The sequence below is a fragment of the Balaenoptera physalus genome (assembly GCF_965194825.1).
Source record: "Balaenoptera physalus genome assembly, chromosome: 7".
Lineage (NCBI taxonomy): Eukaryota > Metazoa > Chordata > Mammalia > Artiodactyla > Balaenopteridae > Balaenoptera > Balaenoptera physalus.
Genome location: NC_138886.1, coordinates 107,751,162 through 107,972,719, shown reverse-complemented (window position 1 = coordinate 107,972,719; position 221,558 = coordinate 107,751,162). Strand labels below are relative to the sequence as shown.

General features: G+C 46.0%; 6 protein-coding genes and 1 long non-coding RNA gene across 40 annotated transcripts; 2 read left to right on the top strand and 5 right to left on the bottom strand.

Moving 5' to 3' along the window:
* Positions 1-1,150: 1,150 nt before the first annotated feature.
* On the top strand, positions 1,151-46,389 carry BIN3 (bridging integrator 3). 11 transcript variants are annotated; one of them, XR_014266076.1, is made up of 11 exons: positions 1,179-1,323; positions 24,314-24,362; positions 31,791-31,831; positions 32,196-32,305; positions 34,814-34,950; positions 35,865-35,905; positions 42,502-42,643; positions 42,857-42,991; positions 43,672-43,813; positions 43,917-44,061; positions 45,524-45,623. XR_014266076.1 is itself a non-coding variant. In XM_082470726.1 (10 exons), exons 1-9 carry the CDS (start codon positions 1,316-1,318, stop codon positions 43,774-43,776), a joined length of 768 nt encoding a protein of 255 aa, XP_082326852.1. In that variant the 5' UTR covers positions 1,179-1,315; the 3' UTR covers positions 43,777-43,813; positions 45,524-45,622. The 11 variants fall into 11 exon arrangements, 9 of the variants coding, with proteins under 9 accessions (XP_082326856.1, XP_082326852.1, XP_082326854.1 ...); XM_082470726.1 differs by lacking the exon at positions 43,917-44,061 and having other exon boundaries at positions 45,524-45,622; XR_014266075.1 differs by lacking the exons at positions 43,672-43,813; positions 43,917-44,061 and adding an exon at positions 46,069-46,389 and having other exon boundaries at positions 1,180-1,323; positions 45,524-45,884.
* A 239-nt stretch (positions 46,390-46,628) lies between these two features.
* Positions 46,629-62,479, bottom strand: CCAR2 (cell cycle and apoptosis regulator 2). 5 transcript variants are annotated; one of them, XM_082470700.1, is made up of 21 exons: positions 62,325-62,479; positions 61,357-61,452; positions 60,995-61,086; positions 60,458-60,549; positions 60,139-60,253; positions 59,867-59,996; positions 59,266-59,362; positions 54,286-54,405; positions 52,353-52,575; positions 52,153-52,266; positions 51,693-51,856; positions 51,054-51,225; positions 50,735-50,965; positions 50,411-50,629; positions 49,628-49,772; positions 49,423-49,505; positions 48,600-48,746; positions 48,326-48,437; positions 48,047-48,235; positions 47,689-47,894; positions 46,629-47,461 (listed from the first exon to the last, which is right to left on the bottom strand). In XM_082470700.1, the coding sequence occupies exons 2-21, from the start codon at positions 61,412-61,414 to the stop codon at positions 47,417-47,419; spliced, it is 2,754 nt and encodes a 917-aa protein (XP_082326826.1). In that variant the 5' UTR covers positions 61,415-61,452; positions 62,325-62,479; the 3' UTR covers positions 46,629-47,416. The 5 variants fall into 5 exon arrangements, with proteins under 5 accessions (XP_082326826.1, XP_082326828.1, XP_082326830.1 ...); XM_082470702.1 differs by having other exon boundaries at positions 49,423-49,502; XM_082470704.1 differs by having other exon boundaries at positions 50,453-50,629.
* A 796-nt stretch (positions 62,480-63,275) lies between these two features.
* Positions 63,276-68,178, bottom strand: LOC309664845 (uncharacterized protein C8orf58). Of its 3 annotated transcripts, none has more exons than XM_082470719.1 (7): positions 67,642-68,176; positions 66,004-66,512; positions 65,512-65,691; positions 65,292-65,403; positions 65,051-65,163; positions 64,745-64,827; positions 63,276-64,217 (listed from the first exon to the last, which is right to left on the bottom strand). In XM_082470719.1, the coding sequence occupies exons 1-7, from the start codon at positions 67,688-67,690 to the stop codon at positions 64,106-64,108; spliced, it is 1,158 nt and encodes a 385-aa protein (XP_082326845.1). In that variant the 5' UTR covers positions 67,691-68,176; the 3' UTR covers positions 63,276-64,105. The 3 variants fall into 3 exon arrangements, with proteins under 3 accessions (XP_082326845.1, XP_082326844.1, XP_082326843.1); XM_082470718.1 differs by having other exon boundaries at positions 64,745-64,851; positions 65,551-65,691; positions 67,642-68,173; XM_082470717.1 differs by having other exon boundaries at positions 64,745-64,851; positions 65,292-65,691; positions 67,642-68,178.
* Positions 68,179-72,339: 4,161 nt separating this feature from the next.
* PDLIM2 (PDZ and LIM domain 2) lies at positions 72,340-85,719 on the bottom strand. Its single transcript, XM_082470710.1, is given in 12 exon segments — positions 72,340-72,923; positions 73,975-74,092; positions 75,660-75,805; positions 76,042-76,130; positions 80,235-80,313; positions 80,468-80,619; positions 80,721-80,790; positions 82,814-82,965; positions 83,671-83,765; positions 84,889-84,914; positions 84,916-85,247; positions 85,249-85,719. Coding segments are annotated over 12 exon segments (1,710 nt in total). The 5' UTR covers positions 85,522-85,719; the 3' UTR covers positions 72,340-72,745.
* Positions 85,720-88,644: 2,925 nt separating this feature from the next.
* SORBS3 (sorbin and SH3 domain containing 3) lies at positions 88,645-113,193 on the bottom strand. Of its 10 annotated transcripts, none has more exons than XM_082470657.1 (21): positions 113,050-113,193; positions 107,715-107,871; positions 107,337-107,454; positions 105,680-105,873; positions 104,696-104,759; positions 102,461-102,499; positions 101,917-102,010; positions 100,106-100,196; positions 99,733-99,819; positions 99,582-99,635; positions 98,646-98,732; positions 98,037-98,083; positions 97,431-97,564; positions 97,167-97,219; positions 96,993-97,039; positions 96,707-96,821; positions 94,287-94,412; positions 92,940-93,248; positions 92,030-92,133; positions 91,321-91,427; positions 88,645-89,488 (listed from the first exon to the last, which is right to left on the bottom strand). In XM_082470657.1, exons 1-21 carry the CDS (start codon positions 113,151-113,153, stop codon positions 89,427-89,429), a joined length of 2,193 nt encoding a protein of 730 aa, XP_082326783.1. In that variant the 5' UTR covers positions 113,154-113,193; the 3' UTR covers positions 88,645-89,426. The 10 variants fall into 10 exon arrangements, 9 of the variants coding, with proteins under 9 accessions (XP_082326783.1, XP_082326784.1, XP_082326786.1 ...); XM_082470658.1 differs by lacking the exon at positions 113,050-113,193 and adding an exon at positions 110,999-111,144; XM_082470660.1 differs by lacking the exon at positions 113,050-113,193 and adding an exon at positions 110,520-110,609.
* On the top strand, positions 98,058-122,818 carry LOC309664825. Of its 3 annotated transcripts, none has more exons than XR_014266065.1 (2): positions 98,058-98,169; positions 114,079-122,818. It is a non-coding gene; the product is annotated as an uncharacterized lncRNA (long non-coding RNA). The 3 variants fall into 3 exon arrangements; XR_014266066.1 differs by lacking the exon at positions 98,058-98,169 and adding an exon at positions 111,230-111,299; XR_014266067.1 differs by lacking the exon at positions 98,058-98,169 and adding an exon at positions 111,493-111,632.
* A 158-nt stretch (positions 122,819-122,976) lies between these two features.
* PPP3CC (protein phosphatase 3 catalytic subunit gamma) lies at positions 122,977-211,470 on the bottom strand. Of its 7 annotated transcripts, none has more exons than XM_082470662.1 (15): positions 211,247-211,470; positions 172,578-172,775; positions 172,118-172,242; positions 162,035-162,146; positions 152,560-152,705; positions 150,617-150,756; positions 147,477-147,554; positions 147,150-147,244; positions 143,315-143,440; positions 142,505-142,576; positions 132,980-133,006; positions 131,979-132,060; positions 131,258-131,355; positions 124,591-124,620; positions 122,977-123,499 (listed from the first exon to the last, which is right to left on the bottom strand). In XM_082470662.1, exons 1-15 carry the CDS (start codon positions 211,449-211,451, stop codon positions 123,282-123,284), a joined length of 1,752 nt encoding a protein of 583 aa, XP_082326788.1. In that variant the 5' UTR covers positions 211,452-211,470; the 3' UTR covers positions 122,977-123,281. The 7 variants fall into 7 exon arrangements, with proteins under 7 accessions (XP_082326788.1, XP_082326792.1, XP_082326790.1 ...); XM_082470666.1 differs by lacking the exon at positions 211,247-211,470 and adding an exon at positions 210,744-211,103; XM_082470664.1 differs by lacking the exon at positions 124,591-124,620.
* Positions 211,471-221,558: the final 10,088 nt, after the last annotated feature.

Genomic DNA, 221,558 nt, shown 5'->3' with positions numbered 1-221,558 from the left:
TCATCAGCTTAACTACTCCCCAAGCATCCCTTATAACACTAAAGCCCATTTGAAGCAGAATTCCTAGAGAGAAGGCCCTTGGGGGCCCAGCAGTTACCAGCAGCCTCACTGCCTGCTGCTCTCTCTTCTAAGGCGGAGAGGTTTTGGAGGGTGAGAAAGCCAACTTGGCCCAGAACAGCTTAGGAGGCATTTTGGAAGACCCACGGCAAGTGAGCTGCTTGCCTGGAACTCAGTCCTCTTCTCAGCCACCATAGGTTCCCTCTGCCTGGACCCTCCCCAGCCCTCCCCTCAGACTCGCCGGGCCAGCCTGATTTGCCTTCAGGACGTGGCTTACCCATTGGCTCCTCCCAGAAGCCTTCACTAAAACTCCACGTGCAGTTTGGGGCGGGGGCCTTACAGGCTGCCACAGCACTTTCTTTCCCATCATATATTATTACTTAGTTGCCTGTTTATCTCTCCCTCCAGGTAAGTAGCCCTGGGAGGGCATAAGGGCAGGATCCGTACTGCTTTTTCATGGTTGTATCCTTGAAGTTAGCTCAGTGCCTGGCACATTGTAGGAGCACAATGAATATGTGTTAAATGAATGAGCATAAAAATGGAACCATTCACATCATTTGGGTTCTGTAGTGCGGAGCACAGAGGGAAGACTGGAAGACTGGAAGACTGGGAGCAACCCTTACTCTTTGTCCTCTTTTGTTGAGTAAATCCACAGAACATTCCAACCTGAAAAGCACTATTCTATTTCCATTCAGAGCCCTGTGCCATTTTGGAGGAGCGAAAAGATCCATTTGTTTCTTTGTAACAGGTAACTATGTACAGGGTACAAAATTTAAAAGATACAAAAGACCATACAGTGAATGTAAGTCTCCCTCACACCCACTCCTTCATCGCTCCTTTCGCCCCTGCCCCCGCTAGACAATTAATTACTGCTACTGTCCCTGGATGAGAAATCTCTTTACAAACTGAAAAACTAAGGCAATCCCCGGTTAAGCAACACGTGTAGTCCGTGGAGGAGAATTTTACCAAGTCAGCGTTTAAGGCACAAAACGCACCCAGGGGTCCTCATGCCCCCGCCACAGGCTAAGTCCTCTGGAGCCCCTAAGCCTAGGCGCGAGGGTCGCTGGCCAGGGCAACTCCGCGAAAGCAAGCGGCAGAGGAAGGGTTAATGCGTCTGGCCCCGCCCTCCAGACCCGCCTCTTCCGGGCAGAGGGGGGCGGGGCTCACGTCACTTCCTGGAGACTGGCTGAATCCGGAAGCGATCCCCCAGGACCGAGTTGCAGCTGAGGACCCCGGCGGCAGGGCCAGGTTCGGGACCATGAGCTGGTGAGTGGGGCCCAGACGGCGGGGTCAGCTGGAGCCCCCGGCCTGCAATGCGCTTTGCCCTGCGTCCGTCCGACTTGAGTCCCTTGACCCGCGCTGCCCGCGGACCCTCCGCCCCGGAGCAGGGCCCGATTAGCCCCAGCCCGTGGAGTCGTTCAAGGGGCCTTCCTCTGGTGCTTTCCTGGAGGCTCCAGCTCTCGGCAGGCCTCACCGGGAGGTGGGGCGGGGGATCCCTTTAGAGTGGTATCCCGCGTCTGTTTCCTGACTCTGTTCCAAGGAGCCGGTCCCGTCCGTCTTCTCTCAGCTGCGTGAAGTGAGGGACGCCCCTGTTACCTCCTTTACTGAATATCCGTTGAGAAATATCCACTTCTCTCTCCCCCGTGGGCATCTCTCCACCACTGCCAGGTGGCCCTCACTCTGGCCGTCTGAGCTCAGTTCATGGATCAAAACCCCTAGCTTTCAGATGAGTAGCCTTTGCCCCACTTAGTCTTCAAGAGACAAAACTTGCTTCTCTTTCGGAAGGGGCCAGAATTACACACCCGCCCTCCCAGTATGGGATTGGACTAATTTTTTTCCGGGGCCTTACGCACTCATTGCTTTCGCTGTTAAATTAACATAAGTAAGTTTAAATGTTATGGGAACTATCAAGCCATGAGAAAAGAAGCCAGGAAGCCTCAGAGTAGTAGTCACAACTCCAGAGCTGGCACGTGCGTTGCTATGGAATTGTATGATACTTGGCTCATAGTAGACACTTGATAATGTTCAGTGGTTGATTTCTTTTGTAAGACTCAGTTTGCCCAAAGGACCTTACCTTCAGGCTTAAGGGCCTATATATCCACAACCCAAACCTCAGGGCATCCAACTAAAGTGTGCTTGTATGAATGCATTGACCCCCGGAGATGTACAAGATGAATCAGTCCTTTTGGAATCCAAGTTACATTAACATAGGGTACGCGTTTGCCACTCTCTCCTCAGAGTCTAGCCTGTTTCTTTACGAAAAGTGCACTAGTTGTGCTTTAGCTAGTTATGAACGAGTGAAGATGGTAGAATATTCTTTAGGAAGGCTCTTGCAAGCTCACATTTGGCCATCAATGGAGACTAAGCTCTGGCCACAAACAACTGATGTCATTCAGTGTCAGGGACAGCTCTGTAATGTAAAATGTAAGCCATTTCTGTCCCCTCCTCCCCCCTGCTTCTTAGACGAAGATTGACTGACAGATGTCAGACAATCAGCACCAGCACGTGGAGGGCAGCCCCGAGCAATCCCCTAACAAGCCCCAGCAGGAGCTGCTCCTTTTCCCTCCACCTTTGCTCCAGGAGGCCGATAGGGGGCTGGAGCCTTAAAAAGCTAACTTTCGCATCTTGTTATAACCTAGTTAGTGATGGGCATAGTGGCAATCCTTCAATTCCCCTTCCTAGAGGAATTACTTCCTTAAAGGACCAATCTGGGTCCCTTTACTTTGTGATGTAGATGTCTTCTTGCCTGCTGCATCTTGAATCTTTGGAGTTCTCTTACCTGATGTCTCAAAAAGCAGACAGTACAGGTGCTTTACATTGCCTAGACTGGCATTTACAATTCTTAAGAATGACTCGATCTTTTCTTCACAAATCAGGAGAAGAGTAGAGCAGAGACCACTAAAGGTAGAGGATTCTCTGGGTGATCTGAGATGCATTGTTTCCACCTGTCTTACAGAAATCTTTTTTCTGAAAAACTAATAGCCTATTTCAGGCTGGAGAGAATTGAAATTGACAAGTAACTGCCCAGCCAAAGCTGAGATTTTATCCAGTAGAATTAATTTAACAATACACACGCATCTTGGCACCTCCTTGGACTGAGGGTCACAACCAAAAGGGTGGCTTTGTCCCTCAAAGCTGAGGTTCCTTTCTCTTCCTCCTTAGAGGGCTTCTACGTCATCTCTTGCGTGGCCCCTGACCCTCTCCCCCTGAGAGGGGAACAGCACCAGCGCCTGGGCACACAATTGCACTCAGTTCCTGGCTCAATGGCTGGCAAGGGGACCAGGGCTGGGTCCTTCTGATTCACTCCTGGAGTGGTTTTCCTGCTCCCAGAATGAATCCATCCATTCATCCGTGATTGGAATTCTCAGTGGGGGAAGAGACCAGAGTGACGTAGAGCCATCATGGGAGGCTGATGCCCAAGGTCAAGTTCACCAAGCACGTGGGATATGCCAGCCATCGTCGAATAAGGCCTAAGGGTACGCGGCCCATGGTCCCCAGAGGGTAGCCATTGTTCTGGGCTAGGCTGGGCTTTCAAAATGTCACAGTGAGAAATGTCCAATATTGGTGCCCTTTGCACACTGTGGACTTTGCATGAAGAGTGAGAGGTCTTTGTTCTCTGCTTCCTCAGTGCATGCAGCCCGCCCACCACCTGTTTGTTTAGTGGGCACTTGCTGCCTTCCTGTACCATCTACTCATCCATCCGTCCACCAGTCTGCTTTTCAGCAAGGTGGCCCAGTGGTGGGTTCTGCTCGGAGGAAGGCATTTGATGTTTACATCTCAGATCACTGATCCACCTCTTGACCCCAAGCCAAGTGCTGCTTTTTTACCCCTCCTCCTCCGTGTCATCCCCTCTCTCCCTGTGTGTGTGTGTGTGTGTGTCTTTATTATGGTGTGGAGGGAGAATTAAATGGAATTAAGGATAGTGACCTTAATCTTGCTTAGCTGTCTCCAGGACCCGTAGCCTTCCTTGGAACCACACACCTTCATGGTGATCTTAGGCTTCAGTGACGAGGAAAAAGGAGCACTGCTGGAGGAAATCGTCCTATACCTAGAGGTTCAGGAGTTTGACTCAGAAGGAAGGAAATTAAAGTCAGTGCAGATAAATTTGGTAGGAGTTGGAGTGCTGAGTTCAGGCTCTGGTTCCCTCATTCACAGTGTGGCCTGGTTAGGCATCTGATCTTCCTCTGTCTTGTTTTCTCCAATTATGACATGGAATGGATAAGCTCAGCTGATACTTTGTCACCCAGACCTGTTGTGAAAAGAATGGAAACCCTGTGGATGCTATTTTTTTTTTCTGACTCTTCTGGGCTCTTCTGCCCCTTAAGTATTGGTATTCCTCAGGAAACATCTTTTTTTTTTCTTCCTGTTCTCACTATGTATACCCTCCCCATCATCTTCAGGATAAAGGCCTAACTCTGGGCCATGGCTTATAAGGCCCTTCTGGATCTGGCTGTCCCCCTTCACTCCTGTGTCCAAGCTTTTCCTGGTCTCTCGTGCCCCTGCTCCTCTCTACGTGCCGTTCCCCTGCCCAAAATGCCCTTTACTCCCCTCACCTCCCCACCCGCCATCCCCCAGGCCAACATCCACTCATCCTTCAAGAGTCAGGGCGGGCTTCAGCTCCTCTGAGGGTCTTCCCTGAACGGCCCCCCACACCCTGCCAAGCTGAGTGGGGTGCCCCTCCTCTGACCACCGTTAGCATCTGTACTTGAATTCTTGGCTTAGTTTTCAGTCAGCCCACTAGTCCATGAGCTGTTGAAAACAGAGGCTGTCTCTTGGTCACCACTGTATCCCTAGTGCTGTTCCCGGCAATCAGTAAATGTTTACTGAATGTATGAATGAGGACTTTATTCCCATTTACTGACTTGCCTTCACTCAGGAAAAAATTTAAGATAAAAATGTGCAAAAGCTACTGGCCACTTCCTGAAGTGAAGAGCCTCTAAGCGTGCTATTGTTAACATGAAGAAGTGGCTTCCGAGGCTCTCTGAGGCCGTCTCAGTTCTCTGCCCTCCCCTCCCCACCCATCCCCCACCCAGACTCCTTTATTCTCGAACTCCATGGTGCTTCTCTTGTAGTACTCCCACGCTATCCACGCATCACAAACGTGCGCCTCTCTCCCACGTAAAGTCCGTGAGAGCAGGATCTACAGCGTCTCCATCTGTGTGTACACATACTGTCTTGCACATAGTGGGTACCTAATCGGTAATCATCAAATGAAGTGGATGGAATATAAAGAAAGGACGGTAAACTGCTGGGTCAGAGGGGACCATCCGTGCAATTGCAAACATTTTCTCGGTGGAGGCTCTTTTCCCTCTAGCGTCACCAGTGCTATCTTACATTCATATAGTGCTTTTAACTTTGCACATTACTTTCCCATCCATTCTCTGATATCATCCCCACATCTACCCTTTGAAGTTTGCAGTGCAGGTCTGATTATCTCCCTTTGACAACTTATCCGAATTCACTCACCTGGCAGAACTGGAACTGAAGCCTGCATCTCCTGAGTACTCCCTGTGCTTAAACAGGAACATTAGGAAAGTGGAAGACCATTCCCAAGCTGATTGGATCCCAGAGGAAGGTGTCTGACTTTGCTAGGCCATATTGACATCACCAGGTTGGTAGTGAATTACAGGAAGTGACCAGTTTTCACAGGTAAAGTGATAGAGGAAGTCCTGTGTCCTGCAGACCTCCAGGTATTCTGGACCATCTCAGCTTCTTCCTATTCTGGGGCCTCCCTGCATGGGGCAGCCTTATCACTTGCTTCTGTGACTTTGGACAGGCCAGGCTCTCCCCAGGCTTCTTCCTCCTGTGTAAAGATCATAGTAATGCCTAGAAGACAGGGACCCCATGAGGAGCCCATGAGATTCTATATTCAACATTGTTTTGGGAACAAATGTAAAACTCTTCTTTCAGCCGTTTGTAACAAGGGGGGAAGGGACCTTTTCCCGATTTTGGAGTAGTTGGAAAGAGTCAAGTACCTTGAGTCCCACAGCTTCGTAGTCAAAGGTGTTTTCTTGTATATTATACTTTTAAGTAAATGTGTTGAGGTAGCTTTCAAATTGGCAGTTAAACTATTAAAGTTGTTCTCCCAAAACCATTATTCTGGTGGCTAATCTATTAAGTAGAGCCCAGTATAGTTTGTTGCACACAGATAGTGCTCAATGAATCTTTGTTGATTTAATGCATATCGAACAGTTTTTAATGTACAAGGGCCTGTGCTAAACACTGGGAGACATTCAAAATGCTTTAAGAATCCATCCTTGTCTTCGGCCGGTGTATGGAAAGTACCAGAGTTTCACAAGAATGACAGCAGATCGCTAAACATCCCTGTGGCAGCATCAAGAAAGACTTCAAGCAGAGGATATGATTTTTAACTGAACCTTGACTTAGCGAGCGTGTCCTGTTGCAGTGGGGAACGGGGGGGGGGGTGCAGGTTAGAAGAATGGTGTGAAAAAGGTGTGTGGAGACAGAATGCGTGAAGAGTGTTGAGGGCAGGCAGTCAGGAGGCCAGCTTGGGTTTAGTAAATAGTGATTTGGGTAGAAGCTTCATTGATGAAAACTGGCACTCCGGTTGAGGCCATATTGTAAGCGCTTTGAGTGCCATGCTGAGGAATTGAAATTGAGCCTAGCCTTCTGAAAATTGAAGGTTTTTGAGCAGGGAAGTGGCAGGGCAAAAGCAATGATTTTTGTCAGGTTAATTTGGCAGTGATCTGCAGGATAACTCAGAAAAGAGAAAGAATAGAGTTGGGGGCGGGGTACCTTGGACAGTGGCTTCCAAAGTTTTTTGACCACAACTTGCAGTCAGAAATGCCTTTGATATCAACAGACACACAAACACACACACACACACATGAAATAAGTTTCACATTGTATGGGTACAATGCACTCAGATATTTTCTACTATGTTCTATTTTGTTTTTTAAAGAATGACCCACTTCAGTTGATTTCATGACTGATTTTGATAGATGTTTACAATGGAATGATGTGTAGCAGTGTAAATGATCGGTGAGGGATGGGTGTATCTAGGAGTTTATTACAAATATTCAGACTAGAAGCTCATACCTGTGACTCCAGCCAGGTAAAGATAGTGTTGTTTATTTGGTTGTTTGTCATTGGTTATAAATAAGGAATACAGGGCTTCCCTGGTGGTGCAGTGGTTGAGAATTCGCCTGCCAATGCAGGGGACACGGGTTCGAGCCCTGGTCTGGGAAGATCCCACATGCCGCGGAGCAACTGGGCCCGTGAGCCACAATTACTGAGCCTGCGCGTCTGGAGCCTGTGCTCCGCAACAAGGGAGGCCGCGATAGTGAGAGGCCCGCGCACCGCGATGAAGAGTGGCCCCCACTCGCCGCAACTAGAGAAAGCCCTCGCACAGAAACGAAGACCCAACACAGCCATAAATAAATAAATAGATAGATAAACCCAAAGTTTAAAAAAAAAAAAAAAAGATCACCTGAGACCAGATTAAAGGAGTACAGGCCCCGCACACCCCCTAATCTTACCAGCAATCCCGCTCTTGAACCCTTGCCATAAAACTCCTCACCAAACTCCCCTGGGTTGGGACACATACTTTCCGAGTGCAGGAGCCCACTGTGTCCCCCTTTGCCTGGCAAAGCAATAAAGCTATTCTTAAAAAAAAAAAAAAAAGATTCCTGGTTGGTAAGGGACAGAAGTGAGAATGAAATTAGAGCTACTGCCTCAGCTGGTCTGGTGCTTCTCAGAGTCTGTCTGCCCTCAGCCACTGTGAACCCATCAGAGTGGAAGTCAGGCCATAGGAGGATTCTCTCTGGCTTGTTCAGTAGGCAGGACAAGACCTTTCACCTCCAAATGTCTTCTGATTCCCTTTTATAAAATGGGAAAACCGAGTTTCTACCTCTTCTTAACAGGTTAGAATGAGAATAGGTAGTAACTTGTCTGTCAAATATTAGGAGTTTCTTAAAGAGCTGCCAAAAAAAAAAAAAAAAAATCCAAACCACCTCCCTGAATTGCCTTCCTTCCTCTCTTTTCTTGACCTTCGGATGCTCCATCAGCCTCCAAACTTGTGTCACAAATCCCTTTGCTACTCACGAGGAAGTCACCACTCAATTTTAAGCAAATATATTAACTTGGACCTGGTAGTGGTGATTATGGTAGGGACTACTGCGTGCTCCCCAAACAGAAAACAACCATTTCAGGTTTCCTGACCATACTTACCTCTGTGTAATTTTGTGCAAATCCCCCATCTGGGCCTCAGTTTGATCATCAACATCAAAATACCACCACCATCGTCTTTACGACAGATACTCCCAGGCTGCTTACTGTAGGCTGGGAACGATTTTAAAGATTAAGCTCATTTAGCTTTCACAGCGACCCCATAAAATAGGTATATTATGATCCTATTTTATAGACAGGGAAACTGAGACACAGCAAAATTAGGTAAGTTGTCCAAGTCTCAGAGCTGGCAGTTGGCAGAGCCAGATCTTGAACCCAGGCAGCCTGGCTCCACAGTCCACCCCCTCATCCAGTGCGCCGTCTCTTGGGTGAAATACGGGAGGGCAGCACTTTGAATGAGCTGACATATCGGAAGCACCTAGCACAGAAACTGGCAATAGTAGATGCTCGATAAATGGTCGCTTTAATTGGATGATCTCACTCAACATTCTGTGATTCATTCTGTCTTTCCTTTTCAAGAGGTCAGCCCGGGGAGCGTGGGGAAGGAGAGATCACAGCTGAGCTGGGCCATTGTTCTGGTCAAGTAACAAATCAGCCAAGTCACAGAGTCGTGCCCTTTATTTTTAAACACACACATACCTCCTCGGACTGGTGGCAAGCGAGAGTGGTGTTCTCTGTGCTCTGGTTCGGGATCCAGCTAATTTAGGGGAAGGACTGAGGTGGGGCTGGAGAGGCTATGGTCGTAGGCACTGGAAATGGATCCTTCACAGCTCAGGCCATTTCCCCTTCTGATGGGGTCTCTCACATCCTTGCTTGGGCTGAACTTTCCTTGGCCCCGGGCATTGTGGCCAGCTGGCCCTTCTGAGAGGATGGCATCCAGCAAGCAGCTGCTCCGCCGGAGCCAGCTGACTCTCCATAAACCCTGCCCTGGCCCAGGCCCACTGTTTTCTCTCTCCGATTGTCAAGGTGGTGGTAGCCTTGGTGGGGCCTCAGACCAGAGAAGGCAGCGACCGGAGGATAGAGTGACAGAAGGATGGGGGAGGAGGGGCTTGTCCTTCCAGCCTGCAGAAGCTGCTGCCTTTCGCCCACCTTCCTGCTCTTGCCGAGACAGTGACTCAGGCCCAGACCACTCCCCGGGGAGCCAGGATTTCAGCCACTATCTGCTGCCTCCTACTCTTTGCTCAGCCCTCCCTTCGTTCTCACCTCCCTCCCCTCCCCCCACGCCCCACCCCCAAAACTGTGATCTTTGCCCAGCTGGAGATACCGGGACGATACAGGGTGGGGTAGACTGAATCATTCCAGGGTTTTCTCCACCCCCGGGCCAGGCCTCGGCCCATTCAGGCTCAGTAGAAACAAATTCTGCAGGCCCAGTGAAGGCCAGGGAGGAGGGGGTAGGTCTTAGCTTCTGTAAGCTGTTCTTGGTAATGGAGTGGACGACTCTCCAAAGAAGGCGGGGCTCGGGGGATCTGCTGGGGTGACCGGGGGATCCCCACCCAGCTGCCGTCTGGGCCTGCCTCTCTCTCTGCCTCTGCAGTGGAGGGGGTGGGGAAACAAAAGATTGAGAAACCCAGCAAATCGAAAACGCACAAGAGCTGGTTTTGTAAATAGACATTACCCAAGAGCAGTTTTTGGGGAAAGGTTTTCCTGAGACAGACAGGATTAGCCAACTGGCATCATGCTGCTAATAGAGATATTTACTGTTTGAAAAAGTATATTTGTAGCTTTGGAGAACATCCTGTTGACTTTTCTTTATTGTGAAAGAAAATAGAACCCTTTTTCTTCCCCCCCTTTCCCTCTGTACACATAGAACTTTTTTTTTTCTTTTTTGAGGTGGGGCACGTTGAGGGTTGGAGAAGGGTAGGGCTGAGAGAAATGTTTTCTCCATCTTATTGCCGAGACCAAAATATCCCTCCTCCTGCCCTCTGGTGCTCATATTTATGGAATGGCAAGCAGAACAAAGTGAAGAATCCTACTCCAGGGGCCGGGAGCTCACAGCCTTCGTGATGGTTTCCAGAACGTAGAGATTCTCTGGGGAGCAAGCCCAGTCTCCTCTCTGGGTCTCTACTTACCCACCCGATTCCACGGGGAGAGCCCTGCGGAAAGCTGTGAGGAGGAGGAGGAGGAACAAGTCTGGAAGCCTGGTGAGCGCCCCCTGCCCCAGAGCCCCAGCCGTGCCAGGGCAGCACTGCTCTGAGATGCTCTGACGCTGTCAGTCTTGCCGCACACTTGCCAAAGCAGCTACTTCTCCTGAGGACGTCCCTGTGTGCCTGGGATGAAATCAAGAGGTCAAGGAGAAGAAGAGGCAGAAGAGTCAGTTGACGTGCAGTTGCTTTGCTGTTTCGTCTCGCCATCTTTCACCACTTCAGTGGCAGAGAATCCAATCCCTCCATCAGGGCACCTGCCCCAGTTTTCTGGCTCTTTCTCTGGCAGAGTGGAGTACATTTGCTATTTGGCAGCCTGAGAATAAACCCAGGAGACTCTTCTCCTTTCATATTTCCTCTCAGGCTCTTGAAAATGTTTTCCCTTGACCCATACTCTGATAACTTCACCAGGCTTTACTGCCAGTGCCAAAGGCCAGCTCCATTCTCTCGGTCTCTGCTGAATTTACTTTCCCTTGACCCAGGCTGGTACTTGTAGCTGGTGATGCCTTTTTAGGTTTTATTTTACTCAGGTAAGGATTGGGAGACCAAGGACAATGATATTACCTTTCTTTGTTCTTTATGTAGCCTGATCTAAGAGTAGCTTTCTTCAGGAACCCTAAATCAGAGTATGGTATTTGATAGGGCCCCTGGGCCAATAGACTCATTTTACTCATTCATTTACTCATTCATTCCCTGCTTACTATGTGTATGAAGCCAGACTATAAGCTCCATGAGATCATAGAATGAGTCTGCCTTATTCATCCTGATATCCCTAGAACCTCGCGTAGTGCTAGGCATGAAGGAGGCCCCTAATACACGTTTACTGACTGTTCATTCAGTAAAAGGCTGAAAATAGCACCGTGCCTAGTACAGCACTTGGCAGGAGTTGCAGAGAAGCATAACATTGAGTCCCTACCCTTGAGGTGCTTTTGTGTCATAATCAGAAAGCAAGATGTATGCACATCAAAGTTAATTAACCTGTACCTTTTACCAAGCAGAGCTCACTTCAGTAATGAAAGGATGGCTCAGTCTTAGGACATGTATTCACACGGTTCGTCACAGCACTAGGTCGTAGGAGAACCAACTGGTCCACCAAATGTATGCTGAAAAGGCATTGATATAATTCAAAAATGCAGTCTTTGTATCTTTCAGTAAACTAGAAACAGAAAAATATTTCCTTACTATTAGCCTCCTAAATAAACCAGCAGCCCTCTTCGTATTTTATAGTGAAAGATCAAACTTGAAGTATTCTTACTAAAGTTAGAAACATTTTTCTGCAATTTTTAGCCAATGCCGTAATACAAGACAAAAATAGGTATTAAATATTGGGGAAGAAGAGGGAAATTTTACAGTTATTTTCAAATGATATCACTGTCTACTTGGAAAACCCAATTAGTTCTTTTTTTTTTTCCCAGCCAGATTTCTTGGGCTATGTAGGTTAGGTGTATAGCTGTGGTGATTGGTTGTAGGGTAAATATTTAACACCCAGTAGCTTTCCTGTGTACTAGGAAGATGAAATGAAAAAGAGAATCCATTTATAGTATAACCAAAAATATAAAATTCCATGGAATGTACCTAAGACCATGTGTAGGGCAAAAAAATTCACAGATAAGTGTTACTTTTGGATGTTAATATTTAACTAAATAAATGTAGAGGACCTATGTGAAAAAAACTCTTAAGACTAAAGGACATAATAAAAAGACTTGAATGACTGGAAAGAAATATTTTGGCCCTGAATGAGCAAACCTAATATTTATAAAGATGTAGGTTCTTCAAAAGTTAATCTATAAATATAATGTATTTTCAGTAATTAATATCTTGATTTGGAAGGGGAAACACAGCAGATGATTTTGAATTTCATCTTAAATATGAAAACAAAATTAAAATAGCCAAGAAATTACCTGAAAAAGAAATGTAATGAGAAGGGATTTGCTTCCTAGGTACCAAGAGCTGTTATAAACCTAAATAATTAAATTCGTGTTATTGGCAAAAGAATAGACAGATCTATGATATAGAACAGAAGTATTTAATGCTGATAAAATGATTTTTCAAAGATAGATTATTTTTTTAACTCATTCATTTATTTATTTTTGCTGCGTTGGGTCTTTGTTGCTGCATGCGTGCTTTCTCTAGTTGCAGTGTGCAGGCTTCTCACTGCGGTGGCTTCTCTTGTTGCAGAACACAGGCTCTAGGCGGGTGGGCTTCAGTAGTTGTGGCTCGCGGGCTCTAGAGCGCAGGCTCAGTAGGTGTGGCGCACAGGCTTAGTTGCTCTGTGGCATGTGGGATCTTCCCGGACCAGGGCTCAAACCCATGTCCCCTGCATTGGCAGGCGGATTCTTAACCACTGCGCCACCAGGGAAGTCCCAAAGATGGATTATTTTTTAAATCAGTTAAAACAACTGGTTAACCATACACTCAAACTCTACATGGAGTAAAGATTTAAATATAAAAAACAAACCACTAAAATTCATATGGAAATTCAAGGGACACAGAATAGCCGAAACAATCTTGACAAAGAAGAGCAAAGTTGGAGGACTCACACTTCCCAATCTCAAAACTTACTACAAAGCAACAGTAACTAAGACAATGTGGTACTAGCAATAAAGATAGATATGTAGATCAATGGAATAGAATTGAGAATCCAAAACTAAACCTTTATACTGATGGTCGGTTGGTTTTTTTTTAATTTTTTTTTTATATTTATTTTTGGCTGTGTTGGGTCTTCGTTTCTGTGCGAGGGCTTTCTCTAGTTGCGGCAAGCGGGGGCCACTCTTCATCGCGGTGCATGGGCCTCTCACTGTCGCGGCCTCTCTTGTTGCAGAGCACAGGCTCCAGATGCGCAGGCTCAGTAGTTGTGGCTCACAGGCCTAGTTGCTCCGCGGCATGTGGGATCTTCCCAGACCAGGGCTCGAACCCGTGTCCCCTGCATTGGCAGGCAGATTCTCAACCACTGCGCCACCAGGGAAGCCCCAGTCGGTTGATTTTTAACAAGGGTGCCAGTTCAATGGAGAAGGAATAGTCTTTTCAACAAACAGTACTGGGATAACTGGATAGTCACATGCAAAAGAGTGAAGTAGGACCCTTACCTACACCATATAAAAAAATTAGAATGGATCAAAGACCTAAATATAAGAACTGAAACTATAAAACTCTAAGAAGAAAACATAAGGGTGAATCTTCATGACCTTGGATTTGTCAAAGAATTCTTAGACATGATACCAAAACCACAAACAACAAAAGAAAACATAGATTAGACTTCTTCAAAATCTAAAACTTTTATTCTTCAAAGGACACCATTAAGAAAATGAAAAAACAACTCACAAATGAGAGAAAATACTTGCAAATTATATATCTGATTAGGGACTTGTACTCAGAGTATATAAAGAACTCTTACACCTCAACAGTAAAAAAAAAAAAAAAAAAAAGTCAACCAATTTTTAAAAAGGGCTAACGATTTGAATAGATGTCTCTCCAGAGAAGATATACAAATGACTAATAAACACATGAAAAGATGCTCAACATCATTAATCATTAGAGAAATGCAAATCAAAGCCACAATGATGCCCTCATACCCTCTAGAATGGCTAAAATAAAAGACACAGTGACAAGTCCTGGTGAGGAGGTGGAGAAATTGGAACCTTCATACAATGCTGGTGGGAATATAGAATGGTGCAACTACTTTGGAAAGCATTCTGGCAGTTTCTCAAAAACTTTAACCTAGATTTACCATATGGCCCAGTAGTTTCAGCCCTAGGTATATATACCCAAGAGAAATGAAAACAAATGTTCATAGCAGCATTATTCATAATACAAAAAAATGGAAACAACCCAAATATCCATCTCCTGATGAATGGATAAACTAAATGTGGTATATCCATACAATGGAATATTATTCAGTGATTAAAAAGAACTGGAGCACTGATACATGCCACAACAGGGATGATCCTTGAAAACATTTTGCTAGGTGAAAGAAGCCGACACAAAAGGCCACACGTTATATAATTCCATTTATATGAAATGTCCAGAATAGGCAAATCCATGGAGACCGAAAGTGTCTTTCTACTACACTACAAAATGGTGAATGACTGCTAATAGATATGGGGTTTCCTTTTGGGTGATGAAAATGTTCTAAAATTAGCTAGTGGTGGGAATTCCCTGGCAGTCCAGTGGTTAGGACTCCGCTCTTTCACTGCCAAGGGAGCAGGTTTGATCCCTGGTCGAGGAACTAAGATCCAGCAAGGCATGCAGCGTGGCCAAAAAAAATAAAATTAGTTGTAGTGATGGTTGCACAACTCTGTGAATACAGCAAAAACACCAAATTGTACACTTTAAAAGGATGAATGTTATGGTATGTGAATTACATCTCGTAAAGTTGTTATTTAAAATTAATAAATAAAGCAGTTTCTGAGTAAAGGTGACAAATTGTGGGATTTGTGAGGGAGATAAAACTAGGTGTATATAATAATATAATACATATACATCTATAATGTATAACACATTATACATTATAATGTATAATAATGTACATCTAGTTTTATCTCCCCCACAAATCCCACAAGAAGCACAGTGAGGTGATTTTTTTTTAAGTCATAAACCTACCAATTCAGGGAGAATAGAAGAGACATTGACAGCATTTGGGGATTGGAATGCAGTTACATGGGGTAACTGACTTGGCAGTTCCCAGAAAGCCAGATCGTGAACTGGCATTTAGGAAAACCAAGAACTTACATCACAGAATCCTCAAAGGTTCAGGAACTGGTGACACTAGGTACCTCTAGAAGTGGGCGGAAGCCGAACACTCAGATCAGGAGGATTGGTTGAAAGCTGCTTATAAATAAGTTGAGAGTGCTACTATCTCCTCCCCAACGCCATTTCACGGAACACTGTCCCCACCTCACCCTAGCAGAAGAATGAAGAGGCCCCACCCCTGGAGAGTGTGAAGCAGGGAGTTTCTCTACTAGGACACACAGAGGTGGATTTACTGTGTGAAACTAATAAAGCTTAAGCCTCAGGGCCCCTCGCTTACATGGACCTTGTCCAGGGCCCTAGAAGGAACCCTAGCCATGTGTTCAAATGATCCTGTGTTTCTGTAAACTTTGAAAATGTATTTATACTGCACTCAGCTAAGAATATCTCTGCCTTCCTTTCCTCCTTTTTTTTTTAATTAATTATTTATTGGAGTATAGTTGATTTACAATGTTGTGTTAGTTTCTGCTGTATAGCAAAGTGAATCAGCTACACATATACATGTATCCACTCTTTTTTAGATTCTATTCCCATATAGCTCATTACACAATATTGAGTAGAGTTCCCTGCGCTATACAATAGGTTCTTATTAGCTACCTATTTTATATATAGTAATGTGTATATGTCAATCGCAATCTCCCAATTTATCCCTACCCCACCCCCTCTTTTTCCCCTTGGTAACCATAAGGGTGTTTTCTACATCTGTGACTCAATTTCTGAATTTCTGTTTTGTAAATAGGTTCATTTGTACCATTTTTTTAGATTCCACATATAAGCGATATCATATGATATTTGTCTTTCGCTGTCTGACTACACTCAGTATGACAATCTCTAGGTCCTTCTTTTTCTTCTTTATACTACCCTTCATGTCAGGCAGCTTTGGAGTAGCCTAGACCCTTTTTGGGATGGGACAGGATTGGAGGGGGTTGTTGAATTGGGAGTATGCTGTTTTGACTTCAGTTTGTAAAGACATTTTTGGAAAACATAAAACAAGTGAGAAATTAGAGTCCTGAGTTGGAAACAAGCAAAGGATACCTTTTTTGATCATCTTCAAATGTATTTTATAGCTAAGAGAAAAATTGGATAAAAGTAGAACACAAAACAAAAGTGACAAAGGTGAGAATGAAATCAATAGATATTATTCTGAAATCATGTAAAGTGTAACAAAACATTGTCACATTGTACCAAAAGCTAGTAATTCATTAAGAAAATAAGATCAGTTTTAGATAGGAGTGATGATTATCTGATGATCTAGTTAATGAAGAGGAGGAGCAAATCATATGAACATATTGCTAAAACATTTAAATTTCCAGTGGATTTAACATGAAAGACATAACAAAGATAACATAAAACTCATACCCTCCTACTAGGACATCAGTAACAGACCAGTTGCTCTCATTAATTCAGAGAGCATTTAAGATTAGTCATTGTACAAGAAAATTTGAAATGTGGCCTGAAATCTTACAGTTTATTTATGAGAGAAACGAGATTTTCCTAAATTTTACAACAATCCTAAAATTTATATTATATGTTACCAGTAAGCTGGAAAAAAAAAGCTTTTCTAAACTGTCAGTAATAGGAAACAAATTTCAATCAACGCTACTAGAGAAAAAGCTGAATTATCTGTCTTTTCTCTCTAAGGAAATGATTTATCAACTCTGTGTCACATGAAGAGGCAATCATAGACTATGCAGCCAAAAAAATGTGGAGAAATAAATATAAAGGTATGTCAGGCAGATGATTAATAAAAATATTAGGTTATTTTTGATTTTCTGATGTTCATGTTATTTGTCAGCTTTTATAACTTGTAATTTATAATGCTCTTTTCTCTGTTTAAATAAACATTCACTTTCAGGCCTATTTTTATATTTGCAGTTTTGTAATCTCTTTTTTTTAAAGGGCATGCAAAATTGTGTAAGCTTCAGGCCCACAAAACCCAGATCTGCTTCAAGCACAGGTGAGGGCAGGACTTCATAGGATGAAGTGGATGAATGTATGTGGAGTGCTGACACACCCTCTTACACACACACACACACACACACACACACACACACACGGCCTCTTCTACTCAGCTCCCAGAACAGTGAGCTGGGCCTTTATTCCCAGTGCAAGACAGCGGAAGAATCTTCTCTAGGGAATTTTACCTCCCTTGGAGAAAAGAGTACAAACTGGCATCAAGGATCCCCCACAAAACTTCTCAGCCAGATCATCCTACACAATAGACAGACATTATTCTTGTACTCACAGCTTCTAGTCAGCCTTTTGGTCCCCAGTCATATATTGGAGAAGACAACCAAGAATTACCACTTATCCAAGGGACATGTTTAATACGAAAAATGGAGACTAAAACAAACAAAGAAAGCAACTTGAAGGGAAACTGAGACTATAAAGGAAGAAGAAACTTTTTTCAAAGCTATCATTAAGATTTTCAGATAAGGCGTCCAAGAAATAAAAACAGGGTACCATTTAAAAAAACAAAAAGGGACATCCTGAAAATTAAGAAGAACTATTGGAAATTAAAAACATGGCAGCAGAAATGAAAAACTCTTTAGAAATATTAAAAGATAAGGAAACATTGAAAAATAGAGAAATTAGAGGACCAGCCAAAGAGGGTCAGCATCAGAATTATAAGAATTTCAGAAATAAGAAACAGAGAAAATGGGTGTGGGGGGGAATGGTCAATAGCAACAAAGTTTCCTTTAATCCCAGAACTAAAGATTATAAATTGCCAACTCGAAAGAGTCCTGTGTATCCCCCAGCACAATGGATAAAAACAGACCACAAGGTACATCGTTGTGAAATTTTGCACCACGGGAGACACACACCTGACCCTCGAAGCTGGCATGAAGAAAATAAAAAGCAGGTCACATACAAAGGTTGGGAATCAGATTGGCTTCAGACTTCACCACCACAGCGGTACTGAGAAATGAGAAGCCAGTGAAGCAGTGCCTTTGAGATTCTGGAAGAAATCATGTCCAGCCTATAATTCTATACCCAGTCAAAACTAACTCGTGTGAGGATAGGATAAAAAGGGTTTGGGTTGCGCAGTCTCAAAAATGATCTCCCTCACACTTTTTCTCCACCCAGATGAGGAGTAAACCAAGAAAGGAGAAGACACGGAATCCAGGTGGAAAAGATCCTAGGAGAGAGGCAGAAGGAATCCCTGTGAGGATGGTGACAGGGGAGCCCAGAGTGGAGGCAGCCCGTCCAGACCCGAGCAGGTCCAAGGCTCCAGTAGAGACTGCTTCAGGAAGGGAAAATGATAGGACACCTGATACGCATGAATGTATTGAGAGTAGATTTAGACAGCTGAGAGAGGATTAGGGATAAACATCTAGAAGATTAAGCATATGAAAGAAAAGGAAAAATTATTTTTAGGGAAACTTGTGCAGTGTTTTTAGTTCTGTATTGCTGTGGAACGGATTACCCCACAAATTAGTGCCTCCCAACAATAATACCAGTTTCTGATTGTCAGGAATTTGGGAGTGGCTCAGCTGGGGGTTTTGGCTTGGGAACTCCGCAGTCTCCTGAAGGTTTGGCTGAAGCTGAACAGTCTGCTGGCTGCCACATGCAGGAAGGAAAACAAACCATGTTCTGTTCCTAGTAGTGTACTTCACATTGCTCTAACCAGATCCCAGTATACCTCTACTGAGAAGGCAGAGTTGCAAATGTGCCTTTGGGTAATAGGGGTGAAGACCCAAAAGAGGTGTGTGTTTTTGTTTAGTTAAATCTTCCTCTTCCAAGATAAAGAGTCAATAGCTAGGGCCTAAAACCTAATCATCACAGGGTGGTAATACACGCATTTTTATTTAGAGATGCAAAGGTACGTATCAAAAACAAAACAAAACCATCCACGTTAGAAGTGCTCATCACAGGCGATTGAGTTTAGGGGAGCCTAGAACCTCATGTTTTACTTAGCAGACATTGTTGCCTTATTAAACTATACACATGTATAACTTTGATAAGAGCAAAACTTAGATTAGTAGAAGGAAATCATAAAAGTAAAAAGTAGGTCTAGGTGAAATTTTTCTGTGTTGGAGTGGAAGAGACAGGTCTTTCTCAGTATGACACCAAAAGAAGAAATCATAAAGGAAAAAGATTTGGGCAGTTTCACTTCATACTAATTAAAAGCCTCTGTACATTAAACACACGCATGTACAAAATGGAAAGGTAAACGTTAAGACAGGAAAAAAATCCTGGGGCTGGTGGTAAATGATTTCAATCCTTTAAAAAATGTAAACTGTTTCATTCTGTCTCAGGGGCAATTTGGCAAGCGAATCAAAGCCTTGAACCTGCATGTATCCTTTGACCCAGCAATTCCAATACTAAGAATTTATCCTGGACTTCCCTGGTGGCACAGTGGTTAAGAATCCGTCTGCCAATGCAGGGGACATGGGTTCGAACCCTGGTCCAGGAAGATCCCACATGCCGTGGAGCAACTAAGCCCATGTGCCACAACTACTGAGCCTGTGCTCTAGAGCTTGCAAGCCACAACTACTGAAGCCCGCGCACCTAGAGTACATGCTCCACAACAAGAGAAGCCACCACAATGAGAAGCCCGCCCACTGCAATGAAGAGTAGCCCCCACCTGCCGCGACTAGAGAAAGCCCGCATGCAGCAACGAAGACCCAATGCAGCAATAAATTAATTAATTAATTAATTATTTTTAAAAAAAGAATTTATCCTATGTGACTAATCCTTGATGTACCCAAAGATTTAGCCGTTGGTTTTTGTTTATAATAGAAGAAAAACTTGAGGCAGTTGAAATGATACATAAGCCATGTGGGTTACAAAAAGAAAACTAGTGATACAGTTGAGTAATGAAATACTAGGTAGCTCTTAAGAGGCTGATGAAAACTTGTGTATTGGCATATAAAAACACTCCTGATATATGTTTCCTTTATTTTTCAAAAGTTGTATAAATATGCATATGCTGTACACACTGAAATTCGGGGTATTACTTTTTCTCTGGGATTTTATGTATTTGTATCTGTGTGTGTGTGTTTGTCCTTTGTGGTTTTCCAAGTTTTCGACACTGATCAGGTGTTATTTTTATAGTCAAGGAAAAAAACTTAAGGGATTTTTTTTCTTCAGTTTATTTGAGAGATATGGAAAGTACAAAAAAGAAAACAGTAATCATATTCTCACCACCCGGAATTAACTACTAACATTTGGCATATCTGCTTCAGGTTTTTTTCTTTCTGCAAATGTTTAAAGTATAATTAACACCAAAATATTAACCTTGGTTATCTTTTCAATATGAGACTGAGGGCTGTTTGGGGTTTTTTTCTTCTCCTTCTCTGTCTTTCTCTCTCCCTCTCTTCTCTCCCTTTTAAGCTTTCTGTACTTCTCCAGTTTTCTCTGTTGAGCATGTTTTACTTTTTAAAGAGATGAACTGTAATCAACTGTAAAAGGTAGAATATTTTAAAATGCCTAATAAAGGCGTAGACATTTTGAAGAAGGTAAGCAAGGTTTGGGACTCAGAGCAGCTTTGATGAAGCCAGGAGAAGGGAAAGGTTCCCTCTGGGTGGGGTGGCCATATGTCCCAGTTGCCCTGGACAGTCCAAGTTTTATGCCTTTTGTCCTGATGAAATTATTAGTGACATGTTGGCACTAAAAAATGGACCTCCCACTTTGGAACAGGAAGTTGTTTCTAAGGCGTCTAGATTTCGGGGATAAATGAACAGCCACTTGGCTGAATCAGAGTAGTTGTACTGGGTGAATGGGAAGGGAAACTAAAAGGCGGGGTGAGACCATATTATAGAGGCGCAGTGACTGCTGGTTTAGGAAGTTCCTCAACCAGTTCTAGGGCTGGCTCAGGAAATGTACAGGGTAAGCCTGGAGCATCTCATAGTCCAGAAAACAAGGAAGTACTAAACAAAACACACACACACACACACACACACACACGCACACACACTGATGTGGGTATGTCAGAAAGACAGGAGCCAGCTGAAGGAGCTCCCAGTGGCCAAAGCTGGAACAGTTTGAGCAACAAAATATAGTAGGATTGGATTATAATCCATATAAAATAAATATCGATGCATTTATACTGCTATAAGTGACTGAATAAATAAATAGAGAACAGAAATCTCCCATACAGAATCCCAAATAACTTATGCCAATACTCTGCCCGCAAAAAGGTGGAGTATTACTCCTCATTTCTTAAGTGTGGGCTGTGCCCAGTGGCTTCCTTCCAAAGGCGGGGGGGAGGGGAAGGGACCGTATAGTGGAGAATCCTGGGAAAGGCTGCTTCAGCCCAGTGACCGAGACTCACATCAGCAGTAGGAAGTCGGGTTGATAGCTCAAACCCTCAGTATGATGTGGCAAGAATGGCACTTCACTCCTTCCCTCCAGAACCTGTAACGCCAGTCTAGTCGTGAGAAAAATAGCAGGCAAGTCCCAGTTGAGGGACATTTCTATAGAGTACCTGACCAGCACTCCTTAGAACTGGCAAGGTCATCAAAACCAGGGAAAGTCTGAGAAAATATCAAGAGGAGTCTGAGGAGACTTAATGACTAAATGGAATGCGGCAACCTGGCTGGGATCCTGGAACTTAAAGGGGACGTTAGGTGAAAACTAAGGGAATCTGAATAAAGTGTAGACTTTAATATTTCAGGATTGGTTTGCTAATTGTGACAAATATGCCATACGAATATAAGATGTTAATAATAAGGGAAACTGGGTGTGGGATATATGGAGTTAGGTACTGTCTTTACAATTGTTCTGTAAATCTAAAACTTTTCAAATCAAAAGTTACTTCTTTTTTTTTTTTTTTAAGGCATTCTTCAGGCAGGGAGATGGCTTTTGAAGAGGTGAGGTGAAAACTAATCAGAATCATATGATAAAGTTATAGGTGATTGTCAGTAGCTGCAGTGAGATTACAGAGGCCTGGTTCCTTCTACACAGTTCACACAGCCTCTCATTTGTGCAGAAGCACCCAGTTCAGCACCAGCCTCCTTCTCCTGATAACACGGTCCTCTTTCATTTCCAGTCTTTTAACAATGAACCCTTTCTAAATTCCATAGTATTTTAAGATTAGGTATTTTGACCAGATGATTTTTTTTCCTAGTTCCTTCAAATACATATGACATATCTGTGTGAAAGAGTATTAAACTCTGAGTAGTAGAGAGAAAACTGGACAAGAAATCGCAACCCCTGATTGTTTGTTCTGGGTCCTGTTGTTGAATGACCCTGGGCTAGTCACTGAACCCCTCCAGATCTGCTTCCTCATCTCCAAAATGAGAGGGTTGAACTGGAAACATTTCTATGGTAACTTGCAGCTCTAAAAATACTGTGCTTCTAAATTAAGATTTAGAGAGAGGCTATGGCACCACAAATAATGGAATCTAAGTTCCTAATTCCTTTGTAGCTAGTCTGGAGTACTAGACGCCACGTTGGAATCACTTTGAAGACGGCTCTGAGGATTCTTTAGAATGCTCGTCCTGCTCGCCACGTTCTTGGAATGGAGATTCAGCTTAGAATTCAAGTTTTAGATAAGCTGAAAGGGCTACCTAGTCCAGCTCCTTTGTTTTATAGTTTGTTTAAGAAACTAGTCAGAGGCGGAGACCAGGGTTTCTGATTCCTGGTCCAGAGCTTTTTATACGGCAACATGCTTCACACAGAGCCCGATCAGTCTTTTCGCAATGCCACCAGGACCTCGTTTGCACTGTCACCAAAATGGTCCTTGCGGGCAGTTGCTCACTGTCCAAAACCATTGTGTCAGTCAACTCGAGTCCCTGATTTGGGCAAAAGTAACTGGGGGGAGGGGGAGAGGACTAAGGCTCTCCTCTCCCCTTAACCTTTCTTCTTCAGGTCTGAGAGAGGGAAATGGCAATTTCATTTTTTCTTTCCTTTTCAATTCCATAGCTTACCTTCCCCTGGTAATTACATAGCCAGAGATTATTTGTTTACAGAAGCCACGTGACTCAGCCGGCCCCCAAAGGGTTAACGCTCCCAAATTACGGGGCTGGGTTAACAATAAACAGGATGTCCTCCAGAAATTAAATTTAAACTGCTGTGACTCAGGCTGGCCCAGCCTCTCAACCAGATCGTTGTCTGGGGTTATTATCGGTGGTTAATTATACCATTGGGCTTAGCAGCAGTGTTGGTCAGTATGGGCCAAGAGAAGCCAGGCTAGGGGAGAGGGGGGTGTGGAGGGAGGGGCCTGGTGGAGGGAGTGGGGGGGAAGCAGTGGCAGCGGGAGGTTTGAATGGAAGGGACCACTGGTCCTGAGCACTGGAAGGAGAGCAGTGAGAGTGGGGTCCAACCTGCACCCTCAGGGCTCTTCCCTGAGCTCATCCCAGCCAGGGAGGCTTAACTCATGCCTACCTTGGTGGGAGAAGCCTGCGTTTCTGTAGTTGTTGGGATGCACTGTGGCTTCTTTAATTCTCAGAACTGTAGGATGGTAGAATTTTCAGCGCTTGAAGGAAGCTTCTAGATTACCCAGTTTAACCCTCTTGTTTCACGGAGTAGGAAATTAAGTCCCGGCGCCCGGCAGCCTGCTCCTCAGGGGTGGAGGCGGGGTTAGTGCTCAGGATTTGACTCCTCGACCATGACCTTCCTTCCATTATGCCACGCCTTCTTCCATTTCCAAGTGGAGAACCTGAGGGGCAGGGCTTGCCAGCAAGTTCAAGGCAGACTTGAGCTGGATTCAGATTCTTCTCCAAGCTAGCTTTCTTTAGATGTTGTCAGTTCTCGTGGGAAATAACCCAGCCTGACTGGTCCTCAGTGCCCCTACAATTTGTCATCTCTCCCCAGCCCCACAAGAAGCCCTCCACAGTCTGTCTCTCTATAGAGGAGTAGGGAAGCACCTGCTACAGATGATAGTGGGCTTTGTGGTGTTTTTTAAAGGCATGTTTTCAAGGATGATAGCTGTCCAGGTGAGCCTGCAACCTCTGACTTCGCAGCTCCTCAAGACACAAGGTTTATAGTGACTGTTACTAGTACAGCATCTCGCCTTTCCTGCCTTCACCTTGCAATGTATGTAAACATTGCAGAGAAAGATGCTCTGGGGCACCTCCATCTGATTCTGTCCACGGGGGACCGTTCTCCTGGAGCCCAGCCTGGTTGCTGATGGTCCTAGACCCGCAGGCGCGTGGTACGAGTCCCGGGAGTGAGGCACTCCTTCCAGCGGGGAAGTGGCCATACCTCATCAAGTCTTTTCAGCCACATCCTTCCCCATTTCTCCTAACCTTCCTCTTTGACTCTTTGTCTTACAGGATTCCTTTCAAGATTGGGCAGCCCAAGAAACAGATTGTCCCCAAAACAGTGAGTAACCACTTCTTTCACTCCGAGACTCACGTGGCCTTTGTGTAGAACCGGAGCTTTGACTCAGTGCGTCGTGGGGCCGGGGAGGCAGAACCCAGGCCTTATTATTCCCAGGCATGCTGCTCTAGAACCTCACACAGGCGGGGGCTTATAGGGCCCTCCTATCCTGGGACACTTTCCTCCCTCAGGGCAGCCTGGGCCCCTCCCCTTCCTTGGGCGGTGGAAGAGGTGGGTTACAAAGTGAGGACAGACACCCTGCTTCTGAGCAGCCCAGCACCGGGGTCTGGCGTGACAGTCTGCACTTTCCTGGAAGGGTTCCTGAGACATAGGCTCCCTCCAAGGACACGTCCCACGCCTCTATCTCCCACCCCCTCAGGCTGCGTAAAAGGCCAGAAAGCCTCCCTGGGGTGTCCAGGTCCCCTTATCTCTGGTGCTACGTTCATTCTTAGCCAGGACCCGGAGCCATTCACTGGGAGGGCATGATTGAATCCTACCCCTTTGTAAGTCCACAGTTTTTATCTCTATTTTATCGCCACAATGGAAGAGGAGGAGAATCTAGATTCTCAGAAAATTAGAACTGTGGGACTTCCCTGACGGTCCAATGGTTAGGACTCCAGTCTTTCCACCGCAGGGGGCCCAGGTTCGATCCCTTGTTGGGGAACTAAGATCCTGCAAGCCACGCAGTGTGGCCAAATAAAAACAGAACTGGAAGCCACGCAGTGTGGCCAAAAAAAAACAGAACTGGAAGCACTTAGAGATCATCCAGTCCAACCTTCTGAGTTTTCCTGATGAGGAAACCAAGGCCCATGGAGTTGCTGTGACTTTCTAAGGTCATAAACCTAATTCCGACGGAGCTGGAATTAGAACTCAAGTTCGAGGCTCCGTTTCGTACACTTTCCATAGCTTCACGCGAGCTCACTCGGGCTGTGAAGATCTCCTGAGGTTTTGGAATTCTAGTCAAGAATGGCCTCTCCACAGGACTTCCCTGGTGGCGCAGGGGTTAAGAATCCACCTGCCAATGCAGGGGACACGGGTTCGAGCCCTGGTCCGGGAAGATCCCACATGCCGTGGAGCAACTAAGCCCAGGTGCCACAACAACTGAGCCTGTGCTCTAGAGCCCACGAGCCACAACTACTGAGCCCCAGTGCCACAACTACTGAGTCTGCGTGCCTAGAGCCCGTGCTCCGCAACAAGAGAGGTCACTGCAGTGAGAAGCCCACTCACTGCAACGAAGAGTAGCCCCTGCTCGCCGCAACTAGAGAAAGCCCATGTGCAGCAACGAAGACCCAACGCAGCCAAAAATTAATTAATTAATTAATTAATTAGAAAAAAACGAATGGCCTCTCCAACCCCTCACCCACCAATGTGGGTGAGGCTCTTGAGGGTTTAACGTGAGAGACTGTATCTGTAAGCTTAGCACTGTCAGCCTGCTGGAGGCCCTGGCCTGTCATCCCAGCCGCTTATAAGACAGTTCTTGTCTCATAACCTTGGCCCTCCTTAGCTCCAGACTCTGAACTGGGTTTGGCAGGAGGGGAAGTGCAGCGCGCATCTGAGCACTGGCTCCGTCTTTGGGAAATCCAAAGTTAGGTCACTTAAAAGGAAATGGGTCCACGTTCAAAGGGCCCTCCCTTTTTTTCAAGCAAAGGCAGGCCAAGGACAGACTCAGAGTTTACCTCCCATGCAGAGGCTGACCAGCTGTGGAGGCTCTCAGCTGAAGCACGAAGAATCTGGGCGTGCTCCAGCCAGCTACAGGAAGTGGGAAGGTGTGGCTTTGAGTCTCCAGAGTTTAATCCAGGGCAGATCTGAAAGGGAAGTGGTTTCGAGAAGGGTCTTTTATTCCCAGCACTCACTACCAAAAAACAAACAAACAAACAAAAATTTCTCCTAACACCCCAACCTTGATGGAAATAGCCTTTGTTCTCCACGGAAAAGTATAGGGTAGCATGCAGTTTCTAGCTTCCTTGCCAGAATTTGTTGTTGGAAAGGTCTCTAGGTCTTTTACTCTGAGGGGTGGCCAGGACTCCCCGGAGGAAGGGCAGATGGACAATCTCAGTGCCTAGAGATGGGCCCGTGGCCTCCCTCTTCCCTTCCTGGCGTCCGTCGTGTTTGGGATGGAATTGTAGCCCTCTAACACCTGGCATCAGCTCCTCCAGACAGACTGGGCATCAAGGAATGGTTAAAAAACTGGATTTGGAAGATTCCCTGCCTGGATTCCCATCCTAGCCCTGCCACGTGTTGTCCTTGACCTTTAGCAAGTTCCTTACCCTCCCTGAGCCCTCATTTTCTCCTTTGTGAAGTGAGGATGATACTAGCTCCTATGTCATTGATGTAAATATTATGCGTCTTACATGAGATAATGCATATGAAGCACTTAGCACAGTGCCTGGCACGTAGTGAGCCCTCAGTAAATATTAACTGCATTATGAGAAGATAGCTGATTTGACTCTTAATAAACCACCAAGGACCCAGCCTGTCCCAAGCAGCCGGATTCCCCAGTACAATGAAATGGTAGGCTGGGCCTTTGATCTCTCACGAGGAATAGAGTCCTTTGCTTCCTCAACTCCGCAGAGGCACTGAAGTCTATGTAGCAAGACCCTGCCTCTTCGGAGTCTCACTACCCTCCCCGCCACAAGCCCCCTCCTGGCCCCCAAACAGGCCAAGGCTGTGCAGTTGTCTCAGCATCTCTGGCAGCTGCCCCCAAACATGGGTAACACACTCTACTTTTCCTGTCCAGGCACTCTCGGGGAGGGGAGCAGATGCGGCTGCCTGGGTTATTGGAAGTCGTGGCACCCCTGTCATGGGAAGAAAAGCTCATGTTATCTTCAGGGAGTTTCAGGAGGTTTCTGGCTCAAGGCACCCAACCGTCGGACACAAAGAAAGCATTGTGCGTTTGCCCTCCCCATTCTGCTGTGCCCAGGTTATTAACACAGATTCCAGTATTGTCAAGGCTTTGGCTGGAAGGGCGTGTTCTCTGCAGGGGCTGGCCACTGGGGCTGAAATGGAAGGACAGACACTCCCCCACTTCCCTGTCCTAACCTTCTGCTTAGCCCCCTCCCGCTGCCCCAGCTCATAAAGGAGCTGGAGCATCTTGGTACGGCAAAGAGAAGCTGCACCTCCCTCTGCAGCCGGGATGATGGAAGACCGCATATTGAAGCAAGGGTTTCCCTGGGTCTCGCACACACCTAGATTCCCAGCTAGGCAGGCACTCTGGAAGGTCAAGGCAGATGGGAGTCCCGGCAGGTCGCGCCTTCACTTGAGAAGGGTTTTCATGTGCAAAGTGGAGGGACACTTTGTAACAAACCAAAGGCAGGCCGCTCTCCACCCTGAGCCGCCCTGGAAGAGGAGCTTCTCAGAAGGCACAGGACTCGCTCTGCCTCAGATCCGATCTGGCTCAGCTTAGCCCCGGGATTAGAGCCTGGCCCTGCCTGCTGGCCTCCCTCTTCCCTTCACCATGAGTGTGAGTGGGTGGGAACTCAGCCCACTGTTCACTTAACAACCACCGAGCTCCTGCCATGTGGCAGCCTGACCTAGGCCCTGGGGACAAGCTGTGAGCAGCACGGCCCCTCCTGCCACCCTGAGCCTCCGAGAATGCAGGGGTTGCTGAGGTGGTCTCGGTGCTTGATCCTCCCTGCACTGACCTCGCCAGCCTGACCCAGCCCACCCTGACCTGCTGACAGTCGTGCACATGTGTTTACACTTGCATTGTTGACTGGGGTCCAGTTGCCTTTTTGGCAAAGGCATCAAGCATCCAAAGATGTTCAGATCTTTTGTATTTGGCTCCTTCCCTCTGCACGGATATACCTTGGAATGAGGCTCCAGTGTGTCCCTTGATCCCCTCAGCCGTTGTCTGAGGGCCTAGAATCCCGGTGCTGTGCCTCTCAGATCTTTCCCCTGGGGAGGAGAGAGACCTCAGGAGCAGTGAGCTATGGAAGCAACCCCAGCTGGCTACCGACAAAAGAGGTGAAGCGTTCTTGACCTTCTCTTAGGCTGTCAGATGTCCTTGAGCTGGGAGAGCAGAAGACTCAAGCTCCCACCCCGACACACTTCTCCGCTTCCAGTGTGAGACCCCGAGTTTCTCCTCAGCCAGTTGGAAACCTGCGGTCCTTCTCTGTGCAAGTCCCAACAGTGGCAGCCCGGGAGACCAGGTGTTCCCTGACATCCCACACAGCACGCTGGGGATTGCGCAAGAGAGCGAGGGGAGCCTGGCCCTCGCCTCCCCTCTCGCCCACCCCCCCCACCCCAGGGCACCTGCCCTCTGCTCTTGGTCTTCAGGAGAGCTGGACCCCGGCCAAGGCATCCTTAATTTCAACTTCATCTTTTCGGCAGAAAAAATACTTGTGCGACGTAAAGACTCAGCTCAGCTGTCACATCCTACAAAGTAAGAAAGGAGACGTGTCCAGCGGAGGGAGGCCCCTCTGTGGCCCCAGGCACAGGGCCCAGGCTTTACCCCACCTGCCAGCTGACCGAGTGCTCTGTGCCAGAGGGTCACAGACCGGTCTGCCTCCTCAGACTCCCGGTCCCCTCACCACCCCAGTGGAGGGGAGCAGGGAGACCCCGTGTGTAAGCCGGGCGCTGTGCTCTGTGCTCCACACATACTGCTCGTTAATCCTGCAAACAAGCCAGCAAGCCTGATGCTGGCCCACTGCCTCGTCAGCCACCTGAAATTCCCATGGGCTGAGACCAAGTGAAACTATCCCATTTTATTAGGAAAGAAACCGAGGCTCAAAATGTTGGAAATGTTTCTAAAGCTCCTCATCTAGTATCAGAGTTCATATCTTCTGTCCGCTCGCTCCCCTCCACCACCTTCCCCCGGGCGCTGTTGGAAAAAGGACTAGACTAACTTCAGCGCGGACTCCAAAGGGCAGGGCGAGGCCCATTTGCTCCAGAACAAATCTCCCATCCGACGTCGCACCAGCAGCTGTTCAGACCTTCAGCTAAGACTCCGATTCCTGTCCAGCTACAAATCCCCCGACTTAGGTAGCACTTTAAACTTTTATCAGGCACATGCACTTTAGCGGGAGTGAATTATGAATTTTTTCTTGAGAGAATCTTTTGGTGGGTCATACAAAAGGTGAGGATAAAAATGTTGGGTTCCCAGATGGAGAAAGAGTGGGTCTGTTGAAAAGAGAGGAGAAGACTGTAGGGCAGGAGGCTAGGGCACCAGTGATTGATTGATTGATTGATTTAGCTGCACCACATGGCTTTGGGATCTTAGTTCCCGGACCAGGGACTGAACCCGGGCCCTCGTCAGTGAGAATGCGGAGTCCTAACCACTGGACTGCCAGGGAATTCCCAGTATGAATTTTACTTCACAACTTTGTGGAAGGTCCCAGATGTTAGGATCATAATGTAAGGGGAAGACCATGTGTTTCTGCTTCTAAGTTCTACAGTTCAAATGAGGAAGGCGAGCCATCTCCATGCAAGAGAGCCCCGTTGTCAAGCCCTGAGGTCGGATGCTAAGTAGGGCCTCTGCGTCAGGCCTCACTGGGCCCTTCCTTGCCCTCCATGGGGCTCCCCACAGCCCCCTGTCACGTGTGTGTTTGTTCTTTTGATCTCCCGACCAAGGCCTGTGTCTGTTTTGGTTTTTTTTTTAATTATTTATTTTTGGCTGTGTTGGGTCTTCATTGCTGCGCACAGGCTTTCTCTAGTTGTGGCAAGCGGGGGCTACTCTTCGTTGTGGCGCGTGGGCTTCTCATTGTGGTGGCTTTCCTTGTGTTGTGGAGCACGGGCTCTAGGTGCGCAGGCTTCAGTAGGTGTGGCGCACGGGCTTAGTTGCTTCGAGGCACCTGGGATCTTCCCGGACCAGGGCTCAAACCTGTGTCCCCTGCATTGGCAGGCGGACTCGCAACCACTGTGCCACCAGGGAAGCCCCCATGTCTGTTTTATTCACCAGTGTATCCCTGGCACCTGGCAGAATGCATTACACTTAATCGGTGCTCAATAAATGTTTGTGGGATTAATGAATGCAGTTTAAAAAAAAAAAAAAAGGCCTGGATTAAGAGTCTGAATTCTAGCCCTGCTTTGCCACACACTAGCTCTGTGTCCTGATGTAAATCACTTCCCCCCTCTGGGTGGCATTCTCATTTATTTCGTGAAATAATTGGCCTGAATAATGTTCTGCCAGTCTACGACTGTCAAATTTACCTTAATCCAAACCTGGAGCACGAGGCCAGTGGGGTTTTAGAAGACTCCTGGTGAGGCGCAGCGGGGCTTTGGTGATCACTGCAGATTCACACTCCTTCACCTCCAGCCTGTGATAGTCAGGATTTACTGCTCTGCCTGGCGGGAGTCTCGGGGCAACCGCCAGGAAGGTGCTCTCATAGGTCATGGCTTTCGTTCATCAGCCAGAGCTTTTCCCCCTTAGGTAGAATGACGGTAAAGGGCACAGGCCTGGGAGGCAGGCCGCCTGGCCCGTGTTCAGACCCCAGGCCAGCCGCTTACTGGTGGTGTGACCTTGCTCAGGTGACTCCCCCTCTGTCCCAGTGACCTCAGTGCGGTGAAGGCCGTCAGTGCACCTGCCTGCCAGGTGAGTGATGGAGGAGAAACCGGTCATGGGAGCGTGTGGTGCCTCAACGAGCCATGCAGGGAGCTGCTCGGCCTCCTTGGAAGAGGACAAAGCAGAGGCGGGGGCTCCGTCCTCCTATCGGCCCTCAGACATCAGGACTCCACAGACCACTCTCCTGAGACCGTTGCCTGGGCCCCACTTTACAGATGGGGAGATTCAGGCTCTAGAAGTGCAAGTGACTTTCCTGACTTCACCTGCCTTGTAGGCCGAAGAACTGGGGTCAGGGTGCACACCCACTCGGTCTAAATATCAGGGAAATCTGATAACTCATCCAGAATTTAGAGAGCCTTGCCTGAGTCGATAATAATATCTGTGATGGCTGCATCCCAGCGCACAGAGCGGGGATACCTGGTCTTTCTTGATCCACCCTGAACGTAGCAGGTTCTGGACCTATGAGGAAACCAGGACCGGGAGGGGAGGTGACCCGTTCCAGCCCCAGAGCTGCTAAGCGGCAGGGACAGGACCGGACTCCAGCCCACCCGCTTTCCTCCGTGCCCTGCCTCTTCCCCGATGATGAGTTTCCATCACACTCTGAGCCCCTTACCCAGACCCCGCAGGGGAGGGGAGGGAGCACAGCCCAGCCTCGCTCCCTGCGGTGGAAGAACAGAGCCGGGATCTGCTGGTACCTGCCTGGCTGGCCCTTTCTGGGAGGGGCGTCCTTTGACCTAAATGAAACACTTAATTAATTTGGGAACACAGGGCTTCTGTGTCACGAACGGTGTGCTGGCCCCTGTGTGGAGTGGATGGTGGTGTTTTCTGCAGAAGGGGGAGCGGGGGGGGGCGGGGAGGGAGTTTCGTAGGTGACAGGTTTTCTCCAGCCTGCCGTCATTCCTCCAGTGACTGAGTTATCGCTTCCCTTACAGGTGGAAAGAGACTTTGAAAGGGAGTATGGAAAACTCCAGCAGTGAGTGTCAACCCCCAGAAGGGAGGGCAGGGAGGGGGCTGCTCCGAGAAGGAAAAGAGCCCCCTTCCCCGGGCTGCCTCATCCGCTCACCCTGGGAGCCGAGGGCAGCTCAGCTCACCACCTGCCAGGAATTCTCCCCCGGGGTGGTGGCTCTGTGACAGTCGTGAACTCGTAGCCTTTGGGTGCCTCGCGCCAGCTCGCGGTGGCCCTTCAGTCAGTGGGGACATCTGCGCAGAGCAGGCCCTTCCTCCTCCTGGCAGGCGACCTGAGTGTCGCGTGGGGCTCGGCTCAGGGGGACGGGCAGAACGGGGGCAGAAGCAGGTGGGTGATGCCAGGTCCCCAGGCCCGTGCCCCTGCCTTGCAGGCTGGAGGAGCAGACCAAGCGGCTGCAGAAGGACATGAAGAAGAGCACGGACGCTGACCTGGGTAGGCGGCCCATCCCCCGTGCCCGGCCTGGACGGGGGAGGGGCAGAGGTGGACGCCCTCCTCGCTCAGTCCCTTTTGGCTCAGAAGGAAGTGCCCTTAGTAGGCGCCCCGCAGATGTCCCTGAGAAGCGGCTTGAGGTCACCCTTCACTTAGCAGATCACCACTCCCTGCATTCCCTGGGGCAGCAGCAGCCACCGCTGGCGGGTGGAGGGCAGCTCCCGTGGTCTGCGCCCCGGAGCCTCCCGCCACTGCTCCTCCAGAGGACGGCGGGGGCGGGGGGGGGGGGTTCTGTCCACGACCGCCCCTGCTTCTGACCCCGGCGTCTCCAGACTGTGTGTAGCGAGCCACGGGTCTGATTTTCAGTCTGTCCGTTATTTGTTTTGTGGTGAGTTCTGAGTTGCCTGGATTCCATCTTTCGTTGTGGCTCCCCGCTGTCTTCCTAGTAGGGAAATGCTGTGGCCTGTGCTTCTGTTCCTTCCTGCTTCTCCACACAGCTGCACTCTCAGAGCGTGAACAGAAGGGACAGAATGTCAGGGATCCATGAACTGGAGTCTGGCTGTAGAGAGTGTAGGTTTTTAACAAGGAAATCAGGACAAACGGGTGCCCCCTGGCACCTAGGATTTCTGGCCGCTGCTGTCCCGAGTCAGAAGTGGAGTCTGGGCAGCGGAAGCCCTCCTGAAACTGTGGTGCCCTCGCCCATCCCAAAGCCTGCATCCCCCCGTCCAGGCCAGAGAGCCTCGCACACTGTTGGCTGGTGCATCAGAGTCAGTGAGGGCCCGCTGCAGTGTGGGTCGCCCGGCCCACCCCGAGACTCTCTGATTCATCAGGTCTGGGTGAGGCTTGGGGACCCCACTTTGAGAACCACTGCTCCACACAGTCGGGGGGGATCAAATTATACCTTTCCTGGTCTTGGAAACTCCTGAGCTGCTGCCTGGACAGGATCTCACATCCAAAGCTGTGGGTCCAAAGTAAGATCCAGTAGGCATGACCAGACCCTGCCAGGTCCTTGTCGACCCCTGCACTCCCAGGTTGTGTTAGGGCTCTAGAGACCCACGTGGGGTCCAAGACTCTTGGGCTCCCTAAGGTACGAAGCCCGCCAGCCTCCTGGTTTGTGCTGGTCTGACCATGCCCCTCCCCTGTCCCTGTAGAGGTAGAACAGGGATGTGAGCTGCCCTAGAGGAGAGTGGAGGCCACGGCGCCCTGCTCTGTTCACGCAGGCCGGTGATGTCTCGGGGTGGGGCTCCCGGACGAAGGGCCGCCCCGCAGACACTCGCCGTTCATTGACTTCAGATGGTTCTAGCAAAGAGACATCGGCGTGAAGATGTGGAGGCGTTAGGAAAGAAAAGGAAAATTGGGAAGGAAGTCTTCCCTCCCAACCCCTGACTTTTGGGGGGTTTTCCCTCAACTACTAAAAAAAAAATTAGGGGAAGAAATTTTTCAAAAACATTTCCAGTTTTGTCCTTGTTTTCTATCTTTTAATTATGCAGTCTGTGACCGTTTCATAATCCAGTCAAATTACACGTGAGTTTGCTCCTAAGCCTACAAAGTCACTTTACTTTTTTTTAAGAGGGTTTTTCCCTCCGTCGCGCCAGCACCTCTGGGAAGTTTACAGTCCCAGTCTTCTCTCATAGTTTGCCCTTTTGCTAGGGGACTGCAGCACACCCCCAGATTCAAGAGAAATCAAGGCATGCGGCACTTAGCGGTGTGCTCCGGTTTCATGGGCAGCATTTGTTTGCTTCACGGCTTACGCAATAATGGTCTTACAGGTAATAGCATCTTAAATTTAATGACATAAAATAATAAGAAATAGATCGAAAACACGTTTTCCCGTGAGCCCCTGAAACTGGTACAGACACTGTGGGGCACACAAGGCCCTTCTCCAGCCTTTCCTGCCCCTCTAGGATTTCGTTTGCTGGTAATGGAGGCCTGAAAACTCTCATGGGACCAAGAACTCCAAAGCTGCCAACAGGTTGCCTCGCCACACCAAATCCGGCCTAGTTTTGTCAATACAGTTTTATTGGAACACACCCATTCTTTGGGTGTCATCTGTGGCAAAGCTGAGTTATTGAAAGCCTAAAATCTTGTCTCTAGCTGTACAGTAGGTTTGCCTCTCTGGCGTAGATACCATGTTACTCTTTCTGTGAGGGAGCCCCAAACCAAGCTTCACGTCCAAACCGCCTGGAGAATTTTTTTTTTTTTTTAATGCATATTCCTGGATTCTAGGCTTACTGAAATAAATCTTTGGAGCTAGAAATAATGTATTCCTTACAGCTTCCCACCCAGATGATTCTGTTATAATCCAGAGTTTGGAAAATAAGTCATGGCAACAGGTAAATCTGCTCAAAAGAATTACCCAGAGCAGCATCAGAAATGCACATTACACCATAAGGACTGGTGTCTTGTGCCTCTGGGGTACTGTGTAGTTTATGGCCTGTGGCCATGGATATGGAGGTCGTCCGGGTACAGGCCTCTGGCCCCAAGGACGACAGGGAGTCCTGAGGACAAGACCTTGAAGCCTGCCCTGTCATTGGTTCACTGAGCTTTGACTTCTTACAGCCATGTCCAAATCTGCTGTGAAGATATCCTTAGACTTGCTCTCCAATCCCCTCTGCGAGCAAGACCAGGACTTTCTGAACATGGTGACAGCCCTGGACACGGCCATGAAGCGGATGGATGCCTTCAACCAGGAAAAGGTGACTGGGGTCTTTGTCTCCCCCTCCTCGAGGCTTCTGTCTGGGTGGAGCGCCGCATGGAGTCCTTATCGGTGCTTGGTCTCCTCTCTGGACACCTGCGTGTCCCAGCCCTGTGAGCTCTCGCCTGGCCGCCCTGCCCCCGCACCGGCTGCTTCCCGTGGCTCCCACGAGCTCACGTCACTCACGTGAGGCCACGAGGGAGACTCAGGCCAGCTCTGCCCACCCATTCCTGTAGCCCCTCAGACTTGCCCGCCCAGCCTCCTCACTGAGCAAGGCCATCGTCGGCTTCACAGGATGAGAACTGACCTGGGACAAGGCCGGTGCTCCTTGTCACCCTTCAGGCTCCCTTGTCACCCTTCAGGCTCCCTGGTTGTCATCTCTGCCTCGCTCCAGCGGCAGTTAGGGGTGTCTCCTCCCTGCCTGGGGCTCTCGGGGTACCCCTGTCCTGTCCCCTTTCTCTTCTCAGGAACTTGGAGCCTCCCCTTTTGGGAAGAGTCTGGCTTCCCCCCAGTTTTTGTTTGGTTTTTTTTTTAATTTATTTTTGGCTGCGTCAGGTCTTCATTGCTGCTCGCGGGCTTTCTCTAGTTGTGGCGAGCAGGGGGCCACTCTTCGTTGCAGTGCACGGGCTTCTCATTGCGGTGGCTTCTCTTGTTGCGGAGCACGGGCTCTAGGCACGTGGGCCTCAGTAGTTGTGGCACGCGAGCTCAGTAGTTGTGGCTTGCAAGCTCTAGTAGTTGTGGCACCTCAGTAGTTGTGGCACCTGGGCTTAGTTGCTCCGTGGCATGTGGGATCTTCCCGGACCAGGGCTCAAACCCGTGTTCCCTGCATTGGCAGGCAGATTCTTAACCCCTGCACCACCAGGGAAGCCCTGGCTTCCCCCCAGTTTTGACGCCATCGGGTTTTTCTTTTGACAGGTGAACCAGATACAAAAGACTGTGATTGAACCCTTAAAAAAGTGAGTAAAGGTCATCGGGGGGACCACAGGCCTGAGGGCAGTTGCTGGAAAGGCAGGTCAACCAGCCACTTGGGGACCGAATATCATTTCTGGCAGCCTGTCCCGAGACTCACACGGGGTGGACAGGAGCCTCCAGGGGACACCGGCTCCCTGATCTGTGGCCCTGGCGTTGACCCTCCCGGTAGCTCCAGAGCACCCGCCTGGCCAGGCACGCTCAGTGGCGGCAGGGCCTGTCTGATCCTCCACGGTGGCCGGCCGGCGCTCCTGTGGTCATTCTGCCATTGTCCCTTTGTTCCTGACCGAGAACCAGTGGGACCAGGACTTGTGGAGTTAAGCTAGCAGAGATCTTGGCCGGGCCTCCACGGAGATGAGTGAGGCCTTTCATCTCGCTCAGCCGGGTTGGGAGAAGCAGCTGCCTGCCACACTCGGCTTTTGAAGCCGAGGTGGGGGGGGCGCGGGGGGGTGGCTGGGGGGGCCTCACACGGGGAAGGGCGCTGCAGCAGGGTCCCGCCTTGGAAGGTCCCCCGACTCATGACCTGCCAGGGTCAGAAATTCTTCTGTGAGACTCATCTTCTGTCCAGCAGGCTCTGGTCAGTGATCAGACAGGACTATTCCCCGAGTCCCCTAGGGGGGGCGGCGCTGGGCGGGAGACAGGCAGGAACATTGCCTTGAAGCTCCCGAATCACTTCATCTTCCTCCCTGGCCTCTCCCAGCTCGGCTCCGGCCTAGAGAGGCTCCCGCTCCAGCCCAGCAGCTGCACTTTATTACCTCTTCCGTGGTGGTCCCTGGCAGTTGCCTCACCAGGACCTGGGTAATGAGGCTGTGCTAATTACCATGAGGCCTGGATCAGGGCCCGGAGGGCGATGAAGAGAGCAGGTTTTGATCCTCTGGCCCCTGGTGTTCAGGTTGTTGAGCTCTTGTTCCCTGTTCAGGTCCAAGGGGTGGGGTTAGGGAAAGCTCTTTCTAAGCTGGGCTGTCTGGAGGCTCAGCCGTGGAGGGCAGGCAGAACCTGGCCCGCAGGGATTTCTCCCCACTCCTGCCCTGGGCCCCTGTCCCCAGCCCCTGCTCGGCCCCAGGTCGCAGGGTCATGTGAGGAGCAGGGTGCTTAGGAAGCCAGTAGCTCAGGAGGGAGGCGTCGGAAGGAGCTCCGCTGCTTGTAGCTCTGTGACCCTGTCTCCAGGCCTGAGGGTTCAGAGCTGGGTGGGAAGGACCCCGAGCCGAGCAGACCCTGCCCACGGGGGTCCCAGGGGCTGCCACGGAGGCTGCCGTGGACACCCACGGCCGGCCGAGCTAGGCAGGGGACACCGGCCCAGAGAACTGGGGGACTGACTTCCGCCTTGATTTCACCACCACCGAGGCGGGCTTGAAATCTGATGCCTGGCTTCTGGAGCCAAATGGAGAGAAATCCCGGCTGCTTCCCACCACTCCAGCCACCCACCACCTGCCAGGAAGGTGGGTGAGTGGCCGAGGGGATGGGCACCATCTCCGCAGCAGATCCGCTGACCTCTGCCCGAGCCCCCCCAGGCCTGCCTGCCTGCCTACCCGGCTGGCTTCTCTGCATCCCGTGGCCGACATGCGATCTCCCCCAACCACATAAACCCAGCACTGCCTGTTGCCGCCTCTTGCCAGGAGAGAAGCTCCCAGGGACCCCAGCACCGGAAACAGGAAACTGCAGCTTTCCTGTCCTCTGATGAGGAACATTGCCACATGGCCACCCGACCGCCCCCGGCCTCCCCCCAGGGGGCTCGGCCTCTAATCCCCCAGTCTCTGGGCCGTGTTCACATGGTGGGATGGGGATGCTTTCAATTTCCCTTTCCTGGTGGGTGGAAGATCCCGGCTGTGTGGGCACAGATTGAGGAATGGCAGGCATTCCCCACCAGGGCCGGCTGCTCGCAGCCCACCTCCCAGCCAGCCTCCCTCCCTCCCCCTTTCCCTCCGCCTCTCGCTGCCTCTTCACCCCACGCTTACCCTGAGGAGCCAGCCATTTGCTGTGCCACCTTAGGGCAGGCAAGAAACGGGCCGAGCTTCAGGAGCGCCTGGGGTAGGCCCAGCCGTGTCCTCCCTTCTCTGCGATTCAAACTTTAGGAGCTTAGGATGTAGCGCAGAAGCCATGCGGCGTCCCCCGAGAAACGGACCAGAACGATAACGGCCGAGGCGGGGCAGTGCAGTGGAGTGGGGAGAAAGAACCCTGAACGGGCCAGGCCTGTGCCTCCAAGTCTCTTCCCCTTCTGCGGAAGCGGGAGCGGAGCTGAACTCTCGAAATGGCAGAGCCGGGCACTTCCCTGAGCGGAGAGGGAGGTATCGTGGGCTGGAGTGGCGCTGTATGTGGAGGGCAGAGTCCCTCCTGGGGTCCTGGCCCAGGGGCTCCCATGTGCCCCTCACCACTAATTATCAGGGGGATGCCGGGCACTGAGCAGAGAGGCTCTGGGCCCGCAGCCTTGCTCCTTCATGGCAGCCCCATAAAAGTGCAGACTTGGTGCCCCAGGGAGAGCTGGATCACCCCATCCTTGTCAGGTCAAGCCAGCAGGTACCCTGTCGGGTCCCAGGGGCATGTCTGGGAGGGGCCCGGGCTCTGGGGACCAGCCTATGCTTGTCCTTGCCTCCCTGCAGCTTCCCTGCCCTGACGAGAAGGTAGGGGGAGCACTAAAACACCCCACACGAGGAGGGGTGTCTGCTGCCAAGAGCCCCTTTTCCCGAACAGCACCCTGGTGTTTATACCCCCCGGCACGTGGAACTGGCAGAGTTCTTCCTGTTACTTCTAAGTGGAAAACGAGGCGGTGTGGCCTCAGCGGGGCAGTGACCTGAGCCAGGGATTACAGAGTTCTGGTCCCCGCCCCCCTTTTGTCAGCTACCTCTGATTACACTGCCTCATCTCCCCTGCCTGACCTTAGCTTCCCTGCTTTACTGTGAGAAGGGCATGACACCTACCCCGGTGGTTCCGAGGCCCAGGGCCCAAGGAGTCACGTCCCTCGGCAGCGCGGACATGGAGCTGAGCCCTCCGCGGCCTCTGGGTTCAGCTGAGGGTGCTGTCTGCCGTGGGAGGTGGAAGTCAGCGTGCTGAAGAAAGTTTCCCTTGGGCCTCACAGAGCAGCCGCTTCCTCCCCCCAGAGGATACGTGGCCTTGCTTCCGGAAGGCTGAAGGTAGTGTCCTGTGGACACACCCGTCCCCTGAGGTTGCCTGGAAATCGGTCAGCCCTGGATCCATGCCTTCTCCCCCTCGGCTCAGGACCTGCCCTGGGGCTGGATTTCTGCATCCTCTGTAGGTCAGCCCAGTCCCAGCATGTGGTAGTCAGCCTTGCCGTTGTACCTGACCCTGGCCCTGGAGATAAAGCCCAGTGGACAACGGGGGGAAGAGGGTCAGGAGCACTGGTCCAAGTGCTGCCGGGGTCAGAGTATCGAGAGCTGCTTGACCACCCGCGGGGCTGACACCCGTGCTGAGCTGTAGAACACCCCACACGTTCCTTCCTTACTCGTGCTGCCCTCCTCCCCAGGACGGGATGGCTCCCCAGCAGAGGCGAGGAAACTCTGCCTGCCGCTCCCCGCCTGCCTCGTCCTTGGCCTGTCGCTGAGCCCACCCCCACCCAGCACCTCCCAGGCAGCCAGCAAGGGGGAGCGGAGGCCGGGGCGCCGGGGCCACCCGAGCCGCGGGTGTTGCGCACAAGAGAATCGGGGTGGCTGCTGGCAGCCCTCGTCCAGTTGGGGGGCAGGCGGAGGTGGCATGGCGGCTTCCCAGGCCCAAGTGCACCTGCCCCCCTGAGCCACATGCCTCTCCGCCAGGAGGGAGAGGGGCTCACCCAGCATCTGAGACCCCGTCATAGCACTGCCTGAGGCAAAAGCAGTGAAGTGAGTCCAGCTCCCCCGGAGGGTCTCAGCCGTCCCAGGCGTGTTCAGCCCTACCCCAGGGGGACCTTGTGTCTTGGGGGTGGCTGGTCCAGTTTGCAGAGCACCAAGTAGGCCTGCGTCTTCTGCCCGGCAGAGCAGTCATTCAGGTGTTGATTTGATTGCAGTGCACAGGGGCCTGCGACTGAGGCTTCAGAGAAGCGTGGGTGGTCTGGCCCGCGTTAGCATCTCCAGCTACGTAGTGAGCCCATTACGGACACCCAGAAAGTGAGAAGAATCTGCTTTAGTGGCCTTTCTATCTGTTTCATCAAACTCTGCTGCCTGGGCCTATAGCTTTGTTTGGGGCATTATGCGTCAGTCAAGTTTCTATCCTCTGTTCTCTGGCAGAGGTGTTCATTACTCTTGTGTCACGTGGACTCTTGATTGATTTATTTATTTATTTATTTATTTTTGGCTGTGTTGGGTCTTCGTTTCTGTGCGAGGGCTTTCTCCAGTTGCGGCGAGCGGGGGCCACTCTTCATGGCGGTGCGCGGGCCTCTCACTGTCGCGGCCTCTCCCGTTGCGGAGCACAGGCTCCAGGCGCGCGGGCTCAGTAGTTGTGGCTCACGGGCTTAGTTGCTCCGTGGCATGTGGGATCTTCCCAGACCAGGGCTTGAACCCGTGTCCCCTGCATTAGCAGGCAGATTCTCAACCACTGCGCCACCAGGGAAGCTCCTGGACTCTTGATTTGTTGAGGCTTTTTCCTACCCCATCTTTCATCTTCTCTGAGTTGCTCTGGGAAGAACCAACTCTGCTCCTGGTCCTGGGTCTCCCTCTGTGTGCTTCGCAACCCCCCCGAATAACCACTGCGCCGTCACCTCGGCTTGAGGCCGGAGCTCCACCGGCCACTCGGGCTCCCAGCTGCGAGGTAGATGCTCCAGCCCCTTGGGCTTTGTGTTCAAGGAGGCTGCCCCATCTTCTGTCCAGTTCCAGAAAACCTGCTTGCAGGCCGGCCTGGCCTCCTCCCACACTCGTTAGTCAAGGAGAATGCAGCATTCCTGCCTGGGATGCGGTCCTGCCCTGGGTCCACCCCAAGACTGCGTTGCCCTTTCCAGTCAAAGAGGATCCTAGTCACAAAGGTTATGCCCACGGTGCCAGGAATGCCAGAGCCTCTGCCGCTGCTTTTTCTGAACAGCCACCCTAGCATTGCCCTGTGGTTCTTTTAGTCCTGGTGGGGCAGGAAGAGCTCCTCCCATCGTTTTCCTCAAACATTTGGTTTGACGGTTTGGCCGTTTCAACAGTAGAACATGAGGATTCCTGTTTTTCCGGCAGAGTTGGTAGAAAAGGCTGGGAGTAGCTTGTCGTCATTTTATTGGAGTATAGTCGATTTACAAGGTTGTCTTAGTTTCGGGTGTACAGCAAAGTGATTCCGTTTTTTATATATAGTTATAGATATATATACACATGTATATACATGTATATATATGTATATATACAGGTGTGTATATATATGTATATATACAGGTGTGTATACGTGCGTATGTATATGTGTATGTATATATATATGTATTCTTCTTCAGATTCTTTTCTGTTATAGGTGATTATAAGATATTGAATATAGTTCCCTGGGCTATATAGTAGGACCTTGTTGCTCATCTGTTTTATATATAGCAGTGTGTATCTGTTAATCCCAAACTCCTAATTTATCATTCATCCCTCCCCCCCTCTTTTCCCCTTTGGTGACCGCAAGTTTGTTTTCTATGTCTGTGAGTCTGTTTCTGTTTTGTAAATAAGTTCATTTGTGTCATATTTTAGATTCTACATATAAGTGATATCATACGATACTTGTCTTTCTATGTCTGGCTTACTTCACTTAGTATCATAATCTCCAGGTCCATCCATTCTTGCTGCAAATGGCATCACTTCACTCGTTTTTAATGGCTGAGTAATACGGGAGTAGGTTTCGGTTGCAGGTCTGTCACCTGCTGTTGGCAGCATGAGGTGGTAGGGAGGTGCCAGAGGGAGGGCTGGGACGCTGGAGTTATCTGCTGGACTGTCACTACCTAATTGTGACCTTGGACAAGTCGTGTCATCTCCCTGATCTCAGTTTTTTCACTTTTTTAACGGAAGATGTTGGACAGAAGCTTGATCTCCCAGCTTTTCTGATACCAGCCCTCAGAGCGGCTGCCCTTGGCCTAGCTCCCGGAACACCCCCGGGTCCGGGCCCACTCCCAAGGGGTGCTGCCTCCATCTGCTCAAATGGCTTCCTGAGCTCTGTCCACCCCTGTTCCTTCGGGATTGTCCAGAGAGCTCTCCTGGCTCTGCTAGCTCATCTGTCTTTTGTTTCTTCTGAGATGCCTGATGCTAATTAATAGAACCTTAATCTTTTTGTACCAGGTCAAAAAATTTAAAAAAAGACTCCAAGGAGTCTTCAGCTCCTCCATGCTGTAGCACAGGTCTCTGAAATGTGGGGTGGGGGCTAAAGGGCAGTGGCAGCGTCAGTGGCATCATGCGTGCGTGACCTGCTGAGTCTTACCCAGGTCAGCGGAGCCACCCTTACCCTGTCTTCCTTCCCCTGGCCTTACCCCGAGGCGACATTCTCAGCCTGTGCCCCACCAAGGCCAGGGCCCCGTCTATCTTGTTCACAACAAGATCCCCAAGATCTAGAACAGAGTCTGGCGCTTGGTGGGCGCTCGATACGTATTTCTGAATGAGGGATGAGCTGCCAGCCTGCAGCTCCAGGAACAGGCCCGTCTCCAACCCGCTGCGTCCGACAGGTTTGGCAGTGTCTTCCCGAGCCTCAACATGGCGGTGAAACGGCGGGAGCAGGCCTTGCAGGACTACAGGAGGTTGCAGGCCAAGGTGGAGAAGTACGAGGAGAAGGAGAAGACAGGGCCGGTGCTGGCCAAACTCCACCAGGTACCGGGGAGAAGGGGCTGGGGCTGGACAGGGGGCCGCGTGGTCCCACCAAGCAGGTTCCTCCTTCACCCAGGGGCCAAGACACCAGATGTCCTGAACCCCCGCCATACACACACACACACACCACCTCCACCCCCACCCCGTCCCCCGTGCCCCAGTCAGGAAGCTGGATGAGCCAGCGAGAGCTGTGACACCCAGGGTCTTGCCCCTCAGGCCCGAGAAGAGCTTCGGCCCGTGCGGGATGACTTTGAGGCCAAGAACAAGCAGCTCCTGGATGAGATGCCGCGGTTCTACAGCAGCCGACTGGACTACTTCCAGCCCAGCTTTGAGTCCCTGATCCGCGCACAGGTGAGGCCGCTGCCAGCCCACAGGATGGCCCAACACTTCTCCCCTCGGGAGGCAGTCGCGGGCTCTGGAGGCCCACCTCATGCCAGCCCCGCCCTGCTCCCCACACCAGAAGCGGGGCTCAGCCACTCTCTGCCCCCAGCCCCGCCCCCGAGGGAGGAATGCAGGGCGCCCTGGTTGTGGGCTGGAATTTCTGTTTCTGTTCCTCCGCTGCTCTGGTTAATCCCAACTTTCGCACGAGGTCCCTTGTCGTCCAAGAGTTCTTTGCTGAAGTTCTCTCTCCACGAGCAGCAGGAGGAGACCAGGCCGCACCCCCAGCGCCTCACCCTGATGGGCAGGTCAGGGACAGGGGCCACAGGTGAAGGCCTTTTTCCGAGGACCCTGCACCCCCTCCCCTCCCTAGTTAGTCGTTCTCTTTTGGTGGAAGACTAGGGGGTGTCTTGACTTTTAGCGACCCTTGGAGGGGTCCCTAAACCTCGGCGAGAGCCATGCTCAGGGCCCCCGCCTGGGTGCCAGGCCGTGTTGCATCTTCCAGCGGAAAGGCAGGCCCACTCGGCTTGGGCACGGGTGGACACGTGCACCGCGGAAGCACTGGGGCCGAGATCCCATGCCTCCTGCTACTCAGAGGTGTAGAGACAAAGTGTGGCTCCTGCCCTCCTTCCCCCTCCCCCATGTTCTTCAAGCCCTTAGCAGGGAGTATTCTCCCCATCTGTAAAAGAGAAAAGGTTGAGGTGCCAAAACCAAGAGGTCTTCTCCACGTGGGACCCCCCCCCCCCACCGCCAGGTGACTGCAGGTGCTCAGCATTCTGCCACCTTCCCCACCAGGTAACAAAGCTGAAGGCTCAACATGTCCCCGTCTGCCTCCAGCCCGCCTCGGCGCTGGGCCTGGGTGTCTGGCGCCCTCCAGTGGGCACTCTCGTTCTTGCAGAGTCCACAATCACAGATAGCCAGGAAAAGCCCGATTCCTGCCTCGAGCCTGCGTCTTCAGAGAACACCAAACCCCATGGGAATCATGGGATCAGGACACTTGGGATCAGGACCCCTGAGCAGGATTGATGTTGGAGCCGGGACTTGTTAGTGACCGTGTCCCCAGGGGCTCAGGGAAAACGAGGCAGAGAGCTACGTGCATAGGGACGTGAAGGTTCCCACGCTTGCCCCCAGAGCACTGCCCCTGGAGGTGCGGGCTTCCTTCCAGCAGCTTCGCCCTGGGCCGGGGACGGTGTGTTTCAGGAGACCTGTGACTTCCCTGTCCTGTGCCGCTGCTCCCGGACCCGCAGCCACCTGCCCTGCCCCCCTCCACCCTGTTGCTCGCAGGAGACAGCTCCAGGCTGCCCAGGTTGGGAGCCAGGGATGCCCTGTAACCAGGCAGCAGGGTGGCGGAGGGCTGTTTACTGCCTCGTCAGCGCCAGCCTCCCCCTGCCGCGGCTGCTGCTGCCATTAGTCACTGGAGAAGTGAGCATTCCTAGTGACTCAGCCTGCGCAGTGCGGCTCAGGGCAGGGAGCTGGGGGAGGGGGGGCCACCCCGCTCCCTCCCCCAGCACTAGCCGGGGCCCCGTCCCCTCAGGTGAAGACAGTGTTTGGAGGCCTTGATTTAGCTCCCCCTCAGCCCAGCTGTGGGAGTGTGGAAGACATGGCCTGGCCTGGCCAATAACGGCACTCCAGGTTTCTAGAGAAGGAGAGTCCCTTCTCCCCAGAGACAACTCGGAGCTGGAGATGGTAACACTTAGGGGTGTTTGAGTGGTGTGGAACACTTTCTTGAAAGTACATGACTTCATTTGGTCGTGAGGTGGAGACTGAGGCAGAAATGGTCCCTGCCCTCCTCCCCTGGGCCTGCTCAGCCCTCAGCCATCTGAGGGGCTGCCGATGGGTCCCCCCATTCCTCGGCCTGCCCCCGCCTCGTTCCTGTGCGCCTCTCCCATCCCACCTCTGGTGCCTGTGCAGAGGGAAACAGGGAAGTGAGCCTGGCCTCTGGGCCCTGCTTTCCTGGCTCTGCAGCTAAGGCAGTGATTGGCGGTGGGATGAGCTGGGAAGGGACGGAGGCTAGAACCGTGTTCCCTCTCTCACCTTTACTTCTAAGGCTGGCCCAGGGCTTTGGGAGCTGCTGTGCCCTCTCCCACGGATGAGAGCTTCTCCTAGCTTCTGTAAAGCAGTTAGCCCCTTGTCGCAGGGCCTGACTCACTGGCGCCCCCAGGACCCGCCAAGGATCCACCCACACCCCCCAGCCCTTCCCCCTCAGCTGCTTGGAGAGCTCGAAGGCAGAGCCCCCCCTCCACCTCACCAAGGACCTGTCGCTCCCTCTGCTACCCAGGCAGTGGGCAGTGAACGTTCCTGAAGGAGCCGGGGCTGTGGCTGCCATGCAGCTCAAGGGGAGGGGCGGCGGTGGAGGGAAGAGTGGAGTCCAGCCCTGCGCTCTGCCTCCCACAGGCTCCGGCCCTCCGCCCATCCACCCACCGTGCCCCCGGGGGGTGGGGGCGTGCCGCGGGGCCTGGTACCCTGGAGCCCACCACCGCCGACCTCCTCCTGCTCCCACCCCAGGTCGTGTACTACTCGGAAATGCACAAGATCTTCGGAGACCTGACCCAGCAGCTTGCCCAGCCCGGCCGTCCTGACGAGCAGCGGGAGCGGGAGAACGAGGCGAGACTGAGCGAGCTCCGAGCCCTCTCCATCGTGGCCGATGACTGAGCCCGGCCCTCGGAAGATTCTGGGACACAAGTCGGCCTCTCTAGCCTACGCTTTACGAGCTCAGGTTCGGGCATCAGGCAGCAAAGGGCCCTCGCCTGGGAGAAGGGATAGCGGCAGCTCCCGCTCCACCACCCCAGCCCTTGGGAATGAGCCTGGCACCAGGAGCCCCGAGCAGGCTCTCGCCTCCCCAGTCGTAGCAAGAACCCACAGACAGGTAAGCAGTGTAGACTGTCTTAGTCCCTAAAGAACCGTCCAAAGTGCATCCTGGCCTAGGGCCAGAGCCTGGGCTCTTGTCTGCTCCCTTGAGGTCTTAGCCTGGCTTGCACGGTTGGGATCACGTCTACCTCCAAAAGGGCCACCCTGGGGAGTCACCCACCCTCGCTGCCTTTTCACCTCAGACTCGCCTTTTCTGGGAGAGGCCTCGACACTGACCTGGGCAACGTGAAAGCCACGGTCTCCCAGCCGCAACGGGCCCCTCACCCCAGCCTCTCGGCAAGACAGCGGCCGGCTCTGCCCACTTCTAGACTTTGGGTCAACTGCAGGGCAGAGCCCCAAGTCTTGCGGCTTCCCTAGGAAGCTGGGACTCAACGCGTGTCAACAGCCTACCCCACAAAATGTCACAGACCGAGTCACAGGCCTCAGAGCAACAACAGTGGGTTTATGTCTCACCTGATTATTTGGGATTTTATTTTTCCAAGTAAAGTTTTCAATAAAATGTCTGTATATTGTTGTGCTGTAACTAAAGAGAGGAGGGGAGGAGCCACCCCAAGTCCTTCCCAGACCCCGCGGCAGCCCCTCTCCCGAGCAGCAGGCAGCAGAGCCCAGAGCTGCGCCCCCCCCCCCACCCTCCAGAGGTGACACCTGCTTCGAGCAGAGGCTGCGCTGAGGGTTGGGAGGAGGGCGGAGCACAGGCAGACCTAGAAGAGGGGCGAGGGGAGAGTTACGGAGGACACTTAGGTTTGTTTTGACTTTGGTTTATTTAAAAAACAAAAAGCCAAAAAAAAAAAAAAAACAGAACACTTTATATACAAAGTCAAACTGAAACCACGGATTATGGAAAGAGGCGAGACTTATGGGGAACAGGGAAAAGGCTGGGCCAGAGCCAATACCACATTCTGAACACGGGGAGCCAGGGAAAAGAGGTGCTGGTTTCTTCTGGCAAGTCTGGGGTGGCTGGAACACAGTGTTCACTGGCAAACACTGCCCAACGCTGAACGCTCGCTAGCACTGACTGACTCCGTTCCTGCGGTGGCCGCGGGAGACCCTTCCCCCCAGAACCTGCTCCTGTGACCTGGCAGGATTTGTGCCATCCGGAGGAAGGGGCTCTTACCCCCAGCCAGCTTCCGCGTCTGTTTCTTCAGTTTATTGGCATCAGACCTTATGACAGACTCAAAAAGCCTTTTCCTCCCGTCTTATTCTACACTGGAAGAGGACAGGAGAAAGCACAAGACGAAAGGGCCCCAGGAGGAATCCCAAGGTAGAGGGCAAAATGACATTCGAGGGGTGCAGAAGATGTTGGATTTAGTTGCAAGTGGAACCGGCTTCCTCACTCATCCGTCCCACACGGCACAGACAGACCCCACCCTGACGGCCTGAGCTCCTCTACAGAGGCCGAGCGCAGGGGTCAGCCACCCCTGCCTATGGCTCCCAGGTCCTGCTCCAGCTTCTTTCTAGAACCAAAAGGGCTCTAACTTCAGCAGGCTCCATCGCTGACCTCACAGGATGGCAGCTCCTGCACCAGGCCCCTCAGTTGCTAGGTGCTGGCTCCTCCTTCTCTACCCAGCTGTCTGCCTGTTTGAAACAGATGTAACGAGAATCGGGACTCAGAGGAAGGGCCGAGATCCAAGGACTACTGAGCACTTCCTCCTGGGAGACTCCAGGGTGCCAGCTGCTGACTGATCGATTCCATAAGAAACTAGCGGATGGAGGCGGAGGCAAGGCGAACCTGGGCCCGGCCCCATGCCGGCTGCCCTGACCCAGCCTCCCCGCCCGGCGGCCGGCTCTCCCAGGAGGCTCACCTTTTCAACCATCCGCTGCACCTCAAGCTGCAGGGGGGTCAGGCGCCTTCGGAACTCCTGTAGCAGCCGCTGAAACTGGTGCTTCTGTCGCTCCGCCGTCCGGGCCGTCTCCTCTGCCTCGGCCAGCCGGGTTCTCAGCTCCTGCATCTCTGCGGCCAGTGTCTTATTCGTCACTTCAGTGGCTGAGAAGCGGTTATGGCTCTCCTCTGGCGGGGGAAGACAGGAAAGACTGCCAAGCTAAGGAGGGGAGCGTAGGGCGAGAGGCCTCCGGGCCTGAGGGGCTGAGGGGCGGGCCTCCCGCTCGTCTCCTCGCGTCTGCGCCCGGCCGTGACAGGCCCCCGCGCCGCCAGCCACTCACCCAGCTTCAGCTCCAGTGTGTGAATCTTGTTCTCCAGGTAGAGCCGCCCGCTGTCCTGCTGCTCCGCACGCTGCAGCAGGTTCCCCACGTTGATGAGGCTGCCGTTGTGGGACACCAGGCCCTTGTGCTCCACAGGGGCAGCGCCCGGCTTGGCACTCTTCCCGGGAGGAGGGAGCAGGTCCAGGTTTCCTAGAAGGGCCGTGAAAAGATTCAGGGACGGTCCCGGGAGAAAGCAGCCTGCTCCGCCGTCCCCAGAAGGCCGCAGAGCACAGTACGCACCGAAGAGCACCTCCTCAGGGAGCCCCCCATCCGGGCCCTCCGGGCGGCTGTACTGAAGGCTCCGATACTGGCAGATGTTCTGGGCCACCACTCTGCTGACCAGCTGTTTGGCCTGTAGGAAGCACACACCCAAGATGCCCACGGATGAGAAGGTGCAAGTCCCCCCACAATGCCGTGCAAGAACCTAGAACCACAGCATCCCGAGCCGCGCATGCACACAAGGATGTCGGGCGAGGCATCTGAGAGAGGCCTAGGGCGGGGCGTGAGAAGGCACCTGCTCTGCGCTGAGCCGGAGCCCAAGGGTAAGCAGGATCCTCTCCAAGTCTCGCCGATGCAAGTAGCCACACCAGTTGGCATCAAAGAAGACAAAAGCAAGAAGACAGTCCAGAGGGAGCACAGGAGAGGGGTCCAGCTCCTTGGGCTAAAAGAGAAACAAGGATGAACAGGATTTACAAACAGGTCCCTTGATGCTAAATCACCCAGGACGAAGCCCTTATAAAATCTAGCCGCTTGATATTAAAATGGATAACCAACAAGGACCTACTGTATATAGCACAGGGAATTCTGCTCAATGCTATGTGGCAGCCTAGATGGGAGGGGAGTCTGGGGGAGAATGGACACACGTACATGTATGGCTGAGTCCCTTTGCTGTGCACCTGAAACTACCACAACATTGTTAATCGGCTCTACTCCAACATCAAAAGAAAAGTCTAAAAAAAAAAAAAAAAAATTAAGCAGCTTGGCTGACACACTCACACCCTTCCAGTTAAGAGACCTGACCCTGGGCCAGGCAAGTCCCTTGGCCTGTAACCAAAGGCCTCTTTGGGGCACTTTTGCCCCAGGGGCTGTCACACACACAGGAACCTCGGGTGCTCCCAGGTCAGACAGCTCGCTCAGATCCGCCCTGATGGAGATACCGAAGTGCTCGCCTCGATCCTACGAGCATGCCATCCCATAAGCCAAGAACCACCTTTCGTCTTTCGTCAATCAGAAGATGCCAGAGGTCATTTAGGAAAAGCACCCCTTTCCCAGGAGTGAGGCAGAGGCCTTGCTAAGCTTCCCTGTCACTGAGACCCAGAAAGGCACAGAGGTCTCACCATGTCCTGAAGGGATGAGAACTCCATCTCTGACTGATTCGAGGCAACCGACCGGACCTCGGAATCCTCCAGCTTGGCTCCTGCTACAGAAAGCCCGAGATGAACTTGGAGCCGGGAGCACACAGGCCCGGACTGGCTCCACACACAGCCAGAACGGGAGCCACAGAGCCAGGAAGCCGCCAACCAGGGCAGGCGCCAGACATACCGAACTCCTCCTCCCCATCGTCCCTCAGGAGCAGCAGTTCTGGGTCCAGGGCCATTTCACAGAGGTCCTCGGACACCTCGCCCCGGGGTTTCTCTTCTTCCTCTCCCCCAGAAGACGGGGGTTTGGGCAAAAGCCCGTCTTCCTTCTAGGAGAAGCAGACCAAGATGATGCGAGGAACTGCCCCTGTGACTACCAACAATAACAACGGTTAACATCTGTGTGTCAGCCGCGTTCGGGCACCGCGCCGAAGGCACATATGCAACGTCTCATTTAACATACTTCGTTACATGGGGGTCACAGAGCAGACCAGGGCGAGTTCCAGACACCTGGGATTTTCCTCAAGAGTCAATCTCAGTCCCGTAAGAAATTTGTTTACTTGACAGTATTTAGGCAGGAAGAAGACCCACGTGCTTTAGAAATGTTTAAGAAAATGCAGTGTTCTAGTTAACCGTCAGGTAATCAAAACACCCGTACCCTTCAAAGCGTTCCTGTTAATGGAGACTTCCGCGCTGCCGTGTCAACCACGCTTCCCTTCACTGCTCCAGGCCCGCCTCCCTTCTCCCAGGTACACCAACCACCTCTGGGCTGTGTGGCCACGTGGGAGAGTTAAGCGCCCCGCACCTGAGTCACAGCAGGGTCACAGAGCGCGTGCGCAGTGAGCGAGGGGTGATGAGAAGACCCATAAAGCACTCTGAGCAGCGCTGGTGCCACGCAGCGCCCCAGTTCTGTGCAGCATTACCATGTGCAGCCCCAGTGCCCGTGCACGGGGGCAGAGGTACTCACCGGCGGGGCATCTGACTCGGCAGCTGTGCCCTCACTCTGTACCTCATCCTTGGACTCCTTGGCCTCCTCCTTGACTGCTTCTTCCTCCTTGGCCGCCTCCTCCTTCTCAGGTTCAGGTGCGGCCACGACCTTTTCAGGAAGGCTCAGCAGCATCTTATAAATCCTATAGCCAAAATCCCTCTGCAGCATCTCCAGAAACAGCTCAGCCAACACCATCACCTGGTGGAAGAGGCAACAAGGGGTCACGAGCATCAAAAAATGGGGTGTTCCAAACCCCGCCATCCCATACGCCCTGCCCCACAGCCCCCAGACTCCTACACCTACCTCAAAAGAGATCCTTTCTTTTGGCCTCCGGTCCTCCACGATACTATGGATGGACAGGTTTACACAGCTGGGGCGTGCCATGACAGCAGGTTCTAGAGGGGGTGGAGGGGCCTCTGGGAGATCGGTGTCCATTTCCTGCTGTGCAGTGACCTCCGGATTCTCTGCATTCTGTTTAGAGGTGTCTGCTGCCTGCTCTGATGCATCAGCTGCCTGTTCTGTAGGCTCTGTTTCCTGTGACGAAAAGTCAAGAGCTATGACCAAGTGGGTCCAGGGGTTAGGGCCCCTACTTTCCCCATGTGTTCGTAAGGCTCAGCCTCACCACTGGCACCTCCTGGGGCGGGGGAGCTGCCTCTGCAGCTTTCTGCTGGCACAGGGCCTCCCACTCTTCCAAAGTAGGCATGATGGTCCAGATGTCCGGCAGGTACACCACCACGGTCTGGAGCCGCCTCGGGGGTCCCAGCTGCAGGTACTGAAACTCAGCAAAGCGCCACCTGCTCACAGCAAAAGGAAAAATGCAGTACTGACCCATGACATTCGTGAGGGCTTCAGTTTCCAATCAGCATTTAATGAACACATACTGTGTGCCAAGCTCTGACAGTACAGAAATAAAAGATATAGACCAAGTCCTCAAGAAATGGTTAGTCAGTGGGGAGAGACAAGTAAGCAGACAATTACTATCCGAGGTGCCATGGCAACAAGAAGGAGCACGGAATGTGGCTGGGGGGGCCACATCTGACGAGCCTTGGAGAGTCAGCTGGCCTTCAACACACTTACACACCCCTCGCCGTGCTCACGACCACGGCGACCACTGCGAGGGCTGGAGGGAGGGGGTGATGAGCAGGGACTAGGGGACAGACGGGAACTAACAGGTCAGAAAGGCCCAGCAGAAGCCTGGCTCCCTGCCGGGTCTCGCCAACTCACTGGGCAGCCACAGACAACAGCTCGGGCAGCCACTCACCACTTGGTGCAGGCACTCAAGTCGATGCCGGTCTGGGCTTGCGCGCAGCGGATGGCGGTGCGGACGAGCACCTGCGGGTCACCCTTGGGGTCGAAGCCGTCCAGAGAAGGAGACCACTCGCCCCCCACCAACACTACCTCCTCTTCCTTCTGGCCCAGCAAAAACTGCAAAAAGAGACCAGGGGTAAGAAAGGAAAAACCAATCACGTGGGTCTCCCACAGGGAGACAACCTGCCGCCGGTGGGGAACAAAGGGTCTGCCACATTGGGGGCGGGAGGGGTATCTCTACCCGTGAATGTGAACCCCACATAATTCTGATAAGAAAGAACATCTCTCAGCCACGCTGTCCTCCTGGTAAAACGACGGGTATCTCAGCCCCGGAACCCCGTTTCTCTGAGTTCCTGAGCAGGAACCGAACATCGTCAGTGAGCGAGTCTTGCCCCCTGGGCTCCAGCTCTTACTTTAATTTGCTTCAGAGGATGTTCTGGCGTCTCCCTTGGCTCAGCCACATCATCCACGAAGAGCATGCAACAACGATACAATTCCTCCAACCCCGGGGAAGAGAGCAGCAGTACCTGGTAGGGACGGCAGAAAGGAGACACTCGAGAGCTTTCTCAGCCTCCAACAACGGGACAAAGAGGCAGGACCCCAGCCAACTCACCTTGGAACTGTAAGCAGGGTCACTGTCTGTGGGCGCGGGCTCAGCACCAGCGTCTGGAGCTGCCTCCTTCTCAGAAGATGCCTGGATGCGGCTTGGATGATGGAGGGAGAAGGGCTGGCTCAGAGGGAAGGCCGACAGCCAGCTCAGATGCACAGCCAGAAAATCTGAGGGAACCAGCAGGGTGCGGTAACGGCGCTGGAGTTCTAAGAAGTCACAGGTGGGGCTATGGGAAGTAAGGAAGGAATTCCAGATTGAGCAAAGACTAAATTATTTTTAAAAATGGAACCATAAAAGACTTGAAAGGAAAAGGGAGCAGATTATTTTATAATCTGAGAAAAGAAGAGCTTTCTAAGTAAGACACTTCTGAAAAGATAAAAATGGATCAGACTTGACCACTAAAATGTTACAACCTCTAGTGGCAAAATAAAGTCAATCTGGGGAAGGAAAAAAAAAAGACATCTGCAATATGTGATAGAGAAAAGGGTCACTGTCTTAATATAAAAGGAACCCACAAGTCACTAACAGAGTTCACAAGTCTAAGAGAAAACTGGAAAAACGGACAGCAACAGATAACTTAGAAAAAGAAATGAGACTTAGAAGCTCATGAAAATATGCTCAATCTCACTCATAATTAAATTCAAATCAGGGTATCACTCTTCACCTATCAGACCGACAAAGATCACAAAGCTGGATAACACAGCACTGGCAACGGCTGGGGTGCAAGAGCCTCACACCTCGTGTGAGAACGTAAGCCGACACCGCCTCCGTGAGAGGCCTGGCAGTATCTGTCAAGGCTGACAGCCCTATGAGCCAGCTACTCCATTTCTAGGAATTGAGCTCAATAAAATGCTTGCACCTGTCCACGCAGATGTATAGAGAAGGATGTTTATTATTACAACAATGTTTAGGATAATTAAAGACTAAAAATGGAGAACTGGTTAAACAAATTCTGGTCCATCCATTTAGTAGAATGCTGTGCAGTTGCTAAAAAGAATGAGATCAGTCTAATAAACTTTAACGTGGAATAAATTCCAAGACAAGTGAAAAAGCAAAGTACTGAACAGTATGTACAATAGGTTTCCAGTTGTGTTTTAAAAAAAAAAAAAACAGCTGTGTGTGTGTGGCTAATTGTTAGCAGTCGTGTTCTGACCACATGAGGAGGCTCTATATTCACCCCTCCAGTGGTGATGATGTGGGGACCAGTATCTCATCAGATTAACCTTGGGAGGCAGGTGGGTCAGCATGGAGAATAAGAGGCCCTGCCTGGGCCTGGGGAGAGGAAGCGGTGACAGGGGAAGAGCAGTAGCAGCCCTCCTTCCCTGCCATCTTGAGGAGGAGGTGCCAGGAGGCTGCCCTCACCTCAGCTCAGACTTAGGTGGACTTGGCTTTGGGGCCTTATCTCTAAAACAGCAGCTGGAGCCCTGCATCTCCCCTGCTAGATGGAATCTGGAATTGCTCATCTACCTCTCAGTCAGTCAGTTTCTACGTGTGAGAAGTAAGCTTGTGGGCCAGTGACCTCATACATGCTGTAGCACTTAAAAAATAATTTAGAGCTTCCCTGGGAAACCAGTCCCAGGGTTCCTATGACCCACAATTTCTACCTGACTCATAACTGGTATTGGGTACCTGGATTTTGATTGATAAGCCTTAATTATAGCCTGGCCTAACAATTTCTGGTGATCAAATCATAAAGTTCTATCAAGGGCACCCATGTCAGTGGTGCTATGCTGGTCAGAACTTGAGATTTTGAAGTAAAAAATCTGTCACATTAAAAAACAAAAATGAAACAAAAAGGTCATGAGCGCGTGCGCGCGCACACACACACACACACACACACACACTCACACACTCTTACTCCCAGACTATATCTCACTTACACAAGAAACTGTTACCAGCTACAAGTCTCACCCCCCACCCCAGCCTCACCACTCACCTGTCCACAGTGTAGGGAGTGAGATGGACTCGGTAAGGAGGCAGGTCATGCCTTGGTTTCTTAGCACCCCAAGGCTCTCCACCAGCTCGCTGTTTGCGTTTCTTGGAGTCATAGTCATCGCTGGAGGTTGATCCATTACCAGAAGGAAGAGACCACACTGTTACATACAGATTCAGTACAAACTGGCCTAAAAAGAACTAGAAACAATCTGAATCCCCAACTTTAAAGACATGGATAAAGAAGCCATGCTAACAGTCATATACGAGTGTTATAAAAGACATTAAGATGGATATTTAAATGCTTTTAATAACACAGAAAACCATTCATGTTAAACAAAAAGAATTATATGGAACACTATATATACAGTAGTGCCTCAAATGTGCCAAAAAAGCTTTAAAAAGAAATATTAATGGTGGATACCTCTGACAGATGAAGGTGATGAATTTTCTTATATTTAATATAATTTTTTGAAATGAGAAAAAGAATTTAACTGATTTTTTTTCTATCAAGATATATATACATATGGCACCATGCTATAGGTTCTGTCAAGTTTCATTAAAAGAGACAGTTCTGGTAAAAACCCTCAACACTACACATTAGAGTCATAAAAATACTGCAACCCTTTGATCCAGTAATTTCACTCTTAAAAATTTATCCCAAGGAAGTTAATTCAGAAGAAAAAAGGTTATATATAGTAGAAAAAATTCAAGCCGAGTAAGAAAACCACGTGTGGGACTTCCCTGGTAGCGCCATGGTTAAGAATCCTCCTGCCAATGCAGGGGACACGGGTTCGAGCCCTGGTCCGGGAAGATCCCACATGCCGCGGAGCAGCTAAGTCCATCCGCCACAACTACTGAGCCTGCGCTCTAGAGCCCGCGTGCCACAACTACTGAAGCCCCTGCGCCTAGAGCCCGTGCTCCGCAACAAGAGAAGCCACCGCAATGAGAAGCCCGTGCACCGCAACGAGGAGTAGCCCCCACTCGCCGCAACTAGAGAAAGCCCGGGTGCAGCAACGAAGACCCAACACAGCCAAAAATAAAATAAATAAATAAATTTATATATAAAAAAAAGAAAACCACGTGTGTATCTAGCAATCCTGAATTTTTATAATAAATAAGTAATCATACAGCCATTAAAACAATTATGAGGATTACAGTGCAATATGGAACAGATGTTCGATAAGAACGTATAAAAAAATCTGAACTCAAATATTTAAATTATAAAAAGTATGCATATATATAGATAAAGACTAGAAAAGAACATGGGGGGAAAAAGTGGCAGAAAGTAAATTTGCATTTCAAAATTATTTTCTAAAGGTCTTTAAGAATGGTTACCTTGGGGATGGGGTGGAAGATAAGGGTAAGAGATTAAGAGGTACAAACTACTATGTACAAAATAAATAAGATACAAAGGTGTAATGCACAGCACAGGGAATACAGCCAACATTTTATAACTTTAAATGGAGTACAACTGCTATGTTGTACACCTGGAACTAATACAATATTGTAAATCAACTATACTTTAAAAGTTTTTAAATGGTTACCTTTAAAGGGAAAGAGGGAATGATATATTTTTATAGTATTTTTAACTTTATATAATAGCATGCACTACTTTATACATTTTTGTAATAAATCACTTATTATAGTATCACTATGTTATGGGGGCAAGAAATAAAAATAATAGAAGAGAAAAAACCTTTAGACCATTATAAAATGCCAGACTGATAAGGGGAAAAAACCCCCATGTCTCACAAGGGAAATAAAATCCGTTGTCCATTCTTCGTGCTGAGGTAATGCCGAGTTGACTCTATTTACCAGAACGTGTCTACTCTTTCCCTTTAGACCTGCCTGGGTGGCTTCCCTAGTCATCACACCCCTGCGTAACAAACTTGATTATATTTAACACAAAGTTTTTCTTCTTTTCTCAGATTTCTGCCTGGGTAATTTCCTTGTTCATAGCATCTCCCTCCAAAAGCTGCCTTCTAATCTTGCCCTTGTGGGGTGTCAGTGCTTCTGTGTCTCTAGCAGAAGAACTGTTCCAAAGTCATTTTGACAACTCTCTTCAGCTCACCCATGACTGAAGTGAACTCTTCAGTAAATGCTGTCAACCTCAAGATAAAGTGGATGTTCCACTGAATCCTGTAAACTCAACGACCAGTTTTCTCCCCTTATTGTGAATTGTCAGGAACAGGTTATAAGGCATGACCAGTGGAAGCCATCTCCGTAACCTCAGCAGGATACTGAGATGGTATATCCAGCTGGATAGCCCTGTCTAAAAACCGCAGTAGTTCAGCATTAGCAATCCAAAGGAGACAGTTTCCTGCCTCCCAAAACCTGAAGTTCAAAATAAAACCTGGTTTCCAGTCAAACGCTAACATGGGTGACTCCATCATAAATTGTTGTTCCCCCTCAGGGTGACCTCATTCCTACTGCCCCCTTTGCAGAATGACTCTGCAAATTCTCTCTACTGACTGATTGTAATATCTCTCTCCCAATGGTCATGTCTCCTTCCTCGAGAAGCCATGACACTGAAGCATTATGGCCAAAGTAACAGAACACAGGTCTTGCACGGGGCTTGGCATGTCCAGGACAATCAAATGCAACTGGCTATATAGAAAGGCTGAATGTGAACCTAAAGCAGAAAGTCAGTAGCAGCCACTGATTTCCACCCAGGCTACATTATCCCTGAGGGCACCTGCTGTGATTTTGAATGAAGCCTTTAATAAACTCACAGAATGTGAGAGGTGGAAAGTCCTTGGAAATTCTGAAGACCAAGAAGATGGGTGTATGCAAAACGTATACCAGTAACTCAAGAATGAAAGAGTGTTTCAAGCAGAGACACTGTGGAAAACAATCCTACACAATCAAAGCTTTCCCGCCTCCTTAGTGTTCACATGACCTATCCCGAGGGAACAAACAGTAGCTTCAGCACAGAGACTAGCTACATCACTCTGCCTAAACTTTTTCTCTGAGGAACTCCATGCTCCTTTTACATGTTCTCAGTGGACTGCATTCTCAGCCCTTACCATGTAATAATCTACTGGCCTCTGGGATAGGGGGCTGTTTCCTTCTCAGAACAGTTCTCATTTCAAAGAGAACTAGAACATGAGAACACTTTCTAGAGTGATGGAAATGTTCTATATCTTAATAGGGGTGAGAGTTACACAGGATTTTCCATTTGTCAAAACTGTCCATCTAAGATTTGTGCACATCAACCTAAATAAATTTTACCTTAAAAAAAAAAAATCAAGTACAAGGCAGGGAGTAGATGAAAAAGAATGGCAGATACTGATACTTGTTTAAACTGGGTGATGGATATATGAAGGTTCATCATCCTTTTTTACTTACTATGCTTATACTTGAAATTTTTCATAGTAAAAACTTACAATGAAGACGGACAGAACTAGAACAAGTCTTAAGCAAACTAGTCTAGAGCGTAACCCCCAGGGATATAAACAAACACTTTTAGGGAGAGAGTAAGGCAGGATAAGGAACACGTGAGCCAGAGAGAACAGGAAGCGTGCTCCTGGCAGTCCCCAACGCTCACAGATGACACAGGATGGCCTGGGATGCCCCAAAGGCCCAAATCCACCATGCCTGCTCCACACAAGGCCATGTCTGCATGGCCACGGCACAGACCTGGATTTCTGGGCAGAGTGCAACATACACAGTCTATCACACCACTGAACTGTACAGTGTATTTAAAGAAACATGTTTGATACTAAGAATTAAATTATGCACTGGAGGAAACTAAAAGACAAAACAAACGCACAAACATAAAAAAACAGAAACAGACTCACAGGTATAGAGAACATACTGGTGGTCACTAGAGGGGAGGAGGCTGGGAGGAATGGGCAAAATAGGTGAAGAGGTATTAAGAAGTACAAACTTCCAGTTATAAAACAAGTCATGGGGATGTAACATACAGCATAGAGGATATACTCAATACTATAGTAATAACTTAGTATGGTGACAGATGGTAACTAGCTATTGTGGTGATCACCTCGTAATATATAAAAATATCCAATCTCACATATATACAATGGAATAATACTCAGCCATAAAAAGAAACGAAATGGAGGTATTTGTAATGAGGTGGATGGAGTTAGAGTCTGTCATACAGAGTGAAGTAAGTCAGAAAGAGAAAAACAAATACAGTATGCTAACACATATATACGGAATCTAAGGAGAAAAAAAAAAAAAAGGCCATGAAGAACCTAGTGGCAAGACGGGAATAAAGACACAGACCTACTAGAGAATGGACTTGAGGATATGGGGAGGGGGTGGGGTGAGATGTGACAGGGTAAGAGAGTGTCATGGACATATATACACTACCAAATGTAAAACAGATAGCTAGTGGGAAGCAGCCGCATAGCACAGGGAGATCAGCTCGGTGCTTTGTGACCACCTGGGGTGGGATGGGGAGGGTGGGAGGGAGGGAGATGCAAGAGGGAAGAGAAATGGGAACATATTGTATATGTATAACTGATTCACTTTGTTATAAAGCAGAAGCTAACACACCATTGTAAGGCAATTATACTTCAATAAAGATGTTTAAAAAAAAAAAAATCCAATCTACTGGTATAATATTGTAAATTATGCTTCAATTTAAAAAATACACTGCAAAGTTACTTTTTTTGGACAATTATTATTTTCTTGATAGTTTTGATTCTTGGTGTCTCAATCTTATGCACGAGAAATAAAAAGGAAAATTATATATTAAAAAATTCAATGTGATACTTTGAAAAATGAATTACACCAAATCCCTACTTGCTGAACCAGCTTATAAAGTTCTGATATTTGTACATACATCTCAATGTGTCAGCCTATGTCAGGGTAAAGGGACTAGGATCTAGTTGTAGAAAGAGAATGTTAGTGTCAACAGGTGGCCAAAAAAAAAAAAAAAAAAAAAAAAAAGGACATTCTCTTAGAGGCAAATAAAATAAAACACCTTTCCTTTCCTGCTTGATCATCCTCTTACCTTCGGCCCGGATCCAATCGTCCATGAGGGCCCCGAGCAGGAAATCTGTTCAGGTGGCTCAGATGAAGTGTATGGGATGTTTGGAAGAGACTCAGAGCTGCAGAAAGGAAATGGCTGGTGACTCAAAACCCCTAAATAGGGCTTCCCTTGTGGCGCAGTGGTTAAGAATCTGCCTGCCAATGCAGGGAACACGGGTTCAAGCCCTGGTCTGGGAAGATCCCACATGCCGCGGAGCAGCTGAGCCCGTGAGCCACAACTACTGAGCCTGCGCGTCTGGAGCCTGTGCTCCGCAACGGGAGAGGCCGTGACAGTGAGAGGCCCGCGCACCGCGATGAAGAGTGGCCCCCGCTCACCGCAACTGGAGAAAGCCCTCGCACAGAAACGAAGACCCAACACAGCCAAAAATAAATATAAATAAATAAATAAATTTATTAAAAAAAAAAAAAAAACCCTAAATATTTGCCCAAATTTCCTGTCCCTTTCTTCCAGTGCATGAAATACCCACATCTATTCTAAGAGCAGCAACCTAACAGTTACAAGTCCATTCATCCCGAGTACCCCATAAAGCCACACCCCCAATATCCATGCCACTGGTACTCACGCTTCTGAGGAAAGAGTGGGGGAATCCGGTGAGGCTGGAAGATCAGCTGGGGCTGAGCTCCCAGAATCCCTTGCTTCTGGCCCAGGGCTGCCACATGTAGAAGGGGAGGTGCTGGGGACTTCAGCAGGGGCTGCAGGACAGTAACCAGGAAATTCAGGGCATCCCATAGCTGACCTGCTCACTACCTTGGAAAGATGCAGCCCCAGCCCCTTGACCAAAGTAAGGTTCCCTCCTACCCCTTTCCAATAAACATGCCAAGGAGAGATGAATACCTGGTTGGAGAGCGTTTGCACCTTGACAGCATTCCAGGGCACTGCCTGGCCTGGGTTGTATGCAGCCTTCACCAGCACCTTCTCACCCAGCTGGGGCAGCCGGCCCTTCACCACACTGCCAGCACACAAGCCAGGAGACCCAGTCAGGAGAGAAACCCTGGCCAAGCCACCCTGACTGTCTCTATGAGGCCCTTCCCATCAAGATTTCTCACACTTTGCATAACAACAGCAAAGCACTGGCATTATAGGGGACCCACCAGCATAGTGACAGAACTGAATCCAATAAGCATTTCCAGAAGGCGATCAGCCTCAAGCCTACCTTAGCTGAAAAAAGACCTCTTCATCCACCACCCCAAAGTAGTCATGCAAACTGGTAACAATGCCAGTGAAGACCCGCTGCTTCTCTCCACCCTATAAGAGAAGAGTGCAGTTTAAAGGTAATAGGGAGCATTTGTCCATGCTCTGCCATTAGCATCTCATCTTCATCCACCCCGCCCCACCCCCAGCTCAATCAGAGTACTGCACGGAGATTTCCATGGAAGGAAGCATACATATAGAAGGAAGCATATGTACAGTGGACATAACCAATCTACTGGGGGGGAGTCATGCTGACTCTTGGGTCATAAGCTTCTTCTAGGATTTCCAGTTCTTTAATTCCAAGAAGCACCCCAGAGAGCTCCCTAGAGCCAGAACCTAGGACTCCCCAGTCACAGATGTCTAGTCGCCTCTGGACGGGCCGAGGACAGGAGTGTCGGGAAGGATGAACACTGTGATGTATGAATGAAAGCATCGGGCAACCACGCATGCCGGGGTAGTCCCGAGTGCCGGAACTCACTAGATAGGATGCCCAACCTACCTGAAGGTGCCTGGCATTTTGGGACAGGTCTGTGGCCACAGGAGGAGTGAGCAAACCAGGAGGAGGACCCAGAAGAGATGTTGAAGCTGCGCCTGTTGGGACACAGAAGCAATCCAGAAACTGCACCTACCATCTTAAGCACTAGATTCAGCTAGAGGAAATGGTAAACCCAAAGAGCAAAGTGGATCCAAGTATGTCCCACACAGGGTTTCGCTGACAACTACTGTGGTCATGTTTTTTCCTAAGAAAAGTCAGCAGCAAATTGCACTCCACCAGGGAAACCCCAAAAGCCACATTTTGAAAGACTAACTCCAAAACACACACTTCCCAGTACTAGGCCAGGTAGAGATAAAGGTGATCACCTGAGAAGTTGCGTCCCCCTGGTAGTGGGTTGATCCGCTGGCGCTTAAACTGGGACATTGGGAATGCTGTCCTCTTTCAGAGTCTTGGGGGAAAACCTTCAATCAGAAAAGAAATAAATTAACAGCTCATAGGGAAATTTTCCATCTACCCCAAAAAAGGAACTAAGGACCTTAAGGAAAATGGGGAGATGGATACTGAGAATAAAAAGAGGAGACGGATGGTGAGAATGTGAAGAGGAGCAGGAAATGGAGAAATTACAATGTTCCAGTCTGCTCTCACGATAATCTAGTGGTGGGTGATACTGTTATGCTCTTTCAACGAAAAGGAAACTGAAGCTCGAAGGGACTGAGACTTGCCCGAGGCCACAGAACCAGGTAGGTACAAAACCAGGACTCACACCCAGATCTCCCGACAACTTAGAGCTCCTCTCACTATGCCACGCCACCCTCAGATGGTTGGGGAGAGTGGAGGGTTGGAAAGAGCCCCGATGACATTCATTCATTCAATGCATCCGCCAAAGAGCTCCACGCAAGGCCCGGAAAAATGGAGGAGGCTGCTGCCGGAGAGGAGATGGTGTGGGCCCTCTCCCCGGAAGCCCGGCCCGTTGTTCCCCGGACGGGCGGGTGAGAAGACAGCTCCGTGGCCCGGCCGAACGCGAATCCGGCTGCGCGCCCGCCCTCTTGCTCCCGCGCTCCCCGGCCCTCGGCTCCCGCCTCAGCAGCCGCCGGCGCCGGGTCTCCCGGGCCGGGCCGCGGCCAGGCCACCGTGGGAGGACGAAGGCGCGCGGCTTCTCCTCCTCCCGCCCGCCCCCAGGGCCGAGGCCGTTGCCAGGGAGACGGAACTTGCAGGCCGAAGGGGGGCTCGGCCCCTTCCGCGCCCGGTTCATCTTCGAGGCCCGGCCCTCGCAGCCCCTCGGCCAGGGGAGGGGCGAAGAGGCAGAGGGGCGGCGGAAGGCCCCCCAACCCACCTGCGGGCCAGGGCCGCGACACCGGGGGGACAAAGACACCCGGAACCACCACAGCCGCTGCTGCTGCCGCCACCGGAAGCGCCTCTCCGGAAACGCGACCACTGGTCGGAAGCTGCCTCTCTCCCGGATATGGTCCCTCCCTCCTCTCCACTGACCTCTCCCTTCCCCCACCCCAGCCTGCCATCCCGCTCCAACTGTGGAGCGGAAGTGCGCTTTCCCCGATCGGATGCGCGTTAGGAAGCCGCGCCTCAGTGGTGTCCTCTCTTACGCGTCCCACTAGAAAAGCAGGCTTCGGAGAATTGGTTCCTGGTCCCAAGACTGCTGGAGCTAGAGCCCCAAACATAAGGGAGCACCTATGCCTCATTCTGGCAGATCCCAAGACCGCAGCAGCAAGAGAACCAGCTGAGTGGAGGAGGAGGAGGAGGAGGAGAAGGAGGAGGAGGAGAACCAGCTGACCTCCTCCTGACTGGAGGAGGAGGATGCATGATCAGTGCACATTTCCAGAAGACATCCCTGTGTCTGATTCAACCATCCCTAGCCCTACCCTTCTGTTGATGGCACACCCCTCCACACACACCTCCTGGGTACCTGCAGGAGACTAAACTTTCCCCCTTTCTCAATTAACAAAGAGCTAGGAACCTAATAGGCTAGGTAGTAAGATAAACCTCCACAATATTTAGGTATACATTTACAAAGAGTTCTCACAGTCATTTCCTTTAGTCCTCACATCCACCCTTGGGGGATAAGGAGGTCAGGAATTAGTGTCCTAATTCTCAGCTATGAAACCTGAGAGACTTCAATGAAATGACTTGCTCAAAGTCTTGCCGCTAATCACTGGCCATTTTAGTCCCCATTAGCAATCCCAGTTCCCCCTTACCCTCTGACCTTCCCATCACCCTCCAGTCTAGCCTCCTTCCAACACCCTTTCCTATTCATTTAACATTCACCAAGCACTTTGAGACAGTTTAATCTCACTTTACCCTCAAAACAAGCCTGTGAGGTAGGTAGGACAGGCATCATTATACCATTTGGGAGATTAAGTGGGAAGCTATGGCTCAGAAAAGTTAAGGGATTTTTGTCAAGGTCTAAAAGCTAGTATGGGCCTCTGGTTTCAGCTGTGATGCGGAAAGGCTAGTAAGGAGTAAAGCAGCTGAGAATAGACCTTGAAGATTACTCTGCTGTTCCCCATGTTGTCCTTGACTCCCATCCCTGGTACGGTCTTCAGGCAAGATTCAGTGCAGAGGCAGCCAAGAGAGCAACCCTTCTCTGTCCTGGGGCTGCCCATGCAAGCATGAGGAGGAAGGGAGGACTCCAGATCAGTAACTGCCCGCTCAGGAGTGAAGGTCAAGTCCATCGTTCTGCAGTTACCTCACCCTGAAGACTGACTCTTTGAGTGCATGATTCCAGAGAGATGTTTGGATCCAGCCAGTTCACAGCACTGACAGTCCCACAGTCCCCAGCGACACGTTGGGCCCCGACAGATCACCACGCCAAACACACTCCATGGACGCCAGATGAATCAGTAAGTTCACATTGCCTAAGCCCAGGGATTTCTGGCGACCAGGGAGGAGCCCGAGAGCTGCTGCACCTTGGGGCCTCTCAGGGACCCAGGGTTCCTTGGCTGCTCAGAGGAGAAAGACTCAGCCCTCGCCTCAGAGAGAAAACTGAGCATCAACAGCTTTTCCTGGCAGTGCCCAGAAGCAGCAACAGGGCAGAGGGCGAGGAAGAAGACTTCACTGCACTCCCCCCGAGCTGGGGTTACATCCCTGCACCAGGAAGTCTCAGCATACAGTAACGTTTTTTGCTCGTTGCTTCTTAACCACTAATGATGGCATAAAGGTCTTCTGGAGGGTTTGGCCTGCAGGCCTTTCAGGGAGGTCCCTTGATGCAATCCTATGGAGAAAGAAAGGAGGCACTAGGCTAGGAGGAAGAAACAAAGGTAACGATGGCCCCAGAGTTGACCAAGCATTGTGGGAGGCCTGGGGATATTAATTGACAGGGATAATCCCCCTTGGAGAATTATTCAGTATAGACCCCTACCCCCACAACCCCCAGCATCCACTGTGGCATCCTGTATGCCCTACCTTGCTTTCCTGGGGAAACCCAGGGAGGTGACCTAAGTTTCAGCTTTGAGGGGTGAGGGCTTGCTGGGCTTATGTGAGGATTTCCCAGCTTTTGGTCCTGGCTCTGCCACTGACTCACCATGTGGCCTCGGGAAAATGACTTCCCTCCCCAGCCCAGTCCTCAGCCTCCTCATCCATAAATGGGCTGCTTTAACTACTTTCTGTTTCTTCCAGCACCCTCTCCAAGACTACGTCTCTCAAATTTTGCAGGGACGAAGATAACAACTGGCAGCACAATCTTGGCATCCTAGCTTATCAGGCTCCTCCCTCTGCCCTGGGCTGGGCCACAGGACTCACCTGGGGGCAGAGCCATCACAAGGGGCAGCGGGTTCAGCAGGTCGAGGGCTCCTCCACCGGATCCGGTTGAGCAGGACCTTGACCTTGTTCCAGTGGGAGAGATCCCGCTGAGCAGAGGGTGAGAGGGTCACCCAGGGCCCCTCCCCAAAACATACCCCTGACCAAGCTCCCAGAGATAGCTGTCACCACAGCCAGGACAAGTCACCTGTTCCAAACAGGAATCCTCTTATTTTCTAGCACACATCCCAACCACCCCCGACCTCCAGCGCATCCTGTCACCTGCCCCCACGTACATCCCTCACCTACCCTGTGTCCCTGGGAGGATGGAAAGGTGTGAGCTGGCTCTGCCGGGGCCTCTGACAGCCTGGAAGGGCTGGCGCTGGGCACCCCTACCTTTGGGGCGGAAGCTGTCCTTGCTCCTTCGGAAAGAGAATCCAGTTACCCAAGGCCGGGAACAGGAAGGCACTCGTCAAGCCCAGAGCTCAGGGGGTCTGCCTGTGGGGCCCTGGGCAGGCAAGATACAGACAGAGACACAATTGCGCCTCACCTGTCTCCTCTGTCTGGCTGAGCCGCTCCCACTGCCCGTGTACCTCACTGCCCGGGGCGTGAGAGGGTGGAGGTGAAGGCGCCAGGGCCGGCTTCTCCTCCTCTTTAGGATCCTGTGCACAGGAGAGACGGGCTTTCAGGGCCTGGCTAGAGCGCTGAGGCTGTTCTGAAGGGAGTCCTGGTTCCAGGGGTCCCCCCCATCCTCTGCATCCCCCACTCACCTGCCTGCCCGCTGGCCCGACTGCCCACAGCTCACTCACCCCAGGGCCCCTCCGAGTCTGCAGCTGCAGGCAGAGCTGCTGCAGCCTCGCCATCTGCTCCAGCACCAGGCACAGGTGTTCCAGGTAGCGAAGACCCTGCCCTGGGAGGCAGGCCCAGGCTTCAGGCCCCAAGCCCCCCACCTGTGGGACATAGTGAGGTAGGGGAGAATTCTGAACTCAACCAGACTCCCACCCTAAGGGGCCAGCAGATGGGGGCAGGACGAGTGAGAGGAGGGACGCACACCCAGCTGGCCTCCCAGTGCCCAGCCAGGCAAAGTGCCAGGCAGGCCCCGGACCTGGCCACCTCCACACAGCTGGGGGCGGGGTGAGGCAAGACGTTCTCACACAACCCATCAATGAGGGGTAAGGAAAGCCCCACCCCGAGAGAGCTCCAGGGAGAAGAAGTTGGGGGGCGGGGACATCTCCATCCCACGCTTGAGAGTTGGCACTCACCACCTCTGCTTCTTCCAGGCCTGCCTCTAGGTCACTCTCTGCCTCGGTGGCCTCCTGTCCTCCTGCTCCAAAAAGGGGCATTTCACACTCAGGGTTGCTTGGCGGCTTTGGGGAGCGGTAGTGTGACAAGCTAGCAGAGGAAGTCGGGAGCTGGCGGGACCGCTCCAGCACCTGCTCCAGCTTACGGCTGGCTAGAAGCCGGCTTAGGTGGGCAGGAGGCTCCATGGCACCAAGGGCCAGGGGATCAGCGCTCCGCATGGGCTCAAAGTTCAGAGAGTCTTGAGAAAGGCCCGGTGAGGTGGCTAGGGAGCTGTCCCCAACCGCCATCTCCACTCCTGAGTCCTGGGAGGCCAGTTTGAGAAGCGGCACCTGCCTCCCGGGTGCTGTCAGCCTGCCATGCCCCTTGCAGGACTCTGCCGACCACCCTGGAGCGGCATCCGGGATCCGTCTGTAGGTGCTGGTGACTCCAGGCGCTACACAACCACGTGCCAGGTCCTCGCCAGCCCCATCTGCAAGGAGAGTCAGTCATCAGGCTGGGCAGGCTGCCCCAACACCCCCGGCATTCCTGGCAGCTGGCGACATTCCCTGAGGAGGAGTGTCCTGGGCCAGAGGTGACAGGAGGAGACTGGTTGGCCACAGCCCCGCCCAGGTCTCTCTCCAACCCTGGCTGGGAGATGGTAGAATGGGGTTCCCTTTACAAAAGTAATTGTTAGTGATATCTGCCTTTGAGGGGCGAGCACTTTTTCTTCCAGGGAGCCCTCGTGCTCCAGCCCCTGAGATTGGCCTAAGACCTCTGAGCCGTAACTGGGGAGCGGTAGCCTCTTCAACTGCTCCCCATGGGGAAGTATGACTGTGCCCCAGCCTCAGGGGGAAGGGCGCAAAGAGAGAAGCCTGGGCCCAAACTGGCAGCAGGATGCAAAAGGAAGTCCATCCTGGAATTCCTGGGGGGAGTGGGTAGTAAAAATAACAATAGCTATAAACATTTTGGACTTTCTTTCTTTTAAGTGAGAAACAGAAGGTTTTGGAGAGTTGAAAAGGAAAAATTTAAACGGAAGAAAGGGAACCAGGCGGGCAGGAGGAGAAGCAGCGTGATCGCCCATTCGCTGTCCTCTCCTACAGCTCTCCTGGCCTGTGCCAGGCTCTCCCGCGATCTGGGTGCCCCGATTGTAAGGATGCAGAAACGGAGGCTGGAGACGATGGAGGGCCGCCTTCGTCTCCCTGCCCGCCACGCGGGAGAGCTGGAATGGGATGCCAAACCAGGCCCCTCTGGGCAAGGAAGTCGACCAGGAAGTCCACCCCTGCGCGGCTCCTTTGGAAAGGGGTCCGCCGCCGCTGAGAGAGCTTTTCGCAACTGCGGGCTGGGGCAGGGGCCGGTCAGAGGAGGATCCAGATCGGGAATTAGAGGGAAGTGGACCCGGAGGAAATGGGATGGAGGTGCGGTCGGTTCAACGCCAGAAGCCAGAGGGTCTCCAACGGGCAAAGCGCGATCCCCCGGCCCTTCCTAAGGGAAGAGGCGAGGAGGGCGCAGCGAGGTCGGGCGAGCTGTGCTGTGTGGGGCGGGGAGTGCAGACAGGGGCCCGGGCGCGGGAGTCGGCTCCAGGCCAAAGGTCCCAGCCGGCCCCGGGGTGGGCGACTCACCCCGGCCGCCCAGCGGCTCCACGGCGAAGACGCGCCGCCGGCCCAGCATGGCCCCAATCCCGGCCCCGACAAGGCGCCCCGGCCGTGGCCGCTGCAGCCGGACGGAGCGATCCCGGCCGGCGTCCCCGCGCCGCTGTCGGGTGCGCGTCCGGACCTGGCTAGGCGAGGCCCCCGGACACTCCCAGCGGGGATGGGGGAGGGACGGCGGGAGGGGTGCGCAGGTGTGCGGGCGCTCCGAGAGGGGCCGCGGGGGCGGGGCCTGGTCCCCCCCAACCCGCCCCGCCCCCAGTGCCGGCGGGGCGCGGGCCCCGATCTGCCGTCCTTCGGACCCCGGCGGCCCCGCACGGCCGGCCCCGGACGTGGAGCGGGGAGCCCTGCCCGGAGACGCCGTCTGGTCCGTGGCGCGGGGTCACCCCGCCCTCGGTTTCCAAGCGGGGTCTGTCTTCCTGCCGCCGAAATGAACCCGGGCGGGGATGGGGGGCGGCGGCGACCGGACGCGAGCGCGGAAGGAAATGGAGCCGCACGTGCAGGCGGAGGGAAGAGAGCGGACCTGGACACCGGCGTACCCGCGCTCCCAGCTGTGTGCCTTGGGGCAAGTCACTCAGCCACTCAGAAACCTGGCGCGGTCAAAAGGGGAAGTGATTCCCGGCACAGGAAGATCCTTTCCAACAACTGCAGAGCGCCTTGGGTTCTGGGCTAGATCTGAACCCCCTCCTCGTCCCACATCTCTTCCTCACTCGGGTACCCTAAAGCTGGGGGCTGGTGCGGGGGGAGGGGGCTTCAGGATCCGGGGAAGTGAAACAGGGGGGACAGGAGGGCAAGCCTGAGGTTCTGGAAGTGTAAATGCTCTCCGGTCCCCGCCCCCAAACTCTTTGGGTCCGTGGGATTCCACCCCCCAACCACCCTGAAAGGGGGCTGGGAGCCCAGGCAGACACTGACGGTGAGACAGCCTGGTGGCCAGATGGGATGGTGGCCTCTAAGGAAACCTCAGCCTCCTGAGGAAGGCGACCACCAGGCTGGAAAAATCCCAGCAGGACCTAAATTCCCTAGAGGGAGATAAGGGAGGTGGCGGACGTGCAAACTTGCACCTGAGCCTCTGGGGGAGGGTGCCGGAGCTGGAGCTGGAGGCGTTGGGAGTAAGTGGTTATTAACTGGGAGGGAGAAGACAGTCTGCCCACCTCCTGCTCCCTCCTTCCCTTCTGCCAGCACCCTACGCAGGAGCCGTCAGCAATCAGAGTCACGAACTACAACATTCTAGCTTCTGGGAAACAGGCCTACAGCTAAGCCTGGGGAAGAATGAGAGCCTCTCTTAACACCTTGATTTTTCAGGCCAACCTCTTCCCTGCTAGCTTTGGGTTCTCTGGGTTGCCCGCTCCCAACCCTATCCTCCTGGAAAGCACCACCCCCCCCTTCCTCTTTCCCAGGTACAGAGAGGGAAACCTGGGCCTGGGGGAACTGCTTTACCCAAGTCCAACAGCCCGTGAAGATCCCACGCCAGGCCTCCCTGGGGAGGAGAGGAGGAGGGCTGGCCATCAGGTGGCTTCCTCCCTCCAAAGTCAGAGGATGGGGAGGTAAAGGGAGGGAACCTTTGCCAGATCTTGTCCTGAATTTGGAGAATGTAGGGCCAGATTCCAAGCAGTCTCCGTGGTGACACTGGGGCAGGAATGCATCTGGAGCAGGAAGCCCAGCCAGCAGGAATGCAGTGTCTCAGCACGAGGCTCTGTGTGGGCTCAAACCACACACAGAACACACACACACACACACACACGCACGCACACACTCACACACACACACACACTAGGCACACTCTCCTCCAGGCCATTCTCCCCTCTCCATGCAGATATACCAGAATCTTCAGGGCGGCTGGGATCCCTCGCAGTTGGGGGCCAACATGCTGCCTTCCCATCTGCCTTCTGCTGCCCTGACTGTGGCAGCCCCAGGCCCAGAGCTGGGCCAGGCCTTCACCACCCAGAGGGCTGTTTCTCCTTCACCCCACCTTCTACCAGAGGAGAATCATCTCCCTTTGAGTGATGTTTCAAGGAATGCGAGGGGCAGCACAGGCACCCCCTCGCTGCCCACCTGAGGGGCGAGCAGCTACCGTGAGTTCCTGAGACGCGTGGTAGCCCAGCAGAGTCATCCTTCAGGCTGAGGCCAGAGATGCTCGATGCCTCCCAGCCTCCATGGGGAAATCCCAGCTTCAGGAAGCGCGTTTCCTGCCAGCTCAGCACTGAGCTAGGCCCTGTGTGAGGAAGGGCAAAGCCAAGAGCCTAGGGCAGCTCCTGCCAGATTAGAGATGGCTGGAAGCTGTGGGGACCTCCCTTATGGCCTGGAAGGGAAGGGCAAGAGCACCCCAGGGCAAACCAGAAACCCAGGAGTCAGGCTCCTGGCTCATCCTTTGCCCCCTGCCCTCACTGCTAGGAGCTCTTAGACCAGCGACGTATCCTCCCTGTCGTTGCTTTCTTCATCTATACAACAAGGATGACAACAGTACCTACTTCAGAATGATGAGGATTGGAGTTTAAAGCACTTTAGAATTATCTATTGGTGTCACTTTGGGTAAGTCATTTTCTCATCTCCAATAGGCTGTATCAGATGCTCTCTCAGGTCACTTCTAACTCGAATCTGTCATCATTTCTGAAGTTATTCCCCAAAATGAAGAAAAAGTAAAGAGGGCACAACACTGGACAAATAACAGCCGCATGATTGGGCGGTGCCCCCTCCCCACCCCAGCACGTCTGGGTCAAAGGGGGTGGGTGTACACAGCTGGGCAGAGACCAAAGGCTGCCCCCAACCTTCTCTGCTGACAAATGAGATGGACTAATAACTCCATCTTCTGAAGAAGTTCGCCCCCAAGCTCGGGCTAGTTGTGTGGCTGCAGAGAGCTCTGATGCTGAAACCCTCTGGCCCCGGGGAGGAGAGCTGGCTGACACAGAGAGGTGGATTTTAGCTTGAACCCCCGTCCAGTCTTCGAAAGGCATTCAACAACTCACTGGCCTACCCATTTCCCATGGGCCTCCACTCTCTCTTTGTTCTCCATTACTTAGAGCACTGCTAGCCCAGCATGGTTTGTTACAGGCGAGGATCTGACCATATTAAGATTCTAACACACCCTTTTCCAACTTGTCACTTCCCTGCTGAAAATTTTTCAGTGTCCCCAGAGCCTCAAGGAGAAATTCAAACCGTATCTTACAACATTCAAGGCTCCCATCTTCCTTTCCAATCTTATCTCAGTGTCGCGTTCAGCCGCTGCCCTAAACTGATCATGCCACTTGCACTCACCCCCTCACTCTGCATTTCTCTCCTCCATATGTTTGTGTCCTGTTCTTCCTCTCACACCCACGGCCCCTGCTCTGAACTCTCAGGGCGCTCCTGTCCCGCACGAGTTCTTTACACTCACTACCGTGTAACATTATTTCATTCATGCCACCTCAGTCGCTGCCACTTGACTATTATCTTTAGGAAAGCCAGAAAAGTGCTCTATCTCTGTACTCCCACTGTGCCAGGACCTGAGAATTTACAGAGGAGTGAATCCCCTTCTGTGAGCATTCTCCCCGCCAAGGGCTACACCTGACACTAGGTGGCGCCAAGGAGCCCGTCCCACTTGGGACCAGACAGTTCTGGCCTGACAACTCCTGAGTCGCAGACAGCCTTGATCTTTCCTATGAAAATAAAGACAGCCATCCAGGCAAAAGGTGAGACAATTATAGCAAGGTGTAAATTACATCAAGGTGCCTGGGGACGCAATACACACAGTCTCTGCCAAGATTCCTTCCCAAAAGAGCCAGATAGCACAAAGCACCCTCTGAAGCCCAGCTTTGATCTTTTCCCTCAGGCTGAGTGGGCGATAAAGCCCACTCAGGTCTAGAGCACCCAGCAGCACCCATGCACCTTTCTGAAGTGTCCTCTGGGATTAGGACTGGGAGTGATGGGTGAATCAAGCCAAAAATCTGGCAGAGGACCACTGCCCCCTGCCTGACTCAATATACCCCCAGGGCAGGCAAGCCTAGCAGCAGCTTTCAAATCAACCACCAGGGAAGCCAGCTGGGGCTCCCGGGGAAGGGCAGGCAGACCAACCCTGGCTTGGAGGGTGGTGGTCCTCAGGGTAGGAGCGCTGCAGGGTTGTCCCTCCCAGGCAAAGCTAACTCACAGCGCTGTCCAAGGTTACTCCTGGGGATAAGCTTTCTCAAACGGGTGCAGACAGCCTCGGGCAAGCGCAGGAGGTTCTTTAGATGTTGCCCCCTCTCTGGCCCACTGAGCTCCTCTGGGTGCGTCAGCAAGTCAAGCAGCCTCCATACCAAGTAGAGCGAGGGGCACAGAGCGCCAGCGCAGATACCGTCTCACGGAGACGGGCCTGGGCAGAAGGAGTCTCAGGGCCTGCTTCCTGTTTGCTGCTAGCCCTCTAGCATCCCTTCCCCTCTCCGGCTCCCAGTGAGAAACTCATTCCTCTACCAAGGATCATCCCAATAAAACACACATCTTTAAAAGAGGGTCCAGGAAGAGCACGACCCTCCACTAACAGGAGCGGGTGTCTTCAGTCGGGAGTGTCACGTGGCGAAGCATCTGGTAGGGTGGAGGTTTGAGGGAGGCGGAAATAAGAGGGGAGAAAAATTGTATGTAGGAAGACTCTCCACCCAGTGGTAGGAAGAAGCTCATCCCCAGGGGCTGGGGCAGGGAAGGAGAGAAAAGAGGGGCACCTACTTTATTTTGTCCACGTACAGTATATATTTATAGAGCTCGTATGTTGAAAACTTTACACAGTCAATACCTGTAGCCTCTGGCCCAGCCCTCTCCTTCCAGATACTTATCTCCCATGTCCCAGCCTGCTTAACCCCTGGTACACAAAGGTGTCCAAGGCAGCACCCACTTCGCACTCTGATGCAGAGCCTGTCCAGCAGGGGGACGCGAGAGTATCCAGCAGAGACCTGGGAAGGTGAGGCTGCCCTCACCCACAGCACAGGCAGGTCCCAGCCTCCGGCCTCACTCAGCGAGGAGGAAGGCGCCTCACCAGCCCCCATCGCCTATTCCAGGCCAACTTGATATTGGCGCGGCCCCGGTGCGGAGGTGCCCGCAGGGTGGAGGGCGGTCTGAGAGCGCAGCCGGGCGCTCAGGCCTGGGAGTTGACGGTGCGCGGTGCGGAGTAGCGCTGGCGGGCGTGCTTCTCGCAGTACAGCTCGTCCCCCACCCAGAAGTGCCCTCGCATCTTCAGGTTCAGCCCGCAGTCGGCGCAGGCGTAGCAGCCCGGATGGCGGTACCGCCCCTCCTGGATACGCACGGCCTGGTTCCTGGGGGGGGGCGGGGCACAGGGAGGAGAGAGCCATTAGCCTTGTGGGGGAGAGGAGGGAGGGGCAGGCGCCCCAGGCACGATGCCACCATTCCCATTCTCAGGGAGCCTAGTTTCCAGCCCAGAGTCAGGACCCGGTAAGGCCCCAAAATCTGTCACTTGACTCCCCAGGCCTGCCCTCAGGAATCTCCGTTCAACAAACAAACAGCCCACACCCCCGGAACCCCAATTTTTAAAAAGTCATTCCTCCCCCACACAAAGGCAGACAAGCACCATCCTGAATCTTCTGGATTGTTAATAGAGCAGTGATTCTCAAAATGCGGTCCCAGCGCCAGGACCCACAGCATCACATCACCTGGGGATGAACTGGAAATGGAAACTCTGGGGCTAGGGACCTCCTGAAGAGGGAACTCTGGGGGTGTGGGCCCGAAATCCCTCAGAGGCCCAGCTGCTGATCTTGAGAAACACCGTATAGGACCCCCTCCTTGGGCCTGCACAGCAGGGCTGGGCAGTGTCGTGTTCTGCAGATGACACACGGAGGCCCACGGAGGCTAGGGATTTGCCTAAAGTGAGTCATCTGACCCTCACCACTGTGCACAGAAGAAATTTATCTGGGGGGGCAGGGTTCAATTTTCCAGAGAATGTGGCTGCATTATAATGAGAAAAATGGGCCTACCTCTGGAAAACGCATCCCATTCCAAAGAGGGGGAGGAGGAAGTAACAGCAAGAGTTTCCAAGAGGAGGCACCTCATCCAGAGGCAGATCTGCAGAGGCTTTGAGATTGTTGGAGAGAAATTGAAAGCAGTAGCATTTCTTCCTCCTCCAGGGAGGTGGGGAAAGAAATCAAGGAAGACGAGAGAAAGCAGGAAAAAGCCAGTGCAGGCATCCTAAGAAGGCTGAAGTGACCCCTGAGCCCATCACAGATCCACTGTAGCAATGCTCCCCGCAGGGTCCCTGGCTAGTGGGTCCATGCAGGCCCCTCCTGAGAGCGTCCTGGACCCCGTCCCCCACCCTGCAGGGTGTGCCCTGCCCCCCAGGCCGCCAGCACTCACGCGATGCTGGTGCTGCACTTCTCACACGTGTGGAGCTTGGGTGGGGTGGCCAGGGCCCTGGAAGTGGGCCGGGAGGACTGGGGGCTCAGCGAGCTGGGCAGGAAGGCAGGTGTGCCACCTGTGGGGGGCGGGGGATGAGGGTGGTGAGGACAGACAGACACATCAGAGCTCGTCCACAGCAGTGCCATCAGGCTGTATTTTTGATGCCCACTCCACCTCCTCCAACACAGCTCCAAAGAGACTCTTGTCAAAGGGGCACTTACAAGCGGACCTCTAAAGTAAGCCTGGGTATGAGAGGGGGTCATGGGGGAAGGAAGTGATCACCCCAGATCCTTGGCTGAGGTTGGTCAAGGGCAGGGAGCATGTTCAAGGCTGAGTTAGCCCAAGCTAAGGCAGCCTGAGCAGTGTCTGCTCGGTGTCTGACACGTCAGGCCAAGCAGGCATTTCCTCTCTCCTGACCCAGTGATGATGATATTAAGAGATGGTAATAATAGATAATAACAGTACCACAGCAACTCTATACAGTTTTCAAAGGGCTTTCACATGCATTATTGTGCCTGAGCCTTAGAACAACGCTAAGATGAAGCACGGATGCTATCAGACAGGTATGGTCCTCATCTGCAGCCGAGGACCCCGTGACTCCAGGGGTGAAGTCACCATCTGTCTGCGCTGCCCTCACCCCACCCTTCCGCCTCTCCCCGTGCCCCCTCCCAGGGCCTGCTGAGGCCTCAGGGTAGTGATGGACAAGCTTTGCTCCAAACCTTCTCACCTTGTCTCCGAAACATCAGAGTTGGAACCAGCCCCCAGGTACCAGTGATTGTGCCAGTCAAATACTTCTGACTGTCCCATCCTTTCTCTCCCTGATACCACTGCCCAGGCCAGGCCTTCCTCATCTCTCCCCTGGACCACGGCAGTGCCCCCCTCACCCCCACTCCCCATGCACCCACACGAACTCCTGCGGCACGGTCCACTTCCTGGGGAGCTGGGCAGCCAGTCTGCCCAATAAACAGGGTTCCTGGCGGGGCAGACGTGGGTCCTGACTGCCTTCGATCTCCACACAGCACATGACTGGTCCATCACACGACTCGGTAAACATCTCGAATGAACAACTGAACGGCTGGCAGAAGCCTGTATCTCTGCTGCTCACTTCGGCACCTCACACACCACCTGGAGTTATTTAACTGGCCCTCCTGGGTTGGGACGCTCCTCGGGCCTGGCATGCGAGGCCTCGCAGCCAGGACTTAACCTCCGTGGCCACCGTCCGTGCAGCCAGACCCCAGTGTCCTGTCAGTCCCACCCCAGAGCCCTGCGGCTCCAGCCTCCACATTCCACACTGCTCCCGGCCCCCATCTTAAGGCCGTTTGTGAAAGTCCTGATCTTTCTTCAAGGGCCAAGTCAGACTCTTCTTCCTCCATGAAGCTGTCCTTGGAGACCCAGGCCCCACAACCCACATTCATCATTCCCTTGGCACTTCCCCTGATGCCAGCCAGCACCTCTGGGTTGCACCCCAGTAACTCCTACCAGACCGTAAGCTCCTGTAGCGCAGGGGCTGTGGCTTCTACGAGTCAGAGCCCACTCCCGTGATGAGCACTTAACAAATAACTAATTTAATAACATGCCCGGTCGGGGGTCCAGGGTGTCCTGGGGGAACATCCTTCTCCTACCCGAGCCCCCCGGGGGCTCACCTCTCTCCTCAGCCTCCAGGGCTTCCTGCAAGAGCCGAAAAGAGCTGGACTGCCGGGGGGCCACCCGTGCCTCGCGATTTTCCTGCAGCATCTTGAAGACTTCTGAGTCCTCTCTCAGGAGGTGGCTTTCCCCTTCCGAGGCCACACTGCAGGGATGAGAAGGAGGCAGCCAGGAGTGAGGGCCCCGTTCCCAGGGGTTGGGACGAGCATGAGGACAGAGAAAGAGTGTCCCGGGGGGGAAAAAGGATTCTGGGGGCCAGAGGAAAGCGGACGGGGCTTAGGGAGGGGGGACCCCCCCCATCCCTCTCTGGGAAGCCTGTCTGTCTCCTGCCCCTCCCAGGCCCTCCAAGATCCCACCCCACCCTCCAGAACTCACTGGTACCTGAGCCTAGGGCTGGAGGAACGGGGACCTGGGGAAGGCGGTGGCGGCAGCACCAGCACAGCCGAGTCGCCAGCGGGGCCCAGGCCGGCCTGCGGGAAGGAGAGGCACCAGGGGAGGAGTCAGCGGCCGGGCCTGGGGCCAGCACACCCATCTGGGCAGCCGAACCCAGCTGTTCCCCAGGCCCACCACCAGGGGGCCCCCGGCCCTTGCTGACCAGCAGCCCCACCCAACCAGCTCGCAGAACCGGGGGTCAGCAGCCGCCAGCAGCTGCTCCTGCTGGGTCCCCGAGGGGAGGGAGGCCAGCGCCCAGCTCTAGAAGGGTGAGCCTGCTGCCCTAAGGGGACTGGGCAAGGGGCAGGATGAAGATGAGTGTGCGGGGCCACCGTGGCTGTTCCTCTGCCATCTCACATGATGCGTTTGCAAAGATGTTGCACACTGGGGCCTGGCAGGCAGAACAAGCGGAGAGAAAGTAAGCTGACCCTTTTGCAGTGAGGAACAGGAAACATAAAGGGCCAAGACCCCTCTTGGAGTCAGGGCTCAGGCCGCACAAAAGTCCTGTCTCCTACACCCTCTGGTCCTTCCTCTGAAACGGCCAGGGTCTGGGCTCACCAGCCTCTCCCGGCTGCCCTGGAAGGTCTGGTCCTGGCCCACAAAGCCTTGGGGAGCCGGGTCCCCAGAGCAGAGCCCCCCGCTCAAGGTGTGCTGTCCCTCTTGGGCTCCTACACCTGCTCTCTACCTGGAGATCTTGCCTTCAGTCTCCCTGTTTTCCGGCCTGCACTCTGCACCCTCCCCTACTCTGCTCCCTCTCCGTGGCCAACACCAATGGAAAGGACAGCCTCAGAGACGACTAGGCCGGCCAAGGTGCACCAGGCTGAGGGCATGGTCTCCTGGAAAGGAAAATGCCCTCGATTTTAAAGTTCAAAGTTGGGGATGAATTATGGGGTCAAGTAGAAAAGCTGCATGACTTCTTAACCTGAAAACAGAAACTTCAGAGTGCTAAAAATACAGCCCTAGGGACTTCCCCGGCGGTCCAGTGGTTGGGACTCCATGCTTCCACTGCAGGGGGCAAGGGTTCGATCTCTGGTCAGGGAACTAAGATCCCACATGCCATAAATTAATTTTAAAAGTTTAAAAAATTTTTCTTTTAATTAAAAAACAAAGCCCTAGGCCTTCCCTGGTGGCGCAGTGGTTGAGAATCTGCCTGCCAATGCAGGGGACACGGGTTCGAGCCCTGGTCTGGGAAGATCCCACATGCCACAGAGCAACTGGGCCCATGAGCCACAATTACTGAGCCTGCGCGTCTGGAGCCTGTGCTCCGCAACAAGAGAGGCCGCAATAGTGTAAGGCCCGCGCACCGCGATGAAGTGGCCCCCGCTTGCCGCAACTAGAGAAAGCCCTCGCACAGAAACGAAGACCCAACACAGACAACAAATAAATAAATAAAATAAAATAAAATTAAAAAAAAAAAAGAAAAAAAGCCCTAGACCCTCACCCCACTGGCCCTCTTGCACTAGCCTGCATTCTTCTTCTGTTCTTGGGCTTCTACAGGTAAGGGGATTAAGGGTCAGAAGGGCAAAGTGGCCAATCCAAGCCACCTGGGGAGTGGGAGCCAGGGCTGGGAGTCCATGCCTAGGCTCCTGGGTGCCCAGCTGCTGCCATGCGGCCAACTCAGGAAGGACAACTGGCACCAGGTACTCAAGAACGATGTCCCATCTCGCTGCCCTAGACAGACCAGCGTGTGCCCTGCATGGGGGCACCGGTCAGCAGGGAGAGAGGGCTGAAATCCGCCCTGACTCTCTTCTCAGGCCATGTCCTCATGCCGGCCAGAAGGACAGGGGTTGTTTTCACTTTACATCTGCTCACCCAAGTGTGTGCCTCTCCAGAGGGGGCAACTTCCAGTCTCTGTAAGGTCTGTAGATGTCCTTTGCCCTGGGCCCAGCGCAGCCTCAGCCAGCTCAGGAGCCAGCAGCAAAGCCATGGCCACAAGAGCCTGGGGCAGGGGCACCTCATCTGTAGTCACCTCTGCCACCTTTCTCCTGCCAGAGCACCTCACCCCGGTGGAGAGGAGCCCAACGCCCTTAGCTGGAGCAGCTTCACTTTTCCTCTCCCCACCTCCCTCCCAGTCACCTGTAGGTGACACCTGCCTTCACAGAAGCGACCTTTCATCTCTAGGTCCAGAAAAGCTGCTCACCTGTCCATCGAGAGCTGTCTCCAGCCAACCCCTCTCAAAATGTGTTAGGGGGCTGTTAATAAGCGATTGGCAGGGGGATCCCCGGAGAAATTCTGCAGTTAAGTAAGTTCAGGAAATTTAAAAATTAAACATCTTTCTTCCTCACAGGCAGGACTTTTCAGAGCCTTTAAAGGTGCTCAAGTGCACGGTGACTCCCAAGAGGGAGCTGTGGGACCCGGTGACTCCCACCCCGTCTGACCACAGTCTCATTTGTAGAACAGAATGCAAGCTTCACGGGGTTAGGAATTTCTCTGTTTTTCCACCTATGCATCCCCAAAGCCTAGAAGGGTGCCTGACACAAAGCAGCTGCTCCACAAATATTTGCTGAAAGAATGACCAGGGGCCTCAGGGTGAAAGAAGGGAATTCAGAGCATCGGGTCTGACTCTGAGGCCCAGAGAGTGGAAGGGTGCCTTGTCCAAAGTGACACAGTAGAGGTGGGACTAACCCAGGTCTCCCTGCCACCCGGCTCAGGGCTCCTCTTCACACCACATGGGTGGTCCTCAAATCTGTGCGTGCATCAGATCCCTGAGGGCTCCTTAGAACAGGGATGGGTGCCCTCACCCCGCCCCTCACCCCTGTGTCCGATCCAGTAAGTCTAGGCTGGGGCCTGAGAACTTGCATTTCTAACAATTTCCAAGTTGCTGCTGCTGGTTTAAGAGCCACTCCCTGTCCCACCCGCCTCTACCCTTTGCCCCGGTTGCGAGGAAGGGGGGTAGGGTGGACCAAGCTCATTCCCAGCTGGTCTCAGCCCGGAGCTCTCTGGAGAAGGCCCCCAGGCCCCGACACGCCAGGTCTTGCATCTCCCCAGCTCATCGTTCTCTAATCGGAAACCTACCCCGTCCTGCCTCTGACATCCAGCAAAGTTCCTGACAAAGCTTTCTCAGGCCACCCCAGCCCACACTCAGCTATCCCCTCCCAGAATGCCTCCTGCTTTTATAATTAAGATCATACTGCTCAGTGCTTAATTTTTCCAAAATTGTTTTGCATGTTTATCTTATCTCTGCAACTACATTTTTAATTCTTTAAAGACGGGATCTCACTGAATACATACACCTCTCTGCCCACCTCTCCTGGAGGGTCACTGGGCAGGCCAACAGAGGGTCACCAGGGAGCCACTACTATGCAGCCCCCAGAGGACCCTGCTCTTTCCTTCTCCAGAGCCCCCAGTTTCTAGCACCCTCCCCCAGTCATCTCCAAAGGCTCTGCTTTCTGGAATGCAGAATCTACCCGAGGTAGGATTCCAGCAGCTGGGCCTCATCCTCTTCACCCCAAAGGCTGGACATGCCCCCGCTAACTCTGCCCCCAGCAGTTGTGGCCCAGGACTCTTGGCCGCCTCCCTCCTCACCTCCCCACCCCTGCCCTTAGAGAGGAGACATACCCCCAAGGGGGTGTTGGGCTGTCACTAGTGGACAGTGGGACCTGGCAGGGGTGTCCAGGGGAAAAGGGGAGGGGAGGGGGGGCAGACAGAGAGTAAGCCAAGTGCAACCGGAGTCGGAACCACAGGCCGGCTGGTGGTTCTCTGGTGGTTCTCGGGGGCTGAGTCAGAGGAGGAAGAGGGGGAATGGGTGATGGGAGTTGGGGGCGGGCATGGGGCTTGGAATGGGAAGGAATGTGTTCAAGAGATACAGCCAAAGGGAGTCATCCCAACAACAGCAGCTAAACTATTTCGGTCCCGGCCCAAGAGAAACACTTGAGAAGGGAGGAAGCCAGAAGGAAGGGGTGAGGCAGCGGCGGGTGGGAATGTAGGAGGTAGACGGACACCTGGGCCGGGACGGGTAGGGCCAGTGCAGTGGGTGTGACCCTCACCAGAGCTCTGGCCTCCCGGCTCCAGAGAGGAGCGTGCCTATTACTAGGAGACCGTGGTGCTGGCTGCCGAGGTGGCACCAGCCGCACGCAGCCCCACGGGCACCACTAGCAGCCAGCCAGGACGGGAGGCTCTCTCCTCCCCTCGGGTTTCCTCACCTGTCGGCTTCCGGGGCGGCCCCTGTAGGACAAGTGGTCAGCAGTAGTGGGTTCCGGGGAGTACGCCAGGCTCTGGAAACTGAAATGGGGAAATGGACAGTGTGTGCCGAGGGCCCCGCCACCAGGCTGCCCCGGGAGACAGAGGTGACCCCAGGGCCCCCTAAACCCAGCTACAGAGACTTTGAGAGGCCGGCTTGGACCTGGTGGCCAGGGGGCCCACCCGCCGCACTCACCTGTGGCTGGTCACCACCTCTCCCGCGGGGGCCTGTGGGCTGGTGGCGGGCAGGGTGGAGAGGGGGCTGCCTGGCCGGGGGCTGAGGGAGGCCTGGCTGGAGCAGGAAGACCGCAGGGAGGACTGGCTGTCGGTGTGTGTCCTCCTGGAGCCCTGCGGAGAGAGGGGCCTGGAAGGCGGGGCCGAGAAGAGCAGGGAAGGGGGCCCCCCATCACTTCAGGGTGGGGGAGTCCCAGCAGGAGGCACCGTCCTACCTGGAAGCTAGTGGCCAGCACTTCGGGGGAGCTTTCCCCGTTGGTCTGCCCGGGAGAGGCAGCCTGAGGCCTGAGGAGAGGACAGAGGGAGACGGAGGGTCACTGGGTTCTCAAGATTAGGAACATGTCCAAAACATTCGGACATCGGGTAGCCAACTTTTAACTTTGTCAAATTCACAACAAACAACTATCCTCAACGACCACCATCATTTCTTAAAAGAAAGGACAATTTAGCACCAAAAAGTAGAAAGGACATGATTTCAGCAAAAATTCAATAAATTCAATTTTTTTTAAGAGCTCCTCACATCATCACCCCTCCCCCCGCCTCGCCTTTGGTTTTTCTTTTCTATTCTTTTTTTTTTCTTTGGTGGGGGGAGCATTTCATCCAGACTTTGTCGCTGGTCAGCATCAAGTTTGTAGATTGATTTGGACTGCTGATTGTATATAAATAATCCTTTATCTTTCACCCCTGGAGAAGCTGAAGCCCAGAGAGGGAAAGTGTGTTGCCCAAATTCCTAAAGGCCAACAATGGCTGGGTCAGCTGCCCCCTCTCCCCAGGGGCCTGTCCCCCATCAGCTCCGCCTTTGAGAGGATCCCATCCTGTGATTTCCGAAGTCTTCCCCCCCACCCCGCCCCCTGTAAACCAGAGGGTAGAGCCAGCCCCCCTTCCTGCCACGCAGGCAGCTGAAGGACCTAGAGAGCAAGGCGGCCCAGCTCCCCTGCTAATCACCAAGGCTCCCCCTCCTCAACTCCCCAGGGACCCCCCCCCTCCTCCAAAGCCCTGCCCAGTGGAACCTGGCCGAAGCCTCGAACAGGAAGTGACTGGAGGGCTGGGAGCTGCTGAGGGTGAGGGATGAGCCCACCATGTCCCACTGCACCGTTTCTGGATGTCTGACTGCTTCCAGAGAGGTCAGCAGGAACCTCAGTCACCACACGCCACACCAGCCGCAGCCTCAGCCTCCCTCCCTGGGGAGAATTTAGGTCCAGAGCGGGGGAGCTTGGGCTCTGGCTCCGCCCAGAGCACTGCTTCCTGCCTGGGGCTTTGAGTGCTGGAGAGGTCTCCTGGGGGTGGGTTACTGGGGGAGGTTAGGAGGGGTTTGGCTAAAAGAAAGAAGAGACAGGGAGCCTCGGCCTGCCCAACGTGGAACTGGAGGCCTGGGGGTACTCGGCCAGGCCCACCTCTCTGATGGAGCTGGGTCCCTCTTGGAGGGACCCGAGAGGAAGTGATGGTGTCAGCAGCTCCCTGCCCCACCCCCGCCCCACTCTGCAGCTTCTTGTAGATTTTGGTCCCCTTCCCAGATGCCATGAGCTATTCTCTACCCTCCTCCTCTGGGTCCCACTCCTGTAAACACTCATGAGCCAGAGTGGTACAAAATAGTCACTGAAGGGGCCGGGGCCGCGAGAGCGTCACGGGAGCCAGCTTCTGCAGTGACGTAGGGCGGCAGGGGCGAGGAGAGGGCATTGAGCAGAGGTACCTGACTCAGGTTCAAGGCCCGCCCAGAGGGCTCTCCTGGCTGGGGAATCTCCCAGCATTCCTGCCCTGTGACTCACTGGGATGCCCCACCCCCAGGGAGCCACCTGTTCCCACCCCCACCCCCAGGCTGAAGCCCCAGGAGCCTGGGAATCTGCCTTCACCAGCAGGGCCCAGAGAGGCAACTTGGGGAGCAATGGAGTGGTTCTATGGGGAGTGAGCCCCCAAACTCCTCACCACCCCAGGATCTGAACAAAGGCTCTCCCCTCCCCTCTTGGAGGCAGGGGCCCTGCAGACCCAGCCTAAGGCACACCTTTCCCCTCTTCAACCCACTTCATGCCCACGCCCTGTACCCTGCACACCTGGGAACCAGTCAAACCCGGGTGTCCAGGTGGCTGATGCCAGCCTGCTCTGCCCGTGACTGCACGCCCAGCTGGGCACAGGGACACCCCTCAGCCCACCCTGCTGCAGCCCCAGAGCTTGGGACCTTCTCACGGATGAGCCGTGAGGGCCCAGGAAGGCCAGGTTGGAGCTGAGAGCAAGGGGTGAGGGCGGCCACTGTGCAGTGGGCTGACAGAAGGCAGAAGAGTGCTGGCGGGCCCAGCAGAGGTGGAGGGCCTACCGGTCCAGCTGCAGCCTCAGGGGCGAGGGGCTCTGGCGGATCTTGCTCTGGGCCTCGGCATGCAGCATGCTCTTCGCGCTCTCACCATTGATGGCCACAATAATGTCACCAGGCCGGAGGTCAGCAGCTTCGGCCTTGCCCTGCTCAGTTACCTGTAGGGGGTGAGGGTCAGGTAGTCTGAGGTGACACTCAGGTAGGGATGGAGAAGAAGGGATTTCCTTGTCCTGCCCAAGAAACACAGAAGCTGGTTTCAACCAGGCTGGCCTGCATCTCCCTTCAACCTCTCTCTCCCAGCCTGCCGGTGTCCACCCGGCCCATCAGCTAGTCCCTTCCAAAAGCTGCAGTGGCAGCCCCCCGCCACCCACCTCAGCACTGGCGTTCTAACGGGGCTCCCCAAAGAATGTGTAATGGCAGAATTTCAAGAATTGTGCTTGGAAATACTTCTGGATAGAGAGCCCTGCCTGTGCAAATCAAATCATGCAGGCACTGCCTGCACGCAGGCCCTCTGCGTGAACACTCCCTGGCCTGGGCCTGGGTCAGGGGAAAACTGCCAAGAGCTCGGGGCTCTTGTTCTAATAACCACCCAAAATGGCTGCCAGCAGGTATGGGGTTAGTGACCAAGGAGAAAAGAGAAGGCCTTGCATTGGGCCCAGCTCCCTTTCACTCTCCAGAAGCCTGTTTCTGAAGTGGCCACCACATCCCCATGGCAACGGGGCCCCAGCCCTGCCCACGCCAACAATCCCAGAAGCAGGCCTCTGCCTCCAAAACAGAAAAAGAAAGGTGTCCGTGAGGACCAAGCGGACAGGGCAGACTCTCACTTTGGGTGGACCTCCCCGTCTCCGGGAACCAGCCCTTACCCTGGTCACCATGATAGGCGTGTGGAAATCCCTGCCGCCCGAGATGCGGAAGCCCCAGGGTGCGGGTCCCACCACGTCCACCGTCAGCGCCATACCTGAGGGAGAAAGGTTGGAGGGATGGAGCCGGCCCCTCGCCCCACAAGGGACGCTGTGAGGTGGCAGAAGGGGGTGACAGGTCCCCAGAGCAGCCAGTCAGGGGCTGGCGGCGGCGGGTGGAGGTGGGTAGAGGAAGTGACTAACCTCTCCCGCATGCCCCAGTTCCACTTCCCCCCCACCCTGGGAAGTCAGGACTCAGAGTTCCCCCTGTGCGCCGTCTTCAGCAGAGCGGCGGGGTGCTACACGGGGGCTTGCTGAGAACAGGCGGGCGGGCGGGCGGGGCTGGCAGGTGGTAGATGTCAGCATTTCCTCCCTCTCCCCTCCTCCACCATCAGGGCGAAGTCCCCCTAGTGCTTGTTTCCGGTCCCCAAAACCGACAGCACAAGGTACTTCCTCCCCGCTCTGGGGGAGGGCAGCGCTCTGGGAACAGAGGTGACAGCACAGAAAGGGGTGGTACCACCACATACTCTCAAGTACTTGGCTGGGGGACGGGGCGGCTAGCCCACGTGAGGCCAGGGTCTTCAGAGGGACCTCCTGGCTGCCTGCCGCGCCCTGGGCCGTGTGGTCCAGGTAGGCAAGGCTGGGCTTCCCACCTCCGCCAGCGGCCTGCTGCCCTCCGAGCAGCTCCGGCAAGAAGGATGGGCTTATCTGCCAAGCAGGGCACACCCATCACCCACCGGGCGCTGGCCAACAGGGCGAGCTGACTGATGCTGCCCGCAAGCTGGGGCCCCAGCCAGGCCTCCCACCCACTGCCCCTCCGCTGGGCAAGGGAGTGTCCCTGTAGACCAGACCCTTGTAGGATTTCCTGACCCTCTAGCTCTGGAGTCAGGAGCCAACCGAGGCAGGAAGCTGCAGTGCCAGGCTGGGCCACCACCCTACCCAGCGCCCACCCTGAGGCCGTCCCTGGAGAGGGCCACAGACTACAAGCGCTGCCCGGGTCTACCAGGCACAGTGGGGCCACTTCCCGCGTTTAGGAGCCTGGGGAGAGGGCGCCCGGGCGAGCGGGGCTGTCTGCCCTCTTCCCGGCCCTACGGCTTCCCCTTTTGCCCAGGCCCAGCCTCTGTCCCTCCCGCAGGCCCCAGGTCGGCGCTGGCGGCTAGCAGATGCCTTGGATACCCAGACCTTTGAGCCGGCCAGTGGACTCCGCTCAGGGGGCCGCCCGGAGGTGCCCAGACCGTCGGCCCGGCTCGCCCACTTCTGGCTCCTTCTGAGCTCCGAGACCAAAGTACCCGCGCACGCTGGGGGCTGGAGGAGGAGCAGCCGGGACGGGAAAGCCCAGCTCGCGGGGGGCGCCGACCGCAGGCGAGGCTGCGGGGAGCGGCCGTGCGCGGAGGAGAGGTCCGGCCGCCGAGCCGGCCGCGGGCGCGCAGAGCTGCGAGGGCGCCGGGGCCGGGGAGGTCGCCGGCCGTGCGGACCGTACGCAGGTGGGCGCGCTCACCTGGCTCCCGCTCACCTGTCGGGCTGGGCGGCCGGGCTGGGGAACGAAGGGAAGGGAAGGAGGGAGGCGAGGAGACGCCGCCGTTCCCGCCGCAGCCGTCTGCCCGACTCTGGGGAGAGCCCGCCCGGGCCTCCGGGACCTGCCTCCGCCCATGTGATCCCAGGGCCGCCCCTGCCGCCGCCCCTGGCCAGGGAGGCCGCCTCCTCCGCGCAGCTCAGCCCGGGCGCTGCCACCTGGCCCGCGCCCCCTGGGGGCCCGGGGCTACTCTCCCGAGAGCCCCCTAGAGGCTGCGGCCATCCTCCCCGGGGTGTCCCCATCCTCCCGAGGTGAGGGGAGGTGATCTGGTGACGGGCCCGGAATCCCACTTCGCAGACAGCTGAGCCTGCTGACCCCCGAAGCTCGCCCAGGCCGCCTGCGCCCGCCCTCCTTCAAAGGGGCCCTGAGCTCCCGCAACCCCAGTCCAGGGCCGGGGAGGGGGAGGGGAGGGCAAGCTGGGTCTGTCTGCGGTCGACCCGCCCGGCTCCTCCGCCCACTCCAGGCTCCGAGGCTGGCGCAGATGCAGCCCCGACACCCACAAATCCCAACCCAGAGGCCGCCCCTCCGCCTTCCTGCCTGGCCAGCGCGCTCGCGGGGCGGTGGCCGCGGACTGCTGCGGCGCTTTGGCTGCGCAGAGCTCCCCTGCTTGAGATGCGCCGCAAGCCTGCTCCACTCAGGGCGACATGCCAGGCCCAGGAAGAGATGAAGAGAGACTCCGGCTGGAAGTGACCGGGCCCCCTCCTGGGCTACACACGTCCCTTGCGGGCTGATGCCTGCTCCGTCCCTGGCTGCCCTCCCCTCACCCTTTCGGCTGCCCTGCCTGCGGCCGGCCACTACCAACAACCACCAATGGCCCTGGTCCCCCCTGCCCCCAGGCCTCTGCCAACCACCTGGATCCTCGGCTCTACGGATCAGGAGAGGACAGCCAAGGAGAGGCCCCAGGTGTTAGCTCAGAACCATCTGGCAAATGGTTCCCCCAGAGCCAAACATGGCAACCCTCACCCTGGGGACCTCAGGGCCCACCAGAGCCGGCTTCTCCCATCTCCCTCTGGTCTCCACTTTACTCTCTGTCAGGCTGGCCTGTTTCCAGGGGAGGCCACCTGGAGGCACAGCTGTAACTTGCCTGCCTCAGGTGTGAGTCATTCCCTCCAAGTTCTGTCTGCAAGGTGTGCCCTCACCATACCTCTCGCCTACCTATGCCCTGGACCAGCCCGCCTCCAGCGCAGCTACGTCCCCTGTCCCTGGCCTCCCACACCCTCTGTCCTCGGTGTGTGTAAGCCACTCTCCACTAACAAGTTCCAGGCCAGCTCGTGTGGCCTCTTTGCCTGATGCACCTGTTCTGCCTCCCCAACTAGACTGGAAGTCCCTGAGGGAACAGGAAGCTTCAGGTAGGGCAGGCACCACTGGCGGGGGGTGGGGTGGAGGCGTGGGGTGCCTCAAATGCCAGGTCTGCCTCTTCCCAGCTGTGTGACCTCGGGCAATTTCCTCAGCCCCTCTGGGTCTCAGTTTCCCCTGTGTAAACTGGGGATGACGCACAGCTCACCCTCCCGTTGTACACACTGCCCTCCTTTTAAAGCTCCCCATTCCTCAGAGGGCAGGGTGGGTTTTGTTTGGTTTGTTGCTCCATTCCTGGAGTGTTCCATGATATTTTGTTGAAGGGATATTGTTTGAATGATCAAATGGATTAATTTCCCTTTCCTTGCCGCCCATCCCCATCCTGCCAGTTTGTAACAGGGACTCAGTTTTGCACCTCCTTCTGCTCAGACTCTGCCTTGGAGAGTCTCTAGAAAGATCTGCAGGTTCATCGGCAGGATTTCTGCTCTGTGGGTTGTGCAGTCACAAAATTCACAACAAAGTCAGCCGACCGCAGGGCATGTCCCTGTGGAACAGAAGGGCATACTGTTCTGCCCTTAGCAACTCTGTGGCCAAGTCACTCACCTAACTGGGGTGAGCATCCGCAGTGACCTAAGGTCCCTTCTGGCTCTGACCACCCCCCGCCCCTCCCACCTCATGCCAAGTCAAGGCAGAGAAGGGGTCATGTACAGGCAGGGCGTAGGGTTGATTTGCTGCAGAGGCTCCAGGGCCCCGCCAAAGAGAGGGTGTGGATTTGGTTTCTGCCCTAAGGAAAGGAAGTCTCAACCCTGAGGTCCTTTCTGAGGGCATCAGGCAACTCGAAGAAGCTGAGATGGGGGATCAGGAACAGGCTATCAGGTTCGTGAGGAACGGCCACTTCCATGGCATAGGCTGGGCCTGCCAACCTAGCAACAGACCATGGTGAGGACTGGGGTGGATGGCGAAGTGAAAGCAGGTCTTGTTCTTCAAGCTGCTGTTTAACCAGCAGTGGAGCCTGGGCCGCACCCGGGCACGAGGAGCCTGCCAGGGACCGGCCATAGCCCTGTCACTCACAGGCCTCTCCCACCTGTCCTGACAGTTAGCCACCACCGCCTCTTTCCACCCACCTGGGGTGCGGGTGCCCTAAGTGACAGGCCTAGATGACAGGATTGCCAGGAAGAATGTAAGAGAGGCCCAGCCCAGGGCCACCCCAGGGACCTCATGCATGACCTTCCTTCTCCAGGGCCTCTGGACAAGGACTGCATGGGCATTTGGTAGACTGTGCAGAGAGGCAGCAATAGTCATCAGACCTGACTTCAGGTCTATAATGATGTGACCCAACTTAATTTCTCTGCCTCAGTCTCTCCTCCTGTAAAATGGACTCATAACCTGCCTGTTGGGATGCTTACATCAGATAACATGTGGGTAACACCTTATGCCCCGCTCATCTCCCAGCAGTGGCCAAGGAATGGAGCTTTTCTTCCCAGCCAGGACCAGACTATGCCCCTACAGGAACCACCAAGCCCCAGAAGAGTCGCCTTGGCTAGCTGTGCCCCACCACTCCCAGCTTCTTGCAATCGATTGCTCAAAAACCCGAGCCCAAAAAAAGAAAGTCAACAAACATATGAGAACTTCAGTGTGGAAATGGAGCACACAGAAGGAAAACATTAGGAGCAGAACAAACAGAAATGTCATTTAGTTCAGCAACCCCATGGCAGCTCCAGAACCAAACAGCCCGCAAACAAGGCCACATTCAGCTCCCATCTCTGGTTTCTCCCCACAGTCAGGCCTTGCCCTCATCCCTGTGACGTTAGTTCTTCTCTCAGCACTGCTTGCCAGACAGCTGCCCAACCCTTGGGGCTGCCCAATCGTGCCTGAGACCTGAGATCTTGAGAGATAATAATGGTTCTTTTGCAGCCTCCCCTTAAACACACACACACACACACACACACACACACACACTCACTCACTCATTCACATCCTACCTGATTCCCTATGGCAGAAAGAATTCCCATAACCCTAAGCAGGTGGAGCCCTCTCCCACCCCAAAAGAAAAGGACAGGAAGGCAAGGTCCCTGATAGCCAGATTTATTTTACATTCCCTTCCACAGGGGACTTGGGGGTTGGGGGCCGCTGGGCAGGCAGGAGGACAGCACACATCACGCTCCCTGGAATACATCTGGGACAGGCCAGTCCTCGGAGGCCCCACCCTTCCTGGGCGCTACAGCAGCAGGAGGATAAGCACGACCGAGCCCAGGGCTTGGCAGCCTGTGGGAAGAGGGAGCCTTTGGGCAAGACCTCTTGCCAGGCCTCGAATGCTAAGGAAGTGCTGCGTCCATCCCCCATCTCACTCCCAGGCCCAGCTGGAGGCAGGAAGGCAAAGGGGATGGCAGGAAAGCTGGAGTGAAAGGGGAGGAATCCCTTCCAGGCAAAGATGGCCTTTGGTCTCTATTAGGTTAGGAAGCTGGTCCTTGTTAGAGGAACCCCATGGGGGTGAAGCTGGGAGCCGGCCCCTGTTAGAGGAAACGCCATAGCAGGGTGGGGTGGTGGACACGGGGGTCTGGTCTCAATAAGGCCTGGAAATAGTCTCCACTTCAAAGCAGACCTCTATATTTGGGGAGTGGGGTAGGGGAGGATATAAAAGGGCTGTTAGAGGAATGCTTGTGAGTTGTGGGTGGGAATCAGTCCAGGGGGCTTCAAGGGAGGTTCCGTGGGAAAGGCCGCTGAGGTTGTCTGCAGATGCCAGCGGCTCAGGTCCTGCGGGAGGAGGATGGGGGGGCGTCCTCTCTCCCGCCCATAAGGGTTCTGCTCCCCATCCCATCCTGGCTGGGCTCTGAGTTGCCACGGAGATCACTCACACCGGGGCTACATAATTTCCAGGGAATGTCCCAAATTTCTGGGTCCTCCGGGAGACACCTGAAATAGGAAAGACAGAAAGAGCATTCCCCACGTTTTAAAAGAGGAATGGGGTTTGGGGGGAGTGAGAGCCCTGCCCTCTGCTGGCAGTGTCCAGAACTGCAGGCGGAGTCCCGGTCCCAGGGAGGATTTGTTTTTTCTCACTCCTGCCCCCTAGAGGCAGAAGCTTAGATGGGACAAGCCACACTTCATGATTTCGATAATGATGGACGAAATCTGAGCACTCAACAACTGTGTACAACTCTGCACACAGCACTGAATAACCCCACCCGTCCTTGGGAAAGCAAGGACACAGGAGGATGAATCACAGAACATAAGTCAGGAGGAATCTCACTGGTCTAGTATGACACCCTAATTTTAGAGATGGGGCAGGTAAGGCCACATGAATTCCCCCAAAGCATTCAGCTGCTTAGAGGCAAAGGCGGGACTAAAATCCAGGCCTCTGTCTGCTACAACCCCAAAGAAACCTGTGTGCTGGGGTAGAGGAGGGGAAATGCTAGAAGACACAGGAATATAAACTGAAATTAAAGTTCTGGACCTTCCCTTCCAGGCAGGCAGACATTCCAGCCTGACTCTCTTCTGAGCAGCCCAGGCCCATCTTGCCCGCAGGCCTTGCTGATACTCCTCCCCTGCCCGGAGTGCCTCCCCTCTCCTCTCTCCTCCCCAAATCCTTCCCCTGTTCCCCTACTTCCTCCAGAAAGCCTTCCCTGACCTGCACTGTCCAAAATGATACCCACTAGCCACATGTGGCTGCCGAGCACTTGAAATGTGCCAGTGTGACCGAGAAACCGAACATTCTAAACCTCTCCTCTAAAAGCACTTGTGGCTTATTCCACGAAAGTGGTGCTTTTTCCTCTTGTCTTTATTAGGAGTTGTAAAAAAAAATGCAGAAGTAGACGTGTACAGAGTAAAATTAGAATGTGCCCCGAAGCCCACCCATCCAAGGAAGGACTGTTAACAAGGTGGTGCTTCATAATTACCGGTGTGTCCGAAGCTTAGTCAGCAATGAGGTGCTGGGATTCAGATGAGAAAGGGTGGGCTGCCAGGTCAAGGGACCACCCCTGTGGCCACCGCTCCTCAGGCAGCCAGCCCTCCAACCCCTCAGGCCCTGCAGCCTGCTGAGTGGGAGCTTCAGCAGGATGTTCACTCCTCTGAAGCTGAGGCCTGGACAGGGCCTGCCCACTCTGGGAAAAAGCCTGCTGGGTTGGTCACCTTGAACCAGGCCAAGGCCAACCTGAGGCTTCCTGCTTTAGTCCTTTGCCTGAGCTGCCCTTGGGCCAGCCCCGAAAGCCGGGATCTTTCTCCTCTCTCTCCTCTTGGGGGTGGGGGGAGCTAGCTGCTAGCTGGGGGTGGGGATACACAGGTGTGAGACTTGCTCCTTTCCGTCGGGGGCTTAGTGTCTCAGGAGATAAGACCCTTCCCCTGCGAGGACTGCTCCAGAGACAGAGGTGTATCATGGAAGGAACAGGGGCCTGGGGGTTGGGAACCCTGCTGCCCTGAGTCCAGCTGGCTTCGCCAATGACCCTGAGCTGGTCTGCTTTCCTCCCAGGTCTCACCCCTCTTCAGGGAATGAAGGCAGGCAACAGAAGTGCTGGCTTTGGGGAAGCAGCCAGTGCCCGGCCGGAAGGGTGGGGGATGGTCAGTCCGTGAACCTTTGCTGAACCAGCACTGGCCGCCAGTAGCAGCCACCCAAATCCCCCCAGGGACCCTGAGATACCCTTTCTGAACTGCCCAAAGCCCATCCCCCACAGGACCCAAAGATACCCCTTCTGGCCTGTCCCCCAACGCATCCCCCTAGAACCCTGAGATACACCTGCCCCCAGCCCACATACCTACAAACCAGCCGTCGTCACACTGCTGCATGACATCCACCCAATCCCCCTCCCGCAGCTCCAGCTCATCCTCATTCTGGGGCCTGTACTGGTACATCGCCCGGTACCTGCAGGAAACATCGCCATGGCAACCACCAGAGCCCTCGCCCCTTCCCCAGACCAGGCCTGGAGTGTCTTAAAAACCAAGGTAGCCACATCCTCTGAATTTCCCAGCGTCCCTCCATGCTTCTATTAGCCCCTGGCCCAGTTGCAGGGATGGCGACTGTGTCTGGCTTTAGCGCATTCTTCCCCAGGCCTGCTCCCCGCTCTCCAAGCCCTCATCACCCAAACCCCACCTCCTCTGAGTTCCCAGTGCCTTCAAATCTGTCCTACCAGTTCCCACACTTTGCGCACACACGCGCTGAACTCAGGGCTGGAAACCCAGTGAGGAGACGGAGGCCAGGGGGCCCAGTGTGGGAGGCTTGCTTTAAGGCCCAGGGCTGGCAGGGACAGGTCAGGAACACCGCAGACAAGCGCCCTCCTGCCCCCGCACCGCCCCCCCCCCCCACCAAAATCACTCATAAGCACTATAATGACAAGCACTCTTTCGCAGGAATTTACCAACTCCATCCTGGGATGGGGGCAGGAGCGGGTTAGGGCGTCCGTGTGCTCAACACTCCTTGCGGGGTAGCCCCCCCCACCCTGACCAAGCACCCCAGACAGTACTCACAGAGTCCAGTGTATCTGAGTGGTGTTGGGGGATGAGGTCCCCAGCTCCAGGGGACGGCTGGAGCCTCCAGGATGGGACAGAGCTGACCCAGGGGTGCTGAGACTCTGGGGTCCACAGGAAGGCAGGCGGGCACATGCAAGCATGAAGGAGGAGAAGTGAACGGGCCTGCCCACCTCACCAGGAGCAGCTTCCCATGATGCCTCATCTTATCTCGCAATCCCCACAGCACAGGGAGATCTGTCTGACTGTTTCACTTCACAAGTGCTGGGAAGTTGGGTCCAGGTAGGGTAGATGGCTGATTTGAACATGTGCACGGACAAAGCCAGGAGTGGGAGAAGTCCTGTGCGCTGGCTCTGTTTGCCCATAACAGTTTGCTGAGTGAGTGGATGAACCCAGGAGCAGATGCACTTGTCTGTGGGCTATGTCAGCATGAGGACCAATGGCTATCACTTACCCATCAGCTACTACCTACCAACTACCCTCTGCACCTCTGCAGTGGGGATTACTATCCCCATTCTACAGGCAAGGAAACCCAGAACCAGAGAGGGCAAGTCATCTGCCCAAGGTCACACAGCAGGTGAATGGCAGACCCCCGACTCATGGCACACCCTGTCCCAGAGGCTGATATAGGGAAATCCCAAGAGTGGATTCTGGAAGGTCAGGAGGTTGGTGCTGGCTTTGGGTCCTACCTAGAAACTCCTGCCTCCCTGGGCTGCAGCTCAAGGACAGAACCAAGGGTCTGAGGTCCTCAAGGCCAGGATGGGGCTGCAACACAAGGTTCTGCCCAGTCACCCCACTAGTCTGTCCTGAGCAGTCTGGGCGGGATTCCGAAGCACAGACCATCCCAGGAATGGGGGATACAGTATGCGGAGCAGGGCTCAGCTCTCCGGCCTGAGGCAGGTCACCTTACCTGGGTCTGGGGTCTGGGCTCCTGGGTGGGGAAGGAGAAGCCAGTGCGGCGGGGGGAGGTCCGGCCCCCCCAGTCGGTGGGGTCAAATGGGCTGCGCGGCATTAATGGGGAGCTGGGGTGATGGGCCAGGCCGGCACTGGTCAGGCGGGGAGACGCAGGGAGCTGGGGGCTGTCGTCGCAGACCCGAAGCCGGGGCTCCCGGGTCACCTGCACGTAGCTGGCAGGGAAGATGCCCTGGCGCCCGGTGCCTGAGATGCGGCCCTCGTACCAGTGCTCGTTCACCTTGCGGATCAGGCAGATGCGCTCCCCCTGGTCACAGAGAGGGAGTTAGTATCTTCAGGGCCCTCTCGGGTGCCACGTACCCGAGGGAGCCTACGTGGGACAGTGTTATTTAAACCTAACACCTTGCACGAAGGGATCAGGCTCAGAGGGTGTCAGCAGGTTATACAGAGGTCACACAACTCAATGCCAGGCTGGTAAGAAGCACCGGGCAGGCATTAGCCACCACTGCCGTGACTGGGTCCTTCCTTGCCTCCGCCCTGGGTGATCCGGTCACCACCGCATCAGAAAACAAACTCTCTGAGGGCAGCTGGTGCGTCCTCACGCCCCCATGCTGACTAGTGTTAGTGGGGCTGACCTGGGAAGGATGGTCTCTGGCCTCCACCTGCCCCCACCTCTCTCCATCCAGCCACCTCCTTCCCTCTCTCTCCCTGGGCCAGCTCTTCTGGGGAAACATTCGCTAGTGGCAGTCATGGCCTCTGCCCCCAAAATCAACCAAGGGAGACCAGTTCCCTGCTTTCCAGGACAACATTTTTCAAGCTTTCTGAACTATGATCTATAGTAAAAAATATGTCGTAATAACAATTCAGTACACACACAAACATATATACATAACTGTCTAAAAGTTTGTAAAACACCTTTCTACATGCAAGGCATTCTAAGATTTCCATTCTATTAAACATGCTGAGGAAATTCCCTGGCAGTCCAGTGGTTAGGACTCGATGCTCTCACTGCCATGGGCCCGGGTTCAATCCCTGGTTGGGGAACTAAGATCCCGCAAGCTGTGAGGATCTCGCCACCAAAAAAAAAAAAAAAAAAAAACTGACTGTGATCCTCACAGCCTATCAAACTGCAATTTGAACAAAGCACAACTACTCTAGAAGTTTTGAACATTTTAAAAAATGGGCAAAATTAAGGGAAATATATCCAAAGAGACTGAGGAAAAAAATCTGACATACTACTGAAGATGGGTACACCTGATATTTTTTTTAAATGTTTTTACTGCACATATTTACCTGTGTCCTCACTTGCCCCTGCCCTGCACCCCCACTCCCCGCCTGGCCGCACCTTTCGGAAGGAAAGCTCCACCTCCAGATCCCCCTTGAAGTTGTACTGGGCCACGGCTTCTCCATACTCTAGCACCTGGTAGGTCGGAGGCTTGATGGGCTTGGGGATCTCATCTGCAGGCAGCACCTGTAGGAAGAAAGGGCATGAGAAAGAGTCACCTTGGGCATCAACTGGGCACAGACCTGGGGCTCCTGGGAGGGTGAGGCAATATGGGTAAGATCTGTCCCCAGACCAGAGAGGAGACAGACACCAGACACAAGACTGCGGGTGGCCAGGGGTGAACACAGGCAAGGGGGTGGTCAGTCCCAGAATGCTCCTGGAAGAAGAATTTCCATCAGAGGTATGTGGAGTGGGCATTATTAGAGTGGACCACAGCAGTGCAAATAGGAGAGAGTGTAAATTGGAGCACAGAAGGACATGAGGAGTTCCAAGGAGCAGGGAACTCCTGGTTACCTAAAAGTGAGGATCTACCATTTCACTGCTGCTGAGAACCAAGTGTCCCTCCTCCTCCTCCTCCTCCCCTTCTACCCCACCAGGCGCCCTGAGTTCCCACGCTCTCTCTGCTTCACCCTACCCAGAAAATCAAGATACTAATAAACTAGTTCCTACTAAGATGTAAATGATTGATGACATAGAATACTATATATACTTTGTGGAACTTCAGGATCAGGGACATCGTTCTGAGGATAGGGGAGGACTATTGATGCCTATGAGATGAAGAGCCTGAATTAGATGACCCAATCCACGAGTCAAAAAGGAAGCCACAGAGGAAATGAGAATAGTTTGAGTTGAGTGAAAAAAACAAAATATCAAAATCTGTGGGATGGGGCTTCCCTGGTGGTGCGGTGGTTGAGAATCTGCCTGCCAGTGCAGGGGACGCGGGTTCGAGCCCTGGTCTGGGAGGATCCCACGTGCCGCGGAGCGGCTGGGCCCGTGAGCCACAATTGCTGAGCCTGTGCGTCTGGGGCCTGTGCTCCGCAGCAAGAGGGGCCGCGATGGTGGGAGGCCCGCGCACCGCGATGTAGGAGTGGCCCCCGCTTGCCACGGCTGGAGAGAGCCCTCGCACAGAGGCGAAGACCCAACACAGCCATAAATAAATAAATAAATTTAAAAATTAAAAAAAAAAAATCTGTGGGATGTAGTTAAAACAGTGCTTAGAGGAAAATTTATAGCATTAAATGTTTACATTAGGGGAAAAAGGTTTCAAATCAATAATCTAAACTACCACCCTAAAAAACTAGAAGAAGAACCTAATGCAAGCTGAAGGAAGGAAATAACGAAGTGGCAGAAATCAATGAAACTGAAAACAAAAATAGAGAAAAATCAGTGAAATCAAAAGTTGGTTCTTTGAAAAGATCAATAAAATTAACAAATCTCTAGCCAGAATAAGAAAAGATACAGATTACCAATATCAGGAATGAAAGAAAGGACATCACTCTGCATCTTACTGACATTAAAAGGATAATCAGGGGACTTCCCTGGTGGCACAGTGGTTAAGAATCTGCCTGCCAATGCAGGGGACACAGGTTCGATCCCTGGTCCAGGAAGATCCCACATGCCGCGGAGCAACTAAGCCAGTGTGCCACAACTACAGAGCCTGTGCTTTAGAGCCCACGTGCCACAACTACTGAGCCCACGTGCCACAACTACTGAGCCCACGTGCCACAACTACTGGAGCCCGTGCTCCACAACAAGAGAAGCCACTGCAATGAAGACGGAAGGCAGCCAAAAATAAATTAAAAAAAAAAAAAAAAAGATAATCAGGAAACATTATGAACAACTTTATGCCAATAAAATAGATAATTTAAAATTCCTTAAAAGATGCAAATACCAGAGATAACCTGTAGCCCTATGTCTATCAAATCCAGAACCTGTCTCTGGATTCAGATTCTAGATCTTCTACTTAACGACTTGTCTCTGAACCTTAGCAAGTGCATCTGCAAAAGGGGGATGATTTAACACTTTCCCAGGTTAATGAGGGGAACAAGGGAAGTAATACACATGAAGAAGATGACGCAAGTATATGTGATTTGTGAACTATCACATGATTCGTACTCTTGTCAGTTGCAATTAGAATTCTTCCCAAAGACAGCTTGAGAGAGGTGGATTCTGAGTGGTGAAAGTCGGGGAGGCCCACAGGGCTGGTGGCCTCTGGTACAGGAACTGAGTTGTTTGGTTCTTCCCCCCTGGGCTGGGCTCCACCTTTAGCCCTCATTTAACAAACATTTCCTGAGGGCATGAATGAGGCTGAGACTTGGCCCCTGCCCGGAGCTCACAGTTTTACGTCTTAGGAAACTTGCCAGATGTGAGGGAGCAGCCAGCTCCAGAGAGAGGGGCCCTGGATGCTTAAAGGGGTCTGCACTCCCTGCAAACCCATGCGCCCGCCCAGCCAGGCCCCTGCTTGCTGCTGCCCTGCTCACCTCCACGTAATTGGCAGGGAAGATGCCCAGCCGGCCGTGGTGCTCCCCCTCCAGCCAGTTCCTATCCACCTCCTTGTGGATGTAGACAATGTCACCCTTCCTTAGAGTCAGCTCCCTGAAGGCCAGAGCAAGGACATCCAGCAACCTGAGGTCCTCCGGGTCCTCCTTCCCTTCAGACCCTGCCCAGCGCACCCAGAGTCCCCTCCACCCTCTGGGCGGCCCACTGCAGCTCTGTCCTCCCAGAGACTGGCCCAGAGGGAAGGAGAGGGAAGAGAAGGGCACTTACTTAGGGGACTGTGCCTGGAAGTCAAACTTGAGCCGGGCGGCCTTCCTCTGGGCAGGGGGAGAGGACAGAGGGACTGACCTCAGTCAAGCAGCTGGCAGGTCGCGAAGAGCAGCCACCGGGACCCACCCCAGGCCCTCCTTGCACCCTGACCCTAACGCTCCCACCCCCCCTTACCTTCTTCTCTTCCTTCCTGGCTGGGCTGCCCCCTGGTTCAGAGGCACTAGGGTCTGTGGAGAAGCACTACCTCAGCTTGGGAAGGCCACGTCTGGGGGGCAGGGCTGGGATGGGGTTCTGCTCCCCCTCCCCGCCCAGGACCAGTGGAAGCAGGGGGCTCCATGACCTTCCTGCCCCCTCCCCCGGGGTCCCAGCATATCTGGTGCCTGGGGGTGGTGGTGGGCGTCTGCCTGGGTGAGAACAAGAGCAGGATCTGCTTCTTACCTCGGGTTGAGGAAGGGTAGTCGAAGTCCCTCCGACCTAGGAAGGGGCTTCCTCCGTCCGCCATCCTGTGGGCGCTCAGGGAGGAACCCTGGTAAAGTGCATTCGGGGAACTGGAGCTCCAGGCGGAGGCCGGGCTGCGCGGGGGGCACACGAGTGAGCCACCTGTCTGGAGCTTCACAGCCTACCCCGCTCACCCCTGACCGCCCAGATGTCCCACCCACCCCCTTCTCCCATCTCCCGCCGCCTCCTCCCAAGGCGTCTCCCCAGGTCCCGGGCTCTCAGCAGGATGTCCTACTTCCCGAGCGGTAAAGGCCTGGAAAGGGTGCGGCCCGGGGTGGGGGAAGCGGGAGTGCGCGGCGGGATCCCCTCGCCGCCGCCACCCGAGTCCCGAGCTGGGGGCAGGCTTCCCTCTGCGGGCCAGGGATGGCCCCCCTGGCGGCGAGCTGTGGATCGGGCCCCCGCCGACCACTTTCCGCGCTCCGAGCCCCTCCTCCCGCCGTCAGTGTCCCGGGCTCGCCCCCTCCCCGCGCCACGTCCCCGCCGGCGGCCCTCCCGCCCCGCCCCGCCCCGCCCCGCCCCGCCCCGCTCCGCTCCGCCGCCACTCACCGCGCGGGGGGCCGCGGCTCCCGGGACCGTCGGGGCGCCTGCGAGCTCTGTGCGGGAGACGGGCGCGGTCAGGGCCCGGGACGCCGGTCCCCGACACAGCCGAGGCCGCCGCCTCCGGAAAAGTTTTTGGCTCGTAAGGGAGCGGGAGGGGGAGCGGGAGGGGGAGGGGAGGGGCGGGAGGGGGAGGGGTCCTAGAGTCGCCCGCGCGGGCGGCGGGCTGGGAACTGGAGGAGCGAGGAGCCGGGGGAGGAACCGCGGGTGCGGAAGGGGGAGGGGAGGCCGGGAAATCGGGGCCTGGTTGGGGTTGGGGTCCCAGCGGGCTGAGGTCTAGGGGGCGGGGCTAGGCGGGGCTAGGCGGGGGCGGGGGACGCCTCCGGCTCTCGTACGGCAGGCTGCCGTGGAGTCGGCCTGGGAGGGTTCTTAGGGGTCACTAGGGACAGTGAACGCCCTGCATTTTAGGAAGGAGAGAGCAAACAGGGATGAAGTCTCCCAAGGTCGCGAGTGTGGCTGGAGGCGACGCCTCTCGTCGGCCTGCGCCTCCCACCCAGGCCCGGCAGCCGCGGCTCCGGGTTCCTGCCTCCCCCCAGGAGGGGACTGGGAGGCCGGTACCTTGGGGGACGGCTGCCCGGTCTCAATGGCACGCAGGTCCTTGTCCAGCTCGGCGCTCAGCTTGGCCAGCTCTCTCTCCAGCAGGACCTGGCGGCGGGTTATGGGGATAGACTTGGACAGCGGGGAGGGGCGGGGGGGGGGCAGTGCACCGTGGGGGGCGCTGGTCAAAGGTCAGATGTGCGAAGCCCAGTGGGCAGCGGGACAAAGTACAGGGTGCTTGGGTAAAGGGCAGGCTCAGGGCACAGGGCCAGGCCAGGCTGCCTACCTCTGGGCCTGCCAGGAGGTGCGTCTCAGGGTGTCAGGAGGGCCCTGCCCGCTGACCCAGCTCACCCATCCCCTACTCCCATGGTAATACTTTAGTACTTCCTGATGTGCCTCAGTACCATTTTCTGTTGTGTTACTTCTCTGTTCAAGAGCCTACAGGACTTACTACTTCCTTGCCCATCAAGTCTTCTACAGCCTTCCACAGCCTGGCTTCACTCTACCCAACCTGCTTTCCCTCCCACTGCCCGTCCAGCCGGCTGAGTGTTACACACACACACACACACACACACACACACACACACACACACACAGAGGCCCCTCCAGCCTTTGCGTGTGTCTCCCCCATCCTGAGCCCCTCTCTCTGCCTGTCCTCCAAGCTCCACCTCCAAGAACACTTCCTGACAATTCCAGTCCACACTAATCACTCCCTTCTCAGCTCCTGCTTTGATGAACACACAATTTTCAACACACGTTTACTGAGCGCCTACTGTATGCCAGGCACTGTCCTGGGTGCTGGGGGTATAGAGGTAAACTGTATGGGACTGGAGAGGGTCAGAGCTTTGGGTCCGTGGCCTTTGCCCATGGTCACTGGGACCAACACCACCCATAATCTCCCTCGTTGTTCCCCCAACATGCTGTCTCCCCTCCTGCCCACCTGCCCGCAGCACTCACCTCGATGGGCTGGGGAGGCTTCTCAACAGGGTCATCTACCAGTGGTTTCTTGGGCTAAGAGTGGGACAAGTGAGTCAGAGGGGGTGAACTCGCTCCCCAAATGCACTAGCTGAGGGTGCATCCTATTCCAGAGAACCAGGCCTACACTCACCTTCTTCCCAGTCTCTAGTTCTTGCAGAAACTGGTTCCAAGATTCTTCCGTCCAGACATTGTCTGCTTTCTCCCGGTGTCTGGACACCTGCATAGGGGTGGGTAGGCATCAGCTTGAGTAGAGAGGTACTGGGACACTGGCCAGGCTCAAAAAGCAGGCTTTCAGGCCACTGTCCCACCCCATCAGTGCCCTCCTAAGGATTCTGGGCTCTTCTGGCTGCACAGGCCCCAAGCTGAAAAAAAAGCCTTATCTGTGCTATTGCAGCAGAGGGCCTGGCCAAAGAGTGTGGTGGCGGGAGAAGTGGGGAGCGGGGGGACGGGGGGTGGGGATGGAGGGGGCGGGGAGGGCGGTGGGGGGATGCTGGGCGAGCTACCTGATTTGGGGTCTGGTGCAGGGAAGAGGATGCTCCAGCATTGCGATTGAAGGTGTTTCTAAGAAACTCTTCAGAGACATCCCAGCTTCTTCTAAAAAAAGGGAAGGACATCTCTTCAGTTTCCTTTTAGGGAAACTGAGGCATGCGTGAGCACACAATTCTGGGGAGGGAGCTGCACCCCCTCCCCACCTGCCTCCGGGCTGTGGAAGCAGTGTTAAATAGTAAAACGTTATAAGCTCCGAGTTCGAATCCCAGCTGGCCCCACCACTTAGCTGTGTCACCTTTTGGCAAGTTAATGAATTCTCAGAGTCTCTGATTCGACGCCTATAATATGAGAATGATTCCCACCATCATAAGGGTGTGGTAAAGCTTAGGTGGGGGAACATATGTGAGACACCCAGGAGAAGGGCTGACACACACATCTGCTCCAGGAGTGGCCAGTCCCTTTCCTGCTGGCCTTGGTGGAAAACCTCGCATTTGTATTCTGTCTGGCCCCGTGACTGTGTGTATATATGTTTGTGCAGCTTCGATGAAGCTGGTCGCCATGACTAAGTGCCTTGCACCAGTGCCCAATGGTGTGGGACTACGTCTTAGTCCCAGGAAAACCCAGGACAGGGCAAAGAGCCTGCAGGCCTGACCCTGGAGCTCTGGGCAAGTTACTTCTGATCCGTGGGCCTCAGTTCCCTGGGGTGCTGGATCGGTGATGTCATCTGTCACATTTGCCTTAGTTCCCCTCCAGGGCTTCCTTCTTGGCTGGCTGAAATGTTCCAGCCTCTGCTGAGTTTGAATGTTTCCACCAAGTGGAACCATTGTACCAAGCTTATCGAATGATGGAATGTCTGACAGGAGGGTCAGTATTTGTTGGCTGTAACTATGACTCCATTCTCTATTTTAGAAAGAACATCAGTAATAACACTGATAATGAGAATGGAATACATTGTTCCTAATTTAAGGAAGCTCCAGTCATAATTAAGCCTGTATAATAATAATGTTTGTGGAGACTTGCAATGTACCTTGATCTTCACGACCACCCTCTGATGCCCACTTAACAGATGGGGCTAGTGAGGCGTAGACTGGTTACCTCGGTCAAGGTCACATGGCTAGTGGGAGCACACCGGCTTTAATCCAGAACTCTGGGTCCAAATCTTGACCAAATCTTGTTCAAATCTTAGTCTCTACCTTATCGATGATGCCAAGAGCCACAGCCCAGTTAAGACCATGCTGATGAGGTCACGCCCTCCCCATAAAGGAATCAGAAACTCATTGATTACTCCGTGACAGAGAAGCTCCTGATTCTTAAGGTTGGGCTGAGCTCCTACAGGGCCCTGCAGCCCGGGCTGGGCTCATGTGGTTTGCACAGAGAAAAGGAACTCCGTCCTTGACCTATCTGGAGGGTTCCTCTCTCAGCGGCATCTGGGAGAAAGCTTGGGATCCTCTATGCCCCTTGTTTTCTTCCAGGCTTCAGAGTGGATGGCCACAGGTCCCAGGTCCACGCCTAGTCATGGGCTGCCCCGCTCTCCACCCCATATGATGAGTGGATCTTTGGGGTGATGAGTTCCTGCTGCCAACCACAAAGGCATCACAGGCGGTCCTGACCAGGAATGGTGCAAAGTCCATCCCTGCCCGCCATTCCCCTTTGGCTCTGGTGGGGAGGGGAGGATCTGGAGCAGTGGGGACCCTGAGAAGGGGCGGAGCCATGGAGGGGAGCCAGCCGCCCTGCTCCAAGACTGTGCCAGCTGTGGCCACCAGGGGGCGCCAGTCCCCACAAGGAAGCCAGCGCCCCTCTGCAGCTCCTCCCCACGTTGGCTCACCCGCTCACAGACGACGTCAGGTCTGGCCTGGCAGCAGGTCTTTGCTGGGGCCCTGGATGCCTTGAGTCTGCTGAGGTGTCACAGGAAGAAGCCACTGAAAGTGGGAGAAAACAAGCAGGGGTGGTGGGAGGTGAGAGCTGGGGTTGAGGGCGCCTGGGTGACCCTTGAAGGTTCTGGCCCACACCCACCCGTGCTCCTGGATGGCTGGCGGGAATGGGGGTGATAGTCTGGACCACGAAATATGGGCTTGGGGCCAAGAGCTTTACATTCTTTACTGAACCTTCAAAACATCTCTGGGGTGTTCCCGTTGTACACGTGACGAAACAGAGGCCCAGAGAAATCATGGCCAGGGCTAGGCATTCGCCGGACAGTGAAGCGGAGGCTCTTAATTACCATCTACCAGGGCATTTGGAGCTCGCAGAAATGGGCTGTACAAACTTCTCAAGCTGAGCTCAGCCAACTGGGGAGCCCCAAAGCCAGGTGTGGCTGCAGGGAGGGGCAGACGCAGGCGCCGGGCTGGGGTAGGACACCCGCACCCCCTCACCTTTGGGTGTTTCCTCGAAGGTCCGGTCCAGCTGCAGGTCTGTGGGAGCAGAAAGGACCAGGTCAGGGCTGGGGCAACAAGCGAGGATGGGGAGCCCCATGAGGCTGCCCCAGAGGCTCCCAGCACCACTCCTGCCTAGAGCAGGGGCCAAGGGGCTGAGTCAGAGCCTGAAGAATGTCCCGAGGGAGGGAAGGAATTAGGTTTCTGGGAGGGCTTGAAATGCCTCTGACCGACTTAGGGCCTGAGCGAGCCAATGGGGTCAGTGGCCTCGCCCAAACCCTCCTGCCCTTCCCTCCCGGCGTTCCCACACACCCTCTCCCTGACCTTTGCAGACCTGCCCTCACCAGGTCAGTTTGGGGAATCCCACTTCCCCTTCGCCCTCTTTCCCTTTCTGCACCCTCTTCTAAATGCCTGTCCTTCCCCCTTTGCCCAGACCCACTCCTCAAGGTGCTCAGGACTTTCTGGGGCCTCCTAGGAAAAGCTACTGACCAGCCAACCCACTTGATCCCCTTGGCACGAAGACACACAGTTCCGACCTTAAACGCAAACCAAAACGCCCCTCTCCGGATCCCACACCTTCCTCCAGCTCCTGGAGTTTTCTGCTTTCCTTTGCAGCAAACTGCCGGCCATAAGGAACTCAGTGTCTCCAGTTCCCCTTCCCGATAAGCAGGCTTTCAGCCTGAGCCACCCTCATCTAGGACCCCAGTGACCTCCGCCTTACCAGATCAAAGGGCAGTCCGGCTTGACCATCAACAGCATCTGTCACAGTGGATCACTTCCTCCTTTTGAAATTCCTTTTCACTTGGCTTCAGGGAGACCACTCTGGTTTTCCTCCTGCCTCCCGGGCTGCCCCTTCCCAGGCTGCACAGCTGATGCCTGCCCATCTCTCAAACCAACTGCTTCAGGGCTCAGTCCCTGGGCCTCTGTCTCTCTGTCTCCCTGGGTGATCTGGTCTAGTCTTCTACCTTAAAGATCACTGTCTATTCCAGGGACTCATAACCTTAGCTGCACGTCGGAGTTACTTGGGGGAACCTTGAAATCAAAATCTCTTTGAGTGGGTCCCGGGTATTAACATCTGCAGCTTAGGCCTCGCCTCTGAACTGCAAACTTGTATATCAGCTGCCACTTCGGGTGAACCATATCGAAAACTGAACGCCCCTTAGACCTGCACCTCTCTCAGCCTCCCCTGTGTGTACGTGCATTTATAAAGGGCAACTCCATCGACTCACTCAGGTTTAAAGTCATCCCTGACTCGCCTCTTTCAATCCATCAGCAAATTCCCATGACTCTGTCTCCGGAATCCCATCAAGCCCGCTGCTACTGCCCTGGTCCAAGACTCTTTAGCCTGGATTCAAGCCAGGCCTCCTGACTGGTCCCCCACCTCCGCCCAGCCCCACCTCTTCCCCGCCTGGCAGCCACAGGGAGCCTGTTCAGCCATCACTTGTCAGAGCCTGTCACTCACTCTTCTGCCCAGAGCCTGTGGGTGGCTCCCAGTTCTCGCAGAGTAAAAGCCAAAGGCTCTGGGCCACCGGATCCCAGCACCTCTGTGATCCATCTCCTAACACGTGTCCCTCTCACTGTGGTCCAGCCCCTCCCTGCGGCTCCAGAACATGCCCGGCCTGCTCTGCCTCTGGGTCCCTGGTGCTCCCCAAGCGGCAACGCTCCTTCCCCAGCCCTGCAGGGCCAACTCCTTCACACCCTTAGCTCTCCGCTCAGATGCCACTGCTCAGGGGCCTTTCCTGACCAGCCTGTGTGAGGTGGCAGCATCCCTGCACTGGGCACTCCCCCGGCTTTTTTTCCCTAGCCCTTACCACCACCTGCCATGTTAAATACTTATCTGTTTATTCTGTGACCCCCCACCTCTGCCTTAAGCTTCGCTAGGGCAGAGACATTCTATTTTGCTCCCTGTTTTGTCTTCAGCACCTAGAATAGTGCCCAGCACACAGCAAGCGCTCAACAGTTGGTTAAGGGACTGACTGAACAAATGCGTGACCTCGTGGCTTCCCAGGCCCTCAGAGGACACCGGGGACAGTGTCTGGTCATTTTCCCCCGAGTACAGGGAGGAGATTGGCGGCTCCTTCCTTTGGCCTGTTTTAGCAACCACTCATCACAGAGGCTGGGGTGGGTGGAGAGACTTCCCTGGGCAGGTAAGTTCCCTTTTCTACCCCTTACTCCCCAAGCCCCAGGGGTCCGAGCCCACATAGGCAGAGAGAGGCCTCTGGAAGGGTGTCTCACCCGGCATTTTCCGGTGAATCTGCTGGAACATTCTCCGGTACCAGTCCCTGGGGCTGTCAACACTCTGGGATCAGAGAAGGCAAAGTCAGGCTACCCTCCCAATGTCAAACCACAGAAGTTTTCTCCTCCCTGAGTCCTTTCTCTGGCCACCCTTGAAGCCCCAGCGGGTGGGCTGTTGTGACATCTTTAACAACCATAACTTCGTGTAGCATGTTATGTTTGAATAAGATATATGGAAGGAGCTCCACCAGTGATGGTCCCTAAGTTGTGAGATCTGGGGTAGTTTACATTTTTTTCTCTTAGCTTTTCTGTATTTCTGATGATTCCACACAGAACATGTGTTTCTATGTAATGAAAAATAAAGGCAACAGTATCGGTGGGGGGATGGGGATGGGGTGGGAACGGTATTTCACATCCTCTGCCTCACCTGTGACGCAAAAGAACCCTGGGAGGCAGAAGGGTATGTTACCAACTTGAGTTTCACTTGAGGGTGAGGAGGTGGAGAACTAGAGGAGGCGACTGGCTCAGGACAGGCCTGGGGGTGGAGGAAGGGCAGGTCCTCCGCACCCGGACCCCACCCCCGGGATCCTCCCACACCTGCCACCCCTTGAGGCCTTCTCACTCAGGACTCTCCCGTTCACCCATTCAGCCGGTAACTTACTCAGCACCTGTTTCACGAGTGCCGTGCCAGGCCCTGGGGCCGTGAAAATGAGGGGGGTGGGTCCCTGCCAGGGTCAACCCTTACACTAGTGGCGCTCTACCACTGAGAATCTGGCGGGCAGTCTAGAACCCCCCCAAAAAACCACTGTGCAACTCAGACATGCAAGTGCCTGTAATTTTATGGGGCTCATGATCCCCCAAACCCATCATGGCTGAACCCCTGCTTTAGTCTGGCACGGCTTGGGTACAGCCTTTGTTGTCAGAGGTGGAGCTCAGCGTGGGCCCCTGGGCCCCATCGATCAGTGGCCCCAGCCCTGGACTCACAGATCGGGGTGCGATAGGCATGCCGCTCTCATCCACAGGCCCGATTCCCTCATACTTGACCCAGCGCTTGTTCAGACGTTTGCTATCCTTGGTCCACGTGGCTGACCAGTTCTGGGGATGCTGGGAGGCAGGGGTCTTCTGGTTCCCAGAAGGCCGGCTCCCAGGACCTGGCCAGGTCTGATACCAGGCAGGGTCTGTGGGGCACGTACAGGGGAGCTTTAGCAAAGGGCAGGGGTCCCACCTGGGCTTGTTTGTCCCTTAGCTCCTCAGAAAACTGATCCCCGTGGGTTCAAAAGTTTCAACATCTCCTTGTTTGTCTGAGTTGACGACGCAGATTCTCCAAATGTCCCCATCCCCAGCAGGACCCCAGGCCTCTGTTTATTTTGTAGTTAAAGTGAATGAAAATGGATTTTATCTTGAGAAATCTGTGCCCGTCCCCACCCCACCCTGCTTTGCTGGGGATGTCCTAAAAGTTTTCAGAATGAGAGCCGGAATCGTCACTTGCAGAGGATGCTGGGGGGAGACAATCCAGGTGAGGAGGCAGTGGGGTGTGGCAGAAAAGGCCCTGGGGCTGGGGGCGAAGACTGAAACCAGACCTGGGCTCTGCCACCTACCGGCTGTGTGACCATGGGCACAGCAATCAACCTCTCAGTGCCTGTTTCCACTTCTGTAAAATGAGGGTAGTCATGGCAGAGATGTAGGGAGATCTAGTGTGTATGACTGTATTCAGGACAGTGCCTGACACACAAGTCAACAGGCAAGGGACAGAAACTCATTCACCAGAACTTTCAGCCCCCAGGTGTAACAACGTAAGGGCTTCAGGGCAGGATGGAAGAGGGTTTGAATCTCAGTTCAGCCTCTGTGACTGAACATCCCTGAGACTCAGGTTCTTCACTGGGAAGATGTTGATAATCACACCTTACCTTGTCAGGATACCAAGGGATGACGTGAGATAAGGCCTGTAAAGGGCCTTTACAGTGCCCAGAATGTTCTACGTGCTTAACAGCTATTTGTTAAATGAATGAACTACTTGACACAGGGCCTGCCTCAAGGGACTGCTCAGTAAAGGTTGCCACCCTCCTCAGGAGAGGGGCCCTTGGGGTGGGCCTGCACCCAGGAGGTCCCAGGATCTCCCAGACCCCGTGGCCCAGGCGGGGCTGACTCACAGGATCCCAGGAGCTGGCAGGCTCCCAGAGCTGCTTCTCCGGCCTTCTGCTGGGCTGCCAAGTACAGACTGGAGCAGCCCTTAGGGGGCCTGTCTTGAGTTCAGCCCCACCCCTTCCATAGCCAACATACGCTCGCATTCCTTCACCCTCCATCCCCAGTCCAAGCTATCTCCTGGCCATCTGGAGGTCCCCCGGGCCCCTAAGGCTATGTCCCCTGCACATGGCCTTCCCCTGACACTGGGTGGGGCAGGGAGGGGAAGGGATGTGTCAGCCTGGTCTCTCCCACAGCAGTTTCCCTCTCACAGGCCAGCGGGCTCACACGGGAGGGGCAGTTAGTTAGCTGAGCTAACTGGCCCCAGGCCCTCGAGAGGCCTCCATCTACCTCCTGCCCCTCCAGTCTGACCCAGGGTGGAGCCAGAAGGCAGGGCCCAGGAAGCTCTGACCCCCACCTCCACGGCGCTCCTGGAGCAGGTTTTCCTGAGCAGACCCACCTGGGTGCCTGGAAGCATCTCTCCTCGGTGGGAAGTACCCATTGCACACGGTCCTGGGCGCAGGGTCATGGAACTGGAAATTAAGGGTGTTGGAGCCACCATTCCGGATCACGGGCACCTGTGGGGAGGGGCCGGGAGCGGCAGGCAGCTCAGGCCCCGAGGGCTCTGCAGACGGGTGGGAGGGATGGCTGCTAGGGCACAGCCATACCCCATGGGGACGGCTTGACCCTTTCCAGGAAACCAGCGAGGCTCTCTGGAGCTATCACCTACCTCCTTCCCTCCCTCCATCCCTTTAACCCTCCCGCTCCCCCACCTGTCCTGAGAGCCCCCCACCCACTACAGGCCCCCAGTAACCCTCTCCCTCGCTGTTTCACTCACCCGTGTCCCCCGGGGGGATGACCCTTCACGGGCCCGGAGGTGGCTGGGGATGAAGTCATCCAGGCTGAGCGCAGCTGGGAGGCTGCGGGCTGGGGCCTGCATGCTTGGGTCAAGGCCGGGGGACCCCGGGTGTACCAGCTGCTCCTCTGCGTGTCCTCTGTGGGGAAGGGAGGGGGAAGGGAGAGCCCTGCTGGGTCCAGGCTGTCTGTGCCCTCTGGGCCCGACCTCGGGGTCGGGCCAGCTGGGTGGGAGCTCACGGACTCGGGAGAAAGGCCACTGCGGGCACCCACCTGCAGGCTGCCCGGGCCGGCTCCCAGAGACACAATGGGCCGCTTGTTAGGCCTCGGGCAGGAGCTCCGGGTGGGAGTGGGGGAGGGGAGGCCGGGAGGAGGGGAGGATGGCCGGGAGCGCGCCTGCTGGCCAGCCCCTCTGGGGCTCTCAGTGCACAACTCGGCCCTCTCCCCCAGAGCGAAAGCAGAGGGAACTGGGGCAGCTGGCAGGGAAGGGCCTGGGCACTGGGACTTTGTTTCAGTTCCCTCAGCCACTCCCAGCCCCTGTGTGGGCATCTGCTTGCCAGCGGGCACAAGGGGCTACTCAGGCGTGGGGGAGAGGCCCCGGACCACGGTGAGGCCACCCGCCCACTGCCCAACTGGGCCAAGGTTCCTGGGAGGTGGAGCGCGCTGGGCATTTCCAGGCCGCGGGAACCATTCCTTCTGAGCTCAGAGGAGTATCAGCTCTCTTCTTCGGCCTCTTCGCTCGGACTGAAGCCTCAGAGGGCTCCGGGTGCCCGTGAGGGGTGGGGCGGGGAGCCGAGCCGCGGGGGAGCAGGAAGGTGGACCTGCTCCCGGGCAGGCGGTGCTGAGTGTCACGCACACGCACGCACACGCACAGATGTGCGCACACGCCCCGCTTTCTCCTATACCTCCAGGCTGTTTTCTGAACAGAGGGTCTTCCTGGGAGTACCATACCTGACTGGTCAACTGGGTTCTTCTGCCCCGGGCAAAGGTTAGGTCAGGGGAGAGGGCTCCCGGCAGCCGGGAGAGGAGCCGGTGGGGCTTTTCCATCAGAGAGCTCACCTGTCCCGCCTCACCTGTCCTATTGGACATGGCCAGAGGCTGAGCCAACCTCTGCCACCTTCCGGCGCTGGACCAGTTCTGGCACTTTTGTTGAGAGTTAAGGCTTGCGCGTGCCTGTGGGGTCTGGGGACTCACAGGAGGGCGGCGAGGGCCTTGTGAGGTGCTGTGTGTGCGGGGTGGAGTGTAAGCACAGTGCTCCAAATGTGACTTGTGCAGGGGGTACCATGGGGGGGTCATGTGAGCAGCATGGGGGGTGTGGGTACAGAGGGGGCCAGCTGAATAGTAGGCGGGGGTGTGCAGTGGAGGTGTGTGTGTGCAGTGGAGGTGTGTGTGTGCAGTGCAGGTGTGTGTATGCAATGGAGGTGTGTGTGTGTAGTGGAGGTGTGTGTGTGCAGTGCAGGTGTGTGTATGCAATGGAGGTGTGTGTGTGTGTGTGCAGTGTGTGTGTGTAGTGGTGTGTGTGTGCAGTGGGGGTGTGTGTGTGCAGTGGAGGGGTGTGTGTGTAGTGTGTGTGCGCAGTGTGTGTGTGTGCAGTGGGTGTGTGTGCGTGCAGTGGAGGTGTGTGTGTAGTGGGTGTGTGTGCGTGCAGTGGGTGTGTGTGTGTATAGTGGTTGTGTGTGTGTGCAGTGGGTGTGTGTGCGCAGCGGAGGTGTGTGTGTGTAGCAGAGGTATGTGTGTGTAGTGGGGGTGTGTGTGTGTGCAGTGTGTGCGTGTGTGTGTGCAGTGGAGGGGTGTGTGTGTAGTGGGTGTGTGTGCAGTGGGGGTGTGTGTGCAGTGGAGGTGTGTGTGTAGTGGAGGTGTGTGTGTGCAGTGGAGGTGTGTGTGTAGTGGGTGTGTGTGCGCAGTGGGTGTGTGTGCACAGTGTGTGTGTGTGTGCAGTGCGGGTGTGTGTGCAGTGGGGGGGTGTGTGTGCAGTGGAAGTGTGTGTGCAGTGGAGGTGTGTTGTGCAGTGGGTGTGTGTGTGCAGTGGAGGTGTGTGTGTGCAGTGGGGGTTTGTGTGTGCAGTGGGGGGCTCATATGAGCAGCACAAGTGTGGAGGCCAGAGGGGATGAAGGTGCAATGGGGGCTGTGATTACCGCTGTACCCAGTTCCTGCTCAGCCATGGGGGGGAGTGCGGTGCTGCAGGGTACACACTAGGCTGGGGGCAGCTCCCTGACTCTAGTCTGAGTGGGGATTCTCTCTGACATTCGAAAAGACCTGCTGAGGACGCAGCTTTTCCGGGCCCACCTCTGGCTGTGAGGGGAGTAGAGGGCTGAGGCTGGAGGAGGGGCCGCTCACCAGCTGGATCCAATTAGGACTCCTACCAAAAGCGAAACAGGCAGACACACCCCTGTTCCCGCTGCTCTCCCTCCCCTTGCGGGGGAAATTGAGGCGGGGGAGAGTGGGAGATCCGAGGGCTGGACCAGGCTGGTTCCTAGCCGCAGCCCCTCCCCCGCCAGCTGGCCACCGGAGGCCAAGTTGCGAGGTCAGCACTGGCAGTCCTGCCCATCAGCTGACCCAGCCTGCTTTCCTCTCCCTGCGGCCCACCCTGCTGTGTTCACTGAGAAGGGCCCTCCAGTAGGAAGGGGCGGGCAGGAGCTCTGCCCACACCACCTGCTTTTCCAGGGGCTGCTGATCCTTGGTGGCCCAGCCTGACCCTCCCCAACACAGCTCCCCGGGGGCGCACGTCTCAGGATATGCAGGGGTGGGTGGGGAAGCGTGGGCTGAGTTTCCCTCCTGGCGGCTGTACCAGGAGACGATAAGGAGGACTTCTCGCAGGGAAGATGGAGGCACGGGAGTCAATGGGTCCAGCATCTGGCAGGGGACAGGGGCGCCAGGAAGTTCCTGGGGTCCTCCCAGAATCCAGGCAGCCTTTCACCCTGGCAGCCAGCTCCAAAGGGCTGGAAGAGGTGAGGTAGCCCTGCTGTAGTTGGCAGACTGCTTCCTCCCTCTAAGTACTGCCCTGACCTTGGGGGCCTGGCCCTAGGCGCACTCCGGGGTATTTTCCAGCTACAAGACCACGTGGACAAGGACAGGTGTTCTCGAATGTCACCTTATCTGGATTGAGGGGGGACTTCTCACCTCTCTCCTCCCCGGAGTTTGGGACCAGGACCCCGGGGGAGGGGCTCCTTGCCTTCCCCTCGTGTTGGATGCGGTTCCCTCCTCGACTGCGCCCCCCCCGCCCCCCGCCGCGTCTCCTCTCCACCGCTTCGCCTTCCCGGCACCTACCTTCCCAGGCGAGCAGGTGGCGGGGACTGCGGACGCCCGAGAGGACAGGAGCATCTCCGCGCGGCTCCTGCCTGGCGCAGCCGCGACGGGCCCTCGGGGAGGGAGGGCGGGCAGGGAGAAGTCCGGGCTGTGCCGTCCGCCCTCGTGACCGGGTCAGGACGGGCTCCGCGAGGCCGGGCCCCAGAGGAGGAAGAGGGGGATCGACGGAGCCGGAGTTGGGGGAGGGGGGCGAGGGCGCGCGCTGGGGGGAAGGACCGTGAGAGGCGCGCGCGCGCGGCGGAATGTGTCTCCCTGCGATCTGGTCAGTGGGCCGGGCTGGGGTGGAGGGCGGGGGCTCGGGCCGCCCGGTCCGGGGTGGGCAAGTGCTCCCCGTCGGGGCGCGGGCGGGCGGGAGGGCCACGGGGACGGCGTGGGCCCTGCCGGGGGCCGGGCCGGCCGCGAGGCGGCGCCGGGAGGAACCGCCCAGGGTCCCCGGGGAGCCCTCTCCGGTTTCCCAGCTGCTTCCCCGGCCCCCACCGCAGGGCGGGGGCCAGCGAGCGCCACTCAGAGTTTCCAGCGACATTTCCAGCGGGTGGGAAGGGAGCCGCTGCACGGCGGAGCCAGGACAGAGGGCAGGAATGATTAAAGAACCCGGGTGAGCCAGCAACTGATACGGAGCCGGCGGCCTCGGAAACGGGACCGGGATGCAGACAGGCTGGGGCCGAGATAAAGGCGCCGCACAGGCAGAGTGGCCTAGCGGGCCGAGTTTAGGCCCTGCCGCCTCTCTGCCCACTTGGGGAGAGAGTTTGTGATTGCGTGAGCGCGCGTCCGGGCGAGTGCAAACACACACACATGCGTGCGTGCACGGGCAAACGGGCGGATGCTCACACACGTGCAAGGCCCGCGGAGGACAGCGCGGGAGGAAATCGGCCTAAAGCAGCGACCCGCTGGGCGTGCCGCGCCCCTGAAGAGGACGAGGGCGGGGTCCCTTTGGCGGTGATGGGGTTACCAGGGTCTTGGTGTTCCCATACACCGTCCTTGTTTTGATCTTGCTGCTTTTCCGCTGTTCCCGCCGCTCTGACAACGGGTCCCAAGAGCCCGCGCGCGCCAATTGGCTCCCAACCCCTCTGGCCATCCCATCTTCCCCTTCTCCCTCAAGCCTCTGTGCCGGCATAGGGCCTGTTACAGCGAGGGTACTTAATGAATGCTTACTGCTAGTGGACAGACTCTGGGGTACGTACCACTTCTTAGCCCCTGGCTTGGCTCTGGGACCCCAAGCCAACCAGATAGCAAATACCTGCTGGACAATCTCAGATTTATTTTGGGAGTGATCAGTTATAGATTATGAAAATATGAAAACATTTATCGCAGATCTACCGGGAGTTAGATTGGTGCCCTAAGGTCACCATGCACTTCAGAGTGTTTCCCAAGCACATCATTCAACTCAAAAGTTGAGAAGAAAGGGAATGAAGAAAGATGAAACCATATTTTTAAATCCCTACCATCACTGATGCTATCAGCTATATCTTTCCCCAGTTCAGGTAAAAGAGCTATCCGGGTTGTGGTGAACCAGCTTGAAACAATCTCACATGCGAAAAGCAGAAGGAGAGGCTTAGGTTGAGAAGAGGCTTGAGAGAGAGAGGCATGCCACCTAGCTTCCAGTGTCTGCAGGGCTGTCAGTGTGGCAACAGACTGGCTGCATACTCCGAAGCAGATCCGAGGTCTCCAAGAAAGAGATTTCAGAGGTTCCAAGTCTGCCACTTGTGGGGCATCTTCGTAAAGGCAACTATCGCACTGAGTAAGGGAACTGAACCAGATCCCCTTTAAGGCCCCTTCCAAGAATCTCTGATTCACCAGGAAAGCTGAAGGGATGGGGATGGGATGGGTAGCCCCTGCCCACGGAAGTCAGCATCAGAAAGGAGGGAGGAGCTCTGGGACCACCTGAGGGCAGGCAGCAGTGCATCTCCCCTCTCCTAAAGCTTGGATACCTGCCCACCCCTAGGCGCCATCCTCTTCCCTCCCTCAGGGACAAAGTATGTGCCTGCCTCCCCGTCACCAGTTGTTTTCCCCACCTGTCAGGATCCTCGCGATTAAGGGCCACATCTCTTTCACGTTCTTCCTTGTTCTCCAAAGATGGTGAAGCTGACAATCTTCCAACTGCAGGAATCCTGGCCATACCCCCTCTCACCAGCAGTGAGCTTCTCTTATTCTCTAGGGCTCTGACCTGGACTCCAAGATAAATATTTAATGTAGAGGGTGCAGCTGAGCCGACAAAGGTCCCGACTTCCTGTTTCTCACAAGGGGAGGTGGCAGCCACGGGCGAGGAGCTGGGGACTGCCTACCAGCCTCATCTCTATGGGAATGGGGAGTCCGGTAAACAGCTTTGTAGGAGGAGGTGGGGTAGGCCCCGCTGGAGACCTGAGCCTTCCTCCTAAGCTGCTTTGACTCCTTCCCGTCCGCTTAGGCCCTGCTGGGCTTATCACCTTCTCTCTCAGGTCAGAACCTGCTTTGCCCTGGCACCACTGGAAATAACTCTCCCTCTCAAGAGTCACAGGCTGTGTGCTTGGACCAAGGAGGAGCTATAACAGGATCCCTCCAACACACAGCCTCACAGGAGAGAGGATGAGAGATTGGTGGGAGCACAGAGCCTAAGGAACCTGGACCGACTCCTCCTTTTCTGCCCATGTTCAGGGAGAAGAATCCCTCCTCTTTGAAAAGTGGGAGATTAAAGGAAAAAGAGCAGCGAAATCCAGAGATTCAGCCAAAAACCAGGTGTCTGATTTCTCTGCTCCTCCCTCCAGCCTCAGCTCTGCATACTGCTGGCCTGACCGGGCAGAGAGCTGGCATGGCTTAGGGAGAAGCTGAGGATAGGGAAGGCCGTGCTAGGTGACCTAGCTGTTGTCAACAACAGAGCAGATTCCTTTCATCCCAATGCACTATCTCCTCTGGCCAACTCCCTTATCGCCTGACAGGGACCTCTGTCCCTGTGACTCTTCCCCATCTCTGGCACGGTCTTTTGTCAGGGGACTGCCTCTGCCTTCTCAGGGCCACCTGAGCCATAGTAAACACTGTTACATAACTGCTGTGTTTTTTTTTTCTAGCTATCTGATCCTGGTCGCAGCGGGCCCTACCCTCACCCTGCTCCTTGAGGCCGCCACCTTTTGTTCCACGGATTATCCCCCAGTGGCCCCCGTGTCAACTCAGGTCCGTCCACGCCCACCACACTCCAGGATGATTAGCCCAGAGACTACCAATAGATGTTGTGGCTCTTCACACGGAGGGGGAGAGGAGGGTTGGCTGTTCATACAGGAATGCGGGTCGCTCTGAACACCAGCCTCCGTCACCAAGAGGAAGGATGAATGGAAAGAGCACTTAGGTAGCTTTTTACTTAAGTGAGTAGGGTGAGCAGAGAATTCAGTTTCATTTCTCCAATGGGAAAAAGGAAGCCAGAGATCCCAGAAGACGTAAACCTGAACTCTCAGTTCTTGAGGAGTGTCTGTGTCTGGTGCTGGGGGTCTGGCGTTCGAATGTCACCCTCAGATCGACCCTGAGCAGGCAAGTGGCTCCCGAGCTCTGTGCCTCAGTCCCCCCAACGTTAGACAAAGGAAGAGCATCTGCTATTCCTTCTTTTCTCCTCCAAAGGAATGAGCGAACTCTTGTATATTCTTTAGTTAGGCTATGAGCAGGTGTTTAATTTGTGCTCTCAGAAGAGTGTTTTCTTCCCACCAGGGATACTGAGCAAAGCAGACCCGAATGGATTATCAAAGAAAGCACAGTCCCTTTTGAGGATTTTGGACTTCTCTACAGGGGAAGACCACAGTGACCCATTAGTGAGGAACTGAAACCAAGTCACATCAGAGACATGAGTACAGATCTGGACTGTTTCATCTCCTGGGCTCCATCCCTTTCTCCTGGGTCCACTCCTGATTCCAGCTCTTGCTAATGTTGCCAGCCAAGTTCTACCCAAGGTCCTCATCAGGCCAAACACTCATGGGAACAGGAGCAAGAGAAGGGGAACACAAGGGACCCACTGTGGGTCTTGGAAGACCCTCTGAAGCTGACAATGGCATGGCCTAACCCAAGTGTTTTGGTATAATTGCTGTAAAGCAAGGGATCTCTGTGAGTGAAAAGATACCCATTACAGGTCACAGATGGTCAGTGCTGGAGCCTGGCAGCCAGGGTGAGTGGATCCCCATGGGATACAGGATGAGGCCTTCAGGCCCGCCTGGCACACAGATCTTTCCATAGCACACACATGATGTAACAGCAGTCTATTCAAGGTTCTCAGTCAGCCACATCCAAACCCCGAAGGCTGGGAGAGAACTCAGCCTTTGGTCCAATTATCTAGTCTATCTTCAAGGAGGCCTTTACACTGACATCACACCACCGACTGTTCTCTGTCTCCCTCCTTTCATAGATGAGCAAACAAGCACAATGTGCAGATGGGGTGTCTTTGAGAAGAACTGAGCTGGATGGACCTCTTTTAGTTCTCAGGAGAGAAAGAAAGAGCAAGTGGCTGTCAGCTCTTCAGAAAGCAGATTTTATAAGGGAAAGATAAATAAGCGATGACCTCAGAGGGAAAACCCAGCCAAGTTAACTCAGCCACAAAGAAGGGCACACAGACCAGGAGCTGGAAAACTAGGTCTGCATCACCCTTTCCTAGCAGGTAAACTGAGATAAGGAAGATAAGACGGCTTGATTTGCTGGCCAGTGGACACCACGAGGTCTGGCCTCCAAACAAAGAATGACCTTGTCTTCCCACCTCCTTGAATTCTAAAATGAACCTTCTCCTGAACTGCAGCAACGTTAAAAAGGATAATTTACCATTATTAATCCACTGTAGCAAAATTGAACCAACTTTCTTTCTAAAACCTGAAAGTTGTGATAAAAAAACAAAAAGACCAGGCGATTACACATAGCAGGCAAGAAAGTACGGATTGGATCTAGATGTAGTGAGAGGTAAATATGAATTTGCATTTGAGTTCTTAATTTCCAGGCTTAAATTTTTTCTTTTTTTCATGACTCTGAAATAAGGGCAAATATGACCTCGTTTTACTGAAGGTTTAGCTGAGGTATAAGGACATTGCTAAGTTAGGATGCTATTGGGATAAACAAAGATCCCAAAATGCACACTTAACTCATTTGGAATGAGAAATATGGGCTCGTTTTCGAGCCCGCATGTGGCCCTTGGTGTGTCTGTACCAATGGTGAAATTGCCTTACTTAAGCCTGGCTTGTCCTGATTTAGACTTTCTGCCTCTACTGCCATAGCTCATAGAATCCCCTCACTGATGCATTTTCCTCTCTAAAGAGCCTATCCCCTAACCCCCACCTGCCCAGAGGAGTTATTTTTCCTTGTGAGTCCACAGCACCTCATGGTATTTCTACTTTCCAGAGGAATCAAAGGCTGGTCTGACACTTCCTTTCTTGGGGGGTTCAACTCCACATTCAATTCCTCTCTGGCTTCTTCTTCTTCAGCTTCTCCCAAGATGGAATATATCTGTGTCTATTATTAGGACCATGTGCAAAGTTATTAAATTGCTATAATAAAATTTATTTTTATCTTTTGTAAAGACTGTACATTTTCTGGGATGTCTTTCTTCCTTTTCCTCAAGTAGCGGCCTCTGCCGGAGAAACCACAGAAGGAGCTGGGACTTGAGCGTGAGTTTGTGGTGGGCAAAGTGCCAGGAACGAGGCCAGGGCAAGGGAATGGGTTCTGAGTGGGAGAAACAGAACCACCACCGTAGCCAGCAAAGCAGATTGAAACTAGGGAGCTGAAGAGGTGAAGAAAAGAGGTTCCTTTTATCGTGATGGGATTCCTTTCCTTGAGGGGAGAATTCCTTGGCATTGTCAGAGACCAGACCAGACATCAAACATCAGGCTTTCTCTTGACTTCTGGAATTACTGAATGGGTAAGAGCCAAATACAAGTGTGTTCCACAAGGAAATAAAGGAAAGACACAGGGAGCCAATAAAGTTATCATTTAATTTCTTCTTTTTTTCAAGATGACTTCCAATGTACAGTAAGAAAGTTTTAACAAGTTAATTTCTTGTTCACAAAAAAGACTTATGGTTTCTGCCAATAAATAACATTTCCACCATTTGCCTTAACATAACCGAAAGCAAGAAAAAGCCAGTAATCTCTAAGCACAAGCAAATAATTCATCATTCAGAGAAGCCTTAAAAAAATCACACCACTAGCTAGTCTCATGTGTCTGACCCCCTCATTTAGGAAGCAAAACCAGGATCCTTTCTTGGAAAATGCCTGCTGACATTTCTATTAGGAAACAGAGCTTTTGGTCACAGTGCACTGAGAAAGGAAAAGTGGGGCGTTCATGATGGTATCTTCAAAAAGTTTCTTTGACAGACAAAACCCGCATCTTTATTGCCACAAATCAAAATCTACAGTAGAGCTCCTTCTTATTACATGCACTTCACTTTAACATGAACACACACACACACACACAAAAGTTATCTGGAGACAGCTATGTTAAGGGAGTGAAGGGAATCGGGGCAAGAACTTACAGGAAGGCAGTGCACGTGGCCCTCCTTTAGAGCTGCTCAGAGGGACAATCCACATCCACGTCCTCACTTCTTGATCTTACACCACCTCGGCTTGTCATGAGGGCGTAGAAGACGAGAAGATGCATAACCCCGTCTTGGGCAAAGGTGTTATTTAGCAAGTCTTGCCAAGGTTGATGGGGCGTGAGGCCACGGCCTCCCGGGAGGGAATACAGTCTCCAGTATCGTCTTTATACCTTTGTGACTGCATAGATGAAGGCAGCTAACCCTGACCCCATTCACTTTGGCTGGCTAGACATAGGCAGGTCAGGTCACAAGTCTCAAAGTAATATAGGTTTCCTCTTTCACACTCAGTCAGTGGCACAAAGCTCTACTGTGAATACAGTTCTCTGCTGGACTCAAGATAAGAGTAACAACCCTGTTTTTCGACTACACAACTTTCTTGCTCTATGCGCATCTGCCCTTTCTTACGGCTTTCCTATGAGTGTTTGATCACAGCAGTGCTGAAGAGGGGCTGCGGCATTACAGTGCTTCGGAGGTGTCCTCCAGGTAATCCAAACCCTCCTCCAGCTATTGCTGGGCTCCCTAGACTGCCCTTTACTCTCTGCTATAGCAGATTTCAGAAAAGATACGGACCTGGGTGCCAGACAAGGTGGTATCCATGTTTATGACCACAGGTGATTTAGGAAATTGGAGCCTCATTCCCACAACTGGGGCTCTGGGTTCACGCGCCCTCTGAAGTCTTTTCTCCCGGGGTAGGGAAAGCTGAATAATGCTTTGAAAAACACTTCGGTTCCACTGTTACTGTAACAACTGTAATAAATATTGGAGATTCTAGAATGATATCTCAACAAGTCTTTCTGGGTACGAAAGTAATTTTCAATACAAAAACTGGAGGAAAAAAACCTGATAATTAATACAAAGAAAAACTATGAATCAGTCAATCTGGTACAAGTTCTTCCTAAACCATTTTAACTGATTGGTCACCCAGATCGGTCAGGATGAACGTAACTCTCAAGAGCTTGAGTTTTATGTTTATAGATATGGTACAGTCAGAACTTCTGGAGATCAGCTACAATATCTACATAAAACAAGGGAGGGTAGAGGGAACAGATTTCAGCCTTACTTAATCCAAGAGGCCAGAGGGACTATTGAGTAATGACCATGAGCAATAAGTCTGGCTGTATCTCATGTAGGCATGGTTTGCAATATTTTTCTTACAGAGAGCAGCTGCCTCAAACTTTTTTGTTTTGTTTTGTTTTTTAATCTTTTGGCCGCACCCCAAGGCATGTGGGATCTTAGTTCCCCGACCAGGGATCGAACCCACGTCCCCTGTGTTGGAAGTGTGGAGTCTTAACCACTGGACCACCAGGGAAGTCCCAAACTTTGTGTTTTAAAATTACTCAGAAGAGGATCTAAGGGACAATGCCAAGGCCCCAAGTTATCCAATTTGAAGAAATCCCACCCTTGCTCCATAATGATATTAAATAATAATAATCTGTTTACAAAACAATTAAGAGCTTTTCTTTTCCTATTTTGAATAGTGTCATGAAGTCAGTTATCCTGTTATCAGGATAAGAAAGCAAATCTTTGCTATTGAGAAAAACTTGATTCATGGAACTGCAAATGTTCTGCAGAACAGAAAAGGCAATGTAAATATAGATAAAAGGGTATGAAAAATACTGATATTCCTGGAGAGTCTGATGCTTCTATCCCTAGGCAAGAAGCCACATCATGCCCATCCATAAGCCATTTTCACTTTGCTGGTCAATATCTAGTCAAAAAAGGCCAGCGAATCAGCAATGTCTGTACCCATAACCTAAGTGTTACCTTGAGGTTTTAAAGAAAACAGGCTGCTTTTGTTTTAGCATTCCGTCTCTCTCTCTCACACACACACACACACACACACACATGCACATGCACACACACACGGCTTATTCTTTTACTTTTCCTCTAAATATTCAGAACACAGAGATTAAAAAAAGATGTATGTTTTGAACTTGTATTAGATGAGTTCTAAAATTTTTATTAACAAGAACTGTCATCTGATCAATTTGTAACTTCATATGACGTGGATGTAAACAAAATTGGGAAAACCGGTCTTCGGGAAGTGTCATTTCTAAACTGGTATTTCAGAAAAGTTTACAAAGGAGCCCTCTGACGCGTGCCCCCCACCCCCATGAGAGAAGTTGAATAAGGTCTCTGTGGACTTTAAAGTGAAGGAGAACAAGAGAAAAGTATTTCTAGTATCTTTAGAACATGCAGGGGGAAGATTTAGTAAAAACAGAAGAGGCTTTGAAAACAGCAACACCACAGAGCGCTGACAGCAGTCAAAATGTTTGTTTGAAATGATGGCCCCAGGCAGACTATCAGGCCCCAGGTAGTTTTATGGCAAACTCAGGGCAGGCCACCCGCCATCTTGGAAGCTACTGTTCAGATTAAAACATTAAAAAATATGTTAAAACCCTCCAATGAAGTCTAAAGGGAAGAACAAGTGCTGTTATATCAATATATTCCTAAGGTTCATGCCTTCTATTATTTATTTATTTTTTTTACCTTTTAAAAAATTTTTTATCTATTTTAATTATTTATTTTTGACTGCGTTGGGTCTTCGTTGCTGCACACGGGCTTTCTCTAGTTGCAGCGAGCGGGGGCTACTCTTCATTGCGGTGCACGGGCTTCTCATTGCGGTGGCTTCTCTTGTTGCGGAGCACGGGCTCTAGGTGTGCAGGCTTCAGTAGTTGTGGCACGTGGGCTCAGTAGTTGTGGCTCATGGGCTCTACAGCGCAGGCTCAGTAGTTGTGGCGCACGGGCTTAGTTGCTCCGCGGCATGTGGGATCTTCCCGGACCAGGGCTCGAACGCGTGTCCCCTGCATTGGCAGGCGGATTCTTAACCCCTGCGCCACCAGGTAAGCCCCAGTTCACGCCTTCTAAACTGTCTTGAATCACAGGTACAAATGCATATACAGCTGCACTGCCTGCCGGTCTGGCTTTAAGAAGCTACTTGTAGGACCTCCCTGGTGGTGCAGTGGTTAAGAATCCACCTGCCAATGCAGGGGACACGGGTTCGAGCCCAGGTCCGGGAAGATCCCACATGCCGCGGAGCAACTAGGCCCGTGCGCCATAACTACTGAGCCTGCGCTCTAGAGCCCATGAGCCACAACTACTGAAGCCCACGCGCCTAGAGCCCGTGCTCCACAACAAGAGAAGCCACTGCAATGAGAAGCCTGCGCACCGCAACGAAGAGTAGCCCCTGCTCGCCGCAACTAGAGAAAGCCCACGTGCAGCAACCAAGACCCAACGCAGCCAAAAATAAATAAATAAATTAATTAATTAAAAAAAAAAAAAGCTACTTGTACCAGACACACTCACCACACAACTTTCTAAAGGGCTGAAATACACACCCCAGCTTTCTACAGAACATAAGAAATGCCTTTACCTTTAGAATTCAACAGGATCTTCAAACCTAACTTCCTTCCAGAGCTGCTGCTATGCTCTTTTAAACCCCCTCAAATTTTCTTGAATCGTGACCACTTAACTCTCTACTCCGGCTGAACCTTCAACAGCTCAAAAGGTACCTGTAAAATACATCTTTTCGCATGGCTCTGTCAAGGAAAATTGCTTTATCGTACTACTTCATTTTGGGAAGAAAATGAAGACCTTCCTAAGTAATTGTCTCTTTTTTTTTTCCTAATACTATTTTTTGCTTGTAAGTATTTGTAGTAACTATTTCACTACTTGCCTGCTGATTGAAGCCCTTAAGATTGAAGCCCACGGTTTCTACCTGTGGACTGCGTATGTATAACAATAGCCTCAATGGAAAAGAGAAAGTAATCAGGGATTCCCATCTATCAACCCTGTCCTGTGAACTGACTGTCACATTAGGTGAGATTCCAAAACAGCGGCCCTTTCCCTATTGGGATTGGGGGAGGGAGGAGTATGAGGATATCCAGGTGATGAATTCCTTTTTGATTATAAAGAAATGATGATCAGTAAAGACAGCTACTGGAGACTCTTTCTCTCCTCTTTCAAAGGTTTTACTCACAACCCAATAAGAGATCTTTTATCTCCTTCCCAATATCCTTCCTATCTTTTTTGTTAACAGAGCAATCTACGCCCCCAGATTCCAATCTCCAAAATGCTTTGATCTCTGTCATGAACAAGTTGGGAACTGTTCGCAAGGCATAGGAAAACAGAGATAGATGGGCTAAATCCTCATTCTTCTAATAAAATTATGTTTTGTTTTGAGCCGTACCACACGGCTTGTGGGATCCTAGTTCCCTGACCAGGGATTGAACCTGGGCCCTCAGCAGTGAAAGCCTAGAGTCCTAACCACTGGACTGCCAGGGAATTCCCTGAAATTATGTTTTTTGAAAAAAGGTTTCTGGTGTCCTTGAAGCTCCAAACATAAAGTACCACTGTCTGGGATACTTGCTTTAATGCTGGACTCCTACATCCCAAATGACATTAAGGAATTCCACAAATATGCCCTTTGGTGTAGTGTGGCCCAGACATGCACATTCACTACAAGGCTGACCAATGAGTATTATGACATGGCACCTGTCATCAGGCTAAACCAAAATCAGGAGCCTAAGGATCCCTGAAATTTCCTTCACTAGTTGGTTGTGACTTGAAAAACTAAGGAAAGATTATGCAAACCTTGTATTTGATCACTTGTTTTTGTATTCCAAAATATGCTGACAGAGACTGACACACAGTTCAACATAATGAGTGTTGACAAATGGAGGAGCATTCCAGTAATTGATAGACAGGAAATCCTCACTCATCCAATGCCCTTTAGCAAGACTTCCAGTTCACAGGGGTACCATTTTAACCTAGTCAGTTTCCATTACCCCAGGTGGTTTCAAAAATGCTGACACAGAAAAACAGACGGACGACGGGGAGGATAGATGTGAGAGCCGATGCAGTAACACAGAAGGGCATAAACACTTCTTACCATCGAAGGTTCTACAGAGGGCATTTATAAAATATTTAGAAATGTCGCTTCCTTTGTAGATGGGGTAAATCACCTAGTGTTCAAAAATAAAAGCAAAACGATCTAGCAACAGTTAAGAAACCTCCAAAGTTCTAAGCGAAGTTTAAACCAATCATGCCCATGGTTAGATGAACAAATTTTAAGTAATTCTACGAAAATCCCTCATTATTTTTTATTTTGCCGTACTAGAATACACTGAGTAATTGAGAGTCCAGAAGAAAGTAGGTTATTATGGAAAACATTTCCCTTGGCCCTTAAAATCACTGGGTTTGGGTTATTCACTTAGGAGTTCTACTATAATCAAGTTTTCCATAAGAAGAGAAGTTTTAACCACTGAAATCTAAGAGATCTTCTTCAATGGTACCCTGTAGAAAGGAAAAAAAAACCAAAAGAAAGAAAAGAAAAAACCCTTTTGTGTTTGAAAAATGATTAGTCTGAAATGAAAGATGTTACCCTCCAAAAACAAGAGAAAAGGCTGGCTAGTTCAAGTCAGAAACCCAGGGTAGAGGTTTCCAAGGCCCTTTTATTAGGGGAAGGTCCCCTTTATAGCACAAGATTTCACTATGTATCAGACAATCAGATCAGTTCCTAAAAATTAGGGGGGAAAAAAAAGGAAAAACAAAACACATTCACTTTTTATGTATATATTAAACATAAATTAAAAGAATTTATAAAATGGTCACCTTTCTTACAGAGTAAATGCAGTGTATTATGAATGCACCTCCAGGTTTAAGTTGTTTCAGTTGTTTTTGTTTTGTTTTCCAATAATAAATAAATAAAATTGATTGTTAAGTCTTGGATCCACCTGTGCCACAGCAGGGCTCTGAGTCATTACTGGCTCTTCTCCCCTTGTCACTCCTGTGCGCAGCGTTTGGTTGGACCAATTTCACCGGCCCATCAAAGTACTGGCTATCTTTGCGGGGTGGCATCCGCTCATTAATTCGGTCCAGACCTCGGGCTTCTTCAAAACTCCGGATCCTGTGCTGAAGCGAGAACCCTCTGATGGCTACAGAAAAACAGGAAAGGGAGGAGCTCAATTAGACAGTAAAGCGACCAGCTTTAAGTTTCTTAGCATACAGCAACCTCCTAGAGAAAAAGACAGAAGGGTGGCTGTGGAGCACATGTCTGGTGAAGGGACTGAGCAATATTTGATTTCAATTAGCCTGGTCTGAAGCTACTGCTTCCTTAAGGCCCAAAGGGCCACGGAAACTGTGAAAGTCATTTTCATAGCTCAATTAATCATAGCAGAAGTAGACCTGACAAAAAGCCCCAATACATTTGAAAGAGTCTCTTATGGGCCAGAAACGTGCTCAGTGAGAGAGAAAAAAGGCAACACTAGAGTAACAGAACAAGTTAAGCAGAGTAGCTGCTCTAACACAAACATCACACAGACCACACAAAAAAGTTTGTTTAGAAGGAGAGCTTTTTATCTTGCACAACCAGGAGCTGAACGTAAGTTAAAAGCCATCTAAAAAATAGTTCCTAGATATTTTCTTTCTGATTGAACTTTTGTGTCACCAAGGAAAGGCATTCCCATTGTGAACCATCTTATCTAACAGAACGATTAAATTTACAACACAAGTTTATCGATTCCAATGGTTTTCATCCTCAGAATTCATAGATAATTTGTTACTTAAAATTTGTTTTCATAGAAACAAAGATAATTTAGCTTGACTGACTTAGGGCAAAATCAAACTAACTCCTATCTACTTTTGCCTCCACTTCTGATGTCCTTTGGAATCATTAGATAAAGAGGCTGATGGTTTGAATTTCTGATAATCAAATGGATGCCTCTTGGATATGGAAGGGCTATGAGATTACACCGTTTGAACCCCCATGACCAGCTGCTTAAGCTTCAGTCATTGCATTAAAACTGAGAGAGCCCAGAAAGGACTTCAGCTGTGGAGAAGGTCATTTAAATTAATGCAAGTACAGGACGCAAAGGAAATACTTTGTGAGCACGCCTAGAGATATCTCTCCCTTTCCTCACTGTTACAGTTCTGGTGATGCAATAATAAAAGATTTCGAATGTTGACAAAGCTTTTAAAACTAGTAGACAGACACATGATCACATCTATCATAGGAATATGGCCATACCTTCCCGGGCCTCTACCGCTTCTACTGTGGCTGTAAGAGGCAGGAGCAGTGGCATGCAAAAATGAAGGCAGAAAAAGAGTGAGTAAACCAACAGCACCGCTGCCAGCACAGACATCCCGGCGTCCCACCTTTAAGCCTATTCCCGTCCCTAATAAAAGTCGACTAGTTAGAGAAGCGACAGGATTACTGCGAAAAACTAAATTGGGGGGAAATATGAGGTGGGGAGAGTTTCTAAGATTGTTCACATTGCGAGTGGCACGAGAGCCTTTTAGCTAATGTCATCCATGGCTAAGGCAATGGGGCCAATCAAGCTGACTAGAAGAAACAAGAGTTACGACGTTTTCCTCATTTTAAATAGCCAGCTGCTAATTTACGTCTTAACATTCACGTATCAAAATATGTCCAGTCAAATCATTTAATATTACAACTGTTCTTTAGTTTGTGATAGTTCAGATGGTATTAGATGAGTAGCTGCTGTGTCCTATTAAAAAAAGTTATTTAAAAGTATTTCTTAATGATTTCAAGCAACTTGTGTGGGGTCCAACTGTCCTTAATGAAAAAGAGTGGCCGTTGAATAACAGACTGGCATTTGGAAGGAGAGAAAAATGGGTTATAAGTGAGGGGTTATTTCTTTTCCGGGAGTGGAGTACTAAGCTGGCAAAGGCATAAATCTATTCAATTCTGAATACAAATTCATGTACCACCTGGGAGGAGAGACACAGCAGAGGCTGACATTTCCAACCCACATGGCTTCCATTCGCTGTGCAAGAGAGCAGGCCAGTTACTAAGAAGGCCCTCTTCTCCTTCACTTTTGGAAAAGGAAGCTATTTAAAAATTAGTATCAACAGGTAAACTTTCTTGCATCTTCTTTTTAAGACAGTAAAAGCGCTAACATATGAAAAGGTTACCAGTTGTAGCAAGAAAGATCTTATTAGGAGAACCCTGTTAGTTCCTCCAATACTAATTTTTTAAAAGAAGGCAGGGAAGAATAATGAACAGTAACAGTTTGCTGTTCCTGAGGCTTTTTATATCAATCAGAGAGGAGAAACTGGAAGAACTGAAAATTAACTTCCCAAGGCAATGGGGAAAATGGAAACTTGGAATCAACTTATCAACTGCTTACATTTGTCAACCATGTGTTGGCATGTGTTAAAGCAATGTCACACCCTCTCAAATCTCCTCACATAGAACAAACAAACTTTCACAAGAAAATGATAGTGCCTTCAAACAGTACATCACAAAAGCAACTGTTAAGAAGTGGGAGAACAAAGCTTTACCTGAAATTGTATACACAGTGTTGGTTTAATTAGAATTTAAAAGCTATGTCTGTGGCAAAACGTGTACTAGTATCACATTGTTTTGGGTCCTCCTAGAATTGCTTTTTGCATTGGGTATTAAGATAGCCTGCACTGAAGGACATTCCTTATAAGAAACAGTCATATAAAACTGAGAAACTGTTTTTTTTTTTTTCCTTTACTGAAATATACTTTACTGAATGAGATTTCTCTACTGAAATATAATTCACATAACCATAAAATTCACTTGTTCAAAGTGTATAATTCAATGATTTTAAGAGTTGTGCAGCCATTACCACAATCTATGGTTAGAACATTTTCATCACCCCCCAAAACCCCGTTTCCCTCCCTCATCCCTTCCCCTAACTTTACAGTCAACCACTAAAGTACTTTCCGTCTCTACAGATTTGCCTGTTCTAGACATTTCGCATAAGTGGAATCATATAATATGTGGTTTTAGTGACTGGCTTCTTTCACTTGGCATAATGTTTTCAAGGTTTATTCATGTTGAGGATTGTATCAGTACATAATTCCTTTTTATGACTGAATAGTATTCCATTGTATGAATATACCACATTTTGTTTATCCATTCATCAGGTGATAGACATTTGTGTTGTTTCCACTTATTGGCTATTACAGAGCATGTTACCATGAACATTTGTGTACAAGTTTTTGTGTGGCTATGTTTTCATTTCTCTGGGTATGTAACTAGGAGTGTAACTGCTGGGTCATATGATTAACTGTATGTTTACTCATCTAAGAAACTGCCAGATTGGTTTCCAATGTGCTGCTCCATTTTACATCCCCACCAGCAGTGTATGAGGGTCCTAATTTCTCTCCATTCTTACCAACACTTGTTTCTATCTGCCTTTTTGATTACAACTATCCAGTGGGCTTAAAGTGGTATCTCATTGTGGTTAATGTCTAATGATGTGGAACATCTTTTCACATGCTTATTGGCCATTTGTATGTCTTCTTTGGAAAAATGTCTATTCAATTTTTTACCCATTTTAATTGGGTTATTTGCCTTTTTATTATTCAGTTACAAGAATTCTTTACAGTTTCTAGATACTAGCCTCTTATCAGATGTATGCTTTGTAAATATTTTCACCCATGCTGTGGGTTGTGTTTTCACTTTCTTGATGGTTCCATTTTCAGCACAAAACTTTTAAAACTTTTGATGGAGTCCAATTTATAACTGACCTGTTTTTTATCTTATGGTCTTTCCTCTTTATTTTGGCTACTAGGAAACTTGGAGTCAAATTTGTGACTATTGGCTTTCACTGGTTTCTTTTCCTTTGTGCTCCAATTTCCAAGCATATTTATTTCCCTTCACTGTGTTAGATGTACACTGTAACTTACTCAAATCCCCCTTGGAACAAGGTGGGGTATAAATGAATGTAGGCTATAAGGCCATATAGGATGGGATATTGTTGGTTGAAGGCTCTCCAAGTAAAGTTACACGAACAATAAAAGATCTTTTACAGCTAATGCTCCAGTTTGCCAGTGAACCTGTGGAACTGAGACTCTGATGGGAAAATGACAAATAAACTCAGTTCTTGTCAATCAATAAGAGAGAATAAGAAGCTCTAAAAAGTTGGCTGAAGATAGACCAAGGATTATAAACAACAAATCTCCAAATAACACATCCATAAAATTCTCTTTGCTACTTATCCCAGATTTGCAGATTTACTCTTTCAAATCAAGGTCTAGAAAAATTTCATTCAGATTAAAACAACAACTCTGTGAATCAGCAAATTTCCAAAACTTTTCAAGAAAGGATGTATAGGATGTTCCTTTTTTCTTTACCCATATTACTACCCATTAACTCTAAAATGCTTTGTCAGAGCTGCTCTCAGAATATTTCACATGACTAATAAGCAAAGTAATGACAAAAGTATTTTGCTTACAAGAAACTGTACATCTGAGAGGAAAAATTAAATCTGAAACAGTTTACTGATTCTTCCTATGAAACTACAGAAGTTAAGAAAATTAATTCTATACTTCCAAGGAGAAAATGTTCACTATTCCTTATAAATAACTAAACTCTAATATTTCAGTATTCAATTTGAAAGAGAAGGAGGAAATCAATCCTATAAAAAGAAGAGGGGGAAAGGGGGCTGTTCCTATTAATCAATAGCCCTGGAATGTTCACAAAATGCAAAGAATTCCTATAAGAGGCAGGGTGACAAGGAAAAGAAAAACTTAAGTAGAAGCAATTCAAAAAACAAGGGGGGCAAAAATGCAGTGAAATTCTACTTTAAGTTGTTAATGCCTCAACTCCAGTTTTCATGCCTAGAATTAGTCATCCAATGATTTGATCTCACATTTCTTCCCCTTGCTTGACCAGATCTGTTTATTCTGACAAATATCAACCTTTTCATTCCTGGGTTCCATAAAGCCCTCTCCTTAAAGTCAACACCCACGTAATTTTCAGAACTGACACTTTGGTTGAAGAGGTGACTGAGGCACTGTTGTAGGATATGGTTTGCAGGCAAAGAGGCAAACTCCCTTTCTGATTGAGAAACTCTAATCCCCCAAAATTAAGGTATAAAACACACAAGTGAGGCATATGATGTGCATAAATCTGAAGTGTACTGCTTAATACATTTTTATATATGCATGCACTTGTGTAACTACCACCTAGATAGTGATATAGAACTTTCCCACTACTCCAGAAGTCCCCTGTGCTCTTCTGGGTCCATATGCTCCCACCAGAGGACGTGCCATTCTGACTTCTTTTACCATTGATGAGCCTGCCAGTTCCTTTTTTTGTTGTTGTTGCTTGTGTTTCTGAGAACAGAAAGCACAAATACCTATCGAGTGTTTCACTTCAGTGCCTGGGATACGGTGAAGCTCTTTTTTATAAAAAATTAATTATTTAGTTTTGGCTGCGCTGGGTCTTCGTTGCTGTGCGCGGGCTTTCTCTAGTTGTGGCGAGCGGGGTCTACTCTTCTCTGCAGTGCGCAGGATTCTCATTGCGGTGGATTCTCTTATTGCGGAGTACGGACTCTAGGCGCGCGGGCTTCAGTAGTTGCAGTATGCGGGCTCAGCAGCTGTGGCTCACGGGCTTAGCTGCTCCACGGCATGGGGGATCTTCCTGGACCAGGACTCGAAACCATGTCCCCTGCGTTGACAGGCGGATTTTTAACCACTGTGCCACCAGGGAAGTCCCAGTTCTTTTTTTTTTTTTTTTTTTTGAAAACAGAAAAATAATTTATTCCAAAAGATAGCAGAAATAAATTCATCCTAAAAATATACTTTGGCATAATTCTAGTGGGACAGATCTTCCCTCTGAACATGTTCTCCTATTGACCGCCCCACTGGAGTCTTCCTGTCTTGTAACAGTTCTTTAAACACTTTGCTGATTCCTATGTAGTGAGCAGGCAGGAGCCACCTTCAAATCCACAGGTTCCAAAGAGAGAGTCATATATGTCTCAGAAGAACAGCATTTTCTATCTCAGAAGAGTGCATAGACGTTTTATGGAGCCTGCACAGTTTAAGTAGGTACATAATTCATCAAAGTATAAAAAAGGTGACGGGGAAAAAATACTGCATTGTAGAATAAGATGTTCAAATGTGCTGTGAATGTTTAAGGCAGCTGATGGCCAAAATAGGCGAGTCAAGGAAGGTGGTCTAGGTGTGGAGGTGATTTAACATCTCTTCATGACTAGAGATAACCGCAAACTGAACAGGTCACCAACAAGGTGATGATAACTCCCAGCTGGGACCCTCAGGGATGAACCAGGGCTCCAAGAAGCTGACGAAGCCCCAGAACACGCGCATCATGATGAGAGGCACCGCGAGGCCCATATACGCCACGGCTGCTGCGCCGCCGCCTCACTTTGATCCCACCCAGAAATGTTAGTCTGCCTGTTCTTGCACATCATATAAATCAGACAGTCTGTGCTCTTCTCGGTGTAGCTTTTTTAGTTTACCATGATGTCTGTGAGATTCAACCATGTTTTTGCATGTATTCATAATGTTATTTTTTATTGCTGAGTAAATTCCATTGTATAAATATAACACAATTTATCTATTCTACTATTGATGGACATTTGGTTGTTTCCCATTTTGGACTATTATAAGTAAAGCTAAGGTGAGCATTCTTATGCACATCCTTCGGTGGACATATGCACTAATTTCTCTTCGATAGAAACCAGGCATGGGGGCTTCCCTGGTGGCGCAGTGGTTAAGAATCTGTCTGCCAATGCAGGGGACATGGGCTCGAGCCCTGGTCCGGGAAGACCCCACATGCCACAGAGCAACTGGGTCCGTGAGCCACAATTACTGAGCCCGCGTGCCTAGAGCCCGTGCTCCACAACAAGAGAAGCCACTGCAATGAGAAGCCCGCGCACCGCGACGAAGAGTAGCCCCCGCTTGCCGCAACTAGAGAAAGCCTGCACGCAGCAACAAAGACCCAACGCAGCCAAAAATAAAATAAAATAAACAAAAAAAAAACAGGCATGGAATTGCTGGGTTGTAGGGCAGACATATGTTTTGCATTATTGCCCAACAGTTTTCCAAAGTGGTTGAACCAATTTACAAACCCACCAGCAATGTATCTAGTTTTAGTTCTCCACAAACTCATCAACACTTGGTATTGTCACACTTTTAAATTTTAGCCATTCTAGAGAATATGTAGTGGTATCTCACTGTGGTTTTATATCCATTTCCCAGATGAGTAACTATTTTAAGCACCTTTTCATATGCTTTTTGGCCATTTTAATACCCTCTTTTGTGAAGTGTCTGTTAAAATCTTTTGACCATTAAAAAAATTTGGTTGTTTTGTGTTTTTCTTATTGAGTTGTACTTTTTTTTTGCCACAGTGTGCGGCATGCGGGATCTTAGTTCCCCGACCAGGGATCGAACCCGTGCCCCTTGTGATGGAAGCGTGGAGTCTTAACCAGTGGACCACCAGGAAGTCCCTGAGTTGCAGTTCTTTATAGACTCTGAAAATAAGTCCTTTGTCAGACATATGTACTGCAAAAATCTTCTCCCGGTTTATGGTTTGTCTTTTTCCTTTCTTAATCATGAATTTCTGTGAATACACGTTCTTAATTTTCATGAAAGTCATTAATTCAATTTTTCTTTTAAGGTTAGTATGTTTTGTGTCATATTTAAGGACTCTTTATCTACCCCAATGCCTAGTTTCTATACTTTCTTCTGGGAGTTTTACTGTTTTAGATTTTACATTTAAGTTATAATTCATTTTGATTTAGTTTTTGTGTATGGAGATCCATTTTCCCCCAGAGATAGATATCCAATTGCTTTAGTACCGTTTATTGAAAGAAGCCCTAAGTTTCAATTTGACATTGACTGCTAGGTAACGGGAGCACACCTTCCATGAAAGGAGCATTTCTCATACTCACCTGTCTCAATAGTCTGCTTTCCTCCTGAGAGTACACCCAAAGGAAGCGTACCTGTAGGAGTCAGGCCCTTGAGAGTCAGCACACTCTCACTCTCTTCCCTGCAAAGGAAGATCAAAGCCCTGGGTTAATGCTAGGGTGTCTACCACTCAGTACCTACAAAGATACTTGAAAGAAGTTAAGAAAAGGTGCGCAGAGATGGAGGATAGGTTCTCCTTCTCCCTACCCCTTCCCTGACCCAAAGAAAGGGATGTTTTCTGTAAATATTCCAATTAACAACAATTAGCCAGGTCTTGCTTTTCAATTAAAGCCATTTAATAGTCAGGTGCTGTTCTAATGTTTTCCATATATTACCCCATATAATCCTCCAAAGAACCTTGTAAGGCAGATCTGCTATTATCACTCTTTTACAGACCAGGAAAATGAGGCACAAGATCACACAGCTGAGAAGATGTAGAGCCAGGATCTGAACACAGGCAATCTGGCTCCAGAATCCACACTAAATCACTGCACTCCCTGCACTGTATCTAAGCTCATACCAAATAAATGTTTGCCAGGTATTTCTAGGCACTTCAACATGTAGGTCTGATTCAAACTGTACTCAACCCAAAGACCAACAGTTCTAATACCAAACTCCAATTCTAAAAACACTGTTCTGAAATCAACTTCTCAGTTACTCTCAAAATGCTTTTATCCCACACTGTAATGACAGAGTTATCCTTACCGAAGAATTGAAAAGACCCGTGCCATCTTCCCAATGGCTCTGATTTTATTCTTGATGATCTCCTTTCGAACTGTAGTGCCTCCTTAGAGAATACAAAGAATAAGTGAGTTAAAGGAATATGTTAACAGGTTAGTTTTAAAAAATGCAGGATGAAGCATCTTTCTAAGTTTAATAAATTGTTTTTAAAAAAGAAATCAAGGCCTAAGTTTGTTTAAACAAACCAAAGTCCCAGGAAGTTGTAAGGAGCAAGAGAAAAAAAAAATAACCCAGAAGAGAGAAAAAAAAAAGATGATGTAAAAAATGGAGGGGCCACAAAAAAGACAGACTGAGTGGATCTATGAGGTAGGAATTTATTTGTGGTTCTGAAATGTAGAACACAGGGAAGAATGAAATACACACATATAAACAAAGACAGTTGCTACAGCAAAGATCTCTTTTGAGAATGCTGTGGGCCACCTCAGGATGCAGGGTTTGGCCTGCCAAATGACAAGTGATGACTTGAGCAGTTGTCTTCTGCACGTAAACACAACACACAGCTAGCTCTCCTGAACTTAGTGAGAGCTGCTTTCATTTTAAAATCCTCACTTACAAACTGGTGAGTTATTTCCTACCATAGACAACTGTGCAGTATAAATTACGATGATGGGTAAGGTATTTTATAAAGCAACACCAAAAAAGTTAACGTTAAGACTTTATAGCCTTTTCTCATCCAAGATTTAGGAAACAGCTCACACATGAGAAGCCAATGTCCAGGCATGCATCAGGTGACCGCATTCAAACGTCAGAAACTAAGAAATGTGGCCTCTCCTTCCTCGCCCCCCAGCTCTAAATATCCGGCAGGATCATACAGCAGGGTTCAGAGGAAACATATACATTGAAACAGAAAGGGAGGATGGAGGGCCTGTCTGAAATTATTCAACTACAACTAAAAAAGTCTAATTAATAGATTGTGGTGGGACAGACAGCAAGTAGTAAGCTCATAGCACATTTTGGTCAGATACCTTTCTGATAGCTTGAAATGTAGTGATCTTCAGGGAGAAGAGACACCAAGAAACAAGGAGATGAAAATAGAAATATGGGAAGAGAAATTTAAGTTTGCATGGAAGAGAGAAAAGAAAAAATCAAAGCAAAATGCAATGAGAGAAGCAGGCTTTTATCTTTATCAGCTCAGAAGAGACATCCTTGGTATCATGATAGAATATTAAATTACAGATTTCTTGCCAGGAGTTTTTCTATTTCTTAAAAGTTTTACATTAATTCACATCTATTATTTTCCAACATACTCTATCCCCATAGATCATGAAAATAAAATTAGACAAAGAAAAAGATACTATTTGTGGAACAAATAATGCTGAAAACAATGAATAAAAACAAAGGACAGAATGAACAGCTTACAAATCTCTTAATAAGAGCATCATGTTTTTATATAATGGATTCAATATCTTCTCATATCTTTCTAGAGATATTACAGTTTTTCCATTTTTAAGTTTTATATTTTCTTCAGAATCTCAAGTTCATTTGAGTTGCTTTTTGCTGTTTTTGTTGTTGTCTCTCTTAGAGACTTTCCCGAGGAGTCCTATAATCCTTGGTGCCTGCTCCTCATTAAGAATGAGGAACTAGAAAGCTTTCAGAGTTGGTAGGTGGGCTGCTGACTTGGAGCTTTACATACACAGAATGACCAGGGTGGGTCTTTGTTAGGGAATTCTCTGTATCAGTACTGAGGATGCATATGGTCACTTAATTCACCTGTTTTTGGCAAAGTATCGATGCCCTCAGTTGTATCCTGGTCCAGAAATTCTTTGGTTTACGCTTTTTAGAGGTTAGCCTCCAGTCTTGGAGAAGAGGCAGCTAGGACTTTAGCTGCCTTTCAAACAGCTTTTACATACTCATTTTAGCTCAGCCCCCATCTCCCTCCTCCCCTCAACTCAAGGTCCCCAATTCTAGCAACTGGTGTAGGCTACCAATTCCTTTGCTTTTTGAGGATTCTGTACTGGAACTCGGTATTCCCCATTACTAAACCGGGCTTTAGCTTTCTTGAATCAGCCAAGTCAGTAATACTAATTCATTTGTTTTCCAGCTTCCAAAATCCCTACAGAAATCTCCACATTTTTGTAGGCTTATAAATTTGTAAAAATCTCTTTTATCGTGAAGTATGATAAACATACAGAAAAGTACACAAAACAAATGTATAACTCAATGATTTATTAAAAGCAAATGGCCATATAACCAGTCAGGACAATAAACAGAACCCTGCCAGCACCCCAGATTCCCCACCTTGGGCACTTCCTAATAATTAGAGTCTCCCTCTTCCCAAAGAAAATCATTCTCTTGACTTCTATTGAAATCACTTTCTTGCTCTTCTTTATAGTTTTATCATTTAAGCATGTATCCACAAGTACAAGTTTTAATTTTTTTTAAATTTTATGTAATTGGAACAATCAAATAAAGTATTTTTGTGCCTGGCTTCTTTTGCTCAACATTATGTTTGTAAGACGCATCCATGTTTTCCCTGTTCCTGTAGTTCACTGTCATTATTGTATACAATTCCACTATATGAATATGCCACAACTTATTTATCCTTTCTACTGTCAGTGGTCATTTGGGCTGATTCCAGTTTTTGGCTATGTTGAATTCAGCTGCTGTGAATATTCCAGTGCATTTCTCTTTGCTGCACATATTTCTCTTAAGTACATTCCTATAATTAGAATGCTCAGTTATAGGGTATGTATATGTTCAACTCGGGATAACAGTTTAGCATTATCTACTAAAGTGGATGTACCAATTTACATTTCAATATATGAGCATTCCTGTTGCTACACATTCTGGCCAACACTTGATGTTATTCATCTTCACTTTTAGCCAATTTGGTAGGTGTGTAGAATCATCCATTGTGGTTTTAATTTGCATTTTCATGATGACTAATGTGGTTGAATAACTCTTCATATTTTTACTGGCCATTTGGATATCCTCATTTGTGAAGTGCTCATTCAAGTCTCACCTCACTGATCTGTAGTTCTTTATATATTCTGCATGAGCCATTTTTTGGTTATGTAGCAAATATCCTCTCCCACTCTGTAGCTTGTCTTTTCACACTCTTTTTTACAATTTTAATCTAATTTTATTTATTTTTTTCCACCCCGCCGCATGCAGGGTCTTAGTTTCCTGACCAGGGATCGAACCCGTGCCCCCTGCAGTGGAAGCACAGAGTCTTAACCACTGGACTGCCATGGAAGTCCCTTCACACTCTTTAAATAGAGTCTTTTGATAAATACAAGTTCTAATTTTTTAATGTAGTCCAATAGTTTCCTGTATCGTTAGTGCTTTTTGTGTCCTGTTCAAGAAATTTTCCTCTACCTCAAGGTCATGAACACATTCTATATTATAAATACTAGAAGCTTTATTGTTTTGCCTATCATATTTGAATGTATTAATCCATCTGGAATTTATTTTTGTTTGGAATATGATAGGGGTCAGGTTTAATTTTTTTCTCAAATAGATATCCCCAAACCATACCAATACCATCATTTTCCTATTACTCTGCAGTGCCACCTCTAGTGTAAATCAAGTGTCTGTATATATGTGGATCTATTTCTGGATTCTCTGTTCTGTTTCATTGCTTGTCTGTACTTGCACTAACAATTCTAGTTAATTTAGCTTTGTAATAAATCTTGATATCCTATAGAACAAGTTCTCTCACCGTATGTTTCTGTAAGACTTTAACTATTTCCATGTGAATTTCAGAAACTATCCTTAGTATTTCCATATAAGTTTTAGGGTCAAATTGTCTGTTAATATTTGACTTTGTATTGAATCTGTAGATCAATTTGGGAATAACATATCTTTATAATATTGAGTCTTCCAATAATCTATGAACATGTTATTTCTTTCTACTTATTTAGATGTCCTTTAATTTTTCTAATAATGTTTTACAGTTTGTTGCTTAGAGGTATCACACATCATCTGTTAGATTTATTGTTAGGAATGACATTGTCAATGGCATCTTTTTAAAAATTTCATTTTGTTTGTTGCTGGTAAATAGAAATACAAATGATTTTTGCTTTTTGACTTTGTATCCAGCAGCTCTGTTGCATCTGCTTATTGATTCACATAAATATCTATAGACTCTTTTAAATTTCCTCTATACACAATCATATTGTCTATAAATGATGATCGTTTTGTTTCTTCCTTCCCAATCTTTATACCTTGCATTTCTTTTTCTTGCCTTATTGTACTGGCTATAACTTCTAATATGATATTGTAAAGAAGTATGGATAGCTGGCATGTTTGTCTATTCCCAGTCACTAAGGAAAGCTTTCAATATTTCACATATGATGTTCGTTATAGATTTTCACAGATATGTTTGTTTGTCAGATTAAAGAATTCCTTTCTAAGCCTAGTTTAAGAGATCTACTGTAAATGAAACATGAATCTTACCCAATGCTGTTTCTACATCTGATGAGGTAATGATTTTTCTCAATTTTTTTCTTAATGTAGTGAATTATACTGATTGACTGAGTTCTTAAATAAAATTTTTTTATTTTAGAATAGTTTTAGATGTATAGAAACGTTAAGATAGCATAGAGAACTCCCTAGTACCCCTCTCCCAGTTTCCACTATTATTAATATCTTACATTAGTATATGCTGAATGAATTTTGAATGTTAAATCTTCAAACATTTTATTTGAGTAAGTTATATTCTTCTAGAAATCTACCCATATCATCTAAGTTTTAAATTATACTGGTATAAATTTATTCTTGTTATTTTTCTTAATATCTATAGGATTTATAGTGATGTCTCCTTTTTCAGTTCTGTCATTGGTTATTTTTGTCTTATCTTTTTTACTTCATAAGTTTTGCCAGGGATTTATCAATTTTATTAGTCTCTTGAAAAGAGTACATTCTGGTTTTACTGCTCCTCTATGCTATATTTTATTTATTTATTTATTTTTGGGGGCTGCACCGCACAGCTTGTGGGATCTTAGTTCCCTGACCAGGGATCGAACCTGGGCCCTCAGCTGTGAAAGCGTGGAGTCCTAACCACTGGACCACCAGGGAATTCCCTATATTTTATTTTCTGTTTTCTTATGCTGCTCTTAACGTTTTATTTCATTCCACCTCCTTTCTTTAGGTTTAATGTGCTATCCATTTTTTTCCCCTTAACTTCCTGAGATAGATGTTGATTTTTCACCTTTCTTCTTTTCCAATTTATGCATTTAAGGCTATAAATTTTCCTCTATGCATGGCTTTAGATGCATCCCTCAAGTTTTGTTGTTCTATTTTTTTCTTTCAATTTATATCATTTTGTATTTAAGCACTGATTTTACAAAATGTGGTACAAAGGTGAACTAAATTTACTACTTAATTTGTTCATGTAAATTGCCTTCAAAATACATGGCAGCTAAGATGTGTATAAAATTTTACATACATTTGGAAGAAATCACATAGAAACAGTTGCTTTTTCAACAAACTTGGCTAGTTTCACATCCCTTTTGGTCAGTCCCCCACAGACATGTGAGGTGAGGGGCGTATGGACCTTGTTGTACACACTGAACCATTCTGGGTGATGATTCATCTTCTCTGCTTGTAGGGTAACTTGAGACATAAAGCCAGATGCCTGATTACAATATTTGAAAGAGAACTCCTTGTAGATGGCACCTCTCTCACTTAATTCTGACCATCCTGCTGCTTTAAGGTCAAGTATAACTCGGTTCCCCTCCTCTGCTGTCAACCAGTGAACATCTGCTGAGGTTCTGGTTCCAGCCCCAAACCCAGGCCTGCCTGGTGCACTGCCTGCCCTCAAGTTTTAATATGTACTGCTTTTTATTTTCATTCAGTTCAAAATATTTTGAAATTTTCATTGGGATATATGACCCATGGGTATTTCATTTCACTTCATTTCATTTTATTTTATTTTAATTTTTGACTGCTCCATGTGGCATGCAGGATCTTAGTTCCCCGACCAGGGATTGAACCCGCATCCTCAGCAGTGAAAGCGTGAAGTCCTAACTACTGGGCTGCCAGGGAATTCCCCATCTTATTTTTGTTTTAGCGTTTATTTCATGTAATATTAATCTATCTACAACAGCTTTTCTTTGGTTAGTATTTGGACTATATATTTATTCTCCTTTTACTTTCAAATTTTCTGTATCTTTATGTTTTAGATCTGTCTCTTATAAACCATCATAAAATGTTTTTTTAAAAAATCTTACCTGACAATCTGTCTTTTATTCATTTACACTTAATGAAGTTGCTGATAAATTTATCAACATAATTTATTCTATTTGTCCTAGTGTTATAGGTACCTTCCCTCCTTTCTTGCCTTCTAGGTTATTTTTTTTATCATGCCATTTTTTCTATAACTTAAAGGTTACATACTTTTTAAAAAGCCCTCCTTTCTTGAAAATTACTCTTACACCATGCATCTCTTACTTATCAAAGTATAATGTTAACAGGTACTTTTCTCCTCTCCCCAGATAATATAGCATCCTCACACACTTTAACTCCATCCCACTGCCGACTATTATTGTCATATATTTTAATTCTGTCTTTTAAATCCAACAAAAATTATTATTGTTTAATAAGGTCTAAATTCACTTGATTTACCCACATATTTTCTACTATTTGTACTCTTTATTTCTTCCTGACTCTCCAAGCTTCCGTCTGGTATTTTCCTTCTGTTTGAATAATATTCTTTAGAATTTCATTTAGTGTGGGTCTCCTGGTAATTCTCTTAGTACCTTTTTTAAAAGGAGGAATAGCTGAAAAATGTTTATTTCTTCTTCATTTTTGAAGGGTATTTCTGCTAGGTATAGAATTCTAGATGTACCAATTATTATCTTTCAGTGCTTTGAATATGTCATTCCATGGTTTCCTGCTTCCATTGTTTCCACTGAGAATCTACTGTCAGTTTAATTGTTCTCTTTTGAAAGTAATCGATTTTTTTTTTTCCTGGCTGCTTTAAGATTTTTTTCTTTGTCTTTCATCTGAAGCACTTTTACTATGATGTGCTTAGATAGTGTTTTCTTTGTATTCATTCTGCTTTGGTTTGGGGGACTTCTTCAATCTGTGGCTTAATTTGTCAGTTTTAGAAAAATTTCAATCCATTATCTCTTCAAATACTGGTTCTACCCCATTCTCTGTCTCTTCTCTAGGATTCCAAACACACAGGTGATATCTATTCACTATATCCTCATGTCACTTATACTTTTTGGGGTATTTTATTTCTTCTCTTCGTGATTTAGTCTAGGTTGTTTCTTCTGACCTATATTCTAGTTCATTTATTCTTTGTTTAGCTTTACTGAACCTGCTGTTAATTCATCTGCTGTGTTTTTTATTTTTCATTCCTAGAATTTTCTTTTTGTGCTTTATCAACTCTGCTACATCCCTTTTTATAATTCACAGTTCTCTGCCAAAATTTTTAATCTAGTCTTTTATGTTCTTGAACAGTTAGCATTGTTTTATTTTTTAGAATAGTTATTTTAAAGTTTGGTCTGATAAAGCCAGTGTCTGGAGAACCTGAGGGTCTGTTTTTATTTTTTGCTCTGTCTGCTGGTTCTCATTCATTTTGTTATGTCTCCTCATATGCCTAGTTATTTTTGGTTGTGAGCCATGTATTATATTTGAAAGACAGTTTGCAGTAGTTTAAAGTTCCACAAAATGTTATCTTAGCCTAAAGAGGTTTGCTTTTGCCAGATGCTTGGGACTACCTTATTTAAATTTCAGAGATTGAAATGACTTGAAGACAGGCTGTAGTCCCTTCCAGGGCATTCTATTTCCAGTTCACCTTTACTCTTACATAGATGCAACCTTTGGGGGTCCCAAACCAATGAGCAGAAGCTTACCAGCACTCAACTCATCTTTGGCAAGTCATGAACCCCAACTTTTTTTAGCTTCTATCAAGAGGGCTGGTCAACCTCTCAGCCCCCTCTTTTGATATTCATGAATGTCTTTAGGAGAAAATTGGTCCCGTACGTAACCAAATGTCTTACCTCTCTGGATTTATGCCTTTTTCCAGATCTCTACTTGGTAATTCTTTATTACTTTCTTAGTTTTCTGAATGCCTTTGAAGCAACTTTTTAAAATATTTTGTCTAGCTTTTCTAGTTGTCTTAAGAGTCAGGATTGATTTAAACTATCTGTCTGGCATTACTAAAGTGAAAATCCTTAGTTTATATCACTTAGATAAAACCAAAGTTGTACTGTAGTTTTAGTGTGGTTTCAGGAAGGAATGGAACTAGAAGTGTGTTCACTAAGTGTTCACTAAGTGTGTTCACTAAGTGTTCACTTAACCTAAAGGTTATTCTTCATTTCCTTTCAGAAAAAAAGTTTTAAAATCCTGTATCAGCTTATACCCACACACCTTGTAAAAAATGGGAATAAGAGGATTCTATCCATTTACTTTTGTACTTAACACCTAATACACTTTCCATAGCAGCACCAACAGCCCTACTCCATTCTTTTATTTTTTTAATAGTTGTACTTCATACCACAAATATTTACCTACTATGCTCATTGCACTATACTTGGCTTTAAGGTGATAATGGTAAGCAAGAACGAATTTTATCCCAGCACTCAGCGAATTTACTGTTGAGTGACTTAACAGTATTAAGTCACTTATTAAATACATTAATATATTAATCTTGTAACAGTATAAATAAATGTAAAATCACAACTCTATCAAATGCTAAGAAGTTAGCAGCACTGATATGAGAGCATGACAGGGGTGTTGGATCTAGTCAGGGAGATCAGAAATATCTTCCATGACGAAGTTACAATAAGCTGAATAGGAACTAACTAGAAGAGAAGGGGAGAAGAAAGGAGGCTTACAGAAGGGAAATAATATTCCATGTGGAGAATCTATCATATGGATATATCGTGATTGATTTACCCAGCTCTCCACTGAGGGATATTTAGATTGTTTGACTCTTTTGCTACTACAGATGATACTTCAATAAATATATCCATATATAACTTTGGGCATAATTTAGTAGGCATGTCCTTATGATAATCAAGGATACATACACACAATAGAGTTAATACATACAATAGAGTTCACAGTAATTTCCATTTCCACTTAGATTTAAATATAAAATTTACTAGATGTATTTCTTACATATTTCATCCTTTCCTAACTTAAATTCTTTGTTTTAATTTTCACTTGGCTGCACTATTTTCTCAAGAACTGCTTCCCTGCAGTGATCTCCTATCCCATTCATAAAGGTAAACACAAGCTATGCTCCATCTGCTCTGCACCTTCAATGTGGAATCTGAAGCATAAGTATGTATAGGACTCTCGTCTATATTCTCAAAGTAAGCTAGGCTTTCTCCACTATGTACATAGCTCATCCTCACAGCTGAGTGAATCACCTTAGCATAAGCTTGGGGAGAATGAGACGGTCAGAGGTTTGTGCTAAGGTGCTACCATCTCTCCAGAATCTTCACATTCTCAGATAAGTTAGGACCTATCTTTAAAATCAAACCTCCTGAAACATATTAGGGAAAAAATACTTGGCTATGTATACCACAAAATGTAACTATATAAATATCTCTCACAGGCCAATAAGAAGAAAAACAAACAAACATGCACGTAACAGCAGAAAAGTGGGCAAAATATATGAATTGACAACTCATAATAAAGAAATAAAGGTGGTCAATAAATACAAGAAAAAAACTTCATTAGTCATCATAAAAATAAATATTTAAGTTAAAAAAAACAGCAGACTATAAAAATTATAGTAAATAGTATTGGAGAGAACACTGTGAACTATGCATCACATACACAAAATGTAAACTGTTATAGCTTTTCTAGGTCATCTGTATCCAATTTAAAACTGTAAGTACTAATTGACACAAATTTTCAATTTCTAGAAATTTATCCTATGGAAATAATCAAGAAAGTGTTAATTTTCATTTCCTAGTATTGTTCTCCTTTCTTTCATACCACATATCAATACTTGACTCATATGCATTGTTTGTTTGTTTTCCCACCACCAGAATATAAGCTTTTTGAGAGCTTAGGACCTATACAATTGTTGGCACATATAAGGCGTATAATAAACATTGGTTGTTGAACAGAACAGGCAAAGATTTATCTATAAAAATTTTCAAAACTGTGGGGTTTTAAAAGAAAATTGGGAAAAAATCCAATATCCAACAGCAGGGGATTGGATAAAACAAAGAATGACTCACATGGATAACTATGTAACCATTAAAAAGTAGTCTACAAAAAACCCAGGAAATGTTTGTGAAACTATCACATGACTTCATCTTTGTTTAAAAGAAAAAAGAGGAAAAAAAGACACTAATACAGTATTTATATCAAGATGTTAACAGTGGATATCTATGAGATGGTAGGATTACGGGTGACTTTTTTTTCTTATTTATGGTTTCCTGTATTTTTCAAATTTTATTTTTCTACAATGAGCAGAATTCTTTTTTTAATTAGACAAAGAAAATTATTCACAACAAACTAAAACCAAAACCAAAACTTCTTCGTTTCTGATTCAAAGGAGGAAAAGGCAAGTTTACCTTCAATTTCATCATCGGAAATCAATTCATCATCAGAGCATATGTTGAGAATGTTAACCAGCATCTCTGTGACTAGATGATAAGACAAAATAACCAAAAATTTATATAATTAATAAGGTACTTTCTCTAAAATGATGTGGATATATAAACATACGTGTTAAATAAACATAGATAAAAATGATTTGTCATTTTGCTATTCAGAGTAGCTGTAAGGAACAGCATTAAATGCAGACCTTCAAGTTTATATAGATTTGGGGGAGATTACTTGCTCCAGTTAAAGTATGGAGTCTTTGATGATTCCATTGCATAATAACTACTTGATTTCATTAGACTGCTGCCAGAGCCTTTTCTTCACTGATATGCATATGAAAGGATTTCCTCCCATTTTACAGAGAAGTTAAGCCACCAGGCCTATGTACAACAGGCTTATATATTTGCATAGCTTATTTGTATAGGTGCACAAATAAAATTCCAAGAAAAATAATTCCTATTTAAATCTCTTTATCGCTGCAGAAATCACTGAAGGAATGGTTATTTTATTGTTACTTATGTTATTTTAACATCTTGATTATAGGACGACAGCTATTTTAAATTGATATTTAGAATAAGAAAAGCATAATCAACTAGAATTACAATTTAAAAACCAATTAAGTGCCACTTAAAAATCTTTGTAGAGAACAATGAAAATAGAAAACATTTCTGATAACTTTAAGAAAAACATTTCTGAACCATCAGGGGACTCATGCAAATATAAGGGTGCCCAGTCACTAGTTAGGACAATTGATGGTCCAGATGCTTTAGTTCTCTTACCTTTTTCCCCAACAAAAGGCAAAGACCACGTGAAAACATCCATAAAGTTTGGAAGCCAGTATGGGTGTGGAGAACAGTTAAACTGCCTGATATTCATGACATTGTTTTCATATTTTAACACAGCAGCTAAAAAGGAAAAAGGAGGAAAGTCTGGCACAGAGGAAAATGACATGGCAACTGGTACACTTTGTACAGCTGTGTACCTACTACACAGAACTCAAGAACTTACTTTCCATTTATAAATTCAAGACAGATGGAAAATCTTAAAGCATGTTATATAGTTCATTCTTTTAAGAATTATCCCAAGAAACAAAGTTATCTGAAGAGCTCTTATATATAATAAAAGTACAAAAGAAACTAAGCTCTGAAACTTCAAAGGGTCTTGCACAGTAACTATCTATAGAAATCTCAGATTCCACATGAGAAAAATTTCATCATAATTTCCCTTTATAGGCCAAGTGGTTACAATTACAACTTTCCTCTGAGGGCAAACATTTCTCATTAAATGAACACAGCCTGTTTTCCTAGTCATTAGCCAGAGCCAAAGATTTTATAAACTTTTTAAGAGTTTATAACATAGCAGTTATTAATTCATAGTGGGGGATACAGATAGATGGTAAACTTGGAGCAATTTAATAAGGTTCAAAGTAGATTAAATCATCTCTGCATACAGTATGTGAAGAAAAAAATGCCCGTCTCTCCTATACACAGTATATTGCTCACACTCTATAAATGTTTAATATTAACCAGTTCATATATATATATGTTCATATATATGGCACACATACTTTGGTACCAAACTGATTTTCTCTATATTTAAAACTTTTAAAAATCCAATCCCTTAGTTTTCATCACCAGCAATGCAATGTGGTTTGCATTATTCTCTTAATTATTCTTACTATGATCATAAATAGAATAGGGTATAATAGTTCTCTAGAAATGACAGTTATAGGTCATCTCCTGATTCCTGTCTCTTTGCTTATTGCAGGATAGCCTAGTATTCTCAAAATTAAAGTCACTGGATGTTTAAAATGTACACCATAGATTATAAAGAAGATATATGAAAATAGGATTTTCAGCTTTTAAGAAGCTTCTAATACTGGTTACAATGTACATGTCCCATTATTTTCAAGTATATGTATTTTACTTAGGTTAGATGAATATATAAATATTCAACAACTCCCTCAATCTACACAAGAAAAAGAGGTGGGAGGTGGACACAAAAGTAGAAATAGAGATGTTTAAAAATCATGACTTAAAGGTCTTTCACGTAACCAGTGGAACTAAGAAATGCCTGTTGGTACCAATAAGTCTAAAGAATATACAAGAAAGAAAAACAACAGTAAAAGAAAGAGAAGAAGGAAAGGGGGATAGAGTTGCCTTTTTCAAGAAAAGAGGTACTTGTGTGGTGAATAACTGAGTACCACCAGAGATTATTTTAGATGCCACATCCCCCCCTCCCCCCGGCCAAAGGTTAAGAAACAACCAAGGAAAATAAGATTGTTTCAAGGTAAAGTATGTTACCAATTATGTCAAAGCCAACAAAAACCTCAGAATCAACTGTGACTTTAACAGTTTACTAAAGGAATAATCAAGAACAAGACCAGATTAGAATATGGCAAAGAATGAACTGGCAGTTAGTAAGCTAGTAAAGTGATTGCTGATTTAGATGACAGGTTTCAGATTAGCACACTGATAAATCCACTGGGCAATCAATAGACACTTTTTTTTTTTTTTTTTTTTTTGGCCAACACTGTGCAGCTTGTAGGATCTTGGTTCTCCGACCAGGGATTGAACCCAGGCCCCTGGCAGTGAAAGCGCCGAGTCCTAACCACTGGACTGCCAGGGAATTCCCTCAATAGACACTTTTAATAGTAAGGTTAATAAAGGAAGTAAGAAGGGAAAGTCTTCATCATAGATAAGAGGACTAGGGACACTGTCCTTGAGGAAGTTTGACAACATAAGTGGCACATACCATTCATAAGGGAGGAAACGAGAACAAAAACTAAGTCTCTAATGTATTGGAAATATTAGGAAAAAGGAAATAAGAAAGAATGGAGTTAGGGAGAAGCAGAGTATTATAGGATAGCTAAGACTCAGAAAAGATTGACGAGTAGCAAAAAGAAAATATAAGACTGGAAGAGAATTTAAGTCAAAGAAATGCCTTTTTAAAATGGATAGCAAGTCACTAAGGACATCCAGAGATAACTGTTCCAGAACAGATTGAAATGAGATGTGCCATTTCATAGTCTACTCTGAAATAGAGGAAGTAGTAAATATATTGTGGACCTCTTTTAAACTTCTCTCCCAAACTGCATATACAAGATATGACTATAAAGTAATGAGACTTAAGAAACCACCAACGACAAACACACCAGACCTTATATATCAGATGAGTGTGGTCCTTTGCTGTAATCACACCAGGCACAATAACAGTAGAATGTTATAGTAGTAGAGCAATTTATAGTTTGACCAATGCTTTTAATATTCATTTTGATTTTTCCAACTTATCTCCAACAAGCCTATATCACAGTTATTTTAAGGACAAACTGAGGCTCAGAGAAGTATCTCATTAACTGTGAATTTAAAAGTGAAGCAGGACTAGACTAGGATTTCTGACTCCTAGCTCAGTGCTCTTATCAATATACCTTGCTGCCTTACTGTAAATTTAATCCAAAAATGCTGCCATCACTCAAAACGTTTCTGGAACTCCTCTTTTGGAATTGCCTCCAGAGCCATTTTATAAGCAACACAAGAAAAACCAGTCTCATTACCTTATAATCATACCTTGTTCCTGACCCCAAATGGTATCGTCTAGCTTGATCACTCACCTTATTCATCAGTCTTGACTCCGAATGACTTTTGGCTGTTCCAAAAATCAAATCCACCCTCAAAGGACGAAGGTTTCCCGTCATTGAGGATAATCAAAAGAATGTGTCGCAGACTCTGAAGGCAATGCCAAAAGAGGAGTTCCAAAAATGTTTGAACAACGGGCAGCATTGTTGGAATAAGTGTATAACCTTCCAAGGTAACTACCTTGAAGGGACAATACTCACTTGGATATATTTGTTCTGGCATGTTTGTTTAAAAGTTCTATTATTTTATAGTCATACAACAAAATAGTTACAGAGGCATGTTACAGAGGAAGTTTTTAAGTAGACCACTGCCCTGATACAAAACTTATGAACTAGGAATCATAAAAGTTAAATTTAAAAAAATGACTAAAATAGACTAAAAGTCTTAGAAGTAGAATTTCTGGATCAAAAGGCATGTGTATATCCAATTATCTTTTTTTATATGGGAAACTGAGGTTAAGAAAGATTATATGACTTACCTAAAGTCACACTATTAGTTTCTGGCAGGGCTTGGACTAAAATGAAGATTTTTCTGACTTTTTGTAGAGTATTCATTCTAACTGTATCATTTCTTAAGAGCAAAAACAGCTTAACGGACAGACATTAAAACACTAAACAGTGACATTTTATTGAGGTACTGTTATAAATAAATTAAATTCACCAAAACAAATAATTTATGCTGACTGTTCTAACCTGAACCTGAAGTAATTTATTCTTCTTATATTTTGATTCAGTAGTACAAATCAGACCTATTGTAATCATTATTTATACTCACAAAGAGCCCAATAATCCTTAGGAGATGAAAACCAAGCAGAAGCCTAAATTCTAAGTTTCTTGGCCTTTGTTTCAATTAAGACCCTTTTTTTTCTTATTTAAAATTTATATATATTCAGAAAATTACCTATGCACATACATATTAAACTAGAGCTCACATTTACTCACTCACAAATTCAAACTCAAATATTGCTGGTCTCCTTTACCTTTATTGTTATAGACATCTAGGTAATTGGGGGCAGAGAAAATAGTAATGAGTGATGGAAAGCCTGTCGTTTGGCTCTTCCTGTACATTCGATACCTGGAAGAGAAATGACAGCCCGTCTGTCTTGATGTTAAAGGCAAAAACTCTGCAGTGCTGTTTGGTACAGTTGGTTGTTTTTTTTGTTTGTTTTTTTTTTGGCCACGCCACACCACAAGCAGGATCTTACTTCCCTGACCAGGGACTGAACCCGTGCCTCCCTGCAGTGGAACGTGGAGTCTTAACCACTGGACCACCAGGGAAGTCATGGTACAGTTTTAATATAACTTACCCAGCATCTTGGGCTTCATGGGCTCTGATTATTGATAACAGATTATTATTCTGCAAAAATTCACAAACTGCAGGGTAACTGAAAAAGAAAACACAAATCCAGAATTAAAACACTTGTTTTTTAATAGGAGGAAGGGGAAAAGTCAAGATGAAATGAGTTGAATTTGTTTCAAAATTATAGGTTTTCATTATCACTGAACTTTTATTAATAGCTTAGCAATCATCACTCTTGTTTTTTTTCCATGTCACTGATATTCCTCATTCCAGATCAAGGACACAGATAATAGACAACCCTAGGACAGAAGCAGAGCTCCCCCACCTTTTTTTTTTTCTTAACCCACAAGAATAATAATACAACACCAAAACTTTTCTTGGTATCTTGATATAAAAAAAAGTATCACAGCAGTGTGTGTGTGTGTGTGTGTGTGTGTGTGTAGTAGGTGCTAAAAACTGAACACACAATTTTCAAATTGTCAAACTGTTAGAAAAGTTAAAGAACCTACTTATAGCTTCACAGGTAATATCAATATCAAGATGATATTATGCAGGAATATTTCAGGAGCAAATACAAATACTATATCCAACCTTATTCAAATGAAAGGTATGATATTTGCATCTCTCCTATCGTATTCTTTTAGCACTAGTACCTTTCTGAATGGCAAATGTTTGATACAAAGAACTGCAGAATACAAAATTATCCTGGAATTAACCAAGTGTTAATTATTTAATTTATGTTTAATCTTTCTTTCTTATTATGTTCATTAGAAAAAAATAAGTTTTAAAATAGGCTGCACATTCACGTGGCATAAAATTAAAAGATATAAAAAGTTATACAGTGAAATGTCTCCCTCCATCTTACCTCTATCTTCCAGCTACCCTGGAAGCAACCAATGTTCTTGGTTTCTTTGAGTGCCCTTTCAGAGATACCATATTCAATTTCAAGCAATTATGCACACACACATGCACACCCCCCCTTTTAGAAATGTCATCAGATGGTACACATAGCTTTTTACTATGTCTTTTTTTTCACTTTAAACTAGTGATTATTCCAATCAGTATATAAAGGATTTGTTTTCTTTTTTTCATTTTTAAAAAACAGCCTCATTGCATTGTCTGGTACATTCCATTGCCTGGATGTACAAGCATTTATTTAACTAGTCTCCTATTGAACGTTTAGGTTGTTTAAAATCATCATCATAAATAATGCAACAATGAAAAACTTGTACATGCATTTTACATGTTTTCAAGTACAGTTGATTCCTATCATTTGCAGTAGCTGTGTTCTATAAAGTTGCTGCAAAAACTGAGTTAGTGAATACTGAACCAGTGCTCCTAGGGGAAATACAGGGTTACGGTTATGTGAGCCTCTGGTCACAGCGTTTTCGTCAACTAATCAACACATAACCTTGTTTTATGTGTGTTTCTGTGTAAAGTCACCTTATTTAATGTACATTGTTGATTCATTAACATGGGACTCATGGCCAACAGTGCCATAACTCATTCCTGAATGGAGCTTATATAACACATCACAGCCTTCTTGCACATAGGAACACTAGATAGCACTTCAGCAGTATGCTTGGGGCATTTTAAACAGCAAAACACCAACAAAAAATGTGGGAAATGTTTCACTAAATAGACCACAAAAAGAATACTTGCTTACAGTGTGAGAGCTGAAACAAGAGGCAGAGCCGCTGCACGTTCAGCCTCAGCCGGAACGTGCATAGGGTGGCTCAAACTTTCCGTTGCTCTGTACACTTGAATGTCTGTGAATGACTGCAAGTGTTGTGAGTACTGATTCCAGGGTTACAAATAAATCTTAGCAACTAGGCAAATTTGCAACTCAGAATTCGTGAATAATGAGGACTGACTGTATAGCCACAGGATTACATTTTAGAAGTAGAAATTCTGGAACAAAATCCATGGCCATTTATAATTGAGAGATGTTGTCAAGCTCACTGCCATAGAAATTGCACCAGTTTACAATGTGCTAAAAATAAAAAAGTTTTATGTTCTTTATTTTAAGCAATGTAAAGAGAAGTAAAATTTAAATGACTTCATCATATTAGTCACTGCTAAAGTTGGCAGAATGGAATGAAAAAAGTTTACTTAGAAGAATGTTAAAACTATGGCAAAACTGAGGCTTCCTTTTCTGTGCAGGATTTCATTTAATGAATGCATTATCTTAGGCAATTATCAAAGATTTTTCAGGGTACTAAATACAGGTATTATTTATCAGAATAAAATATTGGGATTTTTTAAAAAATTCAGGCTTCAAACTTCCCCGAATCTCCCTAGTTTGGAGTGGCAAAGCACAATGAAAGCTCACATATGAGATTTAAGACAACAACCAACTTCCAGGAAATGTCCTGGGCTTAGTTCACAATGTCCTGTTCTTTTTATATCTTTGCCAATACCAGTGGTTCCAAAAGCTGGAGAGCTTTTTAAAAAAAATAACAGGATTCCCTTGTCTCAGGCTTACTGAATCAGAATCTCTGAGGGAAGAGCCAAGAAATCTTTATTTTTAAAAAAGTCAGGGGGCTTCCCTGGTGGCGCAGTGGTTGAGAATCTGCCTGCTAATGCAGGGGACACGGGTTCGAGCCCTGGTCTGGGAAGATCCCACATGCCGCGGAGCAACTGGGCCTGTGAGCCACAACTACTGAGCCTGCGCGTCTGGAGCCTGTGCTCCGCAACAAGAGAGGCCGCGACAGTGAGAGGCCCGCGCACCGCGACGAAGAGTGGCCCCCGCTTGCCACAACTAGAGAAGGCCCTCGCACAGAAACGAAGACCCAACACAGCCAAAAATAAATAATTAATTAATTAATTAATTAATTTTAAAAAAAAAAGTCAATAGATGATGTTTGGGAACAAATAAGCTAGATCATTTAGGGTCAGACAACAATATTTAAGCACTGCAAGATGTTTTATTCAGTCGTGTTCAGTATATTACACTTATTAGGGCATAACACCTAGTAAAATATAAAAAACAAAACAAACAGAGTTTTCTGCCTTCAATTAATTAAAAAATTAAATAGAAGTCCCTGAGCTACACCAATTCAAGATACAAAACATGCAGTTAAAAGAAATGCGATAATATATGTTACAATTTCCTTTCTCTAATTTTCTAACTGAGGATTAGCTTACCTGTAAAAGTAAGAGCACCCTCGGACCGTGTTGTGGGTGTAGTGCTCCAAGGTCTTTTCACTGCCATAATCCTCTGAGGGGTCAGACCAAAGCAGGTCACACACTGGCCCAAAGGCTGGAGGTTCTCTAAACCTGTCTAACTAGAAGACACGTAAAAGCCAAAAGAAGAAAAATCATGAAAGCAAAAGGACTTTTGGAAAATGGTATGGGTCAAAAAACACCCTTCCACCCATAAGAATGTATTAGGAGAGTGGGCAGTAAGCCCCTAAAGAACTTTCCTTTAGGAAGGAAATGAACATTTAATAAATGTAGATACAATTTTTATTTGTTTTTGGTATTAAATTTTAATAAATATCCCTATCCCAACAGTAGAAAAGGACCTCCTTACATCCTAATCTTAAAAGCGGTGCTCATTTAATTTGAATGTGAAATCAATCACTATAGAAATACACTGTTTATTAGAAAGACCCTGTAAAGTTTATTTCAATTGCCTAGGTGAGCCAATGTTACCATGAGAGCAGGAAGGGTTTTGCAATGGTTCTGTTCATTGTTTATCTCATTCCAATGGAGATTTCTTTATTTTAAAGAATGCTAGTTTTATTTTGCAAAAGGCTTTCATCCTTTCCATTCTATTCAGCGGAGGCATTTCAACATAAGTTATTAACTCAAGCGTTTAGCCACTGCTGCTTTGGTTAACGCATGAAAACCAAGAGAAAACAAGTAACTAGGATAACTGAATGCCAAGAAGAGGACCTCTACTAAGTGAAAGGGGAGCTTTTTATTAATACAATTGATTCAGAATTGTAAAATTCAAGATTTACTATGTAAAAGAGAAATGTTGTTTATTTAATAACAACACGGCAGCAGAAAAGGCTGTGCATACAGGCATACCCTCTTACCTTGAGGATAGTAACTTTAATTCAGAGAAAACAGTTTTACAAACAGAAAATTTTTTAGTTTCAGTATCTATATAAGAGAGGTAAGAGAATACAAGGTAGAGAAGAGAAGATGGTGATGTAGAACAATATAAGTGAAAAAAAGACTGATTACCTCTTCTCAGTCATGAAGATATACAATCCTGAAAATCATAATTACCAACTAAGGCAAGTGTAGCAATTAAACTCTATCATCTGAAATGTCAAAGTCAATGAATTTCAGAGCTGGGAGAGTCCTCAGACCATCCATTTCAACGTCCTCATTTTACAGAGAAGAAATTCTAAGAGGTTAAGTGATTTGGTAAAGGTTACACAATTAATGGCAGTACAGGGATTAGAACCCTGGCTTCCTTCCTTCCTTATTGCTGCATAATTTAAAGTTTCAGGGTTATACTCAAAATATGTTTCTAGTTGGTAAAAGCACAGACTTCATTAAAAATTAGACATTTTCTGGGCTTCCCTGGTGGAGCAGTGGTTAAGAATCCGCCTGCCAGGGGACACGGGTTCGAACCCTGCTCCAGGAAGATCCCACATGCCGCGGAGCAACTAAGCCCGTGCGCCATAACTACTGAGCCTGCGCTCTAGAGCCCGCGAGCCACAACTACTGAGCCCACATGCCACAACTACTGAAGCCTGCATGCCTAGAGCCCGTACTCCGCAACAAGAGAAGCCACCACAATGAGAAGCCTGCGCACGGCAAAGAGGAGTGGCCCCCGCTCGCTGCAACTGGAGAAAGCCCGTGCGCAGCAACTAAGACCCAATGCAGCCAAAAATAAATAAATAAAATAAATAAATTTATTAAAAAAAAGTTAGACATTTTCTGGAAGATATACAGGAAAATGTTAACAGTAGTTACTGCCCAATGACAAGATCACAGGTGATTTCCATTTTCTTACTTTTAATTATCTGTATTTAAAATTTTCAGCAATAAAGACATATTAGTTGACTGTAATAAAAAACAAAATTAAAAGCATATTTACTCCATGAGACTAACGAAAGATTACTTACTTTCCGAATGTCATCTAAACAAGTAATTTCAGGTGACATTCCTCCATGTACACACAGAAACTGCTGGTTTAAGAGGGCAGCAAGAGGAAGACAGTCAAATGTTTCCATACACGCATCATATACCTGTTCAGAATATTTGATTCGACCTATCAAAAAAGGAAAAACAAAGGAAGAGAGTTAAAATTTATCATACATGAAAAAGGATATATTCCAGTTGATTATGAAGCTACTCCAAAGCCATTTGTTCCAGGCAAACTTGAAAACACAATCATCTTTGTAAAGATATTTCTGAAAAGTTGTGGATAAAGGGCAAACAAAATCTCCCTCTTTTTCTACAAGTGTGACCTTGGATTAACTTTCTAGCTCTGTTGTCCTGGAAACCTGATAAGGAGAATGTAATCAGCTGTGTTATTAGGCAACATTTCTTATGGTAAAAATTACCCAATTACCTGGCGGAAGCTATAGCTTTGGGCTTCTTTGAGTGCGGTGACTCGGTGACTCGTAAGGTATGTCCCTCGTGGGACCCTGGAAGCTATGCCAATAAAGCTTTTACAAGAGATACTGGCACTTGTGATGCATGAGGCTTCTAAGCCAGGGTAGCTCCCTAATCTGCCCAGTGTGGATACTGTTTCCTTGCACCTGAGCTGTGACTAGGAGAGGGTGGGAGAAAGGGAGGCAAAAGGCAGAAAAGCTCCAGGCTGTGGCATGTGCTTCTATGAGGACTATTCCATGAAAAGGGATGCCTGATGCTGCCCTTCCTGAACTGTACTCTTCTAGGATGGATGCCATGTATGCCCCATGGTCTCTCGTGAGTCTGAATATTTTGTTGGGTCTAAAAAGACTTCCTGGTGGTAATGAAGATATATAAATAGAAACTGAAGTTTTGGGCGTCATCAATAAGATGTCAATAATATTTTTGCTCATGATTTTTAAGGTCTTCAAGCAAATTATGTCCTGATTTTATTTTATGTAAAAACGTTCATCTCAGTGAACTGTATTTTGATGTGGTTGTCATTTTGAGGCTACAGAACAAAAAAACACTCCAGTGGGCAGACAGTGGGTTGGTTTCCACAATTATCTAAAAAGAACAGGTCATGAAATAATAGTTGGCAGATGGCTTTAGTTTAAAGAGAAAGGGAATGTTTTCTTCTTTGGCCTTGGGTTCAAAAAGCCAATATGCTAGGAGGTGCATATTGGTAGAGACGGCCACAAGTTATACAGGCGGGCAGCCCTACAGAACTGTGAGCTCCTTCTCTTCCAAGATTCTGTGAAGATGAGACAAAGCCTACAGGGCCCAGAGAACAACACTATAGCAAGTGAGTCAGATTATCTAGCTGGTAATTATTTCTGTGTTTATTTTCTTCTTGTAATCTCCATGCTTTTAGAAAAGACATGTTCAAGTATCAGAGCCTGGTCTTGGCAAGGCTTTGGGGAATAATATGAAGGGTGATGTGTCCAGATTTGGGCCAGAGTGCAGTACATGGGTAGCAGGAATGACTGGAGAGAGATCCCTAAAGGGAAGGTGTAACCAGTGGACCACACTTAAGGTGCTTCATCCCTGAAGGTGAAGACTGTCTATTGCCAATACTGATCAGGATTTGAGGGCATTAAGGGAGGCTATGAGTTCCTTTATAAACTTTTAGAGCATTCTGTATTACCACAAAGGCAGTTAAGATCATCTATTTCACAATATATGCTAACTCTATTATGACATCCAAGTTAATAAGAGCCATGTCTTCTGCATCTTCGTATCTCCTTGCAATTACATGCTTATATTCTGCTTTGTATCTGAGCACTACACGTTTGGCTATCTCAGAAGTACACCCAGCACTGGCCAAAAAAGTGTGTTAAAGGAAAAAAAATCAAGGGAAAAAAACCCTTTCATTTGTGGCCAGTGACTGACTTTTTCTCCTGTAAATCCATGGAGCCAGAGTTCCCCCTGTTGCCAACATCAATAAGGAATTCCTTTGTAAGAGTCCTAAGGTTGCATATAGGCAGGGATTTTAATTAGTTATTAATTCATGCTCCAAATACTATTTTACATCAATAAAATGCCTTTCAACCCAAAGAATGACTCAGAAGAGTTCCTTAGCCTACTTCCAGAAGTCTACCAAGTCTGGAGAAAGACAGAAAGTAATACAGTGTCTTAATCCATTTTGTAAATTAAAACAGGAAGTCACAAATCAAATTAAACAAAGCACACAACCAAAATGGGTTACAGAATGTTACCATTTTTATTTTCTTAAAGTCTATGAATATGTATATAAATACCAACATTTTTATTTTCTGAGGGATTAGATTGAAGATGACTTAGTTTAGCTGTATTTTCTAGGATGGATATATAATCCTTGTGTAGTAATATTTATTATTATATCAACTTTAATATTGAAATCTGTTGAAGGCTCACAATGTACCTGTGCCATCAATGCGTTAAGTGTTCAACACAGTGGAATGGAGTCTGGAACCTGACTGCCTGGATTCGAACCTCAGCTCTGCCACTTACTAGCAATAGTACTTCGGACGAATTACTTGACTCTCTGTGCCTTTACTTCCTCATCTATAATATAGGCCTAATAATAATACCCACCTACATTACAAGGTTGCTGTGAGGATTAAATGAATTCACATATGTAAAATGCTTTGAATAATGTGTGGCACAAAGTTGGTTCTATATAAGTGTTAACCAATAAAATTACCTTATTTTATCCTCACTGAAACCCTGTGAAGTAGGTACATTACCTTCATTAAAAAGCTGAGGAAACTGGGCTCACTTGTCCAAAGGTGCAACTAGTAAGTGGCAGAACTAGAACTTGAACCTGTTCATGCTCTTAACATGATGCAATACTCCTCCCAATCATTATTTTTAAATTAAATATTTAGTAGGAGAATCTAAAGAGCCAAATATATAATTACCAAAGGTGAAATTAGCTGACTCAAGTGTTTTATTTTCATGATAAATTGTAAGATATATCCCATAATGAAGGAAACATGCACCTCAGTCATAGGATCACACTGATACAAGTTCTAACTAGTATCAATAATATAACATTAACAAAACAAAATTCTCAACAATATTCTTGGAAAGTAATTTTGAGAGTCAGCACTATTTGCAGGAAACCATGACCCGGTCTAAACAGTGATGATATATTTGTTTTAATTTTTATTTGCTTTCATTATTTTTTTAAAACAAAGGTAATAGGTTCAAAAAAAAAAAGGTTCAGAATTAGTGCCTCCTCTCCCTCTTTGCAGGTAACTAGCTTCCTGGGTGTCTTTATAAAGATATTCTACGCATACATATGCAGATATGTATATTTATTCCATTTTCACAACATCGTTTTGTTTTTTTAGATAAATGTAGAATATGTGCACTGTTTTCACTTGCTCTTTGGATTTCTTTTTTTTAATAAATTTATTTATTTTATTTATTTTACTTTTGGCTGCGTTGAGTCTTCGTTGCTGCATGCGGGCTTTTCTCTGGTTGCAGCGAGCGGGGGCTACTCTTTGTTGCGGTGTGCAGGCCTCTCATTGCGGTGGCTTCTGTTGTTGCAGAGCATGGGCTCTAGGCACGCGGGCTTCAGTAGTTGTGGCTCGCGGGCTCAGTAGTTGTGCCGCACAGGCTTAGTTGCTCCGCTGCTTGAACCCGTGTCTCCTGCATTGGCAGGTGGATTCTTAACCACTGCGCCACCAGGGAAGCCCCTTTTTGGACTTTTTTTTTCTTTTTTGGCTGCGCTGTGCAGCACGAGGGATCTTATTTCCCGGATCAGGGATTGAACCCAGGCACCTGACAGTGAGAGCACGGAGTCCTAACCACTGCACCGCCAGGGAATTCCCGTTTTTTGGACTTACTAACATATTTTGGAGATCATGCCACATTGTTATATGAAGAGTTTTGCTATTTTTTTAATATCTATATAATATTTCACTTTATGGATATACCACAATCTAACCACACCAATCTCTTGCTACTATAAGTAATGAACAATGGCAAACATTTGTTTATTTCAAAAAAAAAATCAACTTGTCATAACAATACTGTTTTCATTAGCAAAATTACAGGAGTTTCTGGAACCTCCTGTAATTTCAGTAAGCTGTTTAACTACACATCAAAAAAGAGGCCCTTGGAAATAAGAAATTAATTTACTTTAGAAATATGGACCCAGAGCTATGAGATGGAATCATAAAACCACTAGGTTTCTTGCTTTCCAAGTATATAACAATAAAGAAATGTTTTTGCCAAGATAAATGATATGTCAAAAATTAACTGTTATACTTTGCGACTCAAATTATCTCTGGATTTGAAAGAAATAAAAAAAAATCTCTGCAATATAAAGCACTTTAAAACTTGATATAAGAAAAGAAAAGCCTCCACCTGCCCCTCCTAGAAATATTAACAAGATTGCAGCTGCACAATTTGGAACTAAGCATCACTTAACAGTAATTATAAGGTGCTGATTCTAAATGCCACAGTGGCCCTTTAAGAAAGATCAGCTTATCAGTAAAAACACTCATGCAAAGTGGCACACATGCTCTTTCCTTATATAGGAACAAAATTTGAAATTGTACTTGAATTTGTGTGCTTATTCCAAGATTTATTAACATTTCAGATGCAGCATTAGAATGAAACAGGAGTATCTTGGCAGATAAGAGAAAAAGAAAGAAACATGGTTTAACTAAATTAAAGCATGTGAAAAGCAAAGAAAAACCTGAGATAAGAAATCCTGTGCAAAATGACACACTCAAAATGTTTCCCAAACCTATTGTTCTATCTTCTGAAAACAGTCTGAACCAATTATACTAATCAAAAAAAGAACTTTGAAAAAACAGAGGAATAATTAGAATGTTACCGAAAAAACATGAATCTTAATTCAAAGGCATCCATACACAGCTTTTTCTTCATTATTTATCTATTGCTAAATATTGAGCATTCCAGGGCCTTTGTTAACTGCTTGATAGGCACTGTTTAATTTTCCCAGGTAAAGAAATAGAGGTGTAATGAGGACCACCCTAATATTTGGCTTAGAAAAACAATGCAAAATATTTCCAATTTTTAAAGTACTTGGTGAAGTGGTTCTCAAATGACAAACAGTAGATACTTTCCAAGCCTCTGGAAGAGGTGTTCTTAACCAGCAGTGTGCTACAGAATTACCTGGGATGCTTTAAAAAGCCTTTTAAATGCTTGGGCCCCAAATGGATAATTTGAAAGTTACCAGTTTAAAAAATTGTTATAACAGTATTATATAGTGGTGATGAAAAGCTAATTCAAGGAGTCCTATGGGAAGATAAAAAATTAAAAGTACTAGTCCTCCTGATCCAGCTCCCCACAGGTAATCACTGGTCCCAAGTACTTCTGCACCTTATATATTTTTAATTTACAAAGGAGATCACACTATACGTGTTCTGCAAATGGCTTCCATCACCTAACAATATATCTGAACAGCTATCCATATCAGTACATCTAGATCCACCTTGATCTTACAACAGCTGCCTAGCATTCCATTTTTTAGATACATTATCCCTTATTTAAGCAGTCCTTTATTGACATTTAGATTCTTTTCTTTTTTTTTGCTATTACAATTAACACTATAATGAACATCCTTATACATCCGTATCTTCTTATCTTTTTGAGCATATAGTGTGGTAGGAAGAATTCTAAAATGACCTGCAATGACCTATACCTTTGTATAATCTGTGCCCATTTGAGTGGGTGGATCTTGGAAATACGCTGAGATTCCCATGATTATGTATCATTATGGCAAAAGGGAGATTCTCCTGGGTGGGCCTGACCTAATCAGGTGAGCCTCTGAAAAGCAGAGGGTTTTCTCCAGCTCGCTGATCACAGAAGAGGAAGGCAGAGAGATGCATTTGGGCTCTAGAAACTGAGGGCAGTCTCTAGCCAACAGCTAGCAGGAAAATAGGGACCTTAATCCTACAGTCAATAAGGACCACCAACAACTAGTGAGCTTGGAAGACACCAAGCTCCAAATGAGAACACAGCCCTTGGTGACACCTTAATTTTGGCCCAGTGAGACCCTGAGCAGCAAATTTAGCCATACTGTGCCTGGACTTCTGACCTGCAGTAACTGTGAGATAACAAATGTGCTGTTTTAAGCAGCTAAATTTGTGGTAATTTGTTACGCAGTATTAAAAAAAAAAGATACAGGGCTTCCCTGGTGGTGCAGCGGTTAAGAATCCACCTGCCAATGCAGGGGACACGGGTTCGAGCCCAGGAAGATCCCACATGCTGCGGAGCAACTAAGCCCGTGCGCCACAACTGAAGCCTGCGCGCCTAGAGCCCGTGCTCCACAACAAGAGAAGCCACCGCAATGAGAAGCCCGTGCACCGCAACGAAGAGTAGTCCCCGCTCTCCGCGACTAGAGAAAGCCTGGGTGCAGCAACAAAGATCCAACGCAGCCAAAAATAAATAAAAATAAAATAAATAAATTTTTTAAAAAAAGATACAATCTGCATGATAAATTCTTAGAAGCCAAACTGCTGGGTCAGAAATTTTTACGGATATTCCAAAATTACTCTTTAAGTACTTTACACCAATTTAAACACTCACCAACAGTAGATCTAATTTTTTTAAACTTCCTGGTTAATTACTGATTTAAAGTGTTTATTTCAATAAGTTCCAAGGCCTGGAATGATCTATATCTTGCCCATTTGTAGCTGACTTTTCTCTCAGAGGGAGTTTTAAGTGTTCACACTCTAAAATTTCTTTCAGTAAGAAAGACCTTTCCTTCCAGGCGTTACTAGGAGGAAGGCTGTCATCACAACTGCTAACTGTAATGCAGGAAGCTACTGGTAACAAGAGTTAATATGAACATTGGGAACATTCTCAAATTGTTTCTCAAATTGTAAGCAGAGGGATTTTGTGGCAGCTGAATAAACTCTGAGTCTCTGAAAACAAATTTAAAAGTTTTTATCAACTTTGAATATTCTTTTAGTAATAAAACTTCAAATATAATATATTCCTCCAAGATGATAATCCGAAGAGAAATCTGAATAGGACACAAAGTAAAATCCATGATCAAAATATCAATTATATGAACAATAAAGGTGGTTTTTTTTGGCCACACCACATGTCAGGTGGGATCTTAGTTCCCTGACCAGGGATGGAACCCTCGCCCCATCGCAGTGGAAGTGCAGTCTTAACCAGTCGACCGCCAGGGAAGTCCCAAAGCATTTTTATATATTCAGGATTATGGGGGGAAAGAGGTAGACTTTAGAGCTCGACAAGAGATTATTTTAGCTTTCTTATTTTATAAAGAATATACTAACACTTCAGAAATCAAAAAAGGTATAATTCTGTTTTTTATTTCAGTATTTTCCTTTCACTATAACAATACAAAAATTCCATGTAGTATAAACTGATATATAATTTTTTTGAGTGCTAGAGTATGTACCAAAAGTCTTTAAAATGTTCATGCCCTGACACCTAGTAATTCTTTTCTGAGAGTCTATCCTAAAGATATAAATCACAAAGGATCATTCATTCAACAATTTAATTCAACCAATATTTGTTAAGCATCTACTATGACTTATTAGATAGATAGTGTTCTGGAAGAACAACAGAGAACAAAACACGTCCCTGCTGTCATGCAGCTTAAATTCTGGTGGGAGAGAAAGACAATAAATAAATAAATATATTAAAAAAATATAAATTTTATATATATAGGATATATTAAAAATTCAGGTATTGATAGATACTATGGGGGAAAAAAGCAGGGTATGAGAATAAAGTGATGAGATTTTAATTTAGGAAAAGCAACCAGGGAAGAAAATCTCTGAGGCTATGACACGAATGAAGTAAGGATGTAGGTCTTCTAAGCAGATAGACACCTGGGGAAACGAGATGATAAGTGTAAATGTCCTGAGGCAAGTTCTCCCAAACAAGCCCAATATAGTCACCATCATGCTGCATGTTACTTAGAGCCAATTGTGAGTACCTAGATTCTGGTCAAAGAAATCTGTGAGGTTTTTGTTTTTGTTTTTGCTTTGCCTCACGGCTTGAGGCTTTGCAGGATCTTAGTTGGGCCTCGTGGAAGTGGAAGTGGAAGCACGGCATCCTAACCACTGGACCACCAGGGAATTCCCTGTTTTTGTTTTTTTAAATCAGCTTGTAATGTTTTGAGTTTCAAAAAAATTCTACCTTTAATAATAAATTTTTTTTTTACTATTACAGTATTATTTATAGTTGGAATCAACCTAAGTGTCCTACAGTTGCTACTAAATTGGCCACACACATGATAGTACATTCACAAGATGGAATACTTTAAAAACATTAATATTATATTTTAAAGTCATGTTAAAAAATATTTAATAAAATGGAAAAATGTTATTACATAACATGAAAAGAGCAATTTATTAAACAGTACATATACTATGAGCCCAATTTTATTGCAAAAATATATACAGTTGGCTTTCCATATCCACATGTTCTGCGTCTATGGATTCAACCAACTGAGGAACTAAAATATTTGGGGGAAAAAAAATTCCAGAAAGTTCCAACATGCAAAACTTAAATTTGCAGTGGGCCAGCAACTATTTACATAATATTTACATTGTATTTACAACTATTTACATAGCATTTGTATTAGGTATTATGAATAATCTAGAGATGACTTAAAGTATACAGGAGAATGTATGAAGGTTATATGGAAATACTACACCATTTTAGATAAGAGACTTGAGAATCTGCGGATGTGGGTATCTGTGGGGGTCCTGGAACCAATTCCTGGGACATCAAGGGAGGATTGTATGGATATAGAAATATCTGAACTATTTCATGATAGGTTTTTATGTATACAGAAAAGAATAGAAGACTATATACCAAATAGTGAGATAATAGTGATTAATTTTTTTTTTTTTTTTAGAAATTCACGTTCTTTTATTTATTTATTTATTTATTTATGGCTGTGTTGGGTCTTCGTTTCTGTGCGAGGGCTTTCTCTAGTTGTGGCAAGTGGGGACCACTCTTCATTGCGGTGAGCGGGCCTCTCACCATCGCGGCCTCTCTTGTTGCGGAGCACAGGCTCCAGACGCGCAGGCTCAGTAATTGTGGCTCACGGGCCCAGTTGCTCCGTGGCATGTGGGATCTTCCCAGATCAGGGCTCGAACCCGTGTCCCCTGCATTGGCAGGCAGATTCTCAACCACTGCGCCACCAGGGAAGCCCCATTAGTGATTAATTTTAAGTGGTGTAATTGTGGACAATTCATATCTTTGGACTTTTTAACGTTTTCCAAATATCCTAAATGTATTACTTATAGACGCGGGGGGATACTCAAAAGTTATTTTCAAAACAAGTGTTAAAAAGTGGAATCTAGGTTCTCACCAGAAAACAAAACAAAACAAAACAAAACAAAAACAGAACAGGAAGCATTTGAGGTCCATTAGTTTCTTTTCTTTGTGTTTAATTCGCTGGGACTGGCTAAAGGATAACTTAAAAAGTTCTGGAGGAGTGATTATACTTACATTCCTGTTTGAAGGTGAAATATTCTGTAAGATGCCTGCATTCATGATTTCCTCGAAGCAGAAACAATGTTTTGGGATGATTAATCTTTAAACTCCATAAAAACAGCACACACTACAAGACAAACACAAGGATAAAATTTTTATTTTTGACCACAATAGCACATAAAGACAATTTATACAAATTCAAATGACTTGTTATAATGGCGTACCTCATTGACATTCCCAAGTTGAAACATGAAGAATTCCAGCTTTTGAGTGTGTTGTGCTGTTGCCCTAGAATTTGTCTTTTTTGTTGTTTTTAGTTTTGTGGGTTTTTTTTTTTTGGCTGCGCCACATGGCATGTGGGATCTTAGTTCCCGGACCAGGGATTGAACCCGTGCCCCCTGCAGTGGAAGCTCAGAGTCCCAACCACTAGACCTCCAGGGAACTCCCTGCCCTAGAATTTGAAAGAATGTAAGAGAGTAGCCTTCATAGAAATCTCTTCTTAATTTCTGTTCCCATGTTCCATCCAAATATCTAGATCTCTACGATAAAGTCACCCACACACATACCTTAGTCCTAAAACCTGTATTTTATTTAGTGGAGAAACAGTAGAGACATTTCCACTAAAATCAGGAACAAGGCAAGGATATCCACTAATACCACTACTATTCAACACTGTAATAGAGGTATTAGCCAACTGAATTAGACAAATCAGTTAGAGGCTTAAGAATGAGTAAAGAAAAAAAAAAACTATCTCTATTTGCAGATGATATAATAGCATACCTGATAAACTCCAGAAAAATCAATGATACAACTAACTAAACTAATAAAAAATCCAGTAACATGGAAGGATATAAAATTAACATACAAAATCAATAGCCTTCATATACACAAACAATAAGTGGGACACAATGGTAGACAAAACTCCATTTACAATAGCAGCAAAGAAGATTAACTACACAGGAATAAATTTAACAAGAAATGTACAAAACTCATACCAGGAAAAAGTTAAAAAAAACACTCCTGAAAGACACAAAAGTAGACATGAACAAATGGAAAGACATTCCCTGTTTTTGGATAGGATGATTCAGCATTAAAAGATTACAGTTCTTGGGACTTCCCTGGCAGCCCAGTGGTTAAGCCTCTGCGCTCCCACTGGAGGGGGCGAGGGTTCCATCCCTGGTCGGGGAACTAAGATCCCACATGCTGCACAGCGCAGCCAAAAAAAAAGAAAAAAGAAAAGATTACAGTTCTTCCTAGTTTATAAACCCATTACATTTCCAATAAAAATACCATAAGCTATTTTATGGAGTTAGACAAGTTGATAATAAAATTTATATGGCAAAATAAACATGTAAGAACAGCCAGGAAACAGCCAGAAAAACACTGAAAAAGATGGTTAAAACATACTATAAACTTTCTAAATTAAAATAGTGGTCCTGGCACATATGTAGATAAACATACCAGTGGAAAAAAATGGGTCAGAAATTAATGCACGTACATATAAAAATTTGAGATATAAGAAAGGTGGCATCCTAAATCACTGGAGAAATGATGAGCTTCTTAATAAATGTCTCTGGGACAACTGGTGCTATTTCAAAAAAAAAAATTCCATCCATATCTCACATAATGAATAATAACAAATGGATAAGGGATCTAAATATCAAAATGCAACCATACAAGTTCTAGAAGAAACCATGTAGGTGAGTTTTCTTTAGCCTTAGTGTAGGGAAAACTTTAAAACTAATGACTAAAAGTCCAAAGGCAAAAAAAGAAAAGATGGGTAAGTTTGACTACATAAAAATAATTTGCATGGTATAAAACAATTTGGCAAGAGCTGACAAAACCACATATACATTTAACTTTTGACCACATCTAGGAGCCTACCCTGAAGATACACTTCCAACAATAAGAAAATACATACACACAGGTTGCAGTGTTGTTTGTAACAACAAAATATTTGAAACAACCTAAATGACCATACAAAGGAGAGAGGCTGAGCAAATTATGATACATCCACACAATGAAGTACTATGAAGCTATGAAAAAACACGTGAGAAAGATCTCTCTATAAACTGATTTGGGGCAATTTCTAGGATACACTGTTAAGAAAAAAGCAAAATGAAAGAGTATCTACAGTATGCTACTGTTTATGTAATAAAGAAGGGGTATAAGAAAAACATATATTAGCTGCTCATTTGTGCATAAGAAATAAGGGAAGGATAAATCATAAACTAAAGAGACTGGTTACCTAGAGCAGGCATAGAGGAAATGGGTGGAAAGAAGTGGGGACTGGGAACAGGTTAGGAGGGATGAGGCCAGAGTGACACTTCTCAAAGCATACCTCTTTGGATAGGTTTGACCTCTAGAACCACAGTAATTAAAATTATTTGGGTATTAAAATTACTCAAAATAAGTATTTAAATCAACCAGTATGTGACAGAAACCCCAAATATAATATGAACAGTAACAAATGAGCCTAACTGTATTATAAATGGATAACAAAGTAACAAAGAAAGGGATGGGATGGGGGAGAACTAACCCAAGTTACATATGTATATAATATATAATATATATATACACACACTATATATAACCAAGATACATACATACATATATATATATATATATATATATATATATATATATATATATATATATATAGTGTATGTGTGTGTGTATATATATATATATATATATATACACGCATACATATATATCTCCTAGCTCCTGCTGAGAGGGCCTAGGACCTCAAAATCACTATGTGTATTGATTTGGGGATTACAAATAAATTTTAGTAGGGAGGCATATATACAAATACAGAATCCGTGAATAATGAAAATCAATCATATAGTCTAATCATCAAATATACATATCTCATTCATATACAGCTTCAAAACATAAGCAAAAATTGACAGGACTATTGTGAGAAACAGGTAAATCAATAACTGTAGCTGGAGATTTTGACGCAAACCCAAAAGTAAATCATAGTTCAAGCAAACAAAAATAATCAAACTTATAGAGAACAAGTGAACAAGTACAGAATGCATTATTTTCAAGTATATATGGGATAGTCACAAAAATCTACTGGGTACCACAATAAATTCCAAAGGGAGTCTCAATAAATTCCAAAGAATGAATATTATTCAGATTATGTTCTCTAATTAAATTACACTAATTAGAATCAGTAACAAAATACTAACTCTAAAAAAATCCCACATGACTGGAAACAAAAAACATACTGCTTCATTGTCTTAGGGTTTAAAGATAATTCTTTAAAAAATGCTGAATGATAATAAAAAAAATACATGTCAAAATCTGTGGGACCCAGATAAAGCAGCACTTAAAGGGCAATGTACATTAATAAGTACATTTATTTTTTAAAACAGATATGCAAATATGTTTGTATATGCTTAACCTATCTCTGAAATGTCATACAAGAAACTCTTAACAGGGATTGTATGGGTGGAATGGCTAATATATGAGAAGATGCTCAGTGTCATTAGTAATTAAAGAAATATTAATTGAAATGACAATAAGATACTACTTTATCATTTTGGTAAATATTAGAAAATGAGATAAAACCAAATTCTGGAAGAGGGACATGAGGAAATATGAACTCTTAGGTGCTACTGGTAGGAGTATAGACTGGTACAGCTGTTCTGAAGAGTGATCTGCAATAATCAGTTCAAGTATTATATGAAGGTAGGTACCCTTTTCCCTAGCAATCCCACTCTTGTTCATAAACCATAGAGAAACTAAAACATGGGACCATAAGTGGATTTATATAAGGGTGTGCCTCACAGCAGTGTTCACGATAGAAAGAAACTGGAGGCAACCTAGTGTCCACCACTGAGAACAGAGAACTAAAATGTCATAGATGTATACTATGGGATACTATGGAGCAGACAGAAACCCAGATAGATCTTAAAAACATACTGATATGTAAAAACCAAAATCAACAGAAAGAGAGCTACAGCAGTGATTCTCAGGGTGGTCACATTCATCTCAAAGTGTGGTACATCAGCATCACACAGGAACTTGTTAGAATATACATTCTCAGGGTCTATCCCAGACCTAAAGAATCAGAAATTCTGGGGTGGGGTCCAGCAATCTGTTTTTGAACAAGCCCTGAAGGTAATTATGATGCATGCTAAAGTTTGAGAACGACTGAATAGCACCATAACATTTATGTAAAATTAAAATACTTTTCCCACAAAAATGTTATATATTAAAAAATTAATAATAATATATATATTCTGAGGCATATACTACATACAATAGAAACATGTATAGTTGGGAGAGGGAGTAAGGAAAATAGAGGTCACAGATAAGAAAAACAAAACAAAATAATAGAGGGACTTAGAAAAGACTAGTAATAAATGTGCCATGACCTTAAGAGCTTAATTCAACCAAGATTTCCCACCTTTTTGAAAGGAAAGACTTCAAAATCCTGAATCCAAATGCTTCTCAAAATGCCTACTCTAAGTCACCAACATCTCCTGCCTATGCTTACAGGATGAGATTACTAACTAGTCTTTCTGGGCTCCCATAGTCAGTCCACCACATAACAGCCAGAGTAATTGTTTTAAAACATAAATGTGAATATATCACTGCCATGCTTAACAAACAAATAAACAAACAAAAAAGCTCTAATGGCTTCCCACTGCATTCAGAATAAAACCCAAACTCTACCATGGTTTGCAAGGCCTGACATCACGTAAACCCTGCCTATGTCTCTGATACACTGTCTACATTTTCCCCTTACTCATTCTGTCTAGCCATGCTGACCTTGTTTCTATTCCTGGGCTGCCTTAGGCTTGCTCCTTCCTCAGAGCTTTTACACTTGATATGCCCTTTGCCTGGAATGTACTCACCCCCCTCCCCCTCCATCTACGCATGGCTCATTCCCTCAGGTCATTCAAGTTTTTGTTCAAATATTACCTCTTCAGATAGGACTTCCCTGATCTCCAACTAAATTAGCTACTCCTGTCCCCCTTTTGTCCCTTCCCCTGATTTGATTTTCATAGACACTAAGCAAATACAAGATGCCATCTCTCTCACTAGAAAACACAATAGGGACTTCCCTGGTGTCGCAGTGGTTAAGACTCCGCGCTCCCAATGCAGGGGGCCCGAGTTCCATCCCTGGTCAGGAACTAGATCCCACATGCATGCCACAACTAAGAAGCCTGACTGCCGCAACTAAGGAGCCCACCTGCCACAACTAACACCCGGCACAACCAAATAAATAAATAAATAAATATTTTTTTAAAAAAAACAGAACAATAAAGGACTTGGCTTTGCTTGTTTATCTCCACATCCCCAGAATTTAACAGTGTCTCTCAACTTAGGTACTATTAACAAGCATAATTCTTTGTTGCAGGATGTTCTGTATTCCTGAACCCTGCTCATTAAATGCCAGTAGAACTTCTCAATTATTGTGACAAACCATTCATATGTCATTGTACATAATTATGAGTACATCTGCAGTATAGTTTCTCAAAAATGAAATTGTTGGATCAAAATAATGTACATTTTGAGACAGACCGTGCAAAATAAACATTATAAAATGTAAATATATAGACACATACAAATATAATTGGATGGCTTTTTCCTTTTTTGTGTTGACTTTCGTTTTCAACATATCAAATTTCACAAAATATTCCAAGGAAAAATTACATTAAATTCATATATAAACATAGAAAGCACTTTCTCTTTTCCTACTTACCTTTCCCAACCAAGAACATGATATATCTTTTGAATTGTTTGGTCTTTATCTCTGCCTCCTGAAATGACCAACTAAAACTTTTTGAAGTAATGAGCTATAATGCTCATCCACACTACAGTGTAATTTGGTTGATATACTTCTCAGCCTCTAATCTCAAGTTTTATTTCCTCGTATTATACATCAGGATGCAACTGTACAATTACCTTGTACACATCAATTAAAGGTCATGATTATCAGAAGATCTGTTCGATACTCAATTACCTTTTGTATTTCTATGTGAACAGAATTTTTACTCCATCTCAAGAATCATTTCTATATGTCAACAATTGTTCATTAGTTGTCCATCTGATAACATTTACATCACCTAAACATCTGATAACATTTTCTCTTTGGTGGCTCCTGTGCATTTAGTACAACACATCCTATGCTGAAAATGTTCCCTTTAATCCTTTCTCTTATTACAAAATCAACGAAAGGAAACTAAAATTTAGCTTCCCCTACCACAGAGGAAGTACTTTATAATGGGTGCAAATGAAGAAGGAATATCAAAAGGCTCAGACAAAAGTGAAACTTTACTATTCTGTTTTATCAGTCACATTTGGACCAGTCCCTGGTGTACTACCAAAGCCCACGTTGCTTCAGGAAAGATCAATGCTTGCTCTGGGCATGGAAAAAAAAAAAAATCATCATGCCTTGATTCTCTCATACAGGCTCAAGGAAAGAGAAATTATTAAGTATGGAAGAGAAAATAAAGTTCTGTGAAAACGATTTGGCAATACACATCAAAAGTCTTAAAAATGCTCACACTCTTAAAAATGCTGATTCTATTATAAGAATCCAATCTAAGGAAATATCAGAAATGCTATTAAAGATGTATTCAAAAAGATGTTAATTGCGGCAATATGCAGAATGGAAACAACTGGAAAACAACCTTGTACCACTTACAGTACAAGTGATACAATATCCAATTAACTGCTGCTTAAGCCATAAAGACATTTAAACATCTCAGAAAACAAGCAGTCTGGGGGTAAGATGTCTAGGTTTAGTGTACCAGCTCAACATCTTCACCAAGAAATCATGCCCTCTCTCCCTCTTTGATCTGCTATTCACAGCAGGTCTGCTTTTCATTCTTAGTTATAGCACCTCCTCATGGTCACAAAATGGCTGCTACAGTACACACACTCACATTTGACATGATATAGTGGAATGGGGGTCCAAAAGCTTTCACCTTGCAAGAGTCTTCATCTGGAAAGAAAAAATTTCAAAACAACACACACAAACAACAACGACAACACAACGTGCAGAAGTCCCTTTATATATTACTGGGCAAAAGAGGATCTCATGTTTATCCTGGATTAATCACTGGTAACAGGGAATGGATTGCCATGACTAGTTCAAACCAACCAGAATTCATTCCCTTGGGCTGGGATAAGGGCCTTCCCTCCCTGAAATTAAAAGTTCTCCTTGAGAACTTTTAAATAGGTTCAGTCTGCAATGTTACAGTCTGCAAGTATGATCTTCACCCACCCCAGGTACCTATTTAGTTCTCCCTGACAACCCCCAATCCCATTTATCTGAACAAAACAGGGATTTGATAGTAAGGAAGAAGGAGAAAAAAGGTAGGCAAATAAGCAGTACCTGCTACAAACCAAATTATCCAAAGAGAAATGGTGAAATAAATTACAGTATTTATACCATTAATCATGCTTTTGGAGAAATTTTAATGATAGAGAAAAGTGCTCTCAGTACAATGATGGTGGGGTGGGGGAAAGACTACAAAAGAGAATGCACACAACGATCTCAACTTTCTTTAAAAAATATACACATGTAAAAGAAGAAAAAGACTGAGGAAATATAACAAAATGTTAACAGTAATTTCATTATAATTCATTTACAACTTCATTTATAAGAATTTTTGTTTTCTTAGATTCTGCATCTCCCAATTTTTCTACAAAAAAATGACTATTTATAACAAAAAATTATAATAGGGACCCCATTACCTTATTTTCATCTGTTTGACAAAAACATCACACTCATGCTTATCAAGGACATTGATAAAAATTTATTGTTCAAGTATATACTTGTATCATGTTAGACTAAGTTGTAGCTTACAGAAATCTATAATCTTAGTGGTCTGTAAGTGGCTTCCAACTAACACGAGATATATCCTACAGTTCAGTTTTAAAACTGGTATAATACAGCACTGTCAATTTAAAGTTTTGATTCATTTATCTCTTAATCTGTTCCAGAAAAACGCTTTGTTAGCCAAACATCAAATAACAGGATAAAGCCAAATACAAACTATGATTTATTAACATTCATTCAGTCAACAAATATTGAGTGCCTACTATGTGTCAGGCACTGTGCTCAGTCCTAATATGAAGAATATTGCTAATAATTAAATAAGTACTTTCGGGGACTTCCCTGGTGGTCCAGTGGGTAAGACTCCATGCTCCCAAGGCAGGGGGCCTGGGTTCGACCCCTGGTTGGGGAACTAGATCCCGCATGCGTGCCGCAACTAAGAGTTCACATACTACAACTGAGAAGCCCACATGCTGCAACTAAGAAGTCTGCATGCCACAACTAAAAGATCCCGCATGTTGCAACAAAGACCTGGCGCAGCCAAAATAGATAAATAAATATTAAAATAAATAAATAAATAAGTAGTTTCATATCGTACTGAACGATCTATTCATAAGTATATCTTTACTATTAGACTGTCAGCTCCCATAGAGACCATGAATCCTACTCATTATTTGATGCTCAGAGCCTGCCATAAAGTTGACACTCAGGAAACATTTGTTGATGAGTGACAGAAAAAATACGTTAACACAAAATATTCTGAATATGGCATATGTGTACAAAAATCATTGTGGGTTTTTGTGTGTGTGTGTGTACTGTGAATATATTGATGCATTGAAACTATTATTAAAGTATGTGAGTTAGTAATTAGAGGATGATTTGGCACAATATTTATCCTTTTAAAAAGTTATTTCATTAAATAAAATTAATTAAAAATTCAGTAAGTTCTGTATTCTTTTCTTCAGCCTCTAAAACTTCCTCATGCTACTAAACACACAAAGAACTAAGCATTCAATGTGTCTTTCAAACACCCATACTTTTGACATACTGTCTATTAAAATAGGATGTGGATAGGAATATGGGAAGCTTTTAATGTTACAGTCTGCAAGTATGATCTCCACCCATCCCAGGTACCTATTTAGAAATCTTGGGAATTTACTGAGCAGCAGGGAGAATGTGCTTATTTCCTTAGCTCCTATCATTAACTTTCGTCCTCATAGATGACACTAAATGAATTTGAGACACTGGCAAGATAACACTGAACTTTTCTGATTCATGAATTTAGACTGTCTATCTAACTAAAGAGTAAGATATATTTCTCTTGTCGTTTATTTTTCTGGCAGCTTTAGTACCACAGCTGCTTTTTGGTTGAGTACCAGGTGAGATAGTTGACTTGTATTTAGGAGTGATGCTGCATGAACAATAAACCTTTAACCACCAGAAACACACATAGTACAGTGAGGGTCCCACACTACGAGGGAGAGGCAGAACTAAAGACTGCAAGAACAGCAAGCAGACTCAATTTCTCATCTCATGCTTATTCTGGCGATATTATAAATTCGATTACCTGCACTATTTCAAAAGTTACTTCTCTTTTATTTGCCAAGCACGTACAGCTGAATCAACGGACATTAAATATGAATGTACTGTGGTTCCACTGTATTCAAGTCATTCTGTTAGGTTTTGAAATAGTTTTATCTTTTGTACATAAAAGCTTATACTTTGTTTTAAATCTAACCATTTTCCTGTCATCATACAATTTTCAAAATATATAAATTGTGAGTTTTCATTAACTTCATTAACTGTAATCATTTTTTCCTTCAATAAACATGTACTTCTTTGTGCAACGGTATCATAAATTATTCCTACAAGAGGCTAAGTGCCTGATTATTCAGCATTGGCAGTTAATCTAAGCGTTCAATGTAGCTCAGCAGCTTATAGTTTTATAATTAAGGTGAGCTAACCCAAACCCCACTTAGGGTGAATAGCAATTTATGTCATTTATATACAGCCTGTACACTATCTACAAAGAGGAAAGGTTGGTAAACACTTAAGTTATTTGCAAAGCAGGGTTAACATAGCCTTCTATATGTCAGATTTTTACTGGCTAATAAAAGGAATAGTTCTTTTTATATCAATTAAAACGTATCTCTATCACTTTAATTATTGAAAGTAACAAAGTTTATAAATTCTGCCAGTGTTCTCATTTTAATTTCTTCTACTGAAGAATGGAAAGAAATTTTTTTAGAAAGATAATATGATAGTTCCAATACATCCAGTTTAATATTTACCTCTATACTGAAATAGCCTCTGTCCACATAGTCACCCAGAAAGAGGTAGCGTGTATTACTAGGTGATCCTCCAACTTCAAACAACTTCATCAGGTCAAAAAATTGTCCATGAATGTCACCACATACTAGGAAAAAAAACAGACCTAGGGTGAGGTGAAAAATTATGTCTTAGAAGAGAAAGGGCATTACACCAATAGGACCACAGTTTAACTTTTAACTTAAATCAGTCTACTTTTGACTGGACTGCTCGATAATTGCAGGCAATCTATCAATACAAAATAGTCCTACTGGAAATATTAGACATTTTAAATTGTATTTCTTCAATGAATAACAAACATACTAAATAATCCTAAGACTGCTCACAATTCCTAGAATAATTATCACACATTTTAGTTGGTTATTTGTAATCACTTCTCAAATTAGCTCAAATCTAAGTACCACCATGCGAATACTCTCATACCTGTGATTGGAGCATCTACTTCTATCATAGTCTTCTCTTGTCTCAGGATGGCAGCCCCATCATTGATTATCTTTAAGGCTACTTCCTCTTCCAGTCGCCCTTCCTTCACCAAATGGTTTTTCAAAACATCAATTTTAGGTTTCCCATTCTCAAATACTTCCTTCAAAGTAAGCCGCTGTGTTGGAGGAAAGGGGACAGCTAGGAAGAGAGAAAAAAAATTTTTAAACAGTTAAAGGTATAGAGAAAAACCATAAACACATTACTTTTATGTAACAAATTACACCTAATGCATCACCATGATTTCACATCCACAGCACCAGAACTACACGGGGAAAAAAAATCGAAGATATTATATATTATAGATGATCGATTCTAATTTTTTAAAAGGCCACAGTTAAAGTCAAAGTCATTTAAAAGATATATGTGTGTGTGCGTGTATAAATTATGTTATACATATAAAGATGAAAGACTTGAAGTTGATTCAGTAGGTAAGCTAAAAGTGAGACAAGGGACTAGATGATATGAGTATCTTTTATCTATGGAAAAGGTGTTAAAAATGGAACTATGGTTTAAAAAAATGAAGGAAAAGAAATCACAACACTAAAAGGGCATTTATTTCTTCCAAAGAACAGACCTAATGAAACCATGTCTTGGAAGTTTGACTTCAGTTCCTGATCAAGGGAATCATAGATGTTTTTTATGTATGTACGTATGTATTATTAAAAGGTAGTTGCTTAAAATATTACTGATAACAAGAACACAACTAACAGGATGGAGCTCTTCCACAGAATTACTTGCTATAGTAACAGAGCATAAACTTGAGAAAAATAGGTATGGCAGGTCTACCTGTGTTTTCTAATCTCGAAATGCTAACAACTAACTTCAGTCTACACTGGATATAAAGTTTATATACAACATCATGGTAAATTAGCAACTTGAAGAGAAACAAATTTTTGACATTTTAAAATTGGCTATCACCTCTTCTTTTACTTATCTTATAATGTAGTCTATTTTAGATTCCCTGTGACCTAATAGCCACAAGTCTATAAACCATAAGTTTTAAAGGAGGGATTCATTTCAATTTGTGGTTACTGTCTGGTGATTCCACTTCTAGCTTTATGGAAGTATTATTAAGAACCAAGTTGAAATCTACAGGCACTTAAACAATTTTAGAGTTGATCTAGCCATTCCATTTTGTTTTTTTTACAAGAAAGTCCTATGATAAGTTTTGTAATGTTCTTAGCTATAATTTGACTCATTTTGACTATTCAAAGCCCATTGAAAATATCATAGTAGCTATCCAACCAGCAAATATTATCCTGAGATAGGGGACCATATACATCCCAGTTTACTCAGGACAGTCCTAGATTTCAGCTGCTCTCCTAGTATAATTGTTAATAGCATCCCCTTTCCCTCTTAAAACTGTCTCAATTTAAAGGACAAATTAGTCTTAATTTGTGTAATTCATATGGAATATCAATATACTATTTTAGTAGGATAATCTAAATCTAAAATAAGACAAAAATAAAATATTATGATGAGTCTTTTATTCATTCATCTGGTGAGTCTATAAGACAGGGTGAAGGTTAGTCCTGAACAAGTTTACTTAAATTTTTACTCAATTGTTTTTAATTGCCCACTTTGTAAATCAAAGAAATTGGTCAAAAAACTAAAAACAAGATGAAATAATACAAAATCAAATATGTTGGAAATGACAATAACGTATCATAACAGAGGTAGTATGAGAGACAAGAGATCCACAGACATTATTTGACTTCTACCAGTAGTATTATTATTTACTAATAAAAATCACTTTCTTCCTATCTCATTTGTAATCAGAGAACAGTTTGCAAAACAGGAAACCCGTTTTTCTTATATATCATAAAAGTTATGTAAGTAGAGATGACAACAACCTAAAGAGCTCCTGAGGAAGAAATTTAGAAAGATATTTTTTCTTTCTCTCAAATTCTTCAGTTGTAATTTATTTAAAACAAGTAAACGAGTCAGTTAAATGAAAGTAAGGATGAAATGGATCAAGGGGATTATGCCTAGCTAAGAGAAATGGGACACAGCTGAGCCAGGAACACTAAGAGGAATTAAGATTGGCTTGGGACAACATGCATAAAAGAAAGTTCCAGGAGAGTTCTAAGTTTTTAGGTAAGGGTTACTATTTTTTTTTTGAATTTTTGAATTTTATTTTATTTATTTTTTTATACAGCAGGTTCTTATTAGTCATCAATTTTATACACATCAGTGTATACATGTCAATCTCAATCGCCCAATTCAGCACACTACCATCCCCACCCCACCACGGCTTTCCCCCCTTGGTGTCCATACATTTGTTCTCTACATCTGTGTCTCAACTTCTGCCCTGCAAACTGGTTCATCTGTCCCATTTTTCTAGGTTCCACATACATGCGTTAATATACGATATTTGTTTTTCTCTTTCTGACTTACTTCACTCTGTATGACAGTCTCTAGATCCATCCACGTCTCAACAAATGACTCAATTTCATTCCTTTTCATGGCTGAGTAATAGTCCGTTGTATGTATGTACCACAACTTCTTTATCCATTTGTCTGTCGATGGGCATTTAGGTTGCTTCCATGACCTACCTGGCTATTGTAAATAGTGCTGCAATGAACACTGGGGTGCATGCGTCTTTTTAAATTATGGTTTTCTCTGGGTATATGCCCAGTGGTGGGACTGGTGGATCATATGGTAATTCTATTTTTAGTTTTTTAAGGAACCTCCATACTGTTCTCCACAGCGGCTGTATCAATTTACATTCTCACCAACAGTGCAAGAGGGTTCCCTTTTCTCCACACCCTCTCCAGCATTTGTTGTTTGTAGATTTTCTGATGATGCCCTTTCTAACTGGTGTGAGGTGATACCTCATTGTAGTTTTGATTTGCATTTCTCTAATAATTAGTGATGTTGAGCAGCTTTCCATGTGCTTCTTGGCCATCTGTATATCTTCTTTGGAGAAATGTCTATTTAGGTCCTCTGCCCAGTTTTGGATTGGGTTGTTTGCTTCTTTAATATTGAGCTGCATGAGCTGTTTATATACTTTGGAGATTAATCCTTTGTCCGTTGATTCGTTTGCAAATATTTTCTCCCATCCTGAGGGTTGTCTTTTCGTCTTGTTTATGGTTTCCTTTGCTGTGCAAAAGCTTTTACATTTCATTAGGTCCCATTTGTTTATTTTTGTTTTTATTTCCATTTCTCTAGGAGGTGGATCAAAAAAGATCTTGCTGTGATTTATGTCAAAGAGTGTTCTTCCTATGTTTTCCTCTAAGAGTTTTATAGTGTCCGGTCTTACATTTAGGTCGCAAATCCATTTTGAGTTTATTTTTGTGTATGGTGTTAGGGAGTGTTCTAATTTCATTCTTTTACATGTAGCTGTCCAGTTTTCCCAGCACCACTTATTGAAGAGACTGTCTTTTCTCCATTGTATATCCTTGCCTCCTTTGTCGTAGATTAGTTGACCATAGGTGCGTGGGTTTATCTCTGGGCTTTCTATCTTGTTCCATTGATCTATGTTTCTGTTTTTGTGCCAGTACCATATTGTCTTGATCACTGTAGCTTTGTAGTATAGTCTGAAGTCAGGGAGTCTGATTCCTCCAGCTCTGTTTCTTTCCCTCAAGACTGCTTTGGCTATTCGGGGTCTTTTGTGCCTCCATACAAATTTTAAGATTTTTTGTTCTAGTTCTGTAAAAAATGCCATTGGTAATTTGATAGGGATTGCATTGAATCTGTAGATTGCTTTGGGTAGTATAGTCATTTTTACAATACTGATTCTTCCAATCCAAGAACATGGAATATCTCTCCATCTGTTGGTATCATCTTTAATTTCTTTCATCATTGTCTCATGGTTTTCTGCATACAGGTCTTTTGTCTCCCTAGGTAGGTTTATTCCAAGGTATTTTATTCTTTTTGTTGCAATGGTAAATGGGAGTGTTTCCTTAATTTCTCTTTCAGAGTTTTCATCATTAGTGTATAGGAATGCAAGAGATTTCTGTGCATTAATTGTGTATCCTGCAACTTTACCAAATTCATTGATTAGCTCTAGTAGTCTTCTGGTGGCATTTTTAGGATTCTCTATATATAGTATCATGACATCTGCAAACAGTGAGAGTTTTGCTTCTTTTCCAATTTGTATTCCTCTTATTTATTTTTCTTTTCTGATTGCCATGGCTAGGACTTCCAAAACTATGTTGAATAATAGTGGTGAGAGCGGACATCCTTGTCTTGTTCCTGATCTTAGAGGAAATGCTTTCAGTTTTTCACCATTGAGAATGATGTTTGCTGTGGGTTTGTCGTACATGGCCTTTATTATGTTGAGGTAGGTTCCCTCTATGCCCACTTTCTGGAGAGTTTTTATCATAAATGGTAAGGGTTATTTTAAAAATCAATATCCTTCAAATCAGAAAAAAAGAATCTTCAACTTTAAAGGAGTGGGTCTTACCTCCCTCCAAGTTACCCCTAGCTAAGTTTAGAGCCCTGAATTCCATTTCCCTTCTTGTACTGGATAGTTCTATACATACGATAGTTGAGATTCATTCACAGAAGACTGGGAAGAGCCACAATCCAGAGAAGACTAAAGGAAATCGAGGTAAGTTTGCTAATGAAAGGAAACAGTAGAAACTTTCCAAGTAAACTTTAAACCTCTGTTTAAAAAAATATGCCCCAGACACAGAGTGACCATATGTCTGAGTATCCTAGTTTATTTATTTTGTCCTGATGTAATTATTAATAATGCTTCCTTTTACTCTCAAGTATCCTGATTTAAACAACCTATCCAGGAACAAAATTAATCAGAATCAACTGATCAGAGGCATTTGTTTAGAACATAGATTCTTAGGTCTCATACGTGTGGAATCAGGATCTTTGGAGATCTACACAGGCATCCGCATGGCTAACAGGTACCCCAGGCAATTCTCATGCCCACTAATCTCAGATAATCAGCACCTGCATTCCCAGTCATCACATAGTCATAGTTTACTGGTCTTCATGTCCCTTGCCCCAGCCCCTATGTGGCCACATGAATACATGGAGTTCAGAATTTCTGAGTGAAAAACAGAGGATCTAGAGTAGTGCTTTGTAAACTGTCTGTTGGAAATGCCCCCACCCCAGCACCAACAAGTGGAAAACTATACTTCGTAAAATGCAATAAAAATAAATTACTAGAAAAATGATCACATGCATAGATGTTGTGCCAATGTCAAGCTGCTATAAAAGTTTTTAAATGCTCACTCTCTGTATTTACTGCAGTTAGTAACAATTCGTGGACAGACATTGGTCCACGGACCACACTTCTGAGTAACACGGGTTTGGATAAACGTGGATTTGGGGGAACAAGAATAAGATAGGGCTTCCCTGGTGGCGCAGTGGTTGAGAGTCTGCCTGCCGGTGCGGGGGACACAGGTTCGAGCCCTGGTCTGGGAGGATCCCACGTGCCGCGGAGCAACTAGGCCCGTGAGCCACAATTACTGAGCCTGCGCGTCTGGAGCCTGTGCTCCGCAACAAGAGAGGCCGCGACAGTGAGAGGCCCGCGCACCGCGATGAAGAGTGGCCCCCGCTTGCCGCAACTAGAGAAAGCCCTCGCACAGAAACGAAGACCCAACACAGCCAAAAATAAATGAATAAATAAATAAAAATTAAAAAAAAAAAAAAAAAGAATAAGACTAGAATCAAAACTTGAACACTATGTATATACATGTCTCTAAGCCCAAGTTTGGAGATTTTATTATGTCTAATGTATACAAAAGATGATGTTCAACTGGCTTCACTACTCACTTCACAGTGGATGATAATCTTTTTCTAAACCCAAATCTCTGACAAGTTCATTTCAAACTGCCTTTAATGGCACACAGGATTTCACTAATAAGAAATACAGCTTAAACACTTGGACTCTGAAGTTGTAGCTTCTAACATCTTACCCATGCTTTAAACTATGAAGTATTTGAACTGTAACACAGAGGTTCAGTTCTTGCATCCTTTCAAATTATAAATAAACCACTCACCACCACACACGGAAGTTTCCCTTCGTTTCTGTGGCTGTGTGTTGCCTCTTTAAATATTCCATTTATAAAGCTGTCATCCTTCCAAAATCATGTCTTAGCACAATTTTTCAAATTTCAAAGAAAAGATACTCAAGTGATTACAAGGCTAATAAGCAATTCCAGACATTTTATTTGTTCAAAAAATTAAATAGGCATTTTTAAATAAAAGAATCAAAATGTCAGTAGTGTCAGCGCTCAAGTTACTGCTTTATTGGTTTCTTCATATTGTCACTTGGGGTTCCTGGTTTCTTCATTTTTAATATAGGCATGTTATTTTATAAACTATAATCATTACCAACAAGAAAGTAGGGTTAACAGAGGGATTAAAGAGTCTCAAAACATGAGCATAGAGTTAAAAATATTTTTGGCTATGAATCAAAAGGCCATTTACCCAGAAATGTGATAATTTAGGGGTTATAAAACTACAGTACTTTTTTTTAAGAGTAGAGGAGGTTCTTGTTACTTAAAGATGATTGATTGGTGCTAGAAAAGGCCACTTAAAGTGTATCCACATTAAAAAAAAAACAACAACAGTCATTCTAACAGGTCTGAGGTGATATCTTGCTATGATTTTAATTTGCATTTCTCTGATGATTAGTGATGTTGAGCACCTTTTCATGTACCTGTTGGCCATCTGCAGTGTCTTCTTTGGGAAAATGTCTATTCAGTTCCTCTTTCCATTTTTAAATTGGATTGTTTGGGTTTTTTGCTATTGAGTTGTATGAGTTTATTATATACTTTGGATATTAACCTCTTATCGGACATATGATTTATAAATACTTTCTCCCATTCTGTAGGTTGCCTTTTCACTTGGTTGATGGTTTCTTTTTCTCTGCAGAAGTTTTTTAGTTTGATGTAGTCCCACTTATTTTTGCTTTTGTTGCTTGTGCTTTTGATGTCATACCCCCAAAATTGTCACCAAGACCAATGTCAAACAGCCTTTTCCCTATGTTTCCTTCTAGGAGTTTTACAGTTTCAGGTCTTATGTTTAAGTCTTTAATCCATTTTGAGTTAATTTTTGTGAGTGGTCTAATTTCATTCTTCTGCACTGTAGTTATACAATTTTCCCAACACCATTTATTGAAGAGATTATCCTTTCCCCCATTGAGTATTCTTGGCTCCCTTGTCAAATATTAGTTGACTGTATATGTGAAGGTTTATTTCTGAGCTCTTGATTCTGTTCCATTGGCCTGTGTGTCTGTTTTTATTTTATGCCAATACCATACCGTTTTGACTACTAGAGGTTTGCAGTATAGTTTGAAATCAGGAAGTACGATGCCTCAAACTTTGTTATTCTTCCTCCAGATTGCTTTGGTTATTCAGGGTTTTTTGTGGCTCCACACAAACTTTAGGATTGTTTTTTCTATTTCTGTGAAAAAAAAAATTGGCATTTTGATAGGAATTGCATTGAATCTCCAGACAACTTTGGGTAGTATAGACATTTTAATAATATTAATTCTTCTGATCTATGAATATAGGATGTCTTTCCATTTGTTTATGTCTTCTTCAATTTCATCAAAATCTTGTAGTTTTCAGTGTACAGATCTTTCACCTCCTTGACTAAATTTATTCCTAAGTATTTTATTGTTCTTGATGTTACTGTAAATGGAATTGTTTTATTTTTTTCAGATATTGCATTGTTAGTGTATAGCAACACAAGTTATTTCTGTATGTTGATTTTGTATCCTGAAACAACCAAATTTGTTTATTAGTTCTAACAGTTTTTTGTTTGTTTTTTGTTTTGGTGGAGTCTTTAGGATTTTCTCTATATAAGACCATGTCATCTGCCAACTAAGACAATTTTACATCTTACTCTCTGATCTGGATTGACTGATTGATTTTCTTACCTGATTGCTCTGGCTAGGACTTCCAGTACTATGTTAAATAAGAATGGTGAGAGTAAGCACCCTTGTCTTACTCCTAATCTTAGAGGAAAAGTTTTCAACCTTTCACTGATGAATATGATGTTGGCTGTGGGCTGGTCATATATGGCCTTTATTAAGTTGAGGTATGTTCCTTCTATATGCAATTTGTTGCAAGAAAAGATGTTGTATTTTGTCAAATGCTTTTTTTGCATCTATTGAGATGATCCTATGATTTTATCTTTTATCCCATTAATGTGATGTATATCACATTTGTTGATTTGCATATGTTGACTACCCTTGCATCCTAGGGATAAATATCACTTGATTGTGGTGAATGATCTTTCTAACATGTTGTTAATTAGGTTTGCTAATATTCTGTTGAGAAGTTTTGCATCTCTATTCATCAGGGATACTGGTCTGCAGTTTTCTTTTCTTATAGTTTCCTAATCTGGCCTTTGTATCAGAGTAATGCTGGCCTCAAAAAAAATGAGTTTGGGAGCATTCCCTCCCCCTCAGTTTTTTGGAAGAGTTTGAGAAGGATTCGTATGAATTCTTTTTTAAAATATTTGATAGATTTCACCAATGAAACCATCTGATCTTGGGTTTTTCTTTGTTGGGAGGTTTTAGATTACTGATTCAGTCTCCTTATTTGTTATTGGTCTGTTCAGAGTTTTCCACTTCTTCATAATTCAGTCTTCATAGGTTAAATGTGTCTAGAAATTTATCTATTTCTTCTAGGTTACCCAATTTGTAGTGGATAATTGTTCACAGTAGTCTCTTATAATCCTTTATATTTCTGTGGTATCAGTTGTAATGTCTCCTTTTATCATTTCTTAATTTATTTATTTGTCTTTTCTCTTTTTTTCTCAGTCTAAAGTCTGTCAATTATGTTAATCATTTCAAAAACCAATTCTTAATTCTGTTCATCTTTTCTATTGTTTTCCTGGTCCCTATTTCACTTACTTCTACTCTTATCTTTGTTATTTCAGTGGTGAAAGCTGCTGGGTTATCTGTTGAGCTGGTTGCCATGAACCTCAATCACTCCCACTGCATATCTGCCATGGTAGCCCCTTCATTCTACTCAATTCTCTGCTCAAATGTTACTTCTTCAGAGATCTCTTCCCTATTTTATCCAAACAAAACAAAACCTCTTCCCTAGACACTGGTCAGCAGAAAAGGTTTGGTTCTTCATCAATTTCTAATTAAGTACTTCGAGGTATATATTATGTGCACACTATTGCTGAGACATATAGAAACTAAGTCTGAGCCAGATATCAACTGTTGAATTCTACAATTATGCCACCAAATGTTCATTTCAGATATGGTTTGCTCAACCCTTCATCCTAAAATTCTTTCCTCCTCAAAGTGTAGTCTGGGGATCAAAAATATCAAAATCACCCAGGAGCTTGTTAGAAATGCAGGATATCTCGCTTAGCTCAGATATACTGAAATCAGAATCTGCATTTTAACAAGATGCTCAGGTGCACATTAAGAAGCACTACTATAATTTACTGATTTTTAACTCCAATTGTACATTAGAATAACCTAGGGAGTTTCTGAAAATATAATGCCCTCATCCATTTCTAGAAATCTGGATTCAATTGGTTTTAGATTAGTGTCCCAGAAACTGGTAGTTTCAAAAAGCTCTCCAGGTAATCCTAATGTGCAGCCTAATGTGCAGATTGAGAACCAATGTTCTAAGTTAAATGATAAATGCATTTTTTCCTAATTTCATATCATTCTAAATTCTTGTATTTTTCTCAATTCATCCTTCTTAACTCTAGAGCTACACTGTCTAATAAGGTAGCTACTAGCCACATGTGGCCATTTAGACTTAAATTTAAACTAATTAAAATTAAATAAAATTTAAAATTTAGTTCCTCAGTTGCACTGACCACATTTCAATGCTCAATAACCTCATGTGCTCAATGACTGCCATATTGGAGAGCATAAATACACAACATTTCTATCAGTTTAGAAAGTTATATCGAACAGCACTGCTCTATAGTATTTATTCAAAAAATGAACCAGCATTAACAAGTTAATCTGAACAAACAACTAGTGCAGTGAGTAATAAATAAATAAATGCACCATTGAAATAGGAAAGTAACATGTAAGATTCTAAAAGCAGTTAAAATTAATGAAACTTAAGAATGATCCAAGAATAAAAGAGTATTTGGGCTAAATGCAGACCAAAAGTTGGCATTTTTATAATTGGTGCCCTAGGCTATCTGTGCAACAAATTCTTTCTTTTAGTGCTCCAAAATCAAACTAGTTTAAAGAAAAAAGTTTTAAGAAATTTGAAAAACATTTCAAAAATTAGAAAATTGGGGGGGATACCCTACATAAATTTTCATTAATAGCACATATTAAACTAAAAGCAGATAGCTACATGTTAAGCACGACTGCATTAATAAGCCTAGGGGCAGCAAAATGTGTTAGATAACCTTTCCAATTCTGAGCTACTATGAATAACGTTGCTATGAACATTCTTCTATCTGTGTTATGGTGGATGTAAGCACCCCTTTCACCCAGGATTGGGACTGCAAGGTTAGGGGGGTAGGCATAGGTTTCATCAAACAGTTCACCAGAGTCATAAAATTTTACTCACACCAGCAAGGTGTGAGGGTTCCAATTACTCCTTGCCAACACTTAGTATTGGTCACTTTTAAATTTTACTCCATTATAGTGAGTGTCTACTTCTATCTCTTTGTGGTTCTAATTTACATTTCATTGGTGAATAGTGATGCTGAGCACGCTTCCACTTGTTTATTGGCTATCTGGCTATCTTCCTTTTGGGACATGCCTAACCAACCAATTCTTTTGTCCATTTAAAAATTTATTCAATATATTTTTTCCATTGACTGATAAAAGTTCTTATATATTCTGAGTATGCCCTTTATCAGATATATGCTTTTTTTCTTAATCATCTTTACATAGCATACAATTCAATGAATTTTGACAATCATTACAACAGAACTGACTGTGTAACAATTCTAGGAGAACGCTAGGAGAGAGCAAAGAACAGAAATGAAACTGATAAAAATAAAGTATATAATATGTAAGACAAACTGGAGAAGTTCTTTTGGAATACAAAGGAAAAGGACAAATATGAAAATGGTGAGAGACAATGACATACATAGAATAGAGGACGGAGAGCCAAAATAAGAGGTTAATGATATTCCTGAAAAACTAAACTAGAACAAATATAACAGGAAAAATACTCAAAATAAATTAGAAAACTTTTCTGAGCTATATAGAAAGGTTTGTTTAAACACATTGAATTGCTGCATTTCAGGAAGAACTAATCAAGAGGCACATTCTCGAAAAAATTTTGAATTATATAAGGATAAAGAAAAAATTTAAGTCATGGTGGTCTACAGTTTTTTTTCTAGAATATTAGATTTCTAACATCACTGGAATATGTGTAGAATTCTAAGGAGAAAAGGTTGTAACTTGTAAGTTACAGCCAAATACTTTATATGTGAAGGTCATAGAAAGACATTCACAAAATCAAAGGGACTCAGAAAATATATCACCTACATAGCCTTCTTGAAAGAAAATTACCTCAACACTTACTGTAGGTAATGTTCTGTTTTCTTGATTTGAATACTGGCTACACAAGTATGTTTCCTTCGTGGAAATTTATCAAGCTGTACACTTAGGATCTGTGCACTTTTGTATATTATACGTCAATAATTTTTAAAAAACCTTTTTAATGCAAAAACACTTGAGCCTAGCTGACCCCAGTCAGAGTTGAATTAAAATTAAGGAAAAAACTGCAGAAGTCATGATACCAAAGATTTTCAAGTCTAGCTTTATTCACTTTGAACCCCAGACTCAGAAGTCCAGGTTGATTTAAGGAAGGTTATGTAACTCAGAGATCAAACTTCCACTCATGTGCAAATTCTCTGTTTCAGTTCCTTCCCAATCCTAAGAAATGTGTTTCTAGAATGATTTTTTTCACCCCACTGTTAAAACAGAATAATTCTTGACATGGTTGATGACCACATCCAAATCACATTTTGGACACTTTGCAAGGAACATTACAAAACAAAATATTTGCCTTTACCTCACCTCTCTCCTCAAAAACAGAAGGATAGTAAGTAATAAAACAAACTATTTTCATTACCAAGTAACTCAAATAATGATTTCCTGTATTCTTTAAAAATTCATATAGCGAGTGCCCAGTCTATCAATGTTTCAGCAGGGAAATACTGCCCGATATCAGTCTGCACCTTCAGCTGAGACATTCTGGCATTCTAGTCAGTATGAGAAGCCAAGAGAAGAGGGGAAAGGAGGCACATGGTGCTCTCTTTCACTCTCTAAGTCTGGAATGTTCTTTAAAGACCTCTTTTCAATGCATTTTCTTCTCCTGAGCTGCTGTTCCCCACAGGGAGGCCAGAGCCATGGTATCTTGTCTCAAAAAGCAAGAGGGAAGAAGAGCCAATGGAAACGCTGATGTCCTTGGTCCACTGATGATATTAAAATATGAGGTATAGTGAAAACTCAGATGTCAGGGACCCTGAGGCAGTGAGTCAATTTGAACAGCCAATGGAATGCTTTCTCTATTTTTTTCCCCCATAAGATACTGATCATAAATAAACGTATATGTACATACACACGTAAAATTTTAAAAATAAAAGGCATATTTATGAATCTAAAATTCACACAGAATTAAAGAAGTCACTTTTAAAGGTTAGGATACAAAAAACTCATAGGTGATAAGTAATATGCCAAATACCTTTTATTTAAAATTGACAAGTGGTCCAGTGTTTAACTCTGTTTAAAAATAAATCCATACAATATGATCTAAATTGTGACTAAATAATGCATTAGAAAAGGCAGTAAGAAAATATACTCAAGTATTAGTGTTAGGTAACAAGATTCTAAATTATCTTATTCTTCCTACTTGCCTATTTTTAAACTTTCTCCGATTACCCTGTATCACTTTTATAATCAGAAAAAAATGTATATAAGAAGTCAGTATACAATTATTTTGTACACTATATGATCAAAATGATATTCTTTTAAGTGAACAATAAAAATTGGAAGAAAAGGATGAAAGTATAAGCAAGAGTGTTTGGACTACAGACAGCTTTTTTTTTTTCCTATCTGCTCTGCCCTACATTTTTCCAAGTTTTTATTAAAAACTTTATTAAAAGAAAAGTAACAGATGCCAAGGGCAAAAAAAAAGGCAATCCCATTGGCAATAACTTTCCCTATGTTAATCCGTTTTATACATAGATAAGACTTTTCTCAAATCAGCAGAGCTATACCCCAAACTGACTCTTACCAGCAACATTAAAATTTAAGTTACACCTATAAACAACCAAGAGTTACTAAGATGACAAAGAGGAAATTCTGTGGCTTATGCTTCAAAACACACAAAGGCACTGTGGTTAGCAGAAGGCAGACCCCACAAGATGCCTGGTCCATGGTATACACACACCTTCTCCCAGTTACTCCATCAAACAATTATCTAGGTACTGCTGGAAGGAAGTCTGCAAGCATAATTAAGGTCCCATATCAGGTGACCTTAAAATAGGGAGACTGTCCAGGTGCACCTGACCTAATCACAGAAGACCTTTTAATCTGGATCTAGAGGTCAGATAAAGGAGTTCAGAGAGCTGAAGCATGAGAGGGATTTGATGTGCAATTTCTCCATTGTTAGCTTGAAGATAGAGCAGGCCACAGAGCAAGGAATGAAGGCAGACTCTAGGAGCTGGGAGTGGCCCCCAGCTAAAAATAAGGACTTCACTCCTACCACCACAAGGAACTGCCAACAATCTGAATGTGCTAAAGATCAGATTCTTCCCCCAGCCTCATGTAAACTCAGCCTAGTAGGCACTTTGATTTCAGCCTTTGAGCCCTGAGAAGATAAGTCTATGCCACGAATGTACCTCTGACCCACAGAACTAGGAGCTAAAAAGACATTGTTTTAAGCCACTAAGTTTGTGGTAATTTGTTACACAGCAATAGAAAACTAATACTGAATCCTTGAAGTCAAAGTTTTTTCCTAAAGCTGTTCATTACAAATATACTTTTATACACATAAGAAACTAACACCAGCAGCCTCTCAGAATCAAAACAGAAGTCCCAACTTATAACTGTACTATGACTCATAAAACAGATGAAGTGAACCAAACCAAACCACAACATGCATCACAGACTATCTAAGCTCCAATTCTTTTTAATACCAGATGCTTCAGATCCATATATTTCAAGATAAGACCTCAGGCAAACTAATAACAGTAACTCTGCATAGACACTAGATCTGATCTAACACTAGAACTTCATGAGTTCTAGCAACTCATCTAGTCTACAAATTCTAACTAGTCCTTGCCCAGATTACAAACTTCCACCCTAAAATCCAACAATAGTCCTTCATCTAACAACAGTATCCAATGAGTAGCCTTTCCTAACTGCCTCCCCCTATAGAGAAGATCCCTATTTCCTCTAGTTCTCTCTGCTTGTTGCAGCAAGTTAAATAAACCTAACTTTTTTTTCTTTAACTATAAATAAATCCTTCAGCTGACCTTGTTTCTGGGGAGACCCATGACTTTGTAACAGTGTGCACATATGAGGCCACTTGATTTCCACCTGCTCAAGGCCACGCTGCCTACTGGAGTGAGTTACCTGATCTTCAATAATTTTCTCAAGCACTTCAGGGTTGACGTGATACATGGGTCCTCTGACTTTCAGTCTTATCAGATTGTTCTGTTCAGGAGTGAAATCTGGCTTCTATCTAATTAACAGCATTCCTATCATCTGTCTGCTTGTTCAGTATCTTGAGTGTCATTCATCTATACGAGGAAGCCCATAGGCAGAGGACAGACTAGGACCTAATAAGTGTATTTTCCAGCCAGCCCCAAAGGCCGACAAATTCAGAAGGTCTCATTAGACCAGTATCTTTAGGCAAACTCTGCATTGGCAAACTCTCAATTTTTCTAAAACTTCCTAAGGACCTTCCTTAGTCCTTACAATCCTGAGAAGTGTTTTGCTTACTTCTGTCTAGCTGGGGCTGAGGCTCTGATCGGCCCTCAACTGATGACGGCTTATCCTTGGTGTCACTTCATGTCTTCTGGAGACATGTGGTTGCAAAAGTGCCATCCTTAACAATCGTTGCAGGTCACATGGTGTTTTCTCAGTCTGAATCTTTGCCTCCTCTGTGCCTCCTCTATCTGCTTCCTTCACATTTTCAGATTATGAATATACTCAATAAACGGCATAATTTCCCCAAGGAAAAATTTCAAATTACAAATGGCCTCTTGGGGACCTTTTTTTTTTTTTAATTTATTTTTGGCTGCGTTGGGTCTTCGTTGCTGCGCGTGGGCTTTCTCTAGTTGTGGCGAGTGGGGGGCTACTCTTCATTGCGGTGCACGGGCTTCTCTTGATACGGAGCACAGGCTCTAGGCGCATGGGCTTCAGTAGTTGTGGCTCGCGGGCTCTAGAGTGCAGGCTCAGTAGTTGTGGCACACGGGCTCAGTAGTTGTGTCTCGCGGGCTCTCGAGCACAGGCTCAGTAGTTGTGGCACACGGGCTTAGTTGCTCCGCAGCATGTAGGATCTTCTCACACCAGGGCTTGAACCCATGTTCCCTGCATTGGCAGGTGGATTCTTAACCACTGCGCCACCAGGGGAGTCCTCTTGGGGAACTTTTAACATGAACAAAATTGTTTATTTGAGAGGCACCTTAAAACAAGATAGGAAACAGAATTCTAAATACCCAGTGGTCTGCATTCTTTAATATGAGGAGGCTTCCAAATGCAATTCAAATTCTAAAAGTGCCTCCCTGAAAGACTTCCCAAACCCCAGGAAAAAAGAACATTTATTGAAGAAATCAGGCTTATGTAGGCTTCCCCGATCTCTAGCAATTAGTCCTTATTTTGATGTGCCTAGGAGATACAAAACCTGGAAAAGACTAATTGGCCTCACCCTAAAGAGAATTTAGAGATTAATTAATCCTTAAGAAACAAGGAAAGCCCTTACAATTTGTAACTCTCTGGAAGTTATAAGATTACTCATTTCTAACGCCCTCAGAATTTCCCTCTCATTTAACCTTTAACTCTTTTTATATATATATATTTTTAATATTTATTTATTTGGCTGCGTCAGATCTTAGTTGCGGCAGGTGGGACCTTCATTGCGGCATGTGGGGTCTTTCATTGCGGCATGCGGGCTTCTCTCTACTTGTGGCGCACGGGCTCAGTAGTTGCAGCTCGCGGGTATAGTTGCCCTGTGGCATGTGGGATCCCAGTTCCCCGACCAGGGATTGAACCCATGTCCCCTGCATTGGAAGGCGGATTCCTAACCACTGGACCACAGGGAAGTCCCTCAACCTTTAACTCTTAACAATGTCTTCCGTTATTGATTTTGAATGAATGTAAAAGAATGTGTGTGAAGACAGGGGAATGTGAATGTATGGTATCAGATGTGTTTTTGCTGAACTAGAAATAAAGAGAATAATTTTGTCTTAAAATAAGAAATGTCTGTCTCACCACAAAAAAGAAATGGTAATTATATGGTGTTACACGTTGTTAGCTAATGCTATTGTGGTAATCATTTTGCAAAATATATCAAATCAACACGTTGTACCTTAAACTCACACAATGTTATATGTCAATTGTATCTCAATAAAGCTGGGGGAAAAAGAGAAATTTCTGGTCGTGCCAAAATGTGACAGAATATAGTGAAAGACAAATGAGACAGCATACCATAAGGGTAGACAGTATGAGAATTAGTATACTTTATTTGTCTGGGTTTGTAGTAGCTACGAAAACCAAACCAGACCAAACCAAACAAAAAAAACCTTTGAAGGGAGAAAGAAAATACGTTAAAATTTCTGACAAAACTGGTCAGATGTGAGGGGTTTTTCATAAGGAATAACGGCTTATAAACCCTTTTAATGCAAATTCTTTCATGAATAATAAACAGAGTAAAACTAGAATTTGATTTTCTTTCTGTTAAAAGAGCAAAGTTATTCTGTGCCTAGGGAAGACATTCCTTAAATCATCAAAATATTCTATTAACTCTGTGCTTTTTGACAAACTCATAAATCTTTTTTTTTAAGTTCCTTACTTTTGGAAACAAGTTGACATTCCTAATAAACACTGTCACTTATTGTTGTGCTTTTAAAGATACTGCCTGTAACTACTTCTCACCTTTGGATAGTCACAGCTAATATTTTGTCACATAACAATTCTCTTTGATTTTGTTCTTCTCCAAATTCAGAATAATAAAACTGTGAAGATGTTTCTCACACCTACAATATCTTTGGGTTTACACTAAATGACCATTAGGTTACACAAAGACTTGATCCTTTACCTTATTAAAAATATTTTTGAAGGATTACAGAAATTATTAGCTCTGTTTGGCATTCTCCAACTTTTAATTAACTCAAACTATTGTGAGAGCTCTTTGCTTTATTAAAATGGGGTAAAAAAGAAAAAAAAACTGATGAATGAAAAGAGTTCAGCCTTCCTAAGTTAATCATGTGTAAGTAAAATGTGTTAAAAGTAGATATGCTTCAATGTTTGTACATCTTTCAGGTTAAAGATACATTTATATACAAAGACTGACACAATAGCTGTCTACAAAAAGATTTTATCTCTAGGTTTAAATAAGCTTGTATTGGTGAAATTCTTAATACATTTTATAGGATAAATCAAAGGCCTGGAGGTGTGTCAATGTCCCCTCTGTTCAGAACATATTCTTACTTTCAGAATAATCAATGACTGACTCCTTACAAAACTGATTATGTACTTTAACAGAAGATTCCACTCTCTTCCATTCTGATAAGGCTGGTTAATAATAATAAATTAACTAAAACCTACAGACTCAACATCAACAAGTAGTTTCTGCTTCTTCCTTACATTCACCTAAAGCTCCCAGTGAAAATCTAAAGATCAAGAATTGAGCCTTGTGGAGATGTGTCAAAAGAACTTCTGTAAAGGTATGTATCATGTACTTGTAACTATTAACACTACAGAGAACAAATTAATTATGTGCATTACTGACATCATTGCTATGGTCAGACACTGTGTCTGAGTTAGATTTCCAGAATTGTTTTGGTCCAAAAGCAGAAGATAATGTGAATAGACCATTTACGGCCAAGATCAACAGAACACAATCTCTCAGACGCCAGAAGCCACTGATTACCATGCAGTTTCCATGATTTTGCCCTTTATTCTCTTGGCTATTTCTTCTCTCTATGCTGGTTCAAGATTCTAGACTGTCAATAAACACCCTGCCCTTTATTCTTAGTACTACCAAGACCTTTATCCTTGATAATCACCAAATGCAAGACTAATTCTTCAGACCCAGGCAAAGGTGAATAATCCATATCCAAATTAAAGGGGAAAAAATGATTTGGTTACCAAAGGAAGATCCAGATAGATATGGGATATATGGGACATTATTTCAAACTTTAATAATAATTCTTGTTTGAGGTTTTGTCTGCTACAGATGCCATGTGTGTGATCTCCAGAGTCTTAAATGCTGCAGTCAGCCATTATCATGCCAGGTGATTCAAAAAACAATCATCTAAGAAAAAGAAAAAAATGGCTTGGTGCTTACAGAGGTCAAAATTACTACCATCAAAAGCTTGATAAACACTCACATCCTATCTAACAAAGATACAGATCTTGATTGATCACTTACCCTAAATAGTAAATCCTCAGGCTTAGTTAACAAATGATCAGAAGCAAAGAGTAAAAATCGAAACAGAAACTACAAATTGCTCCCAAACACTCAGAAAAACACTATGACTTAAAAGTCAGATAGGGCCTCCCTGGTGGCACAGGGCTTAAGAATCCGCCTGCCAATGCAGGGGACGTGAGTTCGAGCCCTGGTCCAGGAAGATCCCACATGCCGTGGAGCAACTAAGCCTGTGCACCGCAACTACTGAGCCTGTGCTCTAGAGCCTGCGAGCCACAACTACTGAGCCCACATGCCACAGCTACTGAAGCCTGCGCGCCTAGAGCCCGTGCTCCGCAACAAGAGAAGCCACCGCAATGAGAAGCCCTTGCACTGCAACGAAGAGTAGCCCTGCTCGCCGCAGCTAGAGAAAGCCCACGCACAGCAACAGACCCAACACAGCCAAAAATAAAATAAATAAAATTTTTTTAAAAAATAAGGATTTACTGTATAGCACAGGGAACTATATTTAATATCTTATAATAACCTATAATGGGAAATAATATAAATATATATATATTATATATAACTGAATCACTTTGTTAGACACCTGAAACTAACAAAATATTGTAAATCAACTATACTTCAATGTAAAAATTTTTTAAAAACGAAAGAGCACAAAACACAATAACTACCATAAAAACAAAAACAAATTTCTTAGAATGCCATCAACCAAAGATAACCACTGTTAAAATTCTGGTGTGTATCTTAATATTTTTAATATGGAAATATATTATTTTATAATCAGTTGTAGTATACAATCTAGTAATCTGTCTTCTGGAAAATATTCCAGAATCCTTCACTGGTAATCTGTCTTTTGAATTTTGTATTACACTACTAAAATTTTCTCACACCAACAAACATTCTTCTATAATATAATTCTCAAAGTTTGCATCATGGAAATAATATAATTCACCTAATTAATCTGCTATTATTAAACACTGCAGTTATTCTTATTTTTTATTTTTGCTATTATGAATAATGTGGGAACAAATATCTTTGTCCATACATCTATAATCTCACATGTTCATTGGCCATTTGAATTTATTCATTTATAAATTATCTATACACATCATATCCTTTGCTCATTTCTTTTGTCCGTGTGATTTGCAGTACTTTAATAAGTATAAAAGATGACTAAAAATACACCTATGTACTGAAGCTAGCCATAAAGTGCAAATATTTTATCCCTAAAGCATATTTTTAAAAGGAGGCATTTCAACTCTAGGTAATATTTTAAAGTAAATTGTATCCTTCTAAAGCAAACTACTAATCCCTAGTTCAGAGGGAGTCTCTATTTATTTCCTTCCTTCAGGTTTTCAATTCAATTTTGCAGTAGTCTATCAACCTGCAATCTTGTTTTAGCCAAAGTAAGTCATCTGCACTAAATCCTGTGTTAATTTTAGGGTACAGCTTCCATAACTTCTTTTTTAAAAATAAGCTTTATTAAGGTATACTTAGGTACAATAAACTGTATCCACTGAAGTGTACAATTCGATAAAATTTGACGTCTCTATTTGTCAAACCACAACCATGATCAAGATATAAAACATTTCTATTACTCCTGAAGAATCCTCTCCTCTGCCTCCAGCATCAGGCAACCACTGATCTGTCACTACACATAAATTTGCACTTTCTAGTTTTATATGAATGGAACTGTCCAGTGTATAGTCTTTTGTGTCTGGTATTTTTCATAAGCATAATGATTTTGTGATTCACCTGTGCTATTGCATATATCAGCAGTTTGTATCTTTTTATTGCTGAGTAGTACTCCATTGTGAGGATATACCATATGGTTATTCATTTACCTGTTGATTATTTCCTGGTTTTGGCTGTTATGACTAAAGCTGCTATAAACATTTGTGTATAAATCTTATTTTCACTTCTCTTGGGTAAATAGCTAGGGGTGGAATGCCAGGGATGTATGACAGGTGTATAATTAACATATGAGGAGACTATCAAGCAATTTTCCCAAGTAGTTTTACAACTTTACATTCCCACCAGCAGTGCCTCAGAGTTCCAGTCACTCCACATCCTTGTTAAAACTTGGTAATTGTCTTTTTAATTTCAGCCATTCTAATGGGTGTGTAGTGGTAGTTCATTGCGGTTTTAATTTGTACTTCTCTAATAGTTAATGATGTCAAATATCCTCTTGTATGCTACTGGCTATTTGTTATATCTTCATTTGTGACTTGTCTGTTCAAATCTTTTGTCCATTTTAAAATTCTGCTGGTTGGCATATTAGTGAATTGTAAGTTCTTTATATATTCTTGACACAAGTCCTTTGTAAGACACATAGAGTGTGAATATTTTCTCCCAGTCCATGGCTTGTCTTTTCATTCTCTTAACAAAACATATTTAGAAGAACAAAAGATTTTAATTTTGACAATGTCCAATTATCAGTTTTTATAGTTCATGCGTTTTGTGACTTAAGAAAAGTTTGTCCACCCCAAGGTCACAAAGATTTCTTCTATGTTTTCTTCTAGAAGTTTATAAAAATGGTAAGGTTTAGCTTTTACATTTAAGTCTATGATGCATTATTAATTAAGTTTTGTGTAGGGTATGTGTCAGATTTCACTTTTTTCCATATGGATATCCAGTTGTTCCAACACCATTTGTTGTAAAGTTTTTCTTTTCACTCCTGAGTTGCTTTGTCAAAAATCAAGTGACTATTTATGTGTGGGTATATTTCTGGACTCTACTCCTTTCCATTTATCTATAAATCTACCCTTTTACCTTTACCACACTGTCTTGATTACTGTAGCTTTATAGTGAGTCTTGAAATCAGGTAATGTGAGTCCTTCAACCTCGTTCTTCCCTTTTAAAATTGGTTTACTTACTATTTACAGTAGCCAAGTCATGGAAGCAACCTAAATGCCCATCAACAGATGAATGGATAAAGATATGGTACATGCACACACACACACACACGATGGATACTACTCAGCTATGAAAAAGAATGAAATAATGCCATTTGCAGCAACATGAATGGACCTAGAGATAATCATACTAAGTGAAGTCAGAAAGAGAAAGACAAATATATGATATCACTTACATGTGGAATCTAAAATATGATACAAATGAATTTATTTACAAAACAGAAGCAGACACACAGAAAATGAACTTAGGGTTACAAAAGTGGGAAGGGGGGATAAACTAGGAGTTTGGGAGTAGCAGATACAAACTACTATGTATAAAACAGATAAATAAGGTCTTACTGTATAGCACAGGGAACTATACTCAAAATCTTGTAATAAACCATAATAGAAAAGAATATGAAAAAGAATATATACATAATATATATGTATAACTGAAAAACTTTGCTGTACACCAGAAACTAAATTGTAACTCAACTATAATTAAAAATTAAAAAAAAAAAAGTCCTCAATTGTCCTCCCCCTACAAAAAATAAATAAATAAAATAATTGGTTTGCTTATTCTCAGCCTTTCTTATTTTCATATAAATTTTAGAATCAGCTTACCAATTGCTATTAAAAAATCCTTTTAGGGGACTTCCCTGGTGGCGCAGTAGTTAACAATCTGCCTGCCAATGTAGGGGACACGGGTTCGATCCTTGGTCTGGGAAGATTCCCACATGCCGCGAAGCAACTTAGCCCGTGCGCCACAACTACTCAGCTCTGTGCTCCAGAGCCCGCAAGCCACAACTATGAAGCCCACGCGCCTAGAGGCCGTGCTCTGCAACAAGAGAAGCCACTGCAATGAGAAGCCTGTGCACCGCTACAAAGAGTGGCCCCTGCTCGCCGCAACTAGAGAAAGCCCGTGCGCAGCAACGAAGACCCAATGCAGCCAAAAATTAAAAAATAAACTTATTAAAAAAAAAAATCCTTTTATGATTTTGATTGAGATTGCATTGTATCTATAAATCAGTTTGGGGAACTGACATCTTAACTATATTGTATGGTCTGATTCATGAACATGATATAACTCTCCCTATATTTAGGTTTTAAATTTCTCCTAGCAATGTCCTGTGGTTTTCAGTAAAGAGATCTGACATATTTTTGTCAAATTTATTCCTAAGTATTTTACGTTTTTTGGTTGATATTCTAAGTAAAATTTTTAAAAATTTCATTTATGAATTGTTTGCTGATGGTACATAAAAATGCAATTGATTTTTGTATATTCACTTTGCTTCCCTTGACCTTGCTAAATTCAATTACTAATGATTATTTTGTAGATTCCTTTGTATTTTCTATATAAACAATCTTGCAGTTTGCAAATGAGACGGTTTTACTTCTTTTCAATCTGTGTGCCTTTTAGTTTAATTTCTTGCCTTATTTCAATAGCTAGGACTATTAGTTATAATGTTGAACAGAAGTGGCAGGAAAGGCCATCCTTATATTATTCCTAATCTTAGGCGAAAGACATCCAATAGTTTACCATTAAGTATGACATTAGCTATAGGTTTTTCATAGAAGATCATCAGTTAAGGAAGTTTCCCCTATTCCTAGTTTTCTAGAGGTATGTTTGTTTAAATCATGAATGGGGTGTTGAATTTTTGTCAAAGTTTTTCTGAATTTATTGCAGTAATCATATACATTTTCTCCTTTATTCTGTTAATATGTAGATTATATTCATTGATTTTCAAATGTTAACACAACTTTGCATTCCTGGGATAAACACTACTTGGTAATAATGTGTTATTCTTCTTATTAATAAATTTGCTAATACAAGTTAGCTAAAGTCTCTGATGCTAAATTATTTATGTTGTGCTAAGTTGTCAAAAGTATCTAAAAAATGCTTTTCAATATAGGTTTCAGATTTCAACTTTCGTAACTGGGGTCGCAATAATAATAGTGACCATAATGTTTATTGGTTGCGTACTAACTACATAACAGGCATTATGCTAAGGGCTTTACATACATAGTCTCATCTAACCTAATAACACTCTATGAAGTATTACTACCTCCATTTGACAGATGTGGAAACCAAGGTTTAGGGAAGTTAGAAACTTTGTCCAAAATCTCACAACTAGTAACTGGAGGAGCTGGAATTTGACCCCATGTCAACTGATTCCAGAGACTAAGTTCTTCTGCTATAGTGCTTCACCAAATAATCTGTAATACTTTTTCTTAATACATAAATCAAAGTAAAATAAGACAGGTTAGAATGAAAATAATCTCTCTGAGAAGCCACTAAAATTTAAGTTCAAATGAGACCTACGTAGACATAAGACAAATAACATTCATACACAAGATATGAGCAAAAGCAAAAGAATTTTACACAATCCAGGATTTTACACAATTCTAGAGTTTACAGAATTCATGGTTATACAATGTTACTAACTGAAAAATAAAACATTCAATACCTGGATAGATCTAAATTCCTATATCTAGCCTTCCTAAAATCCTGGATAACAGTGATGTTTGTTAAAACCTGAAGTTCTGAAATCTATAGCAGAAAAAGAACTGGAAGGGTTCTTTGAGGGAAATTCAAAAATACTAGGGAGGTAATTATATTCTAAGTTAAATAATTCAATATTTATCTGGCATCTACTACATGCTCATACTGTGTAGGTAAGGTATAGCTTATATAATTTTAACATATGGATTCTACCTTAAAGAAATTTATGTTCTTTTTAAGTAGACAAAATAATTCATATAAAACAAGATGTAATATCAACACAGAACAGTTAAGCAATACACTGTACGGTACAGACTGTATGGAAGATTATAAAGGGGATTATCAGTAGATGGCTACAGAAATCAAGGAAGGGCATCAGAAAGTTGAAATTTGAGCTGGGTCTTCTGGAAGTTACAAAGCCACTTTCTCATTTTTGGGTATTTGTTATAGAAGCACTCCACTCTTGGCACCAAAATAAAATAAATAGAAGGTATACTAAAAGGGAGAAAAGAGGAAATTCCAGACACATATGTAATATACTACATGTATACAAATTTTAATGAAATATTTCAAAAAATAATTTTATATAAAATGGTATAGGAAATAATACAAATATTACAAACACCCATGTACCTGCCATGTAGATTTAAAATATTAAGTTTGTCATACCTGTTTCAAATATTTTTCAAGACCTAAAATGTTACAGATATAATTGAAGAGATCCTTCATCCTTTTCCTTCATCCCAGGGGTAATTAGTACCTTTAGGTACTTGTGTATCCTTCCCACATGTATATAATTTTTTGTTATAAATATATCTATGCACAATATTAAAATTTTTACATATGTGGTGTCATACTGTGTATCATTTTTTTAAAAATTAATTAATTTATTTATTATTTATTTTTGGCTGTGTTGGGTCTTTGTTGTTGCACATGGGCTTTCTGTAGTTGTGGCAAGCGGGGGCTACTCTTCGTTGTGGTGTGCGGGCTTCTCATTGCGGTGGCTTCTCTTGTTGCGGAGCACGGGCTCTAGGCGAGCGGGCTCCGTAGTTGTGGCTCACGGTCTCTAGAGCACAGGCTCAGTAGTTGTGGCGCATGGGCTTAGTTGCTCTGTGGCATGTGGGATCTTCCCGGACCAGGGCTCAAACCCATGTCACCAGCATTGGCAGGCAGATTCTTAACTTCTGCGCCACCAGGGAAGTTCCTGTGTATCCTTTTGTAACTTTCATTTTTATATTCAACATTGCTTTCCAGATTTATCTGGAATGAGGCCAAGGTACTCATGTTTTCTTCATGTTTTTTTTAAGCTCCACAGGTGATTCTGGTTGGTAACCAGAGTTCAGAATCATCATTCTAAGTCTATATATATTTAGCCAAGAAAGTTTTCAGTTCTCCCAAACTGCTAACACATTTTAACCTAGTTTTTACCATGAGTCAGGTGCTGTTAGATTACCTGTATTGCAATAAAAGTTATTTTACAATGCTTCCAACTCAGAAGCAAAAACCCAATCAAATCAGGTTTGCACATGATTCAAAACAATAACCAAACTATAAAAATGAGTTTCTGAAGGGGATGGGTGTGGCTACAAAGGGGTAGTAACACAAGAGTCTTGTGGTGATGATACAGTTGAGTATCTTGATTGTGGTGGTAGCTATACACATGTGAAAGTGCACAGAGCTACACACACACACACACACACACATAAACACACAAGTCCATGTATAACTGGTGAAACTTGAATAAGCTATCTGGATTGCGCCAATGTCAATTTCTTGATTTTGCTATATAGTACTGTGGTAGTGTGGGATACTGACATTGTGGAACAGACCTAGGGGAGGATGTATAGGACTTTCCTGTACCTTTCTTTGCAGTATCCTGTGACTCTATAATCATCAAAATAAAAATTTAATAAATTTTTAAAACTAAGTTCCTAAAGTACACTGAAGAAATTCTGCAGCCTTTTCATGGTCAAATTCAATTCAATTCAGTATATGGCTTCAATATACATCCAATACATAAATGACACATATTTTCATACGTCTAACATCTGATGCAGAACTGCGTTAAAGAGAAAGACCACATTGGTGACGACCACTTTAATCCTACAGTAAGTATAAGATAACCCTTAAAAGTTATTGGCCTATAAGCTATTATTTTTAGATTACTGTGTGGTCTTATCCTCACGGGACACTAGGATTTACCTAAATAGCTATCTCTGTTCACTCTAAATAACCCTGCTTTCATTCCTATTTTAAGCCAGCAAGCCTGCCCTACTTTTGCAGACTTATTTCCTAATCTACTCACCTGCGTTTCCAATCATGAACCAGTTAAACACTGCTTAAGAGGTTATATTAGATATTATTAGTGAAAGTCATATGTACCTTTCAGGTCCTTTCATAACTGATCAGAACAAATAATTTTATTTCAGTAATCTGAAATAGCTCCTTCAGATTATTCCCTCTGTTCTTTGATAGTCACAGAACTCACTAGCCTGACAGAAACAATAACTTTATAGTGATCATATGTGTTCAATAAAACAATGCACAATAGTAAAAAACAACTAACTTGCTTTCATGAATAAATCCACCAATTACTGTTATTACTCTGGCCATTCATTAAAACTATCTTATTTTATTTTTAAACTTCCACAAAGCCTTAGGTCACAAGAATAAAATGTACCTAGGCATACACACAAAAAAACACAAATTAAGTCTTACCTCTTTAGGCCACTGATCAACCATTAAAGTTTAAACCTGAAAGGACTATCAATTTATAGAGTGAAGGAGCAAACATTTCTTACGAGATATAGTCTACAGTTTAGTCATCTGCTCTTCCCGGTAGTTACTAGTCATAGGAAGCTCCGCAGTTCTAATTTTCTGTCACATTTTTGGGAGGTTATCATATGCTATACTGAGTACTTTTCAAGACAGTATTTAAGCTTCTGAGTATAACCAGAAACGTGTTGCTTGTAGTAGGAACTCATGAAATATCCGTTTCTGAATACATGATTTCCAAAATTCTATCTATATTATAGAAAAGGAAATTTTCACCATTTTTATTAAGGATTTTACCTTTAAGTCCTTTCAAAAGCTAAGGAGATTAAGGTTGGAAAATATAAAATATAACACTGTTAAACTATCATTGCAGATATGCCACTTAAAGTCAAACAGACCTGCTGTCAGATCTCACCAAGATTCAAGAAGAATTCATTTAATAAAGAACAGCTAACATTTATTAAGCACCCACTATGGGCACTATGCTAAGCACTCTACATAATATTGTACAATATGAAATACAATCTTTAAATTCTGAGGTAGGTACTGTTATCTCCCATTTTAAACTTGAAGCAAGGAAAACAAATGACAAAAGTCACACAACTAGTAATGAGCAGCGCCTGTGCTCTTCCCTACACCGTCTTCAATAAAATAAGCTTCTTATGCTTTCACTTAAACAATTACTAAGCGGATATGTGCTAGGCACTGTATTCAACATTAAGAACACACAGTTCTTGGACTTCCTTGGAGGTCCAGTGGTTAAGACTCCACGCTTCCAATGCAGGGAGCATGGGTTTGATCCCTGGTTGGGGAACTAAGATCCCACACACCCCACGGTGCGGCCAGATAAATAAATAAAATACAATTAAAATATTTAAAGAAATTTGTAAAGCAATGAGACTGCTCATGGGAGCACATGGGAGGCAATATCTAATTCTTCTTCTGATGATGATAGCAGCTAACATGTACTGAGCACTTACTATGTGCCTGTCACTGCACTTTGTGGAGTTTATTTCATCCTTACAACTATCCTGCAAGCTAAGTTTTATTATCCCTCTTCCTCAAATAGGGAAACGGAGGTAAAACAAAGTTAAGTGATTTGTCCAAGGTCACACAGATACCAAAAGAGGCAGAATTTGAATCCAGGTTCACCTGACTTCAAAGCCCATGTTCTAAAACCATTACTCATACAACGTCCTAGTAAAGGAGAAAAAGCTTCTCAGGTGTCCTCTTGGCTAAATCTTGAAAGATAGATAGGAGCTAGTCAAGTTGGGGGACAAGATTCTTCAGAGAAGTAATGCAAAGAGCCCATTCACAGATACAACACGACATGGCATTCTAGGGAACCACAAGGAGTAGGAAAGTAGGTTTGGGAATGGGGGTGTGAAACGAGGAGGAACTAACACAAGGCTAGAGGTTTAGCACGAAGGAACTTCTATATCAACAAAGTTACAGTTTATCCTATGGGCTGGAAACGTTCATGAAGGATTTCAAGCACATGAATGATCCTTTACATTATCCAAAGATCATGATGGCAACATGGAGATTAGATTAAATAGCCTTAGCAAGTGGCTACTGCAATAGTACAAGCAAGAAGTAGGAGAGGGAGATGAAGCAGAAGTTTATGCAGAAACCAGAAGTCCACAGAACTGATTCTGGTAGAACGGGATATGAAGTGAAAGGGATAGGAGAGTCTGGCCTGACTCCCAGGCTTGTCATGTGAGCCAGTGACTAAATGGGTAAGTGGTATGATTAACAGGGATGGGAAATATACTTAGGAAATGCTTTCCATCTTCTCTCCTTATTAGTGCTTTTTAATATTTATTTTATTCCTCTACCGCCTTACTCACTTGAATCTCTCCAAAAAGCAAGTCTGTCACCATATCTGTTTGGGTAATGTTTGAATTTTCCATAATTTTGGATTACATTTATAAGCCAACTAAGCCTCAGTTGTTTGTTTGTTTTTAACACATAGCCATCAAAATAATCTTGCTATCTCCTTAATAATGGGATCTGATCACTGATAGTTTTCTGTCAACTGTCAACTGATCACTGATAGTTTACAGCTATTCCTCTTCCTTCTCCTTTTCTTCATTTAACCTCTTCCCATTCTCTGACACTTCTAGTTTACCCACCCTCTCAACTCCTTAGTCAAGTATACTTGCTTTCTCCATCCTTACTTCTGCATGTTCTTCCAAGACCCATCATGTAGCTGCAACAACCTCTTTTCCTACTAAGCAAGTTGCCTCCACGCCACATCAGCTATAATATACTTTAAAACTCATGTTCTTCTCTTTAGCTTGCCTTCACTAAGCCACCACTGAATCCTCATATATGATAGTGCCTTTCCTGAGTCTAGTTATGTAAGGCATTTCTTAACTGTACTCTTTTTTCTCTCAACTTTATATTTTGAAAAACTGAAACCCTATTAAAAAGTGAAAGAATAGTAAAATGAATATCCATTTGCTCTTTACCCATATTCACCATGGTAAACATTTTGCCACTTTTGCTTTCTCTCTTAACAAGTACATTTTTTTTTTCCTGAACCATATGAAAACAAATTGCAGATATCATGACATTTCAACTTAAATACTTCATCGGGTATTACCTAAGAATAAGAACATTCTCCTTTATAACCACAATACCATATCACACACCCAAGACATTTCCCATTGATATACTATATCTAATATATACTCCATATTCAAATTTCCCCAGTTGTCCCCAAAATGTCCTCTATGACTTTTTTCATTTTCCCAATCCAGGCTTGGCACTGTACTTGTCATTTCTCTTTCATCTTCTCTCATCTAGAATAGTCCTCTTGCCTTTTTATTTTTCATCACTTTGACATTTTTTAAAATAAAATTAAAAATATAGCTCTGCAATACCATTAGCCACATTTCAAATGATCAATAGCCACATTTGACTAGTGCCTACTCTACTGGACAGTGTGGAGAACACTGTTGCCATTGTTATAAGATCTATTGGACAGCAATGCCACAGAATTCTACCATTAAAATTGATGTTTACTGTTATCACTTTGACACTTTTGAAGAGTTCAGACCATTTGTCTTGTAGAAAGTCCCATAAACTGGATTTGTCTGATCATTTACTATAACTAGATACAGGGTAAACATCTTTAGCAAGGATTCCATTGGCAATTCTTGAATGCATTCTTAAATTATCTCCTAGTGTTTACTTCATTCAGAATTTCACTCTCTTGGGCTGACATTGTCTAGACACTGCACAAAAACATCATGAATTCTTAGTATTCAATAAATCTAATAATGATCATCAAAGATACACATTCCCTTGGCCAGCTAATATAGCATATTTTTCTGTCACCCAGTCTAGAGAGCCTAATTACCAAGTTATACCCTCTTCTAATAATAAACAAAGACTCAAGAAACTAAAAGATTTCATGATAAAAGTCTAGTTTGCCAACAAAATAAAACTGAATATAGGGAACTAAAAGTTCTCTCTGCATACATCTGAATAATTAGGTAGACTATAAAGATAACTAAGTCAGATATCACTTAGGTTAGGTTGAAATTTTTAGACCTCAGTTTTGCAATTTCAAATGAAGCTAAAATTTAACATGAAAACTTTAAAACAGAGTGTTATATTCTATTAGTGATTGCACCAAAGGATGAAAAGATTAAAAGACACCTCTTTATTGCCATTAGTAGCAGCAAAGCTCTGAAATGACCACAAATATGAGAATTAGTTGAATAATTCTGTCTCTCATAGACGTATGTCTAAAAATTAGCTTTTCCCCAAAATGTCACTTTAATGGAAAAATACTCTATTACCAAATACTGCTTAGGAAAAGTGTTTAATTCTTTTTTTAAAAAATTTTATTGAAGTATAGTTGATTTACAATGTTGTGTTTAATTTCTGCTGTACAGCAAAGTGACTCAGTTATACATATATATATTCTTTTTCATATTCTTTTCCATTATAGTTTATCACAGGATATTGAATATAGTCCCCTGTGTTAATTAATTCTTTAATTCACTTTAAGTAATGAGTCCTTAGCACTTGTCTCTCCAATAATTCAATAGCTTTTTTTTTTTTTAATTTTACAGTAAAATGTGATAATGTTACTTTATGGAAGAAAGCTTTATTACCAAATGGCTGATATACATAAGGCTTCAGTCACAACCATTATCATATGGGTAAAAAAGAACACCTTATTCCTGCTTGGAAAAAAAAAAATTAAGTGTTTAAATTAAGATGTCCTTTCTGAGGTTTGAGACTTTCACTCAGAGGTGTGAATCTCAAAGAGCATCAATTTCCAGTGTTTAAATATTATAGTTTGTACAATGAGATATCATCTCACACCAGTCAGAATGGCCATCATCAAAAAATCTATAAACAGTAAATGCTGGAGAGGGTGTGGAGAAAAAGGAACCCTCTTGCACTGTTGGTGGGAATGTAAATTGATACAGCCACTATGGAGAACAGTATGGAGGTTCCTTAAAAAACTAAAAATAGAACTACCATATGACCCAGCAATCCCACTACTGGGCATATACCCTGAGAAAACCGTAATTCAAAAAGAGTCATGCACCACAATGTTCACTGCAGCTCTATTTACAATAGCCAGGACATGGAACCAACCTAAGTGTCCATCGACAGATGAATGGATAAAGAAGATGTGGCACATATATACAACGTAATATTACTCAGCCATAAAAAGAAACGAAATTGAGTTATTTGTAGTGAGGTGGATGGACTTATAGTCTGTCATACAGAATGAAGTAAGTCAGAAAGAGGAAAACAAATACCGTATGCTAACACATATATATGGAATCTAAAAAAAAAAAAAAAAGGTCATGAAGAACCTAGGGGCAGGACGGGAATAAAGACGCAGACCTACTAGAGAATGGACTTGAGGACTCTGGGAGAGGGAAGGGTAAGGTGGGACAAAGTGAGAGAGTGGCATGGACATATATACACTACCAAATGTAAAACCGATAGCTAGTGGGAAGCAGCCCCATAGCACAGGGAGATCAGCTCGGTGCTTTGTGACCACCTAGAGGGGTGGCATAGGGAGGGTGGGAGGGAGGGAGACGCAAGAGGGAAGAGATACAGGGATATACATATATGTATAGCTGATTCACTTTCTTATAAAGCAGAAACTAACAGACCATTGTAAAGCAATTATACTCCAATAAAAATGTAAAAAAAAAAAAAGAAATGTATACACCAAAAAAAATAAATAAATAAATATTATAGTTTGGCAGTTGTTAATTACAATGGTAAACTAAGTATAACTTAAATAATGTTGACAAATTCAACAGATGTGTGCTATATGACTTGCTCACATTGAATATTTATACTTGAAAATGTTTCTTCTGGGTTGGCATTGTATCAAATGACTGAAAATATAAAGGACCAAAATATGAATACAAGCACTTTCAAATCATTTTCATGCTGATTGAAACCAATATGAAAGAATTTAGGTAAAATTACAATATTTATGTTAAAATAATATGAGATATTTGCAGAATAAAAGGTTTAATATATGTCATCCATTTTCCTTTTAATTTAAAATATACCAGTAGATGGAAATACAGTTGACCCTTGAATAAAGAGGGGGTTAGAGGTGCTAACCTTCCACACAGTAGAAAATCCAAGTACATCTTACAATCAGCCCTCTGTACATACATGGGTGGTTCCCCCATACCCAAAGTTCCTCCCTATCCATGGTTCCACATCCTCAGATTCAACCATCCTTGGATCATGTAGTACTGTAGTATTTACTATTGAAAAAAAATCCACGTATAAGTGGGCCCACAGTTCAAACCTGTATTGTTCAAGGGTCAACTGTATTGAAAAGTATTAATGAAAGTACAGTAATGAAAAGTATTAAGAATAGTAGTTTCTGGAAGGAAGGAATATGAAGGCTTTGTTTTCTTCCCTTTTGCCTTTCAAGTTTTATAATTAGCAGGGTTAAGCTTACATTTAAAAGAAAAAAATTTTTTTTAATCCTTGGTAAATCCGTTCTCATAATATGAAAAATGGAGAGAGGGGACAGAGGGCAAATAAATGAGGTATAGGTACCAGAGACTGAAATGGGGTTCAGGATATACTTGTGGAAATAGCCATTTCTGTCCATACTACTCTTCCTAAAATTTTTTAAGAAAGCTATAGCCACACTATTCCGAGTGCCAGGATATTAAAGAACCAGCAGCCTTCAATGTGTGCTACAAATGGCAGTACATTCTACATTTGAATTCCAAGAGAATGGGAGAACTCTATCAGCATCCTCCTGAAAAGAAGTCTGGAGCTTCCCTAGTGGTGCAGTGGTTAAGAATCCCCCTGCCAATGCAGGGACACGGGTTTGAGCCCTGGTCCGGGAAGTTCCTGCATACCACAGAGCAACTAAGCCCGTGCACCACAACTACCAAGCCTGCGCTCTAGAGCCCGCGAGCCACAACTACTGAAGCCCGCGTACCTAGAGCCCATGCTCCGCAACAAGAGAAGCCACCGCAATGAGAAGCCCGTGCACCGCAAGGAAGAGTAGCCCCTCTCACCACAACTAGAGGAAGCCCACGCGCAGCAACAAAGACCCAACACTGCCAAAAATAAATAAATAAAATAAATAAATTTATTTTTAAAATAAATAAAAATAAAGTGCACATACATTTGTAAGTTGAGAAGGTGTACTGAATTGCTTTCTTGAAAAACTCCACTAAGTGGCAGAATACCTACTGAATATTGGTTGCTGTATTTTGCTGTTTGTCATTAAAACTTATCTGTCCATATTCTAGAAAATATTTATATTTTAATAAAGAAGATAGATCGCAGTCAGATGTTTCCATTCTTGAAAGAAAACAGGTAATATAAATCATAACAATGTCAAGAATATAAACAAAGAAGAAGGGGGTGTGAACATTGTTGTTTCATATATAGACAACTAAGCACAGACTGGGCATCCTTCTAACTCTTGGGAAGCTAAATTGAGAGTACCATTTCTTTCTTTTTCTTTACCTCTTTTTTGAGAACTTCCAGTTGTACAGTGTTTAACATATGGGGATCAAATGTATCTATACTTTAAGATATTCTAAATATGGATAATTTCTAACCTAGGAAAACATGTAGTTTAAGTAAGCGAAAAGAAAAGTTCAGGAAAATGTTTTTCTTGTAATGCTTCATTTGGCATTTGATTTATTAATTTAAAGTTTTATTTAAATGCTTATTAAAAGTATGTGATTTATAGTATATAGAAAATAGCCACAAGAAAAAATAGAAAATTACTATATTTTGTCTTGTTCTACCACTCTTTGTCTAGTATGTGTACATGAATGTTCTAATGTATCATAATTTTTCATTTTCATTTAAAAATCTAATGTCCCCAATTCTATTCAGTTTTAAACTATAACAACTTTAACTTCGTATTTTGTAAAGGGCTAAAAGTATGATTTAAACTACAGATGGATATTATATTTTAATCCTAAATGAAAGATAATGTAAATAATAAGCATAGATCTGATTTGAATAAAGATTTTTAAATAGTAAAAATAAATAAATAAAGTGCACAATTCAATGATTTAAAAAAAAAAAAGAAGTCTTACTTCTGTTAAAACCCATTTGGCCGGGGCTTCCCAGGTGGTGCAGTGGTTGAGAATCTGCCTGCCGATGCAAGGGACACGGGTTCGAGCCCTGGTCTGGGAGGATCCCACATGCCGCGGAGCAACTAGGCCCGTGAGCCACAACTGCTGAGCCTGCGCGTCTGGAGCCTGTGCTCCGCAACAAGAGAGGCCGCGATAGTGAGAGGCCCGCGCACCGCGATGAAGAGTGGCCCCCGCTTGCCTCAACTGGAGAAAGCCCTCGCACAGAAAACAAAGAAAACAAAGTTTTCTTGTCACCAATCCTGGTTTCCTTTCTCCTTCTAATTACCAGAATGAAAAAATAAAAGTATTTTAATAGTTTTCCCCACTTACAACTAACCCCTTTATTCAGACCCAACACAGCCAAAAATAAATAAATAAATAAATAAATAATAATCAGAAAATTACAGGAAAAAAAAAAAACCCATTCGGCCACCAAAGAGCAAACTCAGACAATGGATTCTCTATATTTGTTATGTAATGCCTAGTGAAATTTCCTTGTTGCTTCCGAAAAGATTCAGCCTACAAGAATAAACTTTTTATAAAAATCACTGTCAAAGAAAAAAAATTCCTTCAAACAGGAAAAGAAACTTGGAAACCAGAAAAAAAAAATCAAGCCGAAAGATTTTCAAAATGCAATTATTTGAGTTTCTCATTTTCTGCTCCAGATACGAGTAGTGATGCCCCCAGTGTATATGGACTGTTCTGGAGGCTCACACAAATTTTAATTTTTAAAACAAAGAAGAAGCAAATGAGCACCAGTTGGGAGTACATTACAGATGGCTCTCCATAAACATTTAATGAATGAGGGAAATCATAAGAATGTTTATATTTTTAAACACAAAATAAATACCTTCAACTGCTAGAGAAGAAACCAGCTGCCAGGGAAGTACTAGACAGACTGTATTATTGGTTTGTACGCTGTTATCCATGGGATTCCACCCAGATATCCTTTATATTGTAGAAGAGGTATTTTCCTGACTAGGAACAGTTTCCTAACTTATAATTTCATATGCTTTCTGATTCTGATATTTTTTGAATGTTAATGATTTCTCTATTATCCACTTGTAAAGTAGCTGATCTATTCTCACACTACTATCATGTTTCATAATACTACCTTGTCTTAAGCTTTTCACACCCGTTATGTCATTTGCGTGGCTGAGATGCTTGACAAAGAAGGTATTATTAACCCTATTTTGCAGATGAGATTATTGAAGCAAAAAAGAGAGAGTTTAAGTAAAAAGGCAAGGTTAAAAAAAAAGGCAAGGTCACAAGTAAGCCAGAGAAGTAGGAGTAAAACCTCCAATCTAGTCCTTCATTTTAGGAAGGTTGCTGTTTAAAAGGCACAAAATACAAATCACTCCCACCCACCCACTCTTCTCCAAGATTTGCTCAAGCAAAACAATTAAGTAGAACTTAAAGTTAACAGGAAATGACAAAACCAAGAATAACTGGGGTGTGGTCTCACCTCTGAAAAAGATTTCCAGCTGTGAATAAATGCAAACAACTCTGGCCAGAAAAGATAACATTAGATCAGGATTTAGAAACCAGTACAGTACAACCGGACCTTAGCTATATATACAGTGACACCTTACTTTCTTAGAATAAACCTCAATATTTCAAACTCAGGAAAACCCAGAAAAAAAGCAACTTAAGTCACCAAGAAGCCAAAATTGCTGTGTTCAAGTTCTTATACTAAAGTTTTTATATACGAGACAAATCCACACATTCTAAGCGCTTGAAATCATTTATGTTTCATTTTTTTAAGGGTAATCTTATAATATGCAGTAATTTATAAAATTTCACCAAAAAACAAATTTGAATCATATAGACTATGAGGGTATTCACTTAACTGTGGGCATGCCTAGCAATAAGCCAGCACCTGCATTTTAGCTACATTTTATTTTACTTTACTTTTATATTTAAGGGTCTGAAAGGGTCATTTAAAAATTTCCTTGATATCTTACGGCACGTTACGGTAGAAATTACATACTACAATGGCGATCAGAATTTGAGATTCATGAAGGTCTGAGGACTACCACTAAGCTTCACTCAGATCCTATTTATTCTGACTTGACACACTATTCTGGTTTATCTGGTTTCCCTGCCTACTTCAGCTTAGAAGTGGCAGATTAGAAGGGCATATTTTGACAGATAGAGAGCAGTACTGCAGCAGATAAACTAAGAACAGACAAAAGCACTAAACTGGTACAGCAGTGAGGAGTCATTTTAGCAAAGGAGGAAAATGCCAACACCCTTATACAGCAGAATGCACCAGCCATATTAACTGCATAGGACAGAAATTAATGTACAAAATGACCTTGATTTATCAAAAAAGATTATGTTTAGTAGATTCTGAATCTTAAGAGAGGGTTATATACTCTTCATGGGTTATATACTATAAAGACTGACATTAAAATGGTCAAAAGAATTCAGCAGTTAAAGGGCTGTCAGTTCTATGAACAATTCTCTTAAATCCCTAATGATACCACACAAATGCTGAGTAGATAAATCTCAAAAACCTCATTACATTTAGTAAATATTGTATAGTGTAGATAATTAACATTTATGATCAACACTTATGATGATGACTTTTTAGGGGGGAAAACTACATTACACACTAAAATTACATATTGCAGACAATCAACATTTATGATGCTTAATGTTTTTAGGGGGAAAAAAAAAACCTGTTATACACTAAAATTCTCTCCCTTCATTGAACATTCAATAATTTTTCTCCACTTAAAAAAAAAGTTTTCTTGTCACCAATCCTGGTTTCCTTTCTCCTTCTAATTACCAGAATGAAAAAATAAAAGTATTTTAATAGTTTTCCCCACTTACAACTAACCCCTTTATTCAGAGGTCACTAACACACCTGGTCTCGGTATATTCCCTTCTTACAAAATAGTGCTTTCAAACCGAGTATTAAAACTCAGAGAGAAGACTTGTCTTATGTCTGAACAAAAGAGGCACATAAATTAGTGGTTATGTTTAAAGCACTATTCTTAGTTTAAGGGCAGAAACAACTACAATGTAAAACCCTGTATGTATTAGTAAGGAACACTTTAGTTTATTTTGGACATCTGAAACAGAGAACATCATTCTCCAAGTCTCTATGGCCAAAAGGAAAATAAAACACCAACAATCATGTCAAGAGATCTGTAGATCCCTTTCAAATATCACAATATGAATTTATTTGCATTTATTTCACTATATTGTTTCTTTTACTAACAGCAGTGACTTGTGATGATCTGAAGAAAGTGGGCTAAAAGGTACGTGGTATCCATCCTTAAAAAAAGGGTGGGGAAGTTGCAAGAAAGATCTGATCCTACAGAAGAGGAGCGGCAGAAAGATCTGACTTGCAAGCGTCTACTCAACTCCCTACCCACATCACCCTAGATGGCTTCCCCCAGGTAAGAGCCTAGAAAAGAGGAATCGTTTCTTTTTAAAAATATGTGGATCCAGACTCTTCGGGGGTGGTGGGAGAAGAAGTCGCCACCCTGCCTGGAAATCCGACACTGCGGGAGATAAATAAGCAATCTCCAGCTAGCTACTGGTCCAGGTGCAACAGAAAACGCCCGGCGCCCCCGCGGGGGGAGCCCCGGTGGGGATCCCGGCCTCCCGTCTCCCACACCCCCTCCAGGTCCTCCTCCGGGATGGGCGCCGCCAGGGACCCCGCCGCCCTCCCGCCTCCTGTCCTCGGCTCCCTCCCTCCGGCCCCGAGCCTTCGCCCGGCCGGGGGCCGTTTCCCGCGGGTCTACTGGAAGGCCCGGCCCGCTTGGCACCTTTGATGACGCGTTCCGTGGTGGAGAGGTGGAGGTTCCTCCCGGACATGGTCCCCTCGGCCTCCTCCCGGTCCAGGAGACCGCCAGACGTGCGCCTCCGCCTTCGCCTCCAGCGGTCTCGGCTCCCCGGGGCCGGTCAGTCAGCCGTGCCCCGGCCCGGCTCCTCAGGGCGGCCCAGGCACCAGAAGGAGGCGGCCGCGGCAGCCCGGCCTCGAACCCCACGGACAGGATGCGGGCCCACCGGCCGCTCCCTCCTGAGGCGCGGAGTCGCGAGCGCCCGCGACCGCAGTTGAGGGAGGCAACCCCAGCGGCTGCGGCTGTGCGCGGCCCGGCCCCGCGTGCGCGCGCGCGCGTTCCCGCTCGCCGCCCTCCCAGCTTCCCGGCGGCCCGCGCGCCGCCGCCGCCGTCGCCGCCGCGCTGAGGCCCAGCGCGCGGCCCCGCTGCCTCAGCCGGCTCGGCCGCCTGACCTCCCACTCCCGGGCAGTCGGCGACCCCGGCTTTACCCTTCGCGCGGAGGCTCTCGGCCCGCGCGGCCGCCCTCCGCGCACGCGCGCTTCCTTCCGCTTCAGCTTCCGACAGTCGTTTTCCCTTCTCTGCCTGCCCCTCCTGCAGTTGACTCCTTCGCGGCTGCCTGCGCTGCCCGGGCCGGGAGCACCTAACAGCGGCCCCTCGGTCCTGCACCAAAAGCCCCAGTGGAGCAGCGGCCATCTTGTGACCCGGCCCGAGCGACCCAGCAGCCTCTCGGCGGAGCAGTGCACCTCCTGTCCGCTTGGGGCCACCTTGCAGGGAGCCCTTGCCCTCCCAGACCTTCCCCACGGGTGACCTCCCTCCCTTTCCTCGGGGTCTCCCCCCCACTCTGTCTAGGAGTCGTTATCAATTTGATCAGGCTCCGTCCCACAGTTTACCCTCCCCCCAGTCAGCAAACCCATTTAAACCCCTGGTTTAAGTTGTCACATTTGTCGAGGGCGGTTAGTATAGTAAGAAGGACGTTCGCGTCCATCCTAATTCTTATCCAGTAGTGCGCGGGGAGGGGCGGTTTCCGAGTGGGTGGGTAAGACCCTCCGCTAGGCGCCGTGGCCTCCTCTCTGCCTTTGCACTCGTCAGAAAGGGGACGGCAGCCAGCTCCATGGAGCCCCTGGGCCAGACCTCCTCTGTGCAAGGAACTGACCTTTTCATAAGTTCTGCGTGTCACCTACACAGCTAGAAGCAATCCCTTCTTCCCCTTTGACGCAGTGACACAGTACCTGCCTCCCCCGGTCATCCTTACTGTGGAACACGATGGGCAAGTCTCCGTAGAGTCAGCAATCTGGCTCCTCTCCAGGTTAAAAACTGACCTTTTCTCTCCTTAAATTGTAAGCCTAGAATAGGAACTGTCTTCCCTCATCGAGTATAGTGCCTGGTAAAGTCAAAAGTATTTTGATTTTAGCCGTGATAGTGGAATATTGAAACTGAGATCCAAGGAAGTATATGCAAATTACAGGCAAACCGGTCTTAACAGTTACTGTGGTGGCCAATGAGTAGTCATAGGTGGCTCTGTACATTTAAATTAAATAAAATTAAAATATTCATTTCTTTAAGTGCACTAGCCACATAAGTGCTCGATAGCTACCTGTGGTTAGTGGCTAACTAATTGGATGTGGTAGAATAGGACACTTCCATCATAGCAGAAAGTTCTTTTGTACAGCTTCCAGGTAAAAGATTATAGGAGTTAAACCAAATCTCCTTTAATATAGATTTATGTATTGGGAGGAGATCTGGGGATACACACTGGAGTCAGACCCTGAATTATGCCTTGCAGTTTTGACCTAAGGCCATTCATAGCAATCCCAGCAAGGCAGGAGCACCTGAAGGAGCTGAATAGATTTTGGTTCTGTTTTCTTGGGTCTTGACTTCAGGCTTCCACCCAAGAGAATTGTTCAGATATCCTGAGGAAGTTCTTCACTTAGGAAGTAATCAGAGCTCCACACGTCTATCAAACAGAGCAAATTTCTAATGGTCAAAAATAAATTGGTCCCTGCAGCGTAGTAGAGGCTAAAAGTCATCTGGAGAACATAAACAGGATGGCTAAAAACAAAGAGTTTAGGAAAACATTGCAAACCAATGTGAAGAGATGGATTATCCAATAATAGTTGTGGAAGAAGTAACCAACTATCCGGATCTCAGATATATCCTTGTTTTTTTGGCCACACTGGGCAGCATGCAGGATCTTAGTTCCCCAACCAGGGATCGAACCTATGCCCTCTGCAGTGGAAGCACAGAGTCTTAACCACTGCACCACCAGGGAAGTCCCTGGGTCTCAAATTGGAGCCACTCCTTAACACCAAACTTCATAAGTAATAAAATATGAGAATTAAAACAAGATGGTATTTTTCACATAGCAAAATGGAAAACAAAAAGGTGACACTCTTGGTAGAATTATAAATTAGCACAATCTCTCTGGAAAGGGATTTCGCAGTATCAATCAAAGAAGATATATGTATGGCCAATGAAAAGATTCTCAACATTGTTAGTCACCAGGGAAATGCAAAATAAACCATACTGAGATACCACTTTACTAGCCTAGTAGAAGAGCTAAAATTAAAGACTCTCGGTCTTCCCTGATGGCACAGTGGTTAAGAATGCAGGGGACACGGTTTCGAGCTGTGGTCCGGGAAGATCCCACATGCCGCGGAGCAACTAAGCCCGTGCGCTACAACTACTGAGCCCACGTGCCCCAACTACTGAAGCCCACCCACCTAGAGCCTGTGCTCCGCAACAAGAGAAGCCACCGCAATGAGAAGCCCGCGCACCGCAATGAAGAGTAGCCCCCACTCGCCGCAACTAGAGAAAGCCCACGTGCAGCAACGAAGATCCAACGCAGCCAAAAATAATTAACTAATCAATTAATTAATTTTAAAAAATGACTCTCAACACGGAAGTGTTGGCAAGGATGGGAGCAACTCTCCTACATCGCTGGTGGGAGAGTAAAATGCTACAACTACTTTGGAAGTTTCTTGTAAAGTTAAATATACACCTACTCTATGATTCAGTAATTCTACTCTTGGGTATTTTACCCAACAGCAATAATTACCCAAACAGTAGAATACTACTCAGCTAATAAAAAGGAAATAATTACTGATGCATGCAACAGTATGGATGAATCTCAAAAACATTATGGTGAACAAAAGAAACAAGACACAAAATAGTACATACTATGATTTCATTTGCATAGGAAAATGTTTAAATGAAGTATGAAATTGGATGCAACATTATGCTTTATGCAAAATCATACTTTAGACGGAAAGATATTGGCTATCACGAGAAAAGCCTCAGGGGATAACGAAAAGTGAAAAAGTACAGTATGGACCCCATATTATTAACAGACAAGCTAATGTATGCATAAAAATGCTAGAAGGAACTATTAATATGTTCACTCATTGAATAAATATTAATTAGGTGCCAACTGTTCCAGGCACTGTGCTAGGTAGTAGGGTTACAGTGATGAACTAAAATCAACACAGTTCTTACCACCATGGAGCATTAGCTGATGAGGAAAAAACTGTTAACAGTAGCCATCTCTTGGTGGTATGATTAAAAGTCACTTATAAAAAAACAATTAATTTTCTGTATTTTACAGATTTCCTTTGGTGAGAAAGTATTACTTTATAACTAGGAGAAAAAAATATTTAAATGCTCTTTTCTTTCAAAGGCCTGTTGTCCACGCCTATTTCCAGTAGCATTAAATATTCATTTGGGGAACTTTCTGAGAGCCTTCTCTGATCAAAACAAAACATCTAGAACCACTCAATGAAAACATAAAAAGAAGAAAACTCTCATTAAGCTCCCTTCCCAAACAATTTTTTTAAATGAATAAGGCTTAAATGCACTAGTGGTGGTGGTAATGTTTTTAGTCATCACATCAATAGCTCCTGGCAACAACTGGAGGGTTCTATTTCACTCAGCTTGTACAGGTATCCACCTGGCCTGGGTCAGTTGCATTTTCATTTAATTGATGAATTTGATTCTCTTTCCTTTTACTTTCTGCATTGGTCAGAATTGACTACTTAAAACTATCAAGATTCATGCTAAATTGGCAATTCTACTAATTTCTTCAAATCTAGGTTTCCATGTTAGAGGGCTTGTGAGACTTGGTATATTTCCTTATGACACTCCCTAAGCACTTCATAAACCTTAATTAATGACTAACTCTTCTGAGAAATAATTACGAATGCTTTTAATTTAACAAAAGCACAGGGAATCCTAGTTTCCACTGTTGTACAAAAGTAACCTGGCTTCAGTTTCTACGTGTATGAAGCCATTAAATATTAAACTTCTGTGTTAAATGCAGAGAACTGCAGAATATTTTTAAAACTGCAATAAAATAGAAAAAGGTATTTTATAGTGTATAATCTCTAATTTTATATGAAAAAGCACTACATAAATGTTTTTATTAGTAATATATATTGTATGGACATTGTATACTATATTTTACTCATATCTTCCTATGAGTGCATTTAATTTTGATTAAATTACCTCAGAATGGACTCCTCCCACCACAGTTGAGGTCTAAAAAAAATTAGCGACTCCATATTAAAAAAATATTTTTTTTGCAATTGGAAAAACATGGCCTAAAGCAACATTCTACCAATCATAGCCTGATATCAAATTTATAATCTCTTTAGACTTGTTTTGTTTTGTTTTGGCTTTGCCGTGTGGCTCATGGGATCTCAGTTCCCTGACCAGAGATTGAACCTGGGCCCTCAGCAGTGAAAGCGTGGAGTCCTAACCACTGGGCCACCAGGGAATTCCCCCCTTTAGACTCTTGTAAGTAAAAAATGCAAATGAAAGTTTTGCTGACTGGTAAATATATATTTACAGGTTGATATTCAGGCCATTTGGGGGGTAATATGCAAAGCTCTTAACAGTGTGTTATCCCTTGGTCTTCCTGGGAGAACCCAATACTATAACTGTGACAAGGATTGGGGAGCCCCAAAGCTGCCATCACCCCCTATTACTTTTGTTTAAATCCTTAAGAAGTAGGAGAGAAAATGGTGGCAGTCATTGCTGGCTACATAATACAGTACAGTCTAGGAGAACAGAATTTAATAGCTGTCTCATACCTGGGCTCCAGCAGTCCACAGCATTCCTTCGTTGCTGTAGGTAAACATCACAGGCATTCATCAAGTTGCTTGGGCCACAGATTTAGAGTTGGGGGCCAGGCAGAGAGGGACGCTCAATCCCTCACACACCATATCCTGTAAACCTACTCCCCCTACAGTCCATTTTTCCATACAACAGATCTTTCTCAACTTAAGTCTGATTTTTATCATTCCTCTGCTTAAAACCCTCAAGTGTCTCCTTTTTTCCCGAAAGTGATCTACTTCTTAGTAGACTTCTGTCTACTTCTTTGAACTCAGCTCAAACCTCTTCCCTTACATCCACTACAATTCAAACATAGTGGCCTTGTTTATACTGTATATACTGCAATTTATACAAATAACCTCAAACAGACCAAGCTCACTTCTGTCCCAGAGCTCTTGCATTTGCTGTACCACAGGGTTTCAAATCATTCCCTCCCCATCCAGGTCCAAACTATAAATGAAATAAAGGTTTTGAGTATATTTTTAAGTGCTTTGGGGTATGTGTGAGAAATGTGTAGGAAAGCATATATTTTTCAGTTTCTCAAAGGAATCCAGACAATAAAATGTTAATGACCACTGGTATAGAGTTTTAATTTATGAAGTGCTTTCTTATACATTTACTTCTCATTACGTTTATGCAGGTAGATAGTATAGAAATGATCATTTCTACCTCGTAGATAGACATTGAGGTGTGAAGAGGTTAAACATATCAGAGTTCACACAGCCAGTCAGCGATGGAATTGACACAAATCCATTCTTTTGGACTCAAAATCCTGTGCCCTTTTGGCTGAAGACCAAGACATAGTCCATTCTTGCTTATCTTCATTTGCTTCAAAAACATCAAAGTTAAACATTTTTCTAAGGGCTTTCTTATTTAAACTAGCTTATAAGGCTGCATTAGGGCTTCCCTGGTGGCGCAGTGGTTGAGAATCTGCCTGCCAATGCAGGGGACACGGGTTCGAGCCCTGGTCTGGGAAGATCCCACATGCCGCGGAGCAACTGGGCCCGTGAGCCACAACTACTGAGCCTGCGCGCCTGGAGCCTGTGCTCCGCAACAAGAGAGGCCGCGATAGTGAGAAGCCCGCACACCGCGACGAAGAGTGGCCCCCTCTTGCCGCAACTAGAGAAAGCCCTCCTCGCACAGAAACGAAAACCCAACACAGCCAAAAATAAAAATAAAAAAATAGAATGTAAAGGATGTACCAAGGTTTAAAAAAAAAAAAAAAAAGGCTGCATTAAAATTTTCAATGAAAAAAATTTTATCATCAGCTGGATCAAGGCAGTTTTCAAGCAAAAATTTAATGTATGAACAAAGGAATGCTAAAGAGTTTTCTGTTAAGCTAAGTAGAGCATAATTGGGGAAATAGCTTTGCAGGAATAAATTTAGCATACCTTAAAACCAAATGAAAATAATGTTGAGCTCTCTAATGTTTAGATTTTACCTACCCTTTTAATTAGCATACATAACTGAACCATCTATCCTGAAAAATCAATTTAATCTAATTTTTTTAAAAGTTAGTTTTCCCAGAAAAGAAAAATCTAAATTTAATCTCTTTCTCCTGCTCATGCAGTTTTCAAGAGAAATGGGATGGGGGGGATCTACATTATTTGGAGAATTACCACAAAACATTTAAACCATGTGAATTTGGCAGCAAAGATATTTCGTCTCAAGGGCCATGCCTGTGTAATGACCTATATGGGAAAAGAATCTAAAAAGGAATGGATATATGTACAACTGATTCACTTTGCTGTACAGCAGAAACTAACACAACATTGTAAATCGACTATACTCCAATCAAAAAAAAAAAAGGGGAGGGTATGCCTGTAGGATACAACCAGACACCAGCTTCAAAAGAGCTTGCTTCATTAACCTCAAGAACTTAAAGGGAACATGTCACTTGAAAGAATCTCCTATTCTGGGAGGATACAGTAGATCAAAGAGACTTTTTTCCTTCCTTATGAGCATCTATAATTAAAGACCTAATCTTTTATTTTAAGGAAGAAAAAAATGTGTCCTTTATTGAAGTAGTTGTTTTCTTTTCCTTAAAACCCACGAGGTTAACATCATGTTTTGGAAGGAATTTCCTTTTAACCGGCCTGGGTGTCATTCTTAGATTTTGGTGCATATAAAAATGTTAGCCTAGCAGCATGTCTGCCTGGCGTCTTGGGACCTGCCACCTTCCCTGGACAATGTGAAGCCCAGTACCCAATCCCCACCGCCTGCAGAGGCCCAGCTTCATGCACAGCAAGGGCAGCAAAAGGAAGGACAGCCTGGAAGGGAGAAGTACGAATCCATCCACTTACAGGGTGTGTCCACAGCTAGGTGCAGGCAGCGATAACCATGGTATCCAGGATTTCTCCAATGAGGACCAGTTCAAGTTCCACTATGGGGTTCGAGGGCCTCCCCTGGGCAGCTGCAGTGCCCATAGGTGTGGCAGTGGACACCGATGGAGACATTTTCAAGGCAGACTATGACAACCATTGGGTCAGCATCTTTTCTTCTGAGGGCAAGTTCAAGACCAAGATTGGAGCTGGTTGCCTCATAGGCCCCAAGGGAGTAGCCATAGAAGTGAATGGACATATCATTGTGTTTGACAAGTTGCTGCCTCTTTACCTTCTGGCCCAGTGGCAAGCTGGTTGGCCATTTTGGGGGCCATGAGGCCACTGACCAACACTTTGCAGGGCCCCATCTTGTGAACATGAATGAGATTGTAGCGATAGATTTCCATAACCATTCCATGAAGGTGGACGGGGCTGGCAGAGTTCCTCTTCAGGTTTGGCTCCCACAGGAGGGCAACGGGCGGTTCAACGCCCCCACGGGAGTAGCTGTGGATTCCAGCAGCAGCACCCTTGTGGCTGACCAGGGCAGCGCGGCACCCAGGCGTTGCACGGCTCTGGGTCCTTCCTGTCCTCGTATCAAGTCTGCAGAGCCATCGCAGCACCCACGGAGCCTGGCACTGACCTCCGATGCCCCCGTCGTGGTGGCGGCCTATGTTGGTGTCAACGAAAATAATCAATTAACAATCTATAATAGGAATAGAAGAGTTTTTTTGAGCCAAACTGAGGACTACAGCTTCAAGACAGCATCTCAGATAACTGAGGAACTGTTCCAGAGAAGCATGGTTTTCAGCAGTTTTATATGTTGTCAGAACAAAGAACATTAAACAAGTCAGGGATACATTCCTTCAAGGTTAAAAAAAAGATCAGCACTACACAGCGAGTCAGTATGACCTTGGCATCTGGGAAAGGAGTCTTATCATTGAAGGAGTATCAGCATTGGTGTCCCAGGAAGGGAGACATCTAATCTTTACTTTTAACATGGACATTCTTTACTTTCTGCCAATGTACCCTTTTCTTAATAATTAAAGCAGATGAGGCCTATGCTACACCAGTAGCGGCATGGAGGCCCGGTCTAGCTCACGCAGGGATGTACCTAGGGGTGACTGGACAAGAGGCTCTGGCCAGAATCTGGCAGCCCTGAACGTGGGTTGTGGGCATGGGTGCCCTGGTGCCTTCCTCTTCCCCATCTCCCAACCCCAGGGTTGCTCTTTATTTACTCGTTTCTTGCTTTTAACTGGGTGGGCCTAGACTGTGGTCTCAATGATGTCTGCAAAGCTTCCCCCTACCCTTTTTACACACCTCCCCCGTCCCCTCAATCTGCTCCCCACTCCCCCAGCCTGGGGCGGAACAGCCTCGTACTCCAGGGCACAAGGCCCTCTGATGGTCTGTTTGCCACCCTTCACACAAAGACAGCAATACCCCATCTCTTTAATGAAATGAGTTCACACAAAAAGCCAAATGTAGGACGACGTGTATTTTAAGAGCACATTTCACATTTAGAATTACCTCATCAAAACATTTCTTTCCAGGGGCCTCTGCTAGCAATTTCCTGATGGTTTTCTATTACATACGTATATTTATAACAACCTGTGGATTATTGCCTAAGTTCATTCTTAGGCAACCTCAATAGAGAAGCAAACCACAGATGGAGGAAAAAAAAAAAAAAAATCCAGAGCCTAATGGAAGAAAGAACTACTTCTTGGCTTCTGATTGCCAGAATTAGAACACTTTTAGGTTATTCCTTAACTGTAACTGATGCCACTGTTTCGGGATCCCATCCACTGCTAGGATCTAAGATTGCTGTTATACGGGAAGGGCAGTCTGTTAACTCCCTTCCTTCATTTAAAATAAACCTTGAAGAAACATCTGGCAAGAATTGTGATGTTGAAAATACTTTTTTGGCTGACAGATCTAAACATACTTAGCTGTGAGATGATAAGGACCTATGGATCTTTTCCAACCACCATTTTTTTCTTATATTTAAATGGAATATAATTCAGTTTATTCCAGAAGGATGAAAAGGATTCACTTCTGCTGGGATTCAAACCTATCATTCTTGAGAAGTCCACGTGTATCGCACTGGATCATTAAGAGTACAAAAATCTTTAAAATAGATGAGCATTTTGTTTTCCCACGAATCAAAAATCCTGTGTCCATGTTTGGTGTCTTCATTATTTCTCGAAATGGATTTTGCTCAAATCAGATCTCAGCATCACTGAATGGTAAAGAAGAGTGTGCAGAAACAACTTGATAGGAGAAGGGCATTCACCTTCCACCAAAAATGTCCTGAATGGCTTAGCTGGTTAGCAGTATTACAAAGAGATGGCTGAGATCAAAGTTTTAATCTTCTTAGTGACCTGCTTACTCTGCTTAGCTCTATTCTATACTGGCCACAAATTCACCTCTCAAATTTCTGTTTCTAAATAAAGAAGGACCAGGAAACAAGGCATTAGCAAAACCAACACCAAACACAGGAAAACACAACAGGAACTGCTGCCAGTGGAAAAGGAGCCCTTCCATCAACACAGAACTTGCAGGCATTTCATTTCGTCTTTTCATTCATTCTTTCTGTGTGGCAGGTGCTGGTATCACAGAAAGAAACCAGGTATATTGCCTCTACCCAGAAGGAACTCGGTTTATAAAGAACAAGAGAGATTACAGTGCAAGTCCAGTAACTGAGTTGTGAACAGGGAGGCACTAATTCCAGCCTGGGCAGGCTCTCCAGAGGTGGCACAAGCCGAAGGACAGAGCGACTATCATTTTGAACAGCTGTAGCAGACGTTAGTCCAATATAGTAGCTACTTAATGAAATTTAAAATACCAACAGGAGGGGCTTCCCTGGTGGTCACAGTGGTTAAGAACCCGCCTGCCAATGCAGGGGACACGGGTTCGAGCCCTGGTCCGGGAAGATCCCACATGCCATGGAGCAACTAAGCCCGTGCGCCACAACTACTGAGCCCACGTGCTGCAACTACTGAAGCCCGCACGGCCTAGAGCCCGTGCTCCGCAACAAGAGAAGTCACCGCAATGAGAAGGCTGCACACCTCAATGAAGAGTAGCCCCCGCTCACCACAACTAGAGAAAGCCCGCGCGCAGCAACGAAGACCCAATGCAACCAAATATAACTAATAAATAAATTAATTAATTAAAAAATAAATAAAAATCTTTAAAAAAATAAATAAACAAAAAAAATAAAATACCAGCAGGAGCCACTTAATATATTATTCTTGAGTTTTAAAAAAATGGGAGGACTGAGCAACAGGCATTTGGGAATCTCTAGTGTATGTATTAATAAGATGGCATCAATTCTTTTACCCCACTGCTCGTTTTTGTTGTCGAAGATAAACAACAGATT

Coding starts and splice junctions, on each gene's coding strand:
- BIN3 (XM_082470723.1), top strand. Junction 32,306..34,813: donor TGGACGGGGGAGGGGCAGAG/GTGGACGCCCTC, acceptor GACTTCTTACAG/CCATGTCCAAATCTGCTGTG. Junction 42,992..45,523: donor AGTCCCTGATCCGCGCACAG/GTGAGGCCGCTG, acceptor CTCCCACCCCAG/GTCGTGTACTACTCGGAAAT.
- CCAR2 (XM_082470700.1), bottom strand. CDS start 61,414: ATGTCCCAGTTTAAGCGCCAGCGGATCAACCCACTACCAGGGGGACGC. Junction 51,857..52,152: donor ATCCTCTGAAGCAAATTAAA/GTAAGAGCTGGA, acceptor CTCTTTTTGCAG/TTTTTGCTGGGCCAGAAGGA. Junction 50,630..50,734: donor AAGAAAGGATCTCTTTTGAG/GTAGGTGTAGGA, acceptor CTCTTCCACCAG/GTGATGGTGTTGGCTGAGCT.
- LOC309664845 (XM_082470717.1), bottom strand. CDS start 67,690: ATGCTGGGCCGGCGGCGCGTCTTCGCCGTGGAGCCGCTGGGCGGCCGG. Junction 66,513..67,641: donor GGAGCCGCTGGGCGGCCGGG/GTGAGTCGCCCA, acceptor CTCTCCTTGCAG/ATGGGGCTGGCGAGGACCTG. Junction 65,692..66,003: donor GCCTGGAAGAAGCAGAGGTG/GTGAGTGCCAAC, acceptor TATGTCCCACAG/GTGGGGGGCTTGGGGCCTGA.
- SORBS3 (XM_082470657.1), bottom strand. CDS start 113,153: ATGGCCAGGATTCCTGCAGTTGGAAGATTGTCAGCTTCACCATCTTTG. Junction 93,249..94,286: donor TGGAGCTTTCCTTCCGAAAG/GTGCGGCCAGGC, acceptor CTCTGTGACCAG/GGGGAGCGCATCTGCCTGAT. Junction 91,428..92,029: donor ACTCAGATACACTGGACTCT/GTGAGTACTGTC, acceptor TGTTTCCTGCAG/GTACCGGGCGATGTACCAGT.
- PPP3CC (XM_082470662.1), bottom strand. CDS start 211,451: ATGGCCGCTGCTCCACTGGGGCTTTTGGTGCAGGACCGAGGGGCCGCT. Junction 150,757..152,559: donor GTTTAGATGACATTCGGAAA/GTAAGTAATCTT, acceptor CGTGTCTTCTAG/TTAGACAGGTTTAGAGAACC. Junction 147,245..147,476: donor CATGAAGCCCAAGATGCTGG/GTAAGTTATATT, acceptor TTTCTCTTCCAG/GTATCGAATGTACAGGAAGA.